We start from the raw sequence: 288,358 nt of genomic DNA, 5'->3' as shown, positions 1-288,358 counted from the left end.
CCAAAAATAGCTACTGAACATCTATTATCTTCCAGGCACTGTTTTAGACTCTGGAGACACACAGAGTAGGAAATAAGAAAGTTATAGCCCTGCCCTCACCATCTTTATATATAATATCAGTCGGGATTCAACCAGAAAAGTAGAACTGCTCAGAATAACAAGAGACAGGAATTTGACTGTATACAGTTTAGAGAACTGATGACAAAGTTTATATACAGCTCCTTCATTTGGTGCTGGCTTGAAGTCAGCAGGGCAGGAAGTTGGGAATGAAAACTGGATAGTAAGTGGGAGAGCAAGGACAAACGGGAACCCACAGGGGTAAGTTGGAACTTAAGAGGGAAACTGGGGTGTTTGTCAGTCTCCCATCTCCTGAAAGCCTTCACTTTTTATTTGGAACCTAAACCACAGTTGGCCCAGAAGTTGGAGGAGCTGAAAGAGACGTCAGTAGTTGAAATAGTTGCCATCCCAGCTGCTACCTCATGCAAAGAAGGTGAACCAGCAGATTTGAGACTGCGTGTTTGAACTATAGCAGCACCCGACCCCAAATCAACTTTCTATGTAAACATGGCTCCTGCTTCACTTTCCCCTTTCAAATCTTTCTCTTGAAGCCAATCCTAACTGAGAACCAGACAGAGGAGGAAATTCTGGAAAGCCAAATTCCAGTTTAATTAAGCTGATTCAGTATAAAACCACTACATAATTATGTGGCTCCACCCATGATAAATCTGTCCGACTCAATTCATCCTTCCTGGGTCTTTAGGAGATGGTTCTCACATGCAATTCCAACTATGTTGCTACCTCACCTTCAGAAATTCTCCACTGCCTCTCCATCAGCAATAGCACAAAATCTAAACTCACTTCCCTAGTGTGTTAATCAGGATTTGGTATGTTTGCAGGAGGAAAAACTCAAAATAATTTTTTTTTTAATATTATTTTATTAGTTGGAGGCCAATCACTTCACAACATTTCAGTGGGTTTTGTCATACATTGACATGAATCAGCCATATAGTTACACGTATTCCCCATCCCAATCCCCCCTCCCACCTCCCTCTCCACCCGACTCCTCAGGGTCCTCCCAGTGCACCAGGCCCGAGCACTTGACTCATGCATCCCACCTGGGCTGGTGGTCTGTTTCACCATAGATAATATACATGCTGTTCTTTCAAAACATCCCACCCTCACGTTCTCCCCCAGAGTTCAAAAGTCTGTTCTGTACTTCTGTGTCTCTTTTTCTGTTTTGCATATAGGGTTATCGCCACCATCTATCTAAATTCCGTATATATGTGTTAGTATACTGTAATATTCTTTATCTTTCTGGCTTACTTCACTCTGTATAATGGGCTCCAGTTTCATCCATCTCATTAGAACTGATTCAAATGAATTCTTTTTAACGGCTGAGTAATATTCCATGGTGTACTATAAAACTCCTAGAGGAGAACATAGGCAAAACACTCTCCGACATAAATCACAGCAAGATCTTCTATGACCCACCTCCCAAAATATTGGAAATAAAAGCAAAAATAAACAAATGGGACCTAATGAAAATTAAAAGCTTTTGCACAACAAAGGAAACTATAAGTAAGGTGAAAAGACAGCCCTCAGATTGGGAGAAAATAATAACAAATGAGGAAACAGACAAAGGATTAATCTCAAAAATATACAAGCAACTCAAAATAATTTTTGTTTAAACAAATGAGATATTTATTTCTGTCCCAGGTAGACATCTTGGTAGGTGGTCTTGGGCTGTAAGGTTTTCCATGGTATCAGAAAACCAGGGACCAACTTATCTTGTTCTATATAGGTGACATAATTTGCTTTTCAGAATTTAGATGGAGAAAGGAACAGAGACTAAACAAACAAAAAGCAATGTGCTCATGCTCCAGTCTTTAAGGGCCCAAGAGTAGACTTCCTGGAGCAGGTGACACAGTTTACAGAATTAGTTACCTGGTCACACCTAGCTTCAAGGGAGCTTAAGAAATGTAGCCTTTAATCCTATCAGCTATCTGTCCAGCAAAATATGCCTATAGCTAATTGAAGAGAAGAGAAAACAAGTATTGGGGGACAATTTCTCTCACATGAGACATATAACACACCCATCACCTACCCCTGCCTGTTTCTCTAACTGCATTTCCTGCACATTCATTCCTCATATTTTCATAGCAAAACTAGAATACTTGATGTTCCAACCCAACCTTCCAACCAGTATAGTTTCATGACTTTGCACACAATGTTGCCTTGCCTGGAATTCCCTCCTCCACACGCCAGTTTATCCTCCATCTATTTGCACTCTAAGACCTCATGGGCTATTTGTCCAGATGTTCCACCTCCTTAACTACCTCTTGCCCTTTGAACAAATATTCATTAAAATAATTATATCTTCATATGAAAATTGTTTGTTGCCACATCTGTCTCCCTCTCCTGAGCTCCTTACATGTGGGACTGTCATTTTAGCCGTGAATCTCAGCATTTGGCCCAGTGACCAGTGCATATTGCATAGGAAATGTTTGCAGGATGAAGACTTGCAGAGCACTCAGGGATGGGTGTTTTATTCATTCCATATGCTGTATGTTTAGTAATGCAGTCTGAAGTAGCTGGGGGCAGCAGCCAGCCACAGGCTTTTCCTGGCTGTGGAATTGCTACATTGCTTTTTACTGTTTACTAAAGAGAGATCAAGGCAGAGGCTGGACAGAAAAAGAGCTTGCCTGAGGAGAGAAGTAATTGCTTCTTTATCTCTTAAACACAGTATTGAGGACAAGCACAGATGGTTTCCTCATTCTTCCTGGGCCTTCAGGGAAAAAGACAAAATGTCACAATTCTAGAGCCAAAATACTACAGAAATTATAAGAAGGCTAGAAGAGGGTCCCAGGAGACACTTTGAAACCCAAAATGACAAACATCACTCTTCATTAAGACAGAGGATTCTTAAGGCTAGTACAATCTGATGGGCAGGAGGGGGAGAAAACCAGCCCTACCCCCACCAATAAATACTTCCCGGCCTCTCACAGACATCTCCCCAACAGGAAGGCCTTTCAGATGCTGGTTTGTTCCCACCCTCACCCCATCATATTTGTTGTGCTTTTGAAAGGATATAAAGGCTCTTCCTTTGACACAACAAATACTCAGAGAGTTAGGGGAAGCCCTTCCTGGCAAGTTATTAGTGTTACAGCTGTCATTACGTTTTGCTGAAAAGCAAATATTAAAAATATATTCAATAAGAGATATTTTGAGAGAAAGCATTTAACTAAACTGTACAATCTTAGCTTGTTGTTCAGAGATTCAGTAGTAGCCACATGTTTGTGTGTGTGTGAACAATTCTAAGCCTTGATTGCTTTATCTTACAGACCATTTAAAAGAAAAACCACCAGAGAATGTCTCTTGAATTGTTTTAGGTGAGTACTGACAGCCCTTTGCAAAGCCCCTGAAGCTACTGACGTTGGTGTAACTGGAGTGTCCTTTTCCCCAGCAAATTCTACTTCTCGGAGATCATCCTAAGGAAACAATCAGTGATGTGCACAGAGATGTTTATAACAGGGCATACATCTTATCATTGTCCATGATAGTGAGAAAGTTGAAATAATGTCTCATATTAAAGAATTAGCAAAATATGTTATGCGGCCATGAAAATGATGTTATAGAAAAACATTTATTTTCATGGAAGAATGTTCATGAAGTAAAAACATGAAAGCTATAAAAAAAAAAAAAAGAATATTCAGTGTGATCATATTTTACAAGATACTTTGGCTGGGCAAGTCCTGGCCCAGACTCAGGAAAATGACAGATTTGCATTATGTCTTGCTCAGTATGTTCATTTGTGTTAAAGCTTGAGAATTAATAAGTGACCACAATCTTTATGTAGCTATAAATTAAGAAAGAGAGTTAAAGACTTCTGAAAGACCCCCAAATCATTCTTTTTGAAAGATTTGTAAATCGATTGTAAAAGAAAAATCAAAGTATTTGTAAACTGTCTGATGGATTGAGAGTGAGACAGTCTGAGTTTGAACTTAAGAAAGGGTAGTGAAAATCATAAAAGGAACTAACTGTGTAGGTGGAAGGAATCCAGAGCAGTGGATTAGTCTTGGCATTAAAGCTAAGGCACGGGATAGCAGCCTCTGACTCAGAACTCCTCCCCAGCTGAGCTACCCTGGAGAAGACTTGTGTTAGAAGGGCCTTAACCCTTGGGACCCAGGGTGGATTTCTGTGGGAACCAAAAGACAAGGCAGAGAGAAGATGAGTCCTCCCAGGAGGTTCCACTGCTGTCATTTTCCCTCATGCCGGTGGATAATGGAGAGGGGCAGTGGGGTCTGCGGAAGTGGAAGCTCAGCTGACCAGATTCTTGCAGGGCTGCCAGGGCCTCCACAAAGCTGGTAGTGGCCACCCAGTTTGTCTCAATGGTAGTGGCCAGAGCCACTTCACTACAGAAACAAAATTCAGTGGACACAAACAAACTTGCTTAAAGGCGTCTCTCTACCACCACCCAGATCTCGCTAAATTGAGTCTATCATAGAAGGAGCTGTCCCCATGAGAGTGAAATTTGGATCTCTGGGTTGGTAGGCAGCACCAACATCCAGGCTCTGCCAACTTCAGAGCAAGCTATTCTCAGTTGGAGGCTAATTCCTACAGCCAGTGGAAGGCTCAAGGAGGGGTCTGAGTTCCTAAACCACCTGCAGGTACAGGTGACCCTTGAATAACACTGGTTTGAATTACAGGGGGTCTTCCCAGGTGTCTCTGTGGTAAAGAATCTGCCTGCCAATGCAGGAGACAAGGGTTCAATTCCTGGGTCAGGAAGATCCCCTGGAGAAGGAAGTGGCAACCTGCTCCAGTAGTCTTGCCTGGAGAATCCCATGGACAGAGAGGCCTGGCGGGCTATAGTCCATAAGGCCACAAAGAGTCAGACATGACTGAGCATGTACACAAACTACAGGGAGCCACTTACATACAAATAAATAGTAACTGCTACAGTGCTGGCTTCTCTGGTGGCTCAGATGGTAAAGAATCCGGCCGCAATGCATGAGACCTGGATTCAGTCCCTGGGTTGGGAAGATCCCCTGGAGAAGGAAATGCAACCCATTCCAGTATTCTTGCCTGGAAAATCTCATGGACAGAAGAGTTTGGTGGGCTACAGTCCACAGCTACAATCTATGGGGTCACAAAGAGTCAGAACAACTGAGTGACCAACACACACACTATAGCACTCCCAAGATCCCTAGTTGGTTGAATCCACAGATGCAGAACTCTGGGTAGGGAGGAAGCATATATAAACTCTATGCGGATATCGAACAGTTTAGCGGGTCAGTGCCACTAACCACCACAGTAATTCCAGAAATACGAGGGAAGAATGAGGCTGGGGGAAGCTGGACTTTTGCTAGTTTGGCTAATGGGATCTGGGGGTCACCTTTTGAATTATCAATGTGAGAATGACCAGGATGGGGCTAGGGGACCAGGAGGGCGCTGTCCAGAATGATGATGCATCTCTGTCCCATTTACTTTTGCCCTACATATTAATTACTCTATCTGAAAGAAGAACTGTTTGATGTTTGGAACAATTGGATGCACTTTTTGTGTACAGAAGAAAGTATGGACTCTCAGAGGTGATGGGTGGACTCCACTGAAAATGAAGTTAAAGGAATATTACAGACAGCTCTCAAATGTTTCCTTATAAGAGGATCAAGAGAAATAAGGAAGCGTTCAGCACTATTGAAAAAAAAGAAGGGATCTGGCACTCTGAAGGTCTTAACTGGGGCAAATGACCATAATTTAAAAATCATCCTGATGATCACCTAAGCCCCTCCCATTTCAAGCATCCTATGAATGGGGATTCCATGCCCAAGGCCAAATGCTTTCCTCTTCTTCCTGGTATGTGAGGGTGGATCTCCTGCAGAGGGGTGGGCATAACCAGGAGATGGTTACAGCAGCAACTGCATGCCTGGGTTGGTGATGGGTGTGTAAGGTGTGATTCACCAATAGAGGACAACCCAGCCCATCTGAAGGACTTGCCAGTACTAAAGGTGAGAGACTGGGGAGCTTCTGGATATTTTTCTCATCCTTATCTTGAGTGGAGATTATACCAAAAAATAGAAACAGTTTCCTCTCCTGAAGGAGAGTGTCACAACTGGGACACTTAGTTTAATTCTTGAAACCTTTTGATTTAAAGAGTCTTCAATCCCCAGAGAATGGAGGAAGACACTGAGAAGGAGGATACAACCAAGGAATAAGGTGATTTCCTTCCTGAGTGTAACAGCATCAGTGTTGAGGGAAAGAGCATAAGACAGATATAAGAAACTTGACTCTGAAAATAACATGATAGAGTGCTCTGCCTTCAGTTAACATCTGGCTACAGCCAGTGGTTAACGACATCATCTCAGGGGCGAACATGTACTTCATTGTCCAGATCAGGATAATTTGAGCATGAAAGGAGACCCTATTAATATTTACACCAAAATAATAGGCATTAAATTGGGTTTGCCTTAGATCAACCAGAACATGTGTGTGTGTGTTTGTGTGTGTGCACGTGCGTGTGCGCTCAGTCACTCAGCCATGTTTGACTCTTTGCAATTCTATGGCATGGATTCTAGCCCACAAGGCTCCTCTGTCCGTGGGAATTTCCAGGCAAGAATACTGGAGTGGGTTGCCATTTCCTTCTCCAGGGGATCTTCCTGACCCAGGGATTGAACCCGTTTCTCTTGTGTCTCCTGCTTGGCAGGCAGATTCTTTACCACTGAGCCACCAGGGAAGCCTCTAGTATATCTATAGTACTAATTTTATCCTAACCAGAATATATGGTCACCTATTTGTTTCTAAGTCCTGTAGTCCATATGGCCCTGTTGGGTGATTGCAAAAAAACAAGAAAAAATTTAAAGGTATTTGAACTACTGCATTTTGAATAGATGTACTGAAATAGACCTGTGTACCAAAGCCACAAATTGAGGTTGCTCCAGACCAAATGCTAGGAAGCCAGTTGTTTTCCAGAACTGTTTTAAGAAGTGAGTGTTATCAAATGCATAGGACTTACCAGGATAAATAAAAAACAGTATTCTTTATTTCATAAGGGCCCAATTTAAAAGCATGGCCCAAGGGATCTTGGGGCTACTGCTATTTTCTAGAAACTGATAATAAAATGATTAATGACATAAAATGTATGAAAGTTTATTTATATGACCTAATTTTATTGGCAAGACCTTGGCGGTTCACAAACGGAATTGCCCTCCATCTGGGAGATATGAGCTTATGGTTACACCATGACAAATACTAGTCCTGCTGGGTCCTCAGTTTAAAAAAAAATGTAGGAAATCATAGAATTGCAGTGGTGATGAAAATAGCTCTGCCACTGCTGTCAGCCCAGGGTCATCAGTGATAGAGAATGAAAAACCTTCAAGTTCAGGGGTCTGAGTGGGAGCAATCAAGTCATAACTGTGACACTGCTGCGGAAAGGTGGACAAAAGGGGCAGACCAGGGACAGGAGCTCCCAGAGGAAACCTGCTGCCCCAGCCCTTCTGGGAGCATTGTGGGGGAAGATTTATGCACCTGAATTCAAAGCTTCAGCAAAATTATGAGTTCATGAGCCAGCATTTGCTGACACACCCGCCCTCAAGTCTTTTATTTTACACCCTAACTCTATCTCTGAGGGCTCAGAGCTGTGCTTTGTCCAGATAATTTAAAGGAGAAGAAGCTCAAGGTTCTTACCAACTAGTCTAAGATTGAAACTCAATAGGATGATCATAAACTAACTTTCCTGCTGCCAAGGTACAAGCACAGCTGAGAGTCAGGAATGTGTTTATGGAGTGCTTCTCTGATGTGGAATGACAACCATCTCCTAATGTCTGTGACCAGTATCAAGCTGGATATTACTGGAAGGTAGCTGTGTTAGCCAATCTGTCATGTCCAACTCTTTGTGACTCCATGGACTGTAGCCCACTAGGCTCCTCTGTCCATGGAGTCCTCCAGGCAAGAATACTGGAGGGGTATTCCCTTCTCCAGAGGATCTTCCCAACTCAGGGATTGAACCCAGGTTCCCTGCATTGCAGGCAGATTCTCTACCATCTGAGCTTCCAGGGAAGCCCTTATTGGAAGGTGGTAGAACACAAAGAGGGAAAGCACCCGATTTAGGACTCTGCTAAGAATGGATAATGCCAAGTCAAGGAAGCAATTCTTTCCACTTTATGTAAATGAGATGAACTGTTGCCTCATCGAGAACAAATGAATAACCTCAGCACAACAAAATACGGACAAAGTGAGGCAGATGGCCGTGGGAGACTGCATCACAGAAGCAGGGAAATGTCTCCCCAGGGCTTGCTGGTCAACTTCAGCTGAGCAGGTATATCCAGAGCAACAGAAGAAAATGGCATTGGGGACACTATAGACTGAATGTTGGTGACCTCCCAAAATTCCTGTGTTGAAACCTAATCCCAAAAGTGATGGTATTTGTGGGTGAGGCCTTTGGGAAGTAATTAGGTTATGAGGGTGGTGCCCGCATGAATGGGATTAGCCCTCTCACAAAAGAGACCCCAGAAATCTCCCTTGTCCCTTCTGTTACATCAGGACCCAGTGAAAAGACAACCGTCTATTAACAAACACTGAATCTGCCAGCACCTTGATCTTGGAATTCACAGACTGCTGATCTGTGAAAAATAAATTTCTGTTGTTGAAAAACCACCCAGTATGTGGTACGTTGTTACAGCAGTCTCAAAGGACAGAGACAGACAATGGGGCCCCTGAGCTTGCTGGGTTCTCAAGCAGCCACCAGTTGTCCCAGTGGCTCCATAAACAGATGTGCAAGCTTCTTTCAAGCAGTGGAAATTCAGAAAGAGCAAAAAGGATAAATTTTAAAACATTGTTCTGATGTGGCTTTGTTAATACTGGTTCTACAAATAAGACACTCTTTTCTTTCTTTTTCCCCCTGCTTGTGTGATTTTGTAAATGATATTTTTAGTTATGATTATATTCAAAATCTGTTTTGATTGCCCATTATTTTATCTATCACTGAAACAAAAGCAGAATACAAAGCGGTATGTGTACTGTTAATACAACAATCTAAAAATATGCAAGAATAAGGACAAAAACTAAAAAATAAGATACAGAGAAAGAAAGAATTGTTTTTAACACTTAGAGACATATGATATTTAAAACCAAAATTTGTTGTCTTTATATGTTTCTAATCATGAGAGTTCTGAGTCACTGATATTTCAGAACAAGCTTTATTCAGAAATCTTTTATCAAAGAATTTAGAAATACTAAATCTTTAGAAAGATTACTTTCTCCATAAAATGTTAGATTTGGCAAATGATTATATGCTAATATCTTAGTGAGTCTCACCACCCCATCCTCTAAATGTTGAATACTAGCTTCAAATGTGTCAGGAAATAGGATGTACATCTGAGTGAGAAAAAATGATTCTTAAAGGAAATGGGTTTTTAAATGTGACTCAGTACAATTGATTATTAAATGAAGGGGCAAACCTGTAATTGTGGTCTCATGTCTCCTAGCCTAGCACCTCCATTCCAAACCCCTCCACTGCTTTTCAGCACAACTAAACCCTCTATTCTTGTGCTGCGGTGTTGTTATTCAGTAGCTAACTCAAGTCCAACTCTTTGTGACCCCACAAACTGCAGCACACCAGGCTTCCTTGTCCTTCACTCTTACTCCCTTATTGGGAGTAAGATGTACACATTCCTCATTGGACCATGCCAAACCTGATGGTCAAAGAGTACATAGGAAGTACTTGTGCCTTTCATGATAAGAGTTTTCTAAAAATGAGAAATAGTCATTCAACCCTAGTAGACTAAATCAACTGAGAATGAATGAACCATTTTGGATATCAGTGTACTTAGATATACAAGAATCCTCCAGAGATGATAAACTGGCCAGAAGACTTGCCCTAGAAAAAGTTTGTAATATTTTTCATATTTACATCTGTTTATAATATTAAGAACCCAGAGCACTGACCTTATGAGAAGCAACTTACACCATTTCTCACTTTAGCAAATAGCAAGGCCCAGAGATTGGGTCAACAAATAGGACTGCAAGGAACTGTTTTACATCAGTGCAAGGTCAGGGTCTTCAGAGAGCAAGTTATCAGCTAGATGCTGCTCTTGGAAGTCTAGTGTGAAAGCCAGCATGAGTCCTATATCCCTTGCCAAATAGAACCACATACTCTCCCCCCAAGACTCTGGGTCCCTTTGCATCTGTTTGTATATCATATTCAAGAAGTACCTCAAAATCAGGAATCTAAGACAAAATAAATCAATAGATAAATGAACTGTATTGTGTTCAGTGCCTACTACAAATATTTACCCTTAGAGAAATAAATGAGTGTTCCTGTAGGAAGAGAATGCAAGATCCAGTGAAATTGAATCTGTTTTCCAAGATAGTGAGGGAAAAGCCCCACTTCCTTTCATCACACAGATGAGCTGCGTCCCAGAGAGGCAGTCAGAAGGAAGGGGAAACCAAAATGTTTTTATGTTTATGTATAAGTCTACCCAACCCACCTCTCTATCTGAATATGCTCTTCATCTTTCCTCATACCCCTTGAATAATATACCCACAATGTAAAAACGGACAATGGAAAGAAGTTTGAAATTAATCTTTATTATACACCTATTAAGTGCCAGAAATTTTAATAAGTGCTTCATTCATTTATTAAAAAATATTTTATTTATTTTTTTTTAAATATTATTTTATTAGTTGGAGGCCAATCACTTTACAACATTTCAGTGGGTTTTGTCATACATTGACATGAATCAGCCATAGAGTTACACGTATTCCCCATCCCGATCCCCCCTCCCACCTCCCTCTCCACCCGACTCCTCAGGGTCCTCCCAGTGCACCAGGCCCGAGCACCTGACTCATGTATCCCACCTGGGCTGGTGGTCCGTTTCACCATAGATAGTATACATGCTGTTCTTTGAAAACATCCCACCCTCACGTTCTCCCCCAGAGTTCAAAAGTCTGTTCTGTACTTCTGTGTCTCTTTTTCTGTTTTGCATATAGGGTTATCGCCACCATCTATCTAAATTCCGTATATATGTGTTAGTATACTGTAATGTTCTTTATCTTTCTGGCTTACTTCACTCTGTATAATGGGCTCCAGTTTCATCCATCTCATTAGAACTGATTCAAATGAATATTTTAAAGTGTATTCTAAATGTGGGATATAGCTCTAGATATCAGAGATTCCCAAGAAAAAGACACTCACTGGCCTCAAGAAGCCACAGTAGAAGACACAAATGTGCAATTACAATACAATTAATGGCTGCTTTCTGGAGGCATATGTGAACTATGAAGGAAGCATAGTAGGAAGAAAGTACCTATACGTACCCTTGGGAAGTCAGGGAAGACTTCTTAAATGAAGCAGCATTTGAAATGTTATTTAAAGGGTGAGTGGGAGTTTTGTTGAGGACACTGTTTATCAAAATTCTTGAACATCATCCTTACAACCTTGTGGAGTATGTATTTATCATCCCCATTCTTTGAGTGAGGGACCTGAGAAGCAGAGATTTTGTCTAAAGTCCCCCAACTACTATTAGCAGAGCTGGGTGAAAAAAAAGTGCAAGTCACATCCGACTCTTTGCAACCCCATGGACTGTAGCCTGCCAGGCTCCTTTGTCCATGGAATTTAGCAGTCAAGAATACTGGAGAGGGTTGTCATTTCCTTCTCCAGAGGATCTTCCTGACCCAGGGATCAAACCCTGGTCACAGGCAGATTGCAGATATTTTACCATTGCAGGCAGATTCTTTACCATCTCAGCCACCAGGGAAGCCCCAGCAGAGTTGGGACTTGAAGCCAAATCCATCTGATGTCCAAGTCTATACTATATGCTACTTCTAGGGAGAGCACTTCTCTCTTCAAAGCTATAGTTTCAATGAAATGCCCCTGTTGTGTTGGTTTCATTTTTTGGTCATTATTTTCATTTTGTATTTTTTCTCTTTAGATCTGATAGACAGAGTGCCTGATGAACAATGGACGGAGGGTCATGACATTGTACAAGAGACAGGAATCAAAACTATCCCCAAGAAAAAGAAATGCAAAAATGCAAAATGGCTGTCTGAGGAAGCCTCACAAATAACTGTGAAAAGAAGAGAAGCAAAAAGCAAAGGAGAAAAGGAAAGATATACCATTTGAATGCAGAGTTTCAAAGAATAGCAAGGAGAGATAAGAAAGCCTTCCTCAGCAATCAATGCAAAGAAATAGAGGAAAACAACAGAATGGGAAAGACTAGAGATCTCTTCAAGAAAATTAGAGAAACCAAGGGAACATTTCATGCAAAGATGGGCTCAATAAAGGACAGAAATTATATGGACCTAAAAGAAGCAGAAGATATTAAGAAGAGGTAGTAAGAATACACAGAAGAACTGTACAAAAAAGATTTTCACGACCCAGATAATCACGATGGTGTGATCACTCACCTAGAGCCAGACATCCTAGAATGTGAAGTCAAGTGGGCCTTAGGAAGCATTGCTATGAACAAAGCTAGTGGAGGTGATGAAATTCCAGTTGAGCTATTTCAAATCCTGAAAGATGATGCTGTAAAAGTGCTGCACTCAATATGCCAGCAAATTTGGAAAACTCAGCAATGGCCACAGGACTAGAAAAGGTCAGTTTTCATTCCAGTCCCAAAGAAAGGCAATGCCAAAGAATAATCAAACTACTGCACAATTGCACTCATCTCACACGCTAGTAAAATGATGCTCAAAATTCTCCAAGTCAGGCTTAAGCAATATGTGAACCGTGAACTTCCAGATGTTCAAGCTAGTTTTAGAAAAGGTAGAGGAACCAGAGATCAAATGGCCAACATCCGCTGGATCATCAAAAAAGCCAGAGAGTTCCAGAAAAACATCAACTTCTGCTTTATTGACTAGGCCAATGCCTTTGACTGTGTGGATCACAATAAACTGTGGAAAATTCTGAAAGAGATGGGAATACCAGACCATCTGACCTGCCTCTTGAGAAACCTGTATGCAGGTCAGGAAGCAACAGTTAGAACTGGACATGGAACAACAGACTGGTTCCAAATAGGAAAAGGAGTACATCAAGGCTGTACATTGTCACCCTGCTTATTTAACTTATATGCAGAGTACATCATGAGAAACCCTGGGCTGGAGGAAGCACAAGCTGGAATCAAGATTGCTGGAAGAAACGTCAATAGCCTCAAATATACAGATTATACCACTCTTATGGCAGAAAGTGAAGAAGAACTGAAGAGCCTCTTGATGAAAGTGAAAGAGGAGAGTGAAAAAGTTGGCTTAAAGCTCAACATTCAGAAAACTAAGACCATGGCATCTGGTCCCATCACTTCATGGGAAATAGATGGGGAAACAGTGGAAACAGTGTCAGACTTTATTTGGGGGGGGGGGGGCTCCAAAATCACTGCAGATGGTGATTGCATCCATGAAATTAAAAGACGCTTACTCCTTGGAAGGAAAGTTATGACCAACCTAGATAGCATATTAAAAAGCAGAGATTTACTTTGCCAGCAAAGGTCCATCTAGTCAAAGCTATGGTTTTTCCAGTGGTCATGTATGGATGTGAGAGTTGGACTATAAAGAAAGCTGAGCGCAAAAGAATTGAGGCTCTTGAACTGTGGTGTTGGAGAAGACTCTTGAGAGTCCCTTGGACTGCAAGGAGATCCAATCAGTCCATCATAAAGGAGATCAGTCCTGGGTGTTCATTGTAAGGACTGATGCTGAAGCTGAAACTCCAATATGTTGTCCACCTGATGCGAAGAGCTGACTCATTTGAAAAGACCCTGATACTGGGAAAGATTGAGGACAGGAGGAGAAGGGGACAACAGAGGATGAGATGGTTGGATGGCATCACCAACATAATGGGCATGAGTTTGAATAAACTCCCGGAGTTGGTAATGGACAGGGAGGCCTGGTGTGCTGCAGTCCATGGGGTTGCAAAGAGTCCGACATGACTGAGTGACTGAAGTGAACTGAACTGAAAAATATAAATGAAGACCCAAATAGATGGAGATTCAGGCCATGATTCTGGTTAGCGAATTGTGATATCATAATAATTGAATTTACCCCCAGCATCATCTATAAGTTTAATATAATTCCATCAAAATCCCAATAGGAGAGAAGGACTTATATTGGAGATTGCTAGTTTCCCTCCAACATATGTTCTTTGAACTCTCTTCCTTAGTAATAAAGACTCAAAATATAGGCTGGCACCTGGCCACATAGTACTTCCCAGATAGCTCAGTGGTAAAGAATCTGCCTGCAGTGCAGAAGACCTGGGTTCAACCCCTGGGGTGGGAAGGTCCCCTGCGGAAGGAAATGGTAACTCACTCAAATATTCTTGCATGGAAAATCCCATGGACAGAGAAGCCTGGTGGGCTACTGCCCATGGGGTCACAAAGAGTCGGCATGACTGAGCACAGCTCTGCTAGCACCTTGATTTCAGACAGCTAGCCTCCAGAACTACAAGTCAATAAATTTCTTTTGTTTTCAAACCACCCAGTTTGTAGTACTTTCTTGCTGCAGTGCTAGGAAAACTAATACAATCCCTCTCTTCAGAAACCCATATCTAATAAGAGAAAAACATACAAACAAATATTTACAACATGGAGTAATAAGACCAAGAAATAAAAATTATGCACAACATTCAAGGGTAGTACCAAATAATGGTTAACTCTACTGGGGATCTAGGCTGGGGAGAATTCAGGTAAAACTTGAAAACTCTACAGATATGGTGATGTTGGTTTGGGGCATGGATATTTTATCCATTCCAATTTCTCAGCCATAAATAGAAATGAATTTGAGCCAGTTCTAGTTGAGGTGGATGAACCTACAGCCTATTATACAGAGTGAAGTAAGTCAGAAAGAGAAAAACAAATAGTATATATTAACTTGTATACTTGGAATCTAGAAAAATGGTAATGATGAACCTATTTGCAGGACAGGAACAGAAACTCAGACAAAGAGAACAGACTTATGGACACAGCAGGGGAAGGAGAAGGTGAGACAAATTGAGAGAGTAGCATGGAAACATACACATTACTATGTGTAAAATAGATAATGGGAAATTGTTGTAATAGCTCAGGAAGCACAGTGTGGTGCTCTGTGACCCTAGAGGGGTGAGATGGGGTCAGAGGGAGGTTCCAATGGAGGGGACATGTGTATACCTATGGCTGATTCATGCTGATATAAGGCAGAAACCAATGCAATATTGTAAAGCAATTATCCTCCAATTAAAAGTTAATAACTTTTTTTTCTTTTTTGGTCTTGTTTATCTCAATAACTTTTTTTAAAAAGAAATTTATCCATACCAAGATGAAGAAGTGAACGTCAAAGTTAAGTGTTAGTTGCTCAGTCATGTCTGAATCTTTGCAGTTCCATGGACTATAACCTGCCAGGCTCCTCTGTCCATGGATTCTCCAAGCAAGAATACTGGAGTGGGTTGTCATTCCCTTCTCCAGGGGATCTTCCCAACCCAGGGATCGAACCCGCATCTCCTGCATTGCAAGCAGATTCTTTACTGATGAGCCAGCAGGGAAGCCTATACCAAGATGGGGAGCACTTAAGTTTAAAAAGGTAGAACATGGTCAGATTAGAAAGGTCACCCTATCGGGTAAAGTGAAGAAGAAATTTGGATAGAATATGTGTCACAAGCCAGACAGAAAAATTGACAAACTGGCTTCTTTTTCCATTCCTCATGATGCTTTCTCTTTCCATGCATACCTGCCACCCCTCACCCACTCGAAGTCCTGAGAGAACCACTGTACATCAAGTTTTTATGTGGGAATAAGATTATTCATTTGTTTCTGTGCTTCTAGGTTGTGATTAAGACAAATTGGTATAAGTGTGAGAGAAGATACAAGGACAAAAAAATTTGTCTCATTAGAAAGAGCTTTATGATTATTGCAGCATTTTCACAAACATGACCTTAGTGAAGGGCAGGGGGCAGAGTAGTTTCATAGCTGAGTATTTGGAAAATTCTGAGTTAAACAAAATAGAAAACATTCCCCATTAATGTTTTTGCAGAGCTCTTATTGCGCTACTTTACATGATCTCTCCAAGAAGGGACAATTTTATAAAATGTTTCCCTAATGTATTTGACCTCAGAACTTTTCCCTGCAAATTATCAGTTCCCAAAATAAAACACACTTTGAGAAATGTTGAGGTGAGTTGGAATTTTCTGATGAGGTAGTGATTACCCTTTTGCTGGCATGTTTTAGAAGAGATTAGCCCTCTTACGGATGGTGTAAAAAGACATTTCTCCATTGAGCAGGGTATTAGATTAAACTACTTCTGAAGTCACTTTCAACTCAACTTGCCATTATACTGTGGCTATTGATGATTTCCTCATGCCTGAAATCTGATATGTTCTACCTCCAATGTTTCATTTTATTATTGATTTTTAAAGGGTAAGAAATTTCGCCCATTAATTAAATGGTAAATATAACTGGGCAATGATGATTGGATTTTTTTCCCTCAACCTACATAAGGTCATTAAGTCCCAGGATCAGACTGCTAGAGTTTTCCTAGGCAAGAAACCCAATCCTCCTTCCACTCTACCCTGAAGAGCAGCCCACTTCCAACACCATGCTCAATTGTGTGGCTTCAGAAATGCATCTACATGACTCATGTAACCTAAGCTACACCTGATTTTTTTTCCAGGGAAAATAAAAATCAAATACTTTACTGTTTCAAAGGAATGCTGTCATCAATAATGTAAGGAGGGTTGGGAAGGAACAAAGCCAGTCACTGTCTAAGGAGGTGCTAGGAGGAGACACCTACCTCTTGCCACTGGAATAAGGAGAGAGGCCATGTGGAATGGAGTCATTCAGAACCAAAGATGAAGGACAGGAAGAAAGGCAGGAAGAAATTGAGGAAGAAAAATCATTTCTGTGCTGACTGAAGAAACTGCTAGTCTTTCACAATCCTGCTCAGTCCAATGACGTTTCAGTCCTTGATCCTCTTCCCACTTAACTCAGTTCTGAGTTGCACAAGTACATCTGTTTGGCAAAATCTAAATTGCAGCCATAACCTTAAGGGAGTCTTAAAAATGTGATTTTGAGCTTTCTAGCCTCCATTGCACAGGAATGCATACTAGGAGAACATTACAGTGGCCATGGAGAAGGCCAAACAAACACAGCATCCTCCATACACATAGATACAATACTTCCCTGGTGGCTCAGATGGTAAAGAATCTGTCTGCAATGCAGGAGACCCAGGTTTGATCCATGGGTTGGAAAGATACCCTGTAGAAGGGAATGGCAACCCAGCCCAGTATTTTTGCCTGGAGAACCCCATGGAAAGAGGAGCCTGGAGGGCTACGATCCATGGGGTTGCAGAGAGTCGAACACGACTGAATGACTAACAACACACAAAATACAAATAGAATGAGGTGAGTGGGGTTCAATGACAAGTTATAATCTACTTCAGAAAGCTGCTGGTGATCCATTTATCCCACCAGCCATTAATAGCCAGTCACACTTGAGGTGAGTCTGAGTAAGGAGGGAAGATGTATAGCATATATTCTTCCACTTTCCCCTCCCAACTCCTGTGGCAGACATTAATAATCAATCCCATCACTTTTGTGCTAAATCTAGACTCAATTTCAAATGTCTTTTCAGAACAATGCATCAGGCAACTAGTAACATCAATCAGAATTAACAGGAAAGTTGAAAACTGTCATACTTCATTCAATCTTTGTAACATTTTACTTTTAAAAATTTAGGAAACTCCTGATCTATCATCTATTGCCATAAAAATGGTAAGGAAACAAAACACAATTCTCCCTCAAATTCAGAGATTTAAAACAACACGCATTTACTATTGTTAATGAATCTTCATGTTGACTAATCTAGATTAGGCATGATTGGGAAAGCTCTGCTCCCCAGATCCCTTATCCTCCTTGGGACAGTGGGCTAGTCCAGGCATGTTCTTCTCATGGCAATAACAAGGGTATAAGAGGTGCTATGGAAATTCCCTGCCTCGGTTTGGAATGAGTATACTACCACCTCTGTGCACAAGCCGTTAAAAGAACCAAGTTGAGCCCAAAGTTAGGAGTGGGGAAACATCTTTCAGCCACAATAAGGTTACGGCAACACTGTAGAAGCAAGAAGTGATGAAGAATTGAGTATAAAAATGCAACGAGTCACAGGTCCTCATCCAGGATCATTGTCAAAATTACATGTAATCTCTAATTTTTGTTGCCAAGGACTTTGAAAACTTCTTCCCTACATTGTAAGATACTGGCCTTTGTCAATTATGAATGTAGATCCATATAGAAGTGCAGATTGATCCTAGAAGCATTAAGGTGAGCATGATATCTGCTGGTTGAAGAAGTGATACTCTTAGAACTCGAAGCTACAGTGAATGATGGTCATACTAAAGTGACCGAGATAAGGGCCATATGTACTTGGAGCAGCTCTATTTGCTCTCTGCAAGGCACTCACCATAACATCAGAAGCATGCAACAACAATCACTTTCATGTAAAGGCACCAATTTGCTACTATTACTCAGCATTATTTATGAAGGAAATTAATAAGCTTAAATTTGTCATTTTGATCATCTTAAAAACCAAATAAAACTTACTGGTAATAATAAGTACTAGAGTATATAGGGTGCTGTAAAAAAAAATTTTTTTTGATGCCATAACTAAAAAAAATTGCTAACAAAAAATGTTTTAACCATACAGTATTATGAAAACCAGATATTTTAACTATAAGTCTTCATAAATTTGCAACTATAAATTTGATGTTATATATTGTATTTATAATCACTATTTTGATATCAATTAAAAGAAAAATATAAATACATTATGGGAAACCCCGTGGATCAGTGGTAAAGAATCCTCCTGCCAGTGCAACAGTCACAGGAAACACGGGTTCCATCCCTGTGTTGGAAATATCCCCCAGAGAAGGAAATGACTACCCATTCCAGCATTCTTGGGCTTCCTAGGTGGCAATAGTGTTAAAGAACCTGACTGCCAATGCAGGAGATATAAGTAAATGTAGGCTTGATCCCTGGGTCAGGAAGATTCCTTGGAGGAGGGCATGGTGACACACTCCAGTATTCTTGCCTGGAGAATCCTCTGGACAGTGGAGTCTCGTGGACTACAGTCCATGGGGTCACAAAGAGTTGGACACAACTGAAGTGACTTAACAAGCAGGCATAAAAACATTTGCTGGATCCACCAATGCTATAAATGCATTTGAATAATTTTGCTATCAGTGAAGCTAAATTTCACAACACTTGGTGTTCCTAATTCCTTTCAAGACAGCTTAGTCTCAGTACTTTAATTACAGATTATTCTTTCTTGCCTTTTCTTTTATGCTCACATCTATAAGCACTAAAGCCCATGCAGGGTGGGGAGAAGGAGGAGAAAAGATGTTGGTTTTAAAAACTAGTGGCAGAATCCTTATAAGAGAAAAATATGTTATATTTATAGCATCTTGATTGGCCTCTGGCTGTAGAAAGATATTCCTAATGAGTGCAGGATGGGCAAAAAGGGAAGAAAAGAGAATCAAATTGCCCTATGTAATAAGAGGTTTGTGTGGAAGGGGGAGTAGGGAGTGGAGTCTGAGAATAACGTAGAAACTGAGGGAGGAGCTAAATGAAGATGGTATCAACCAAACAAATAATACAAGAAGCTGCAAATAGGAAGAGAGTTTATTTGGACTCTTACAAACTGTAATTCCAGAGACAGAGATTTGGGTTGCCCCCAAAAGAGTATTCTGAGGAAGAGAAAGACCCAGGGTTATAAAGACAAAAAGCCACGAGGATGTTAAGGTGCCGAGTGAGACTTGTGATTAACTCTGACTTGAATGAGAAAATATTCATTCCATGGTTGTAAGGATGGTTCAATGTACACAAATCAAAGTGAAATACCACATTCACAAAAGGAAAGACAAAACCACACAATCAACTCAATAGACTCAGATAAAGCATTTGACAAAATTCAACATCCATTCGTGATAAAATCTCCCACCAAACTGGGCATAGAGGGAACATATGTCAAGATAATAAAAGGTATTTATGATCAATGCACAGATAAGGTATAATACTCAAAGGTGAAAAGCTGAAAGCCTTCCCATGAAAATCTGGAACATGACATGGATGCACTTTTTCACCACTTCCATTCAACATAGTATTGGAAATCCTAGCAAGAGCAATCAAACAAGAAAAAGAAAAATATGGTATCAAAATTGGAAGGGAAGAGATAAAACTGCCAAGATTCATAGATGACATAATATTCTATCTAGAGAACCCTAAACTCCCCACACAAAAACTATTAGAATAAATTAATTCAGCAAGGTAGCAGGACACAAAATTAATATAAAGAAACCTGCTCCATTTCTATATACTAACGATGAAATATCAGAAAGAGAAAATTTTAAAAAATCATGTTCAAAATTGTGCCAAAAGAAAATACATCTAGGAATAAATTCAACCAAGGAGAAGAAAGAACTATAAGCTGAAAACTGTAAAACACTGATAAAGGAAACTGAAGATGAGTCAAAGAAGCAGAAAGATATCCCATGCTCTTGGATTGGAAGAATTAATATTGCTAAAATGGCTATACCACCCAATGCAATCTACAGATTTAATGATATTCTTATCAAAATATCCATGACCTTTTTCACATAACTAGAATAATACTAAAATTTATATGGAATAACAACCAAAAAAAAAAAAAAAAAAAAAACCAGAATTTCCAAAGCAATACTAAGGGAAAAGGACAAAGCTGAAGAAGTAACGTCTCCATACTTCAGACAATACCATAAAGCTACAGTAATCCAAAGTGTGGTATTGGTACAAAAAAAAAAAAAAAAACAGATGTATAAATCAATATAACAGAGCCCAGAAATAAACTCACACACATATGCTCAATTAATCTACAGCAAAGAAGGCGAGAATATGCAATGGAGAGAAGACAGTTTTTCAACAAGTGGTACTGGAAAAGCTGGACATGTAAAACAATGAAATTATGTAAAACAATGAAATTAGAACACTCCCTCACATCATACTCAAAATGGCTTAAAGATATAAATATGACATTATACCATAAAACTCCTAGAAGGGAACATCAGCAAAACATTCTCAGATATAAATCATAGCAACATTTTCTTAGATCTCAGTCTCCCAAGGCAAAAGAAGTAAAAGCAAATATAAACAAATGGAATCTAGTCAAACTTAAAAGCTTTTGAATGACAAAGAAAACCATCAACAAAACAAAAAGACAACCAAATGGTAGGAAATATCTGTGAGTGATGCAACCACTTAGGGATTAGTTTCCAAAAATATACAAACAGCTCATATAACTCAGTATCAGAAAAATAAACAACTCAATCAAAAAGTGGGCCAAAGAACTAAATAGACATTCTTTTTCCAAAGAAGATATACAACTGGCTAATAAGCACATGAAAAAATGCTCTACATCACTAATAATAGAGAAATGTAAATCAAAGCCACAATGAGGTATCATTTCACATGGGTCAGAATGACTATCATCAAAAAGTCTACAAATAACAAATGCTGCAGAGAATTCCTGGGTAGTCCAGGGGTTAGGATTCCATGCTTCTACTTCAGGGATCATGAATTTGATCCCCGGTCCAGGAACTAAGATCCCTCACACCACATGGTGTACCCAAAATAATAATAATAAATGCTGGAGAGGGTGTGGAGAAAAAGGAACTCTCCTACACTATTGGTGGGAATGTAAATTGGTGCAGCCACTATGGAAAACAGTATGTAAGTTCTTAAAAACACTAAAAATAGAGCAATCATCTGATCCAGCAATTTCACTTCTGGGCATATATCCATAAAAGACAGAAACTCAGATTTGAAAACATACATACACCCCAAAGTTTGTAACAGCATTATTTATAATATCCAAGACATGAAAACAACCCATGTGCCCATCAACAGATAACTGGCTTAAGAAGATGTGGTACACACAGACACAAGTGGAATATTACTCAGCCATGAAAAATAACCAAATATTGCCATTTGTAGCAACATGGATGGACCTAGAGAATATTGTACTAAGTGAAATAAGTCAGAGAAAGAAAAATATGATATCACTTATATGTGCAATCTAAAAAATAGTACAAGTGAATTGACCTACAAAACAGATATAGACTCACAGACATAGAAAACAAACTTATGGTTACCAAAGGGAAAAGAGGGAAGATAAATTAGGAATATGAGATCAATAGACCCAAACCACTCCACATAATAAACAGCAAGGATTTACTGTGTAGCACAAGGAATTATATTCAATATCTTGTAATAATTTATAATGGAAAATGTTCTGAAATATATTAATATTAATATATTGTTATATTATTTTAGAGTATATGTATATATATATACATAAAACTTAATCACTTTGTTATATACCTGAAACTAATACAATGTTGTAAATAACTCTACTTCAATTTAAAATAAAAATAAACATTAATATTTGTCCTTAAGGAATCACAAGTTGTTTTAGGGTAGGGGTCCAGTAAGTAGATAGACTGTCACAAGTAATTTTAGGGTAAGGATCTGATAAGTGTCCTGAGTTTCTGGCAAATGTTCCAGATGACTTCATCAGGTCAAAGGTTCGATTCTATCCAGGCTGAGATGAGCAAAAGTGATGTTTCCTTAACGGCCTCCCAGCTCCATTTTAGAGAACTCTCTTAGCAATACCAACTCCATTTTGATTTTCCTTTCATCATAGAGAGAGAAGGCTGGTAAAGTAACAAAAGCCCAGAGAACAGATGGCTGTGTATAAATTCAAGGTTTTGGGCATAGCTGTGGATCTTGAAAAACAAGTATACCTAATATCTATTTCAAAGTGCTTGCTGAGCTCTGCTGCAATATCACACAAACCTGACATCAACCTCTACAAATCATGAGTAAAACAGCTACAATATGTTTCAAAGAAATCAGAGAACTGTTCCCTTCAGGTTAACCAGGAGCAAAGAAAAGGAAATATTCATGAAAGGTGAAACAGGAAGAGAAAGAATTTGTGAGCACAATGTATAAGCAAGAGGTGACTAGATAAATGTATAAGCAAGCAGGGTTACTAGATAAAATAAAGGACACCCAGTCAAATTTTAATTTCAGATCACAATTTTTTTGGTCTAAAGATATCTCAAGTATTGCCTGAAACATACTTATATTTTAAAAAGTAGTATATTATTTGCTGAATGTAGCAAGTCTCCTCCACCCAAGAATCTTTTGATCTGTTGTAGCAAGCATGTGTTTCTCTTTTTAATTTGAGATGATTAAACATTTCTCCCAACCTTCTAGCAGATAGGAGGACCTGAGAAACTCCAGACAAATGACTAATAAGTAATGCATCCATTTGCCTTGTTACTTAACTAGTAATCGATACTAACCCACTCATCTATTTTTCACACCTTTTTAGAGTACTTAAAAATGGGGACCATTGTCCAGCAACCTCTTTCTGGTGCTACAGAAGGAGTAAAAAGTAAAGACTAGAAGTAGGCTTCCTTTTCTGGCATTATGGACAGATTAGATACTCTGAACAATCTCACAATTGAATTAACTAAAATGCAGGATAAAATGTTTCTTAAAATACTTTGAATGCTTCTGAGTCGCATTCACAAGAGTCTATAGAATCCAGAAATGAAATGAGAGCAGGAACTCTGAGTGGTAAGCAAGTATGAAACTCTGCCTGGAGGTTTGTGCTAATTCTGGAGACACATTCAATAAATCTGCAGGATGCATGGTGGAAAGGAAAACCCCAGATACTACCCAAGGTAGGGTATCAAATAAAGACCTCTGTACCAAGCTGAGATGGCAAAGATCCACACCCCCAGGAGAAAAGTAATGAAACCAAACCTCTCTCTGCTGGAAGGAGCAATCTACCTCCACCTGTATGCTGGCTGGAAGAGGAAAAAAAATCCGCTTAAGATCTCATAACCAGAGGGTTCTCTCTCATGGGTTCACAGTGTAAGTTCACATCAACTCTGTGATCCCAAAACTCAAATTTAAAGTGGCCCCAGGGGTAATTCCTGAAAAAGAATGATGGCAGCATCATGAAATTATTGATTCTCTCTAAAACTCACCCTGAAACTAAATTGGACAAGCTAAAGATGCTGGCAAATGCTCACCACCAAAGATTTCTCACCCAAGCGGAAAGCTGGGAAGTAGACCCGAGTATGAGTGAAACTATGAGGAACTCTCATGGGCTACAAATCTTGGTGCAGAAATGACACGTTGGGGGGTGGATGAGGACAGCAGTCTCTGCCTTTCAGAATCTCAGATACCCAGGAATTGCCCTCTAGGGTCTCTCACCGACAAAGCCATGAGGAAGCCAGCTGACACGGGAACCCATGAAACAGGGCCTTAGGTGTCAGCTCCCTACGTGCAGAGCAAAACAGAGGAGGGGCAAAGAAAAGGGCCACAAGCAAAGATGCAAGTGACCAGGGCAGCCACCCCTCCCCTGACCGCTGTCATCCTGGCAGCGCCTGCCAAGGAGTGACTGTGAGGGGGAAAGCCTCTGCCCACCTAACACTGACCTTTCAAAGCTGTGTGAAGCTGCCTGACATTTTGAAGTCATTTGGTACTACAGCACAACCCAGGCTTACCTTGGAAGACACAGAAATTGGTATTCTACCACTTAGGAGGACTCTGCTAACAACAAAAATCCCTCAACAGGGGACGTTGGCTTAGTAATGTCCTTTCCTGAGTAGTGTCCTTTTCCAGTGGTCATGGATGGATGTGGGAGCTGGACTGTAAAGAAAGCTGAGCACCGAAGAATTGATGCTTTTGAACTGTGGTGTTGGAGAAGACTCTTGAGAGTCCCTTGGACTGCAGGGAGATCCAACCAGTCCATCGTAAAGGAAATCAGTCCTGAATGTTCATTCGAAGGACTGATGTTGAAGCTGAAGCTCCAATACTTTGGCCACCTGATGCGAAGAGCTGACTCATTCGAAAAGACCCAGATGCTGGGAAAGATTGAAGGCAGGAGGAGAAGGGGATGACAGAGGATGAGATGGTTGGATGGCATCACCGACTTGATGGACATGAGTTTGAGTGGACTCTGGGAGATGGTGATGGACAGGGAGGCCTGGCGTGCTGCAGTCCATGGGGTCACAAAGAGTCGGACACGACTGAGCGACTGAACTGAACTGAGTAACAGGGAAATTAGTTAGAAACTAGAATGGCAGTCAGTTGCATACAATGGGAAGCTTTTGGTAGAACTGTCACTGAAGTAATATGGAAGATGTATCTAGTGAATTTATAACCCTAGGGGAAGAGTTCAGAAAGCAAAATGTTAGTCATATGTTTTAGTTACAATTGGCTGCATTCAACAAGTTGCCAGGGGGAAGATAGGTGCTCACAGAAATTTGGCAGGTTTGCAGAAAAGGGCAAGAAAGAACAGAGTCCACAAACTGAGGGATTTGTACAGTGTCTCTCAACCTTGGGATAAGACAACATTCAGGAAGTTTTGGTACAATAAAGGCCAATTAAAACTCAGCTTTGGGGCAAATACCTAGTCAAGGTAGGGACATCTGAATTAGTCATCACTACTTTCAAAATGATAGTAGAGGTTGTCAGTAGAGGTTGAATCAGCAGTGTAATAACCAATAAATCCTCTCATTGGAACAATGGCTCAGGGTAAAGATAATGTGCTTACCTGGGATTTGGGGCTATTTTTTTAGACACAGATTCCAAAAAGAGAATGTGATAAACAGCTTTTTGTAAATTTGAAAACCATATGGAACAAATCAATCCCTAGGGGGAAAAGTCCTTACCAACAATAATGAAGAAATAGAAAATCTGAATACTTTTACAATCATCAAATAAATTTAATCAATATTTTAAAATCTTTCTACAAAGAAAATTTAGTTTGTAGTTCACTGGGTTGCAGAGTAGAACATGAGTGATTAACACAGACACAAAGAAAACTAGATTCAGAGAAATTCACAGTCAAATTCCATCAAACATTCTTATAAAAAATAATTGTAATCTTACATTAATTCTTCCAAAGCACATAAAAAAAATTATTCCCCCCTCCACTATTCATATTTTCAGGCTACCATAATTCCATACCTAACCCAGACAAAGACAGTACAAGAAAGGAAGCTGATCACTAAGTTAGGCTCTACTTAAGAACAAATGAATATCCTAGGGAAAATATTGTAACCCTGAATCCCAAAATTTATAAAATGATAATGTAACATAATCAAGTTAATTTTTTCTCAGGAATGAAAGTTTGACCTAAAATTAAATATGATTAACCTAAACATTATTTCAGTAGATTTAAGAAGGGGCTTCCCAACTAGCTCAAGTGGTCAAGAATTTGCCTGCAATGCCAGAGATCTGGGTTCGACCCCTGGTTCAGGAAGATCCCCTGGAGGAGGCCATGGCTACCCACTCCAGTATTCTTTCCTGGAGAATCCCATCGACAGAAGAACCTGGCAGGCTACAGTCCATGGGGTCACAAAGAGTCAGACATGACTAAGCAGCTAATACTTCTCACTTTCAGATACAAGAATTTAATAAAATTCAATATCCATTTATTAGTTTTGAAAACCTTAATAAACTAGAAACAGTCTCTGGCTTATTGAAAGGTATCTAAAAATAACCAATAGCCAACCATACTTAAAGCAGTGGTTTCAGGACAAATACTGGGACTTCCCTGGTGGGCCAGTGGTTCAGATGCCACACTTGCAGTGCTTGGGGCATGGGTTCAATCCCTGCTCAGGAAACTAAGATTCCATGTGCCATGTGGTATGGTCAAAAACAATTCTTTTTTTATTTTAAAGAAAGAACAAATACTGTAAGATTTCACTTACGTGTGAACTCTAAAAGCTAATAGACATAACAAAACAGGAACAGACTCATAGATACAAAGAAGAGATGTGGTCGCCAGAGCAGGGATAGGATGGGGATGGACAAAACAGGTGGATTAAGCTGTACAAACTTCCAGTTATAGAATAAACAAGTCATGGGGATACAATGCACAACACAGGGAATATGATTAATAGTATTATAATAACTCTGTATAGTGATAGATGGTAACTAAACTTATTATGGTGATCATCTTGTAATGTAAAAGGACATCAAATCACTATGCTGTACACCTGAAACTAATACAATATTGTAAGTCAATTATATGTTAATAAAAACAAATATATAAATAAAGATAAAATTTTAAAATGTACTGCTTTCAGCATTTCACTCTCAGTCACTGGCTGGCCCAAGACACGGATGCCTAGGTACCATAACTTCTATTTAACATTGCACTATAAATTTGGAAAACTCAGCAGTGGCCACAGGACTGGAAAAGGTCAGTTTTCATTCCAATCCCAAAGAAAGGCAATCCCAAAGAATGCTCAAACTACCGCACAATTACACTCATCTCACATGCTAGTAAAATGATGCTCAAAATTCTCCAAGCCAGGCTTCAGCAGTATATGAAGCGTGAACTTCCAGATGTTCAAGCTAGTTTTAGAAAAGGCAGGGGAACCAGAGATCAAATTGCCAACATCAGCTGGATCATTAAAAAAGCAAGAGAGTTCCAGAAAAACATCTGTTTCTGCTTTATTAACTAGGCCAAGGCCTTCGACTGTGTGGATCACAATAAATTGTGGAAAATCCTGAAAGAGATGGAAATACCAGACCACCTGACTCACCTCTTGAGAAACCTATATGCAGGTCAGGAAGTAACAGTTAGAACTGGACATGGAACAACAGACTGGTTCCAACTAGGAAAAGGAGTACATCAGGGCTGTATATTGTCACCCTGCTTATTTAACTTATATGCAGAGTACATCATGAGAAACGTTGGACTGGAAGAAGCACAGGCTGGAATCAAGATTGCCGGGAGAAATATCAGTAACCTCAGATATACAGATGACACCACCCTTGTGGCAGAAAGTGAAGAGGAACTAAAAAGCCTCTTGATGAAATTAAAAGAGGAGAGTGAAAAAGTTGGCTTAAAGCTCAACATTCAGAAAACTAAGATCGTGGCATCTGGTCCCATCACTTCATGGGAAATAGATGGGGAAACCACAGAAACAGCATCAGACTTTATTTGGGGGGGGCTCCAAAATCACTGCAGATGGTGACTGCAGCCATGAAATTAAAAGACACTTACTCCTTGGAAGGAAAGTTATGACCAACCTAGATAGCATATTAAAAAGCAGAGACATTACTTTGCCAACAAAGGTCCATCTAGTCAAGGCTATGGTTTTTCTAGTGGTCATGTATGGATGTGAGAGTTGGGCTGTGAAGAAAGCTGAGCGCCAAAGAATTGATGCTTTTGAACTGTGGTGTTGGAGAAGACTCTTGAGAGTCCCTTGGACAGCAAGGAGATCCAACCAGTCCATCATAAAGGAATCAGTCCTGAATGTTCACTGGAAGGACTGATGTTGAAGCTGAAGCTCCAATACTTTGGCCACCTGATGCGAAGAGCTGACTCATTCGAAAAGACCCTGATGCTGGGAAAGATTGAAGGCAGGAGGAGAAGGGGATGACAGAGGATGAGATGGTTGAATGGCATCACCGACTCGATGGACATGAGTTTGAGTAAACTCCGGGAGTTGGTGATGGACAGGGAGGCCTGGCGTGCTGCGATTCATGGGGTCGCAAAGAGTCAGACACGACTGAGAGGCTAAACTGAATTGAACTGAGATAACTTAGACTACAGGTAAGATAAGGAAAATATTTTTTAAAGGATTTGAAAGCAATAAATAGGCCAATATTTGCATATCATATGATTGTCCACATATAAATTCAAAAACAGCTACAAACCAGACAAAATCCCCATAAAGATGTCAATCACATTGCTCTGCACCCTCAACAACCAGTCAGAAATCATAATTTTTAATAGATACATTTTAATATACTTTTTTAAAAAGTACATTTAGCTAGGAGAAAAACTTAACAAAAGATATACATCTTTTTATAGAAAAAAATGTAAAACTTTATTGTAAGAGTGTGAAAGATCTAAAGAAATGGAGAGACATGCCCTGTTCCTAGTGAGAAAGATTTAATATCATACTGAAGATAATTCTTATAAAAATGACCTTTAGAATCACTTATACATTTCACAAATTTCCAAAATATTGTTCAGAGAAACATACAAAAGGAAAAGAACTAGGAAGAGAATACTTAACACAAATTTTTGAGTATGTATGTTTGGGTGGGGCTGAGAAAAGAACTGAATTGGGAAGGTATTTCTCCCAAGGTATTGGAGGCTTCTGAGGTTTTAGTAATGTTCTGTTCCTTAGTGTGGGCCATAGCTCTGCAGATATTTCTTATTTTTCATTAAAAGGTGCATTTGTGTTTATGCACTTTGACTAAATGTTTCAGAATTCAAAAAAACAAGAATATTTGCTCAAATTGTCCACCAGCCTTATAGAGTTCTCATAAAAACTCCTGATAATGTTAACCCATTAAACTATGTAAGTATTGAGATTTAGTTGGCTCTAAATCTTTTTCTTCATACCCTTTTCCTTATTTAGTACAGGACCTGGGATGAAAAAATAGCTCCACAAATTATTTTAAATGAGTGAATAATAAAAAATAAATAAATGAATAAATGAATAAACAAAGCCTCATTAACTCTATGTAATGGCATGCATCCATCCCAAAGTCAATTATTCCAATCCTGTGAACTATGCTTTGTGTTCACATATCTCTAAGCCTTGCTGGTATTCCTATAGATTCCTGCCCACTGTCTACTGGATTTCCTGTGCTGAAATGCTTGACTCACTTCCTCATATAAGTTTAATGAAGTTGTCAGCAAAGCTCTTTTTCATCAGACAGCCTAACTTCTGTTTCACTTAAGGTCTTATTAGCATGCCTAATTCTACTTTCTGAAACAGTTAATTAACCTTCTAAATCTGTGCATATGGCCTGGAATCACATTTAGTTTGCATCTACACACCAAGGGAAGTTGGTGAACCCAAACCATTTCCTGGGACTTGAGTAGTACGACAAAGCACCTGGGGCTTTCTGGGGAGTTCACGAAGAACGGATTGAGGTGGTAGTTGGAGCAATATAAATTGGGCTTAGCTTTCAGCAGCAAGGCAACCCACTCCAGTATTCTTGCCTGGAGAATCCCATGGACAGAGGAGCCTGGAGGGCTACAGTCCATGGGGTCACAGAGTTGGATAGGACTGCGTGACTAACACACACTCAACAGCAACAATGATAGGCGCTCATCTGCTCCAGCCTGTGGCAGCAAACTCCTGAGTCCACCCTGACTCTGTGTTTCTGGGTTTAGACCCCATGAAAACCTTCCACAACACAGATTATTTCTCCCCAGAAGATTACTACATTTTTAAAAAGAGACTGACGGTCCCCTCCATATCTCTTAGGGGCTTGGGGAAGATGAAGTAAAGCTAACATGTATCCAGACTAGCCCATTCTTAAGGCAGCCAGAGAGACCACCTGACTCTATCAGAATCTCCTCCTGCTGCTACTTCTCGCCCTCTCTTCCCTCCAGGGTTAAGAACTACCAGTATAAACTGAATTCCTGCAATACACCCAAAGTTCCCCATGGAAGAGGTATGGATTAAACTCTAAATGTGATTTTGAGCTAATTCCATATATAAATATAACACATTCAGAGTAGGAAAATAAACTTAACAGAATTCTAGTTCTTGGGTCTCAATTGCTTCCCAAGGTATTTTATGCCCAGAATCATGAACCTGAGGCTACTTCCTGCCTCTAACAGCATGCCCTCTCAAAAGCACCAGCAGTTTTCAGCCCTAGGGATGGAATGCAGTGGTACCATTTTATCTGGCAACCCAAGCCGCCTTCTGGATCTAGAAGATGCATAACTTTGAGCATGTCATGCAAACTTCTTCCCTCTCCCTTTTCTCATCAGTAGAGTGAGGATCACACACTACCCTGCCCCCTTTTTGGGTTGTTGAGAGGGTAAAGGTTACCACATATATTAGGTGGTTTGAGAAGATTATGTACCCAGTAAACTGCAGCTACCTGACTTAATGGGCTTCCTCGGTGGCTCACAGAATAAAGAATCTGCCTGCAATGCAGGAGACCCGGGTTTGACCCTGGGTCAGGAAAATCCCTTGGAGAAGGGAATGGCTACTAACTCAAGTATTCTTGCCTGGAAAATCCTATGGACAGAGGAGCCTGGCGGGCTACAATCCATGGGGTCGCAAAGAGTCGGACATGACTGAGTGACTAACAAACACACAGACACACACATGCCTGACTTAATACTATCGTTATTGTTTCATCTCCCTCTCATATTGCAGAGATACTCTCTCCCTTCCTTCCCAGAAATGCTCCATGAGACTAAAGCATTGACTCTGAGTCAGATTGTCCTTCTGACTTCTGATAGGACTTCTCTAGTGGTTCAGCGGCTGACTCTGCGCTCCCAGTGCACAGGGTCTGAGTTTGTTCCCTGGTCAGGGAACTAGACCCCACATGCCACAACTAAGACTTGGCATATCCAAGTAAAAAAAAAAAATTTTATGTTCTGGGTTCCAATCACAACTATGCTGATTGACAGAGGTACAACCTTCAGCAAGACACTTACCTTTTCAAAACCCATTGGAATAATCACACCTCAAATACTTCTTACCAGATGATTTCTGGAAATCAGTCAGTTCAGTTCTCAGTAAACAATACTATTACTGCCTCAATTTCTCAAATAAAATTGCTAGTATCCCAATGCAGATTATCTTAATTTATACAAAAATTTATTAACATATTTAACCTTCAGAATCAGTTATTTGTAAATCAGGAAAAATTTCTCATTTGTGGGAACACTGGAAAGATATTTTTCAACAGGAGGTCTCCCTGCATCTTTAGGGCCTCACTCCACACCCACACGCTTTAAAGAACAGCTTAAGAACTGCTCCTGACTTCTAAGAGGAGACTGACGCCTGCTCTGAACCAAAAAACATTCATGTTCCTATTCTTAAAAGTGTAGGACAGCATGGGGTGATTAAGCAATTATTTCCTTGATGCAATGCTCTTTTCTTTTTGGTGGGTGTTCCCTCTTCTCTTAATTTGGCAATTTAACATCTCTAATTAAAGATACTTCTGTAACCTTGAACTACTATAACTTGTGTATCTACCCCGGGGACACATAAGGGTATTTCCAGGGCTCGCTGTGTCTGTTGCCCTCTGCCTGGTGGGAAATGGGGTGTGGGAGGGTGTCTTTGAGGCTATGTGTGGGCAGACTGATCTGGCTGAGAGCTAGTGATTCTTATAGCACTTTTCCTTCATAGTAAAATTCCTTAACATTTGTCATAAACTAATTTAGGGATTTCTCTCTTTACTGACCTTAGTCCCCCTTACCACCCCCAACACACACACACTGGTTAGTACCCCTGTGATGCTGGATTTGGTCACCACAACATACCCAGCACCAAGCACCACACTGTGCATCTAGTATGCACTTATTAAGTATCTGTTGAATGAATGAGCAAATTTAAAGTTTCCTGTGGAAGAAGATGCTTTATGTACCTCTCTCTTTTGGAATAAATTTCATTTTAGGGTTAGGATTTTAGGGGTCAATAGTTCAGAGCCATTGAGGTGAGGGGGAAGTCATCAGACGGCCTTATTTCTGATGTAACTGGACAGGAGCATAGGGTGTGGATGTGTAACTACATGGACTGTCTAAGGCCTCCAGAATGAAGAGACTTGCCAGTGACTTGCCGGAGACTTACCCTCTCCTCACCCCCAGGTGAACAATCAGAGGTCTTCCTGAATGGCTCAGGCCACATGGTGTATGGCAGAATTCAGACCAAAATAAGCCTTTTCTATGGATGAGCAACTCCAAAAGAGTAAAAGTGGAGGGAGGCTGGCTGGGTCCAACATGTTCAGTTCCTTCTGAGGTCAATCAAATAACTTGCTTCCTCCCATTCCCCACATGTGGTAATGAATGAGCTGAGCCATGGATTAAGTACAAGGCCAGATACATCATTTCATCCTGGAAAGACCCACCTCCATCAGATCAGCAATCAGTTAGCCAACAATGTGGTGAACCCCAGGCTGGGGTCATGATGCTTAGCCTAAAAAGGGCCAGCCCAGCTCAGAGTGACAGGTGACCAAGAGAGGGCCCTCCACACCTGGCCTGAGCTGCCGAAGCTCTCAGAAAACAAGGAAAGTGAGGTTTCCATGTTGTGAACCAGGCTGATAACATTCACAGTGCCATCAGAGACAGAAAGGCACACATACACAGACAGAGAAAGAGCTTCCAGGCCCCTGTCTAGCCAGCTTGGGAAGCATCCCCAGGTTCCCAAGTAAATGTCGATGGAGCCACTCACTGGATCAAGTGAAACAGTGGCCACAGTCTGAAGGTCAACTTTGTCTAGACCCGAGACCCTTATCCGAGGTCCTGAAGGGCAAAGAGGGAGTAGGCAGGTCCTGCATACTCTATAGCAGTCAGTCCTCAACCTCCTTCTCATTTCCCTCCTTCCTTCTGGCACCTCGTCTCCTGCCCAAAGTTCCCAGTATTCTTGCACTTTCAGCTTCCCAGAGGCCACCCAGACCTGTTCTCTCTGGAGTGTCCGCCCCAAATCACAAAATTCAGTCTCTACTTTTCCCATCATTATTCCTGACCCCAAACTCAAGCTCCCTCAAGGAAGCTAAACCAGATATCAGGAAGAAAACATATCATTGAATCAATTTACACAAAGGCTCTCCCTTTTTTGTCCAAAAAACCACTTAGTAGAATTATACGGGCAGGTGTGTCCTGTCTGAATGTAATTTATGGGATGTTGCTGCAAATTACAATCCCTTGGAACACTAGCCTTGGGCTGAAGCTGACAGTGATGGTAGCACAATAGAAGGAGAAAGGAATCTGGGGCCTCAATGACATAACTTAGTGGATGACCATAACATGCCTGGAGCCTACCCTTTTCTTCCTATGGATTTCTTGTCATGTAATACAGTAATTTCTTATTATTATATTACTCATGGGTCTGCTGGTAAAAGTAAAGTCTGATGCTATAAAGAACAATATTGCATAGGAACCTGGAATGTTAGGTCCATGAATCAAGGTAAGTTAGATGTGATCTCACAGGAGATATAGTAAGAGTAAACATGAAAATTTCAGGAATCAGTGAACTTAAATGGATGGGAATGGGTGAATTTAACTCAGATGACCATTATATCTACCACTGTGGGCAAAAATCCCTTAGAAGAAATGGAGTAGCCCTCATACTCAACCAAAGAATCCAAAATGCAGTACTTGGATGCAATCCAAAAAATGATAGAATGATCTTGGTTTCTTTCCAAAGCAAACCATTCAACATGACAGTAATCCAAGTCTATGCCCCCAAAAATTATGCCAAAGAAGCTGAAGTTGAACGGTTCTATGAAGAGCTACATGACCTTCTAGAATTAACACCAAAAAAAAAAAAATATCCTTTTCATCATAGGGGACTGGAATGCAAAAGTAGGAAATCAAGAGATACCTGGAGTAACAGGTAAGTTTGGCCTTGGAGTAAAAAATGAAGCAGGACAAAGGCTGATAGAGTTTTACCAAGAAAACTCACTGGTCATAGCAAACACCCTCTTCCAACAACACAAGAGACAACTCTACACATGGACATCACCAGATGGTCAATACTGAAATCAGATTGATTATATTCTTTGCAGCCAAAGATGGAAAAGCTCTATACAATCAGCAAAAACAAGACTGGGAGCTGACTGTAGCTCAGATCATGATTTTTTAAGTCTGCAAAATTCAGGCACATAATGAAGAAAGTAGGGAAAACCACTAAGTCATTCAGGTATGACCTAAATCAAATCTCTTATGGTGATACAGTGGAGGTGACAAATAGATTCAAGAATAATTTAACAAATAGTTCTTCAGAGTGCTTGAGGAATTATAAATGGAGGTTCATAACACTGTATAGCAGGCAGTGACCAAACACCAGCCCAAAGAAAAAGAAATGCAAGAAGGAAAAATGGTTGTCTGAGGAGGCCTTACAAATAGCTGAGAGAAGAAGAGAAGCTAAAGGCAAAGGAGAAAAGGACAGATACACGCATTTGAATGAAGAGTTCCAAAGAATAGCAAGGAGAGATAAGATAGGCCCCCTAAGTGATCAGTGCAAAGATAGAGGAAAACAATAGAATGGGAAAGACTAGAGATCTCTTCAAGAAAATTAGAGACACCAAGGGAACATTTCATACAAAGATGGGCACAGTAAAGGATAGAAATGGTATGGACCTAACATAAGCAGAAGATATTAAGAAGAGGTGGCAAGAATACACAGAAGAACTGTTCAAAAAAGGTCTTTATGACCCAGTTAACCACAATGGTGTGATCACTCACCTAGAGCCAGACATGTAGGAGTGTGAAGTCAAGTGGGCCTTAGGAAGCATCTGCTATGGACAAAGTTAGTGGAAGTGATGGAATTCCAGTTTTGCTATTTCAAATTCTAAATGCTGTGAAAGTGCTGCACTCAATATGAAAGCAGATTTGGAGAATTCAGCAGTGGCCACAGAGTTGGAAAAGGTCAGTTTTTATTCCAACCCTAAAGAAGGGCAATGCCAAAGAATGTTCAAACTATAACACAACTGTACTCATTTCACATTCTAGCAAAATTATGCTTAAACCCTTCAAGCTAGACTTCAGCAGTATGTGAACAGAGAACATCCAGATGTACATGCTGGATTTAGAAAAGGCAGAGGAACCAGAGATCAAATTGCCAACATCCATTGGATCGTACAAAAAGTAAGAGACTTTCAGAAAAACATCTATTTCTGCTTCATTGACTACACTAAAGCCTTTGACTGTGTGGATCACAACAAACCATGGAAAATTCTTAGAGATGAGAATACCAGACCACCTTACCCACCTCCTGAGAAACCTGTATGCAGGTCAAGAAGCAACAGTTAGAACTGCATGTGGAACAATGATCTGGTTCCAAACTGGGAAAGGAGTACATCAAGGCTGTATATTGTCACCATGCTTATTTAACGTATATGTAGAGTACATCATGTGAAATGCCAGGCTGGATAAAGCACAAGCTAGAATCAAGACGGCCAGGAGAAATATCAATAACCTCAGATATGCAGATGACACCACCCTAATGGCAGGAAACGAAGAAGAACTAAAGAGCCTCTTCATGAAATTGAAAGAGGATAGTGAAAAAGCTGGCTTAAAACTCAACATTCAGAAAACTAAGATCATGGCATCTGGTCCCATCACTTCATAGCAAATAGATGGGGAAACAACGGAAACAGTGACAGACTTTATTTTCTTGGGCTCCAAAATCACTGAAGATGGTGACTGCAGCCATGAAATTAAAAGACGCTTGCTCCTTGGAAGAAAGGCTATGACCAACCTAGACAGCATATTAAAAACTAGAAACATTACTTTGCCAACATAGGTCCACATAATTAAAGCTACTTTTCCAGTAGTCACATACAGATGCAAGAGTTGGACCATAAAGAAAGCTGAGCACCGAAGAATTGATGCTTTCGAACTGTGTTGCTGAAGAAGACTCTTGAGAGTCCTTTGGGCTTCAAGGAGATCAAACCCACCAATCCTAAAGGATATCAACCCTGAAAATTCATTGGAAGGACTGATGTGAAGTTGAAGCTCCAATACTTTGGCCGCATGGTAAAAGAACTGACTAATTGAAAAAGACATTGATGCTGAGAAACATTGAAGGCAGGAGGAGAAGGGAGTGACAGAAGATGAGATGGTTGGATGGCATCACCAACTCAATGGACATGAGTTTGAGCAAACACTGTTAGATAGTGAAGGACAGGGAAGCCTGGCATCTTGCAGTCCATGCGGTCACAAAGAAAAACATATTACTCATTACAAAATTCTCCCAGGATTAGGGGAAGTATGTAAATTGAGCAAATGTAAGATCAGATTCTGACTTCGTTTAAAATTTCAATATTTCATTCATTGTGGTTTTATAGGGAGAGGGTGAGATAAATGGGGAGGGTAGCAAGGATGCATATACAATAACATATGTAAACAGATAGCCAATGGGAATTTGCAGTGTGACTCCAGGAACTCAAACTGGGGCTCTGTAAAAACCTAGAGGGATGGGATTAGGTGGTAGGTGGGAAGGAGATTCAGGAGGGAGGGGGACATGCATACACCTATGATTAATTCATGTTGACGTAAGACAGAAATAAAACCAATACTGTAAACCAATCACCAATGAATTAAAAATAAATTAACTAAAAATAGTTGAAGTGAAAAAGACAAAATAAAAACATTTCATTTAAATGATATTACTCTTTATTACTGATTTTATTATTTCTTTTGGTGCCCTCTCCAAATCTACACCCCAGGCAAGCCCCTCGGTTAATTCACCCCAGTCGTAGTCCTGCTATTTCTTTAAGATTTTTTTTTTACATGGATTATTTATTTTTAAGTCTTTACTGAATTTGTTACAGTTTTACTTCTGGTTTATGTGTTGGTTTTTTGGCCACAATGCATATGGGATCCTAGCTCCCCAAACAGGGATCAAACCTTCATCACTTGCATAGGAAGGCAGTCTTAACCAGTGGACCTCCAGGGAAGTCCCAGCCCTGCTACTTTTAGTAGGGAAATTGGCTACAGATATGAGGTAAATGCTAGTGGAATTCTAACTTCAGATAGGCCTGGGAAATGCCTACACATTAACTCTGTATTTCAGGAAGAAGAGAGAACAAATACAGGGAGGTGAAGAGCCACAGCTTTGCAACCAATACAGCTCACTGCTTGGTCTTGCAGGATGTCTCCAAAAAGGCGGTATGAAACCACTGTGTCTTAGAACTCCTTGGAGGAGGATGGGCAAGCAATCTAAAGGCTGACTTTCCCCTTCCTCTCTTTTCTGTCTTGGTAGAAATCCACCTGCTGGAGTTTTGACTCCCTCACACTTCCTGGTTGTATGTCCTGCCAGGCAGCCCCTGGAGAAGTCCAAGCCCCCTCCAAGGTCCCATATAATCAGGGTGCAGGTATGATGGACTTTCCTCAGTCAGTGCCAAGTAAGAACACCTTTGTCTATGGCCTCAGTGGCTATGGCGTTATGGCCATAAGAGCAAAGAGAGCCATCACCAGGGTCACTCTGGCCAGGAAAATAGGGCAGGTGGCCAGTTCCAGGCCGAGCCAGGGAGACCTAGAACGGCACAGAAGCTGGCTCTGCTACAGACCTCCATATCCTATTTTACACAATTTCCAGGGCATTAAAGGCTTAACTATTCTTCAAAGAATAATAAACTATAAAAACACTAGAGGAAAATAAGAGAGCATAGCTATGCTATTTGGGAGTAGCAAAGGCTTACTTAAGATGCAAAAAAGCAAAATCATTTTTATTAAAAGCACTTTCAATTTAAGTGTACTAATAATTAATTGTGTAGGGGGATATTCGGCAATACATTTTCACCTGCCCAAACTTGGGAAGTGAGGTGGGATAATACTGGCATCTAAATGCATTGAGGCCAGGGCTGCTGCTAAACAATCTACAATGTACAAGACAGACTTCACAACAGAGGCTTATCCAGCTCAATCTGTCAATACTGCCAAGGTTGAAAAACCCAACCATAAACAATGTCAATAGGCAAGTTGGAGAAAGAGAAAAGCTGTTTGGTATATATATCCCCAATAAAAGATTAGAGTCTAATATGGAGAGAGACTTAAAATCAATAAGAAAAAGATTCCTCATTCTTTTGATTGGTAAAATTTTTTAAAAATCTAACAGTATCAAGTGGTAATAGAATTTAGGAAACAAGACTCTCATATGCAGCTGGCAACCATGTAATTAGGTACAGCTCCCCAGAACAGAAAGTTATTTGACAGAATTTTTTTTTAGATTTGAAATGGTCATAATCCACCAATGGAGCATCAGTGGAAGTGAAGGTGTGCATTTGTAGGTCTGTTCCTGAGAACACAGGTGTAAGCTCTAGGCATCTTCCTGACAATGGGATTTGGAGCTATCTCTGACCTAACTTCAACCATGAAGACAGAAAAAACAGAAGGAAGGTCTGCTATTGGCTGTGTGGACAAAGCCACCTTGCTACCTGAACTGTTCACTTTGCAACTATTATGTGAGAGAATATACACGTCTGGTTTTCTTTAATCAGCTATATTTGGGATCCTCTTTGCTGAAGTAGCTTGCTTTTACCCTATTAATATAGTTGACCCTTGACCAAGCAGGGGTTAAAGGTGCCCACTCCCCCTGCAGGACCTCACATCCATGGTTAAACATCCTGAGATTTATGTACATATTTACAGATTCTTTGCTACATATTTAGTGAAAAAAAAATTCACATATGAGTAGACCTGCACAGTTCAAACTCAGATTGTTCAAGAGTCAACTGTACAATGTGGGTATGTGCAGTGTGTGTAAAAACACAGAGAAAGATCTGGAAGACTACACACAAAGCTCACAGTAGTTTCCTCCTGGCTGGAGGATGGCTTTGGGATCAGTGATCAAAAAACTCTTTCTGCAATGTTTTTCTTTTAAGTAAGGGAAGGTATTAACATATCATGCATTTTTTAAAATATTTTTTTAAAAACAATTGACAAAAAAAAATTACAATTGACCAAGATCATGTTTCCCAAGCCCATTCAACAAATGGTAATTACTATTGGTAAGAGGCAGATGCAAGGTAACCGAGAGGATATGCCTTGCTCTCAGGAGACTCACATCTGCAGGCACGTTCCAAAGTCGGCTGCCAGACCTTAGTCAAGTTGCTTCATCTCTGAGGCTAAGTTTCTTCAGGCACAAAACACACACAGTAATGCATCCTTCACATGACTGTTGTGAAGAATAAAGGAGAGAAAGTATATAAAATTCTTAGAATGATGTCTGTCATTTGAAAAGCATTCAATAACTGGAAGCAATTATTATTATTAGGATATGTGTGTAAGCCAAAGAAAAGCTCTCTATTTTACTAGAACCATGTTTGTGAAAATAAAAATGAAAGAGTTATATAGCTGGCAATGAAGGAAAGTAAAAAAATTTACTTTCATTTCACCTGCATGTATTAAGCACCTATTATGTGCTAGATAAGTATGACCTAGTCTCCTGCCACTAAGAAGCTCAGAATCTGGTTGTGGAGACAAGTGACACCGAATCTGTAGATACCATGTAGAACCTCTAATCTGTGCAACAAGAGAAACTGGCCATGCCTTCTATAGTTCATTGGAGAGACTGGATCAGAGAGAGCTTTCAAAGGGAAGATGATAGAAAACATGAATAGAAATATGAATAAAAGGCAGAAAAAGTCAGGATAAGGGCAGTATGGCCAAGTGGAAGTCATATGCAAAGAGATGAAAAAGGCACCACCAATGTTTGCCAGCATCCAGACATGGAAGTAGTCACAGGGGTGAGAAAGAAGACTAGAGGCTTCAGAGGCCCAAACAAACAGGGAGGCCTTGAATGCCATCTTTAAGACCTGGCAGCCAGGTAGAGGGCAGATATGAAGGGAGTAAAGCTGGGAAGTAGGAGAAAAAGGAGGGAGATATAGCTGAAGTTAGAGCAACGAACACAGTAAGAACAAAGGGACCCAGAAGAGAGGCTACGCAGGTGGCAAAATTCATTAGACACAGGGGAAGAGAAAAAGGAAGAAGCTGAGAATGGCCATTGGGTTTCTAGCCAGTGACTGGTCATACCTCTAAAACACAGGGTTCAAGTGATGGTGGAGAGAGCCATGCAGCAGGTCTGTTTACAAGCTTGGTATAAGAACAGGCCAGTCGATTGCTGTGCTGCCAGGTCTGAGGCGTGAATGCTTGGGTGCATTACCAGACCCTGTAGCCTGACACTGGACAAGACAGCTGCTGGCCTCTGCTCTCCACAGAACCCTGGAAGTTGGCTCCTCCTCATGGCTCATGACCAAGTGCTTAAATATACCCTCGAATGGCCCAACTCACAACTAAACACAGAAATGTCTTTCATGAGTATTTCTGCTTTCATTTAAACCTTATTGGCTGCAAGGGTTGCAGAGCCAGAGGGAAATGTGTTATCCTGTATTAGAGTCCCTGGTATGCATGTGCCTAATCTTTAATATTTTCAATTAAATCATGAGGAAATAATTATGCAAACCATATTTTCACCATCCGCAGGGAAATTATTAGTTTATTATTCTTGAGAGGTTTGTATCAGGGCATCTAAATTTTTAGATAAGGAGCTAATTTAATTTTAGTTCCCCTTCTGCTAAGATTTTATCATACTCTGGGGTAATATATACAAAAAAGGGAAAACATGTGAGGTCCCTGGGTTGGGAAAACTATGATTATTAATGAACAGAAATTTAGCTGTTTTACTTCATTGTTGTTCAGTCTTTAAGTCGTGTCTGACTCTTTGCAACCTCACGGACTGCAGCTCGCCAGGCCTCCCTATGTCTCCAAAATTCCTTCTTACACACAATCTCATTTATTTCTAAAGATAATACAAAGTGAAAATTTCAAAATACCTAAATTAGACTTGAGTCAAATTTTATGTGGGGAAAAGCCTTATTTTACGTATATATATATACACCAAGCATAAAACACTTTTGAATTGTAGAGTTCATGGCTTTAAGAGACCATTCCACAGAGTGTCACTCATTTTAAAAGTGAAACGAAGGCTCAGAGCAGGTGGACAGGTTAGTGAAGCTCACACATTTGGGTCGTCACAAAGAAAGGACTAGAGCCTGGGACTTCTATCATACATCCAGCATTCTCTCCTCCACCCCAGCCTATTGCCCTTACTGACATTTTTCATTCTTTTAAAATGCATGTTTCAATTTTAAAACTGAAAATGTTTCACTATCCCTAGTTAGCCAAACCCATCTGCCTCATTCTGTCTCTACCCACTGGCTTGAACCTCTGCTCTCTGTTGGGTTTTCTCAAGTTCATAAACTTACCACCCTTTCAAAACAAAACAGCATCCCTCTAATCCTGCCTCCCCCTCAAGCTCCTCCCTCCCCCCTCCTCCCTTCACAGACCAGCTTTCTGAGCAAATGTCCACCCTCAGGTTCTCCTCTTCCTTCCCCCCAGTCACTCTTCCAGGGCCGCCTGGAGCCTGCTGCTGCCGCTCCTGGGAACTCCTCTCTCTCCAGGCACTCAGGACCTCAGTCCTGGCAATGCCCAAGGACGTGTCTGTGCTGGGCTTCCTGCCGCATGTGATGGTGTTGGCCGTCTTCCCTGGTGACACTCTCTCATCCCAGGTTCTGTGATGCCAGCTCTTTGGTGCTTCCTTCTTCCTCAGTCTCCTCACGGGCCCTCTGCTTTTACGAGTAGGCAGGGCAGTGGGGCATGGGTGAGAGGATCTGACAAGGGACGGAAGGGAGACACACCACCCTCATATACAGCTTTTCTTGACATCCTGCATCCACCACCCCAACTCCGTAGTCCTGCCTTGTCTCCCTTCATGTATTCTTCATTCAACAGCTGTCGAGCACCAGCCATATGGCAAATGAAGTTCTTGACCCTGGGGACGCAGACATGAAAGACGAGAGTGTAGTCTCTCTGCCTTTAGTTTGTGAATGAGACAGTTGCTCAGCCGTGTCCAACTCTTTGCGACCCTACGGACTGTAGCCCACCAGGCTCTTCTGTCTATGGAATTCTCCAAGCAAGAATACTAGAATGGGTTGCCATTTCCTTCTCCCGGGGATCTTCCCAACCCAGGGAACAAACCCACATCTTCTGCATTGGCAGGCAGACTCGTTACCACTGAGTCACTAAAGAAGCCTTGTCTGCACCTGCCACCAATTCACTCCCCTCCCACCCATCCACCGTCTGTAAAGATTTGGTAGGTCCTGTTACTCCCTTCTGATGGAATTCCTCCAATGGCTCTCTTTTTAAACACAGCTCCTCAGAATGACACATAGCTGGTTGGTTTTAATCTATCTGTCTAGCTATTATCTCCAGCAAACACGCCAGTCACAAAGAACAACTCACAATTTCCCAAACACGCCATTTCACGTTTATATGTCTTTACACTACCTCTCCCCCCTCTCTCTCTGAAACACCCCTACTTATCTTCTCTGTGTGGCAAAATTCTCTTCATCTTTCAAAGACTGAGCAAAAATGTCATCTCCCCTAAGATGCCTTGTCAACACCCCATCTGTCGTTCCCACTGTACATTGTACAAACTCGTTACAGCACTTATCACTTTAAATTGAAATTGTTTTTTCATGTCAGCCTTTTCAATAGACTGTGAGCTCTAAGAACAAAAGCTACCCATTATTTATTTTCACACATGTCTAATGCCTACCATAATCCCTGGTAGACTGTTACTGGTGCAGACATCAATAAAAACGTGCTGAATTAATTACTCTATTTTCAGTGGTACCACAAATCCTTGGGCTTCCTGTCAACATTTAATATGTCCTGGGTTGATTTCATGTTCTTTACCATTGTCTTCATCTCACTGCTTCCTTTTGTTCTATTTATGTACTTCAAGAGGAAACGGCAAAACCTGACCTCTTTTCTTATCCCTCAGGCTCTTCTTCTTTATTAAACTGAAACCAAAAATATGAAACCATGAAAGACTTTTGGCTCAAGCCCCTCCTCCTATAGATAGCAATGAGGACAGATTTCCTTTCGCTGGATTTATTTATTCATAATGGAATAAAAATTAACTTCATGGAAACAGTACCTACAGCCAGAGGTAATTCAACAACAAATGAATGAGATATTACATAACAAAACAGCTTAATTGGCTATTCTTGATTTAAAAGGCAAAGCCTCTATAGTTTACAATATTTAATTTCCTCTCATTCTTTCTAATTTTGTCATTCTGCAGTAATTACTGCATATCCCTCTTTGAAAACCCTGTTTTCCGCTCATCTTATTCCTTGTCAATGAACCATGCCCACACACACTAGACCTCATTGGGATTGAATTAAAAAGTCACCGCAAGAAAAAGCAGGTCATTGCTCTGCCTCCAGGATGCTCACTGCTCCCCCACCCATCTGTGCCTCCCGTTATTTCTCATGCCATCGTAACTCCTGCATTTGGGGGTTTGTACCATGGTCCCATACTTTGTTAGCATCGTGAATCGATGATTTTGCTTGGACGAGCTGCCTCTCTCCGTGATCGCCACCACACGGTCCCGTGCCTCAGGCCACAGAGGAGGACCCCTGGAAGCAGAAGCTTCAAGGACCACTTCCCCCACAACTGGGCACGGAGACTGGCAGCTGTCATTTCTGAGCACAGTCCTCTCTGCACACTTTTAAAATCGTCACTTTCATCAGCTTCCCGTAATCTTTAGCCTCATCAAGGTCTAACGTCACCCTCAGTTTCTCCCTTCCTCCCCTCTCCTACACTCCCATGAGGACACACCCCTTGCCCTCCACAAAGTGAAATGTGGGATGTGTGTGCGCCTCACTGTCCACTTCAACTTCTAGACCATTCCCCACATAGGCATCTCTTGTTAAACCCCATCCCACCAAAGGCTCTGCCATCTGACCACTCACTCCCTTGGCAGTCAACACTTTTCTCTATCTCCTGGTCACGTGCTCTCATTCATTAAAGACTTTAGTTAGCTGGGGCATGAGAAATCGTCAGCTCCCCAAGCTGGTTCTCTGTCAGATGTACAACTCAAAATCTCTGTGTGACCCACCCTCTCTCCTCTCAGTTTATATACCAACCATTCCCACCAACTTTGTTCTCAGAGCTCCCCAGGCCCTCCGGACTGTCAGCCCACACACTCCTCTGTGCCTCCATCTCCGCCCTTCCCCTATCCCTGCTCTGACTCTGCGACCCTGACGGCAACAGCTCCCTCTCCAGTATCTGCACTTCCTTTCTGATCTGGGCTTTCACAGCACCTACTCAATTAACCAGGCTATCTGCTGTCTTGGTGCTTACATCAGAGATGTCAGTACCGGAGAAAATCAAGTGTGGGAGGACAGGGTTTGCTTATCTCCTTCCTCTCCCTGCCCAAGCAACCTTCATGGAGGGAAAGCTCTCCATCCCTCTTCAGTCCTCACCTTACCTGGCATCCAATGCTGCCCATGTTTCAGATTTTCCTCCGGTTGCACTGCTGCTCCTTCTCCTCACCTGGACTGCTTCCTCCTCATCTCTCTGAACTCTTACTAGAGGGAGGCTTCAGTCTTCAGCCCTTGTCTTCTCCTCCTTATCTGTACTCATTTCTGTAACTATCTGAGCTCCAGGCTTTAAATACCACCTGGATGCTGATGACTCCCAAAAGTCTGTGTCTATGTCCCTTGTATTCCAGATACGCCTTCTTGAATTTTACCTTGGGTATCCCATAGGAATCTCAAATTTCAAATGCTCCAAATCCAATTCTCCACCTTCCCACTCAGTCCACCTTTTTTGGTGTTAACATACTCTTCTCATCTCAATAAAAGGCAAATTCACTGTCCTATGTTTCTTGGTTCAAAAACTTAGTCATCTTGTACTCAACAATTTCTCTTAAACCCCTAACTAATCTGTCAACAAATCCTGTCAGCTCTCTGTCCGGTTCTCCTCTGGGTAGGAGGCTGGAGAACATTACTCTTTATCTATAGGTCTCTCCTCTCAACCATTAATAACGTCCTTTATATGCAGTGATCAGAAGGAAACCAGTTTGCACTGGTTCTGAAACTTAACTGCACTCTGGAATCATCGAGAATGGGGAAGGGGTGAGGCTTTTAAAAATCCTTGGGCCTGTGTTTCACCTCCAGGAATTCTCATTTAATTGGTCTGGGGGGTATGAGCCTAGATTTTTAAATACCACTCCCTGGCCCTCCTACCCAAATGATTCTAATGTGCAGCCAAGTTTTAAGGCTTAAAGAGAGAGCGAGCGAGAAAGATCTGGTGAAAATCATTAGTACTAATCAAGCACTATTTAATTTAACTTAATTGTACTATTTTATTACTTAAATGTCAAGTAGACTTTAGAATCAGTGTCACATACTAAAAACAATATTCCCCAAATTAAAATAAATAATAATAATACTTAAAACTGGGAATCTTTATCAGTATGTTCTATTCTTCTTGAACAAGCCTTGTGGCAATCATTTACAATCTTTTCTTTCTCAGTTTTTGTAAGAATCTGTTTTATTAGTTCTAAACCCTGATCATTTGAAGAGAAAATTTAACCCTTGGCTAAAAATTGACCAGAATATCACCAGGTCTCAGCTCCAGATTCTTTCTGTGTTTTCTTTTCAAGCACCAACATTTTTCCAAATTTTGAGGGAAATGAGCTGAAAAACTCAACTCAAATTTTAGGCAGGGTGAAAGACTAACAATTTAACAAGGCCAATTTTATTACCTTGATTTTCTTTTTCAGTTCTCGAGCATTTTCCTCCAAAGCCATCAGGTTGTGGAGTGACCAGCTTGCAGTTTTTTAGTAAATTAACAAACAAGGGGAAAGAGATAACTGAGAATTTTAAAAATCATAGGGAAAAACGACTCAAAAAGTGGTGGGTGAGAGGAAGGAGGCTGGAAGAGGCAAAGGAGGTGGGGCCAGTACATCTCAGTTCCTGTTATCAGTGGGATATGGGAAACAGGTGAGCAGCTGGTGGACGCTGTGAGAGGGGCCCATCATCGCATCAGAGCTGAGTATTTCTGCTCACCATCCTAATCTCTGTTTTCCTCTGGTCAAAATTTATGTTCGTTAGGGTCTGTGCGATAAAGTGTCTGCAGTCATATTTCCCCTAAGAAATTTCCTATGGATGTCAGAACTGTATATTGAACAAATGTTTATATTTATGTAGTTGCATAACATTGAAATACAAATTTTTAGCATTAAAAGAACCCTGTTTACTATAATTGAAGGATACTTTAGATTAATCCAATAATACAGATTGAATTGTCTAATGGTAATATTAAATGCTTCCCATGATGCTAATTATTCCAGAGATTTATCAGAGCAAGCTTGTCTTAATCTGAAACCTAAACTGTATTTCTTTTAAAATACATCAACCAAAGGGCAATTAAGGAAAGCAGCTTCTTGTTTAAAAACAAACAAAACCACCCAAAGGAGAATGGGGCAAAACTCAAAACTGTGGTGCATTTTACTTGTTTGTTTTACTTTATTTTTATACTTATGTTAACCCCCTTATACTTCAAACTTGAATTATGAATACACTTCTTGAAATATTTTAAGCAAATGAAAAAATATTCATCACACTATGAAAACAAATGTTCCAAAATATCTTCTAAGGTCACAATTTTCATATTGGAACATTTAAATATAACTGTGTATGAGCAGTAATGTTGTTTTTTTTTTCCAATCACTTCTAATTTGACTTGCAAAATATGGCATTTTTCAATTTTTGAAAAATTGCCTAAGAAAAAGTAAACAAGCCTTTCTCTTCAGAGCTACACATAAATGAACTTCTTTGTCACCTTCTCTCCTGGAATGGTAACAAACCGAACCTACCTCCCTCCTTTAAACAAGGCAATGATGGTTTGTGCAGGAAATTCAAATCTGGCCTGAAGCAGCTCAGTGATTTTCCAGTTGCAGGCAAAGGGAGAGAAAGCTGAGGCTCCAGGTACCTGCGAGTCTGCAGGGCTGGGAGAAGTCTGCCACCCGGTGGATGATTGAGGCCATTACACTTACTATTATACCATGGGATGGTATAATCCTGTAATAGTTTGGTGCCGCGACTTTTGGGGCATCATGAACGTCTTCCCTGGGGTCTCAGGTGGCAAAGAATCTGCCTGCAATGCAGGAGACCCGGGTTCTATCCTTGGGTAGGGAAGATACCCTGAAGAAGGGAATGGCTACCCATTCCAGTATTTTTGCCTGGAAAATTCCACGAACAGAGGAGCCTGGCGGGCTACAGTCCATGGGGTCGCAAAGAGTCACACACGACTGAGCAACTAACACACACACGAACTGCTTCTACAGAGTCCTGGGTCATAGGTCCCATTGGACACATGGTGTCCTATCAGGAGAATCCCAACAAGATGCTATATTCAAGCCCAAGACACAAAATGTTCCTTCCTGTAAATGACAGCTACACAGCAGTTCCCCATACAAGCCCATAAAGTAGTGCCTTTAGGTAAAGTACTGAGTGTTTTAAACATTTAACAAACCCCACCTAATTTCTACAGCAATGACTAATTGTGTGTCTTTCCTTGGGATCTGTTATCTTTCATGAAACCAGTCCCTCGGGCCAAAATGGTTGGGGACGATTGCTCTCTAAGATGCAGATTTTCAGACACCACTCCATCCTGCAGTCTCCTACCTCTCAGCTTCTGATTGTATTTGCTTTCTCAGTCACATTGTCCTACAGCTGTACTAAGCCCTGGGAATTCAGTTTCGTTTTAAAAGTGCAATTATGTAACTGCACAGTAGTTTTCACTGCATGCCTAGTATTCACTCTAAGTTCCTTTTTATTCAGTCTTCTTCATTTGTCCTGAAGTTTCTGCCTTTCAGTGTTCTTGCATTTTTGCCTCTATTTCCTAATGATGTTTTTCCTTAGCCTCTTTGACTCATCAGGGACCAGGGGTTCTGTTGAGCCCCCCACTCTCCTGCACAGAGTTTCTTTGCAGTGCCCTTCGTGGTGATGCTCCAATCTGGAGTCCTTCCCTCTGTGTCTGTTGCCCAGCCTCAGACTCCCTGACACTGCTTCCCTTGGTTGGATCCACTGTTGCCTATATCCTGTTCTCCTTTTTCTCCTGGTATATTTACTCCCTTACTTGATTATATCCTAAGAAACAATGCGTGAGAAGTTAAACTTCCTTTCACTTTGGAAATTTATTGTTCTCATCTTCAGCTTAGTAAACAGCTGTATTGCTTTAGATTCTCAATTATCACTTTCCTACTTTCTAGGGATACAGCTTCTAAGTCTGATGCATTTTGGTTCTGTTCCTTTGCAGATGGAGGTGTCTCCTTCTCCATTTTGGAACCTATTCGGATCTTTTCTCATTTTCCTTGGTGTCCTGAACTTTGCAATGGCAGGTCAGGATGCGTGCGTGTGTTTGTAGGTATGTATCGTGCTGGCCAGCAGCTGCCAAAGGGGCTGCCAAAGGAGGGAGGAGAAGAAACACCCTGGCTTCCCCCTTCCTCTGCCCTCCCGTCTCCTGCCAGCGCCCCCACTGGCCAGCTAGGCCTGGGAGCAGCAGACCTGGGAGCAAGGAGTCATACCCGGGAACATAGAGCAAGGGAGGGGAAGGGCGAGGAATAAATCTGAAGGCAGACAGGCCCAGGATCAGGACAATTAAGATGACTAAGTCCCATACAGAACACAACCTCATTTTGTTATTTTATGGTTTTAAAGGTTATAAAAGTCAAACATACTAGCTGTACAAATTCAAACAATAAGCGGGTCTACATTAAATAGTGAAAGTCTCATGCAAAGCCCACGCATGATACTCCCTGCCCTAGAGAATAACACTGTTTCAATAGAGATCCTTATCTGTGCCTTTCCAAGCTTTATACAGGCATGCACATGTGATTGATATGTACGTAACACATTCTGTTTCTTTTACAACCCCTTTGCTCAATTGTTAGGCTGGTTCGGTTCTCAAGTTTCTTTGGTTTTCTTTAAGTAGATTAGAAATAATACAGCAATTTTACAGTTTTGATTCAATATCCCAATGAAATATTCTATATAAAATATATCTGTATATATAAAATATGATGTGTCTCCATTACGTGGCCTAAGATGAAATAGTATTGCTGAAGTATCCACAATGTCCCCTAAATCATAACCCCTTCCACCCACCAACAACTACTGAGCTAAATGTTGCTTTTCTTAAAACCATAATTTTAAACTATATATTACCTTAAATACTATATTGGTAACTCACTGTGCTGAGTTTTTTAAACATATATGAAAGGCAATATACTATAAATTCTTATGCAACTTGCGTTTTTTACTCAAAATTATGGCTTTTGTTAGATTCACGCATATTGCTATGAAACTACAAAATTATCAAGAAAATTTTTAAAAGTTTAGAAATGGAAAGAGATATCTTCTTCATGGGTCAGAAAGATGTCACTTCTCCCCAAATTAATCTACAGATTTAATGTAATGCCAGTCAAATTTCCAACAGGTTTTATTGTACACATTGACAAGCTGATTCCAAAATTCATATGGAAATGCCAAGGACCTAGAGTATCCAAAACAACTTTGAAAAAGAATAACGAAGTTGGATAATTTACAGTACTTGATTTCAAGACTTATGAAGCCACAGTAATGAAGACAGTGTGGAATTAAAACACGCAAGCAGATGAACAAAACCAATAGGGTCCGGCAACTGATCCACATATATATGGATAACCAACTCTCAACAAAGGTACAAAGATGACTCAGTAGATAAACATCAGTCGTTTCAACAAATGGTACCGGACAATTGAATATTCATATGCAAAAGCTTGAACTTCGATCCACACCTTGCATCATACACAAAAATTAACTCCAAGCTGATCACAGACCTAAATTCAAAGCCTTTAAATTACAAAATTTCTAGGAGACAGTGTTCTTAAAATTTTAAGAAAATCTTAAAATCTAAGAAATTTTTCTCAGATATAATACTATAATTCAAAAAGAACAACTGACAAATTGGACTACATCAAAACTAAAAACTGCTCTTCAAAGACATAACTGACAGGAGAGACAGGCACCAGATTGAGAGAAAATATTTTCAAAGTATATACGTAATAAAGGACTTTCTATGCCAGGCTTGATGAATTCTAAACTGGAATCAAAATTGCTGGGAGAAATATCAATAAGCTCAGATATGCAGATGACACCACTCTAACGGCAAAGTGAAAAGGAACTAAAGAGCCTCTTGATGAAGGTGAAAGAAGAGAGTGAAAAAGCTGGCTTGAAACTCAACATTCAAAAAACTAAGATCATGGCATCTGGTGCCATCATTTTTTGGCAAATACAAGGGGAAAAGTGGAAGTAGTGATAGATTTTATTTTCTTGGGCTCCAAAGTCACTGTGGACGGTGACTGCAGCCATGAAATTAAAAGATGCTTGCTCCTTGGAAGGAAAGCTATGACAAACCTATACAGCATATTAAAAAGCAGAGATATCACCTTGCTGACAAAGATGCATATATCCAGTAGTCATATATGGATGTGAGAGTTGGTCCACATAAAAGGCTGAACATCAAAGAATTGATGCTTTGGAATTATAGTGCTGGAGAAGACTCTTTAGAGTCCCTTGGACTGCAAGGAGATCAAACCAGTCAATTCTAAAGGAAATCAACCCAGAATATTTATTGAAAGGACTGCTGCTGAAACTGAAGCTCCAATACTTTGGGCACCTGATGCGAAGAACTGACTCATTGGAAATGACCTTGATGCTGGGAAAGACTGAAGGCAAAAAGAGAAGGCAGTGGCAAAGGATAAGATGGTTGGATGGCATCACTGATTCAATGGACATAAGTTTGAGCAAACTCTAGGAGATGGTGAAGGACAGGGAAGCCTGGCGTGCTGCAGTCCATGGAGTCACAGTCAGACACTACTTAGCAACTGAACAACAATGAGCAATTATCATAGTGAAAATAAGGCCTTCGGTTCACTTCTCACCTTAAGGGCATGTCCACAGATCTGTACTGAACTAACCTCTCCAGGTCTTTCTTCCTGCCCCTCTTGACCAAGAGGAACTCCACTGCTGGATGTTCTGAGAGGGGGAGGGAAATATCTCACCAGCAGTCACCATCTGATTATTAGTTAATTGTACCATTAAAAAAATAGAATTTTGCTGAATCGATGTATGTCTCATGATGTTGTCAATCTTTGTCCTGATTGCTTTGTAAGAACAATCAGGGAATTATTAATGCCTGGCAGAGATAGGAACATTTCCCATAATCTGGTCAAAATTCCCTAGAACAATAGCTGTACATTTTTACTAGTCAAAGAAGACAAATACACAAAAGAGCAGAACTTTCAAACTACAGCAAAACTCTTCAGTTGTTTACTTTCTCCTTTCCTTGATATAGTTTTACTATCTTATGGATGATTTTCTCTTATTTGTCCAGGAGGGACATCTTTATAAAGAGTAAAGAGGGAGAGAACAAAATCAGAGGAGGAACAAATCACAGGTGGATGGACTTTAAAACTTCTCCTCACCTTGTTTTCTTGCAGATCCTTCTACTGTAAGAGCCTTGAGCCCAAGTCATTATTATTACGGGTAAGTCTACACTAGCACTTTATCACCCACATCTTCTGAAGGCTTACACTCATATTCCCTAAATCATCCAAAAACAAAGCAGATTTAGAAACAGTTCTAACTCTGAAGGATCTTATCATCCTTTTCCACATTACAATTAATTTTACCCTCTACTTTCCATCACCTCCTAAGCGCTTGAAAAGTATCAACTCTGAATTATACTATTGACTTTTCATTTGGGACACTGTTTACTGAACCACCTGGCCATGAAGTTGCACTGCCACTTACCGGTAGCATTCTGGGGGCTTAGAGAGTCAGTAGGCAAAGGATGTGTTGTTTCAAGTGAGCAGAACCCGCCACTCGGTGGCACAATGACACTCATTCCTGAGACAGAGTACCGGGGGTAGGAGGCGGCTAGAGAGCCTCGGGTAAAATAACTGAGAGATTAATATATATTCATTTCCCCCTCTATGTTCCCTTTCATCCCATTTCAGACAAGGAAGTCAGGCTTTAGTATCGCCTCCCCTCAGTGATTTTTAAAAATGGAAAACAGAAGTCACTTTCAATCAGAGGCTCTTCTGTCTTTTGCAAGTTACCTGCTGATAAGATGCCAGGAGTCCCAGGGGAAGAGCAGATAGGTGCCTTGAAGAGCAAAGAGACAGAGGGGCAAACCCAGGGACTGGGAAGGAGACAAAGGTTGGTGGATCCCAAGGCAATAAGAGAATCACATTCAACTCCTCAGCCTTGCAGAATGCAAAGCCCAGACCCCAGGCTCAGATGTCCCATGTCTTACCAACTACTATCATGCCAAGCCCAGCACAGCCTCTGAATCCAAGGGACCATGCAGGCTGCAACAAAGGGCCCCTTAGCAGCAACTGGTGGGGCCAACTGGAGGGGCCAAGATCCCAGGTCACTGGTACAACACTGGGTAGTACAGAGCTTCCAGCTGTATTTAAGCTAGTTTATATAAACTTCAGAAATGTCACGGGTTTTTTTCACAAGCGAGTTTTTGCCACACCAAGGTTCACGTAGGGACTCCCTATGGAGGCTGAGTGATGCATATTTGCGGCTGACACAGATCACAAGTGCTGGAATTGAAGCCAATTCATCCTGAACCCATGGTCGTGACTGCATTGTGTGGAACGGTGTGTAAAGAGATGAGTGTAAACTCTTTAAAAACACACCTGATTAGCAAACACCAAGGATTTGCGATAAGTTTCAGTTTGAAAGAGTACTTTAGAATGCCTTAGAATCCCTGGCCCTCTTTTAAGAGTAACAAAATACCAATCATGTCTTTGGTTACTATTATCTTGACTTCTAGAAAGTAATTCAAAGCAGGACAATATCAACTCACAAAAAATAAAAGGGTTATTTGCAATATTGTACAGCTTGTACAAATTATAAGCAAATTCTGGGCAGATACAAGGTGGTCAGAGAAGGAAGTGAGGACAACAATATAGTCTTGTGTGTTTGCTAAGTGCTAAGATTCAAGTTCTCTAACTCTTAGAAAACCATCTAGAAACATTTTAAGGTCTCTAATTTCTCTTTTTAAAAAATCAAAATCCTCCCTGGAGAGGGTAAGGCAGAGAGTAGCCAACAGACCCGTCACCTGGGGAAGGGGTCTCTAGGCTGGGACAGCAAATGCAGGGAAAACCATTCTGTGTGTGATGAACACGATGATTACAAGAGTGCAGGTGTCTTCCAATGATGTTTCCAATAATGAGACTCCTGTCCCTAGAGGAGAACATCTGAAACTTGGTTACGAAGCATGACCACGGAACTGCGGCCCTTGCAGTAGTGGCAATGCTTGGCCGACTGGCCTCCCCCCAGCCCTCTGTGGCTCCATCACTTACTACCCTCCCTTCTGTTCCCCTCACTCCAGCTGCTCCGGCCTCCTGGGTGTTCTCCTCCACCCTGGGCCTTTTCCTGTGTCTGCTCTGCCTGGGATCCCCTTCCTGGACAGACATCAGCGTGGCCCATTCCGGTGCCCCCTTCAGCCCTTTACTCAAAGAGCACCTTCTCAGCAAGCTCTTCTCTACCTAAAATCACCACCTCAGCCTCAGCCCTGCCTTCTGCACTTACCACCATCTGACATGTTATGTATTTTACTTACTTTGTTGTCTGTCTCCACTAGATAATCTCCATTAGGAAAGGTATAAAGTCCTGTTGGTGCTGTGACCTCAGTCCCAAAAAGTGTCTGACATACAGTAGGCAGTTAACAAACACTCCCCAAAGGCATCAAAGAGCAAGTGAATGTTGATGGAATAAATGCCAAGTGGCCCAGGCCTGGAGCGTTTCTGCTTTCACAGCAAACAGTGCCGCAGTGGCTGTGGCTGTGCATCTGAATATAGGGCTGTGGAGCCCAGTGACAACCAGAGAACGGACAAATTAGCAGACGAACAAACAAAGCAAGCAAAAAAAAAAACAAAAAAAACAAAAACAAAAATTCATACACAGAAGGTTGTGAAGAGGTGTCTTCAACTGTGGTCAGAGGGCAGCAGCAGGTCCAGGCCTCGGCAGCGTGGACCTTGGCACAGCTCTGTCCTGCAGGGAAGCAGGAGGGCAGAGGGCGCTGGGCAGGGTGTGCCATCCCAGAGAATGGTCTAAACAAGTTCAGCCTGCTCTGTGCGTGCCCCAAGTGGGGCATGTGGCAAAGGAGGTGAAGGGGGTTGTCAGTCGCTCCCCTCTACACCTAATTATTCCTTGGTGCTCTTCGCAAAACAGAGAAATTCCATGAGAACAAAAGAACCAGGGAAATTCTTATCTGGGGATAGGGAAACCACACCATGATTTTACACAAGGGACCTGATGTAAAGCTCAAAGGACAAAATAGTCAAAATACAATGTATGTTCATGTGAAACTTACTCTCTGGATGGGGATACAAGACAAACTGGTAGGAAACAAACTGGTGGCATTTTTCTGATAAAGGGTCCCTGAGAGTCAAAGAGGGCTAATGTGTTTTTCCTGGAGGCTGGGGAGCATTCAAGTTGGAACACAGAATTTCTTTGCAGTCTTATGTTTTATCTTTTTAAGCAAAATTTATCATCTGAATTATATAATTGCTTTAAATACTTTCAGTAAACTTACTTGGGGGCTTCCCTAGTGGTTCAGACAGTAAAGAATCTGCCTGCAGTGCAGGAGACCTGGGTTTGATCCCTGGGTCGGGAAGATCCCCTGGAGAAGGGAATGGCTACCCACTCCAGTATTTTTGCCTGGAGAACTCCATGGACAGAGGAGCCTGGTTGGCTACACTCCATGGGGTTACAAAGAGTTGGACACAACCAAGCGACTAACACACACACAAACATACTTCGCTTTTGTTTCCCACAACTTCAAGACAAACTGATACTCCATCAAATGTACCAAGAAGACTGTGACTTCAGATTCTCCTTGGCACTGTGACCCCCAGGTAGGTAAGTATTAGTTGTTTAGTCATACCAGACTCTTTGTGACCCCATGGACTGCAGCCCGCCAGGCTCCTCTGTCCATGGAATTCTCCAGGCAAGAATACTGGAGTGGGTAGCCATTCCCTTCTCTAGGGAACATTCCAACCTAGCGATCAAGCCCAGGTCTCCTGCATTGCAGGCAGATTCTTTTACCATCTGAGCCACCAGGGAAGCCTGTGACCCTCAGGGATATCACCCTTATTGGTAAATGTGGAATTTGGACATCACAAAAAACATCATTTTATACCAAAATGTATGACAGATTTAACAATTGTTGCGGTTGTTCAGAAAAGGCCAAAATATTTGGAAAGACTATAATGAGTCTTACCCAATAATACTATAAACATTATTCAAACTGCTGCCAGTGATATCAACTGTATAACAGTCTTTTTTTTTTTTTGCCTCAGTTACACTATTTTTTTAAAATGAGGAAACAAGACATTTCAAAAACAAACATATATGTATTTTTAATTATAAATGTAAAGCAAATATGCAGTAATGCCAGAAATAAACTATTCTTGACTCTGGGCTCTTTTCAAAAAATTCAAGATTTTTTCAAAAGATACAAGATACACAGATAAATCACATTCATACCTTACAAATGTTAAATAGAAAACAATTTAAATTCATAATGAACAATGAATGTTTTCAGTAGCCTGAAATTTTACTCATCCATAATTTTATGAGTGAAAAAAAGAGCTAATCTAGTACCTTAATATTGTCATTTATGCATTACTCAAAAGTACAAACACCCTGAAGACAGAGTTTCACACTTATCATATGTATTATAAAAACATTGAGATATTTATCAGGCATAACAAATATAATGAAAACTATATGTTAGGATACGTTTCACAAACACAAGTTCAACATTTCTCTTTGGTTCAGAAAACATGAGAGGTAGGTTCAAATAAAGTAAATACCTAATTATGTCACCAGATTTTCACTAAAATGTTGGCAACTTATGGCAGAAATTACTAGAAATCAAACGAGTTTAAGAATTACACTGAAAAGTGATAAGAATAATTTCAACTACTAAATAGTTGTCTAAGTCCTAATCATACAAATCAGAAAAGACAGTTGTTTATAAAAATGGCTTCAGTAAAATAAAATCATGCTCTCGCTTCATTTTAAGTTTTCTAAATCAAAACATGTTCCTAAAACTGGGGGCAAGAGAAAATATGAATGTACTTGTTTGTAAACTGGGCCTTCCATTTCATTATAGGCACCAAATACGCAGAATTAATATACACTATTTTTAATACATACTATTCTCCTAGGTTCACACTGCCCAAGTTGGGAATTGCAGCATCAAATAAACGGTGAGGGGGTAATGAGAATGCCATTCATCCATGATCAACCTACTTCATGTAATTAAGAAATTTCAGATAACCGGGAATGGCCTCCAGAAGCCTTCCTGGTGAAAACAGGAGTTTGATTCAAGTAGGAGACAAAGGACAAAGAGAAGAGAGATGCTCTTTAGAGACTGATATAAGTAAAGGGGTTTTGTTTCCTGATGCTTTTCAAAACAATGATAATAAACAGAATCTCTCAAATAAGTTGCCTTGCGTCAACAATTTGCCAGTGATATGCTAATAAGCAGTGTGTCGTCCTGAAAACCAAACAATAGTACAAGCAAAATGGAGAAGTGGTCACTGAAATAAATATTATTTTATCACTCCTCCTTACACAAAAATTATATGAGTGGACTAGACATGCCTTGAAATTCTGCCATTTAACATTCATTCTTATTCTGCTTAAAGAAAGAATATAAACTCTATACCTATTTGGCTGCTGTAAGGTATGTTTTCATGCAATAATTCTCCATTAATGATCCTACAAGGAAATTTTAAGAAATTCAAAATATATGAACAATTTAAGTTTCCAAGTTTTCTGATCATTTTGTTTTTAAGAAAATGATATTTAAGTATAAAGGAACTGGCATAAACTTGAATCAACCAAAATAAAGACTAAAGATTTATAATTCTAGCACACAAAGCAAATTTAGTTCAAGCAAGTACATTTCTTCAGATTTAGGATTCTGGGCAGATATTGTAGAAAGAACTAATAAGAAAAGATAAACTATAATTTTGTAGCCTTCTCAAAATTGTATGAGCTTATCAAAACTATGATTTTTTTAGACATTTCTGAATATATAAAATTGAGTCCAAATGTCTGAAATTATCATTGATATGCTCTTCCGTTTCATGAAAAAAAAAAAATAAAGCTTCTTTCTGTCATAGATTTGTTTCAATTCTAGGAGAAAATGTCACTCTGGAGACAGTTGAAAGTTTCAGTAATCATGCTAAAGCAAAAAATTCAACATGTCATTTCTGAGTTACTCCTAAAGTTTGTTTCATATTTTCATAAACCACATAACTGATGCCTACAGCAGGGAGCACCTTCATAAAGTTTGGGGTGATGCCTCTGTAAAGTCCTGGCAGTCCTTCTTTAGAAACTATTCGTCGAAAGAGCCCAACCATGTTCAGCTGTGGGCTTCCTTCTATCATGGCTAGAAAATTCAAAAAAGAAAAGAAATCAGGCTAATTTAATATTCACACATTTTATTATGACTATATACCATTATGATTCAGAACAATACTCTAGAACACAATAAACAGATAAAATTTATTCCAAGGGTCCTCAAAAAGTGCCCCTGTATATAATTCTCCCTGGATAGCACCTAAAGAGTGAGTGCCCTGGTAAGAATAACAATGGTACTATCGCTTTGTGTTAGATGATGGGCTAATTACTTTATATACCAATCCTCCGAGGTAAGAGTTATTATACCCATCTAGTAAGTAAGGAATCTTACAAAGATAGAGAAACTTGTCCCAACACACTTAGCCCGCAAGTGGGAGAGCTGACAGCTGATGGTCTTTCTCCTCTGTAAATGGAATGAAAACTGTGCAGTGTTTTAAGAATCAGCAACAACTATGTAAATCAGCTGGCATTTATCAAATTCTCAGTAAATGGTGGCTAGAGTTTTTATTATTATGGGACCTAAAATTTTGAACTGTGATTCCTCCCCACTGTGGCACTGTCTCCTTGACTTTGATTACACCATGCCTCCTGGATCTCTTGTCATCTCACTAATTGTTCTCTTTGTTCACAATTTGCTGACTAGAATCCACCTGCTAATGCAGGAGATGCAGGAGATGCAGGTTTGATCCTGTGTTGGGAAGATTCCCCCAGAGAAGGAAATGGCAACCCACTCCAGTATTCTTGCCTAGAGAATCCCATGGACAGAGGAGTCTGGAGGGCTACAGTCCATGGGGTCACAAAGAATCAGACACAACTGAGCACACATGCATGAATGCACTGCATTGCTATATTAAATAGCATGCATTCTGTGCCTCTCTTTTCTGTTTTATCCCTGGCCTATCTCATCCACTGTCATTTCTTTAAACAGTACACCCTGAACATCTGCACCTCTATCCCCAACCTCTCTTCCAAGTACCAACCACATCTCCCCCAACCAAGCAGTCAATCATTAAATAACCAACACTTCCAATGCAGATGATTTGTAAATACAATGTAAAGAGTGAACTGCATGGCACATTCCCATTTTACTTTTTGGATGTTTGGGAGTTTTTTCCCTGAGTATTTTCAATCCACAGTAGGTTGAGTCCTCAGATGCAGAGCCCACAAATGGGGACAGCCAACTGTACTCTTAAAACATGCGTTCTCAACATAAGCAAGAAAATCTTACTCTATTTGTGCAGAAACCACAGATACATATACAGTATATGCATAGTGTATCTGTGCTATTAAGATTTCATGAAGAAGAACTGATTTAGAAAAGAATTTCTAAAAAGCTTCCTTAGGGAGACAATAATGTAAAAAAATGGTTAAGAAATATTATCTTAAAACCACACTCTGCTGTCTCAGTGGAACTTGAGAGTTCCAGAAGCACGTTATTGACGCCATACTTTTTATCAGTGTCCCGCTTTCATTCAAAACTCACCTTGAGCCTGCATGCGTGTTCTCACCAAAGCCAAGGGGTAGCTGGCCAGCTGGCCACAGGTGCTGGATAAGGCACCACAGCCCAGTAACACCATGACTCCAGGGTTCACAGAGTCTTTGGCAAAATTATCTAGCCAATGAGACTTTAGGAGCTGCCAGAGAAACAGAAAGGAAAAACAATAAACAGCTACTCACAAGTGCTTGCACTCAACGGGGACATTTGCACGGCAACTCTCATCCTGATAGGATCAACAGGCTACACTTCTGCAACGCTGGGCAACCCGTTCCCAGGAGCAGCAGCCTTTGCAGAGGCAGCAGCTCTGTAGAGAAGCAGGGAAGTCACACCAGGGATTCAAAACACCGACAACTTGCACTGGGTGCTCCCTTCCTTCCAAGTAAAGGTGAGGATCAATCGCACACCAAGGCAGGATCTAAACACCATTTCTATAGTGTCAATGAAAATAACGTAATACTGTGAAGTGCATCTGACTTTTTACTTTACACGTGTGTTATTTCATTCAGTTCTTCTACAGAAGCTCTACAAAAGGTGGAGCTATTCTTCTGATTTTAGAAATGACTCAGTGGAGTTTTTTTAAACAAGGGTGTAGAATCAAGTGTACTGATCCTCGGGCCATGCTTCTTCCTTATTATCCTGGGTCCCTGTATTTCCATAAGCAGGCCATAACTGAGAGAAACTATATAAAATATACATGCTAATTTACTTTTTAAACAAAAATATCTTAAGTATCAAAATATATGCTAATATATGGGGGAAATCATACATTACTTTAAATATTTTAATGAAAAATTTAATTGCATACTTGGACCTTACAATTATATAACACAAATAGCTTTATATATTTGGAAGCAAAAATTACATTTAAGTGTTTATTTAATATTCACTTAGTACTGTAACATATGATAATAAATAGAGTCATGAAGGCTAAAGACAGCCATGTCTGAACTGCAGAAATAAGAGAAGTGATTGACTACAAACTAATCAACTGTTTACACTGTGAAGACTAGAACAGGAGGAAAAAAGAGAGGAAAGCATACTCTTGAAACAATTAAAGTTCTATAAAATATATATGATCTTCCAAGTCCTTTCTGTTTATTCCATAATCCATTTTCTTCTCATGCTAAAGGTCATTATCATTCCCTATCTCTCAGGTCTCACTATATGTTTTAAATTTTTTACTTATTTATTTTTATTTCTGTCTGTCTCTCCTTCTTTAGCTCTGTACCCCTCAAAATTCTGTCACCTTATGAAGATTCTCTGGCAACATCAGGGTCATAACAGGGTCCTGATTCAATAGGACTAGTGTCTCTATAAGAAGAAAACACGATAGAATTCACTCATTCACTCTCTCTCCCTCTGGGAACATAGCAAGAAGACAGCAGTCTGCAAGCCAGTAAGACAGCCTCCATACAAACCAAATCAGCCAGAACCTTGATTTTGGATTTCTAGCCTCCAGAACTGTGAAAAAGTAATTTCTGTTGTTTAACCCACCCAGTCTCTGGGGGTTTTTTGTGTTCTGGTTTTTGGTTTTTCTGGGGTTTTTTTGGCCATCCCGTACAGCTTGTGAGATCTTAGTTCCCCAATCAGGGATTGAATCTGGGGCCCTGGGCAGTGAGAGCGCAGAGTCCCAATCACGGGACCACCTCAGAATTCTTGGTATCTAGTATTTTGTTATGGCAGTCCAAACAAACTAGCACACTACCCAAAGCAATCTACATATTCAATGCAATCACTATTCAAATTTCAATCATACTGTTTGAAGAAATAAAAAGGAAAAATTCTAAAACTCAAATGGAATCTCAAGGGACCCCAGCTAGACAAAATAACCTTGAAAAAGAACAAAGTTGGAGGCCTCACACTTCCTGATTTCAATATATACTACAAAGCAACAGTAATCAAAATAGTGCCATGCTGGCATAAAGACAGCTACATAGATCAATAGAACAAAATAGAGAGCCCAGAAATAACTTCTCCACATTGGGCAAAGGATAGTCTCTTCTCAAATGGGAAAACAGGATATCCACAAGCAGAAAAATAAAGTTGGACCCTTATCTTACAACATACACAAAAAACTAACTCAAAAATAAGTTAAAGGTCTAAACATAAGACCTAATAGTATACAATTCCTAGGAGAAAACTCAGGGTAATAAAAGCTTTAGGACATTGAATTTGGCAACAATTTATTGGATATGATGATACCAAAAGCACAGGTAACAAAAGCAAAAATAGACAAATGGATTTCATCAACTTAAAAACTTCTGCACAGCAAAGGAAACAAGAGATAAAAAAAGGCAACCTATGGAATGGGAGAATATATTTGCAAACCATATATCTGATAAGTAGTTAATATCCAAAATATATAAAGAACTTCTACAACTAAACAACAACAATTTTAAAAACCTAATTAAAAACTGGGCTAAAGACTTGAATAGACATTTCTCCAAAAAAATAAATAGATGGACAACAAGCATAATAAAAGATCCTCAACAACACTTATCATCAGAGAAATGCAGGTCAAAAGCACAATGAGATATTGTTTCACAACTGTTGGGACGGATACAATCAAAAAACCAGAGACTAACAAATATTAGTGAGGATGCAGAAAAGTATACAGTTACTGGGAATGAAAAACGGTGCAGTTTCTTTGCAAAATAGTTTTTTCCCCAAAAAGCTTAAATTAGATCAGATAGACTGAAGATTAGATCTGAGTGCCTGAAGAATTACAGATGGAGGTTCAGATGGAGGTTTGTAACACTGTGCAGGAGGCCGTGATCAAAGTCATCCCCAAGAAAAAGAAATGCAAAAAGGTAAAATGGTTGTCTGAGGAGGTCTTACAAATAGCTGAGAAAAGAAGAGAAGATGAAAGGCAAAGGAGAAAAGGAAAGGTACATACATCTGAAGGCAGAGTTCCAATGAATAGCAAGAGGAGATAATATAGCCTCCCTAAGTGATCAATGCAAAGATAGAGGAAAAAAATAAAATGGGAAAGACTAGAGATCTCTTCAAGAAAATTAGAGATACCAAGGGAACATTTCATGCAAAGATGGGCTCAATAAAGGACAGAAACGGTATGGACCTAACAGAAGCAGAAGATATTAAGAAGAGGTGGCAAGAATACAGAGAAGAACTATACAAAAAAAGATCTTCATGACACAGATAACCACGATGGTGTGATCACTGACCTAGAGCCAGACATCATGGAATATGAAGTCAAGTGGGCCTTAGGAAGCATTGCTACGAACAAAGCTAGTGGAGGTGATGAAATTCCAGTTGAGCTACTTCAAAACCTAAAATATGATGCTGTGAAAGTGCTGCACTCAATATGTCAGCAAATTTGGAAAACTCAGCAGTGGCCACAGGACTGGGAAAGGTCAGTTTTCATTCCAATCCCAAAGATAGGCAATGCCAAAGAATGCTCAAACTACTGCACAATTGCACTCATCTCACATGCTAACAAAGTAATGCTCAAAATTCTCCAAGCCAGGCTTCAACAATACATGAACCAAGAATATCCCAATGTACAAGCTGAATTTAGATAAGGCAGAGGAACAAGGGATCAAACTGCCAACATCCATTGGATCATAGAAAAATGAAGATAATTCCAGAAAAACATCTATTTCTGTTTCATTGACTACAGTAACGCCTTTGACTATGTGAATCACAACAAACTGTGGAAAATTCTTCAAGAGATGGGAATATCAGACTACCTTAACTGCCTCTTGAGAAATCAATATGCAGGTCAAGAAGCAACAGTTAGAATTGGACATGGAAAAACAGACTGGTTCCAAATTGGGAAAGGAGTACATCAAGGCTGTATATTGTCAACCTGTTTATTTAATTTATATGCAGAGTCCATCATGTGAACTGCTGGGTTGGATGAAGCACAAGCTGGAATCAAGATTGCTGGGAGAAATAGCAATACTCAGATATGCAGATGACACCACCCTTATGGCTGAAGCAAAGAGGAACTAAAGAGTCTCTTGACGAAGGTGAAAGAGGAGAGTGAAAAAGCTGACTTAAAACTCAACATTCAAAAAACTAAGATCATAGTATCTGGTCCCATCACTACATGGGAAATAGATGGGGAAACAATGGAAACAGTGACAGACTTTATTTTCTTAGGCTCCAAAATCACTGAAGATGGTGACTGCAGCCATGAAATTAAAAGATGCTTGCTCCTTGGAAGAAAAGCTCTGACCAACCTAGACAGCATGTTGAAAAGGAGAGACATTACTTTGCTGGCAAGGTCCGTCTAGTCAAAGCTATGTTTTTTCCAGTAGTCATGTGTGGATGTGAGGGTTGGACCACTAAGAAAGCTGAGCATGAAAGAATTGATGCTTTTGAACTGTGGTATTTTGAACTCTTGAGAGTCCCTTGGACTGCAAGGCGGTCCAACCAGTCCATCCTATAGGAAATCAGTCCTGAATATTCATTGGAAGGACTGATGTTGAAGCTGAAACTCCAATACTTTGGCCACCTGATGCGAAGAACTGACTCACTGGAAAAGACCCTTATTCTGGGAAAGATTGAAGGAGAAGGGGACAGCAAAGAATGAGATTGTTGGATGGCATCACCGACTCCATGAAAATGAGTTTGAGCAAGTTCCAGGAGTTGCTGATGGACAGGGAAGCCCGGTGTGTTGCAGTCCATGGCATCCCAAAGAGTCAGACACGACTGAATGACTGAACTGACAAAAAGTTTAACATGGAATTACTATATGACCCAGCAATTCTACTGATAGGTATACACCCAAACGAACTGAAATCAGGGACTTGAAGAGATATTTGTATCCCTTTTTCTCAAAATGGGAAATTATCCTTGAAATTAATTCAACCTCTCAACAATGGATGGCATTCCAAGTTCCTCGACTTTGTCAGTAGTTTTTGTCCTTAAGACAAGCTCGGAAGGTAACAGAAACTTGAAACTCAAAGAAGTCCTTGAGAGACTTGGCAAAATCCACAACCCACATTGGGGAGATTCATCTGAGTCCCCCAATTCAAATTCAAATAGACCTGGTAAGCCTGTTCCTAACAACAAACAATGTCCTTTAAATCCTGAAGCTTTAGCAAGAATTCAACAAAACATACAAGAATATAAGACACAAGACCTCATAGTCCCCTGCACTGGTCTCTGTAATATTCCCATTCTCCCTATTGAGAAACCCCAAGGAGGAGAATGGAGATTTGCCCAAGATTTGAAAGCTATTCATAACACTGTCATTAATTGCTATCCAGTTGCCCTTGACCTTCATGCTCTTTTAATGGCAATTCCTACAGAGTAGTTTTTCACCATAATTGATCTCTGTAGCACCTTTTTCAGCATCTCTGTGGATTGTGAAAGTCAAATGTTATGTGCTTTCATGTGGGAAGGACAATTCACCTGGACATGTCAGAAGTCTAGACTGAAAGCCCTACTTTTTACAGATCCTAAAAGCAGATTTAGCATCTGTCATTTTTCCATAAGTGCCCACCCTTTGCAATATGTTCTTCTCTTCTTCTCTTCCAAGGAAGCAAGTGAGCAAGTCAGCATCATCTTCTCAAGCTGTTGGCAACTGAAGGTCATGAAGGTCTCCAAAGAGAAATTACAACTTGTTCAAACACAGGTAAAATACCTAGGACACCTGATCTCAGATTAAGGACATCTTTTAGACCCTACTAGGACTCAAAGTGTCTTAAATTTCCCACAGCCACAGACCAAAAGACAACTTTAGAACATCTGGAGGGGGCAGTCTTAAGATGACGGAGGAACAGGATGGGGAGACCACGTTCTCCTCCAAAAATTCAGAAAGATCATTTGAACACTGAGCAAATTCCACAAAAAACTTCTGAATGCTGGCAGAGGACACCAGGCATCCAGAAAGGCAGCCCATTCTCTTCGAAAGGAGGTAGGACGAAATATAAAGGTAAAGTGAAAGTGAAGTCGCTCAGTCGTGTCTGACTCTTTGCAACCCCATGGACACCAGGCTCCTCCATCCATGGGATTTTCTAGGCAAGAGTACTGGAGTGGGTTGCCATTTCCTTTTGTAGGGAATCTTCCTGACCCAGGGATTGAGCCCAGGTCTCCCGCATTGTAGACAGACGCTTTACTGTCTGAGCCACCAGGGCAGTCATAAAAGATAAAAAGAGAGACAAAAGAGCTAGGGACAGAGACCTGACCCGGGGAGGGAGTTGTGAAGGAGGAGAAGTTTCCAAACATCAGGAAACCCTCTCACCGGCAGGTCTGTGGGGAGTTTTGGAATCTCAGAGGGCAACATAGCTGGGAGGGAAAAAAAACAACAACCCACAGATTACATGACTAACCACAACTCCCAGCAGAGAAGTAGCTCAGAGGCTCGCATCTGCCAGCAGCAAGCGGGGGCTGAACAGGGAGACGCAGGCTGCATTGCTTAGGGTAAGGACCGGGCCTGAGTGCCCTGAGGACAATCTGAGGGAGCTAACCTGAGATAACAACCCAAACTGTGGGATAGCCAGACAGAGAGAAAAAAAAGAGAGAGAACTTTCCCGCGAAAAGCTCTAAACTAAGGCAATGCCAGGCCGGCTCACAGAACAAAGGATTGAGCGAATACCAGAGGAGAGCTAGCCAGGTGTGGACCAGCCCATCCCCTGCTGGAGGCAGAGAGGCAGGCGGGTGACACCCAGAGCAAGAAGGTGAGGGGCAATCTCAGCCCCAGGGACGGCATCCTCTACTAAACTGCAAGCAGGCTCCCGGTTGCTAACCAAATCTTCCTGGGATCCTGAATGGCTGACATCCGCCAGGAGGGCCGCAGCCAGAGATCAGCTCCCCAGAGGAGACACACAGCACACCTGAGATGACGCTCCCACTGCACATCCAAGAAACCAAGCGGCTGGGACCAGACAGGTGAAAAGACGCACCCCCCACCTGGGGAGAGTGTGCTCACCAAGCACCTGGTTGCCTGAGCTGGTTGGACCTGGGAGGGGCACAAAACTCAGGCCCAACCAACTCTGTGCCTTTGTGGAGTACCCGAGAACCGGAACCTGAGCAGCTTAGACGTGGGAAGTGCATGCAACCCAAGGCCCACTTTAGACAGTTGCCCTGCAGAGCAACCTGGAACCTCAGCAGTGTAGACTGGGAAAGCACACGCACCATGAGCAGGGGCAAACCCAGTGTGGCCCAGACACTGCGAGCACTCCCCACACTCGCCAGTGATGTTTGCCGTGTTCCTCCCTCCCCACAGCACGACTGAGCAAGTGAGCCTAAATAAGTGACCACCTTCACCCCCTTGTGTCAGGGCAGAATTTAGACACTGTAGAGACTTGCAAACAGAGGAAGCCAAAATAAACAAAGAAGAGGGCACCGCTTTGGAAGTGACTGGTACAACAGATTAAATCTCTGTAGTCAGCACCAGCTACATTGGAAAGGGCCTATAGACCTTGAGAAGAAGTATAACCTGGAACAAAGAACTGTCTGAAACTGAACTGACTCCACACTGCCCTCAACAGCTCCAGAGAAATTCCTAGATATATTTATTATCATTTAAAAATTAAAAAAAATTTTTTTAATTTCAAATTCTTTATTATTCCTTTCATTTTCACTTTTAACCTACTTTTGTAACCTTGCCAAAAAAAGACCCTATTTTTAAAGCAAATTTCATATATTTTTAAATAATTTTTGTGATTTTGCTTTGTTTTTTAATATTGTATTTTTGAGAGTCTAACCTCTACTCTAGATTATTAATCTTTGCTTTTTGGTATTGGTTATCAATTTTATACCTTTAAGAATACAATCTCCAGTACCTGTTTTTACTTAGGAGTGTGATTACTGGCTTGATTCCCCTCTCCCCCTTTTGACTCGCTTTTTTCTCCCCCAGGTCACCTCTATCTCCTCCCTCCCCCTTCTCTTCTCTACCCAACTCTGTGAATCTCTTTGGGTATTCTGGGCTGTGGAGAACACTTACAGAACTGATTATGGGCTAGATCTGTCTCTCTCATTTTGATTCCCCCTCTTCTCCTCCTGGTCACCTCTATCTCCTTCCTCCCTCTTCTCTTCTCTGTGTAACTCTGTGAATCTCTCTGGGTATTCCAGACTGTGGAGAGCACATAGGGAATTAATTACTGGATAGATTGCCCTCTCCCCATTTGGTTCCCCCTCTTCTCTTCTGGGTCACCTCTATCTCCCTCCTCCCTCTTCTACATAACAAAGATCAATTAATTCTTCCATATAATTCTGCAAACCTCTCTGGGTGTCACTCACTGTGGAGAATCTTTTCTCCATTAACCTAGATGTTTTATCACCAGTGTGGTATGGATAGAGAAGTCTTGAGGCTACTGTAAGAATAAGACTGAAAACCAGAGGCAGGAGGCTTAAATCCAAAACTTGAGATCACCAGAAAACTCCTAACTCCAGGGAACATTAATCGACAGGAGCTCATCCAAAAGCCTCCATACCTACACTGAAACCAAGCTCCACCCAAGAGCTAACAAGTTTCAGAGCAAGACATACCAAGCTAATGCTCCAATAACGCAAGAACATAACCCTAAGCATTAAAATAGAGGCAGCCAAAAGTCACACCAAACCCAAGATACCCCAAAACTCACTACTGGACACTTCATTGCATTCCAGAGAAAAGAGATCCAGCTCCACACACCAGAACACCAACTCAAGCTTCCCTAACCAGGAAACCTTGACAAGCCACTCATCCAACCCCACCCACAAGGAGGAACCTCCACAATAAAGAGGAACCACAAACTGCCAGAATACAGAAAGGCCACCCCAAACACAGCAATATAAACAAGATGAAAAGGCAGAGAAATACTCAGCAGGTAAAGGAACAGGATAAATGCCCACCAAACCAAACCAAAGAGGAGGAGATAGGGAATCTACCTGAGAAAGAATTCAGAATAATGATAGTGAAAATGATCCAAAATCTTGAAAACAAAATGGAGCTACAGATAAATAGTCTGGAGACAAGGATTGAGAGGATGCAAGAAATGTTTAACAAGGACCTAGAAGAAAATAGTCAATCAATAACGAGTAATATAATAACTGAGATCAAAAACACTCTGGAGGGAACCAACAGTAGAATAACTGAGGTATAAGATAGGATAAGTGAAGTGGAAGATAGAATAGTGGAAATAAATGAAGCAGAGAGGGAAAAAGAGTTAAAAGAAATGAGGACAACCTCAGAGACCTCTGGGACAAAGTCAAATGCCCCAACATTCAAATCATAGGAGTCCCAGAAGAAGACAAAAAGAAAGGCCATGAGAAAATACTTGAGGAGATAATAATTGAAAACATTCCTAAAATGGGGAAGGAAATAGTCACCCAAGTCCAAGAAACCCAGACAGTCCCCAACAGGATAAACCCAAGGCGAAACACCCCAAGACACATATTAATCAAATTAACAAAGATCAAACACAAAGGACAAATATTAAAAGCAGCAAGGGAAAAACAACAAATAACACAAAGGGATTCCCATAAGGATAACAGCTGATCTTTCAACAGAAACTCTTCAGGCCAGAAGGAAATGGCAGGACATACTTAAAGTGATGAAAGAGAAAAACCTACAACCCAGATTACTGTACCCAGCAAGGATCTCATTCAAATATGAAGGAGAAATCAAAAGCTTTACAGACAAGCAAAAGCTGAGAGAATTCAGCACAGCCAAACCAGCTCTTCAACAAATGCTAAAGGATCTTCTCTAGAGAGGAAACAGAGAAAAGGTTTATAAAACTGAACCCAAAAACAACAAAGTAAATGGCAACGGGATAATACTTATCGATTATTACCTTAAATGTAAATGGGTTGAATGCCCCAACCAAAAGACAAAGACTGGCTGCATGGATACAAAAACAAGACCCCTATATATGTTGTCTACAAGAGACCCACCTCAAAACAAGGGACACATACAGACTGAAAGTGAAGGGCTAGAAAAAGATATTTCATGCAAATGGAGACCAAAAGAAAGCAGGAGTAGCAATACTCATATCAGAGAAAATAGACTTTGAAATAAAGGCTGTGACAAGAGACAAAGAAGGATCAATCCAAGAAGGATCAAAGGACCAATCAAAGGATCAATCCAAGAAGAAGATATAACAGGTATAAATATATTTGCACCCAACATAGGAGTACCACAATATGTAAGGCAAATGCTAACAAGTATCAAAGGGGAAGTTAACAATAACACAATAATAGTGGAAGACTTTAATACCCCACTCACACCTATGGACAGATAAACTCAACAGAAAATTAACAGGGAAACACGAATTTTAAATGATACAATGGACCAGTTAGACCTAATTGATATCTATAGGACATTTCACCCCAAAACAATGAACTTCAGCTTTTTCTCAAATGCACACAGAACCTTCTCCAGGGTAGATCACATCCTGGGCCATAAATCTAGCATTGGTAAATTCAAAAAAACTGAAATCATTCCAAGCATCTTTTCTGATCACAATGCGGTAAGATTAGATGTCAACTACAAGAAAAAAACTATTAAAAATACAAACATATGGAGGCTAGGCAACACGCTTCTAAATAACCAACAAACCACAGAAGAAATCAAAATATGCAAAGAAAGGAATGAAAATGAAAACAAAACAACCCAAAACCTATGGGATTTAGGAAAAGCGGTGCTAAGGGGAAGGTTCATAGCAATACAGGCTTACCTCAAGAAACAAGAGAAAAATCAAAAAAATAACCTAACTCTACACCTAAAGCAACTAGAAAAAGAAGAAATGAAGAACCCCAGGGTTATCAAAAGGAAAGAAATCACAAAAATTAGGGTAGAAATAAATGAAAAAGAAACAAAGGAGACCATAGTGAAAATCAACAAAGCTAAAATCTGGTTCTTTGAGAAGAAAAATAAAATAGATAAACCATTAGCCAGATTCATCAAGAAACAAAGGGAGAAGAATCAAATCAACAAAATTAGAAATGAAAATGGAGAAATCACAACAGACAACACAGAAATACAAAGGATCATAAGAGATCCTATCAGCAACTATATGCCAATAAAATGGACAATTTGGAAGAAATGGACAAATTCTTAGAGACGTATAACTTTCCAAAACTGAACCAGGAAGAAATAGAAATTCTTAAAAGACCCATCACAAGCATGGAAATTGAAGCTGTAATCAGAAATCTTCCAACAAACAAAAGCCCAGGACCAGATGGCTGCATAGCTGAATTTTGCCGAAAAGTTAGAGAAGAACTAACACCTATCTTACTCAAACTCTTCCAGAAAATTGCAGAAGAAGGTAAACTTCCAAACTCATTCTATGAGGCCACCATCACCCTAATACCAAAACCAGACAAAGATGCTGCAAAAAGAGAAAACTACAGGTCAATATCACTGATGAAAACAGATGCAAAAATCCTTAACAAAATTCTAGCAAACAGAATCCAACAACATATTAAAAAGATCATACATCATGACCAAGTGTGGTTTATCCCAGGGATGCAAGGATTCTTCAATATCCGCAAAGCAATCAATGTGATATACCACATTAACAAATTGAAAGAGAAAAACCATATGATTATCTCAATAGATGCAGAGAAAGCCTTTGACAAAATTCAACATTCACTTATGATAAAAACCCTCCAGAAAGCAGGCACAGAAGGAACATATGTCAACATAATAAAAGCCATATATGATAAATCCACAGGAAATATTATCCTCAATGGTGAAAAATTGAAAGCATTTCCCCTAAAATCAGGAACAAGACAAGGGTGCCCACTCTCACCACTACTATTCAGCATAGTTTTGGAAGTTTTAGCCACAGCAATCAGAGCAGAAAAAGAAATAAAAGGAATCCAGATTCGAAAAGAAGAAGTAAAACTCTCACTGTTTGCAGATGACATAATCCTCTACATAGAAAACCCTAAAGACTCCACCAGAAAATTACTAGAGCTAATCAATGAATATAGTAAAGTTGCAGGATATAAAATTAACACACAGAAATCCTTTGCATTCCTATACACTAACAATGAGAAAACAGAAAGAGAAATTAAGGAAATAATCCCATTCACCATTGCAACAAAAAGAATAAAACACTCAAGAATAAATCTACTGAAAGAAACAAAAGACTTATATATAGAAAACTATAAAACATTGATGAAAGAAATCAAAGAGGACACAAATAGATGGAAGAATATACCATGTTCATGAATTGGAAGAATCAATATAGTGAAAATGAGTATACCAGCCAAAGCAATCTATAGATTCAATGCAATCCCTATCAAGCTACCAACAGTATTTTTCAGAGAACTGGAACAAATAATTTCACAGAAATACAAAAAAACCTTGAACAGCAAAGCAATCTTGAGAAAGAAGAATGGAACTGGAGGAATCAACCTGCTTGACTTCAGGCTATACTACAAAGCTACAGTCATCAAAACAGTATGGTACTGACACAAAGACAGAAATATAGCTCAATGGAACAAAATAGAAAACCCAGAGATAAATCCACATACCTATGGACACCTTATCTTTGACAAAAGGGGCAAGAATATACAATGAAGAAAAGACAATCTCTTTAACAAGTAGTGCTGGGAAAACTGGTCAACCACTTGTAAAAGAATGAAACTAGAACACTTTCTAACACCATACACAAAAATAAACTCAAAATGGATTAAAGATCTAAATGTAAGACCAGAAACTATAAAACGCCTACAGGAAAACATAGACAAAACACTCTGTGACATAAATCACAGCAGGATCCTCTATGACCCACCTCCCAGAGCAATGGAAATAAAAGCAAAAATAAACAAATGCGACCTAATTAAACTTAAAACCTTTTACACAACGAAAGAAAGTATAAGCAAGGTGAAAAGACAGCCTTCAGAATGGGAGAAAATAATAGCAAATGAAGCAACTGACAAAGAATTAATCTCAAAAATATATAAGCAGCTCCTGCAGCTCAATTCCAGAAAAATAAATGACCCAATCAAAAAACGGGCCAAAGAACTAAACAGGCATTTCTCCAAAGAAGACATACAGATGGCTAACAAACACATGAAAAGATGCTCAACATCACTCATTATCAGAGAAATGCAAATCTAAACCACAATGAGGTACCATTACACACCAGTCAGGACGGCTGCTATCCAAAAGTCTACAAGCAATAAATGCTGGAGAGGGTGTGGAGAAAAGGGAACCCTCTTACACTGTTGGTGGGAATGCAAACTAGTACTGCCACTATGAAAAACAGTGTGGAGATTTCTTAAAAAACTGGAAATAGAACTGCCATATGACCCAGCAATCCCACTGCTGAGCAAACACACTGAGGAAACCAGAATTGAAAGAGACACATGTACCCCAATGTTCATCACAGTACTGTTTACAATAGCCAGGACATGGAAGCAACCTAGATGTCCATCAGCAGATAAATGGACAAGAAAGCTGTGGTGCATATCACAATGGAATATTACTCAGCTATTAAAAAGAATCCATTTGAATCAGTTCTGATGAGGTGGATGAAACTGGAGCCTGTTATACAGAGTGAAGTAAGTCAGAAAGAAAAACACCAATACATATACTAATGCATATATATGGAATTTAGAAAGATGGTAACGATGACCCTATATGTGAGACAGCAAAAGAGACACAGATGTAAAGAACAGTCTTTTGGACTCTGTGGGAGAAGGCAAGGGTGGTATGATTTGAGAGAATAGCATTGAAACATGTATATTATCATATGTGAAACAGACTGCCAGTCCAGGTTTGATGCATGAGACAGGGTGCTCAGGGCTGGTGCACTGGGATGATCCTGATGGATGGGATGGGGAGGAAGGTGGGAGGGGTGTTCAGGATGGGGAACACATGTACACCCTGACTGATTCATGTCAATGTATGGCAAAAAGCACCACAATATTGTAAAGTAACTAGCCTACAATTAAAATAAATAAATTTTAAAAAATAAATAAAGTCCAGCAGCCTAAAATAAATAAATAAAACATCTTGAGCTGACCAAATACTATAGACACCTGAGCTGACCAAACACTTTTAGTTGCCCAGCCTCTTTATTCATTGCTCAAAGCTCAAAGACAAGATCCTTTAGGGTAGGAAGAAAACATCATTATAGCTCCAGAACCTGAGAAGTAGACTTTGTTGTCTCCTGCTTTGCTGCTGCTGCTGCTGCTAAGTCGCTTCAGTCGAGTCTGACTCTATGTGACCCCATAGATGGCAGCCCACCAGGCTCCCCCGTCCCTGGGATTCTCCAGGCAAGAACACTGGAGTCGGTTGCCATTTCCTTCTCCAATGCATGAAAGTGAAAAGTGAAAGGGAAGTCGTTCACTCGTATCCGACTCTTAGTGACCCCATGGACTGCAGCCTACCAGGCTCCTCCGTCCATGGGATTTTCCAGGCAAGAGTGTCTCCTGCTTTAGGACATTCTAATTATCAGCTTCCTTTTTTCTACCTCATGTACAAGAGCCGAGAAATGCATTAGGATTGCTTACTCAAAGGCACAGAGGTCAACACCAATCCCTTGGCTATGACACTCAACAATCGGATCTGTGGCCAGAGGTCTGCCTCCAAGCATAACAGCTATTTCAGAAGCAGCAGCCCTTACAACATAACTGAGGAAATGGTTACAGTCTCTCCACTTATCATCCATGTTCCCCCATGCAACAGGAGGTTTGCTCAAATCTCATTGCACTCAATACCTTTCTGCAAGCTGTCTTACCCCATATGAAATGTCATTACTAACTTGTGACATAACCCTTTCCTGCTACAACAACCTCAACCTTGCAACTCTTCTCCCTTTACATGGTGGCAAAACTACTCATGACTGTCTGATCCTAACTGGTCAGTTATTAACCCTTAGCAGTGACTTACAAGAAATCCTTGTTACTAATGGTTCTAGATTCAAAAATGGCAAAGAAAATGGTGCGGGGTATGCAGTCATTTGCTCCTTTGAAGCAACTGAGGCAGTGCCACTGCTGAACACTACTTCAGCCCAGCAGACAGAAATCCCTGCTTTAACTGGAGATTGCACCCTAGCAGAAACTGAAACTATGAATACCTATACAGGTAGTCACTTTGCCATGAGGGTAGTTCTTGGCTTTGGTATGCTTTAGAAACAAAAGGATTCTTAACCTAGGGAGAAGCCAGATTAAGAATAAAATTGGGTCAAAAGACTGCTGGAATCAACCCAGCTTCCATTTGTCCCAACCATCATTAGGGCACCTGGGCATCCAAAATTAAATTCAGATGACAACACAGTAAAGCAATTATCCTCTAATTAAAAAAAAAAAAAAAAAAACTTTTTAAATTCAGATGAAACCAAAGGAAATAACTTGGTTGATCAGGCCACAAGGACAACTTCCTTATGAGTCACCAAATCTGCCCAAGAGTCATTTCCTGAATATTTCCCTGTTGCTCAAATGTTGTCTAACCCTATGACACTGACTCTTTGAAGTAAGCGTTGGAGAATAAAAGTTCTCCTCAACAAAGAACAGGACTTTATGGCACAGGTCAATCCCAGTGCTATGAGACAAAGCAAACCTCTAAGTTGTTCGGCAATGCTTTTAGAGAATGATCTTGATCAAAAGATGATCTGTGGAATAAAATGGAGTCATTTATGTCAAGGGGTTTTAAAATGAAGCCAAAAGGCCATGCAAAAGTTAGGCCTTATGTACGTCTCACCAAGTGGAACCATGAACTTAAGAACTGGGCCACACCACAGATAGTCCAAGGACTCTGCAAGAACACTGACAACTTGTCACAGTAATGAATTCTTACCTCCCTCCAGTGATAGCTTTAGCCATCAACCATGTTTAGCCAACTAAATTCTGCTTTCAGCTCCCTCTAAAATTCTTTGTAATGCAAACCTCCCTTCTTTGCCATTAAAAACCCCTTTTACTCCCTAGCAGACACTATTGAGATTGCTACCCAAATCTGGGTGCACTGAATTGCAATTCTTTGATCCCAAATAAATGATTTGTGCTTATTTCATTCCTCCTAGGTTTCTTCAGGCTGGCAAGTACAAAGAATAAATCTGTGCTACCCACATCAGTCTCTTGGCTTTATCAATATGAAATTTTTACAAACCAAAGAAAATATGCCATTATTGCTTATTATCTCTCTCTTCAAAATCCCTAGTATCATCTTCCAAGCTGAACAACTACATCTGTAATAATTTTTTTTAAAGTATAACTAATTTACAATGTTGTGTTAGCTTCAGGTATACAGCAAAGTGATTCAGTTATACAGTCTTTTTCTTCAGATTCTTTTCCATTATAGGTTATTACAAGACATTGACTACAGTTTCCTGTGCTATACAGTAGCTCAGTGGTAAAGAATCCACCTGCCAATGCAGGAGACACGGGTTTGATTCCTGGATTGGGAAGATCCCCTGGAGAAGGTAGTGGCAACCCATTCCAGTATTCTTGCCTGGGAAATCCCATGAGTAGAGGAGCCTGGCAGGCTACAGTCCACTGGGTTGCAAAGAGTCAGACACTACTGAGCAACTAAACAAAACAAGGTCCATCCATGTCGCTGGAAATGACACTATTCCATTTTTTATGGCTGAGTTTCCATTGCGTATAAATACATATTCTTTATCCATTCATCTGTTGATGGACCTTAGGTAGCTTCCATGTCTTGGCTAAACAGTGCTGATATGAACGCTGAGGTGCATGTATCTTTTCAAATTAAAGTTTTCTCTGGATACACACCCAGGAATGGAACTGCAGAAGCATATGGTAGCTCTATTTTTAGTTTTTTTTTTTTAAGGAACTTTCATACTGCTTTCCATAGTGGTTGTGCCAACTAACATTCCTACCAACAGTGTACAAGGATTCCCTTTTTTCCACACTGTGTCCGGCATTTATTATTTTTAGACTTTTTTAATGATGGCCAACTGGCTGCTGTGAGGTGATACTTCACTGTAGCTTTGATCTACACTTCCCCAATAATTAGTGCTATTGAGCATATCTTCATGTGCCTGTTGGCCATCTATATGTCTTCTTGGGAGAAATGTTTGTTTAGGCCTTTTGCTCATTTTTTGATTGGGCTGTTTCTTGATATTAAGCTGTTTGTGAATTTTGAAAATTAACCCCTCACTGGTAGCACTGTTTGCAAATATTCTATCCTAGTCTACAGGCAGTCTTTTCATGTTGTTTATGGCTTCCTTTTGTTGTGCAAAAGCTTTTTAAGTTTAATTAGGTTCCATTTCTTTATTTTTGTTTTTATTTCCCTTACTCTAGGAGATGGGTCCAAAAAAATATTTCTGTGATTTATGTTGAAGAGTTGTTCTGCTGATGTTTTCCTCTAGGAGTTTTATGGTATCCACCCTTAGCACTTTAATCTATTTTTATTTTATTTTTGTATATGGTATTAGAGAATTAAACAACTATATCTGAATGTGAGTCTATTATCCTCATTAATAAAAATAATTAACAGGGAAATCTAATACAAAAGATCACAGGCATATAGAGTCTCAGAAAGATCAAAGAATACACCCTTGAATCTACTTTCGTTTACAAACTGTTTCCTGGCAGACATGTACTTCTCTATATAAAGTCAAATTCTAACAATGAGAACTACTTAACTATATTGTTGGATTCAAAAGATTGCTACAAACTCACCTCATATACAGCAAGATCTATACCTGCATAAGGTATGATGCCTAATAAATTGGGAACATAACCTTTGTAAAAAGCTCCCATGCCTTCATATTTCAAAATCTTCTTGGCACAATCAAACATTCCAGAGTATTGTCCAGTTCTGCCTACAGCCAGCCTGGTTTTCAGAACCTGGTTATGAAAGAATATAACAAATATTATTATTCACACTAATGCTATCATCATAGAATTTGAAATAAGCAATTTTACAAAGAACAAATACCTAGCATGTATTGTCACTCAAATGACTGTCCAATTTGTTGATGTGTAAGAAACTCTTATACAGTATCTCTCTTGAGGGTCTAAGACCAGAGTCAAGAAAATGCTTTAGTTGTAAAGAGAATCTGAATTAGGGCAGTGGCAGAGGAAACAGAAGATAATCTACTGATATCTTAACAAAACTGTGACAAATTAGATATGGAGGGCGGGCGAAATGGCAGTGTAAAGGATGACTCAAGAGTTTCTAGCATGGAACTCAGGATGTGGCCAGCAGGATAGAGGGAAGGTGATGCTATTAACTGAGATGGAGGATGTAAGAGGAAGCTTAGATTTTAATTAGGATATTTTTTGAGGGGTGTGCAGAGTAATATGAACAATAATATTAAGATGCTTGAAAGGAAAGCTATATTAACATACATACCATAAAGATGAAAATTAAAGGTATTTCTTAGGTCTTTTCCGTTATGAAAAAAAACCTTTGTAGTATCAATAAAGATAGCCACATCTATGATATTATTTTTACCCTAAAGGAGGAGTTGGTGAACTTCTTCTATAAAGAATATTTTAGTTTCTGCAGGACTAAACTACCAGGTCTCTGTTGCAAATTCTTTGGTTTTGCATTTTGTTGTTTTGTTTTTTAAACCATCTTAGAAAGGCAAAAATGCAAAAATAGAAAAAAAAAAAAAAAGGCTGTACCAAATAGTTCACAGATCCATGGTTTGCTAATCTATGCTCTAATGGAAGGATGCCCAGCTAGGATTACCATCACCTAACCTAATTCTAAGGTTCCATTATGGAATTTATGGTACAGAAACTCTTTAGAGTGAATTGGGTGTTCTAATTCTTATTAACACTATTGCAGCCAGCCTCCAAGATAAACCCCAACTCTCCCAGCCTCCTGGTATTTATGCCATGTGTATCCCCTTCCACAGTCTACCAGGGGCAGTCTGTGCAACCTACAGAGTAGAGCAGATGTGACCAAAGAGTGCAATTTCCATCTTGGGTGTTCTCTGTGATAACTGATTTGGAAAAAAATACAGCTACCACGTTATGAGGATACACAAGCATCCTATGGAGAGGCCCATGCAATAAGGAACTGATCTCTTCAACCAGTAGCTATGGAGCCCTGGAAATACACACATGAATAAACTTAAAAGGAGGTCTATCCCCCCATTGATTCCTGCAGGGACTGCAGCCCTGGCTGACACCCTGACTGCAGGTTGTGAGAAATCCTGAACCAGAGGCCAGACTCCTGACCCACAGAAACTGTGAGATGATAAATATGTTTTAAACTGTTAATTTTGGGATAACCTATTACGCAGCAATAGATAAAAATACAAACACTATTAATACAATAGACTTCACAATAGTACTTACCTCCATAGGATAAATAAAAGTCTGTGCAGTTGCTCCAGCCATGGAACCAGATACAAATCTCTCAAAGGTTCCTATTTTTTGTCCTTCCTCAGTAAGCAACTTCTTGTACTGTGTAAATGAAGTTTTAAATGCGCATTAATATTTGCTATAGAATGAACTGTGTTCTTCCCCCCATTTCTCCCTCCCACCCCCATCAGATTCATATTTTGAAACTGCATTAACCTCCAATGCATGGTATCTGGAGATGGGGCCTGTGGGAGAAATTATGGTCTGATCATGAGATAGGGCCCTCACAACAGGGTTAGTGTTCTTACAAGAGACATCAGAGTTCTCTTTCCCTTACTCTCACATACATGTTCAATCTTGTCCTCCTTCCCTCCCCTTCACTTCTCTCTGCCTCTTCCTTTCACTCTATCTCCCCCCTCGCCCAACATGAATCCACCAAGGAAAGGCCATGTGAACAGACAGTGAAAGGGTGGCCATCTGCAAGCCAAAATGACAGCCCTCACCAGAAACCAAACTGATCAGCACCTTGATGACAGACTCCCCAGATCTAGAACCATGAGAAATAAACTTCCATTTTTTAAACCACCCAGCATATGGTGCTCTGTTATGGCAGCCCAAGCTAAGACAATACCAAAACACAAATCAGCTCCTAGAAATCAATTAATTGACAATGCAATGTTTCTCAAAATGCGCACACTGCATTACCAGTATCTAACAGAAAAGCAAGGCTTGAATGCTAATAGACTCATTTACTGGAGAGTGATTTTCAAGTTAGAATTCCACAAAACACAGATGGTCCACAGAGGTGACCCTGTAGCTCTTTTGCTGAAACAGAATCACAGCATTCTTTTCCAGGTGCACAGGTTAATAAAGTGCTCACAGCTTTCAGATACTGTCCCCACGGTTTTCACCAGTACAAATAAAACAAATCAGTAATGAACACATAATAAAACAACTTAGAAAAACAGTTTTTGTAGATAATACAAAAGATTACACTAACAAATCAATCCCAGACCCCTCGACCTGCCAGAACTAAAACAAGTGACAAGGCTGATCTGGCCACAGGTGGAATTCTGGCGCAAGTGCAGCCAAAATACCGATGGGGCAGGATGTTAATATCATGGGCTCCAAAGGCAGGCAGGCCTGAACTGGTACCCTAAACTATATGGCTCTGAGTAAGTTCACAAACATACCCAAACTGCAGGTGCCTCATCTGTGATAACAAGACCTACACCAAACGGGGTTGTTGAAAGAATTATTAGGTAATACATATAACACAGCACAGTGCTGGGCAAATGTTCAATAAACATTGCTGTTGTTATTATTATCATTATCATCTTTATACAGCTCGGAGAGAAAACCTCTGCCCAAATTAGACTGTGATTAGAAGCCAAGCAAATCAGATTCTTTCTCCTAGAATTGTGACATGGGTCTACATGTGTGATTAGGCACTGATACCAGCAGGGGAAATTGTCAGAGTGACAAAGCAGCAGACACATGGAGAAGGGACAGGTCAGCGAGGCTCCACTTCTGCACGCCCTGAGGCTCCTCCCCTCAATGCCCCACGCATCCCCACAGGGACCCCTACTGCCACCCCCACCTGGCTTTCCTGAGCCAGTCAGAGTTCAATTCCTTAAGATCAGAGGAACTTAGTGCAAAATTACAGGAATACTGTGTCCTAGTAAAGTTGTGCTTCTCTGCTCATGATAAAAATTAAATACAATTTCAAAAAGTTCCCCAAATGGCAGGTATCTGCCTCCCCCAAAAGTCAATGTTTCCATGGGCTCTATTTCTTGAACTACATCATAATGTTAATAACCAAAACTCCTCTTCTGCATAGGCCCTATTAATTTTCCTATATGTTAGATCATCACAATCATTAAATACAATTTATCGAAAACCATCCTGCATATGAATAGGAACCTTGAAGACATTATCTTTTATATACTGTACCCCAACCCAAAGCACCCATCAAAAGAACTCAGTAAATACTTAGTGACTGGTAGAGAATAAATATTTTAAGAGTACGGGTTTGGGGCTTTTGCACCCCAAAACATACCATGCACAAAGGGAAGGGTTGAGGACAGAGATATAGGCTTAGGCAAAGTGACAAGGGCTTAACCCTATGTCACCAAGCTGAGTTTCTACCCCAGGGATGTGGTGTCAGGTCACAGAGGCTTTAAGAGGCTTGCTCAAGGCCACAGAATTTGACTTTTTTCAAAGGAGGTTTATGGGCTCTCAACGCGATTGAAAACCTTTTCAGGATTTCAATTTCTTTCCTTTCTTTCTGCCATTTTGTTTTTCTTTCCATCCACCCCATCCATGTCAACTCTTTCTCCATTTGTCAGAATATCTATTTCAACCTTCTCCATTCCATTCTCCTCCAGCTTCCAGTACCACTTCCTCCCTCATTCTTAAAAAAAAAAAGTCCTTTCTTGGGAACTCAAGGAAGAACAAAGAGGCCATCAGGCAAAGATATCTTGGCATTTCTGTCCACTTCCCACAGAATCACCCGCATTCACTTCTTCCTAAGCAGACATGAGAAGAGTTCTCCATGCAGTCAAAGGTGAACCCTGCCACAGTTTGGATAACATCTCTTCCCCCGCCCTTCCACTCCCTACCCCACACACATACTTTCCCTGCAACACTTGTCTAACTCTCTCACTTATATTTTTTAACTTCCTTCTTTGTACTGAAACGCTTCCTTCAGCCACAGGCATGCCATGAAAACAAAATACCAAAACCCAACATCCTTCCATTCTTTTAGCTCATCTCAATTGGTTTCTCACCTCATTACTTCCCTGAAACATTTATACCAAGCTTTCCTATCCCTGAGGTGATAAATCCTAAAAGATAAGCTTTTTATCATATTGACTACCCTTCAGGAAAGTCTCTTCTTCCTCTGACTTCTAGGCCATCACTTTCTATGAATTCCTTTCTGTCCCCTTGGCTGCTCCTCCTCAGTCTCCTTTGCAGGTTTCTCCTTCTACTTCTCCCTGGACACATCCCCAGAACTCTTCACATTCTATAACTCTTCTTGAGTGACCCGTGCCAAAGCCTTCACCTCAATAACAACCTATCAGAGATCAAAGGTCCTATGGACTACTCCCTCTACATGTTACAGAAAGAGATCAAACCCAGCCTGTGCAAAATGCAACCTGTCATTTGATCTCAAAATTGATTCTTCTTTTTGTCTGTTCTGTGTATTTGGTTGTTCAAGTTAGAAATCAGAAATCATTCTTAATACTTCTTTTTCACCTCCACATCCACTCAGTGAGTTCTGTTGTTTCTATTTCCCCAAATATTTTTCAGTTCACATCAGTTTTTCTCCAATCACTGCAGCCACTGCCTTTGATACTCATCATTTCCTACCTGAATCCCTGAATTATTTCCTTAAATAGTCTTCCTGCCTCTAGTTGAGCCTCACTCTCTTCCAACACCTCTCTACTTTCCAGGTTGATCTTAAATGCAAATACACTCATTCCACTTGCCTACATAGGACATTTCAATAGTGTCCTCCCCACATTCAGGATAAAATCCAGACTCCCATCACATCTGGCTCCTGCCTATCTGTCCAGCCTGTTTTCATTATCATCATCTTCCTGGACATACACTCCATGACACTTGAGCCCAGTGAAACTTCAGCTTCCTTAATGAATGATGCTCTCCTGTGCCTACATTTCTGCCCACAAGCAGCCACTTCTGTTCAAAACACCCATCTTTCCCTTGATCTTAGTGAACTTAAGACTGAGGGCAACCTTGGACTCCAAACCCAGCTCTGGCAGTTCTTTGATTTCACTCATTCAACAGGGATTTTCTGGCATTGGGAACACACAACGAAAACAAATACTGCCTAAGGAAGCTCACAGTCCTGAATTCAATACTGAATTCTGATGAAAGTGCTAACAGAGGAAAACAAAGGGAAGGTTTCCTGGAGGAAATAACTCTCCAGTAAAGTGTTGAAGCATGTTTACCACCATAAGACCTAGAGAAAGAGGAATGGGATGTGTGCGCATGTGTCTGCATGTGTCTGTCTGTCTGACTAGAGTGGGGGTGGTGGAGGGATGACTGTGAAGTACCCCTGGGATATCTAAGTGGAGATGCACAGATATGCAGTGCACAGGTGGATGTGTAGGTACCAGGATGAATAGAGAAATGCTAGAAGGGAAGGCAGTTAGAATATAGATGGCAGCTGAAACCAAGAGAACACAACACCACACTGCCTCCCTGATCCTGATAAAACCACACTGTTATGCCAGTGAGAACCCAAATGGACCACCGCTTTATCCTGTGTTGATGTGTTTAAGAGATCTACATACCCAGGCTGGCACTATCCTTTTATTCATTTTCTAAACTGTTAGTTTTTCAATGAAACAAAACCTATTTGAATCCAGAAGGGAGTCAGCTAGGTACTCTGGGAAATCTGACAATACGTATGGCATAATAGTTATCCCAAAGTAGTTTACAATTTGCTAGGGAAAAGAAGGGGTTTTCTATTATCTAGTGGAAAACTGAATATTCCATAATATAGTATTCTAAGGAAATCAGGCAGATGAGGCATCAGTTTTGGTTCGGATGCTTAGGAAATGGCTTCTAATAGGAAGCTGGGCTTTACAGAGCCTTGGGGGATAAACAGACCTACACCAAGGAGAGAAAATAAACAGGTAAAACAGGCCCCAGAGACCACAAGGACACTGCACCACTTTGTGCAGAGAGCTGTCTCCTAATCTCTAAGAAAATTTATCATGCGGAAATTAGAATACTGTGAAGAGCACCCAGAAAGGAGTCTGGCTGGATGGAAGCAGAGGATGCCTGTTGGTGGCATCCAAGGTAAGAATTAGCCAAGTAGCATAAAGTGTAATACACATATCTGCTTACAGTAATACAAACTTCCAAAAATACTGACTTCCTGCCTATGGAATAATGGTTTTATTAATATACTTCAATATTTGTTTTAGGCTATGACTTTCCTATCATAAAATCCAGTATGTGGTCAGAATAACCTACAGGTATCTAAAATGCAACCCCTAACTCATGATTTCATAGAAGGAAAATATCCTTCCCAATGACAGGCTATAATTTAAGTCACAGAGGCTAGATTCTTTTTTCATTTTGTTTCTTTGCTTCTCTATTTTTTAAGCCAAGAAAAGACACCTTCTCAAGAGTATTCTGTTGCTCAAGAACTAAACACTAAAAAAAAAAAAACTAAACACTTTCAAAAATAATCAAAAATTTATTTGAAATAATACAACATATAAGGTGGAGTTAAATTTCAAGGTTCTTATTATCTATGGTTAACCATGACAAAAGAAATCATGGAAAGAATAATTTTGTGCATGCTTAACTAGACAACTCTGCTACTGACCATAAAGAGAAGCCAATTCTAAAATCCACTAGTGTATTTCCTCTTAACATCAAATTATGCTGATGTAGAATCCTAACATCCAAACATCCTAAACAGCCTAAGTCAACAGAAAGGTTAATTCAGAAGTAAATCGCATTCACTCATTTACTCATTCACTCACTCATTCAATACTTATTGAAAACTTATCACATGCCAGGCTCTGTCCATGTGCTCAAGTGCATGGAGAAGCAGCCAAGCCCCTGCCTGATGGAGCTTTCATTCTAAATCCAACTCAGTTTTATAGCAATGTCAGATTACACAAAGGACCTGAACTTAAAAGTTTTCCTTTCAGATTCTGGACGGGGACACTTTCAGAAAAACTTATGTGCAACAACATGTGCAACTTCTATTTTGAATTCAAAAATGAGTAGGTTAAAATCTTGCATTTTCTTTAAGAGCTACTTAGAAAACACAAAAACCTTTCTGATATAAGTAATAGGAAATTCAGAATCCCAGAATTTAGTCATGCGGAATCTCTAAATTAATCTAATCTCTGTAACAGAAATTCTTCATGGAGTATATGTGGAAAATTATCAGGTATTAAAATAATAATCTAAAATGCATGGTATTTTAATTGTTATTGAATCAGTTTGACTCCTCCTTGTTAACAAATTCCATAGGTGATAACTATTACCTGTTCATACGCCCAGAACTTAACAGCTGTCTCAGGAGCAATTTTAATGACATTTGTACCATTTCCTCTCCAAAGTGAGCGGATACCTCCTTCTTTCACCATTTGTCGAAAGCCGCCATATATGTTCATTTTCGCCGATTTTGATCCATGGACCTAAAAATAAAGCAAAATGATATAAAATACTGGTGAGATGTTATCATTGCTATTTCTAAAGCAGCAATACAACCACTCTCTTTCCTTCAATACTATTTATTACTACAAAAAGAATTTTTTTTAATATAGAAGGTTGAGAAAATACATAATAGGAAGAACTATTACCACCATTGTAGAAGCCTGACTCAAAGAAAAATTGATATCCTCATTGTGGGAAAGCAGAGAAGACATAATCGAAATTAAAATCGTGAACAGCACCCGTAAGATAAAATGAACCAACTTAATACCTATTAGGCTATGAAACACCCTTTGGCATATAAGTAAGTTCAATGTAAGAAAAATTAGAAAAGTATAGTGAAGGCAATATAGTATTCCTCCTCCCTGAGAAATAATACAGACATGAAATATAAATGGGGCTGAAAACAATTTGGATATTATGTTTCTCAGAACCGTAGAGACTAGGGTATACATAGCCTGACACCAAAAACAAAACCTGTACATTCTATGGCTTATCTTGAGGTATCATGTGTGAACTCCTGACCCAGTGAGTATCGATAAATTACCTGACTCATACTACCAATCTCATAGTTGTTTAAATAAACTAGACCTTATGCTCGCCTCTATCTAAAACTGATTCCATATAATAAACCCCAAATAAAGAAGTCAGCTATTCTTTTTTGTTTTTATTTTGCAATGGGATATAGTCAATTAACAATGTTGTGATAGTTTCAGGTGAATAGCAAAAGTACTCAGCCATACAGTCACATGTATCCATTCTCCTCCAAATTCCCCTCCCATCCAGGCTTCTACATAACATTGAGCAGAATTCCATGTGCTACCAGGAGTAGCAGGTCCTCATTGGCTATCCATTTTAAATATAGTGTGTTATACATGTTATATATATAACATATATATACATAATATATGTTATATATATAAAACATATATATATATATACAGTTCACCCCAAGCTCCCTAACTATCCCTTCCCCCTGGCAACCTTAAGTTTGTTCTCTAAGCCTGTGAATCTCTTCCTGTTTTGTAAGCAAGTTCATTGTATCATTTCTTTTTAGATTCCACATTTATGCGAAGTCATACAACATTTCTCCTTCTCTGTCAAAAGTCAGCTATTCTTCTGATTGTTTCAGCTTACACAAAATGAGTCACTACTACATTAAAAAAAAAAAAGATCAGAGGGGCTGACAATTAAAAGTTAGCCATGAGGGCAGTATGTGATGTAATCACAATAAAAACCCTCAACACCAAAGACTCAGGTGAGCTTCCTTGACTGGTGTGCAACTCTAGGCATGCTGTCACAAGCTGATGCCAAGAAATAACACATTGTGACTCTTCGGGGAGAAAACAACAGAAATTCTGCGTTTGATTCTTCCATGGACTCAGTCCTATGCTCTTTGTTCCTTGGCTGATTTTAATCTGTATCTTTAGTTGTAATAAACCATAAGTATAAAAGCTTCCAGTGAGTTCTGTGAATTGCTGAATCTGAAGGTACTTTGAGAAACTTCCTGCCCTTGTAGGAAATAAAGTTGAAATATACCCATTTTATTTTAAATAAACAGCACAGTAAAATATGACAAAGGAAAGATGAATGCTTATTCAAAATTTCTCAAAGTCAATTTACTACCGTTCCTAAGAACAAAAATACATGCCCATTCTCTCTTCTTTTTCTTTAAAGCAGTATCATTCCCCCTAAATATATTTTGAGATGTAGATACATTCTAGATGAATTCTAGTTGAAAATGTTGTCAGAAATCATTCCGTACAGAAATCTAAGGACAAATACAAAAGTACTGACCACAGGAATAATAACACAACTTTTAAAAACCTTCTTAAAGCAACTCCTATATTCCAGTGGGGTGTCCCAGCCTACCAGGCATTCTCCCCTAACTTCCATTGTTTAATGTTTTTACCACTCTTGTTAGATAGTCTTACTCCCAATCTAGAATGAAAGAAAATGAAGCCTCAGGCGTTTCACACAGTATGAGAAATACAGTCAAAAACACTCCATTCCTTGTCTAATTCGTTGTGAAGGAAAAGTTATTCCACTCTCTGAGCCAGATAATATGAGGACAAAATCCCCCTAGCTGCATTATTAGAAGATTAAATGGGTTACCATAATGAGCACCAAATAAATACTAATCCTTTCCTTTTCCTCTTTCTTTCCACTCTGACTAGCCAGGGTTACACTGATAGTAAACAGCAAAGTCAATCTATAAAACCAGGTCCTTTCTGCTAACCTCAGATTTAGAATAACTTTTTAAATTACATCCTTGTTCCAAGAGTCTAGATTTCAGAAAAAAACCCTCTTTTAAGAAAGTACATAAAATAGAAGGAAAATATAAGTAGTTTAAGGAGAGTACTACAACAATGGCTAGAGATTTTCCTTTCTAATTAAACATTTGAATAGGCACAGGATGCCAAGATTAAAAGTTCATCACACACATGTTCATCACACCTTCCTGGAGAAGGAAATGGCAATCCACTCCAGTATTCTTGCCTGGAAAATCCCATGGACAGAGGAGCCTTGCAGGCTATAGTCCATAGGGTCACAAAGACTCAGACACGACTGAGCGATTGAGCACATACATATGTACCAACAATTTAACGTAAATACTTACATGGACTGAATTTAGGATTAATAGCAAGAAAATTGAGAGACTCTTTTAAAGGTATGATCATTACTGAGATGTCTTCTATCTTTTTTCAAAGTACCACATTTCTCACTATTTCAGAATATTTTGGACACACTTAGACACAAGGTCCTAAAGCTCACCTGCATCATGACTTTCAGACGATCCAGAGGGGCCGTGCTTGTCCGAGAGACGGCCCCGGCAACACCTCCTGCCAAAAGCTGCCTCCACCACTGTCCCGACTTTTTTTCATCTTCTGTGAATTCATCTGGAATAGTTAAACTATCTCCTATGTCAATACCCTGTTAAAATGGAAGAAAAATCCCCAGGCTCCTTCAATTAAAGATAGATCATTCCAGAAGGTTTGTTTCTTTTAGAGAAGAATTACCTGTCATTTTATAAAGATCAGTTTCCATCCTTAGAAAGTATTATACTGAACCAATTTGAGCATTTAGGATTATAAGTAGCCTATTTACACTAAATACAGTATCAGATCACAAGAAATGAAAATAAACAGTAATTACAAATTTACAATACCAACAACTACAAATTTTCTTAACAGATTCAGGATAACTTTTCCAGGTCTCAGTTAGAATGAAAGAGCAGTGTTTTATCAGATGTAGAGAATCTTACTAGCTATAGAAAGAATTATTTTGTCAGTTCTTCAAAGATACTCCTTTTATCTCAAAATTATATCCACATTATATTTTATATCATGATATGTGCTCTAAATATATACATGAAAATTAAATTAAAACTGTAATGTGAATACCCCTAAACTCATTTCCTGTCTATAAATATTTTTATAAATCCATTAAAAAATTTAGCTAACAAGGAAGTAGTATTTAAAATTATCTACCTTTCAATCTATTCTAAACATTACAATGGATTACAAATATAACTTGACAGAAACAAAGTTCTATAATAATATTTTTACAGCTTTATTATCTAAATGGTTCTAGTGTAATAGATTTTATAGGTAAGAGTGTTAGGGTAAGAAGCTATGCTACAATAGAAATCCCCTACTTCCTTATTTTTACTATCAAAAAAATGAATACATGATTATAGCTTCAACTGTCCACAGGGTCGCACAGAGTCAGACACGACTGAAGCGACTTAGCATGCATGCGTGCATTAACTATCTCCAAAGATAAAATAATAATTTGATTATGTAAATATGATTTCACCTAAGCATAAATTTTATCAAGGCAACTGAACTACTAATATAGTATTATTTTATACTCATAGTTGAAAAGGCATCATTTTCTGTTGCTGTTCAGTTGCTAAGTCATGTCTGACTCTGCAACCACATGAACTGCTGTCCTTCACTATCTCCTGGAGTTTGTTCAAACTCATGTCCACTGAGTCAGTGATGCTATCTAACCATCTCATCCTCTGCCGGCATTAGTCACCACTAATTTTACAATTTTCTAGGTAAGGTTAGGCATTGTTACTAGTGGCAATCTGAATGCTAGGCTTCCTTTAGTACATATAAAATGTACTGAAATCCGGGAATAAGTTTAGAAGTCAAGCCTATTAGAAAAATTAAATTATCTCAAAGAGTTTCCAATGTTTCCAGGAACAGATTGCACACTGAAATCAATTTTATTTATGTCAAGATATTTCAGCAGGAAATTAATGGAACTTAATTAAAATTTGAAAGTTTTGACGAATACAGAGAGATTATCTGCAATGCTGAGCAGATGAGCCAAACATTTGTTTAACTTTCGATGATTATTATGATAGAAGCCTTATTCCAGAGATAAATCTAAACAAGCAAGTTTCAGAAGGGATCTTTGGCCATATGAACCATGAGGTACTGAGATTATCTAGGTGATACATTATCTATACAAAGTAACAGCCTGTAACCTTTACACTTCCCTAAGGCAGAATCCTTCAGTTCAGTTCAGTTCAGTTCAGTCGCTCAGTCGTATCCGACTCTTTGTGACCTCATGAATTGCTGCACACCAGGGCTCCCTGTCCATCATCAACTCCAAGAGTTTACTCAAACTCATGTCCATCGAGTCAGTGACGCCATCCAGCCATCTCATCCACTGTTGTCCCCTTCTCCTCCTGCCCTCAATCTTTCCCAGCATCAGGGTCTTTACCAATGAGTCAACTCTTCGCATGAGGTGGCCAAAATATTGGAGTTTCAGCTCCATCATCAGTCCTTCCAATGAACACCCTGGACTGATCTCTTATAGGATGGACTGGTTGGATCTCCTTGCAGCCCAAGGGACTCTCAAGAGTCTTCTCCAACAACACAGTTCAAAAGCATCAATTTTTTCGGCACTCAGCTTTCTTCACAGTCCAACTCTCACATCCATACATGACCACTGGAAAAAACCATAGCCTTGACTGGAGGGACCGTTGTTGGCAAAGTAATGTCTCTGCTTTTTAATGTGCTATCTAGGTTGGTCATAACTTTCCTTCTAAGGAGTAAGCGTCTTTTAATTTCATGGCTGCAATCACCATCTGCAGTGATTTTGGAACCCCAAAAAATAATGTCTGACACTGTTTCCACTGTTTCCCCAACTATTTCCCATGAAGTGATGGGACCAGATGCCATGATCTTAGTTTTCTGAATGTTGAGCTTTAAGTCAACTTTTTCACTCTCCTCTTTCACTTTCATCAAAGGCTTTTTAGTTCCTCTTCAATTTCTGTCATAAGAGTGGTATCATCTACATATCTGAGGTTATTGATAGTTCTCCCAGCAATCTTGATTCCAGCCTGTGCTTCCTCCAGCTCAGTGTTTCTCATAATGTACTCTGCATATAAGTTAAATAAGCAGGGTGACAATACACAGCCTTGATGTACCCCTTTACCTGTTTGGAACCAGTTTGTTGTTCCATGTCCGGTTCTAACTGTTGCTTCCTGACCTGCATATAGGTTTCTCAAGAGGCAGATCAGGTGGTCTGGTATTCCAATTTCTTTCAGAATTTTCCACAGCTTATTGTGATCCACACAGTCAAAGGCTTTCGCATAGTCAATAAAGCAGAAATAGATGTTTTTCTGGAATTATCTTCCTCTTTCTATGATCCAGCAGATGTTGGCAATTTGATCTCTGGTTCCTCTGCCTTTTCTAAAGCCAGCTTGAACATCTGGAAGTTCAAGGTTCACATATTGCTGAAGCCTGGCTTGGAGAATTTTGAGCATTATTTTACTAGCGTGTGAGATGAGGGCAATTATGCAGTAGTTTGAGCATTGTTTGGGATTGCCTTTCTTTGGGATTGGAATGAAAACTGACCTTTTCCAGTCCTGTGGCCACTGCTGAGTTTTCCAAATTTGCTGGCATATTGAGTGCATCACTTTCACAGCATCATTTTTTAGGATTTGAAATAGCTCAACTGGAATTCCATCACCTCCACTAGCTTTGTTCGTAGTGATGCTTTCTAAGGCCCACTTGACTTCATATTCCAAGATGACTGGCTCTTGGTGAGTGATCACACCACTGTGATTATCTGGGTAGTGAAAATCTTTTTTGTAGAGTTCTTCTGTGTATTCTTGCCACCTCTTCTTAATATCTTTTGCTTCTGTTAGGTCCGTACCATTTCTGTCCTTTATCGAACTCATCTTTGCATGAAATGTTCCCTTGGTATCTCTAATTTTCTTGAAGAGATCTCTAGTTTTTCCCATTCTGTTGTTTTCCTCTATTTCTTTGCATTGATCGCTGAGCAAGGCCTTCTTATCTCTCCTGGCTATTCTTTGGAACTCTGCATTCAAATGGGAATATCTTTCCTTTTCTCCCTTGCTTTTTGCTTCTCTTCTTTTCACAGCTATTTGTAAGGCCTCATCCGACAACCATTTTGCCTTTTTGCATTTCTTTTCCATGGGGATGGTCTTGATCCCTGTCTCCTGTACAATGTCACGAAACTCCATCTATAGTTCATCAGGCACTCTGTCTATCAGATATAGTCCCTTAAATCTATTTCTCACTTCCACTGTATAGTCATAAGGGATTTGATTTAGGTCATACCTGAATGGTCTAGTGGTTTTGCCTACTTTCTTCAATTTAGGTCTGAATTTGGCAATAAGGAGTTCATGATCTGAACCACAGTCAGCTCCCATTCTTGTTTTTGCTGACTGTATAGAGCTTCTCCATCTTTGGCTGCAAAGAATATAATCAATCTGACTTCGGTGTCAACCACATGGTGATGTCCATGTGTAGAGTCTTCTCTTGTGTTGTTGACAGAGGGTGTTTGCTATGACCAGTGCGTTCTCTTGGCAAAATTCTATTAGCCTTTGCCCTGCTTCATTCTTTACTCCAAGGCCAAATTTGCCTGTCACTCCAGGTGTTTCTTGACTTCCTACTTTTGCATTCCAGTCCCCTATAATGAAAAGGACACCTTTTTTGGGTGTTAGCTCTAAAAGGTCTTGTAGGTCTTCATAGAACCGTTCAACTTCAGCTTTTTCAGCGTTACTGGTTGGGGCATAAGCTTGGATTACCTTGATATTGAATTGTTTGCCTTGGAAACAAACAGAGATCATTCTGGCGTTTTTGAGATTGCATCCAAGTACTGCATTTCGGACTCTTTTGTTGACCATTATGGCTACTCCATTTCTTCTAAGGGATTCCTGCCCACAGTAGTAGATATAATGGTCATCTGAGTTAAATTCACCCATCTCAGTCCATTTTAGTTCGCTGATTCCTAGAATGTCAACATTCACTCTTGCCATCTACTGTTTGACCACTTCCAATTTGCCTTGACTCATGGACCTAACATTCCAGGTTCCTATGCAATATTGCTCTTTACAGCATTGGACCTTGCTTCTGTCACCAGTCAGAATCCTTAAATGCCTATAAAAGCTGAGCAGCTTATCTTCACAAGATTTCTGGAAGGCAGTAGCTCTTCCAAGTTTTGTGAATAGTAAACATAGGAACTACCTCTGCAATTTTTATGAAGTCTTGGGTTTGTTTGTTGTTTTTTTTTTAAGATATTCAGTTGTGTCTGACTCTGCGGACCCATGGACTATAGCCTACCAGGCTCCTCTGTCCATGGGATTTTCCAGGCAAGAATACTGGAGTGGGTTGCCATTTCCTTCTCCAGGGGATCTTCCCAACCCAGGGATCAAACCCAGGTCTCCCACATTGTAGGCAGATGATTTAGCGTCTGAGCTACCAGGGAAGTCCCCACAACTAACAGAGTATTTAGAATTCTTACACGTCAATGAGCTAGCTACAGAGACTTAGGCGCCCTGACCCACAAGTGCTGCAGAGTACTCCTGGATGACAACTGTACCAATGGCTTACAGCTCCAAATAAGTGTAAACTAATACATAAAGTGGACTTACAGTAGAATGTTTCCAGAAACGGATGATTTCCTCAATGTCTGTAACGGGGTTAAATAAGAAGTAGTCCCGCCATTCATTCCAGTCCACTGTCATCGTCCCATCAGCATCAATGCTGAAAATAAAAAGAAGCTGATTAAAGAATAAAATACAATTTTTAATAAAGATAACATTATTGGCCATGTTGCAGAATGACAATTTTTCTTCCAACTTAATATTCTTCTAAGGTTTTTGCAAATGGCAAATGGCAACAAGCATTTGATGATCTGTTAGTTTTAACCATTTTAAATAAAAATGGACTCCAAGTTTATAGATCTCACTAAAAGCTATTTTTGGTGCTGCATCAAACTCCAAATCAATTAACTAACAAAGATAAAATTGGGGGATAGTCCATGACTGACTCATGTGAATGTATGGCAAAAACCACCACAATATTGTAATTAGCTTCCAATTAAAATAAATTTTAAAAACTTTTTAAAAAATTGGGGGGCAGTAATGAATAAACTAATGATTTATTTTTCTTACACTGGCTCAGGAAGATAGTTCTTAATGTTCTATTTTAACATTTGGATGTAACTTTGGAATATACTCAAAAAACGCTATAATTTCCTTCTCCAGTTTTCTCTATGCTAAGAAAACCAGCAGTGATTATATATATTTAAAAAATCTATTATAAAGCAATCATCAATCAGTTAAAAATAAGCAGAAATCCTAATACCTTATCTTCAATATTTCCAGTTAATATATTGTAGCCTTGAATATTTTTCATTAACTTTTTGCTTGTTTTAGAAGTTTCTTGGCAATAATGTCATTTGTACCTATTTTTTCCCTAAAAGTGACTCTAAACTGCCCAAGATTTTGACTGTTTTGTTCACTACTGTGAGACCCAGTACATAAAGTGGTCAGCAAAAATAAAGTGTTCAATTATTTGTTTAATTAACGAATATCTCTGAAAAAAAAAGCTTAAGCATCCCTCCAGATTTTTTATTTATTCTATGACTTGTGTGAAAGTGATGCATAAAGATGACAAATAAAATGCTATTTTCAGGTATTTTTTTATATTTTCTGGTTCCACTTTTAACTTTGATATGCATACATGAAATTACACTTAAATTTTCATTTGTTCTAGCACACAGGTATTAACATTTCATATTTGCCTAAGAGTCCTAGTTACTACTGATGTTTATAACATTATTCTACAGGGTTGCCATATTTATTCCTCTATTTTTAGTACTATTTTCTATTTTAATGCAATTGCTTATTGTCTGATCCTACCCCTCAACCTTCCACATGCAAACATCCTCTACAAGGCAAGGGTTTTTGTTTATTTTATTGACTGATATGGCCGAGGTGTCTAAAATAGTGCCTGGCGCAGAGCAAATTATTAACTGAATGAATAAATGAATTTCAAACTCTAGCTTACAGTCACAGAACACTCGTGTCAACAAACTTCTTAAGACAGTTCCATGGTGGGTTTAAACTGCATTTCTCTTCAAATTACTAAAGCTGTTGACCAACTTATCCTATTCACCTGCTATTCATTTTTTTCTTCTTGTGAAATGCTTGTTTATATCTTTTGCCCATTTGTCTAATGGGCTGTGTCCTTTTCTTAAATGTGTATAGTTCTTTATAAAATTGATTTAATCCTTCAAGTTATAAATTAGCAAGTAGTTTGTCTTTTCACTTTATTTATAGTATCCATGAATTATTACTGTTGTTCAGTCGCTAAATTATTCCAATTCTTTGTGACCCCATGGACTGTGGCACACACCAGGCTCCTCTGTCCTCCACTATCTCCCAGAGTTTGCTCAAATTAATGTCCATTCAGTCAGTGATGCTATCTAACCATCTCATCCTCTGCCGCCCCCTTTTCCCTTGCCTTCACTCTTTCCCAGCATCATGGTCTTTTCAAATAAGTCAGTTCTTTGCAACAGGTGGTCAAAATATTGCATCTTCAGCTTCAGCATCAGTCCTTCCAATGATTATTCAGGGTTGATTTCCTTTAGCATTGACTGGTCTGATCTCCTAGATGCTCTTAATTTTAATATAGCTGAATTTATCAATCTTTAATTTATGGTTATTGACTTCTGTATTTTTTAAAATAAACTCTTCCCTATACTGAGATATAGACATCTGCTTCTTTTTCCCTTAGAGGTATTACAGTGTAACTTTCACATTTAGTTTCATTTTTTAAATTGAAATATAGTTGATTTATGATATTGTGTTAGTTTCAGGTATATAGCAAATTGACTCAGTTTTATCTATTTCAGATTATTTTCTGTTACAGGTTATTACAAGATACTAAACATAGTTCCCTGTGCTATACAGTAAATCCTTGTTGCTTATCTATTTTATGTTTAGTAGTTTGTGTCTGTTAATCCCATACTCCTAATTTATCCCTCCCTCTACCCTTTCCCCTTATTTCAGATTATTTTCTGTTACAGGTTATTACAAGATACTAAACATAGTTCCCTGTGCTATACAGTAAATCCTTGTTGCTTATCTATTTTATGTTTAGTAGTTTGTATCCGTTAATCCCATACTCCTAATTTATCCCTCCCCCCACCCTTTCCCCTTTGGTAACCATAATTTGCCTTCTATGTCTGTGATTCTATGCATGATGTAAGGCAGGTATCCAACTGCATTTCTGTCTGCTTGGATAACCAGAAGCACCAGTACCATTTATTGCATAGTCTCTTCTTTTCAAAGGGATTTGCAAAGTTACTTCTCTCATGTGACAAATCCCAAACACGGATGGGTCTGTTACTGGGAGGGTAAGCTCCATTTGTCAACTTGTCTATCTGTGTAGCAACACCCCTCACTAGATCTTAATTATAGCTCATAACAACTTTCGATAATCTGATGGAGCAGGTCCCCGGCTCCTTACGGTTCTCCAAGAATGTCTTGGTTATTGTTGGATCTGTATAGTTTCATTTTTCTCTGGAAATACTTTATAGTCCCAATGCTGGGACAGAGAACAATTGAGAGGATAGTTCTCAGGATTGAGAGAAAGCAAGTAGGAATGGTGAAAGAATCAAGAGAAGACTGATGAACTGGTGGAAATGAAGGGGCCAGAAGTCTGTAAGTCACAATGCAAGTACCAGAGGAGCAAGACAGTGTAGAATCTAAAGGAAGAAGGGGTCATAAGGTAGGATACAGGTATTTAAGACTTTGGAGGAGAAGCAGCTTCAAGTTATGATACAGTTGGAGAGAGAGTGGGCTACTGAAGCAAAATGAAATAGAAGGCTCAGGTGCTGAGGAAAGTGAGGAACATTAACGCTAGAAAGTAAGGGGAGCTGCCAGCATGAATACTGAGGTTTCCTAGGACTTTGGACAAAGAGAAAATGACCATTTGACAAGTGCCAATGTCTTCGATAGATGTAGAGAAGGAACTAGAGGTAAAGATGTGAGAGGAAAGATGGAGATGAAAGCCTAAAAGGAAAGTGGCTTTTTTACTTGAGAGCAGAAGATAAAGATACATGAAGCATACATATTTGGGAGAGACATCTATTTCAGTTACTCCCCACCATATCTTCTACTGAAAACAGAGAACCAGGAGGCTATATTTCAATAGGCTATGGTTCCTGTCTAATACTCTGATGATTCAGCCACAGCTGCTTCAAACAGCACCTTTCACATTTCTTTCCCATGAATTCAGTCTTGGAAACAGTAAGAGACAGTGAAATGGCAGAAAAGAAACTGGCATTTGGAGGTATATGAGTCACACTGATGGCTGAGCCTTCAAGGGGAAATCTGTGATTTCTACTACTGAAAACACAATTGTGAGATAATAGAAAATGTATAATTTGGTCTCTGTTCCCTGCTCCTGGCTCAGAGTCCCTACAGCCCTTCTACGCTGTAAGTGATAAAAGCTCTAGGGCATCTCTTGTTCTAATGAGGCAACTCTGGCTGGGCACCTGGATGAGGAATGGTCATCAGAAAAACTAAGCCATGATCAGAAGCTTGGAATTTTCAGCCCCTTCCCTCCCAATCCCAACCCCCAATTCTCCAGAGAGGAGAAAGGGACTGAAAATGGAGTTAATAACTGTTCATGCCTACATGAAGAAGTCTCCATAACAATCCAAACAGTATAGGATTCAGGGAGCTTCTGGTTAATAAACACATCCACACACCAGCAGGATGACACATCCCAACTCCTGTGCTCGGGACCCATCCAGACCTCCTCTTGTGTGTATGTTTTTATTGGCTGTTCACCTGTATCCTTTATAATATCCGTTCATAAACTGCTAAACACAAATACACATTTCCCCAAGTTCTGTGAACCTGTCTGGCAAGTAACTGAATCCAGTGGGGAGAAGGTCATGGGAACCTCTGATCTGTAGCCAAGTCAGACAGAATCTGTGGGTAACCTAGGCACTTCCTACTCCTTGTGATTGGCATCTGAAGTGGAGAGTGGTCTTGTGAAACTGAGCCCTGAACATGTGGGATCTGACACTACCTCCAGGTCGACAATGTTAGAACTGAATTATACTGAATGACATCCAGCTGGCATCACTGAGAATTGCCTCTTGTGGGAGGAAAACCCACATATTTGGTGGCCAGAAACTTCGGAAGTAAAGTGTTTTGTGCGAGTAACAAAGGAGTCTCATAAAATGGAAAACGAAGCTTCTTCTCTAATCCAAACATATTCTAAAATTTTTACTGAAAAAGTATAAACGCTAATAGTAATAGCCTAACAGTGCAAAATAATATACATTAGCCACTGGGGAAACAAAAAAAACCATGATGAGATACCACTTCATAACCACATACCCATGGTTAAAATCAAAAGACGGAAAGAAAATAACGTCAGGGAAGATGTGGAGAAATTCAGGCCCTCCATACACTGCTGCTGGGATTGTAAAATGGTGCAGTCACTATGGAAAACAGTCTGTCAGTTTTTCAACCAGTTGAACATAGAGTTACCATATGACTCAGCGATTCTTCACTAGGTATATATCCAAGAGAATTATAAACAAGTTCACATAAAACTGTGTACACAAATATTCATAGCAGTAATATTCATGATAGCTGAATATTGGAAGCAAAAAATATTGGAAGTGGAAGCAACCCAAATGTCCATCTGTTGATGAATGGATGAATAAAGTGCGATATATACATAAAATGGAATATAACTTGGTCTATAAAAGGAATGAAGTAGTGATGCATGCCACAACATGGATAAAGCTTGAAAACATGATAAGTGAAAAAAAGCCAGACACAAATGTCACATGCTGAATGATTCTATTTTTTTATGAATGTCCAGAACAGACAAAGTAGATCAGTGGCTGCTGGAAGCTTGCAGGGCAAGGAGGAAGGAATGACTGCTAGTGGATACAGAGTTACTCTGGGGACTGAAGAAAATGTTCCAAAATTAGATAATGGTGATGGTTGCACAACTCTCTGAAAATAGTAAAAACCAGTGACCTGTACACTTTAAAAGAGTGAATTTTTTGCATGTGAACTACTTATCAATAAAGTTGTTATAAAATATTTATATATACAATTATATAGCATCATTTAAAAATCCACCCTCTATATTACCTGTGATTTATTCTGGAGCTTAGGCTGGAATTTGCATTCATCCTAAAGCTATCAAAAGGAATACAGAAATAGGATTTCTGGCCAAAAAATCAGAGAAATACTTTCAGTTTCCTGGAAAAATGTGGCTTTGGGGGCAGAACATTACATACCCCATATTCCACTTTAAAAATGCTATTGAAGGGCCTTCCCTGGTGGTCCAATGGTTAGGACTCCATATTTCCACTGCAAGGGGCACGGGTTGGATCCCTGGTTGGGAAACCGCACACCACACAGTGAGGCCAAAAATAAAAATTTTAAAAACGCTATTTATCTCCTTTTCATGTTTTAGCTTTACATTTCCTCAGGGAAACTTTCTGATCGAATGTTAACAAAAGTGACGCCAATGCATAGCTCTGAGATTTGCACCTTCCTATTAAGCAGTTGCTTGCAGAAGAAATTCTAAATAGACAAAAGGGAGGAAAATGCTACCAGTGCAGATACAAAAGGAGATAAACCAGACAATAAAGCCATTTGGAAGAAACTTTTTAGGTAATGTTGAAGACTGAAAACACTGACAAGAATACTAATAAAATGTAACCATCCTTTTCTATTTTGTTACCTTTTTTTTAAAATTGGTCACTGTATTGTATTTGTACAAAAAAGCTTTCAAGGACACTTAGACTTCAGAAATTATCACTCTATCCTGTGAAATAACACACTAAATCTGACTGCCCTGGGCAATAATATTCAAACTGTATCTCTATTTTCTGAAATAAAAAGGTATTTCTTTTTATGTGGGGGGGATATTTTCTCTTTTTTTCTTTTTTTTAAATTGAGGTACAACTGATTTATAATATATCAGTTCCAGGTGTACAATAGTGATTCAAAATTTTTATAGACTATACTCCACTTATAGTGTTTATAAAAATATTGGCTTTATTCCCTGTGCTGCACAATATATCCTTGTAGCCTATTTATTTTACACATAGTACCTCTCGTCCCCCTGTCTTGCCCTCCCCACTATCATCTCCTGATTAGTAACCACTGGTTTGTTCACTGAGTCTGCTTCCCTTCTGTTCACTAGTTTCTTAGATTCCACATATAAGTGAATCAGTATTTATCTTTCTTTGTCTGACTTTCACTAAACATAATCCCTCTAAGTCCATCCATGTTGCTGCAGATGGAAAATTTTCATCCTTTTTTATGGCTGAGTAATATTCCATTATGTATATCTACCATGTCTTCTTTATCCATTCATCTGTTGATGGACACTTAGGTTGCTTCTTTTTGACTATTGTAAATAGTGCTGTTATGAATTTTGGGGTGCATGCATCTTTTTGAAATAGCTTTTTCTTTCTTTTTTTTTTGATATATACCCAGGAGTGAAATTACTGGATCATATGGTAGCTCTATATTTAGTTTTTTGAGGAACCTGCATACTATGTTCCACAGTGGCTGCATCAAGTTACATTCCCACCAACGAAGTACAAGTGTTCCCTTTTTTCCACATCCTCATCAACGTTCCTTATTTGTGGTCTTTTTGATGATGGTCATTCTCAAGGTGTGAGGTGCTGCCTCATTGTGGTTCTGATTTGCATTTCTTTGATGATTAGCAATGTTTGAGCATTTTTTCATGTTCCTGTTGGCTACCTGTATATCTTTCTTGGAAAAATGTCTGTTCGGTTTTTCTGCCATTTCTTTTTATTCGACTTGTTTGTTCTTTTTAAATCAGTGTTTCTTTGTCAGTCAATGAGGAGATGTTTGGGATTTCCCTCTTATCTAGTCATGTCATGCATAAGATAAAGAAGTGATGAATCTGCTTGACTCCTCATCTTGAAACAATGAGTTCTACTGTCACATTAAAAACCAAATAGGAAAAGAGACAGCACTAAAACTTTTAGGCTCCTTCTGTAGAGATTTAGCATCTTCCTGTCATTCCACCAGTCCTGAAGGCCTTGAGAGAGTTTTCCCATTCCTACATTTTAGGTGCATTAGCACACACAAAATGAAAAGGGAGAAAAGTGGGGGAAGATATTGTGAGGGATGATAAGGTGCAGAGAATTGCTTTAAGTCATGCTTATAAATGCAGATCTCTATTACAGGATATTAAAATTTAAAAAAAAAAAAAAACAGTTGTCAATAGATGAACAGCTTACCTTCGAAGAATCAATTCTGCTTGTTGTTCAGAAATAGTTAGACCTAGTATCTGGAGAGACTGGACAATTTCAGAAGCCTCAATTTTTCCTTTAAAAAATAAAAATTATAAACTCAGAACTGACAAGGACCTTAGAAATATGACTTTCAAATCCCGTACTTTGTAAGGAAAAGCCTTGAACTGATTAAGGTAAAATTATGAATTTAGATGAGTTACAGATTTGCTTAAATACATACTGCAACACCAACTCAAATTTTAACAAATATATTAAGTACACATATATTATTTCATCCAAAAATCATAACAGCCTTGTAGGTAAATAATGATATTCCATCGAAAGAAGAGGCTGAGCTTACATGGCCCTACAAAGAAACCACACTAAGAAGCAACAGAGCTGAGGTACAAATCAAGACACTCAAATTTTGAAGTAAAGTCAGTTAAGGTAGGATCTCTTAAATATAAAGTATGCATTTACTAAATGATGAAGCATTTATTATGCATAAAGATGTGCTGCACTGAGTTAAAAGAAAGTAGAAAAATGACTAAATGAAGCCAAAGAGTGTGGACTATTCTTTTGAGAGATCTGGCAATAAAAATGAAGAAAGCAGGGATAGCAGGATGATGGGAGAAGAAAAATTATTATGATGAGAGCAATTAGAGCATGCTGTGGAAAGAAGAAACAGAGAAGAAGTAAGAGAAAATACAAGCAATAAATTCTAAGACTGCATTTCCCTGAAGCAGTTCACAGACTCATGATGATCCTAAGACTTTTGAATAGAAAAGGATAAAACAAAACAAAATAAAAGAGGGTCTGATGCCAAACCAGGATTAATAGCAAAGTTCTCCAGAAAAAGAGGAAGACAAAAACTACTGTTAGTGGTGAGAGGAAAAGACTACATTTAAGAGAAGGACATTGAAGGGATGACAGGATTGGGAGAGAACTTTCTAGGGAGAAGAAAGGAGCAGCATGAGAATCTGGACAATGTAAGAACAGCCAGAGGCTTTCAAAAATAGCCAGACTTTTCAGCAATGAAAGTCTTCAAACACCACTCTGAATAATCACCTTTATAACTGCCCTCTCAAAGAAATACAGTTGATTTTCATTATTCATGCTGGTTACTTTCTATAAGGTCACTGTGAACACAGAGTTGAGGGAAAAGGAACCATTGTTCCTAAGGGAAATAATGGGGTTAGGTTCCTGTAAGCCTCTGGTGTTCTCACCAATTTTCTCATCAACTGATCAATACAAAAGCTTGTTTGCTGTGTGTTTCTGTTTAAATACACCTTGTTTTATATATATATATATATATATATATATATATATATATATATATATATATAAAAATTCTGCTGCTGCCAAGTCGCTTCAGTCGTATCCAACTCTGTGCAAACCCATAGACGACACCCCACCAGGCTCCCCCATCCCTGGGATTCTCCAGGCAAGAACACTGGAGTGGGTTGCCATTTCCTTCTCCAATGCATGAAAGTGAAAAATGAAAGTGAAGTCGCTCAGTCATGTCCGACTCTTAGCAACCCCCTGGACTGCAGCCTACCAGGCTCCTCCATCCATGGGCTTTTCCAGGCAAGAGTACTGAAGTGGGGTGCCAGTGCCTTCTCCGATACATATATGTTAAAGTTGACTCATTAACAGTGAGCTCATGGTCAACAGCACTATAACTCTTGTGTGAGTAAAGTGTTTTGACACATATATTTTTCTCCAAAGACACTTCACAGCCTTCCCATATTTAGGAATGCGCACCAACATTTCAGCACTGCTTTGGGGAGCCATTGTAAATAGTGAAATCATCAACAAAACACACAAAATTGCAAAAGACATAGCACCAAGTAGGCTGCAGAAGGACTTATTTACAGTACAAAAGCTATAACAGGGAAGCAGAGCGTTACCTTATTCTGTCTCAGTTAGAAATGTGCTCACCAAGCAAATGAAGCTTGTGGCTTCTATATGCAAATCCATGAATGACTGCAAAAGTGCTGTGAGTGAAATTTGGGGGTTACTTCTGGAGTTAAATTTTATCAAGTAGACAAATTCTCAAATACAAAATTCATGAATAATTAGGATAGATTATATATGCTTTCCTTTGTTGTTGGTTAATTGCTAAGCTATGTCTAACCCTTTTGCAAGCCAATGGACTATAGCCTGCCAGATTCCTCTGTCCATGGGATTTCCCAGGCAAGAATACTGGAGTGGGTTGCCATTTCCTTCTCCAGGGAATCTTCCCAACCCAGGGATCAAACTCGTGTCTCCTGTATTGGTAGGCAGATTCTTTATCACTGAGCCACCAGGGAAGTCCCAGTTTCCTTTATGAAAGTCTAACAAACAAAAATATGAACCTATAATGAGAAAGTTTTTAAATATACAAACAAGATAAGTTGAGGGGAAACTGTTTGATCCACTACAAATGTATCATAAGTTTCACCTTTACAACCACATTGTAAGTCAACTATACTTCAATTAAAAATAAAATAGAAAGACTTCACTTTTATTTCTTCTGGCTCATTTAGAACTTTCTGAAATTAACCATTGATATGTGCACACCATACATACTGGATGATCAGCCTCTGCTTACCTGGAGATGATCCTTAGTTAGCTCCATCTCCCAGCAACTGCCTGACCTAACACTATATAGACAGTCCCTTCTATGCAGGGAGTTCAGGGTGGGATGAAAGTTTGTGGGAAGAAACTAAGCTGACTGTAAGAATTGAATTTTGCTATAAGATTAGACTAAGGTAGACTTGGGGCATACAATGTAAAGTTCATGGGTGCTAATAAATGTTCTAACAGTACTACTTTCCACCACAAACTTAGCTCTTCATAGCTGAGAGTCACAGATTTGAACAATCATCAAAACCACTCAAAGGATTTAGTTGTTTGCTTAAATAACTTGCCTTGAATCTAACTAAAGTTAAGGTTCAGTATAAACCTGGGCTTCGCTGATACCTCAGTTGGTAAAGAATCCACCTGCAATGCAGGAGACCCTGGTTCGATTCCTGGGTGAGGAAGATCTGCTGGAGAACAAATAGGCTACCCACTCCAGTATTCTTGGGCTTCTCTTTTGGCTCAGCTGGCAAAGAGTCTGCCTGCAATGTGGGAGACCTGGGTTCGATCCCTGGTTTGGAAGATCCCTGGAAAAGGGAACAGCTATCCACTCCAGTATTCTGACCTGGAGAATTCCATGAACTCTATAGTCCAGGGGGTTGCAAAGAATCGGACATGATTGAGTGACTCACTCCGGGCTTCCCTGGTGGCTCAGCTGGTAAAGAATCTGCCTGCAGTGTGGGAGACCTGGGTTCGATCCCTGGGTTGGGAAGATCCCCTGGAGAAGGGAACAGCTATGCACTCCACTATTCTTGCCTGGAGAATCCCATGGACAAAGGAGCCTGGTGGGCTACAGTCCATGGGGTCGCAAAGCGTAGGACATGACTGAGCGACTTTCACTTTCACTTTTCAGCAAACTATAACCCTCTGGCCAAATAAGGCCAGTTGCCTGCTTTTACAAATAAAGTTTTATTGGTACACAGTCATGCCCACTCATTTACATATTATCTAAGGCTGTTTCTGCAAGATGACAGCAGAGATGAGTACCTGCAACTGAGATCACATGGCTCACTAAGCTAAATATTTCCTATCTGGCCTTTTATTTAAAAAAAAAGTTTGCCTACCCTGGTATGAACCATATTTTCAGTTTATTTGTTTAACTTGTTTCTTGAATAATAAGTCTGTGAATGGAATGGCCTCGACCACTTATGCATGGGGAGGGGTCTGAGGCTACATTATACATTTTTAAAATAAACTCCCTCTTCTTATCAAAGGTTGCCTCTGATGATAAGGGTTTGATAGCTGCTTCCTTTCTCCTACTGTGGTCCTTGCTTTTTGCTGTACATAACTGGGACTCTAACTCCAAGCTATTAATAAATAGAAAAACCATAATCCCAATCAGAAGGTATATATTAAACCTATCTATCTGCTATTTTCTTTTCTAACTTTCATATCAGAGAGTATCTTCTCTGATCGCAGGTAATTCTTTCAAAAAGACTTATCAAATATAAGATAATCTGAAAGTTGTTTAAAGTTTAAAATATAAAACACTTGTGCTTAGTATGAATAAAAATAAATCTCTCTTGCTCAAAGAGCAAGAAAACATAATTATTATTTTTAAACCATAACTTTAAGCCAAATCAGTATAAGGTTCCATAATTAATATTTTACAAAAGACCCTACTCACAATTTATGATTCATTGCACAAAGCTACATATAACTTTTCCTCACTAAAAACGTTCTATATAAAAATCATATACTAAGAAAAATATTAGCACAAGTAATAATTATCATCAAAAAAAGACAGACTAAAATATACATTCTTTTAGACTTTTGGAAGCATAAGAAGTGCTCCTTCATAGCTATTGCTAAACAGAAAAGAAAGACAAACCATCATTATTTTTGTCCAAACTTTTAAATGCCAATTTCATTTTTTTCTCATGGTCTTTAAGGTACTTCATAAATTCTTCAAAATCCAGCTTCCCATCTTTGTTGACATCACCAGTAGTGAAAATTTTCTGTGAAAAAGAAAAGAATTAGAGATATTTTATATGGGTTAAAAATACTGAATATTTTGTACAAAAACTTTAAGCAAATTGTCTATTTTCCTATTAAGAAATGTATTTTATAAATTCCAAGATAGAAGACAAAATCTTGACCTAAATTTAATTGTTTAAAATAGTCTTTTTCCCTTTGAATTTCCAAAATTACATGACCTCTTCCTAAAGATGATCCTTATAAAAAGCTGTCATATCAAATTGTCTATCTCTATCAAGAAAACTCATTTGTTTCGAGAAATATTATTTCACAAACAATAATATACATGCACACAATATATATATATAATGTACATGGATAAAATAATATAATATATATACTATGTATATAATTATATGATTACAACATAAAATGGATACTATATATTCACATATAATACTATATATATTATATCATACCTAATATGTATATACATAACACTATATATGGACACACATATATACAAAAGATAAATGTATACCTGTAATGTCAGGTCAGGTTAACATGGTTTTTTTAATCTTATAATTTACCACAGTAATGGAATAAAAAAGTCATATGATCACCCTAGTAAATGTGGAAAAATTTTTTATGGATTCTACATCTTTATGACTAAAAATTCTGAGCAAACCAAAAACTCTGAGTGGTGCTTCCTCAAACTAATAAAGGGTCTCTACAAAGAATTCTGGCCTTTTTGGTTTAAACTAGTATCAGTAGAATTCTTTTATCTGCAACCTAAATAGTCTTGATTCAAATGCCACCAATCATAACATTTTAAAAGCAAATGCATTTTATTGTCACTGAAAAATAATTACTGCTCTTTAATCACTTTCAAAATTAGATTGAGGATGATTTTCATCTAGAAATTATTTTCTGATTACTCAACGCAGACACTGAGATTTGCATAATCCATGAGAAAATGTCACAGCATTCTGGGGCCCCATTTCAGTTCTGAAGTTTCAACTATGAAGTTTATATTTTGATCATTGAAAGTAACAGTAAAGAGCTATCATTTTAGAAATTACAAATTAAAGGACATCTCTAACCCAGTCTTTAAACAGCTTGATTTTTCTTTTTACCCATATTTCATTTGTTGTTGTTGTTCAGTCACTAAGTCATATCCGACTCTGCAACCCCATAGACTGCAGCATGTCAGGCTTCCTTGTCCTTCATTATCTCCCAGAGTTTGCTCAAATTCGTGTCCATTGAGTCAGTGATGCTATCTAACCATCTCATCCTCTGCTGCTCTCTTCTTCTGTCTTCAATCTCTCCCAGCATCATAGTCTTTCCCAAGAGTTGGCTCTTCATATCAGGTGGCCAAAGTATTGGAGCTTCAGTATCAGTCCTTCCAATGAATATTCAGAGTTGATTTCCTTTAGTTAACTGTTTTAATCTTCTTGTAGTCCAAGGGACTCTCAACAGTCTTCTCCAGCATCACAATTTGAAAGCATCAGTTCTTCAATATTCAGTTCAGTTCAGTCACTCAGTCATGTCTGACTCTTTGCAACCCCATGGACTGCAGCACACCAAGCCTCCCTGTCCATCACCAACTCCCAGAGCTTACTCAAACTCATGTCCATCAAGTTGGTGATGCCATCCAATCATCTCATCCTCTGTTGTCCCCTTCTCCTCCTGCCTTCAATCTTTCTCATCATCAGGGTCTTTTCAAATGAGCCAGTTATTTGCATTAGGTGGACAAAGTATTGGAATTTCAGATTCAGCATCAGTCCTTCCAATGAATATTCAGGACTGATTTCCTTTAGGATTCACTGGTTGGATCTCCTTGCAGTCCAAGCGACTCTCAAGAGTCTTCTCCAACACCACAGTTCAAAAGCATCAATTCTTCAGAGCTCAGCTTTCTTTACAGTCCAACTCTCATATCCATGCATGACTACTGGCCCGTCTTTGACTAGACAGGCCTTTCTTGGCAATGTAATGTCTCTGCTTTTTAATACGCTGTCTAGGTGGGATCATTGCTTTTATTCCAAGGAGCATCTTTTAATTTCATGGCTGTAGTCACTATCTGCAGTGATTCTGGAACCCCCAAAATAAAGTCTCTCACTGTTTGCATTGTTTCCTTGTCTATTTGCCATGAAGTGATGGGACAAGATGCCATGATCTTAGTTTTCTGAATGCTGAGTTTTAAGCTAACTTTTGCACTCTCCTCTTTCACTTTCATCAAGAGGCTCTTCAGTTCTTCTTTGCCTTCTGCCAGAAGTGTGGTGTCATCTGCATGCTGGGGTTATTGATATTTCTCCCAGCAATCTTGATTCCAGCTTGAGCTTCATCCAGCCCAGCATTTCTCATGACATATTTTGAATATAAGTTAAATAAGCAGGGTGACAATATACAGCCTTGATGTACTCCTTTCCCAATTTAGAACCAGTCTGTTGTTCCATGTCCAGTTACTTGGCACTCAGCCTTCTTTACAGTCCAACTCTCACAACTATGGATGACTACTAGAAAAAACCGTAGCTTTGACTATTTCATTAAGCTTTCTGTAAAGAATCCACCTGCAATGCAGGAGACACAGGAGACAAAGGTTCAATCCCTGGGTCAGGAAGATTCCCTGGAAATGGCAGGGAGATGGCAACCCGCTACAGTATTCTTGCCTGGATAATTCCATGGACAGTACAGCCAGGCTACAATCCAAAGGGTAGCAAAGACTCAGACAAAACTGAGTGACTAAGGATGCATGTACAGTAAATACAGATTATTTATGAACAATAAATAAAGGTTCCCAGAGTTACAACTGTCTACTGACACTGAATTCTGAGTTTTCTTGTCTATTCTTCTGTGAAAACAAAGACCAATCAAAGGAGAAAAGGAAAGGGTATTTATTCTGGGCTTACTATAGCAAGGAAGTCAGCGAATGTCACTTGTGTCTTGACTTAAAGGCAGGAAGAAGAGTGAGAAACTTTATAGTAGCAAAAAAGGAGTTTTCCAGTGTGGCCTGACTGGAGACAGCTGGCCTGGGAAAACGTCCGGATTTAAGTGGGTCATCCTGTGTGATTAGTTGGGGGACATATTCAGTTATCTCTGGTTGGTCCTAAGTTGGAAGCAGGGACAAAAATTGGGGAAACTGTCAGTAATCAATCAATTCCTGGCCATTGTGGTTGATACAAAAGTTATTGTTTAGCTTCTTGGACTGTCACCAGAGATAGCATCCTGTCTTCCAGTAAAATCTGACATATAGTAGGTTGGCTTCATGGACTGTTTATCATAAACAAAGGGTCATCTTCTCAGCAGGTCATGGGTCAAAGTTCAGATATTTTCAAATTGAAATATAGTTGACATACAGGATTAAGTTAGTTTCAGTTTACAACATAGTGACTTCACACTTTCATATATTATGAAATACAAAGTTCAATTTAAAATATGGTCCAACCACTATTTGCATGTTGTCTCTCACTTTTCATAGCAAAAAAAAAAAAAAAAAAAAACAAATAAAATATCATTCAAAAAAACTGTTAGTTAACAGAATAAAAAGTTGTATCTTTTCTTTCTTAGCACCACATAAATATCATTTCTATATGTAAAAAATTAAATGAATTCTCAATCTGTATAAATAAACTTTCGACTAGGGAGGCTGGAGACTTATGAGAGAAAACTCACATCAAAACTTCCCAGAGATGTCACCTCAACTGAGGAAAAGACACATCATTCTCCCTGAAATATAAGTTTCTATGTGGTTACTATACTGCTGTAAAGAGCAATATTGCATAGGACCCTGGAATGCTAGGTTCATGAATCAAGGCAAATTGGAAGTGATCAAAAAGGAGATGGCAAGAGTGAATGTCGACAATTTAGGAATCAGCGAACTAAAATGGACTGGAATGGGTGAATTTAACTCAGATAACCATTATATCTACTACTATGGGCAAGAATCCCTTAGAAGAAATGGAGTAACCATCATAGTCAACAAAAGAGTCCGAAGACAGTACTTGGATGCAGTCTCAAAAATGCCAGAATGATCTCTATTCGTTTCCAAGGCAAACCATTCAATATCACAGTAATCCAAGTCTATGCCCTGACCAGTAATGCTGAAGAAGCTGACATTGAACAGTTCTATGAAGACCTAGAAGACCTTCTAGAATTAAGACCCAAAAAAGATGTCCTTTTCATTAAAGGGGACTGGAATGCAAAAGCAGGAGTCAAGAAACACCTGGAGTAACAGGCAAATTTGGCCTTGGAGTACAGAATGAAGGAGGGCAAAGGTTAATAGAGTTTTGCCACTAGTCAAAGCAAACACCCTCTTCCAACAACACAAGAGAAGACTCTACACATGCACATCACCAGATGGTCAACACAAAATCAGATAGATTTCAAATCTATCAGATAGATAGATTCATTGCAGCCAAAGACGGAGAAGCTCTATACAGTCAGCAAAAACATAAGGAGCTGACTGTCGCTGTGGCTCAAATCATGAACACCTTATTGCCAAATTCAGGCTTAAATTGAAGAAAGTAGGGTAACCCACTAGACCATTCAGGCATGACATAAATCAAATCTCTAACAGTTACACAGTGAAAGTGAGAAATAGATTTAAGGGACTAGATGTGATAGACAAGTATGCCTGATGAACTATGGATGGAGGTTCGTGGCATTGTACAGGAGACAGAGCAAGACCATCCCCAAGAAAAAGAAATGCAAAAAAGCAAAATGGCTGCCTGAGGAGGCCTTACATAGCTGTGAAAAGAAGAAAAGCAAAAGCAAAGGAGAAAAGGAAAGATATACCCGTCTGAATGCAGAGTTCCAAAGAATAACAAAGAGAGATAAGAAAGTCTTCCTCAGTGATCAGTGCAAAGAAATAGAGGAAAACAACAGAATGGGAAAGACTAGAGATCTCTTCAAGAAAATTAGAGATACCAAGAGAACATTCCATGCAAAGATATGCACAATAAGGACAGAAATGGTACAGACCTAACAGAAGCAAAAGACATTAAGAAGAGGTGGCAAGAATACACAGAAGAACTGTACAAAAAAGATGTTCATGACCCAGAATCATGATGGTGTGATCACTCACATAGAGCCAGATATCCTGGAATGTGAAGTTAAGTGGGCCTTAGGAAGCATCACTATGAACAAAGCTAGTGGATGTGATGGAATTCCAGTTGAGCTATTTCAAATCCTAAAAGATGATGCTGTGAAAGTGCTGCACTCAATATGCCAGCAAATTTGGAAAACTCAGCAGTGGCCACAGGACTGGAAAAGGTCAGTTTTCACTCCAATCCCAAAGAAAGGCAATGCCAAAGAATGCTCAAACTACCACACAATTGCACTCATCTCACACGCTAGTAAAATGATGCTCAAAATTCTCCAAGCCAGGCTTCAACAACATGTGAACCTGAACTTTCAGGTGTCCAAGCTGGATTGACAAAAGGCAGAGAAACCAGAGATCAAACTGCCAACATATGCTGGATAATAAAAAAAGCAAGAGAGTTACAGAAAAGCATCTATTTCTAGTTTATTGACTAGGCCAAAGCCTTTCACTGTGTGGATCACAATAAGCTGTGGAAAATTCTGAAAGAGATGGGAATACCAGACTACCTGACCTGCCTCTTGTGAAATCTGTATGCAGGTAAAGAAGCAACAGTTAGAACTGGACATGGAACAACAGACTGGTTCCAAATAGGAAAAGGAATATGTCAAGGCTGTATATTGTCACCGTGCTTACTTAACTTATACGCAGAGTACATCATGAGAAATGCTGGGCTGGAGGAAACACAAGCTGGAATCAAGATTGCTGGGAGAAATATCCATAACCTCAGGTATGCAGATGACACCACCCTTATGGCAGAAGGCAAAGAAGAACTAAAGAGCCTCTTGATGGAAGTGAAAAAGGAGAGTGAAAAAGTTGGCTTAAAGCTCAGCATTTAGAAAACAAAGATCATGGCATCTGGTCCCATCACTTCATGGGAAATAGATGGAGAAACAGTGGAAGCAGTGGCAGACTTTATTTTGGGGAAGCTCCAAAATCACTGCAGATGGTGACTGCAGCCATGAAATTAAAAGACACTTACTCCTTGGAAGAAAAGTTATGACCAACCTAGACAGCACATTAAAAAGCAGAGATATTACTTTGCCAACAAAGGTCCATCTAGTCAAGGCTATGGTTTTTCCAGTAGTCATGTAGGGATGTGAGAGTTGGACTATAAAGAAAGCTGAGAGCCGAAGAATTGATGCTTTTGAACTGTGGTGTTGGAGAAGACTCTTGAGAGTCCCTTGGACTACAAGGAGATCCAACCAGTGAATCCTAAAGGAAATCAGTCCTAAATGTTCATTGGAAGGACTGATGTTGATGCTGAAACTCCAATACTTTGGCCACCTGATGCGAAAAGTTGACTCATTTGAAAAGACCCTGATGCTGGGAAAGATTGAAGGTGAGAGGAGAAGGGGACAACAGAGGATGAGATGGCTGGATGGCATCACCGACTCAATGGACATGAGTTTGAGTAAACTCCCGGAGTTGGTGATGGACAGGGAGGCCTGGCGTGCTGCAGTCCATAGGGTCGCTAAAGAGTGAGACACGACTGAGTAACTGAGCTGAACTGATGTGGTACTGCAGAGTCCACTGGAGTTTTGATAAGTAAGCCCTCATCAGTCACAAAAAGCCTTTTAATACGGCTCACACCATCTATTACCAAGAACAACAGTATGGAAAAAATTTTGTTTTGATAAAGAATTATTGTGTTTCAAAGACTGAACTTGTTTATGTCATAATCTAGAATTTCTTATGAAAAGTTAGTTTATTCCTAATAAATAAATAAAAGTCACACTTGAAAATCTAAGTATAAGAGAAGCTTTAAAAAAGCATGAAGGGCAATAGGTTTAAAAAGAAAACACAACTTAAAAATCCAAGTGAAATTTACAGAGAGAATATTTTGCACTGGCTTCGTCTATAGACAACATCCAGTCCAGGCCTCTGATGTTATAAACGAAGAAATCAAGACACAGTGCTTGGCATATAAAACATGCTCAAAATACAACTGACCAATGACTGAATGGATGATTAAAATATAGACTTCCAAAGTTCACAAAGCTTATTAGAAGAAGGGTTTTACCAAATCTTAAAATGACAGAACTCAACTGACAGTTTTTTGAGCATGAAGTGCCAATTTTTCAAATGAATTTGCCAATCTTTACCTCTCATGGATCTCCCAGTCTTCTGAGTTAAACATCCAAAGAGAAAATATAATTGGAAAACAATAATCATACTCAATAATCACTTCCAAACAGAAAATTACTTGAAAAGACACTGGTAGAAATACATGAGCCATCACATACTGAGAGGGATCCTCTAACCTAGGTTGCTGGGGGAAAGATCTGCAAAGCAAACAATGCCCAAGATCATTTTTAAAAGTCTGATGATTAAAGCAAGTTATAAGGACATATTAGCTTGGGTGAAACCCCAAGACTATAAGTCATTCAGACTGATTGCCCTCCTTCAAAATCCAATATTAGGGAAGTTTCAACTACCACACAACTCTCAAAACACACACATAGTGATTATGCCAGTTCCCTAAAGAGTGGAGGGAGCATTCTTGGGATTGATAACAGGTGAATACCTTGAAAAAGGTGCATCCTTGTTGAACCAGTTTGCATCCAATATCTTGAGAACAATTTGAATTCAGAAGCCCGAGGTCATCTCTAGTTAGTAATTTCGTCTCAGGACTTGCCTTGATGTCTTTTTCCTTGCCTGGATACTTTGGAACACTTAGTAATGATTGGTTATTGTACTCCTCACTATAATCCTAGATTATCATATTAGAGCCAAGGGGAAAACTGAGAAAAATGCTTGAGAAGACTATTAGTAACATTGTTAGTCTTCCTACAGTAACGTTGGTAATTGACCTGAAAACTACAGTGGCAATCCATATCAAGTTTCAGTTCAATTCAGTTCAGTCGCTCAGTCGTGTCCAACTCTCTGCGACTCCATGAATCGCAGCACGCCAGGTCTCCCTGTCCATCACAAACTCCCGGAGTTTACTCAAACTCATGCCCATCGAGTCGGTGATGCCATCCAGCCAGCTCATCTTCTGTCGCCCCCTTCTCCTCCTGCCCCCAGTCCCTCCCAGCATCAGGGTCTTTTCCAATGAGTCAACTCTTCGCATGAGGTGGCCAGAGTATTGGAGTTTCAGCTTCAGCATCAGTCCTTCCAATGAACACCCAGGACTTATCTCCTTCAGAATGGACTGGTTCGATCTCCTTGCAGATCAAGTTTAGGAACCTGTAAACTTGACTGTAGGCTTCTCTGCCCAAGGCTCCTCCAGAACTCTCAGCGCCAACATCTCTCTGATCACAGCCCCTCTGAAGCCCACCTTCCGTCCATCCTGAATGACCCCTACACCGTGAAGGCCTTCCTGAAGCTCAAAGATGTCCCGGGTCCCGTCTTCATTAGGTGAGAGAACAGTTTTTCATAGGAGGCGTCCATCTGGGATGTCTCTGGCGGGAGAAGAGACTCCAGTGCTCCACGCTGTGACCCCGTGCGTCTCGAGGTGGATGTGAAAGGCAAGATGGCGATCTCTGCCCACCGCAGGCCGAGTTGGAAGAGACCTGAAGTAGCAGCTCTCTCTCTGCTACCAAAGTCAAAGCCCTTCTGCCAGGTACAGAACAGGAAGGCGACCGTGCAGGCAACGGCTCCAGAGCGCGCGGCGTTGGGGGCCAGGTCGCCGAGTTCCCGCCTCACTCCCTGATCATCCAATCAGAAAGCCTGTTTCCACCTCACTCCAGGAAGTCTTTTCTCCAGAAGCTTCCTGAAAGACTTCTGCACAGGTCTGTCTCTAAAGGTAGAACTTCTTTTTAGAGAAAAGTGGGTAGGGGAATTTTGAGACATGGACTGTGGAGTCCTAATGACTAGTGATATTGGTCCAACTTTTTTTTTAAGTTGTTTAGTCACACATTTCTAAGACTTCTTCTTCTAAGGTTAAGGAACTTGGGAATGATTGTAATGATGCTTGGAGCCTGAATGAAAATCTGCCAGTGTGGGCCTTTCCTTCTGTGATCTCCCCCGCACCCCGAGGCCAGGTCATTATGTTCACTGGGTTTCTGCAGTGGCTCCAGAACAAATATGAAATTCTTTGAGCTGCTTCCCTTCTAGCTCTAGGTAATCCTCTCAGCTGTAAGAGTCCTAGGCCTCTTATGATTCTAAGTCTCTCCCAAGAAAGTTACAGTAAGAGTTTGTGCCTGTGAATACATGGCAGACAACTTAAGTTTTAAAATTGTCCATGACTTCAGAGGCCAGTTGAACACAACTGTTAGATCAGTCAGCTGTGAACATGGGTACAGGAATACCTTCATGTGCTACACAGTCTGCCCCATTTTCTACCTATTAATAAAAGAATTACTACTAAATGGTGCCACGATTTGAGGAGAAATTTAGAAATCTGTAAAAATCTGTATTTAAAAAGTCAAGATCTTCCTTTTTTCATTTTATTGCCTTATTCATTCTATATCTAGATTGTTTGTTTGTTTTTGGCCCTATACTATTACAAAGTCTTCCAAGCCTAAATTGAATCAAAATAAGAACTTCTAGCTAAAATTGCTGACTCTTCATCAGCTTATTTTTCTGATTTCCATTTCAGTAAATTAAAATTCAGATTATTTCTTTTCCTGTTTGATGGTCTGAAATTTTTTCCTCAGAGTATCTCAGATGATATCCAAATATTAATATCCTTTTAGAATGTTCTAATGTGGCCTTCGATGAAAAATGAGGAGGAGAAGGAAGGGCAGGAGGAGGAAGAGGAGAGGGAGGAGGAGAGGGGAAGAGGGAAAGGGAGGAGAGATATTCTAAGAAAAAAGAAAAAGCAGACAGGATTACTAGATTCTTATGGGAATATTAATAATAACTACTGTATTTCTTTGTTTCTCATACTACCTTCTACAAACAATTCCTGAGTCCTAGAAGAACTTAATGTGAATTTTATCTCTTCTAAAACACTACTTTCATAATGAGGCAATTTGGAAACATGTAAAAGCAGGGTCATTCAGAAGAAGAAACTGTAGTGCATTCACCTCTGTCCTATGTGTCAGGCACTGTGCCTGCAGCATGCTCAGTTGCTCAGTCATGTCCGACTCTGGGACCCCATGGTGTGACCCCATGGACTGTAGCCCACCAAGCTCCTCTATCCACAGGATTTCCCAGGCAAGAGTACTGGAGTGGGTTGCCATTTCCTCCTCCAGGGGATCTTCCTAAAACCAGGGATCAAACCTGAGTCTCTCATGTGTTCTGTATTGCAGATGGGTTCTTTACCACTGTGCCACTTGGGAAGCCCAAGTTCACCTCTGGTTAATTCTTTGTCCCAGGACTTGTCTTGATGTCTTTTCCTTTCCCTGGATACTTTTGGAACACGTAGTAATGATTAATTATTGCATTTCTTAAAATATTCCTAAATTATCATATTCCTTATACCTATTTTCTACATTCTACACTCTTATATTTCACTATCTTTCCATCTAAGGCTTGAAGGAACTTAAATAGAAATCTGCTCTCTTCTACATGCTTCTACATCACAAAAGCTTGGCAATATGGAGAAGAGATCAAGTCAGATGGAATTTATAGAGATTTCACTTCAGTTGAGTATTTGCGATAGATGCAAATTATCTTGAAACCTTTACCTTGAAGAGTCACCCCATAGTTCTCATTTCTAGATCCTCAAATGAATTATCTCCCCAGGCTGTAACATTATACAGACCCTTGATGTATGCCTCTGAAATTCTCCTCCATAAAGACTGACCATGTAATCCTAAGTATTTGATTGGCTGTTGTGACCCAGGCTTGCCTTCACACCCTCTCTTCCTCCATCTGCTTTCCACATGGCCACCAGCGTGCTCTTCCTAAATCATAAATCTGCTTGTGTCTCCTCTTGCTTAAAACCTCCCAAGTGTTCCCATCACTCATATGATAAAAATCCAAACCATCCAGCAGGTCCTCAATGCCTCATTTCATGATCTGATGCTTGCCTGGCCCAGATATGACACTATTCCTCAAGAAGACCAATGGGTCACTCAGTGGAAAGTCAGTTATATTGGGTGCCACCTGTCATGGAAGGGACAATGTGTCTTCCTGGAAGAAGGAAGGTAGGGGTTTCCCCTTCCTGCCCACAGCAGTTCAGATGGCACCACTATCTGGGTGTTGGTGAAGTGCCTAATCCACAAGCATGAAATCACTACCTAACATAGCAACTGACCAGGGGATCCCTTCACAATGCAAGAGGTGTAGAAGTGAGCCCAAGACCATGGGATCCACCATCCGGAAGCAGCCAACTCACAGAATTGCTGGAATGGCCTACTGAAAGCAGAGTCAAATCAACCCCTAGGAGACAATTATTTGGCAAAACTGGGCTGCCACCTTACGGGATGCGGTATGTACACTGAATCAGAGACCTACCACGTGGCTCTGTGCCCCCTAAAGGAAGAATACCTGAGTCCAGGAGCTAAGAGGGGGAAGCAGCAGCAGTTCCACTTTCTGTCACTCCCAGTGACTCGCTGGGAACTTTCTGCTTCCTGTCTCCACAGCTCTGGGCTTTGCTGGGTTAGCTTCTGGTCCCCAAACAGGATAGCTATACTCTTTTCAGGGAACACAATAAGGATTCCATTGAATCACAAGCTATAACTTCCATCTGGACGTTTGGCTCTTGTGTTCAGGGACAACAGGCATGAAAAGAAGTCAGCCTCTGAATAGGTGTAACTTGGCCTTGATCAACAGGAGGCAGGGCTGCTTCTACACTACAGAGACAGACAGGAATGTTTATGGAATTCAGATGACCCACATGGACACCAGGAATGCCACTGAATACTCCCTGGCCCACTTAGGACTGTGAATGGGCACAGGCAACCACAGTGGCCTGAGAAGCTCAGGCCCCACAGGAAGGAAAGTTTGGGTCACACCACCAGGAAAGTTACAAAGACCTGCAGTTTCCAGCTGAGTGAGGGTGGTGTTTAAAATAGACCGTCAGTGTCACGCAGGAGACCGGGGTCCGATTCCCCGACGGGGAGCCAAAAAAAAATAAAATAAAATGGACAGTCAGGAAGAGAAATAAGGAGTGGCAGCTGTGACCAAGTGAAGCAATGGGGACTGTAGCTTGTCCCACTATCCTCCCCGAGGAAGAGAGGCCAAGAACAGTGAGGTGCGCTCCCCAAACCTAGGCTAAGAAGCAGCTCCGTGGGGGCCAAAGAGTGGCCTGTGGACACCATGTCAGAATGCCTACGAGGGAACCTGCTATAGGAGCAGAGGTGACTGCCAGCCCATCTGCCACCCCTGTGGACCGCTGGACCCACTGAGTCACGCCAAGGCCCCCTGGGCTGTTCCACCCGATGACTAGCACAGAAGGGGCAGCCAGCACAGGGCTCTCCTAACAGATTACCTTTCCTCAGCCATTCTCCTTAGCCCAGCTGAGACTTTCTAAGAACCATTCTTGGGTCTGAAGTTCCTCCTAAACCTCCTCCTTTCTTGCACTCTTCTAACAGGGATTAAACTTGCATCGTGGTCTGCAGACTCCTCTCAGCTCACCCCTGTCTCCTCTCCCTTACCCTTCTTCTGCACACCCAATTCCATCTTGGTTTCCGCTCCCAGGGAAGACCAGAAGTGATGCAATTGCAGTTGGCATCACGGTTAGCCCAAGACAAGAGATGGGAACATGGGGTTTGGGAACTGGCTCATTCACCACCCAGAAGGCAAAGAGCCCTGAGTGGAATGTGGGGCAAGGATGATGCCCTGTACAAGGTGGGAGCCCAAATACTGAAGATTTTCCTGTGGTGACCTGGGAAACAACCTGTTTGTGGGAAACAGCCTGGTCAGTGCAATGATTCAAGCATTTGCCAAATATAGGGGTAACCAGGCTACAAGGATAGGCAAGAAACCATAAAGATAAAAGAAGCAATTCACCAAGAAGATATAATAATGCTAAATCTGAATTCACCAGTAGTACAGTCCACTATATAGTCTAGTTTTAAAACATAAAAGGGGAAAACTGACAAAATTATAAAGTTGGCAAATCTACAATCATAGAGATTCTGACACTTCTTTTTAATAGTGACTATAATAACAGTACTAGATAATTTAAAGCCTATAATTAGTTGATTGTTTATTAAGTACCAGGTATTATTCTAAGTATTTAACATATTTTAATTCATTTATACTTCACAATAACTCTATGAAATAAGTACTGATATCACCTCTGTCAAAGATGTAGAAACTGAGGCTAGAGAGATTTTAAAATTTGCCTCAAAGTTATCAAGTAAGTAGCACAATTGTGATTTAAACCCAGATAGTTTGGCTAGACTTTTCTTACAAGTTCATCTATGTGTGTAAAAAGATGTTTATCTGGCAAAACTATGGAAACAAAAGATCAGTGGTTGGGGGTGGGAATGAATAGGCAGAGCACAGAGGACTTTTAGGGCAGTAATAACAATCTATATGACATTATAATAATGAATACATGTCATTATACATTTGTCCAAACCTATAGAATATACAATACCAAGAGTGAACCCTAAAGTAAGCTATGAACTTAAAGTGATAATGATGTGTCAATGTAGGTTCATCCTTGGTAAAAAAAAAAAAAAAAAGTACTATTCTGTTAAAAGATGTTGACAGTGGGGGAGGCTTATGTATGTGATGTCCAGGGGCAGAGGGTGGATGGGAAATCTCTGTACCTTCCTCTCAATTTTGTTGAAAGCGAAAAACTGCTCTAAAAAATACTTTTATATATTTATCTTATCCTATACAGCATTTCTGGGCATCTTACAACAGGAGAACTTTTGGTTTTCTGTCCTACATATGCTGGAAATAAAACCATTAACAACTGCTTTGCAATTGAATTTTTAATTGGTTAATTTTTTTTTAATTGGTTAATTTTTAATAACCAACTTTTAATTATTTCAAGTGAGCCACTGCCTTGTTTAGGGTATTTCAAATCACAAGCCTTAAATCTTTTTGTATCACTATGCTTAGATCATGAGACACGATCCTCATCTTCAGGATGTTTGGTATTAGTGGAGGACACAGTCAATAAATAAAAATACCTTTTGGAGAGACCAGTGATGAACTTGTGGTCTGGAAAAGCTCATCCCAGAGAGATGATATTTAATTTTTTTTAAAATCCTCAAAAAAAAAAAAAAAGAAAAGAAAATCCTCTATTTCTTCCTAATCATAAAAATAATAATGTGTGATCATTTTTAAAAGCTGAAATAATACAAAAATTATGAAGAAGAAAGTAAAAAGGTAATTTAACTCCTACCATCCAAAAGCAATCATTATTAAACTTTTATTGAAGAATCAAAAAAGAGTACTAAGAATAGTTAATATCTGGCATGAACACAGACAGTGATAGTATGTATATGTGTATATGTGTAAAATATATTTTGAAGTGAAGTCACTCAGTTGTGTCCGACTCTTTGCTACCCTGTGGAGTATAGCCCACAGAGGTTCCTCTGTCCATGGGATTTTCCAGGCAAGAACACCGGAGTGGGTTGCCATTTCTGTATAAGATACATATTTTAGGTATGTGACAAATAGATGCCATCCTGTTCTATATGTCTGCATACACATAGTTTTATACAACTTATTTTATAATATATTCTTATATAAATTTTAGAAAACTGAAGACATTTTTTATTCCTGAGTTCTCTCTTTTTCTTAAGCAGTCTTGCCAGAGGTTTATGTATTTTATTCATACTTTCAAAGAACAAACAAAGAAAGCATATATTTTGAAATTTAAAGCACACATTTAAATAATTCATGGGCCAGGAATGAAATCATACTGGACATTAGAAAACACTGGGAGCTAAGTTACAACAAAAATACAAACTTATGGGATGAGATGAAAGAAGTGATCAAAGGGATGTTGTAGCTCAAAATGGGCTTCGCTGGTGGCTCAGATGGTAAAGAATCTGCCTGAAATGCAGGAGACCCAGGTTCAATCCCTGGGTCAGGACGATTCCCTGGAGAAGGGAATAGCAACCCACACTTGTATTCTTGCTTGGAGAATTCCATGGACAGAGGAGCCTAGCGGCTATAGTCTGTGGAGTCGCAACGAGTCAGTTAATGAATCAAACATTCAACTCAAGAAATCAGAAAAGGGGCAAATGAGTAAACCTAAAGAAAGTATAAAGAAAAACAAAAGCTAATGGAAGAAAATTTAAAAACAGAGACAATCAGCAAAAAATACCAAAGTTGGTTCTTTCAGTGTATGAATAGTATAGACAGGGGGTGGGGGGGCGGCGGGGACAGGGAGAAGGACTGGCAAGAAAAAAAGATTTGGTGAGATTGAAGGTGGGGGAAGAAAAAAACAACGGCAGATACAGTCAGAACTTTTTTAAAACCGTGACTATAAGTACTATGAACCTTGGACAAAACGGGCAGTTTCCTAAAAGTTGTAGCTTACTAAATCTGACTCAAGAAGAAATAGCCACTTGAAGAGGCCTGTAACTACTACAGGCATGGAATGAGTAGCTTAAAATACAACTACTATCAAACAGTTGCTCGCTCTCAGAACGTGTTCACTTTCCCTCTCGCAATAGAGAATGCCGGTGTCCTCTAACGTTTCAGAGGCGCTGGAGAGGTTCCAAGTATCTCCGCCCCGCTGATAGGAGCTGCTCTGGGGACACAATTATGACTCAGAGAAGCCGAAATTGCTCAGACGACGGGCCAACCCTTTAGGTCAACTTGTGGACTTTGGGTATTAAGAATGTCTTAAACAATGGAATGTTGCCTCTCCTCAACGGGAAGTTGGGGGGGGGGGGGGATACGATGGGTTTTCAAACAGTTCTAAAACAGCAAATTATCTGACGTAAGAAAGCAGCTTCGAAGAAAGATACAAAATGTGAGCTTTTTTACATAACTTGGAGCCACTGAAGTGTGAGAGCTTAAAAAAAAAAATTCATTAAATGTTTACAGAGGCTGAGAGCTACAAAAAGGGGGTGGGAGGTACCAAAAGTACTGGGTACACGATTTTGAACTGTTAAGAGCGAGCTACAGCATCCGCCGCACTCATTTTTCTGGAAAAACACCAGTAGCCTTTCAGATTTCTACGAGCATCCGTCCCGGAGTACCTGGCCGCCTCTAGTCCGGCCTCTTCCTGCAGAGCCGCGGGCCGCCGCCCTAGTCCTGGGGCGCCCAGAGTCCCCGCAGCCCTCCCGGCCCTCGGGCCGCGCCCCGCAGCGACCCACCTCCTCGGCGTCCTGGCCCAGGGGGATGCCCAAGCTCTTGAGTCCCTCCTGCAGCTCGCTGATGTCCACCACGCCGTCCCCGTTGCGGTCCAGTTTCTGAAAGAGGGTCTCGTAGCGCGTCGGCGGCTCCGCGTCCTGGCAGGCCGCCGTGGGCAGCACGAAGCCCCGCAGCCAGCGCAGCATGATACCGGAGGCGCTGGCCCGTCCAGCCGAGGGAGCTCAGGGGGGTTGAGGCCTGGCGGCTGGGGGACTGCCACTTGCAGTCGGACGAGCCCAGCCCCTACGAGCCGCCGCGGCGCACAGGGAGTGGCCGCTCTCGCTGCTGCTCTGGGAGGAGCTCGCCGGCGCCGGCCTCCCCGAGAAGCGCGGGGGACGGGCCAGGCGCAGCCGGGACGGGCAGGAAGTGCAAAGGCTGCGGGGTGGGGCCCGGGAGGGGCACTGGGACCTGGGCGTGAGCGCTGCTCCATCTGAGTGGAGCAGTCGGAGGCGCGGGGCGAGAGGGGAGCCCCAGAGACTGTGGGATTCTGCGTCAGCGTGTTAACGAGGGGCGGGTGTGTGTGTGTGTCGGGGTGCCGGGGGGTGGGGGTGGGGGGGCAGGCTGTCGCTCAGGTTCCTTCACTTCAAGCCCGCCCTCCCTTTCGGCTTGTAGCCCTGGTGAACTGCCCAGAAATAGTTCTCTCCGCAGGGAAATTGGACCTTCTCCGGCTTTGTTTCGCACACATCTTTTTTTTTTTTTTTCCTGCAACTCCACAGATCCAGTCTCTGAATCTGTTTTCCATTCACAGAAATGAGAGAGTTGGCTGGCTGCACACCTGGGATGGGAATTAAGCTTTAAAACGCAGAGGAGTTAAATCTGAAAGCAACTGAAAAACTGAAAAGGAACACCTAAAATGAATACAGTGTTGTATAATTGTAGCTCAATAAAAGTGGGCGTGTGGGGGTGGAGGAGACTGTTTCGCAGAAAAAGTCAGCGTCCATCCGGGTGGATGGGGCTACTTCCATCCACAGCTTAGTGTGATCTGCCCGAGGAGTTTTAGAATATTAGCACATATCAGAAAAACTTCAGGCCGCTCCTCCTCAAGATGGATGTTGCTACAAGGCTTGGGATTACTGCCCAGGAAATTCAGAACTCTTACTGCATAACATGGGATAAGCGAAGGAACAGTGGACTTACAGAGAAAATACCAGGCAGGGTCCTAATCTTTCAGCTGTGTAAACTCGGAGATGTAGCATAACCTCCCTGGGTAGCCTCTCATCAATAAAACGAGAGTATGAGTATCTGCCTCTTAACAGAGTTGTATACTGTGTGTGAAAGATCCTAATACTCGCAAGTACCAATCAGGTGAAATATTAATTGCAGTAATGCTCTGTTCATCCACAGCTGCTTATAAAAACTATCACTGGAAAAAAAAAAAAAAAAACTATCACTGGGTTCCTATTATCTGAGGAGATACAGATCTGTACTTGTAAATAAGGATCTGCCCACATCTTTCGAATTATTAAACAAAGACTAGTTCCAGCTAGTTAATTAGTCCAGACTAATTACTAAACAAAACCCAGAAACTCAGGCCTTGAATTTACTTCCCCTCATACTATTTTGTATATTTAAGACATATGGAAATCTAGTTTGTAAACTGAGGGCTGCCTGTTTAGTTACAATCATCTTGAAACCCATTAATTTGCTTTTTTTTTTTCTCCTCCCAAGTTCCAGTTTTGTTAAGAATTATCCTCTCCCTTTGGAAAAGTCCTCAAACATCATCAAATTTTCTATCCATCTTGTAAAATCTCTTTTAACCCTACTATGAACACTGTATACTTAAAGAGAAGCTCCTTGAAATGGTCATCTCAGACTCTAATATTTTTTCTTTTCCTTCTTCTTTTTCTTTCTTTCTTTCTTTCTTTTTTTTTTTTTTTTTTTTGTAGTAAAGAGAGGAATTACTTGTCAACATTTTGACTGACAGAGAAAAACGAATACCATACATTAATGCATATATATGGAATCTCAAAAGATAGAACCAATCATCCTACATGCAGGACAGCACAGGAGACACAGACATAAAGAACAGACTTTTGGACACAGTGGGAGAAGGAGAGGGCGGGATGATTTGAGAGAACAGCATTGAAACAAATACATTGCTATGTGTAAAATAGATAGCCAGCGGGCGTTTGATGTGTGATGCAGGGAACACAAAGTCAGTGCTCTGTGGCAACCTGGAGGGATGGGATGGGGAGGGACATGGGAGTGGGGTTCAGGAGGGAGGGAACACGTGGAAGCCTATGGCTGACTCATGTTCAGGTATACCAGAGGTCATCACAATGTACTGGAGTAACTGTCCTCCAATTAAAATAAATAATTTAAAATATTTAATTGACAAACTTATGTTTGCACAAAACTTGTACAAGAATGTTCATAGCTGTTTTCTTCATAATTACCAAAACCCATAAATAAGCAAAATGTTCTTAAGTGGGTGAATGTTAGATAAGCAACTTATGTTGCATTCATACACTTGAATACTACTCAACAACAAAAAGGAACTGATGTATGCAGCCATACATTACATGACATCATAGAAAAGGGAAAACTATAGTGACAGAAAACAGATCAGTGATTGTCAGGTGCTGAGGAGCTGGGGGGAGTGATGGAACTGTTCTATGTTTTGATTACAGTGGTGTTTACACAACTGTATGAGCTTGTTAAAATGCACAGCACTATATACTAAAATGGTTTAATTTTACTCTGTGGAAACATACTACAATAAATCTGACTTTTTAAAATAAGTAAAATGGATTAATAATTTTTAACTCAAAAGATCAGTGTGAAAGATCAAAATAGTTCAATAAGTACATAAACTTAGAGACTTGTTACACGAAAGTGTGGCTGCAGACCAATGGCATCAGTATCACTTGAAAGCTGATTCGGTATGCAGAATCACAGCATGTCTATTTCCGCCACCACCCCAGTTCAGTTAAGTCGCTCAGTCCTGTCCAACTCTTTGTGACCCCATGGACTAGAGCACACCAGGCCTCCCTGTCCATCACCAACTCCCGGAGTTACTCAAACTCATGTCCATTGAGTTGGTGATGCCATCCAACCATCTCATCCTCTGTTGTCCCCTTCTCCCCCTGCCTTCAATCTTTCCCAGCATCAGGGTCTTTTCAAATGAGTCTGGTCTTCACATCAGATGGACAAAGTATTGGAGTTAAGGCTTCAACATCAGTCCTTCCAATGAACATTCAGGACTGATTTCCTTTAGGATTCACGGGTTGGATCTCCTTGGAGTCCAAGGGACTCTCAAGAGTCTTGTCCAATACCACAGTTCAAAAGCATCAATTCTTCGGCACGTAGCTTTCTTTATAGTCCAACTCTGTAAAAGCAGTGCTAAGGGGAAGGTTCATAGCATTACAGGCTTACCTCAAGAAACAAGAAAAAAGTCAAATAAATAACCTAACTCTACACCTAAAGCAACTAGAGAAGGAAGAAATGAAGAACCCTAGGGTTAGTAGAAGAAAAGAAATCTTAAAAATTAGGGCAGAAATAAATGCAAAAGAAACTAAAGAGACCATAGCAAAATTCAACACAGCTAAAAGCTGGTTTTTTGAAAAAATAAACAAAATTGACAAACCGTTAGCAAGACTCATTAAGAAACAAAGGGAGAAGAACCAAATTAACAAAATTAGAAATGAAAATGGAGAGATCACAACAGACAACACTGAAATACAAAGGGTCATAAGAGACTACTACCAGCAGCTCTATGCCAATAAAATGGACAACTTGGAAGAAATGGACAAATTCTTAGAGAAGTATAACTTTCCAAAACTGAACCAGGAAGAAATAGAAGATCTTAACAGACCCATCACAAGCAAGGAAATGGAAACTGTAATCACAAATCTTTCAGCAAACAAAAGCCCAGGACCAGATGGCTTCACAGCTGAATTCTACCAAAAATTTAGAGAAGAGCTAACACCTATCTTACTCAAACTCTTCCAGAAAATTGCAGAAGGTAAACTTCCAAACTCATTCTATGAGGCCACCATCACCCTAATTCCAAAACCAGACAAAGATGCCACCAAAAAAGAAAACTACAGGCCAATATCACTGACGAACATCAATGCAAAAATCCTTAACAATATTCTAGCAAACAAAATTCAACAACATATTAAAAAAATCATACACCATGACCAAGTGGGCTTTATCTCAGGAATGCAAGGATTCTTTAATATCTGCAAATCAACCAATGTAATACACCACATTAACAAATTGAAAGATAAAAACCATATGATTATCTCAATAGATGCAGAGAAACCCTTTGACAAAACTCAACACCCATTTATGATTAAAACTCTCCAGAAAGCAGGAACAGAAGGAACATACATCAATATAATAAAAGCTATATATGACAAACTCAACAGCAAGCATTGCCCTCAATGGTGAGAAATTGAAAGCAGTTCTCCTAAAATCAGGAACAAGATAAGGGTGCCCACTCTCACCACTACTATTCAACATACATTTGCAAGTTTTGGCCACAGCAGTCAGAGCAGGAAAAGAAGTAAAAGGAATCCAGATAGGAAAAGAAGAAGTGAAACTCTCGCTGTTTGCAGATGACATGATCCTCTACATTGAAAACCCTAAAGACTCTACCAGAAAATTACTAGAGCTAATCAATGAATATAGTAAAGTTGCAGGATATAAAATTAACACACAGAAATCCCTTGCATTCCTATACACTAACAATGAGAAAACAGAAAGAGAAATTAAGGAAACAATCCCATTCACCATTGCAACAAAAAGAATAAACTACTTAGGAGTATATCTACCTAAACAAACAAAGGACCTATATATAGAAAACTATAAAACATTGATGAAAGAAATCAAAGAGGACACAAACAGATGGAGAAACATACCGTGTTCATGGATTGGAAGAATCAATATTGTCAAACTGGCTATTCTACCCAAAGCAATCTATAGATTCAATGCAATCCCTATTAAGCAACCAACAGTATTTTTCACTGAACTAGAACAAACAATTTCACAATTTGTATGGAAATACAAAAAACCTTGAATAGCCAAAGTAATCTTGAGAAAGAAGAATGGAACTGGAGGAATCAACCTGCCTGACTTCAGACTCTACTACAAAGCCACAGTCATCAAGACAGTATGGTACTGGCACAAAGACAGAAATATAGATCAATGGAACTGAAAAGAAAGCCCAGAGATAAATCCACAAACCTATGGACACCTTATCTTCGACAAAGGAGGCAAGGATATACAATGGGAAAAAGATAACCTCTTTAACAAGTAGTGCTGGGAAAACTGGTCAACCACTTGTAAAAGAATGAAACTCGAACACCTTCTAACACCAAGCACAAAAATAAACTCAAAATGGATTAAAGATCTAAATGTAAGACCAGAAACTATAAAACTCCTAGAGGAGAACATAGGCAAAACCCTCTCCGACATGAAATCACAGCAGGATCCTCTATGACCCACCTCCCAGAATATTGGAAATAAAACCAAAAATAAACAAATGGGACCTAATGAAACTTAAAAGCTTTTGTACAACAAAGGAAACTATAAGCAAGGTGAAAAGACAGCCCTCAGATTGGGAGAAAATAATAGCAAACGAAGCAACAGCAAAGGATTAATCTCAAAAATATACAAGCAACTCCTGCAGCTCAATTCCAGAAAAATAAATGACCCAATCAAAAAATGGGCCAAAGAACTAAACAGACATTTCTCCAAAGAAGACATACAGATGGCTAACAAACACATGAAAAGATGCTCAACATCACTCATTATCAGAGAAATGCAAATCAAAACCACAATGAGGTACCATTACAAGCCAGTCAGGATGGCTGCTATCCAAAAGTCTACAAGAAACAAATGCTGGAGAGGGTGTGGAGAAAAGGGAACCCTCTTACACTGTTGGTGGGAATGCAAACTAATACAGCCACTATGGAGAACAGTGTGGAGATTCCTTAAAAAACTGGAAATAGAACTGCCATATGACCCAGCAATTCCACTTCTGGGCATACACACCGAGGAAACCAGATATGAAAGAGACATGTGCACCCCAATGTTCATCGCAGCACTGTTTATAATAGCCAGGACATGGAAGCAACCTAGATGCCCATCAGCAGACGAATGGATAAGGAAGCTGTGGTACATATATACCATGGAATATTACTCAGCCATTAAAAAGAATTCATTTGAATCAGTTCTAATGAGATGGATGAAACTGGATCCCATTATACAGACTGAAGTAAGCCAGAAAGATAAAGAACATTACAGCATACTAACACATATATATGGAATTTAGAAAGATGGTAATGATAACCCTATATGCAAAACAGAAAAAGAGACACAGAAGTACAGAACAGACTTTTGAACTCTGTGGGAGAAGGTGAGGGTGGGATGTTTCGAAAGAACAGCATGTATATTATCAATAGTGAAACAGATCACCATCCCAGGTGGGATGCATGAGACAAGTGCTCGGGCCTGGTGCACTGGGAGGACCCAGAGGAGTCAGGTGGAGAGGGAGGTGGGATGGGGAATCGAGATGGGGAATACGTGTAACTCTATGGCTGATTCATGTCAATGTACGGCAAAACCCACTACAATACTGTAAAGTAATTAGCCTCCAACTAATAAAAATTAAAAATAAATAAATAAATAAATTTTTAAAAAAGATTTAAAGGAAAAAGAAAAAAAAATAAACTTGTTCTTGTTGAGTCACTAAGTGGATCCAACTCTTTGTGACTACAAAGACTGTAGTCCACCAGTCTCCTCTGTCCATGGGATTCTCCAAGCAAGAATACTGGAGTGGGTAGCCATTCCCTTCTCCAGGAGATCTTCCCAACCAAGGGATCAAACCCAGGTCTACTTCATTGACAGACAGATTTTTTACCAATGGGCCACCAGTGAAGCCCCTAATATAAAGTAGCACCACTCAAAGGGTAGCTTGCACACTGCTGCCAGAACATAAGCTATCACCTGTCCACAAGGCATTCAGAGGAAGCACTTAGAAACTTTACCGCAGTTTGATAGAGGAATTTCCTACTTGCTGCATCTAGTTTAAAGGAGAAAAAATGCAAGGCTTGTCTTTTATTTCAGTTTTCTAATAATTCATTTTTACTCTTTTAAATATAAATATTTGTCTACAATGAATTAAAAAAACAGTTACCACACCTAATGAATGCATCTTTAACAAGAGCCAAGAAAACACACTGGTCATAGCAAACACCCTCTTCTAACGGCACAAGAGAAGACTCTACACATCGACATCACCAGATGGTCTCCACCAAAATCAGACTGATTATATTCTTTGCTCCAAAGATGGAGAAGCTCTACACAGTCAGTAAAAACAAGACTAGGAACTGACTGTGGCTCAGACGATGAACTCCTTATTGCCAAATTCAGACTTAAGTTGAAAAAAGTAGGGAAAACCACTAAACCACTCAGGTATGAACTAAATCAAATTCCTTTCAATTATACAGTGGAAGTGAGAAATAGATTCAGGGGATTAGATCTGATAGACAGAGTGCCTGATGAATTATGGACGGAGGTTCAAGACGTTGTACAGGAAGCAGTGATCAAGACCATCCCCAAGAAAAAGAAAGGCAAAATGACTGTCTGAGGAGGCCTTACATAGCTGTGAAAAGAAGAAAAGCAAAAGGCAAAGGAGAAAAGGAAAGATATTCCCATTTGAATGCAGAGTTCCACAGAATAGCAAGGAGAGATAAGACTTCCTCAGTGATCAATGCAAACACATAGAGGAAAACAACAGAATGGGAAAGACTAGAGATCTCTTCAAGAAAATTAGAGATGCCAAGGGAAATTTTCATGCAAAGATGGGCACAATAAAAGAAAGAAATGGTATGGATCTAACAGAAACAGAAACTATTAAGAAGAGGTGACAAGAGTATACAGAAGAATTGTACAAAAAAGATCTTCACGACCCAGATAACCATGATGGTGTGATCACTCACCTAGAGCCAGACATCCTGGATCGCAAAGTCAAGTGGGCCTTAGGAAGCATCACTATGAACAAAGCTTGTGGAGGTGATGGAGTTCCAGGTGAGCTATTTCAAATCCTAAAAGATGATGCTGTGAAAGTGCTGCACTCAATATGTCAGCAAATTTGGAAAACTCAACAGTGGCCACAGGACTGGAAAAGGTCAGTTTTCATTCCAATCCCAAAGAAAGGCAATGCCAAAGAATGCTCAAACTACCACACAATTGCACTCATCTCACAAGCTAGCAAATGCTTAAAAATCTCCAAGCCAGGCTTCAAAAGTATGTGAACCTGAACTTCCAGATGTTCAAGCTGGATTTAGAAAAGACAGAGGAACCAGAGATCAAATTGCCAACATCTGTTGGATCATCGCAAAAGCAAGAGTTCCAGAAAAACATCTACTTCTGCTTTATTGACTATGCCAAAGCCTTTGCATGAATTGCAACAAACTGTGGAAAATTCTGAAAGAGATGGGAATACCAGACCACCTGACCTGTCTCTTGAGAAATCTGTATGTGGTCAAGAAGCAACAGTTAGAACTGGACATGAAACAACAGACTGGTTCCAAATCGGGAAAGGAGTACGTCAAGGCTGTATATTGTCACCCTGCTCATTTAACTTATATGGAGAGTACATCATGAGAAATGCTGGACTGGATGAAGCACAGGCTGGAGTCAGGATTGCTGGGAGAAATATCAGTAGCCTCAGATATGCAGATACCACCACCCTTATGGCAGAAAGCGAAGAAGAACTAAAGAGCCTCTTGATGGAAGTGAAAGAGGAGAGTGAAAAAGTTGGCTGAAAGCTCAACATTCAGAAAACTAAGATCATGGAATCTGGTCCCATCACTTCATGGCAAACAGAAGGGAAAACAGTGAAAGACTTTATTTTGGGGGGCTCCAAAATCACTGTAGATGGTGACTGCAGCCATGAAATTAAAAGACACTTGCTACTCTGAAGAATAGTTATGACCAACCTAGACAGCATATTAAAAAGCAAAGACATTACTTTGCCAACAAAGGTCTGTCTAGTCAAGGCTATGGTTTTTCCAGTAGTCATGTATGGATGTGAGAGTTGGACTATAAAGAAAGCTGAGCACAGAAGAATTGATGCTTTTGAACTGTGGTGTTGGAGAAGACTCTTGAGAGTCCCTTGGACTGCAAGGAGATCCATCCAGTCCATCCTAAAGGAAATCAGTCCTGAATATTCATTGGAAGGATGATGCTGAAGCTGAAACTCCAATACTTTGGCCACCTGATGCGAAGAACTGACTCATTTGAAAAGACTCTGATTCTGGGAAAGATTGAAGGCAGGAGGAGAAGGGGACAATAGAGGAGATGGTTGGATGGCATCACCGACTTGATGGATATGAGTTTGACACCAACTCTGGGAGTTGATGATGGACAGGGAGGTCTAACATGCTGCAGTCCGTGGTGTCACAGAGAGTCAGACATGACTGAGCGACTGAACTGAACTGAACAATAGCAACTTCCTATGTGAGAAAAGAAAATGTTACATACATATTTACACATCTACACAAGGCAGGGCATCCCTACCCACTTGTATGTTGGTAATTGCCAAAGACTAGTGTTTCTACAGAGGCCAAGAGCAGAAATCCTGAACTAATTCACTTCCTTAGCACAGTTTATTTCCATAGTCAAGACAGGAGCCTGGGTTCAACCCAGTTCAGCTTGCTTTTGTTTTCCCTGACATCTAGGCTTCTCAGGTGCTACTGTCTTCCATCACAACCTTTTAACTTAAACAGTTTCATCTACTTTGGTCTTCGAAAACCTCTTTCAATACCTACTTTGAATACCATATAGTTAAGGGGTTCTGCTTGAATAATCATTTGAGATTTTCATACTTTTTACTGGTAAACAATCTTACCCTTTTTTTCTTTTTAACCTACTGGAGCACTTAGTTCCAATAAGAAAAAAGTTTCAGCTGGTCCACAAGGCTCTGATAATATTTCAAACCCTGGTCATTACTGTCTCAAATTTACGCGTTCACAAAGTGGGATAACGAAGAGTTTGTGTGTGTGTGTGTGTGTGTGTGTGTGTGTGTGTGTGTGTGCGTGTATGCGCTCAGTCCTGTCCGACTCTTTGGGACCCCATAGACTGTAGCCCGCCAGGCTGTCCATGGGGTTTTCCAGGAAAGAATACTGGTGTGGGTTGACATATTTCCTTCTCCAGGTGATCTTCCTGTTGGCTCAGCATAAAGCTATCACCATCAATGGAAAGACAGTTTTATCACACAGTGAGTTTTAAATTTCAATGTTCTAGTAGTCTTTAGGAGACAATAATCATTTTACATTTTGACTCATTTATCACATTAAAATAAGTGAATATTCTCCCCATGTTTTCCAAGGCATCTAAGAGACAGAATCCAGAAAGGAAGGTGAATTCTGATCTTACTCAGCCTACCCACTATCCCCAACTTTTCCAAAGGTAAATGCAGAGAAGTCTCAATTCCAAAAACATGGCACTTAATTACTGAAAAACTACCATTACTATTAAATCATATAAATAATTGTCACTTCAGACCACTTGTGTCAAATTCAAAATGGATTCAAAGCCATATATCTATCTCAAAACTTTGAAAATATTTCAGTCTGGGTTCAGACTTTCTTCATTTTCTGATCATTTGTGTAAATTTTGTTCTGAAGACTGACAGATTAAAAATGCAAGAAAAAAAAACTGGACATCTATTGAAGAATCAATAATCATTGAAATTCTATCAATATTCTATACTTATATTGTTGTATGCAAAGCCTCCATTTCCTGCCCTCCCTCTCTCCCTTCCTTCTGGAATCACCAGTTAAAAGTTATTAGGCAGGCTTGAGAAAAGCTGCCCAGCATGGGTCAAAACTCAAGGAAAAAAGGCAGCTAAGCAGGGCAGTAGCCTAATGTTTGGGAGACTGATTACATACAAAAGGGTAGGGCAAATAAATGAGTATACTGAGGATAAGAGCTAGGCTTCTTGTTGTCAGAGAAGTGAGTTACAAATATACCAAGAGGAAAGCTAGAATGAATCCTACAGAGTTGAATTTGAATTAGTGGTATTGGTGTGAATTCACAGTTTTGAATATTTTTAGATACAGAAATACAGAAGTGGTCTTTGTACTCATGGAACATACAGTTTAGTCAAGGCAGATGGAAAATAAATAATCATACCTCCAGGATAACTTTAACTAGAAGAAATTTGGGTCATATAATAACAATAAAGCTAAGAATCTACAAAACAATAAAAATTTGCTTGCTGTACAGCAGAAATTAATACAACATTGTAAAGCAATTATCCTCCAATTTTTAAAAAAAAGCCTATGATAAACCATAATGGAAAATAATATTTAATATATATATATATATGTACAATGGAATGACTTTGCTGTACAAAAGGAATTAACAGCATTGTAACTCAACTATACTTCAATAAAAATAAAGAAAAAATTTGCTCTTCTAACATTCATTTTAACAGTTTCACAGTGCATAGAGAAATTTCAAATGCACATTTTTTATTTTAAAGGGTTCATCACTCATATTTAAAATGAGACTTTTTGGTTTATTTCTTTCATATATTTTTGCTATGTATACTCAAAAATTAAATGTCTTTTACATTGTTTTGCTTGTATCTTCATAAGACCTTCAAACTCATGATCACTTGTTTCTTTGTAGTAATGTGACTGAGCCTGTATCTTTTTTTTTTTTTTTTTCAAAAAAAAAAACACCACAAAAGTTTATTGAAATGAACCTGTATCTTTGTAACAAGTTTGATATAGTTTGGGAGCAATTCAATTTGCAGAAAGTCCATCTTTTTAGTACATTTTTAAAGTGTTATTTTCCTTTTGAAGAAAAAGGATCCACACTGAAAAAATGGCCACAATGTAATGTTGCTACCAGCTCAGCAGAGGGTGCTCCAACTTAAAGATGAAGAACAGCTTTAGGATATATATTAACAGTAAAAACAGAGGGGAATGCAGGCAGGCTGCAGAACAAAGGAAAGGAAGATTAGTAGGTCTTTATTTTTTAATCATCAATATGGTTATGGATTCCTAAAATATACCAACAAAAATATACAGAACTAAAATATTATTTAAAACCTGGGTATAACATTTTTTTCTTTTTTAAAAAATATTCTCTGTCCATCTTCATTCACTATGTGCTCCAGTAAAACTAAAGGAATGCTTTATATTAAAACCCATTATGTTAGTTTTCTTTTATGTAACATATTTACTTTTAAAAGATATTTTATATATTACAAAAACAATCTATTACATCAATATCCTTCCATCAATAACAAAATAAGTTTCCTTTGGGATCAGGAACTTTATGACCCCTATGAATGACTTCTCAGTGACTCAGTCATCTATTTAAGCCCTGAAGGATATAATGTAACTTTGGGGAGGAACAAGGGTTAAAGTTCATTTAGTAACACTTGAAACCTTCTGTTGTCAAAACATACCTCTTTTTAAAGTTGTTATAGTGTTGATTCTTCTTCATTATTGTTGTTGATTTTAATTAACCTTCCTTTTTCATATCTTTGGGCTTCCCGAGTGGCTCAGCTGTAAAGAATCCCCCTGCAATGCGGGAGACACCAGTTCTATCCCTGAGTCGGAAAGATCCCCTGAAGAAGAGAACAGCTACCCGCTCCAGTATTCTGGCCTGGAGAATTTCATGGACTGTATAGGACACGGGGTTGCAAAGAGTAGGACACGACTGAGCAACTTTCACTTTGATGTCTTTAAAAGTCTTCTAGATGTTGACTCTGTATAAGGCATTACATTACATGTGTGTGAATACAGTCAATTTATGGTCATACTCTAATTCTGTATTTTCTATTTTCAAAGAAAAATACTTGAAGAAACTTAGTAGGCTATAAAGAGATAGTGTTTGGAGAGTCCAACTGCCAGAAACCCAGACTGACTAATTTATGCAAGAACCGAAGGACTGCAGCTGGAACTCAGGTAAAATAAGAACCATGGGGACTTCCCTGTAGTCCAGTGGTTAAGATTCTGCACTCCCACAGCTTTGATCCTTTGTTGGGGAACTAAGATCCCACATGCTCAGAGACATGGCCAAAAAATAAAAGCAAATTAAACCAAGAACCATGAACTGGAAGAGCCTCGAGATTCTGCATGGTGTGTCTCTGTTCCCATCTGTGCTCCTGCCTCTGCCTTCTCCCACAGCGCAAACCCCTTTTCTTCACATAGTAGGAAATATGGCTGTAACATCTCCCGGTTTCATGTCTCACTACCTCAGGCACCAGAGGCGGCCTTTTAAACACTTTTTCTGGCATTAAGTTTCCAAATCCTCTGGAGGGACTCCTCAGCTTAGGTTAGGTGCTCATCAGGAGCAAATAACAATGTGCATGGGCCAGGATTATAGCAGTGCATTGCAGTTCCCAGTGAATCCAAATAAGAAAGGGGAGAAGTGCATTTTGTGGAAGAGTATATAGATGTACAAACAGAGTTTTCTTTTTAAATATAATTGACTTGGGTTTCAGTATACCAGATTATATGTAATTTGTCAAATGTTCAAAAATTAGCTCCATTTGAAAACAAATCAGAAAAAATTAAGCATCTCTGAAACTGACTTAAATCAATGGCAAAATGGGATTCAATTAACAAAAACCAAATTAATAAGCAACCTTGTAGGGACATAAATTTTATATAAAGTAAAGTAGAATTAACAGGCTGTTAAATAGAAATTTAACTAAGATACCAAGACAACATATATCCTAAGACAAAATGAGACGCAAGGCCATAAAAGCAGAATTTTCAAAGGACATTGAGTAGAAAGTCAGTTTTGTGGCCCTTGAACCCCTCACCCATATTGAGAATAAAAGGGGTTGGGTTGGGATTAGAAGCTATTTAGAGAGAGCTGCTACTGTACTGAATGTCCCCTTCCACTCACCCCCACCTCCTACCCAGGGAAAAGGGTACCTGTTTCTCACCACAGCCTAGGGCAAGGAACTTCAGTGAGACTACCTGAAAAGTTTGGTATAAAAATCTTATGGTTTTTAAGACACAGTGGACTGGTATCTGATTCATGCTTAGGAAACACGTGTTAACCATCCTCACAATAAAGTGAAAGAGCAGCTGTGCCTTAGACAAGTTACACCCTCAGAGTCTGTTGAAACAAAGAATGTGTGAATATTTCTCTTGTACCAGAAGTAGGCTGTGAAAAGAGAACCGAGGTGGAGTTGTCTTAAATCCCGTCTGAAAGGACTAAAGGGCTGTTTGAAGAGATTAACTTCCTCAGGAAAAAAAAAATGGTGGAGGCACCATCAGATATCTAGAGATTGTTCAGAAGGAGACATAAGTGACCAGCATGATGTCCAATAAGAAACTACAGAAGAGAGTTTCCTAGTAACTAGGTGGGTCTACAAAGAACCCACAAAAGAGCTGATGAGAGAAAGAAAGAGCTTCACGAGACGTCAGGGCAGAAAACTCAAGTGCTGCTCACTATGGTCTTAGGTAAACACTGGCCTGCTGGTCCTTTCCTCACCTCTCTGTTGTACTGGGACTCTGAGGGGGTGGGCAAGCTAAAGAAACTGAATCCTAGATGGGAAAAAACAAGAAGCCAAAAATGCCTCTCTCTCATCATAGGCCTTTTGTCTGTGGCAGGTCTGAGCAGAGGTAGAGAAAGAAATTTTAGTTTAAATCAAGATTGAAGTTTTGATGACTGTGCTAGGCCAAACATTTTATTAACTGAAAGTGATAAGAAAGGTGGTGATATTTGCCCTGAAGTTCATCTAGAGCAAACAAAGAACCAGCCTCAAAAAATGAATTCAAAGAGACTCTGGGAAAAGTCACAAAGGCCTTTATATCACACAAGTTATACTTGTTCCCATACTTAAAATACTCAGTTACAATACAATCTCACACCTGTTAGAATGGCTGTTAACAAAAAGACAAGAATAACAAGTGTTGGTAAGGATGTGAAGAAAAGGGAACCCTCAGGTACTATTGGTGGGAATGTAAACCAGTGCAGCCAATAAGGAAAACAGAATGGAGATTAGTCAAAAAACTAACAGTAGAACTAACATATGACCTAGTTGGGGCTTCCTAGGTGGTGCGGTGGTAAAGAACCCACCTGCTAATGCAGAAGGTGCAAAAGACAGGTTCAATCTCTGGGTCAGGAATATCCCCTAGAGTAAGAAGGGGCAACCTGCTCCAGTATTCTTGCCTGGACAATTCCATGGACAGAGGAACCTGACCAGGCTATAGTCCATGGGGTCGCAAAGAGCCAGACATGACTGAGCAACTGAGCATGACCTAGTTATCCACTTTTGGATATTTATCCAAAGAAAATAAAAACACTAATCCAAAAAGATATATGCACAGTGAGCTCCAACAGTCATCTTGGTCATGTGGTGGTCTGATCAGCATCATCTTGATTGTTTTAAGCATCAGTTAATCTTCATTTCTAGGGCTGATTTGTTCCCACTTTCTTGAGGCCAGTTCTTGGAAATATGCAAGATGGAGCAGCCTATCTCATGGTTACAGTCTGGTTATCAGCTTTTTCACTCTGGTTATAAGTAACTGCAAGACAACTCAGGAATGTGCATCAGACACTGTTACCTATGTCCTTCAGGGAGGAAATAAAGATTCTGTGATGCTATTGTCCTAATCATTAACTGCCTGAGCACCTGTTTTGTGTGTGTGTGTGTGTGTGTGTGTGTGTGTGTGTGTGTGTGTGTGACTAAGAGGAGTCCTGGGTGACTACAGATTTTTTTATAAACAAAGAGGCAGGCAACATAGAGAGGCTTTCATACCTCGGAGGGTCCTGCAAGGTCTTGCTTGGTTTCAAAATGAATTGAGGCAGCTGTTAGAGAAACACCCTAAATTCTAGACACTTTACATATATAATTCTCATATAAGTCCTATAACAATCCTTCAAATCAGGAATTAATAACCCCTCTTTTTTTTCACATATGTGATGCCTATCAAGAAAACTGGGTGACTTTCTCAAAAAACAGAATCATGATTCATATTCAAGTTTATCTGGTCCCAACAAACATGTCCTTTCTAAAGGTCACATTAGTTCCTGTTTCTGACATCTTTAAGTTCCAGATAATTTATCAAAAATCTCTGAGCTCTAGTTTCTTTGTGGACAAGATTGGATTAAAAATGCCTGCTCTCCTTCCTTCTAAGGATACTGGAAGAATCATGAGATAATACATTATACATTATAAAGAGGAAAGGAACAATACCTTATTGCTCCTTCCTCTGCAGACAGATTTATATTGGAGGTAATCATATAAGGGGATCATAAATATAATCATAAATTGCTTGGGGTATACTATACTAAAAGCCATTATATCGTCTCTGAAAAACAATTAAAAACAGAATGCTTGCTTTAAATGTAAGTTTACTGGTCTACGAACATAAAAAACAAAAGTAGAGAATGGAAACCATTCCTTTTTCACTTGTTCACTGAAACAAAAAACTTATTTGGATTATGCAAGTCATTACCAATCTAATAATTATCTTGGCTACAGTAATCCAGACTGTACATGAGTGACGTGGAGGAAGACTGGCCACTATGTGCACCTGTTTGAATTTTCTTTGGGCAAATTTGTTAAGCCTCAGGATAACTTCCTGTTGCCTATGCAACATCCTGCATAGACTTCCTGGTAGCCTTCTGTGATATGTCAGGGTGAGTAACGAAATAACATTGTAAACAACCCTTCAACTTGCAGTGAGGCATTATTACCATCCCCTCCCTAGGAAAACAAAGGTTATTTATGAGAAAGAGAGGATGACTAAGAAAATTGACTATAAAATTACTAAGTTTTAAAAAATGAATTAAAATATGCCCATTTTAGTTACCTTTTTATTCTGTTTAAATGCTAAGGCATTTAATCTTAAATGCAAGGCTTCATTAGCCACCTGTTATACTAAAATTTTTTCAACCATTTTAAAATTCTCCCCTTTATACCAATTTCTTTTGCTATTTTTAACTGACCTATATAATTTCATTTCTGATTACAAAATGATGCATGTTTATTGTGTGGAAAATACAGAAAATCACAGAAGAAAAAAAGTAAGCATGATCTCACTGTCCAAAGGTTTAACTTAAATGTGAAGACTTTCACTTCCTCCCTCCCCTGTCTTTTGTATAACTGCTTTACTGCATATTCTTTTTGTTGATTAAAATAATCTCAGATTACATATTACTATTTTGAATATTGCTTTTCCTAGTTCATATAGTATAGCCATTTGTCCATGTCATTAACACTCCTATATCATTATATCAAATAACTGTTTAATACTGTACTGTGTTATGTTTAAATATTTTGTTAAACATATTCATTATTATAATTCTCTGCTATTATAAACAATGAAAAATATAAACTCTCTAAAAGATAAATCTTAACCTTTTTTCCCCTCTCTTCCTCTATTGCTTTATTTTGTATTACATGAATATTTCCTACATAAAATGGCCACATCTTAATAGGGTATTAGCTCTATAAAGGGTTTTTCTTTCATTAATTCACCAAATACTCAACAAGAAGCTTGTACTGATAGGCTATATTGCTTTAACAAATAGACCCAAAAATGTAACCAGCTAAAAGTAATTATTTCTCACTCACATAGTAGTACTACACAGGTGTTCCAGGTCACAGTTACCTTTCCTCCATGCAGCTTCAGGAAATCTAATTTCAGGCTTAGAAACTGTACTTGTCATTTCCACTCACATTCCATTGGAAAGAACTTCACCATATGTTTACCCTCACTACCGGGGATGCTGAGAAATCTTTAGGTGTATTTCAAGGAAGAAGGGGAGATTGCATATTTTTTGGACACCCAGACATCTCTAACTTAGTACTATGAAGAAACCTGAGGAAATATGTTTCTCTGGATAGTTCAATATTCTGAAATTAACTCCTTAATTTACAAGCAAAAATCTTAAGAAGCTTTATTTCAAAAAATTAAGCAATATATATACTTTCACAAAAGAAAAATTAAAGCAGGCTACAGTGTCACAATGCCTTAAAATTTTTTTATAGACCCACAAAATTTAGAGTAGGCTTTTCTTTCCAGGATCACCTGTAAGCTATTCCACTAAAGTCTATATATTACCTTGTGCTTCATACTATGTCTAATGTACCACTATTTCTTGGTATTCTTAATCTATCCTCCCCTGATGTGGTTATTGAGGTCATTATACTCATATGGTCCTTCCCTCGACATAATCTTCTATTTTCCTATGGCAGTGTTCTACTGGTCTGACTTTTCCAGTAATAAGATAAAATTTTATGTTTTCACATAGCCCTGTGTCTTCCTTAACCAGACTTGTTCTTAGTCATTCACAGAACCCATAGCTTTTACAGAAGGGACTTTTAAAAATTGTTTCCTTCCTGATATTTTCAGTGATTATAGTTATTTTAAAGGAGATATAGCAGATGTCAGGTCAGAAATTCATTCCTTCCTCTTAAGGCTTTTCTTCTCTAATTATAGATCCACTACCTTGGCTAAGAAAAATCTCTGCTGAGGCTGGTGTAAGTATGAACTCTTAACAGAACAATATTACATTTCTTAAAGTTCAGATACTACTCTACACAGCAAGGAAAGTCAACTACACTAATTGATTACAGGAAAATCACATCAATGACAGTTTTCACTTGTCCTTCCAGTAATAGGTCTGAGAATTCAAGTGTATTCAGGAGTTTCTAACTCCCTCTGTTCAGTTCAGTTCAGTCGCTCAGTCATGTCCAACTCTTTGCGACCCCATGAATCACAGCACGCCAGGCCTCCCTGTCCATCATCAACTCCCGGAGTTTACTCAAACTCATGTCCATCATGTCGGTGATGCCATCCAACCATCTCATCCTCTGTCGTCCCCTTCTCCTCCTGCCCCCAACCACTCCCAGCATCAGGGTCTTTTCCAATGAGTCAGTTCTTCACATCAGGTGGCCAAAGTATTGGAGTTTCTGCTTCAGCATCAGTCCTTCCAATGAATTCAGGACTGATTTCCTTTAGGATGGGCTGGTTGGATCTCCTTGCAGTCTAAGGGACTCTCAAGAGTCTTCAACACCACAGTTCAAAAACATCAATTCTTCGGTGCTCAGCTTTCTTTATAGTCCAACTCTCACATTCATACATGACTACGGGAAAAACCATAGTTTTGACTAGACGGACCTTTGTTGGCAAAGTAATGTCTCTGCTTTTTAATATGCTGTCTAGGTTGGTCATAACTTTTCTTCCAGGGAGTAAGCGTCTTTTAATTTCATAGCTGCAGTCACCATCTACAGTGATTTTGGAGACCCCCAAAATAAAGCCTATTACTGTTTCCATTGTTTCCCCACCTATTTGCCATGAAGTGATGAAACTGGATGCCATGATCTTAGTTTCCTGAATGTTGAGCTTTCAGCCAACTTTTTCACTCTCCTCTTTCACTTCCATCAAGAGGCTCTTTAGTTCCTCTTCACTTTCTGCCATAAGGGTGGTGTCATCTGCATATCCAAGGTTATTGATATTTCTCCCAGCAATCTTGTTTCCAGCTTGTGCTTCATCCAACCCAGCCTTTCTCATGATGTACTTTGTATATAAGTTAAATAAGCAGGGTGACAATATACAGCCCTGACATACTCCTTTCCATATTTGGAAAGGAGTCTATTGTTCCATGTCCAGTTCTAACCATTGCTTCCTGGCCTGCATACAGATTTCTCAAGAGGCAGGTCAGGTGGTCTGGTATTCCCATTTCTTTAAGAACTTTCCACAGTTTGTTGTAGTCCATACAGTCAAAGGCTTTGGCATAGTCAATAAAGCAGAAATAGATGTTTTTCTGCAACTCTCTTGCTTTTTCGATGATCCAACGGATGTTGGCAACTTGATCTCTGGTTCCTCTGCCTTTTCTAAATCCAGCTTGAACATCTGGATGTTCACAGTTCATGTACTGTTGAAACCTGGCTTGAAAACTCCCTCTGTAGTTTATCATTAATATCCCATCATCAATATTAATGTAATTAACAACATCATCATTGTAACAATTATGTACTGGGCTGAACATCAAATTATCTAGTAAAAATATTTCACACAAACCCTATGGCAAGTGAAACAGTGTCATTAGCTATTCCTTTAAATAGCTAATGCGTGTGTGCGTCCCCCTTTACCTTCAATTTTTCTAGGTGAGCAAGCAGAGGGAAGCCATCAGAGCTTAAAGTTTGGGATTAACTCAGTAGGTGTTCAGTGAGCGCAATACCACCTCCTAGGAAGCAACTTGAAAATTTATGAAAGAATTTTAAAATTATTCTTAATAAAAAATTTTGGAGTAGTTTGAGATTTACAGGAAATTTGTGATGATCATACAAAGAATACTGAGGTATCTCATGCCCAGTTTCCTCCTGTTATTAACATTTGTAATTAGTAAGGTACATTTGTCACAAAGAAGCAATATTGCTAAGTTATTAACTGAAACCCGTAGTTTATTCACGTTTCTTTGTTTTTAACCTACCACCCCTTTTATTGCCCAGGATCCCACCCAAGATACCACATCCCGTCCAGTCATGATGGCTCCTTAATTTCCTATTGGCTTGGCTATGAGAGTTCTCAGATCTTCTTCGTTTTTGATGATCTTGAAAAACTTTGATGACAGTTTTGTAGAGTACTAATCAAAGAATTTTGTAAACTCTCATTCAGTTTAGATTCCTCTGATGTCTTTCTTATAATTATGGGGTTTTGGGAGGAAGACACAGAGGTAAATTGCCATTCTCAACACACGGTACTGGTAGTACATATGATCAGTATTGAGCTTCCCTGGTGGCTCAGATGGTAAAGCGTCTGCCTACAATGCGGGAGACCTGGGTTCAATCCCTAGGTCAGGAAGATCCCCTGGAGAAGGAAATGGCAACCCACTCCAGTATTCTTGCCTGGAAAATCCCATGGATGGAGGAACCTGGTAGGCTACAGTCTGTGGGGTCGCAAAGAGTCGGACACAACTGAGCGACTTCACTTCACATTATCAGTATAACTTAGCTGATACTGACTTTGATTAGCTGGCTGAAGCAATGTTTGTCAGATTTCTCCAATTAATCTAAGTAACTTTTCCGCCTTCCATATTTCACTCTTTAAAAGTCACTATGCATAGCCCACACCTAATGAGTGGGGAGTTAATTCTACATAAATTATTTGGAATTCTTCTGCAAAGAGTTGTTTCTTCTCTCCCATTTATTCAATCATTAATTTACATTAATGTGTACTCATGAATATTTTATGTTGGATTATAATGCCATACTACTTCATTCTGTTGCTAAAATTTCTCCAGCTTTGGTAATTTGGAGCTCTTTCTGTGGGCTCCTGTGCCCCGTTGACATATCTCCTTCAGTGTGTGTACATGTGTGGGTTTGACTTTTGTTTTATTTGGTTTTATGAGCACTTCTTTACTTTCTGGCACTACAAGATGCTTCAGGGTCAACACAGGTACTTACTTCCCGATTCCCAGAACCAGTTATTTCCTGGAGTCCTGCTTCCTTATTGGAGAATGGTATTAGAAACCAAGAATTGGGCATGTGCTCACTGCTACAGGGGTGTTGTTTCTCTGGGGCGATTTCAGCTGATGATGCAAAGAAACAAAGGTGTGTGTGCTGTAAATACAGCTAACTACAAACGTTCCCTAGATGTAACTATCTGTATCTATATTAAGATAACTATGAGTTCTTACTGATGTCTCCAACAGTAGTCCTTAACACATAGAATAGGGCCTCCTGCTCTTGTTTATCTCTAACCTTCCACTCCAACAGTGAGAAAGGTGGCTCCCATCATCTGCCATCATGTACTTAACTATCAAATTTCAGTATACAGGTATGCATACGTTAGTTGCTCAGTCATGTCCTACTCTTTGCAACCCTATGGACTGTAGCCCGCCAGGCTCCTCTGTTCATGGAATTCTCCAGGCAAGAGTACTGGAGTGGGTTGCCATTCCATTCTCCAGGGAATCTTCCCGACACAGGGATCAAACCTGGGTCTCCCACATTGCAGGCAGATTCTTTACCGTCTGAGTCACCAGCGAAGCTCATACATGCATAGTGGTTTCAGAATTGTTAAACTGTACCTCTGTGGGAAGCAATTTTTATCAACTATAGCATAATGCTCATGTGCAGTTCTTTTTACCTTTAGTCTTAACAGACTGGTGGAAGCTCTTTTTGATGGTCATAATGTTTGTAGGGGTGGCTCTGACATTTATAAGGGAGGACCCAGGAATACTAAATGTCCTGAAATGTGATGCACAATTCTGCACAAAATATTGCATACATGATTTACACATCCCACTGGCCATGTGTGCAAGTAAAACCTGTTTATTATCTATTTTTACACGGTTTTAATTTTCATTAAACATTTCAAGAAAGTAAGTATCATGTAAATCAAGGGAAAATCACATTTCTTTTGTTCAGAACATTACCAAGTAAACATTTACCATTTGGGAAAATAATGTCACTGATGGTAACACTGCTTGTGGTATTTGAGCTGCCAAAGCAACTTCTCTGCATCTGTTGTTGTCACATTTGTGTAATTCTGTGTGTGTATACAATCATGCTTATTTATCCTTTATTTTAAATGTCAAATACAAGGAAAAATTGTCTAAAGATTCAACTGAATATATTTGTCTTACTTGGAGTTCCTGGTTCCAATGAAATGAAGTAGATGCTAAGTTTTCAATTGTTCTACTTCTCCTAGAAACTGGAGGAAAAGTAAAAGGAAATAAAATCCCTTAAATACATTTCAGTGAAGATGGGAGAGAGTGAAAATCTGAAAATTTCAAAATTGGGCATGAGTGCTGCCCTACGGCCCCTAAGAAGTTGGCAGAGGAGTTTGTAACACATGTCCTAGGGAGGAACAGAGGACTCAGCAGTAGATCTCAGAAATCTCCACAAAATGTTGTACTCTAAGAGATGGCCCTATGTGTAGAGGAAACTATGTTGAGCAAGACTGAAACTGGATATGACCGAAGGGGAGAGGCAAAAATAGAATGCTCAGAAAGTGCTGGTGGACTGAGGCCCTGAGGGTGCAGATTTCACCAAGTTCCCACACACTAAACCTTCTAAGATTGCAGCATCTTGGAAGGTGATTACTTTGCTTCCTGGTGATGGAATCCTTTAAACAATGTGTACAAGCCCACGGGTCCTTAACTAGGCTGGGTTTAAGAACCCAGCAAGAAGAGATATGACTACACAAAGGCAGCGATCTTAAGTCGTCCTGTGAGCAATGAAGCTTAGAAAGCTACCTTGGATTTAGAAAGATGGTAACGATAACCCAATATGCAAAACAGAAAAAGAGACACAGAAGTACAGAACAGACTTTTGAACTCTGTGGGAGAAGGTGAGGGTGAGATGTTTCGAAAGAACAGCATGTATATTATCTATAGTGAAACAGATCACCAGCCCAGGTGGAATGCATGAGACAAGTGCTCGGGCCTGGTGCACTGGGAAGACCCAGAGGAATCGGGTGGAGAGGGAGGTGGGAGGGGGGATCGGGATGGGGAATACGTGTAACTCTATGGCTGATTCATATCAATGTATGACAAAACCCACTGAAATGTTGTGAAGTAATTAGCCTCCAACTAATAAAAAAAAAAAAGAAAACTGAAAGAAAAAAAAGGGGGGGGGGGGAGGACATATGTATACCTATAACTGATTCATGCTGATGTATGGCAGAAACCAACGCAATATTTTAAAGCAATTATCTTTCAATTAAAAATAAATGCATTAAAAAAAAATGATCATACTTTCTCATAAAAAAAAAAAAGAAAGCTACCTTGGCCTCCTCTACCAGAAAAAGATGTGCCCTGGAGAAGGGATGAAAGTATTCTGGCTAATGGAAAGTATTAAGCGCCATTGTAGATGAATAACTTTGCATTATGGTATAAACCTTAGACTTGTGAGTAATTTTGGTTAATTTATCACCAAGAAACTGATCACCTTGAGGAAATGAATAAAGTCAAATTTTCATATCAGCAAGGCTAAGTCTTCAGGCCTGGACTGTATCTGTTTAGCCTGGAAGTTCTTCAGCTGAGTCTGTTGTGGCCAACCAGCCCATTACCACTGTCTCATCACACTTTTATTTAATTCCAGCATAGAATATGATTCTTTTTTTCATAAAACCAAGAAGAGAGATTTGGAATTTCAACTGACTCAATCAACTCCTAAGTTGAAATAAGAATTGCTTTCAGAAATAATGAATTTAATTTTAAAAACTCAAATGTTTTTCAAGCAGAAGATAAAAGAAAATTCCTCCAATGCTAATTTGGTTTCAGTGCTGACTTCCTTTAAACAGTTGAAAGTATCAAGAATAAAAACCAACAATGTTTACATTTGCAAATGAAAGTACCCAGAGAAATAAGCAATGTGTATCATGTCATCACTATTCCATCTACAATCTGATAGAAGGAATTATGAAACTCACATTTTATTTTGCTTAAAAGAAGGGAACTAGACTGATCTTCCACACAACATCAATTTTAAATACACTGATTTTTCTTCTAGTGTATAAAATATTTTCAAGCTCTGCTTTTTAAAAAATTGTTTAAATACAAAAAAGCTAACACAAACTGCTATAACTAACCAAATGTTTTATACAGTGGTACTATGGTATCTTCCAACCCAATAAAAACAAGTTTCAAGTTAGGATTCTGAGTAGTGGGAAATGTAAATTGAATCTGTGGATGTGAAGGATTTTAAATCAAAGAACTTTAACAGGATAATTATTTAATATATAAATTCAGTAATAGATAAAAAGAAAATATTTTAACAATTACTTGATATCTCTTTCCTTTCAGGAAAAAAGTCAGTTTCTCCTTACAAATGAAGTATTACCTTACAATTAGGTGATTATAGTAAAGGAAACAACTTGATATTCTACTTTCTAAGTGAATCCCACATGTCCTTTCACTTTTTCAAAAGTCACACAGCTAATGCATACTGAAGGAAGCACCTTTATGATGTTTGGCGTGACGCCCCTGAAAAATCCCCTTTTTCCTTCTTTGTTATATATATCTTGAATGAGCTGAATCATAGACGTTGTTCTATGTTTTTCTTCCAGTGCTATAAAGGAAAAAATCAATGTAATACAATACTTAATCTAAAGATAGTTCAGTGGTTAAAGTGAGAATTCATAGAGGTTGAAATTACTTCAGAGTATGCGTCTCTCCCTACATGTAGAATTGTCTGTGCAGTCCAAGCTGTAGTCTCTAGATACATGAAGCTGCACATTTAAATTAATTAAAATTAAGCAAAACCAGAAAATCAGTTTGTCAGTTGCATTAACAACATTTCAAGTGCTTAATAGCCCTGTGTCATTAATGGCTACCATACTGGATAGCACAAATAAAAAACAACTCCATCACTGCAGAAAGCCCTCTTGGACAGCACTTGAAATTCTTTCACAAAGGACCTCAAAGGAGCATCTGGAATTGTGTATGACATACATATTTTGATAGAGGGATAGACAGATCTTCACCTGAACTGCAATATAAATAAATTTTTTAAAATCTCACTAAAAAGAGGAGAAAAAGCATTTAAAAGAAGATAACTTACCACATGACCCCTTGAATAGTTAACTCAGGATGACAATCGGATTATATGGGGTTTCTTTTTCTTATCAAAAAATGACATGTGTGTTTTCTTATAGTCTAAATTCCTAATATTTCACTTGAGAGAAATAAAACAGATACCCTCTACTTAATATATCTTGCTAAATGTACTGGAAAACAAAATAACTGCATTCAGATTCACAAGTGTATTAAGTTCCTGATGCAGACTATGATAAGAGTAGAGTTAGGGGGAAATACGTGCATATTGAGCAAATGATGACTCAATTTGAAGAAAGAAAAATCTTTTCTATTGTTCTGCATGGAACTGCCTAATTTGAAACTCCGTGGAAATCATCAATAATTGAAGGAAATGTGGAGAGTTCCAAATAGAACTTTGGAGAAGAAATAAAATCTAAAATTCGCAAGACTCTGCAATAAAACAACAAATCCAAGATTCATGCTTTAAATATCAGAGAATTAGCTTTCGATTTTTTTATTAATTCTACCATTTTTGTTTTTGAAATCATTAATTTCTACTCATTTAAAACAATTTATTTTTAACAGTCTTATGTTAGTTCTTACTACTGTTTCATTAAAATTACTTTAAATAACTTTTAAAACGTATGTTTATTTCACTTATATAAAACTCACCTTGAGCCTGCATACGAGTTCTAATGAGGTTCAGGGGGAAGCCGGCCATCTGACCACAAGCATGAGACACTGTACTACATCCCAGCAAAATCACTATTCCAGGGTCTGGAGAGCCTCTTGCGTGTTGTTCTAGCCAACGATTCTTCAAATGCTGGCAGAAAAAAGAGGAGTAAATACCCTCTAACTCCTATGCAAGTCTAAGCACAGCACAGCAACTCTAAGCAGAGCAAAGCTCACTGCTCACTCAGTTTCAATAAACATTTACGAGTAGCTTCTTGATTCGAGAATTATAAAGAGCATTTTCATCGACATCATCTCATTTAATCCCTACAGAAATTGGTTAAGTTAATACTGTCACCTCATTTTATAAATTTTACAAATGAAGAAAGTAATTCAGAGACTAAATGAATTATCAGATCAGAAAACTGAAAAATAATAAGTCAAGCTTGGTCACTTGAATTTAGTAACTGTTCTTTCCAAAATCTTCACAAAAGATTGTTCCTATTCTTCCTTGTACAGAGGAGGCATCTCTGGTGTCCTATTGGGCATCGAGTGCACAGATGTTTTCAAATTAATGATTCACACAATTTCGGTGTGAGTTCTCTGCTTGCTCTCTGTTCATGCTTTATTTTGTTTTGCTTGATTGTTTTGGTCTGTGAGGATATTCAAAGACCTAAGCAAAATCTGAAGATTCTCAGAGGGATTAACAGGACACTGCAGAGAAGACTGGATAATGCACTCTAAATTAACAAATCCATATTTTCTCAAATTTTAAGAAAGATTCATCTTTCTAGATTTGCTTTTCTGTGAATAAAAATGGCCAGAAAAATTATATACAAGTAATTGGTTGAAAATATCACTAGGTGCTTTTAGAACTATTCATTAATTAAAGGATACAACTCCACCATTATATACTGGGACAATTACTATCAAAAATATAATTTGACACTTTTGAAAAAATGAATTTCAAAATGTCCTTACTCAGTGTGCATTTATTAGAGTTATGCAATAATAAAGAGAGAAATGTGTAATGGCACTCTGTCACAACAGCAAAAAATATTTAACTGTAAAAATAAAAGAATGGAGGGAGCCCAACATAAACAGGGGCAAATAATTTATTTTAATATGATCATAGAAAAGAAAATAAATATATGGTATAATATTGAATAAATTCTACGAAAACATAACTGTATTTCTTTCACAGCTAAATGAAATTGGCTATCTTTCATATAATGGTGGTACCACTTACCAGAAATACCACTAGGCTTGTACCTAGAGAGACAATTTTCTTGTGTTGAGAAAGAATTTTAAGTTAATCTAGTCACATACTCTCAATGTCCTTATAACCAAGGACATTGTTGGTTGGTATATATTGTTAAATATATGGTATATATTGTTATTTAAATGGTATATATTGTTAAAGTGGTCACCTGAAGCAGATGAATAGCCATAAAATGAAATGACTGGCTGAAGTAAGGGGAGCAACCTACACTTCACTAGAAGGCTATTTACACTATCGCTCTTGCCTCTCCCCCCACCCCCCCCAATTACTACTCTCCTCAATTCTCATTTTCACAACTGTACACTATTACCTCAGTTTTCTTAGTTTTAACTGATATTACATCAGATTTTTCTAGGGAGCTAAAAAACCTGAATTTCAGGCCTCTTCCAAGAACAATGAAATCAGAATATCCTAGGATATAGCCCCCAAATCTTATTTTTTAAATATCCACAGGCAGATGATTCTGATATGCATATAGAGTTGAAAACAACTATTTTATCAGCCCTGAGGTACTTAATTATTTTTTCAGACCCACCCCTCTTAATTATGACCTCATAACTATTCTGTAGCTTTTACGTTACTTATAATTCACAGTAAATGTCAGATGTCAACTTAATTCTTCTTCATATGGGTGTTTCAAGTTTAAGGTAACTGGTGCAATAGAAAACTGTGAGACAATCACAAAGAGTAAATTCCTAGGTAAAAAAATGAAGTGATAAGTTTAGAGTAGAATATTTAGAATTTGAGTAATCACCACAAATAGCTCTGGAGTATATTCAGCTTAGTTTGGGGGTTTTATTGTTCTTTCTTTTTTTAATTAAACTATAGTTGATTTACAATATTGTGTTAGTTTCAGGCATACATCAGAGTTTTGTATGTACGTAAGTTTTCAGATTCTTTTCCACTGGACAAGATATACTGAATATAGTTCCCTGTGCCATACAGTAAATTCTTGTTTATCTATTTTATATATAGTGATGTGTATTTGCTAATTCTATGCTTCTAATTTGTAGCCACTTCCCCTTTGGTAATCAAATAAACCATATGTTTATTTTATGTGTCTCTGAGTCTGTTTCTGTTTTGTAAATTAAATCATTTATACTATTTTTTAGATTCTACATATAAGTGATCAAATTGCCAACATAAGTTGACAGAAAAAGCAAGAGAATTCCAGAAAAACATCTACTTCTGCCTCATTGGCTACACTAAAGCCATTGACTGTATGGAACACAACAAACTGTGGAAAATTCTTAGAGATAGAAATACCAGACCACCTTACCTGCCTCCTGAGAAATCTATATGCAAGTCAAGAAGCAACAGTGAGAACTGAACATGGAACAAAGGACTGGTTTCAAACTGAGAAAAGGAGTACAACAAGGCTGTATATTGTCACCCCTCTTATTTAACTTATATGCAGAGTACCTCATGCGAAATTCTGGGCAGGATGAAGCACAAGCTGGAATCAAGACTGCCAGAAGAAATGTCAATAACCTCAGATATGCAGATAACACTACCCTAATGGCAGAAAGAAAATAAAGTTTTGCACTGTTTCCATTGTTTCCCCATCTATTTGGCATGAAGTGATAGGACCAGATGCCACGATCTTCGTTTTTCGACTGTTGAGTTTTAAGCCAGCTTTTTCACTCTCCCTTTCACCTTCATCAAGAAGCTCTTTAGTTCCTCTTTTTTGGAAAAATGTCTCTTTAGGACTTCTGTCCATTTTTTGGTTGAGTTGTTTGTTTTTCTTTTTCTTTTTTGATACTAAGGTATTTTTACATTTTAGAAATTATGCCTTTGTCAGTTGCATTGTTTGCAAAAATTTTCTCTCATTGTGTAGAATGTACTTTCATTTTGTTTACAGTTTCCTTTTCTGTGGAAAAGTATTTCCCATTTGCTTATTATAAGTAAGGTGAAAAGTCAGCCCTCAGATTGGGAGAAAATAATAGCAAACGAAGCAACAGCAAAGGATTAATCTCAAAAATATACAAGCAACTCCTGCAGCTCAATTCCAGAAAAATAAATGACCCAATCAAAAAATGGGCCAAAGAACTAAACAGACATTTCTCCAAAGAAGACATATAGATGGCTAACAAACACATGAAAAGATGTTCAACATCACTCATCATCAGAGAAATGGAAATCAAAACCACAATGAGGTACCATTACACGCCAGTCAGGATGGCTGCTATCCAAAAGTCTACAAGCAATAAATGCTGGAGAGGGTGTGGAGAAAAGGGAACCCTCTTAACACTGTTGGTGGGAATGCAAACTAGTACAGCTGCTATGGAGAACAGTGTGGAGATTTCTTAAAAAACTGAGAATAGAACTACCATATGACCTAGCAATACCACTTCTGGGCATACACACTGAGGAATCCAGATCTGAAAGAGACACGTGCACCCCAATGTTCATCACAGCACTGTTTATAATAGCCAGGACATGGAAGCAACCTAGATGCCCATCAGCAGATGAATGGATAAGGAAGCTGTGGTACATATACACCATGGAATATTACTCAGCCGTTAAAAAGAATTCATTTGAATCAGTTCTAATGAGATGGATGAAACTGGAGCCCATTATACAGAGTGAAGTAAGCCAGAAAGATAAAGACCAATACAGTATACTAACGCATATATATGGAATTTAGAAAGATGGTAACGATAACCCTATATGCAAAACAGAAAAAGAGACACAGATGTACAGAACAGACTTTTGAACTCTGTGGGAGAAGGTGAGGGTGGGATGTTTCGAAAGAACAGCATGTATATTATCTATGGTGAAACAGATCACCAGCCCAGGTGGGAGGCATGAGTCAAGTGCTCGGGCCTGGTGGGCTGGGAAGACCCAGAGGAATTGGGTGGAGAGGAAGGTGGGAGGGGGGATTGGGATGGGGAATACGTGTAACTCTATGGCTGATTCATATCAATGTATGACAAAACCCACTGAAAAATAAAAAATAAAAAAAAAGAAAACATTGGTACAGGAAGGGATACAAGATGGTGGAATAGAAGGACTTGAGCTCATCTTCTCTCAGGAAAACATCAAAATCAAAACTAACTACTAAAGAACCATAGATAAAATATGCACACTACTAGATAAAAGATCAAAAGGACATAATGCATAGCACAGGGAATTCTATTGGGAAAAGAATTGAAAAAGAAGGGATATATGTATATGTATAACTGAATCACTTTGATGTACACCAGAAACCAATACATTATACATCAACTATCCTACAATATAAAATTTTAAAAATTTAAAGCAAAATATTGGTATGATTTATGTCCAAGAATGTTTTGCTATGTTCTCTTCTAAGAGTTTTATGGTGTCATGTATTATATATAACTCTTTAGGTCACTTTGAATTTATTTTTGTGTATGCTGTGAGGAAGTGTCCTAACTTCACTGATTTACATGAGGCTGTCCAGCTTTGCCAACACCACTTTCTGAAGAGGCTGCCTTTTCTCCATTGTATATTCCTTTCTCCTTAATTAATAGATAACAGGTATGTGTGTTTATTTCTGGGCTCTCTACTGTTCAACTGATCTAGATATATATGTCTTTGTGCCAATGACACGCTTTTTTGGTTACTGTAAATTTTGTAGTATTGTCTGAAGTCTAGGAGGGTTATGCCTCCATTTTATTCTTTTTCTTCAGTATTGCTTATGCAATTCTGTTCCACATAAATTTTAGTATTATTTGTTCTAGTTCTGTGAAAAATGTCATGTGTAATTTGACAGGGATTGCATTAAATCTGTAGGTAGCATTGTGTAGTATGACCAATTTAACAATATTGATTTTTCCAATCTAAGAGCATGGGATATCTTTCCAGTTTTTAAATCATCTTCAGTTTCCTTTATCAATGATTTATATTTCTCAGAGTACAGGTCTTTCACCTCCTTGGTTAGGTTTATTTCTAGGGTTTTTTGGTCCCAATTTTAAACAGGAATTTTTTTAAACTTTCTTTTTGTAATATTTCATTGTTAGTGTAAAGAAACTCAACAGATTTCTGAGTGTTAATCTTGTACCTGATACCTTGCTGAATTCATTATTTCTGGTAGTTTTTATGTGGAGTCTTTAGGATTTTCTATATAGAGTATCCTGTTATTCGCATGTAATGACAATTTTACCTTTTCCCTTCCAATTTCCATATCTTGTAGGTTTTTTTGTTGTTTGATTGCTGTGACTAGGACTTCTAATACTGTGTTGAATAGAAATGGTGAGAGTGGGCAATCCTTGTTTTGCTTCAGAATTTAGAAAGAAGGCTTTTATAATAGCTTTCACTGTTGAGTATTATATTGCTGTGGGTTTGTCATAAATATTCCCTCTATATCCTTTTGGTGAGAGTTTCTATCATGAATGGATGTTGAATTTTAGCAAATGCTTTTTCTTTATTTATTGAGATGATCATGTGGTTTTCATCTTTTCTTTTGTTGATGTGCTGTATCACACTGATTGATTTGTGTATGCTGAACCATCCTTCTGACTCAGGGATGGATCCAACTTGGTTGTGGTGTGTGATCTTTTTTATGTGTTGCTGGATTTGCAACAAAATGTGTTTGGATTTGTAACAAAAATGTGTTGAGCATTTTTGTATCTATATTCATCAAAGACACTGGCTTGCAATTTTCTTTTTTTTGTAGTATGTCTGATTTTGCTATCAAGGTGACGGTGGCTTTGCAGAAAGGTCTTTCTTTATTATTATCAAAAACTAATTCAAACAAAAAAACACAAAACAAAAAGTTATTACTAGACTAGCAGACAACTAACATATAAAAAGAAAATCCAAATAAAACAATTCAGTTTACTTCTTGGTTGGAAGCTATTTCATGAAAAGTCCTTTACAGCCAGATTTTTAGAATAAAAACTAGTATTGAATCAAATTTTCAAAATACAAAACATCATGTTATAAGAATAAGCTCACCTCATAAACACAAAGATCTATGCCTGCATAAGGTATAATTCCTAGCAAGTTAGGAATATAACCTTTGAAAAAGGCTCTAGCACCTTCTTGCTTCAGAAGCTGCTTGCCACAATCAATAATCCCTGAGTACTGTCCAGTTTTACCTACAGCCAGTCTGGTCTTTATAACCTAAATGTGAAAGAATACAATAAAATATATATTGATCAGATTCACTCAACTCACCTAGCAATCTATTAAACTGTATTAGGTCAGGATGTTTGCTAATTATCATAGAAATAAAAAAAGAAAGCAATCTCAAATATAATTTTAACTTTTTGCTAACTCTTAATTATAAACAACTGATACAGTACAGAGGGTTTTTTTAATTATTTAAACAGGAAAATATTTGTGGCTTTAATTGATATACCCACTCAAACAGCTTTCATGTGCTATAAGGAAACATATTCTAAAACAAACCAGCTGAGATAACATCATTGACTTAAGATAAAGCAATAACATTCTCAAGGCAAGAATACTGGAGGTGGTAGCCATTCTCTTCTCCAGGGGATCTTCCTGACCCAGGGATTGAACCTGTCTCCCGCGTTGCACACAGATTCTTTATTGTCTGAGCCACCAGGGAAGCCCAAAATAAAGCAGCTATAGCCAAAATTCAAGTTTTAAAAAAGTATATGGTCATAGTAAAGTGAACAACAAGTATGGAAAAAACATTCTATAATATGCTAAAAATAAATACTCTGGGAACTATCGTTAACAACAAGGTCTATAAACTAATTTAATATAACTTGGGTTCATTTTGTGCTCATAAAGTAATAACATAACATGGGTTATTAAGACAATAGAGCCTCTTATAGGCTGTCTGTGATCCATATTCCTATGTTTAGTATAATTCTTCTAATAGAACTTCACTTATTTGGGTGCTCAGGGCTGGTGCACTGGGAAGACCCAGAGGGATGGGATGGAGAGGGAGGCGGGAGGGGGGATCGGAATGGGGAACACATGTAAATCCATGGCTGATTCATGTCAATGTATGCCAAAAACCACTACAATATTGTAAAGTAATTAGCCTCCAACAAATAAAAATAAATGGAAAAAAAAAAGAACTTCACTTATTGTCCTTTTAATTTTTATTAATCTAACAGAGTTCCAGATACGCTTCTCAAAGGAGGAAATGGCAACCCACTCTAGTACTCTTGCCTGGAGAATCCCATGGACAGAGGAGCCTGGCCAGCTCTGGCCCATAGGGTTGCAAAGAGTCAGACACAACTGAAGTGACTTAACATGCACACACGCAGATATACTTGGAGAAATGGCTCTCTAAAATATCCAAGACAAGAAAAACACAAACTTTGTCTTGATTGGACAACTGTATGTCTTGATGGAGCTTCCTCTGAGTAGTCAGTTGGAAGCCCAATGTACGAACTTCTCTGTAGGACCCAACACTTTGGATAATCCCATCTTAAAACTCTTTGCCTTCTCCAGGGCAGTGCACTCTCTTCTTACCCAGATAAATTTTTTCTGTCTGCTTCCCTGGCATGTTTTTTGTTCCTTTCATTCTCTAAACTAAGATTTTCTCAAAATTTAAAAATAAAATTATGACTTACTTCTAAGCAATGTCAAGGCTTTAACTAACACTTCTTCACAGATGACACGTCAAGACTTGAAATCTCTCAAGTCTTATTATTACATTTGCAACTTCCTGTAGAAAATCATAATTCAGTTGCCCACCAATAACTCAAATTAAATACAGGCAAACCTGAACTCATCATCTTTCAGAGTCTGGCTCACTTCCTCCATTCTGTACCTCTGTTAGAGACCTAACTCAGATATAACTCTCCTAAACACTTGGGCACAGAACCCAGACAGAACTTTGTCATCTTCCTTTCCCTTTCTTCTGTTTTCCATTTCTCAAGTGATCTTATGACTGTTCTAATGTGAGTCAGTTTCTCCTAGTCAATATCATATGCCAAGTCCTTATTATCACTTCTCTGAATGATAGCAATATCTTGTATCTAGTCATCTCATTTCTCTAGTCTCTGCTCCTCTAAAAAACTTTACCAGGATTACACTTCAAGCTCCAAAGTCTTTAATGGCTCTTATTTTTTAAGAAATTAAAGCTAAATTTCTTAAGTTGCATTGACGAGCCATTCTGATCTGGTTCCAACCCATTATTTATAGTATTGTCCTATCTACACCTGAATATCTGCTCTTATACCCCCATTCCTTTGCTTAAGTTGTTACTTACACTTAAAATCCACTTCCTCATCATCTCCAAACATCCAAATTCTAAGTCAAACTCACACACTCAACTCATGTCCTTCATGAAATCCATTAACTGGAATAATATCCCCCTTCTGAATTTCCATAATACTTGGTATTGATCTCCCTTCTAGAATTTATATTTATATTTGGACCCACTCCATTTTTCTGGCCTGGAGAATTCCATGGACTGTATGGTTCTTGGGGTTGCAAAGAGTTGGACACAACTGAGCAACTTCCACTTTCACTTTTCATCATTACTGATGTACATATTCTATCTCCCCTTCTGGACTATAATAAGCTCCATGACCAAAATGCCTGTCTGATTCAACTCTGGATCCAGAGAAGTACTTTAAAGTTTGTGAGTGTTCAATACAAATTTGATTTTATTAATGAATAAGTGATTCTATCAATTAATTAATCAATGAAATTATTTATCTTCTTAGTACAATACTAATTTTTTCCTAAACTAAAAATGACTGGGCAACTGACAGTTACTAAGGGCAACTGACACTTCATGTGAGACACATCTTATAACTATAAAGCTATTTATTGTATAAAATACTGATCTGTGGTTCACTTATTTTTTTAAATTACAATTTGCATTAAAAACATTCCTTTGGTTAAAATTTTGTAATAGTACATACCTCCATAGGGTAAATACAGGTCTGTGCAGTTGCACCAGCCAATGAACCAGAAATAAATCTTTCAATAATTCCTATTTTAGCACCATCAGAACTAAGCCATTTCTTATACTGTATAAATAAAAATATTAAAATGTATAAAAGTACTGAAATTGAATATACATTATTTGTTTATAACATTAATATTAATAACAATTATTTGAAAAAGTATTTCAGACACCCAACATTAGAATATCTATTAGAATATCTGATTTTAATTTTATGCAATTAATTGTCTAAGATAATGAGTAAGACCCCTCTATTTTCACCTCCTTTTCCTCTTTTTTTCTGCAGAAGAAGTTAGCTATTCATGAATTCATAAAAGTATTTCATAAAAGACATGCAAATGACACAAAGGAACTGTATTCTCTTATCTCTTTTTAGCCCCACCCCTTACACATGGAACATACTTCATATTGTTTGGATAGTAGATAATCAGGAATAGTAACTTTATGTGAGAGGCTTTTTGTTACAAAGAACAGTTTCCTGTTGTTAGCGTAGTAACAGAGAGATTATTGAATTACATGTGGAAATAAGGAAAACAGAAATATCAGTGTAAAGATCAGGCTTCACAGGGACTAAACTTCAAGGGACTAAATTTCAAGAAATGTGGAAAAGTTTCATGAAAATTGAAACTGGAAACTCATTTAGGATCCAAGATAACCTCAGCAAGCAGATTATCTTGTTACTTCCTAGGCAAAATGTTTTTCCATTTGCCTCTTCTGATGGTCTTTCATCAGCATGATTCAGCCACTCTCTATGAACTAACTCTCTGGTCCTCAAATCAGTAACTCCCCATCAGAAAGTGTGATGGTTCACTTAATGTGTCAGAGATTGCTATCTGTTCCCATGAGTGTGTGCTAAGTCACTTCAGTCAAGTCCGACTCTGTGACCCTATGGACTCTAGCCAGGCTTCTCTATCTATGGGATTCTCCAGGCAAGAATACTGGAGAGGGTTGCCATTTCCTCCTCCAGGAGATCTTCCTGACCCAGGGATTGAACCTGCATCTTTTACATCTCCTTCATTGGCAGGTGGGTTGTTTACCACTAGCACCACCTGGGAACCCTAGTACTATCTATCCCCAGTCTTATTTGTTCCCAGTACCCTTTATCTTTTTCTTCCTTTTAGTGTAACACAGCTGACTCAGCTACAAACTACATTTTCCTCTTCTTCCTTGCAATAGATTGTATGTTTAAATGATTAATTTTGGCCAATGAGATGTGAGGGGAAGTTAAATATGGACATTCTGAGACATCTCCTTAAACTAAACTATCCTAAACTCTTTTTTCCTCCACCTGGGAAATGGCAAAGATGGGTGCAGTCTTGGAACACATATATTGAAGATGGCAGAGCTGTACAGTTAGCCCCAGACCACTTGCTTCTATCTTACTTAAGCTACTGTATTTTGAACTCCCTTTGTTAAAACATCTTAGAAAGAACCCTAAAGAGTACAAAAATTGGTTACTAAATGGAGGGTGATACCATAACTAAAACCTAAAATATGTGGCAATGGCTTTATTATTAAGATACAAATATTACAGTCTAAGAAGGTGATGATCTTTCTAATGCTCTGTGGAAATTCTTGATAAAATTACCTCCTGTGATAACTTAGAAGGAAGACCATGTGCTTTTTGACCCTGAAGTTACAGGAAAACTAACTGTAAAACCTCAGAATGCCGGACAGTGTTGTCTGTTCCTTGCTGATTTTAGCAAGATCTGTGACACAGGAGCTAAAGCATCTCTCTGCCTGTCTGCCTTAAGGCCTTCTCAAAAGCTAGTTTGTAAGCACAGTTGGAAGGAAATAGAGCTCTGCAAAGGGATTTGTCACCGCCTGACTTAATTTTGTCAAGAAATGTGGAGCTTCCAAGTAGGGAAAGTTACCAGCACAGAAGCTGGTAATGAGATTGTCCTAAAGAATTTATCTACAAAAATCACATCAAGGGTGTTGTCATCTGTCAGGCTATTATTTCAGTTAACATCAACATAGCATACTATAAAAAAAATGACAAAGGGAAGGAATGACTGAGCATAGGAACTGGAAAATAAAATATCAGGAAAAATATTTTTGGGTGCGGCTACTTTGCATGCATGGTATTGACTGGAAACAAACAGACAGGAAGTAAAAGAAGTTTTGAAAGAACCATATTGCTAGAAAGCCCATGAGCATAGCCTATAAAATCCTGTATTTTTATTGATCTCTAACGCAACTCTGAGGCCCTCAAACATAAGCAGGCAGATAGCTGGCCATGGCAGACATTTCCAGAAGCCTCCATCACATCTGGACAGTTTTGTGCAGATTCACAGGCAAAATGATTGTCTGAGGAGGCTTTACAAATAGCTGAGAAAAGAAGAGAAGACAAAGGCAAGGGAGAAAAGGAAAGATATACCCAGACTGCAGAGTTCCAAAGAATAACAAGGGAAGATAAGAAAGCCTTCTTAAGTGAACAATGCAAAGAAATAGAGGAAAACAACAGAGTGGGAAAGGCTAGAGATCTCTTCAAGAAAATTAGAGATACCAAACATTTTATGCAAAGATGGGCGCAATAAATGACAGGAATTGTATGGAACTAACAGAAGCAGAAGATACTAAGAAGAGGTGCAAGAATACACAGAGAACTATACAAAAAAGATCTTAATGACCCAGATAACCACAATGGTGTGATCACTCACCTGGAGCCAGACATCCTGGGTGCGAAGTCAAGTTGGCCTTAGGAAGCATCACTACAAACAAAGCTAGTGGAGGTGATGGAATTCCAGTTGAGCTATTTCAAATCCTAAAAGATGATGCTGTGAAAGTGCTGCATTCAATATGCCAACAAATTGGGAAAACTCAGCAATGGCCACAGAACTGGAAAATGTCAGTTTTCATTCCAATCCCAAAGAAGGGCAATGCCAAACAATGTTTAAACTACCACACAATTGCATTCATTTCACATGCTAGCAAGGTAATGCTCAAAATCCTTCAAGCTAGGCTTCAACAGTACATGAACCAAGAACTTTTAGATGTATGAGCTGGATTTAGAAAAGGCAGAGCAGCCAGAGATCAAATTGCCAACATCTGTTGGATCACAGAAAAAGCTAGAGAATTTTTTTTAATCTATTTCTGCTTCACTGACTAAGCTAAAGCCTCTGTGTAGGACACAAGTTGTGGAAAATTCTTAAAGAGATGGCAATAGCAGACCACCTTACTGTTTCCTGAGAAATCTGTATGCAGGTCAAGAAGCAACATAATCAAACATGTAACAACAGACTGGTTCAAAATTGGGAAAGGAATATGTCAAGGCTGTATATTGTCATCCAGCTTATTTAACTTCTATTCAGAATACACCATTCAGAATGCTGGACTGGATGAACCACATGCTGGAATCAAGATTGATGGGAGAAATATCAATAACCTCAGATATGCAGATGACACTACCCTAATGGCAGAATGTGAAGATGAACTAAGAGTCTCTTGATGAAGGTGAAAGAGGAGAGTGAAAAAGCTGGCTTAAAACTCAACATTCAAAAAAACTAAGATCATGGCATCCAGTCCCATCACTTCATGGCAAATAGATGGGCAAACAATGGAAACGGAGACAGACTTTATTTTGGGGGGGCTCCAACATCGCGTGGACGGCGACTGCAGCCATGAAATTAAAAGACTCTTGCTCCTTGGAAGAAAAGTTATGACAAACTTAGACAGTGTATTAAAAAGCAGAGACATTACTTTGCAACAAAGGTCTGTCTAGTAAAAGCTATGGTTTTTCCAGGAGTCATGTATGGATGTGAGAGTTGGACCATAAAGAAGGCTGAGCATTGAAGAATTGATGCTTTAGAACTGTGGTGTTGGAGAAGACTCTTGAGAGTCTCTTGGACTGCAAGGAGATAAAACCAGTCAATACTAAAAGAAATCAGTCCTGAATATTCACTGGAAGGACTGATGCTAAAGCAGAAGCTCCTTACATTGGCTATCTGAGGCGAAGAGCCGACTCTTTAGAAAAGACCCTGATGCTGGGAAAGAGGAGAAGGAGACAACAGAGGACAAGCTGGTTGGATGGCATCACCAACTCAATGGACATGAATTTGAACAAACTCTGGGGGATGGTGAAGAACGGGGAAGCCTGGCATGCTGCAGTCCATGAGGCTGCAAGGAGTTGGACACGGCTGAGTGACTGAACAACAGTGGCAGAATCCCATCTAAAGAAAAAGCCTCTCACCTCTCTGTTTTTCTGCCTTAGGGCCTTCTGAAAAGCTACGGGAGCCTGTTGAACCTAGAAGTCTGGAAAGTTAAAGTCCCAAGATGATTCTTCAAATAACTGGGGATAGGAACTGGTAAGGGCTTCCCTGGTGGCTCAGCAGTAAAGAACTCACATGCCAATGAAGGACACACAGCTTCCATCCTTGGGGTCCAGAACAGCCCCTGGAGAAGGAAAAGGCAACCCACTCTAGAATTCGTGCCTGGGAAATTCAATGGACAGAGGGGTCTGGCAGGCATCATATAATCCATGGGGTTGCAAAGAGTTGGTCATGACTTAGCAATTAAACAACAAGAAATTGGTAGATAAATGCCTTAGCTCCTTTCCTCAGACAGATAATCCTGGGGACTATTCTGTCCACTTCTTACAAGTTCTGGAAGAATCAAGCCCCTACCACCTACAGCTGAACCCTCATTTATGTACACTTATATTGGCTTTTCTTCCTTCTGTGTCTTTCTGCATCAGTCCTTCCAATGAATTCCAATTCACCTCTGGGTGACTCCAAACCTAAACATTTGGTATCACTTCAAAAGTCCTATCTACCAATTAAAGACTGTCAGAGTGGATCAAAAACCAAAATCCAAATGTATGTTGGCTACAAGAAATCAGCTTTAAATTTAAAGACACATATGTTAAATGTAAATGAGTGGAGGAAAATATACCAAGCTAACAGTAATCAAACAAAGTGGGAGAAGCGATACTAATTTCAAATAGAGCTGACTTCAGAGCAAGGAAAGTTACCAGGGATAAAGATAAAGGGGTCGGTTCTACAAAATAACATATTAATCCTTAAATAATAGTCCTGATAAAACTGCAAAGAGAAATAGATGAATGTATTATAATAGTTGGAGATTTCAACATCTTCTATCAGAAATGGACATTTCCAATGGGCAGAATATCAGTAATAACATAGCTGAACTAAACATCATTACTCAACTGGAAATAACTGACTTCCATAGACTACTTCAACCAACAACAGAAGACTATACATTTTACTCAAGCACACATGGAACACTCACCAAGATAGACCATATTTTGGACCATAAAGCATACCTTAACAAATTTAAAAGAACAGAAATCAAACAATGTCTGCTTCTCAGACCACAAAGGGATTAAACTAGAAATTAATGATAGAAAGATAATTGGAAAATACCAAAATATGTGGAGATTAAACAAAACATTTGTTTTAAGTAACACACTGGTCAAAGAAGAAACCTCAAGAGAAATTTTAAAATATTTTAACTAAATGAAAATAAAAACACTATCAAAATTAGTGGGAAGCAGTACTTTAAGGGAAGTTTACAGTTTTGAATGTATACATTAGAAGAAAGATAAAAATGAATAAGTTTCCACCTTAGGAAAATAGAAAAAGAAGAGCAAATCAAGTCAAGGGTAAGCAGAAGAAAAGTAATAATAAAAATTAGAATAGAAATCAATCAAATTGAAAATAGTAAATCAATAGATAAAATCAACAAAAATCAAATGCTAGTTTTTTGAAATATGGCACTAGAAGGTAAGCCTGCTCATAATATTAGAACTGAATCACTCACCGGTCACAGGCAACAAAGACATGATTACTAGTGGTAAATGGGATGATAACTTATGGAATGCTGTGGCATTACCATTACTAAGATTTTTAGTCATAGTGGCTTGGGATGAGGTACTCGTAGAAAGAAAAGCAAGTATCATAATACTTGAACAATATGAGGTAAAGATTGTGGACCTGATTGGCTATGATTCACTGGTTTAGAAACTTTGAAGAAAGAGAATGTCAAGTTTAGGTCAGTCAACTAGCACTTTAAAGCCTATTATGAACACTAAAATGCCTTCCTGGCAGCAATTTAAAGAGACCCTAATCTCTTGCAAGTGGAGAATAAACTACTGAAAATCAGACCCAGCATATAAATGTAAAGGTACAAGAATTGCAAAGGAAATTGAAGCCACAGCTTCAAAAGATCTCCTATGCTAAAATGAGGAGGCTCACTGGGAGGGAGTGGGACCCAATACATGAGATGGGGATATCTGGGAATATGCGCCTGAAAACCCTGAACTCCAGGATTCACTCAGTTCAGTTCAGTTCAGTCGCTCAGTCGTGTCCTACTCTTTGCGACCCCACGAATCGCAGCACGCCAGGCCTCCCTGTCCATCACCAACTCCCGGAGTTTACTCAAACTCATGCCCATCGAGTTGGTGATGCCATCCAGCCATCTCGTCCTCTGTTGTCCCCTTCTCCTCCTGCCCCCAATCCCTCCCAGCATCAGAGTCTTTTCCAATGAGTCAACTCTTCGCATGAGGTGGCCAAAGTATTGGAGTTTCAACTTCAGCATCAGTCCTTCCAATGAACACCCAGGACTGATCTCCTTTAGGATGGACTGGTTGGATCTCCTTGCAGTCCAAGGGACTCTCAAGAGTCTTCTCCAACACCACAGTTCAAAAGCATCAGTTTTCCGGCACTCAGCTTTCTTCACAGTCCAACTCTCACATCCATACATGACAACGGGAAAAACCATAGCCTTGACCAGATGGACCTTTGTTAGCAAAGTAATGTCTCTGCTTTTTAATATGCTATCTAGGTTGATCATAACTTTCCTTCCAAGGAGTAAGCGTCTTTTAATTTCATGGCTGCTGTCACCATCTGCAGTGATTTTGGAGTTCCAGGATTCACTAGAAACTCTCAATTCTGCAAAAAGTCATCCTCTCCCCGCTGCTCGAGCAGAGCAGCCGCTCCTTGTCCAGAGGCCGTGCAAAGGCCTCAAAGAGGCAGATGTACAAGATGATGCCTGTCTCTCTCACGGGGTGCTCCCACCTCCTCTTATTGCCTCCTGACCAATATTTTTTATAAGATTAGATCTCAGATAGCCTGGTGAGGAAATAAAGACCGTGTTCTAGGAATAAATATCATTCTGATCAAATTGCTGCAGGACCTGGCTAATATAGATTAGAAGGAATCAGTTGAACATGTATAGGAGTGGATCATCAGTCTTGAATAGTGGGCTTATCAGGAGTGGAATATAATGCTGGACAAGGGAGACTTTATTCATGTTGAACACTCTCCCATGACACAGGACACCTAAAACCTGTCTTAATATGCTGCTGGGATGGACGTTTATAGCTTGGGCACAATTATGGCTGACAGTAAATGAGGTAGAGATGCCAAAGTTTTAGTAGCGTGTGGAGGAAGGGATCAGTAGACTCAGGAAGGTGGAAATATCAGAATGAATTTTATCACGAGATTGACAAACCTACTAGTTGAGCATGTTTCTAGGATGAGACGGAGCCCTTGCTGAGAAGTCCAGTGATAGCTGTTATGAGGGTTGACAGCAGAGGATGCTGCCACAGAACTAGATTCAGTGGTATAAAAGGAAATGGAAAATTTCAGAATAGCAGAGTCCAAATGATGGCACTTCCTCACGGATGCAAGATGAATATAATTATCTTAAAAGACAACAAGACTGGAGTTGCAGCTAGGATTCCCTAACCCACAGGGATAACTTGATGGGTACTTTCTAGGGGCCAGATAGTGAGCTATATTTAGGCAGTAATAAATACATACTTGAGAACTGTTTGATTTGTATAATCAGACAAAAGAATTTCACCTGGACCATCTGCCTCCAGCAATCTTATTTAATTTCCTCTATCCATTAGCTTTTCCACTTTCCTGGAATACCAACTCATGCCTTCTCCTCCTTTCTCACACCTCCACATGTCCTTGCTTCCTATTTCACTGAAGAAGTTGAAGCACTAGAAAGAAATTTTCCATAAACCCACCTGCATCTGTGCCCACATAGTAGAGTTTCTCCTCAAACTATGGAAGAAGTGCCTACCCAAGGCCAAACCCTTCCATGAACACTAGTTCCCATCTTCTTTCACCCTCTCAGAGACTCAAGAATAATAATAATTTATGTTACTTGCACTACTCTCCCCTCTATCCTGTCATTAATGGTCCCCTCTTTACTGGATCTTTCTACTAAGCATACAAACATGCTGTTGCTTCTTTCATTTTTAGAAAATTCTCTATCCCACATCTTCCTACAGTTACCACTCAATTTCTCTCACTTCTTCATAGAAAAACTCCTTGAAAGAGTTGTCAATTCTTACTGTCTCCAATTTCTATCATCTGTTTTTCCCATAGCATTTATCAACATCTGATTTGTTTGCTGCTATATCCCCAGCACCTCGAATAAGGTCTAGAACACATTAAGTGCTCAAGAAACATCTGTTGCTGAAAGAAACATTTCTTGAATGAGTAAGCAAATCCCAATTTAAATAAGTGTTTTTAAGATGTCCATTACAAGTAAGTCTAGTGTCCTATACAACCATCCATTTGCTTTTAAACGATTTGGGTTGAGAAAGGATATTATTTTTTATCTTTTCTTAAAATTTTGAGGTCATCTGACTGTAAACCAAGGTTCTACCAAAGAAGCAAATTAATGCTATGTATTATTAAATGTTTAAAGAAAAAAAATACTATAAGATTTACACTGAAAATGGAAAACTGGAGATGCACAGTGTACTCAAACTCTAATGTGATGCTAATAATTTATATTACTTGAAAATAAATATAGCTCATCTCAAAGTGAATTATTTGAGCAAAAGTAAAATCCTAAATTAGATTAACAAATTTTTTGTTTGTTTTGGTTTTTTTTTTTTCAGGTTAACAAATTTTAAAACAAATATATTAAAAGGAAAAGCAATACTGAAATGTTTTTTGAGGGTCTCTCACATGGGGAAACTGAAATTAAAAGAACTACTAATAGACAATAGAATAGATATTACAGCTATAATATGGCCCATGGACTACCTGTTACAAACAAAAGCAATATGAAAATATCAAAAATAAATAAGAATAAATAAAGTCACTTATATTTAAATTCACATCTATTGCTTGAGCACACTCCAGCAATGTTTTATGTTTTCTTTCATAAAAGTGTAAAATTTTTAAAATTTAAAATCTGTCTTCTAAAATTCCACAGACAGTAATATTTTACCTGTTCATAGGTCCCAACCTTGAGCGCTGTCTCAGGTGCAATTTTTAAAACATTTACACCATTTCCTCGCCAAAGAGAACAAACTCCTCCTTCTTTTACCATCTGCTTAAACCCATCCAGCAATCTCATTTTCCCTGACTGTAAACTATGAATCTAGAAATAAACAGCAAATTTATCTATTTTAAAATTTATTTTGCTGGTAATATAGCATTGATATTATGACTAATAAAATAATGCTACATATATGTATAAACTTATGATTTTCAAAATAATTTTCATTTTCCTTTAGAGACATATAAAGTTGATAACATTAATTAGCTGTTGTCTCCAAATACATACTTTAATTTCACACATGAAAAAAAAGAATTAAACAAACAGGTATAACTTACTTTTCAGAGAATTTTTTCATACACAGGATGTATTGTTGCTTCTAAAATATTACAGGTTCATTAAAGAATGCATTGAGATGGATGAAAAATACATCAAACTTTCAGTACTCCTGGGTAGAGAGGTGTTATTGGTTGAATTGTGTACCCTGAAATTCATATGCATGTCAAGTCCCTTCAGGTGTGTCTAACTCTTTGTGACCCTAAGGACTGTAGCCCATCAGGCTTCTCTGCCCATGGGATTCTCCAGGCAAGAATACTGGAGTGGACTGCCAAGCCCTCCTCCAGGGCATCTTCCTGACACAGAGATCAAACCTGCATTTCTTATGTCTCTTGAACTGGTGGGCAGGTTCTTTACCACTAGCGCTATCTGGGAAGCCTGAAACTTTTATCTTTAAGTCCTAATCCTTAGTGTCTCTGAACGTGACCTTATTTAGAGACAGACACGGTCTTTACTAGGATAACTAAGTTAAAGTAAGGTCATTAAGTGGGCCCTAAAATCTAATATGACTGATATCCTTACAAAAAGGGAAAATTTGGACACAAGTTATGTATGTGTTAGTCGCTCAGTCATGTCCAGCTCTTTGGGACCCCATGGACTGGAGCCCACCAGGCTTCTCTGTCCATGGGATTGACCAGGCAAGAATACTGAAATGGGTGGCCATTTCCTTCTCCAGGGGATCTTTCCAACCCAGGTCTCCTGCATTGCAGGCAGATTCTTTACCCTCTGAGCCACCAGTGAAGTCCATCTACAAGCCAAGGGGAGAGTCCTGGAACAGATCCCTCCCTCACAGCCCTCAGAAGGCACCAACCCTTCCAACACTTTGATCTTAGACTTCTAGCCTTCATAACTGTGAGACAAATCTCTGTTGTTTGAACCAGTCAGGGGGGATTCCTGGGTGGTGCAGTGGTGATGACTCTGCTGGGGGCCCAGGTTTGACTCCTGGTGGGAGAACTAAGATCCCACAAGCCATGCAGTGTGCCCAAGGATCACAGGTCATTTTAATGTTTTCCTTTATGTTTTCCATATTTTCCCATTTTTCTATGTATTATTTTATAATAAGAAAAATGTTATTTTTAACAAAGTGAAAATTAAAATATTAATACCCTCCTGTCTATAAGAGAACAATAATGAGAGAGCAAAGTGAAATGGGCATTCTCATTTCCTATGAACAGAAAAACTTCATGTCCATGGCATTTACCAGCCAAGAATACTGAAATGGATTGCCATTTCCTCTCTCGTCTTCATATATATATATATATATATACATACACACACACACACACACAGACAGCCTTTAAGATATTCACATCAGTACTTAAACTTCTCAGAATTCATCCTAAGTAGGCAACTTTAAATATGAAAAAATTCATAAGTTATTATGAATAACAGTTTTAAAATAGTTTTAAAGGAGTTTTAAAAATCCCTACATGTCCAAGAATAGAAAAAAATGGTAAGTAAATTACGGCATCCATGAGAATACTACATAGTCATTAAAAACTATATTTAAAGAATATGCAAATAATTTAAATATTTGAAGAATATTTAATGTGACATGAAAACATGCTCATGTTAACACTATGAATCATAAAAGCAATAAACAGGATGTAAATTAATTATAAAGTAAACACGACTGTGTAAAAAAATATATAGGACAAAGGACAAGAAGAAATTTACTCAGTGTTAATAATGATAATTTTGGATGATGAGAAAGAGAATTTTTCTACTTTCTACTTTTTTACTTTCCAAATATTCCTTAGTAAGCACATACTCACTTTATTTAAAAAATATAATTTTTAAAAGACCAAATAAGTGACTACAGAAAGTTGAATGTGGTTTTCCTAAAATGGTAAGTGCTATTTCTTCATCTTATTTCTCCACAAAAATGATGGCTCTCATATTTTAAGCACTGACTACAATGACAGGTATAATGCAAAGCACTTTATAAATTTTTTTTTAATTCTTAAAATAACCCTGGCATCATAATCCTCATTTTATAGACCCAATTAAGAGAGATCAAATGACTTTCCCAGCTATAAAGTAAGTAGCAAAGCCAGAATTAAAACCTCGGGCTCTCTGACTCTACAAGAGACCTGCTTTTAAATGATGGTAAACTACTTCTCATCACACAACACATGCCCTTCTTTTGTTCACAGTGTTCTTTTCCAGTTGTGTGAAGCTCACAGAGAAATACCTCTATCAATAAAGGAGACAAGTTCTAGTGAACCCATCTCCCAGTCAAATACACATATGAATGAAAGCCATGAAATTCAAGTCAGAGCGGCACTAAAAGGGCAGCGGCTTGCCTCCTCTTGCTTCTCATTAGATTACTCTTCTCTTCCATTTCTAAGCCATTTTTCATCTATCATAGCTTCTCTTCTTTCTCACTTGTTTTATTCTCTATTTTCCTTTTCTATCTTTCAATCTCCCATCCTCTTCATCCTCCTATCTATCCAGCCCCTTTGAATCTTTCTCTTTTTTTACTCTTTCTGAAAATACCCCCACTATTTACTCTATACTTTTTCATTCTCCCTAATCCACTCACCTATTTTCATTCCCTAAGAGAAAATTCATACTCTGTATGTCCACAATACCCATCTATCTGGACTCATAGCAAGTACTCATAAGTTATAATTATTATTTTTCAACAGCACCATCAGCATATAGATTTGTTGTCTACATATCTGTTAGGTTCTGAAGTATAAAAAAATATGCTTTTAATCCAGCACCAAGCACATTAACAATGGGCACTTAAAATACATATTTATTCTCTTTATTTTCCCTCCGAGTCCCTTTCCCATTTTTTCATCTCCTTATATGTCTCCGTTTCTAAGTAGCTCTGTATGGTAGCTAAGTAGCTCATATTTTTCCTTTCCACCTCATTTTTAAATTTTCTACTAGGTCTTGTCACTGAGGAAGCCAGCTCTTCTATTTCTACCTGCAAAAGAGAACTTTCAATTTCTGCTCTTTTCTAAAAGCTAGCTGAATTTAGTCACCTGACAGAATACATAGGTTACATACGGAATCAAATGTACAGAAGAATGATAGCTTATTTGCCTTACTGTCTTACACCAATTAAGCCATAGTGTACAATTATAACCATTCAGCTTATTTTCATAGTATCTTGGAAGCAATCAGCTGCTTCCAGATGAAGCTGAACATTTCCTTCCCGGCTACTGGTTGCTCATTCACAGACGTGAATGATGAACACAAATGTCCTACCTTTTGAGGGAAGTATACGGACGCAGAAGTTGCCGCTGATGCTCTGGGAGAAGAATGGGAGGGTTATGTGGGCCGAATCAGTGGTGGGAATGACAAGCAAGGTTTTCCCATTAAGCATGGTGGCGTGACCCATGGCCACGTCCACCTGCTACTGAGGAAGAAGCAATCCTGTTATAGACCAAAGAAAAATGGAGAAAGGAAGTGAAATCTGTTCAGAGTTGCACTCTGAATGCCAATGTGAGTGTTTTCAACTTGGTTATTGCAAAAATGAGATATTCCTAATACTACTGTGCCTCACTGCCCGGGACATATATACCCCCGCACCCCACCCCCACCCCCCGCAAAAAAACAGCTGAATCCTCAAACTTTTCAGTCACTAAAGAAGATGATGTTCACCAGTATGTTGTCAGAAATCCCCTGAACAAGGAAGGTATGAAACCCAGGACCATACACAAGATTCAGTATCTTGCTGCTCCATGTGCCCTGCAACACAGATACCGGCATAATGCTCTGAAGAAGTAGCATACTAAGGAAAATAAGGAACAGGCAACAAGAGCATTATGAACTTTTGACCAAGAGAATGAAGCAAGCCAAAGAAAAACAGGAGCAGGCTGCCCAGAGATGGAGGCTGTCCTCCCTAAGGGCCCCTATCTTTAATTCTGAGTCAGTCAAAAATAAGATTTTCTAATATTTTTACTCTTTATTTTTTTTTTTTGGCTATGTGGCATGTGGGGTCCTACTTCTCCAACCAGGGGTTAAGCCCACACGCCCTGCAGTGGAAGTGCAGAGTCTTAATCACTGGGCCACCAGGAAAATCCCCCCAAATAAAATTTTCTGAGTCACAAACAAGCAAAATCATATAGCACCAAGAAATACTATTCATAATCCATTACCAAATATCACCTATTTACCCAAAAAAGACAATAAAATGCCCAGGTATGTAAATTTAATTACAAATTTAAATTTATTAGATTGTGAATTGGGCTTCCCTGGTGGCTCAGACAGTAAAGAATCCACCAGCAATGCAGGAGATGCAGGTTTGATCCCAGGGTCAGGAAGATCCCCTGGAGAAGGACATGTCAACCCACTCCAGTATTCTTGTCTGGAGAATTCCATGGACAGAGGAGCCTGGTGGGTATAGTCCATGGAATTGCAAAGAGTTGGACACAACTGAGCGACTAACACTTACTTACTTACTTAGATTGTGTATTATTAATTTTGTCTCATTGTAAAGAAAGTATTCAGCAAATATTAATTTAAAAAGAATTTTTTTGGCCACAGGGCATGTGGAATCTTAGTTCCCCAACCAGGGATCAAACCCACACCCCCAAATTGGAAGTAGGGAATCTTAACCACTGGACTTCCAGGAAGCTTGGCAAATATTAACTTTTAATTGACACTTAACAGATTAAAATTAAACCATGCACTATTTTATAACTACTGTTTACAATCTATTAATCAGTAAAATAAAATTAGACAGTATTACCTCTAAACAGATACTAGTCAGTAACACACTCCTAGTAACTTATTTTCCAATTCTTAGAAATACTATTAGTACTTAAGTAGATTAGAATCATGTTATTATGTTAAGTTTCAGGGGCTCGAGACACCTAATAAGTTAGACTAACGGTATGTCTTAACACTTCATTCATAGATTCAGTTATAATCCTGCGAAAAAATTTCTAAGAGTGGTTCTATTATTATTTCAAATAAAAATTAATTTTAAAAGCATTGGAAAGAAAATTAAGGCATCTTTTAATATTGAAAATAAGAAAATTTATGTTTTCAGAAAAAATGTAAAACTTCAGGGAGAAGTAGTATGAAATGTGCCAAAACATTTCTTTTGAAAATTATCAAGATTTTTTTCAAGTTACTTTAATACTTAAGGGCTAAAGTGCAAACTACCTGCATCATGACCTTCAAGCGGTCAAAAGGTGCCGTGCACGTCCTTGCAACTCCGCCGGCTATCCCTCCTGCTACCAAGCGCTTCCACCAATTTCCAGAACGTTTTTCTTGATCAGTAATGTCATCTGGAATAGCTATACTCTCCCCTATGTCAATCATCTGATAAAACGTAAAACAGAATTAGACAGTCAAGTGTAAACACTTGATAAGTAAAAGGATAACTTTGTACAAAGACCAAAAATCCAAAGATTATTTTTCATATCTCACCTCCTGTTAATGAAGATTGACAATATCCTTAGCACTTGTACTAGACCAATCTTTCTTAACATCACGTATAATTTCTAATAGCACATTCATATATTGATTTAATGTAATATTCCAACTGGAGGTTTTAGTTTTAAATTCTCAAGCTATTTAGAGAATTCTCAAATATTAGACTAATCTCTTTCATGAAAAATCTAAACACTCCATGCAGGGATGATGTTCTAATTATGCAACATAGTGTCTGCCACACAGTAAATAAGGAATAAATGTTTAAAATTTTTTCTCTATTTTATTTCAAGTTCTCTCAGATTACACTGTGCACTTACTTAACCTGAGTCAAAATTCAAGAGTAGCATTTTATATGTTTTCATTTCTTTCTCTATTATGTACATTGACTCTTCAAGTGTCAGTTTTCTTTTTAAAAATCTGAACTCTAAAAAGTTTTGCATTTCACTTTATTTTCAGTTATTTTATATGATTTTGCTAAGACTATACATTTTTGCTAAATGTTGAGGCAGTATGGTTCAGTAGGAAAAGGGCCAAATTGGAGCTAGGTTCCATTACTTGTCAATCATAGTGTGTGTGTGTTAGTCACTCAGTCGTGTCCTACTCTTTGCAATCCCATGGACTAAAGCCTGCCAGACTCTTCTGTCTATGGGATTTTCCAGGCAATCATAGTGAACAAGTCCTTCTCTGCTTCTCAGTTTTCCCATCTTCATTTATTCATTCATTGAGCACCCTCTTTCCAAGCACCATCTCACCTCAATACCTTTGTTTTTTATTTTCCCCCTGCCTAGAACATTTCTCCTTGGCTCTTTCCATGGCTTCCTCCCTAATATGTAGCACAATCTTAATTTGTTCATTTCTATTGTGTGTTTTTTCCTCTAGAAGGTAAGCCTAATAAGAGCATCACACTGGTCTGTCTTGTGCATCGATAAACCTAGCACCTTGGTCAGGGGAGATAACAGTGTTCCCTAAGTGGTGGTTGAATTAGTGAATTAAACTCTAGGGCCCTGGGCTACATATCAGTAGTGTAATGGTGCAGAAATCAGTTTCTGCCCTTTAGTCCTGAATATTCATTGGAAGATCTGATGTTTTTGAACTGTGGTGTTGGAGAAGACTCCTGAGAGTCCCTTAGACAGCAAGGAGATCCAATCAGTCCATCCTAAAGGAAATCAGTCCTGAATACTCACCGGAAGGACTGATGCTGAAGTGGAAGCTCCAATACTTTGGTCACCTGATGCAAAGAGCCAGCTCATTGGTAAATGTCATGATGTTAAGAAAGATTGAAGGCAAGAGAAGGGGGTGGCAGAGGATGAGACAGTTAAATAGCATCACCAACTCAATGGACATGAATTTGAATAAATTCCAGGAAATAGTGGAGGACAAAGGAGCCTGCACTGCTGCAGTCCATGGGATCACAAAGAGTCTGACACAACTTAGTGATTGAACAACAAGAAAGAAGCCTACTGAAGCAGATATTTTAAGGTTGGAGTGATCAACCAAATCAAACACAACTGAGAGGTCAAGTAACCTGAGATGTAAGAATGGACGACTGGAGTTGGAACATGGAGATCATTGCTTCAGAAGTCACTGAAAAGAAAGCTCATAAAGTTTCAGGTCAGAATGGGGTCCAACAAAAGATTTTCAAAATCATTCAAATTAAAATTACAATGATATTCTATTTAATATTAACAAAATTGTCCAAAATTCTAGTCAGATAATAACAACTACTTGCAAGCATATAGAGCAAGAGTAATTTTAATCCATCACTGGTGAAAACAAATGGTACAAAAATTTTGGAAAATACTTCGATGCTACCTAGTGAAAGTAAATACTTTACAAAACAGCAATTCCATTCCTGTGTATATGCCCTATATCCCTAGAAAAAGTCTTATTCATGTACACCAGGAGACATATACAAGAAAGCTTATTGCATCATTATTTATAATGGCAAAAATCTAGAAACGACATGAATGTTCAACAATTGTGAAACTGATAAATAAAGAAACATATATATATATATATATATATATATATACACATGTATTCATACACTGGTATACTATATGAGAGAAATGGATAGAAGACAGTTACAAACATCAACATAGTTTAAATAAATAGAATGTTAAAATACCATATACAGTTAAAAATAGGCAAAATCAAATAATATGTTGCTTATACATACATACTTAGGTGCTAAAAGTATAAAGAAAAAGGAGAAAAATGGTTTGTAGAAAATTCAGTATATTGGTTAACTCTTGGTGGAAGTAGAGGCATATGAGGGAGGGAGGGCACAAAGGGTTTTAAAGTAAGGAGAATGCCTATTTCTTAACCTGGTAGTGAGCACATTAGGGTTAATAATACAATTTCTAATTGTATTTATGTTATTTATTCTTTTTTGTATTTGTGCTGTTTATGTCACAATAACAAAGAATTTTATAAAAACAAAAAACGTCTACACTGACTTCCACACCATTTGGCATGTGTTACTGCCAGACCAACTCTTACTTTCAGACAAAGGCACTGAATTGTGACAGAAGGAAAGGTTTGGTTTTGTGAAACAGCAAAAAAGAAAAATAGAAATGGATGATGTGATGACAGTTTAAACAGACACTTTAGAAAAGAGCTTCATTTTTTTTTTTTTTTGGTTCTTATTTTGATTTCTATTGATTAAGCCTTTCCCTTTTCAGCCACTTAGTGTCACCCTATCAGAACAAAAAAGAGCTTCAGTGAAAGAATGCAGAGATATGGGCAGTCACTAGAAGAGGAGGCATGATCAAGGGTGTATTTTTAAATGGGAGAAATTGTAGTGTTCTTGTATGCTTATGGGAATGATAAAGCAGAGATGCAAAAATTGATTGTGATTGAGACTACTGTTCAACAGACTCTATTCTTTTTGTTTTGTGACAACCCAGTCACATCCACATTCTGCATTTTGCCTGGGTAAATGGCTACCCAAATAGAAACCACATTTCCACACTTCCCTAGGAGCTTGTGTAGACACTAGTCTAGATTTTGGCCAGTTAGTTATGAGCAGAGTAAATATGTACAAACTCCACCTCACATCCTTAAAAATGAAGCAATGACCCAGCTTCAACTATGCATATGAGAACAACATCTTGGGGAACAGAAAGAACCAGTGGATTTCTCAAGGCTTTCGTGAAACAGAGGTACCCTATCAGCTTAAGAAAGCCTTAGTATTACACGAATAAGAAATAGATTTCTATCTTATTTAAGTCACTTATTTATTAACATTCTTTGGGATGCTATTGATATCTCTCATACTGATGATGCAGGAGAGAGGGAAAAATGACAGGAGTAAAGTAAATGAGAGGAATCCAACCCAATGCCCAGGTAAAGCACTTGACATAGCAAGTTTTCAAATATATCACACCATAAAAATGACATCAATGAGATAGGAAGATTTATGCTGTAGAGAGGGGGCCAGGGAGAAATCCTTTGCAGATGGGTCTAAAGGAGAGAGGAGCAAAGCATATTGATAACAGATAACACACTCTACTTCACTGACATCTTCCAGTGCTATAACTCAGAATTTTGAGGCATCCAGGAAATGTCAGAAAGCATCTCTTTCCCCACGGTATTATAAAACAAATAGATACTATTAACTAGTTAGGTGTGTGCTAAGTGGCTTCAGTCGTGTCTGACTCTTTGCAACCCTATGGACTGTAGCCCGGCAGGCTCCTCTGTCCATGGAATTCTCCAAGCAAGATACTTGAGTGGGTCACCAGGCCCTCCTCCAAAGGATCTTCCCAACTACTTAGCGAGGGCTTCCCAGGTGGCACTAGTGGTAAAGACCCAGGGTCTTTCTTTATCTTTCATCAAATTGTATAGTTTGTAATATATTAAGGTAATGGTATTATAGTAACAAATAATAACACATTCTGGTTGTCAAGTCCTTATTTGTGTCAGAGGCTATTCTAAATTAGTGGTATGTTAATTAATTTAATGTAATAACTAATGAGAAACCTCATAAATCATGTAATTTTGGAGAAGATGGAGAGGTGAGTGGGCCCTGAGACCAACACCTCTGCCGATAATCTGCTGAAGCATAGGTTTTGTAGAGGTGACATTCTAAGCAAATGAACATTTGTTTATTATTGTAGTTCAAAAAGAATTCAACAGTATATTAAAAAGATGACATACTCCAATTGCTGCTGCTGCTAAGTCACTTCAGTCGTGTCCGACTCTGTGCGACTCCACAGACGGCAGCCCACCAGGCTCCGCCATCCCTGGGATTCTCCAGGCAAGAACACTGGAGTGGGTTGCCATTTCCTTCTCCCATACTCCAATGAAATGGGATTTACCTCTGGAATGCAAGGATGTTTAAGCATACACAAATCAATAAATATGACACATCACATTAACAGAATAAAGGATAACAATTGGATGGTCTTAATAGATGCACAAAAGCACTTGACAAAATTCAGTATCCTTTATGATTTGTTGTTGTTCAGTCGCTCAGTCATATCTGACTCTTTGCAACCCCATGGACTGCAGCATGCTAGGCTTCCCTGTCCTTCACCATCTCCTGGGAGCTTACTCAAACTAATGTCCATTGAGTCAGTGATGCCATCCAACCACCTCATCCTCTGTCAATCCCCTTCTTCTCCAGCTTTCAGTCTTTCCCAGCATCAGGGTCTTTTCCAATGAGTTGGCTCTTCACATCAGGTGCAAAGTATTGGAGCTTCAGGTTCAGCATCAGTCATTCCAATGAATATTCAGGACTGATTTCCTTTAGGAATGACTGGTTAGATCTCCTTGCAGTCCAAGGGACTCTCAAGAGTCTTCTCCAACATCACAGTTCAAAAGCATCAATTCTTTGGTGCTCAGTTTTCTTTATGGTCCACCTCTCACATCCACATTTGACTACTGGAAAAACCATGGCTTCGACTAGATGGACTTTTGTTGCAGTAATGTCTCTGTTTTACAATAAGCTGTCGAGGTTTACCATAGCTTTTCTTCCAAGGAGCAAGTGTTTTTTTAATTTCATGGCTAAAGTCACTATCTGCAGTGATTTTGAAGCCCAAGAAAATAAAATCTGTCACTGTTTCCATTGTTTCCCATCTATTTGCCATGAAGTGATGGGATTGAATGTCATGGTCTTAGTTTTTTGAATGTTGAGTTTTAAGCCAGTTTTTTCACTCTCCTCTTTCACCTTCATCAAGAGGCTCTTTAGTTCCTCTTTGCTTTCTGCCATTAGGGTGGTGTCATCTGCATATCTGAGGTTATTGATATTTCTCCCAGCAATCTTTATTCCAGCTTGTGCTTCATCCATCCCAGCATTTTGCATGATGTACTTTGCATATAAGTTAAATAAGCAGGTTGACAATACACAGTCTTGACATACCCCTTTGCCAATTTGGAATCAGTCCATTGTTTCACATCTGGTTCTAACTGTTGCTTCTTGACTTGCATACAGGTTTCTCAAGAGGCAGGTAAGGTGATCTGGTATTCCCATCTCTTTAAGAATTTTCCAGTTTGTTGTGATCCACACAGTCAAAGGTTTTAGCATAGTCAATGAAGCAGAAATAGATGTTTTTCTGGAATTCTCTAGCTTTTTCTATGATCCAATAGATGTTGGCAATTTGACCTCTGGTTCCTCTGTCTTTTCTAATTTCAGCTTGTACATCTGGACGTTCTTGGTTCACCTACTATTGAAGCGTAGCTTGGAGGATTTTGAGCATTACCTTGGTAGCGTGTGAAATGAGTGCAATTGTGCAGTAGTTTGAATGTTCTTTGACTTTCCCTTCTTTGGAATTGGAAAGAAAACTGACCTTTTACAGGTCACTATGGTCACTGCTGAGTTTTCTCAATTTGCTGGCATACTGAATGCAGTGCTTTAAGAGCATCATCTTTTAGGATTTGAAATAGCTCAGCTGGAATTCCATCACCTCCACTAGTTTTGTTTGTCGTGATGCTTCATGATTAAAAAGTCTTTACAATTTAAAAAAAAAACCTCAAAAAAATTGGGTGTAGAATAAATGTATAGTCATATATAACATTAATCATACTCAGTGATGAAAATTTTTAAGCTTTTCTTTAAAATCAGGAACAAGATGATGGTGACCACTCTCACCACTCCTGCTCAACATAGTAGTGAAAGTTTTAGCCACAGCAATTAAGCAAGTGAAAGAAACAAAAGGTTTACAAATTGGAAAGAAAGTAAAATTGTCCCTGTTTGGAATAACATGATTTTATATTATCAAAAAAAAAAAAAAAACCACCCAAAGACTCCACCAAAAAATCTGTTAAAACTAGTCAATGAAATGAGTGAAGTTAAAAAAAAAAAAAAAAGAAATGAGTGAAGTTGTGGGATATACAATAAGCATTCAAGAATAAGTTGAATTTCTATTAACTAACAATGAAATATCTAAAATGGAAATTTAGAAAATTCTATTCATAATAGCATCAATAAAATACTTAAAAGCAAAGTTAACCAAAGAGGTAAAAGACAATCAAAAACTGTATGACATTGATGTAAAAACTGAAGAAGACATAAATAAATGAAAAGATATGACAAGCTCATGGATTGGAAGAATTAATATTGCTAAAATACCCATATGACCCAAAGACATCTATAGACTCAATGTAATTCTTAGAAAAATTCCAATGGCATTTTTCAAAGAATCAGAGAAAATAAAGTCCTAAACGTGTATGTGTATGATTAGGCCACCCAAGATGGCTTGGTCTCCTGCTCTCTGTACAAACCCTGCTTGACCAGTGCCTGCTTCATCTCCACCCTACTCACATGACAGACTTTCTTCTATATTTGCCCTTGCCCACTCAGAGATTGTTCTAATCTTTAGATCAGAATATCTCCACCCTAATAGACTATCAAAGAGGTGGTGAGGCGGTGTCCCTCTGCTAGTTTCCCTGGTAATCAATAACCCAAACTGATGTCAATTCCCACTGTAACTGATAACCCTCATCCCAGGAGCAAAGACTACCACCATGTCCTGCCCACCAGGTGCTGCACATAGTAGGATATTGCTCCAGGACCTTGCTTCAGCTGTGTAAATCCCCCTATCCATTAAACCCCTGATGTCTCTGTTGCTGACTCCAGGCTCTTTCTCTCCTCTCAAGGCTAGACAAGTACGAGGCTTTCAGGTCTGTGAGGTCCAATCCAATAGTATGGACCCTCAAAAGACCTTAAATAGCCAAATCAATCTTGATACAAAATAACAAAGCTGGAAGCATCACATTTCTGGATTTCAAACTATACAACAAAACTATAGCAATCAAAACATACAGTATTAACATAAATACAAATATATAAATCAATGGAACAGAGTCAAGAGCCCAGAAATAAACCATTTATAAATCATTTCTATAAAGATTTACAATCATTTCTTATCAGCTAATATTTGAAAGAACACTCAGTAAGGAAAGTATAGTCTCCTAAACGGTGTCAGGAAAACTGGCTAACCACACGCAGCAGAATGAAATTGGACCACTATTTTACATTACTCACAAAAATTAATTCAAAATGGATTAAAAACTTAAAATGTAAGATCTAAAACTGTAAAATTAACCAGAAGAAAACATAAGGGACCAATGGACAGATCATTCAGACAGAAAATCAGTAAGGACACACAAGCCTTAAATGATAGGTTAGACCAGATGAACTTAATTTATATTTATAGAACATCCCATCTGAAAGCAGCAGAATACACTTTCTTCTAACGTGCACATGGAACATTCTCCAGGATAGATCACAGGTTGAGCCACAAATCAAGCCTTGGTAAATTTAAGAAAACTGAAATCATTTCAAGCATTTTTTCTTACCTCAATGCTATGAGATTAGAAATTAATTACAAGAAAAAACTGTAGAAAACACAAACACATGGGGGCTAAACAATATGTTACTAAACAATCAATGGATCACTGAAGAAACTGAGGAAGAAATTGAAAAATTACCTAGAGACAAATGACAATGAAAACCTCAGAAGCCAAAACCCACGGGACATAGCAAAGGCAGTTCTAAGAAGGAAGTTTATAGCAGAACAATCTTACCTTAGGAAACAAGAAAACTCTCAAATGAACAACTTAACCTAAAACGAAAAGCTAGTTCTTTGAAAAGATAAACAACACCTTTAGCCAGATTCAGCAAGAAAAAAGGGGGGAGTGTCCAAGTTAACAAAATTAGAAATGAAAAAAGAGAAGTTTCAAATGACACCACAGAAATACAAAGGATTATAAGAGACTACTACAAGCAACTATATGCCAATAAAGTGGACAACCTAGAAAAAAATGGAGAAATTCTTAGACAAGTACAAACTGACAAGACTGAATCAGGAAGAAACAGAAAATATGAGTAGACCAATCACAAGTATTGAAATGGAAAATATGATTTAAAACTTCCAACCAACAAAAGTTCAGAACTAAATGGCTTCACAGTTGAATTCTATCAAACATTTGGAGACGAGTTAACAACTATCCTTCTGAAACTATTTCCAAAGACTTCAGAGGAAGAAACACTCCCAAATTCATTCTATGAGGCCACCATCACCCTGATAAAACCATATAAAGATACCACACACAAAAAAAGAAAATTAAAGGCCAATATCACTGATGAACATACTCACAAAAAATTCTTAAAAAGATATTAGAAAATTGAATTAAACACCACATTAAAAAAATCATATACCAAGATCAAGTGGAATTTACCCCAGAGATGCAAGGATTCTTCAATATATACAAATCAATGTGATACACCACATTACCAAATTGAAAATAAAAAAATATGATAATGTCATAGATACAGAAAAAGCTTTTGACAAAACTCAACACCTATTTATGATAAAAACTCCAGAAAGTGGGAATAGAGAAAACGAACTTCAACGTAATAAAGACCACAAAAAACCCACAGCTAACATCATTCTCAGCAGTGAAAAATGAAAGCATTTCCTCTAAGATTAGGAGCAGAACAAGAATATCCATTCTCACCACTTTTATTCAACAGAGTTTTGGATGTCCTATCCATGGCAGTCAAGAGGAAAATAAAATAAAAGGAATCCAAATTGGAAAAGAAGTTAAACTGATACTGTTTGCAAATGACATGATACTACACACAGAAAATCCTAAAGATGCTGCCAGAAAACTACCAGAGCTCATCAATAAATCTGGTAAAGTTGCTGGATAAAAAATGTTTATTTCCTATACACTAGCAACAAAAGATCAGAAAGAGAAATTAAGAAAACAATCCCATGTTACATTATATCAAAAAGAATAAAATACCTAGGAATACATCTATCTAAAGAGGCAAAAAGACATGTACTCTGAAAACTATCAAATGCTGATGAAATAAATCAAAGTTGACAAAAACAGAGAGAAAAACCATGTTCTTGGGCTGGAAGAATAAATATTGTCAAAATGATTATACTACCCAAAGCAATCTACAGATTCAATGCAATCTCTATCAAATCCCCAGATTTTTTTGTGTTCATTTTCTGTGTTCCCCAGATTATGTTCATTTTTCACACAATTGAACAAAAATCTTTTTAATTTGTCTGGTAACACAAAAGACCCCAAATAGCCAAAGCACTCTAGAGAGAGTAAAACGGAGCTGGAGGAATCAGGCTCCCTGACTTCAAACTATACTACAAGTCTAGAGTCATCAAAACAGTATGGCACTGGTACAAAAACAGAAATACAGATCAATGGGACAGAATAGAAAGTCCAGAGATAAAGCCACGCACCTCTGGTCAACCAATCTATGACAAACAAGGAAAGAATATAAAATGGAGAAAAGATAGTCTCTTCAACAAGGGGTGCTAGGAAAACTAGACAAATACATTAGAAAAGAATGAAGTCAGAACAACATACACCAAAAAAAAAAAGTCAAAATGGAAGGCTGAATACTATAAAATCTTTAGAGAAAAACATAGGCAGAACACTCTCTGATATAAACTGTAGCAATATCTCTCTTGATCCACCTCTTAGAATAACGAAAATAAGAACAAAAATAAAATGGGACCTAATTAAGCTTAAAAACTTGCACAGCAAAATGAAAAGATAACCCACAGAATGGGAGAAAATACTTGCAAATGATGCAACTGATAAGGGATTAATCTCTAAAATATACGAATAGCACATGCAGCTCAATACCCACCCCCCAAAAAAAGGACAGAAGACCTAAATAGACATTTCTCTAAAGAAGACACACAGATGGCCAAAAAGTACATGAAAAGATAATATCGCTAATTATTAGAGAAATGCAAATCAAAACTACAATGAGGTATCACCTCACACTTGGTCACAACTCATTAAAACATCTACAAACAATAAATGGTGGAAAGGGTGTGGAAAAAAGGGAACTCTTCTATACTGCTGGCTGGAATGTAAATTGGTACAGCCACTACGGAGGTTCCTTTAAAAACTAAAAAAATAGAGCTTGTGTATGATCCAGCAACCCCACTCCTGGCCATATACCTGGACAAAAATCATACTTTGAAAAGATATTCACTGCATCATTATTCACAATAGCCAAGACATGGAAGCAACTAAAATGTCTATTGACAGAGGAATGCATAAAGAAAATGTGGGATACACACACACACACACACACATATATATATATAATACAATAAAATACTACTCAGCCTTAAAGAAAGAATGAAATAATGTCATTTGCAGCAACATAGATGAACCTGGAGGGCATTATGCTTTGTGAAATAACTCAGAAAAAGAAAGGCAAATACTGTATATTATCACTTATATGTACAATCTCTTACTAGGGGAATGGATAAGGAAAATGTATTCAATGTGTACTATGTCATAGTTAGAAGTAATAAACTAGATGAACACATAACAATTATAATGTCTTAAAATCATAACAAGTAAACAAAACAAGAAATAAGATGTGAACTTTAGCACAATACTATCTATGTAAATTTAAAACACACATGAAACAACATTATATGATTTTTAAGAATACAAATGGAAAACATGCCTATCACAATAAGTAACACTTTGAACACATATATTACCTGCTGAACTCTTTTCTAAATATACTAATGTACTAATTTAATTCTCGAGACTCTAACCATTATTATCCCCAATCTATAAATAAGGAAATTGAGGCACAGAGGGATTATATAGCTAGTGGGTGACAGATGTGGGGTTTAAACCTTGGCAATCTGACATCAAAGGCTATGCTCTTAGTCTTCCCCAAAATGTACATGAAGAGGAGGCATAAAACTACAAAGGTGGATGCAAATATTATGCCCTGAAAAATGACTGACTTAACTTCCTGCGGGCTTCCCTGGTGGCTCAGACGGTAAAGAATCCTCCTGCAATGCAGGAGACCTGGGTTTGATCTCTGGGCTGGGAAGATCCCCTGGAGAAGGAAAAGGCATCCCACTCCACTATTCTTGCCTGGAGAATCCCCAAGGACAGAGAAGCCTGGCAGGCTACAGTCCATGGGCTTTCATAGAGTTGGACACGACTAAGCAACTAAGCACATAACTCACCTGAGATCTAAAAAAGAAAAAAAGCTTATTACTAAATCTCATTTGTTCCTCACAACTCTTAATCAAATACTTATATTAAAATGGTAGACATATTATGTAGCTGATTATTTCTGATTCTAAAATTTTGAATCTGCATCTTTAACTTTACATTTTCTATGACAGAAGGCCTAATTGAGTATTCTATATCTGTGAAAAAAAGAAGGGTGTACTATTTTTCCACTTTTCTAGGACAATTAACTGTATAAGAGTCATTTATTCTCAACATAAAGTAGGCCTTTTCAGCAGATGGATATCTATATTAAGTTCTAGGTTTCAGCAAACAAAGTTATTGTGATAGCTATGTTTGCACACTTCTTGCTAAGAGTACTGTTACTTTAGACAGTGAGATCGAAAGAGATTATGTGATCATAAGAGATATGACATTTATGGCAAAAAAAAAAATAGAGCAAAATACAAAGTAATCTTACAGTAGAACGCTTCCAGAAGTGAGCAATTTCATCGATATTTTTTGCAGGATGAAGCAAGAAGTAGTTCTTCCATTCATCCCAGTCTACTGTCATTGTTCCATCTCTATCAATGCTGAAATTCAAAAAACATTTATAACAAAGTTAGCAACATTATAAATATTAATTAAACACTTCCTACATATTTATTGTAGAAGTCACTTCTTTGGGTTTCATCAATTTTCCTATCTTCAATAAAAGTTTATTTTTTGGAATAGTTTAAGACTTTCAGAAAATCTTAGAGAATATTTATTGAGATTCATTGTACAATCTATTAAGATAGCACTGAGAGTCCCCACATATCCCCACATCCAGTTTCCCCTAATGGTAACATCTCATATTATTACGATATATTTGTTACAATTAATAAACCAATATTGATATATTATTATTATTAACTAAAGTTAAGGATTTAGGTCCTTTAATGTCCTTTTTTCGTTTTAGGGTCCCACCTGAGATACCACAAGCCATTTGGTCATTATATCTCCTTAAGACTTTCTTGGCTATGAAAGTTTCTCAGATTTTCATTGTTTTTTGATAACTTTAATAGTTTCAGGATATGCTGATCCAGATATTTTGTAGAATACTCATCTAATGGAATTTATTCTGTATTTCTTTTTAATTATTTACTTGTATGTGTTTCTCTCATACTTGCCTATGATCTTTCAAAAGGAAAGACAATTTATAAGCCACTTCTACATCTTTAGCACTAAGTACTTAATGTTGAATGAATAAATAAATGAATAAAATGGACTGAAATTTAACCTTATACCTTTTGACTCTCTCTGGTAGTATTTTTCCCCTGACCATCTTCTCCTTTAACTCAATTCTAAAATAACATAAAATCAGGCTCTCCTGTCAATCCTTTTAAAAATGCTTTATTGTAAGTAACCTTACTTGGTTACTTGTATGAAGGTTACTTGTTTAATTGTATGAAGGTTAGAGAACATATTCTACATGATTCAAATTCTATTTAGTTTTTCACATTTCCTTTATGACCCACCATGTGGTCAATTCTTGTGAATTTTCCATGGGTCCTTAAAATAATGCATACCCTGCAGCTTTTGAGTGCAATATTCTAATTATGCTTGTTAGGTAAAGATTGATGGTGTTGGTGGTGGTGGTTTAGTCGCCAAATTGTGTCCAACTCTTGTGACCCCATAGACTATAGCCCACCACGCTTCTCTGTCCATGGGATTTGCCAGTGATATTATTGAAATCTTCTATTTTTACTGATATTTTCCTGTGTGCTTGTACTATTATTGAGGAATGTGCAATAAACTTTCTTACTACAATCAATGATTCATCTTGCTTTATAAATTCGAGACTACATTTTTAGATCCATACATATTTAGAATTGTTATATATCCTAGGTGAATTAGATCACTAACAGTTATAAAATGCTTCTTTTAAGTTTTGTAATGAATTTTTCCTTTGCCATTCTTTTTTCTTAAACAAAAGGTGATGTTAGCAACATCAGTAAGATAGCAGAGTAGGAGGTACCAGCCTTCCTCCTCCAACAAGAAAACTATAGTTAGACAGCTATCCAGAAATGAGAACATTCCTGGGAGGGTTCAAGAATCCAATTAAGAAACGATAACAACATGGTGGAGTAAGACAAAAAAGTGGAGAATGGTCACACAGAAACGATCACTGATGAGGCTCGCTTAGCTGATACGTGTGGAGACAGCAAGAGACAAAGAAGGGTGCGGGTGGACATCAACCACGTGGCAGGTGTCATCATGGTCTCCAGGGGCCTGCTCTATGGAGGGCCCCAGCAGCCTTTGCCACTGAGGACTTCAACAGGCCCCACAACAGCCAGAGATTCCCCACAGTTTTCACAGTGAAGGAACCTGAAGTGGCTAGGACACTTTTTAACACCATACACAAAAATAAACTCAAAATGTATTAAAGATCTAAATGTAAGACCAAAAACTATAAAACTCCTAGAGGAGAACATAGGCAAAACACTCTCTGACATAAATCACAGCAGGATCCTCTATGACCCACCTCCCAGAATATTGGAAACAAAAGCAAAAATAAACAAATAGGACCTAATGAAACTTAACAGCTTTTGCACTACAAAGGATACTATAAGCAAGGTGAAAAGACAGCCCTCAGATTGGGAGAAAATAATAGCAAATGAAGCAACAGACAAAGGGTTAATCTCAAAAATATAAAAGCAACTCCTGCAGCTCAATTCCAGAAAAATAAATGACCCAATCAAAAAATGGGCCAAAGAACTAAACAGACATTTCTCCAAAGAAGACATACAGATGGCTAACGAACACATGAAAAGATGCTCAACATCACTCATCATCAGAGAAATGCAAATCAAAACCACAATGAGGTACCGTTACATGCCAGTCAGGATGGCTGCTATCCAAAAGCCTACAAGCAATAAATGCTGGAGAGGGTGTGGAGAAAAGGGAACCCTCTTAACACTGTTGGTGGGAATGCAAACTAGTACAGCCACTATGGAGAACAGTGTAGAGATTTCTTAAAAAACTGGAAATAGAACTGCCACATGACCCAGCAATTCCACTTCTGGGCATACACACCGAGGAAACCAGATCTGAAAGAGACACATGCACCCCAATGTCCATCGCAGCACTGTTTATAATAGCCAGGACATGGAAGCAACCTAGATGCCCATCAGCAGACGAATGGATAAGGAAGCTGTGGTACATATACACCATGGAATATTACTCAGTCATTAAAAAGAATTCATTTGAATCAGTTCTAATGAGAGGGATGAAACTGGAGCCCATTATACAGAGTATAGTAAGCCAGAAAGACAAAGACCAATACAGTATACTAATGCATATATATGGAATTTAGAAAGATGGTAATGCTAACCCTATATGCAAAACAGAAAAAGAGACACAGATGTACAGAACAGACTTTTGAACTCTGTGGGAGAAGGCAAGGGTGGGATGTTTAGAGAGAACAGCATCGAAACATGTATATTATCAAGGGTGAAACAGATCACCAGCCCAGGTTGGATGCATGAGACAAGTGCTCGGGTCTGGTGCACTGGGAAGACCTAGAGAGATCGGGTGGAGAGGGAGGTGGGAGGGGGGATCGGGATGGGGAATACATGTAAATCCATGGCTGATTCATGTCAATGTATGGCAAAAACCACTACAATATTGTAAAGTAATTAGCCTCCAACTAATAAAAATAAATGGAAAAAAAAAAAGCTCCCAAATAAACAACCCAATTGATCCCTCAAGGAATTAGAAAAGAAGAGAAAACTAAGCCCAAAGTTAGCAGAGGAGAAAAAAATAATAAAGATCAGAGCAGAAATAAATACCAAAACCCAAAGCCACAGAACAAAAGATCACCAAAATTAAAAGCTTGTTTGTTTAAAAAGCTAAACCAAATTGGCAAACTTTTAGCTGGACTAACTTAAAAAAGAGAGAAAAGACTCAAATAGATAAAACCAGAAAAGAATAAGGAGACATCAAGACTGATGCCACAGGAACACAATGGGTTATAAGACACTACTATAAACAATTATACGCCAACTAATTGTAAAATCTAAAAGAAGTGGATAAATTCCTAGAAATATACAACCTAGCAAGACTGCATCATGAAGAAACAGAAAATCTGAACAGAGTAATGACTGAACAGATTGAATCAGTAAACAAAAATGTACCAACAAAGAAATGGACCAGATGGTATCCCTGGTAAATTCTATCATAAAGAAGGAACACCATTTGCAACAACATGGATGGACTTTAAGGGCATAATGCTAAGTAAAATAAGTCAGACAGACAAAGACAAATACTATATGATCTCATTTGCATGTGGAATCAAAAGAACGAAAAAGAAAGGAAAGAAAAAGACCTTATAGATAGAGAAAACATATCGGTGGTTAACAGAGGTGGAGGGGGTTAGGAGGTGGGTGAAATGGGTAAAGGGGATAGTCAAAGGCACAAAACTTAAAACATCAAGGATATAATGTACAGCATGGTAACTATAGTTAATAATACTATTTTGCATACTTGAAAGTTTCTAAGACGGTAAATCTTAAAAGTTCTCATCATAAAAAAAATCTACAACTATATACGGTGACTGATATTAACCAGACCTATTGTGGTGATCATTTCACATTATATACATATATTAAATCATTATGCTATACACCTGAAATTAATATAATATTATGTATCAGTTATACCCAAATTTAAAAAACAAGTAAATTTAAGTTTTAACTATAAGAAAGTGTTCTTATCATAAAAATAATAATAATAATAAGAGGATGGGAAGAAACTTTAAGAAGTAATGGATATGTTTATGGCATAGATTATGGTTATGGTTTCCTGGGTGTATGTGTGTGTGCATGCTAAGTCGCTTCAGTCGTGTCAGACTCTTTGTGACCCCATGGACTGTGCCCACCAGGTTCCTCTGCCCATGGGATTCTCCAGGCAACAATCCTGGAGTGGGTTGCCATTTCCTCCTCCAGGGGATATTCCCGACCCAGGGATCAAATCCACGTCTCCTGCATTGGCAGGCAGATTCTCTACCACAGAGCCACCACGGAAGCCCTCCTGGGTATACATTTACTAACAAATTCATCAAGTTGGATACATGAATTATGTACTTTTTTATACTTCAACAAAATTGAAAAAAAATTTAAATCAATTACTTAAGAGAATTAAAACCATTCTTTGACCTAGAAGCAGGAAGAATCTTTTTCTGAGGACTTTATAAAGAATACTTCCTGTTTTAGTCAATAGCATTTCAACAAATTTCTTAGGGATCTTTCTTAAAACATTGTCAATAAAAGGTGATGCTATTAGAACTAAAAAGAAAGGAAAGAAACTAAGAAAGAGAAGAAAGAAGCTATACTTATAACCACCAGTCACTAATATTAAACAAAAATTAAAACTAATAAAAATAAGGGTAAGGGCTGACCTTTGTATAATCTTTTTTGCTTGAGTTTCAGAAATATTTATACCTAGTGATTTCAAAACAGCAATTATTTCTGAAGTTTCTATTATTCCTTTAAAAAAGTGAAAATATGTCAAGTTAACGAATCTGAAAAGATAACAAGGCAAAATATACTTAGAAGGCAATAGCCTTTAAAAGTACACATATTTTATAGGTCTATAATCCCACACTCACAACCCAAAGCTTAAAAAGTTCTAAAAATTTAAAGACTTTTTGTAAATTTTGGCACCAAAATTCACTATATGACAAAACCTGCCTTAAGCTGATGTGAAGTTAATCTTAGTCAATTTTTCTAATCCAATATGGTTATTCATTTGTTTCACTGAATAAATATTCATGTACATAATTGCACAGTGGTGCTCCAGACCTCACCTGGAGTATTATTTCAGTTCAGTTCAGTCACTCAGTCGTGTCCGATTCTCTGCGACCCCATGGACTGCAGCATGGCAGGCCTCCCTGTCCATCACCAACTCCCGGAGTTTACCCAAACTCATGTCCATTGAGTCCCTGATGCCATCCAACCATCTCATCCTCTGTCGTCCCCTTCTCCTCCTGCCTTCAATCTTTCCCAGCATCAGGGTCTTTTCAAATGAGTCAGCTCTAAGCATCAGGTAGCCAAAGTATTGGAGTTTCAGCCTCAACGCCAGTCCTTCCAATGAACACTCAGGACTGATTTCCTTTAGAATGGACTGGTTGGAACTCCTTGTAGTCCAAGGGACTCTCAAGAGTCTTCTCCAAAGAAGAGTATTATAATAACATATCACATATGTGCTATATTGCTTTTCTAAAATCCAAATTCTAAATTTCTAATCATATCTGGACCCAAGGGCTTCTAATCAGAGATTACAGACCTATAACAGATATTGATTATTGACTTACCTGGAAAGAAAAAGCTAATTCTGAACATCTGATTCAGAGGCATGAAAATAAGGCTACTCAACATTTTATAAGGTAAGTGTTAAAAGAAATAGCCTACTTAAAATAAGATGCAACACCAAACTCTTTTTAACACAAGCATATCCGATGTTAAATAACTCAAAACTACTAATATATTTAATACAAGCCTATCACACATTTCAATCTCACACTGCTAGATGTTCTGAAGGAAAAATTAGGTATTGCATACTGTCCTCAAGTCCTAAACCACATATATAGTCATGTCACTACTCAAAAGAAAATCTTTTAATTCTTCCCATGCAAACATATAGTTGAGGATACCAAATATGAAAAAAAATATTTTAAAAAATCAACTTTAGTGCCACCTAGATAAAAACTATATAATGTCAAAAAACTAACATAAATTCAGTCATAACTTTATATTATACTTTACTAACCATAGCTGCATATGCATGCATTTAAAATATGCATAAGTAAAAATAGCATACATATATATGAGCTATATTATTTATGTAGCCTATAAACAAAGCCCAAAATTCATATGTAGAAACTGAGATTCTTTACAATGACTCTGAGGCCCCTAGTGTGGAATTTACTGGTGGAATTTATATAGGGTGGAATTTACTGGCCTGCCTAAAAGTTTTTTTCAAATGAGGAAGTTGAATCCTCTGTCTTATGCCATTATATTCCATTATATCCCATTATAATGTTCAAACACTATACAACAATTTTTTTTAATTTTTTTACTATTTTTTACTATTTACTAAAAAAGTTTACTATTCAAATCACTATGCTAAATGTGAAAGAAGTCAAATATTAATGAATCAACCACTCCAAGAAGTTTACCAGTTTGTATGCATGCACTAATTATTTTAAAAATATATCACTCTGTGTTACTGTATGTCATAGAAGAGCTATGAATAATGTGCAGTGGAAAGATAAAGGAATAAAAAACAAGAGTCACAAATGAAGTACTATAAAAGGATAAGCAAGAGACCATCAAAGAAACAAAAGCATTTCAACAAAAGGTAGAGTATAAACATGGTAAACTTATTTGTTTAACAAAGATAGATTGAGAACTTACACATAGTAGTAGAAAGCAGGATAGCAGGTACTTTCGAGGGTGGTGGTGATTTGGAGAGGATATAAAATGGATTTTTCTGAGATGCTACTAATATTCTGCTTCTTTATCTGTATGTTGTTTTCATGTTGTATGTTTGCCTTGTAAGAATTCGTGAAGCTTTTACTTATAATGTATGCACTTTGCTATGTATGTTATATATCAATGAAATTTTCCCCAAAAAATAGCAAGTTAGGGCCAAATTTGAAATGGCACTTTAACAAGCTATGTCTGACAATTTTCCAATTCTGCCTTGTTCTCCCTGCACAAAAAAAAAAGAAACTTTCTTTAGGATAGAAAGCCCAGGTATAAAGTCATGTACTTATGGTCAATTAATCTACAAAAAAAAGGAGGCAAGTATATACAGTGGAGAATACAAGAATATACAATGGAGTCTCTTCGATAGTGGTGCTGAGAAAACTGGATAGATACATTTAAAAGAATGAAATTAGAACATTTTTAACACCATACACAAAAACAAACTCAAAATAGATTAAACACCTAAATGTAAGGCTATAAAACTCCAAGAGGAAACAGTAAGCAGAACACAAAAATCGCAGCAATAGTTTTTTGGATCTGTCTCCTAGAGTAATGGAAGCAAGAGCAAAAATAAATAGATGAGGCCTAATTAAAAGTTTTGCACAGCCAAAGAAATCACAAAACAAAATGAAAATACCACCTATGGACTAGGAGGAAATATTTGCAAATGAAGCAACCAACAAGGGATTAATATCTAAAAACTAGAAAAAGTTCATACATCTCAATATTAAAAATAATAATAATAATAAGCAGAAGACATAAACTGACACTTCTCCAAAGAAGACATACAGGTGGCCAGCAAGTATGTGAAAAGATGCTCAACAACACTAATTATTAAAGAAAAGCAAAATTACAGAGAGGTATCACCTCACACCAGTCAGAATGGCCATCATTAAAAAGTAATTCGCCTCCAACTAATAAAAATAATTGGGATAAACAATAAAATAAAATACAAAAAAAAATTTTTTTTAAAGAAAAAAATCTACAATAAAAATTGCTGAAGAGGGTGTGGAGAAAAGGAAACCCTCCTAAACTATTGATGGGAATGTAAATTTGTGCAACACACTATGGACAACAGTATGGCGGTTCCTTAAAAAACTAAAACTAGAGTTACCATATGATCCCCACCAATCCCACTCTGGGCACATATCCGGAAAAGATGAAAACTCTAATTCGAAAAGATATATGTACCCCAATGTTCACGACAGCATTATTTACCACCACTGCTTTACCAACAGCCAAGATATGGAAGCAACCTACAAGTCCATTGATGGATGGATAAAAAAGATATGGATAAAGAATATTCCATACATACAATAGAATATTAGTCATAAGAAAAAACAAAATATTGCCATTTGCAGCAACACAGATAGACCTAATCATACTAAGTGAAGTAAGTCAGACAAAGACAAATATCATATGATATCACTAAGTGGAAGCTAAAATAATGATTCAAATGAACTTATTTGCAAAACAGAAATAGACTCACAGACATAGAAAATAAATTTATGGTTATCCCAAAGGAATAGGGTGGAGTAGAAATAAATTAGAAGGCTGAGATTAACACATATACGCTAACTGTGTAGAGGACATAAACAACAAGGTCTACATGTATAGAACACAGACTGTATTCAATATCTTGTAATAACTTACAATGGAAAAGAATCTGAAAAAGAATAATATACAACTATATACATATATAAAGAACATATATAAGTAAATCAATTTGTTGTATACTTGAAACTAATACAACACTGTAAATCAACTATACTTAAATTAAACAAACAAACAAACAAAAAAACGAAAATACAGTAGAAGAGCAGAGATGAATGGTACCATGTGTTGACCTTCACATTAGGAAGATAATAAGGAGTGGCAAACACTATGGTCTATGGGGAGCAGATATTTGTACAAATGGAGTAATTGCTACTAAACCCCACTGATTTTTACCATGTTGTAAAGTGGGTCATCTGTTTCATTTTAAAGAAAACTGGGAAAACAAATTTTTACACGAAATCTCCCAATTTTTATATGTTAAATAAAAAATAATTTAAAAAAAAAACTCCTTTCTTTCCAATTCTGTTTATATATTGACCCAGAAGATAACTAAATTGTTCCTGAGCACAATTAAAGTCTCCCTCTATCACTCATATAGCAATTATCATAGTCTAGCTTGTGTACAGCTATTCATTCTTCTTATTTTGCCCAAAACTGTCTGCTTCTGAAAACCTTTGTTAACACAGTTCCTAGTGCACTAGCTCACATATACTTCTCAAAAACTCTTTGTTTCATTGACCTAAAATTATATTAAGTAATTAATCCTTATGCAAAAGAAGTTAAAATTTTAAGCTATGATGTAGAGAAAAATTAGGTAATGCAATTCAGAATATAATCAATACCTATGGACTGAATGGGAGATTCAATGTTGTCTTTAATTATATACAGCAAGTTTTCACTGAGAAAGATGGGCTTGCAATGGATTTGCTAAAGTAACAGTTGTTAGATGTATGGAGAGGAAGACTGTGACTATTCCAGTCCTGTAATTCCAAGGGGAAATGCAAAATATTCCACTTCTATACTAGAGATTATTTTGCTAAGTCAACAAGCCATCTCAAATTTTACTGGTTTAATAAGAATGCATTTGATAATAGTATGCAATCAGAGTTTGGTTCAACACATTGGTTCTTCTGCTGGTTTTGCCTGGGTCAGTCATGTGAATTCAGTCATCTAGAGATTTGACCATAGCTGAAAATCCAAGATGGCTTCACTCACATGTCTTTTACATCAGATGGAAATGTAGAACAGTTGGAAATGAAATGGGCATCTCTGTTCATTTGGTCTCATTAGCTTGTGGCTTTTTTCTGGTGGCTCAGGGTGTTCAAGAGCAAGAATTCCAAGAGGACAAGTCCCAGTGTGCAAGTACTTATTAAGCCTTGCTAATGTCCTAATGCAGGCCAAGAGCAAGAATTCCAAGAGGACAAGTCCCAGTGTGCAAGTACTTATTAAGCCTTGCTAATGTCCTAATGCAAGGCCATGTAGAACTGGACATGATCTGGAACAAAGGGTTGGTTCAAAATTCAGAAAGGAATACTTCAAGGATATATACTGTCACCCTGCTTATTTAACTTCTATGCAGAGTGCATCATGCTAAATGCCAGGCTGGATGAATACCAAGCTGGAATCAAGATTGCTGGGAGAAATATCAATAACTTCAGAAATGCAGATGACACCACCCTAATGGCAGAAAGAGAATAGCAGCTAAAGAGCCTCTTGATGAGGGTGAAAGAGGAGAGTGAAAAAGCTGGCTTAAAACTCAACATTCAATAAACTAAGATCATGACATCCGGTCCCATCACTTCGAGACAAAAAGAAGGGGAAAAATGGAAACTGGCAGACTTTATTTTCTTGGACTTCAAAATCACTGCAAATGGTAACTGCAGCCATGAAATTAAAAGACACTTGCTCCTTGGAAGAAAAACTATGACAAACCTAGATAGTGTATTAAAAAACTGAGACATCACTTTGCCAACAAAGGTCCATCTAATCAAAGCTATGGTTTTTCCAGTAGTCATGTATGGATGTGAGAGTTGGACTATAAAGAAGGCTGAGGATTGAAGAATTGATGCTTTTGAACCGTAGTGTTGGAAAAGACTCTTGATAGTGCCTTGGACAGCAAGGAGATCAAAGCAGTCAATCCTAAAAGAAATCAACCTTGAATATTCATTGGAAAGACTGATGTTGAAGCTGAAGCTCCAATACTTTGGCCACTTGACGCAAAGAGCCAACTCACTGGAAAAGATCCTGATGCTGGGAAAGATTGAGGGCAGGAGGAGAAGGGGATGACAGAGGATGGGATGGTTGAATGGCATCACCCACTCAATAGACATGAATTTGAGTAAACTCCAGGAGATAGTGAAAGTGAGGGAAGCCTGTCATGCTGCAGTCCATGGGTTTGCAAAGAGTGGGACACGACTCAGCAACTGAACAATAACAACAATGTCCTAATGGTTGAAGCAAGTCAACTGGCCAAGCCCAGGTCAATGTGGTTCAGGGTTACACAAAGGCATAAACCCTGCTAGATGAGGTTCACTGAAATATCAAATGTATTACTTAGCATTTCTGTTCTCATATGTAAAAGGTAGCTGCTATGAGGATTGCATGAGACAAAAATAAGATATAGAAGATAAAGCAGCTAAAACAGGCATGACAGATGGTAAAGTACAAAAAATTCTAGCTTCTTTCCCACCATTTTCCCAAACTAAAAAAAAAAAAAAAAGACTCCTTCCAAAAAAGAATCTTAATGATGAAATTATGTCTAATAATTACTTCATTTCACATATTTATGACCACATTCCAAGGACATTCTGGCTCAGCAGAAGTAGGGACTCAGATACTTCTTGACAGAAGTTAAGCAGATCAGTTCACATTGGGCCTTGAATGCTTCCAGCTAGTGAATTTGATAGTATAGTACACCAGCCCACAAGCATCCTCTTGCCTCCATTGATTGGCATAAGGCCTGGAAACCCTCCTGGGACACAGAAAATGCAGTGGTAAAAATTGAATCCTACTATTAATGTTTTAAACATAGTAATATGTGATGAACTGAGAGAGTCTCAACAGTGTTGTTAGGAAGGACAAGAAGGGAAAAGATATGATGTACAGAGCCAGATCCAATAATAGGATTTGGGGGGAAAGATCAGTTCCACGGTCAATGATGTACACCAGGTATCAGAAATTACCCTAACCCAGCCAACCTGGAAACACTCTTGGAGAAAGTGGCAGCAAGTTCATATGAATTTAAAAAGTTGTACTTTGAGGCCCAAAATATTCTGGCATTGGACAATTTCTGATTATGCAAATAAGAAGGAGGAGTGTATTTGCTTCCTAGGGAAGCTGTAACAAAGGACCACAATCTGGGTATCTTAAATAGGAATTTAAGCCAAAAGTGATTATTGGCCAAAATACAGCCAAAAAATGATGAAGGCCAAAAGTCTTAAACCAAGGTGTTGGCAGGGCCATGCTCCTTTGGAAGATGCTACGGAAGGATCTGTTCTGTATTTCTCTCCTAGTGTCTGGTAGTCTCAGGTATTCCTTGGCTTACAGACACATCACTCCAAGCCTGACTCCATTATCAAATGGCTACATCATATTATGTCCCTCTGTGTGTGTCTGTTCCTGTATCCAAATGTCCCCTTTATGTGACACCTGTCCTATTGGGCTTCCCTGGTGCTCAGACAGTAAATCTGCCTGTAATGCATGAGAGCTGGGTTTGATCTCTGGGTCGGAAAGATCCTCTGGAGAAGGGATAGGCTACCCACTCCAGTATTCTTGGGCTTCCCTGGTGGCTCAGACAGTAAAGAATCTGCCTGCAATGCAGGAGATCCGGGTTTGATCCCTGTGTTTGGAAGATCCCCTGGAGAAGCGCATGGCTACCCACTCCAGTATTCTTGCCTAGAGAATTCCATGGACAGAGGGTATTGGGCATACCCTAATGACCTCATTTTTCTTGGTTACTTCTATAAAGACCTATTTCCAAATAAGATCACAGTCTGAGATCTGGGGGCTAGGACTTCAACTTATCTTTTAGGGGTACACAATTCACTCCATTGGAGAAGGAAATGGCAACTTACTCCAGTATTCTTGCCTGGGAAAACCCTATGGACAGAGGAACCTGGGGGGCTACAGTCCATGGGGTCACTAAGAGTCAAACACAAACTAGTGACTAAACAACAACAAATGAAATCTGTAAGAGAGGAGGCACTCCATTTCATACCCACAAAAAGCATCATGGCCAAGGTAAACTGGCTGAGCGTTACGGAAGTGTGGTCACTGAGGAGGCAGCGATGATGACACAAAGCGAGCGCCTGAATCAGAACAGTGCCTCTGCAGGTCCGCTCGGGCCTGCGCTCTGCAGTTCAGGTGGGCGGCAGCTCTGGTAGCCACAGGAGAGCTTCACACCCACTGTCACAGCTCTGATGCTAAAAACAAAAGAAGCCAGTGGGAATTCAGACAAGAGCTTTTCCAGAATGGTGCCACTTCAGGACTTGGCTGTGATGTTCTAGTTTGACCAGTCAAGGCAGACGTTAAAAGATCTATATTGCTAATCATTACATTACTTTGGATGGCCATCTAGCCTCAGAAAGAGTATTTTCTATTATTACCAAGAGCTATAAGCACTGATTTTCAGAGACATTAGTAATATTATATTTTTTTACTAGGGGTTTTCTACTTTCACTGATTATGATACAGTGTATTTTCAGCTTACAAATGATGACCATGGTGGTAACCATCAATAATGGGGTGAAATTCTAGAAGAGCACAAGAACAGAACTATTAGTCTTAGATCAACAGCAAATGATGACCAGGTTTAATTCACAGATATGAATGAGTAGTACTTCAAGCTTCTGGATATTATTTAAGTAGGAGGGCCCACAAAGGCCTAAACTTTCTCCTGGAAGGTAAATGGAAGCTTGAAACCTATGGTTTGATATTAAGGGAAATACAACCACTTCTGTGCTTATAGGTCACTAACGCTTGTGACATTCAGGTTACACTTTGTCTTACAAAGAATCCATCAGTGAAATCCTTAAAACATCTTTTCTGGTATACTCAGAATTTTTCAATTAAAATATGACTTTACAGAATTTTTAAATTAATATGTATGTTTCATAAATAAAGTAAAATCAATTTCTAATTACCCATGATGAATTAGTCATATGCAAATGCAGAAATGGTATTCTACTTTTACATTTAGTCTCTTTAAGGATTTGTACCAAAGTGAGAGTATTCCTTTCCTCTGCAAATCAGCATAGATATTGATTGTATGTATAAAAGACTGGAAACATTCCAAATGTCTAACAATATGGGATTGATTAGATACATCTACTCACCAAATGAATATTTCAAAGTCATTAAAAACTATGTTTGCAAAGAACATTAAATGAAGTGAAATGCTTACACTGACATTAAAAGAAAAAAGTAGGACATCAAACTATACATACAGTGTGACCACAAATTCACTTAAAGAGAAAAAGACCAAGAAAGAGACAGAAACAAAAAGTCTAAAAGGAAATATAAAAATATATTAAAATGTTAAGCCTGATCTCTAGACAGCAAGGTCACAAGTAACTCTTTCTTTCTTTCTGTTATCTATCTGTGTTAACTAACTTTCCTACAACTGAAATATTTTCAAAATCAGCTAGAAAACAACAAATATAATGATTTTAATCACCATGATACTTTTAGCTCATATACTGCAAAAATAGCGAAGAGGTTTACTTACTAAGCCAAGAAGTTTTAAATTCAGAAGACAAAAAACAATTTTATTAAAAATATGACTACCCCACAGAAATTTTAATACTAATAAATATCATTCACATATTACTCTTAGAAATTACAAAATTACTACAAGACAAGTAATAGATATAATTGAGTATTTGATAGTGGGAGTAAGTTAAAAGCTAGTAAAAACATCCTTTAGTATTCACAGTTATCATTAATGTTAATCTAACTGTGGATAAAACACACACACACACCATCATCATTTTTGTCCAGACTATTAAATGCCAGCGTCATTTTTCTCTCGTGGTCTTTAAGGTAGCGCATAAAATCTTCAAAGTTCAATCCGGAATCAGCATTGGTATCTACAGTTTTATAAATATCCTATAAGAAAGAAGAAACTCATTACAGAGATATATAGCAAGTAAAGCTACTATACTATGTTAACATTGGCACTTTCACTCATACTAATTACGATTTCTACCCACATCCATTGTCATAGTTTTTCAGTCACAGCTACAAAGCTAAATACATTAGGTGATTTTTTAAATTTATTCAATACTGAAGTCAAAAGTCATTTCAAGTAATTATGAGTCTTACATGTAGTAAGTGTTTACCTAAGGTAAAAAATGAATGCCATATACCTTGAGGGAATAAAGATACTAAGGTATATAGTCTTTGCAATCAGAGACCTCACACTCCATTAAACTCAATGGGATAAAATATGTGAAATTCCAATATGACCCATAGATTATGATTTGAGATGTAGCTTTATGAAGAGTGTATATTCAAACCTCACTAAGGTGTTCTGTTTTTTTGAACAAAAAACTAATAATTTTAAAATGCATTATCATATATATTTCTATAAGTTTCCTATCTCAAGGGTATAGATCATGTCTTATTCATCTTTGTACCATAAATGCCTAGCATAGAGTAAGACATACCAAGGTCTTTAATCTATATTTGTTGAATTAATACTGTGAACTGGGCAATGCACTATGTGGCAGGGATTAAAAGACAAGAGGATGCAGTCTCTGCCCTGAAGGAAATTACAGACTAGCAGAGACCATTCACATAATAAAAGAGAATTTGTTAGGTGATGTGATAGAAATGTATTCAAGGTACAGTGGATTGTGGGAGGATTTAGGAGAGTCTTCAAAGAGGGAGAGGACTTGAACTGAGAACTACAAAGAATAATTGGCATTAGCTGGGCAGACCAATGGGACAGGGCATTCCAAGAATGTGTAACAGTATTTGTAAGCAGGCAGAACATATATTAGTTAGAAAAAATACAATAATAATGACAATGATAACAGCTAATATTTATTGAGCACTTCCTTTTAAGCACTTTATATATATATATACAATCTCATTTAATCATTATAACAACCCGAAATAGTTCTAATTTGCTAAGGACAAAATGCAAGGGAGAAAAGTAGGAGATAAGGTAGGCAGGGGAGAGATCATGAGAACTTACATGTCACAAAATGGATTCCAAATTAATTCTGTAGGTAGTATTTCCCAGTAAGTGGGATGATATATGGGGCTTACATGGAAACAATATTAACATTAAATCACGGTGAGAAAATTATTCATGTTTAATTGCCTTCCAACCCTTCTGATTACATCATGGAGAATATCTGTTTGGAGCCAATGTCTCAATACTTCTCAACTTTAAAAAAATCCAAGAATAGTAGCAACCCCTTGCCCCATCTTCTGCACTTTCAGTTGTTGTTGTTCAGTCACTAAATCATGCCCCACTCTTTGCAATCCCATGGACTGCAGCACACCAGACTCCTCTGTCCTCCACTATCTCCTGGAGTTTGCTCAAATTCATGTCCATTGAGTCAGTGATGCTATTGAACCACCTTATTCTCTGCTGCTGCCTTCTCCTTGTGCCTTCAATCTTCCCTGGCATCAAGGTCTTTTCCAATGAGTTGGCTCTTTGCATCAGCTGGCCAAAGTATTGAATATTTGCATCAGTGCTTCCAATGAATATTCAGGGTTGATTTCCTTTGGGATAGACTGGTTTAGTCTCCCTGCAGTCTCCTTGCAGTCTAAGGGACTCTCAACAGTCTTGTCCAGCACCACAGTTTGAAAGCATCAATTCTTCAGTGTTCAGTCTTCTTTATGGTTCAACTGTCATATCTGTACATGACTACTGGAAAAACCACAGCTTTGACTATATGCACCTTTGTCAGGAAAGTGATTTCTTTGCTTTTTAAAACACTGTCTAGGTTTGTCCTAGCTTTCCTTCCAAGGAGCAAGTGTCTTTTAATTTCATGGCCGCAGTCACCATCCACAGGGATTGTGGAGCCCAAGAAAATAAAATCTGTCACTGTTTCTACTTTTTTCCCTTCTATCTGCCATGAAGTGATGACACCGGGTGCCATGAGCTTAGTTTTTTTAATGTTAAGTTTCAAGCTGGCTTTTTCACTCTCCTCTTTCACCCTCATCAAGAAGCTCTTTAGTTCCTCTTCACTTTCTGCCATTAGAGTGGCATCATCTGCATATCTGAGGTTGTTGATATTTTTCAATTTTGTTACCCATGGTCAACTATAGTCTGAAAATATTAAATGAAAAATTCCAGAAATAATAAATTTTAGATTAAGCACCGTTCTGAGTAGTGTGATGAAATCTCACTCCATCAGGTTCCATCCTGCCCAGGATGTGAATTATCCCTTTGCCTAGATATCCCATTCCTTATTCACTTACTAGCCATCAATCTAGATTATCATGTTGCCTGTCATAGTGTCACAGTTCTTCCATTCGAATAACACTTATTTTACTTAGTAGTAGCCCCAAAACACAAGAGTGGTAATGCTGAAAATTTGGATATGCCCAAGAGATGCCATTGGAGAAGGAAATGGAAACCCACTCCAGTACTCTTGTCTGGAAAATCCTATGGACAGGGGAGTCTGGCAGGCTACAGTCCACGGAGTTGCAAAGAGTCAGACATGACTGAGCAAGTTTACTTTTACTAAGAGATGCCATAAAATGCTTCCTTTAAGTAAAAAGGGGAAAGTTCTTGACTAATAAAGAAAGAAAAAAAAAAACCTGTATACTGAGGTTGCTAAGATCTACAGTATGAATAAATTTTCTATCAGTAAAACTGTGAAGAAGGAAAAAGAAGTTCACGCTAGTTTTGCTGTCACACCTGAAACCGCAAAAGTTACGGCCATAGTGTGTGGTAAGTGCTTAGTTAAAACAGAAACAGAATTAAATTGTACAGTACAATATTCTGAGAGAAAGACCATATTCATAACTTTGTTTTAAATTATTTAACTATACTCAATTTACAATATTGTGTTAGTTTCATGCATACAACTTTAGATACTTTTCCATTACAGCTATTACAGGATATTAAATACAGATCCTGTGCTAAATAAATAAATAAATTAAATAAATCCTGTTTATCTGTTTTATATATAATGGTTGCTGCTGCTGCTAAGTCGCTTCAGTCATGTCCGACTCTGTGCGACCCCATAGACGGCAGCCCACCAGGCTCCTCCACCCATGGGATTTTCCAGGCAAGAGTACTGGAGTGGGTTGCCACTGCCTTCTCCAATATATAATGGTATGTAACTATTAATCCCATACTCCTAATTTACCCCCCGCCCCGAATTTTCCCCTTTGGTAACCATAAGTGTGTTTTCTGTCTGTGAGTTTGCTTCTGTTTTCCAAATAAGTTCACCTGTATTATTATTTTTAGATTCCATATATAAGTGATACCACATAATACTTGCTTTTTCTCTGCCTGATTCACTTCACTTAGTATGATAATCTCTATGTCCATCTGTGCGGTGCTCAGTTGCTCAGTTGTGTCTGACTCTTTAACGACCTCATGGACATAGCCCGCCAGGCTCCTCTGTCCCTGGGATTTCCCAGGCAAGAATACTGGAGTGGGTTGCCATTTCCTCCTCCAGGGAATCTTTCCAACCCAGGGATCAAATCTGCGTCTTCTGTTTCTCTTGCACTGCAAGTGGATTCTCTACCATTGAGCCACTGGGGAAGCCCATGATCCATCTATGTTGTTGCAAATGGCATATTTCATTCATTTTATGTTTGAGTAATATTCCATTATATATGTACCATATCCTCTTTATCCATTCATCTGTTGATTGACACTAAGGTTGCTTCCATGTTCTAGCTTTTGTAAATAGTACTTCCATGAACACTGAGGTGCATATATCTTTTCAAATTAGAGTTTTTGTCTTTCCCAGATATATGCCCTGGAGTGGGGCTGCTGGATCATATCATAACCCTATTTTTAGTTTTTTAAGGAAACTTCATACTGTTTTATATAGTGGTCCACCAATTTAATAGTGTAGGATGATTCCCTTTTCTCCACACTCTTTCCAGTATTTATTATTTATTCTTTTTGACGATGGTCATTCTGACTGGTATGAGGTGATACCTTATTGTAGCTTTGATTTGCATCTCTCTTAGCAGGGCTTCCCTGGTGGCTCAGGTGGCAAAGAATCCACCTGCAATGCAGGAGACCTGGGTTCGATCCCTGAGTTGGGAAGATCCCCTGGAGGAGGGCATGGCAACCTACTCCAGTATTCTTACCTGGAGAATCCCATGGACAAAGGAACCTGGCAGACTACAGTTCATGGGGTCACAAAAAGTTGGACATGACTGAGCAACTAAGCACAATAATTATCAATCACATTCTCATAACTTTTATTACAGTATATTGTTATAATTGTTCTATATTTTATCATTGAAAAGGTGAAAGTGCTGGTCGTTCAGTTGTATGATTCTGGTGCATATTTTATGCTTATTTTAGACCAGGGAACTGACATTAGACAAAAAGCAAATTTGAACAATTTTCTTATTAAGAGTTCAAAATGAGTCATAAGGCAGCAGAGACAACTTGCAACATCAACAATGCATTTGGCCCAGGAACTGCTAATGAACATACAGTGCAGTGGTGGTTCAAGAAGTTTTGCAAAGGAGATGAGAGGCTTAAAGATGAGGAACACAGTGGCTGGCCATCGGAAGTTGACAATGACCAACTGAGAGGATCATTGAAGCTGATCCTCTTACAACTACATGAGAAATTACCAAAGAACTCAATGTCGACCATTTGTTGGTCATTCAGCATATGAAGCAAAAACAACCTGTATAATCCAGCACACCTTTCCTCATCAGAGAAGGATATAATATAGGGACCAAAGCCCCAGCTTGGAGTACCTTTTGTGTTGTACCTCACTCTTGATGTCTAGCATGTCTATCATAGCATCCTGGTCCTCACACATTCCTCAGATACAACCAACAACAAGGTACACACCTATATTAAATTGCTCGAGGTTACAAACTTCCTCCATCTTGACAAATCCCTTAGTTAAAATCAGTCTTCACCTTATGAGATCTCTTAGCAGACCTCTCGGTCCTATGTAATAACTCCCTCCTTGAGATATTTGACTCACATTGGCTCCCAAGAGATCACACACTCCTGATTTCCTTTAACTTTATTAAGTGCTGCTTTTCAGAGTTGTACATCGGCTCTTCCTGATCTCAAAATGTTGCAGCGATCCAGTGTTCAGTCCTCAGACCACTTCTCTATGTACACCTTCTAGGCGATCTCATCCAATATCAAAGCTTTGCATGTATAATGCTGATCACATACATCTCTAACCCTGACACCTCCTCAGAGATTCAGGCTCAAATACAAAGCTACTATTTGATATATCCACTTGGATGTTTAAAAGAAACCTCCAATATCCACACTAAGAACTCTTTATTAACCACTTATCCTACCTCACTACTCTCCAATTCTGCCTGATTTTAGCAAACAGCACCATTATCCATTCATTTTTTCAAATTGAAAATCCTGGAGTCATTCTTTTTTTTTTTTTTTCCATTTCTTTTTATTAGTTGGAGGCTAATTACTTTACAATATTGAATCCACCTGCAATGTTGGAGTCATTCTTGACTTCCTCTTATACCTCACAGTCCAAATCCAATTAACCAATGAATCCTATCAGCATTACTTTCAAAATTTATCACTCTAGTAAATTCTATAGTGCACTGCCCACCAATCCCCCTCAGGACTGAGAGTAGCTGTCAGTATTAACAACTGACAGCTTTCAGTTGAGTCCCTCCCTTCATGTCACCCCGGGCTGGAAAGATTTACCTTGCCTAAAGTCATTCCCTAGGAACAACCCACATTCAATAAATGGGGGAGGGGGTGAAGAAGGCAGGGGACAGGTAACAAAGGCCTGGTCTTGCTGACTTAAGATGGGACAACTCTTTTTTTTAATATTTACTTGTTTCTTTATTTGCTGCAAGAGATCTTTGATCTTTCAGACTCTCTAGTTGCAGTGCGCAGGCTTAGTTGCTCCACAGCATATAGGATCTTAGTCCCCTGACCAGGGATCAAACCCACAGTCCCCATACTGCATGGTGGATTCTTAACCACTGGACCACCAGGGATGTCCCAAGATATCACAATTCTTAAGGGCCTATGTAATAAGTCCCTCCTTGAGATATTTGACTCACATTGGCTCCCAAGGAACTCTTAAGATCCAGAGATCCTCTTGAATTGTCTAAAGCCTCTGTTGTAATTCCATCACAGTTCAACTTCTCCCTCTGTCCACTCCTGCTTCTGCCAGCCCTCTCAGGTACTGCCCCTAGGAGCACTTCCCAATAAACTTCTCAAGAATGAATCTGTGTAGTAGAGGCAGTTCTTATGGAATACAACCTATGGCAGCTGGTGCCACAAATGCTCTTAGGATGCTGACTGTGCACAAAACACCATCACTGGTGGTAGATGATGAACTGGGATGGGAAGAGAATGCACTGGCTAATTATAAAAACTATATAATTGGATGGATGTTGATGGAAGCATCACTGCACTAGAAAAAAACAATGAAAGGCTGAGAATAATACAGCACCAAAAATGGGGTATATACATACCATGGAATATTAATCAGCCTTAAAAAGGAATGATTCTAACATATGCTACAACATAGAGGGAAGTGAAGTGAAGTGAAGTGAAAGTCACTCAGTCGTGTCCGACTCTTTGCAACCCCACACACTATACAGTCCATGGAATTCTGTAGGCCAGAATACTGGAGTGTGTAGCCATTCCCTTCCAGGGAATCTTCCCAACCCAGGAATCAAACCCAGGTCTCCTACTTTGCAAGCAGATTCTTTACCAGCTGAGCCACCAGAGAAGATACATGGATGGATAGTGAGGATATTATGCTAAGTGAAGTAAGTCAGTCACAAAAAGACAAATACTATATGATTCCACTTCCATGAGATACACAGAGTCGTCAGAATCATAGAGACAAAAAGTAGAATGGTGACTGTCAAGGCCAGGAAGAAGAAGGGAATGAGGAGTTACTGTTTAATGGGTGTAGAGTTTCCATTTTAAAGATGGAAGAGTTCCTGATGGATAGTGGTGATAATTGCACAAATGAATATTATTATCAAATGTATTTAATGTAATTAAATATTAAATGTATTCAATATAAAAATTAAATACAAACATTAACAAAGCTAGTGGAGGTAATGGAAATCCAGGTGAGCTATTTCAAATTCTAAAATATGATGCTGTGAAAGTGCTGCACTCAATATGTCAGCAAATTTGGAAAACTCAACAGTGGCCAGAGGACTGGAAAAGGTCAGTTTTCATTCCAGTCCCAAAGAAAGACAATATCAAAGAATGCTCAAACTACCACACAATTGCACTCATCTCACACACTAGCAAAGTAATATTCAAAATTTTCTAAGCCAGGCTTTAGCAATATGTGAATCGTGAACTTCCAGATGTTCAAGCTGGTTTTAGAAAAGGCAGAGGAGCCAGAGATCAAACTGCCAACATCTATTGATCATCAAAAAGGCAAGAGAGTTCCAAAAGCACATTTATTTCTGCTTTATTGACTGTGCCAGAGCCTTGACTGTGTGGATCACAATAAACTGTGGAAAATTCTGAAAGAGATGGGAATACCAGACCACCTGACCTGCCTCTTGAGAAACCTGTATCCAGGTCAGGAAGCAACAGTTAGAACTGGACATGGACCAACAGACTGGTTCCAAATAGGAAAAGAAGTACGTCAAGGCTGTATATTGTCTCCCTGCTTATTTAACTTATAGGTAGAGTACATCATGAGAAACACTGGGCTGGATGAAGCACAAGCTGGAATCAAGATTGCTGGGAAAAATATCAATAACCTCAGATACTCAGATGACACCATCCTATTGCAGAAAGTGAAGAAGAAGTAAAGAGCCTCTTGATGAAAGTGAAAGAGGAGAGTGAAAAAGTTGGCTCAACATTCAGAAAACTAAGATCATGGGATCTGGTACCATCACTTCATGGCAAATAGATGGGGAAACAGTGGAAACGGTGTCTGACTTAATTTTGGGGGGCTCCAAAATGACTGCATATGGTGGATGCAGCCATGAAATTAAAAGACGCTTACTCCTTGGAAGAAAAGTTATGACCAACCTAGACAGCATATTAAAAAGCAGAGACATTACTTTGTCAAAAAAAGGTCTGTCTAGTCAAGCCTATGCTTTTTCCAGTGGTCATGTATGGATGTAAGAGTTGGACTATAACAAAAGCTGAATGCTGAAGAATTGATGCTTTTGAACTGTGGTGTTGGAGAAGACTCTTGAGAGTCCCTTGGACTGCAAGGAGATCCAACCAGCCCATCCTAAAGGAGATCAGTCCTGGGTGTTCATTGGAAGGACTGATGCTGAAGCTTAAACTCCAATACTTTTGCCACCTGACGTGAAGAGCTGACTCATTGGAAAAGACCCTGATGCTGGGAAAGATTGAGGGCAGGAGGAAAGGGGGATGACAGAGGATGAGATGGTTGAATGGCATCACCGACTCAATGGACACAAGTTTGGATAAATTCCCGGAGTTAGTGATGGACAGGAAGGCCTGGCGTGCTGCGGTTCATGGGGTCGCAAAGAGTCGGACACGACTGAGCGACTGAACTGAACTGAATATAAAAATGTATTTTATACCCATTTGAATGCAAAGTTCCAAAGAACAGCAAGGAGAGATAAGAAAGCCTTCCTCAATGATCAATGCACAACGCAAAGTAATAGAGGAAAACAATGGAATTGGAAAGACTAGAGATCTCTTCAAGAAAATTAGAGATACCAAAGGAACATTTCATGCAAAGATGGGCACAATAAAGGACAGAAATGGTATAGACCTAACAGAAGCAGAAGATATTAAGAAGAGGTGGCAAGAATACACACAAGAACTATACAAAAAATATCTTCATGACCCAGATAACCATGATAGTATTGAAGAGGAAAAGTTAAAATTTTACATAACCTCCTGCTCATTCTGCCTTTGTAACTCAGCTTGCTCCTTACAAAGTCTGGATCACGTAGGTCATGTAGTCTATGAAAGTGGGGACTTACAATACTAGGAACTGGAGCTTATCTCACTCACCCTTGTCCTGCTCTTTGCAATTGCCCAGCCCCTGCAAACCTGCTTAAACATGCCTGTCCATGTAAAGGTCAGGCATCCCCCTTCCCATCTTGACTGCCGTTCCTATGTGCGTGACATCCCTTAGTTTAAACCAGCCTATTAGCAGCTAGTGTTGCCCAATATAGTCTGTCTATAAAAATTCTATAACCCTTTCATTCGGGGCTTAGAGCTTGAAGTGTTAACTCCCCTGGGCCTGCAGGCATAATAAACCTGAGTTCTCCAACTCTCTGAGTGTGCTGCTTGGTTTCTCGAGTACTGGTTTCTGCAATAGTGTGACCACTCACCTAGAGCCAGACATCGTGGAATGCAAAGTTAAGTGGGCCTTAGAAAGCATCACTACGAACAAAGTTAGTGGACGTGATAGAATTCCACTTGAGCTATTTCAAATACTAAAAGATGATGCTGTGAAAGTGCTGCACTCAATATGTCAGCAAATTTGGAAAACTCAGCAGTAGCCACAGAACTGAAAAGGTCGATTTTCATTTCAATCCCAAAGAAAGGAAATGCCAAAGAATATTCAAACTACCGCACAATTGCATTCATCTCACACGCTAGCAAAGTAATACTCAAAATCCTCCAAACCAGGCTTGAACAGTATGTGAATTGCGAACTTCCAAATGTTCAACCTGGTTTTAGAAAATGCAGAGGAACCAGAGATAAAATTGCCAACATCAATTGGATCATAGAAAAAGCAAGAGAGTTCCAGAAAAACATCTACTTCTGCTTCATTGACTACGCCAAAGCCTTTGACTGTGTGGATCACAACAAACTGTGAAAAATTCTTTAAGGAGATGGGAATATCAGACCACCTTACCTGCCTCCTGAGAAATCTGTATGCAGGTCAAGAAGCAACAGTTAGAACTGGACATAGAACAACAGACTGGTTCCAAATCAGGAAAGGAGTACATCAAGGCTGCATATTGTCACCCTGTTTATTTAACATATGCAAAGTACATGATGTGAAATGCTGGGCTGGATGAAACACAAGCTAGAATAAAGACTGTTGGGAGAAATATCAATAACTTCAGATATGCAGATGACACCACCCTACTGCAGAAAGTGAAGAAGAACTAAAGAGCCTCTTAATTAATTTGAAAGGCGAGAGTGAAAACGTTGGCTTAAAATTCAACATTCAGAAAACTAAGATCATGGCATCTGGTCCCATCACTTCATGGCAAATGGATGGGGAAACAATGAGAGACTTTATTTTGTGGGGCTCCAAAATCACTGCAGATGGTGACTGCAGCCATGAAATTAAAAGACGCTTGCTTCTTGGAAGAAAAGCTATGGCCAACCTAGACAACATATTTAAAAGCAGAGACATTACTTTGCCAACAAAGGTCCATCTAGTCAAAGCTATGGTTTTTCCAGAAGTCATGTATGGATGTGAGAATTCGGCTATACAGAAAGCTGAGTGCCAAAAAATTGATGCTTTTGAATGGTAGTGTTGGAGAAGACTCTTGAGAGTCCCTTAGACTGCAAGGAGATCCAACCAGTCTGTCCTAGAGGAAATCAGTCCTGGGTGTTCATTGGAAGGACTGATGCTGAAGCTGAAACTCCAATACTTTGGCCAACTGATGCAAAGAACTGACTCATCAGAAAAGACCCTGATTCTGGGAAAGACTGAAGGCAGGAGGAGAAGGAGACAACAGAGGATGAGACGGTTGGATGGTATCACCAACTCGATGGACATGAGTTTGAATAAGCTCCAGAAGTTGGTGATGGACAGGGAAGCCTGGCTGCTGCAGTCTGTGGGGTCACAAGAGTCAGACACAACTGAGTGACTGAACTGAACTGATTTAATACCACTGAACTGTACACTTAAAAGTGGTTTAAGATGCTAAATTTTATAATACATGAATTTTTATCACCATTTTAAAAATTGGGAAAAAAACCAGTATCACTTCCTAACAGCAGAGATTAGTACTATCCCTAAAGACTTACTAAGAAATTTAGGGGTGTGGTCCCCACCACTTAACTCACTGGTATAAAGGAGGATGACAGTGGATGACTTCAAACTCAACCAAGTAGCAGACAAGTTAACTGTAGCTCTATATCCAGATGTGGTATTTACTAGAGCAGACTAACACAGCCTCAAGGACATAGCATACAGCCATTGATCTGATGAATGCACAGTTTTCCATTTACCAAGAAGGATAACCAGAAGCAGTTGACATTCACGTGGGATGGGCAATAAATACGTTTAAATCTCCCACCTTCTGTCATAAAGGGAACTGATCCAACTACACATTCATAGAACAGCATGCTGGTCCTCTACATTGATGAAAACATGTTAAACAGACTTGGTAAACAAGAAGTAGCAATATGCTGGAAGCCTTGGTAAGATATATGCCTCCAGAGAATGAGAAATAATAAAGTCAATAAAGATTAAGGGGTCTACCACATCAATTAAGTATTTCCAAAACCAGTGGTCTGGGGTATGTCAGGATATATCCCACCACCATCATCAAAATAAAAGGGAAGTTACTGTATCTCATACCTCCCTAAGAAGAAAACACAACATCTGAGGCTTCTGAGTTCTGGAGGTAATGTATTTCAAGATTGAGAAAACTGCTCTGACTCACTTCTGAGAACCAGGAAAGGCTAACAGCATTCTTTGGGGACCATAATGGGCAAAAGCTCTTCAACATGTCCTAGTTATAGAGCAAGTGACCCTGCCTCTTGGGCCACCTGACCCAGCAGACTCTATGGTATTGAACATATCAGAAGTATGAAAAGATATTATGAGAAGTTTATAGTGAGCCCCCAAAGGAGAGTCTGCAGGAGAAAACTGTAACAGTTCCTGACATGCTATGGGGCCCTGGTAGAAACAAAGTACTTAAATATGGGACTTCAAATGATTACCCAGGGCTTCCCTAGTGGCTCCTGGTGAAGAATCTGCCTGCCAATGCAGGAGACATGGGTTTGATCCCTGGACCAGGAAGGAGGAGCCCACATGCCACAGAGCAACTGAGTCCAGACACCACACCTATTCAGCCTGTGCTCTAGAGCCCGGGAACTGCAACTACCAGAGCCCAGGTGCCCTAGAGCCCATGCTCTGCAACAAGAGAAGCCACTGCAACTAGAAGCCTGCACACCACAACTAGAGAGTAGCCCCCACTCGCTGCAACTAGAGAAAAGCCCATGCAGCAATGAAGACCTAGCACAGCCAAATTAAATATAAATGTAAAAAAAAAAAAAAAAAGATGTTAAAAAAAATAATAACAAAATTAAAATGAACACACAGCCATGGTTGACTATCATGAGCTGGGTTCTATCAGATTCACCAAGTCATAAGTTTTGGTGAGTCCAGGAGCAATCTACATAATAGAAGAGAACATCTGAGATCAAGCACAAGCAGAACCAGAGCGCAAACAAAACAAAGAATGGTTCGGATCTCCAAGCTTCACCACTGTTATACCATCACCTCTCTTTAAACTCATTCCTATAAATACATGGAAGTTCATTATTACCAGCCAACACAGGTGGAAAAAGGATGAGCTTGGTTCTTGGATGGGTTTCTGAGTATGTGAATGCAAACTGAAAATAGCTTGATGTGCACTATAATACCATTCAAGAACAGTCAGAGAAAAAAAAAAAGAAGAACAGTCCAGAAAGACAGCAATAAGGGGAAAGAGAGAAGAATGTCAAGTTGTGTACCTGATCACTTTATGTAGAAAGAGAAAAGGACAGAAATAACAATGTATAGAGACTTGTGGACAGTGGTGAGTAGCTTGTTTGGATGATCAGTAGCCTGGCAAGAAAAAGATTAAAAGATCAGAGACACAGAGATCTGGGGAGTATGCATGAGGATGGATCTATGGGAGTGAACACAAAGTAAAAATATCTTCATTTTGTACAGTTGCTACTGTGGAAGAGGTACAAAATAACCAAGTAGATACAGTGACCCAGTCAGCTGAAGTCAGCCACACTCTCTCATCAGCTGACATAACGAACAGCAGTACTGACACAGTAAACTCAGGGATGGAACAGCCATGGTGGTGGAGATAGACGCCATCCATGGATGCATATCCATCAGTATGGGTTCCACTTTCCAAGCCTAATATCACTACTGATGCTTCCAAATGCCCAACCTACTGCCATCAGAGACCGAAGCACATACATAAATAACAGCATCCTTTCAGAGAACCTACCAGCCACCGAGCAGCAAGTCCATTACCCTGAAGCTATTCTATCCTGAAAGGTACAGTGTTTCATCTTCATTGGAATTGACATACTCTAAGTATGTGTTTGCCTTACTTGCCTGCAGAGCCTCCGCTGGCAGGACAATCCAACAGTAAACGGTGTTTGATTTCACAACATGTGTATATAGAGTACACTGCACTGGACCAAATGTCCTATTATACTCCAAAGGGGCCATATAATGTTAACAGGACCCACCAGGCCTATCACATAAAGTACTAACCAGAAGCTACTGGCCTGCTGTACAGACAGAACAAGTAAGTGGTGCTCTTCCAAGTGAGGGCTTAAAGGTAATACCTTTCATGAGTGGCATACCATTTTCAAAGACACAGTGTACATACTAAAGCAGTATTCATGTTAATGTTCCTATATTCCTACCCCTCCTTTCTGATTCCTACCTCCCTCTCAGGTTTATTCTCTGATATCCCTTCTCAGGTAAGCAGAAGCCTAACACACTTGACAGACTGAGGTACAGGGTCCTGGAATTCTGGCCTAAGGATGTATAACCAGAGACTGTCCTAAGAGACAAGACCCAGGGACAAAAGAAAAATAAAGGCAAGGAGACAGTTTGCTTGGCATCAATCCGAAAAGACTAAGCAGAATAGGAGGATATAGGATTGAGATGAGAAAATCAAACCAGAGCAATACATTTTTGGAGTACAGAACTCAAGGAATTTCCTGAGCCATGCAAACCACTTGGACCTCTAATACACACATACACATACACACACATAACACACACATACACACACACACACACACACCTCACTGGTAGAGAGCTGAACAAGTAGGTTAATATCAGAAGACAGTCTTGCACTGGAAATAAAATGATTTTTTTCTCTTGGTATTCTGAAACTTCCATCTAAACCATTTTTAAATAATCAAGTCAAGATTCATCTAGAGAAGAAAGGCATCCCTAATTTAGGCAAAGTACTAAAACAATCAGCTGAAGAGTAAACCCATGGATCAAGGTCTGACTCCCCTTGGGTCCTTGGTGTGGGATTACAGCTCTGGGAACCCAGGTGTGCCTGTCATTTGAAGAAGACTGTGAAGCATGAATCGTGGGTGGTGAATGACTAGAGAAAAATCTTTGACTTCTGCATTGGCAAAGGCTAATGAGGCCTGTGAAATTCTGTGCCAGTTCAGTAAATGGTGAATGAGTCACCAGAAACCAAATCAGCATCTTCCAAAAACCCCAAGAGGAGGTTCTGGTGTTTGTTCAAAGTGATCACTCTAAGAAGATGGGCTACCTTTTCCCTCCTGAGAGGCTCACGTAAGTTATGCCTACCCAGGACCCTTGGGAGTGCCTCTGGAAAGGGCAAGTCTGGATTTGAGACAGGCTAGGACCTGGGACCCTTTGCGGAAGTGCTTGCATTTTCCTGGACAAACATCTCCTGGAGCAACAAAATACAAAGAAACTATGAAGGACTAAAAATAACTAAGTGGATGCACCCTGGAACAAATTATGGACAAGGTACAAAAAGACAAAAAACCCAACCACCACTTCTGAAGAACCTAGAGCAAAAACAGAGATACTGCCCAGGCCCCCATGCCAACGGGATGGGCAAACCACCTAAGCCACCCCTCCTGCCTGATGCCTGAACACATTCCTACCCTAACCCCATAGTAGGAATCATGTTGCTCCCGCCTCTGGGAGCGAGTAAGGAAATCTGTTACTTGTTTTCACTATATACCCTGTTGCAGCAGTGGCCCCAATAAAGCCTTGCCTGAATTTCCTGACTGACCTCTTATCAATTTTTATTGATTAGGGAAACCCAAGAATCCTGGTCCAGTAACACCTTTACCCTCTGCCCAGCACCCCTCCGGACCGGCGGGGCCACTCACCTCCCGGGCAAAAGAGGGGTTCCAGTTTTTCAGGCCCTCTTGGAGCTCCAAGATGTCCACCACGCCGTCCCCGTTGTGGTCCAGGTCTTGGAAAAGGATCTTGTAGTGTAAGTAGTCTTCCTCGTCGGTGTGGCAGCTCGCCGCGGGCAGCACGAAGCCCCGCAGCCAGCGCAGCATGGCCCGGCCGGCGCTGCCCCGCGGCGGCGGGGACCGCTGGCCGCCTCTCCTCCCGGCCCCAGGGAGGGCGTCCCGCCGGCGACCGCGACACCTGCCGCCTCCTCGACGCCGCGGCTGCTCAGAGCGGCGGGTCCGCGCGGTCAGCCGGGCTGCCGCAACCGCCCGACTCCAGCCACCGCGGTTCTCAGCCGCCTGAGGCAGAGAGTCCGCGCCAGTGGCTCTCGGGCGTCGCTTGAAGAGCCTCGTGGGGGAGGCCCTGGCCGGGTCGCCGCTGGAGCGTCCGCCCTCCCAGAAGTTGTAAGCTGAGGTGCCAAACGCGGCGGCCGGGACCTTCCAAGCCTAAGTCGACTTCGAGCGGAGGAGAGCTTGGGAGGGAGGAAGAACGCCTCCCTTGAGAGGGAGGGAGGCGTAGGCGTTCCTCCCCGCCCCCCGGCGGCATCTAAAGAGCGCGCGGGTGTCAAGGATCTTCCCGGCAAACAGTGCACCTGGGGCAGCAGGTCAGTGAGTGCTCTGAGCTGCACCTCTGCTGAGAGCGCCCAGTGCCACAGCGTAGGTCATCGCTTTGCAGTCGGGGCGCCGCTGACCCAGCGGAGGTAGAGCTAAAGAAAGTAGTCCTCCCCTAGCGGCCTTCGTCTCTGTCTCTCTCTTCCCCTCCCTGGGAACCTGAGGTTGTTTCCAAGAACCTATCTCCTCTTCAACTCCCACTTTTCTCCTGGATCCACTGCAGTCTCATCTCAGCCACCACCACCTACCTAACTGAATTTCCTCGTCACAGAATCCAGAGGACACTAAAATGCTTGCTTTACTTAATCCCAGTACTGTTTAAGACACTACTGACCACGCCCTCCATCCTGAAATATTTAACTTTTTACTTTGTCTTCTGGAACATCACATATTTCTGCCATTCCTGCAACCCACTCCAGTATTCTTGCCTGGAAAATCCCATGGACGGAGGAGCCTGGTAGGCTACAGTCCATGGGGCGGCAAAAAGTCAGACACGACTAAGCGACTTCACTTTCTTATACTCTCTTGCAGGCTCCCACAAAAAGAGCCTGAAATCATCTACAGTTGAGGCTGTACAGAATTGCAGTAGATAGGGTTGAGGGAGTAGGTAAAAAAACTAGTTCTGTAATTTGTTGCACTGAATCTTTGCACCCTCAATCCCTAGTCATATCCTTTGAAAGTCAATGGCATAATCTAATGACAAGCCCACCAGTGTTTTGAAAAGTTTTCTTGTAAAATTCCACAGACCACAGAATAAAATTCACTTATTTTTCAAAATAACAGTTTAAGATGTTATTTATTCCATCAGTTTTTATACCATTTGTTATTAATAAGTGTTAAAGATATAAAAATAAAGAACATTGAATCTGCTCTCATAGCAGCTCACCATCTAGTGTGCTCTAGGTGTGTAACCAAATAAAATTCAACCTAATAAACATATGCTTTATATTAGATATAGTGAAGTGAAGTCGCTCAGTTGTGTCCAACTCTTTGCGACCCCATGGACTGTAGCCTACCAGGCTCCTCTGTCCATGGGATTCTCCAGGCAAGAATACTGGAGTGGGTTGCCATTTCCTTCTCCAATATTAGATACAAAGCATATATAAATAAAGATAACCGAGATGTGACTATACATGATAAAATACATGTTATTTAAATGAATGAGATTTAGGAATTAATAAACAGAAGGCTATTAATAAAGCTTTTAGAAAACATTCTAAGTAATAGGAAAATGTAAATATTAAGGACTTTTTCTTTAAAAGATAATTAACTGTCAAAAACAAAATATATTGTGGAACTTATGTAGAAGTAAAATGTATGACAGCAGTAGGAAAAAGGATGGTAGAGAAGACATAGACGTATACTACTAAAAGGTTCTCACATTATATGTGAGGTAGTATACGTTTAAATGGAGGAGGACCTGGCAACCCACTCCAGTATTCTGCCTGGAGAATCCCCATGGACAGAGGAACCTGGCAGGCTACAGTCCATAGAGTTGCAAAGAGTTGGACATGACTGAAGCGACAGCATAAATTTAAAATTGCATGCTAGAAACCCTAGAGCAACCATTGAAAAAACATGGAAGTATAGCTAATAAACCAATAGAAGAGATAGAATACCAAAAAACACTGAATTAATACAAAAGAATATAAGAGAGGAAAATGAAAAAGAACAGTTGAGATAAGCAAAACAAGATGTGGGACTTAAAACCATGTCAATAATTATTCTATATGCTTCAATAAAGACAGAGCAAACAAGACCCAACTATATATTTTCTAAAAAACTGAGATATAAAGATACGAATAGGTTAAAAGTAAATGGATGGACAGAAAAACACTGATCTTGAGGAAGCTGGGGTAGCTATATTAATATTAACCAAAGAAGACTTCAAGACAACAAAGACATTTTATAATCTTAGGAGGGTTTATTCACCAAGATGGTATACCAATCATAAAGTATATGTAGCTAATAACAAAGCTTGAAATTACATAAAGTAAAAATGGACAGACTGCAAAGTAAAATAGATACATCCACAATTAGAGCCAAACAATTGACAGAATGAAGAAATTGTCAATAGGGTATAAAATACTTCAGTAATATGATCAACATTATTTTCAACTGCACATGTAAAGTTGAAAGACTAAGGAAGATCATATGCTGGGCCATAAAGCAAGTCAATAAGTTAAATGACTGAAATCATACAGAGTATTTCTTTGATGACAATAAAATTAAATTAGGAATCAATCACAAAAAGATAGTGAAGACTACACAAACACTTGGAAATTAAATGATTTACTTCTAAATAATACATGGGTCAAAGAAGAAATCACAGGAAAAATCAGAATACATTTTGAACTGAATGATAATGAAAGCATATCAAAACATGTAGAATACAGCTAAACTAGTAGTAAAGTAATGCTCAAAATTCTCCAAGCCAGGCTTCAGCAATACATGAACCATGAACTTTCAGATGATCAAGCTGGTTTTAGAAAAGGCAGAGGAACCAGAGATCAATTTGCCAACATCTGCTGGATCATCGAAAAAGCAAAAGAGCTCCAGAAAAACAACTATTTCTGCTTTATTGACTATGCCAAAGCCTTTGACTGTGTGGATCACAATAAACTGTGGAAAATTCTGAAAGAGATGGGAATACCAGACCACCTGACCTGCCTCTTGAGAAACCTGTATCCAGGTCAGGAAGCAACAGTTAGAACTGGACATGGAACAACAGACTGGTTCCAAATAGGAAAAGGAGTATGTCAAGGCTGTATATTGTCACCCAGCCTATTTAACTTATAAGCAGAGTGCATCATGAGAAATGCTGGGCTGGAAGAAGCACAAAGTGGAATATCAAGATAACATCAGCTTCTGGTTCAAGATGGCAGAATAAAAGGACATGCACTCATCTTCTCCTGCAAGAGCACCAAAATTGCAACTAGTTGTTGAACAACCATTGACAGGAGAATGCTGGAACCCACAAAAAAGATACCCCATGTCCAAAAACAAAGAAGCCACAGCAAGATGGTAGTAGGGGTGTAAACACAATCAAATCAAATCCCATACCCACCGGGTGGATGACCCACAGACTGAAGAACAATAATACCAAAGAAGTTCTCACACTACTGTGAAATTTCTGAACCCCACATCAAGCTTCCCAGCCTGGAGATCTGACAAAGGAACTGGGAATCCCCAGGGAATCTGTCCTTGAGGGCCAGCAGGATTTGATTACAGGACTTCCAGAGGATTAGGGGAAGCAAAAACTCCAGTCTTGGAGGGCACAAACAAAAATTTACACGCACCAAGACCCAGAGTAGAGGAGCAGTGACCCCACAGGAGACTGAACCAAAACTACCAGCTAGTGTTGCAGGGCTTCCTGTGGAGGTGTGGGGACGGGGGCACTGGGAGGTCCCCCTTGGCATAAACCCTCTTGTAGTTTGCCATTAATCCTACCACAGAGCCTGTAAACTCCAGATCTGGGTTGCCTCAGGCCAGACAACTACCAGGGAGGGAGTGCAACCGCACACATCAGCAGATAATTGGATTAAAGCTTTACTGAGCAAGGCCCTGCCCACCAGAGCAAGACTCAGTTTTTCCAATCACCAGTCCCTCCCATCAGGAAGCTTACACAAGCCTCTCAGCCTCATCCATCAGAGGGCAGACAGAAGAAGCAAGAAACACAGTCTCACAGCAGCTAAAACAAAAACCATATTACAGAAAGTTAATCACGGTGAAAAAGCAAAAAGTTATGTCCCAGATGAAGGGACAAGATAAAATCCCAGGAAAACAACTAAAGGAAGTGGAGATAGGCAGCCTTCCAGCAAAAGAATTCAGAATAATGATAGTGAAGATGATCCAGGATCTTCAGAAAAGAATGGAGGCAAAGATTGAGAAGATACAAGAAATGACCTAGAAGGACTAAAGAACAAACAGAGATGAACAATACACTAGAAGGAATCAATAGCAGAATAACTGAGGGAGAAGAATGGATAAATGACCTGGATGACAGAATAGTGGAAATCACTGCCACACAACAGAATATAGAAAAAAGAATGAAATGAAATGAAGCCAGCCTAAGAGACCTCTGAGACAACATTAAATGCACCAACAATCACATTATAGGGGCCCCAGAAGGAGAAGAGAGAGAGAAAGGACCTGAGAAAATATTTGAAGAGATAATAGCTGAAAATTTCCCTAACATGGGAAAGGAAATAGTCAACCAAGTCCAGGAAGCACAGAGACTCCTAGGAAGGATAAACCCAAAGAGGAACACACCAAGACACATAGTAAACACACTGACAAAAATTAAAGACAGAGATAAAACATTAAAAGCAACAAGGGAAAAATGACAAATAACATACAAGGGAACTCCCATCAGGTTATCAGCTGATTTCTCAACAGAAACTCTACAAGCCAGAAGGGAATGGCATGATATATTTAAAGTGGTGAAAGAGAAGAACCTACAGCCAAGACTATGCTAATTCAGCAAGATTCTCATTCAGATATGATGGAGAAATCAAAAGCTTTGCAGACAAGCAAAAGTTAGGAGAATTCAGCACCTCCAAACTAGCTTTACAACAAATGCTAAAGGAACTTCTCTAGGCAGGAAACACAAGAGGAAAAGACCTACAGAAAATAAACCCAAAACAATTAAGAAAACGGTAATAGAATCATACATATCAATAATTACCTTAAATGTAAATGTATTAAATGCACCAACCGAAGGACATAGACTGGCTGTGTGAATGAAAACATACGTATATATGCAGTTCCACTTACCACATCACTTTGCCTGGCACCCCCCCCCCAATTATTTTATATTGTTAAGTTAATTATGTTCCCATTATGGCTTAAAATTATAATTATCTTTTATTTTTGTCTGGTTATTGATTGTGAAAACTGATAAACATCTTTTACTATTGTGATTACGTAACTATTTTTCTCTTAATACCATTGTATCATGATTGGTCAACAGAAAAACTGGAGAACTCTATATCACCAAAACTAGGATCTAATAGAAAAACTTGTAATCACTTTTTAAAATCCAGCTGCATATCAGAATTATCTTGAAATTTCTTGAAAAATACAAATGCTCAGGTATGGCATTTTCTCCAGAGTGCCAGATATGTCTCTAATAAGCTGTCATGTTTAAAAACAACTGGACTTACGAGATGATCTTTTACCTAGTTTGTTTCACTTTCTCTATTTCATATTCAGTGCTCCCATTTCATTTAGTTTATGTTCTCCAATTTCCCCATCTCTCTTTTTTTGTATTTGATGTTCTTTCTCCAGCCTTTACCAAATGTAATAGAAAAGCTTTATACACACACACACACACACACACACACACACACACACACACACACATATATATTGTTGTTGTTCAGTCACTCAGTCATGTCTGAATCTTTGCAACCCCATGGACTGCAGCATGCCAGGCTTCCCTGTCCTTCACCATCTCCTGGAGCTTGCTCAAACTCATATCCATTGAGTTCGTAATGACATCCAACCATCTTGTTCTCTGTTGTCCCCCTTTCCTCCCATCTTCAATCTTTCCCAACATCAGTTCTTCACATCAGGTGGCCAAAGTATTGGAGCTTCAGCTTCTGCATCTGTCCTTCCAATGAATATTCAGGATTGATTTCCTTTAGGATTCACTGCTTTGATCATCTTGCAGTCCAAGGGACTCTCAAAAATCTTCTCCAACACCACAGTTCAAAAGCATCAGTTCTTCAGCACTCAGCCTCCTTTATGATCCAATTCTCACATCCATACATGACTCTTGGAAAAACCATAACTTTGACTGGACAGACCTTTGTTGGCAAAGTAATGTCTGTTTTATAATATGCTGTCTGGGCTTGTCATAGCTTTTCTTCCAAGGAGAAAAAAAATTAAATTATTTTAATTTCATGGCTGCAGTCACTATCTGCAGTGATTCTGGAGCCCAGGAAAACAAAGTCTGTCACTGTTTCCATTGCATTCAAGTCTATTTGCCACGAAGTGATGGGACCGGTTACCATGATCTATTTTCTGAATGTTGAGTTTTAAACCAACTTTTTCACTCTCCTCTTTCACTTTCATCAAGAGGCTCTTTAGTTCCTCTTTGCTTTCTGCCATAAGGGTGGTGTCATCTACATATCTGAGGTTATTGATATCGATATTTCTCCCAGCAATCTTGATTCCAGTTTGTGCTTCATCCAGCCCAGCATTTCTCATGATGTACTCTGTAAGTTAAATAAGCAGGGTGACAGTATACAGCCTTGACTCCTTTCCTGATTTGGAACCCTTCCATTGTTCCATGTCCAGTTCTAACTCTTGCTTTTGACCTGCATACAGCTTTCTCAGGAGGCAGGTAAGGTGGTCTGGTATTCTCATCTCTTGAAGAATTTTCCACAGTTTGTTGTGATCCACACAGTCAAAGGCTTTAGTGTAGTCAATGAAGCAGAAGATGCTTTTCTGGAATTCTCTTGTTTTTTCTATGATCCAATGGATGTTGGCAATTTGATCTCTAGTTCCTCTCCCTTTTCTAAATCCAGCTTGAACATCTGGAAGTTCTCAGTTCACATACTGTGAAATCTAGCTTGGAGAATTTTGAGAGTTACTTTGCTAGCATGTGAGATGAGTGCAACTGTACAGTAGTTTGAATATTCTTTGCATTGCCTATTTTTAAAATCTTAAGAATTTTTGCCTAACTAAACATAAATTAAACTAAATTAAATTAAACTAAAAAAACTAAATTATGACATTTTTATTCTACTTGTTTGACTTAGTACAAATAGAATGCTAGGTTTCTAATTTAAAAATAGATATGCAATAAGCAACCAAAGTTTACTGTATAGCATAGGGAGTTATAGTAATAACCTATGATGGAAAATAATTTCAAAAATAATATATGTGTATTTGTATAACTGAATCACCTTACTGTGTACCTGAAACATTGTAAGTCAACCACACTTCAATAAAATATATATTTTTTTAAAAAAAAGAAAACATCACTACAAATTCTACACATACTGAAATAATAGAGAACATTATGAACTCCTCTATGGCAATAAATTTGACAACTTAGATGAAATGGAAACATTCCTTGAAAGACATATTTTCAAAGCTGGCAAAAGAAGAAACAGTAAACTTGAATAACCAGTTATGTAAACCTAAGGCTAACATTCATACTTAATGGTGAAAGACTAAGTGTTTTCTCCCACTAAGACAAAATGACTGGGTAAGAATGCTCTCACCCCTTCTATTCAATGCTGTACTGGATGTTCTCTCCAGTGCAGTGAGGCAAGAAAAAGAGAAAAACACATATTGAAAAGAGGCAAGTCAAACTTTGCTTATTTGCAGATGGCATGATGATTTACACAGATAATCACAAGGAATGTACAAAACAACTCTTTGAATTGATAAGTGAATTTAGCAAGGTTTCCAGAAACAAGTCAACATAAAAAGTTATATTTCTACACATATAATAACAATTGGAAAATAAAATTTAATAACGTTTAAACAGCATCAAAAATGAAATACTTAGTGATAAATTTAGTTAAATATGTGTACCATCTAAAAGTGAAAGTATTTTTGAACTAAAGAATACCTAAATAAATGGAAAGATACATCATCTTGATAGATTGAAAGGCTCATGGATTGAGTTGATTCTCTACAATTCGATTTAGAGATTTAATGTGATCTTAAACTAATTCCTAACTGGCTTGTTTATACAAACTGATAAGCTGATTCTAAAATTTATGTGGAAATGCAAAGGATGTTGAATTACTAAAACTATCTTGAAAAAGAATAAGTTTCAGAGGTCAGAAATAAACCTACACATGTATAATCAATTTATTTTCAACAATTCCATGAGGAAAGGACAGTCTTTTCAACAAATAGTACTAGAAAATAAGATATCCATAAAGGAAAAAAAAACAAAACAAAACTTGAAACTGTGTCTTGAAAAGATATTGTTATGAAAATAGGCAAGACAGAGTTTGGGAGAAAATATTTCAATACTTTTATCTACAGTACTTAAGAACACTTATATTACCAAAAAAGCTAATTTTTTTTAATGACCAAAAGGTCTGAACAAAAAAGAAGATACATGAATACCTATTTTTAAAATGCTCAAAAATCCTTAGTCATTATAGAAATACAAATTAAAGTCACAATGAGATACCACTCTAGAATGGATAAAATTAAAAACACTAACAGTATCAAGTAGTGCTGAGTTTATATAACAACTGAAACTCTAGTATGTAGCTGCTTCAGTTCAGTTCAGTTCAGTCGCTCAGTCATGTCCAACTCTTTGCGACCTCATGAACCGCAGCACGCCAGGCCTCCCTGTCCATCACCAGCTCCGGGAGTCCACCCAAACCCATGTCCATTGAGTCGGTGATGCCATCCAACCATCTCATCCTCTGTCATCCCCTTCTCCTCCTGCCTTCAATCCTTCCCTGCATCAGGGTCTTTTCAAATGAGTCAGTTCTTCACATCAGGTGGCCAAAGTATTGGAGTTTCAGCTTCAACATCAGTCCTTCCAATGAACACTCAGGACTGATTTCCTTTAGGATGGACTAGTTGGATCTCCTTGCAGTCCAAGGGACTCTCAAGAATCTTCTCCAACACCACAGTTCAAAAGGATCAATTCTTCGGCACTCAGCTTTCTTTATAGTCCAACTCTCACATCCATATATGATTACTGGAAAAACTATAGCCTTGGCGAGATGGACCTTTGTTGATAAAGTAATGTCTCTGCTTTTTGATATGCTGTCTAGGTTGGTCATAATTTCCTTCCAAGGAGTAAGCGTCTTTTAATTTTATGGCTGCAATCACCATCTGCAGTGATTTGGGGTAGCTGGAAGGAATGTAAAATAGAACAAGCAAAAAGACAGTTTGCTAGTTTCTCATAAATTGAACAAGTAGTATATAATCTAGCAATTCCATCTCTACATTTTAACTCTAGAGAAATGAAAATATGTGTCAAAAAAAAAGGTGTTGGTATACCAATATTCAGAGCAGCTTTATTAATACTAGCCAAAAGCTTAGAAGCAACTTTCTTCATCAGTGGATAAACAAATTGTGGTATAGTCATGCTATGGAATACTACTCAGCATTTAAAGGGAATGAACTACTGATACATAACACAGATAACACTCAATACATAGTGGAAATAATAGAAATCAATATGATAGTCATTACACAAATGTATACTTTCATAAAAATTCATCACAACGAATACTTAAAATGAACACATTTTATTAAATGTAAACTATGCGTCAACAAAGTTGAATTTTAAAGTTAAGTAACTAGCTATTACTAACTGAATATTGTTCAATATTTTCCTATACATATAGTATTCTGTACATTTTGCGTTAGTCATCAACATAAAGGGGACCTATAGTAGGAATGTTCAAGCTGGTTTAAGAAAAGGCAGAGGAACCAGAGATCAAATTGCCAACATACGCTGGATCATCGAAAAAGCAAAAGAGTTCCAGCTGCTGCTGCTGCTGCTAAGCCGATTCAGTCATGTCTGACTCTTTGCATCCCCATAGACGGCAGCCCACCAGGCTCCCCCATCCCTGGGATTCTCCAGGCAAGAACACTGGAGTGGGTTGCCATTTCCTTCTCCAATGCATGAAAGTAAAAAGTGAAAGTGAAGTCGCTCAGTCGTGTCTGACTCTTAGCGACCCCATGGACTGCAGCCCACCAGGCTCCTCCATCCATGGGATTTTCCAGGCAAGAGTACTGGAGTGGGGTGCCATTGCCTTCTCTGCAAAAGAGTTCCAGAAAAACATCTATTTCTGCTTTATTGACTATGCCAAAGCCTTTGACTGCATGAATCACAATAAACTGTGGAAAATTCTGAAAGAGATGGGAATACCAGACCACCTGACCTGCCTCTTGAGAAATCTGCAACGCAGGTCAGGAAGCAATAGTTAGAACTGAACATGGAACAACAGACTGGTTCCAAATAGGAAAAGAAGTACATCAAGGCTATACATTGTCACCCTGCTTATTTAATTTATAAGTAGAGAACATCATGAGAAACGCTGGGCTGGAAGAAGCACAAGCTGGAATCAGGATTGCTGGGAGAAATATCAATAACCTCAGATATGCAGATGACACCCTTATGGCAGAAAATGAAGAGGAACTAAAAAGCCTCTTGATGAACGTGAAAGAGGAGAGTGAAAAAGTTGGCTTAAAGCCCAACATTCAGAAAACTAAGATCATGGCATCTGGTCCCATCGCTTCATGGCAAATAGATGGGGAAACAGTGGAAACAGTGACAGACTTTATTTTCTTGAGCTTCCAAATCACTGAAGATGGTGACTGCAGCCATGAAATTAAATGACGCTTACTCCTTGGAAGAAAAGTTATGACCAACCTAGACAGCATATTAAAAAGCAGAGACATTACTTTGCCAACAAAGCTCCATATAGTCAAGGCTATGGTTTTTCCATTAGTCATGTATGGATGTAAGAGTTGGACTATAAAGAAAGCTGAGAGCCGAAGAATTGATGCTTTTGAACTGTGGTGTTTAAGAAGACTTGAGAGTCCCTTGGACTGCAAGGAGATCCAACCAGTCCATCCTAAAGGAGATCAGTCCTGAGTGTTCATTGGAAAGACTAATGTTGAAGCTGAAACTCCAATACTTTGGCCACCTGATGTGAAGAACTGACTCATTTGAAAAGACCCTGATGCTGGGAAAGATTGAAGGCAGGAGGAGAAGGGGGCGACAGAGGATGAGATGGTTGGATGGCATCACCGACTCAATGGACATGAGTTTGGGTAAACTCTGGGAGTTGGTGATGGACAGTGAGGCCTGGCATGCTGCAGTCCATGGGGTCGCAAAGAATCAGACATGACTGAGTGACTGAACTGAACTGATAGTAGAAAAAAAATTTTTCCACTCACCAGGAAAAAATTACATTTATTGTATTATGGCTGACTATGTTTCTATCTGATGATAGGAACAGAGTCTTACTCAATTTCTGAGTGTAGCAGAGTTCTGGACAGAAAAAAGACTTAAGCATATGTTTAAAGTTTTATTAAATCTATAAACAAAGTTTTACTCTCCAGAGGGATTTTCATTCCATTGTCCTAGAAACTTAACTTTTTCTAGTATTCCATGTTTGGTGATGGACTTAGAATCTCTCCAACGTTTGTTTCAATCTCTCTACCCCTTTATTAACTTCTTCCAACCATTTGATTAAAAGCACTAGAAGTCACACCTGAACTTGAATCCCACCTCTAACACTTACCACTTATGCAACCTTAGGCAAACTACTTAACTACTCCAAGACTCCATTTTCTCATTTGCAAAAAGGGGATAACAATTATACCTACCTCATAAGATCATTATCAAAGTAAAAAAAAAAAAAAATGAGGTAAAGTGTTTGCAACTAGCCCATGGTAAGCATTTACAAGTTTGCTATTACTACTTTCCTTGTTAGAAACCATATCCTTACAACAAGCAGTTTGGAAATTTCATTAGTGGGATATTTTGGTGTAATAGTATCAGTTGTTTATAGAATTACTTGAGGGCTATGGCAGATACTTTGGACTGGCTCTTCCAACCTTCACTCTACATTTTTCTTTGGAGACTGTGGAATGCTCAAAACTGCATTTCTAAACTCCTTTGATGTTAGGGTTCTATATGAAAATTAGCTTCCCCAAAAACCTTACACAGAATTTGGAAACAATAAGTAAGGCTGCTTATTCCTGTTGTTTTCATGGATATTCGAGTTTAGATAAGTTTTGGTGCCTGGACTCAGCAATCCAATGTTTATTCACTGATTTCACGGGTATCTTGAAGCAGATTTGACAGTAGTGATGGCAGCTAAACAAATTTCTAAACTATGAATCACAACTATATTCAACTTATTAGTATAGTTCAGGGATTATCTTTTTTTTTTCTACAAAAAACTAATTAGTAAACACTTTAGGCATTGTAGGTCACATACAGTCTCTTATTATTTTTGTTTCTGCTACAAACCATGAAAGGAAAATTGAGAAATTATAGACTTCATCAACATGTGGAATTGCTGTTCATCCAACAACACAATTGAGAAAGTTGATATTCCAGAAAGTTGATAACAAGCTGAAAAAGTTATTCACAATACATATTGCTAACAAATGAGTCCTATGCAGAAGTTTGAAAAAGTCCTACAAATCAGTAAGAAAAAGGCAAACAATATTTAGATTAAAAAAAAGACTTGCCCAGACCCTTCAAAGAAAGAATATCCAACGACTTTTGTTTTTTTCTCTTTGACCACTCTGCAGATCATACAGAACTTCCCAAGCAGGGATAGAACGCATGGCCCTGTAGTGGAAGTGCTGAGTCTTAACCATTGGATCACTAGATGTTCCAATGACTTCTTTTTTGTGATTTTATTTTATTTTTAATTAATTTTTATTGGAGTATAGTTAATTTACAATGTTGTGTCAGTTTCTGCTATATAGTAAAATGAATCAGTTGTACATATATCTACTCTTTTTTAGATTCTATTCCCATATGGGTCATTTCGGAGATTTGAGTCGAGTTCCCTGTGCTATACAGTAGGTTCTCATTAGGCATCTATTTTATGTATAGTAGTATGTATATGTCAATCCCAATCTCCCAATTTACCCCTCCCTACTTTCTTCCTTAGTAGCCATAAGTTCCAATGCCTTTTTAACAGAGCTGGTTTTGGGGTTTTGTTTTGTTTTGTTTTGGCTCCTCTTGCCATGGAGCATGGGCTTTAGGGCTCGTGAGCTCAGTAGTTGCAGCTCCCTGGCAGGCTCAACAGTTGTGACACATGGGCTTAGTTGCTCTGTGTTGTGTGTGATCTTCCCAGGTCGGGAATGGAACTTGTGTCTTCTGCATTGGTAGGCAGGTGGATTCTTTACCTCTGAGCCACCAAGGAAGCCCCAATAAAGGTGTTTTTTAAGATAATCAAAGGGGAATTCAGAGGTTATACTGTGTTTTTAACCCCTGAAAGTCTAAAATTGCACATCTTAAATAGTAATTTATCACTCTGGTAATAATGTTTAAATTGAATTCTCTGTTTTCCGAAGTGTGAAAGTACCTGTTCAAGCGCCTTTGTTTCTTCATCAATTCTGAAGAGACTTTTGGAATTTCCCCCATCCTTTGCTCATAAAAGCATAAAAACCTCTAAAATGGGTTGAATTTTTACTCTTTGAAAGGAGTACTGTATAGATGGAGAAGTCTTGAGCCTACTGTGAGAATAAGGCTGAAAACCAGAGGCAGGAGGCTTAAGTCCAAAACCTGAGTACACCAGAGAACTCCTGACTTCAGGGAACATTAATCAATAAGAGCTCATCCAAAAGCCTCCATACCTACACTGAAACCAAGCACCACCCAAGAGCCAACAAGTTCCAAAGCAAGACATACCACTCAAATTCTCCAGCAACGCAGAAACATAGCCCTGAGCTTCAATATATCAGCTGGCCAAAGTCACACCAAACCCATAGACATCTCAAAACTCACTACTGGACATTTTATTGCACTCCAGAGAGAAGAAATCCAGCTCCACCCACCAGGACACCGACACAAGCTTCCCTAACCAGGAAACCTTGACAAACCACCCGTCCAACCCCACCCACAGGGAGGAACCTCCACAACAAAGAGGAACCTCAAACTGCCAGAATATGGAAAGGTCGCCCCAAGCACAGCAATATAAACAAGATGAAAAGGCAGAGAAATACTCAGCAGGTAAAGCAACAGGATAAAGGCCCACCAAACCAAACCAAAGAGGAGATAGGGAGTCTACCTGAGAAAGAATTCAGAATAATGATAGTGAAAATGATCCAAAATCTTGAAAACAAAATGGAGTTACAGATAAATAGCCTGCAGACAAGGATTGAGAGGATGCAAGAAATGTTTAATGAGGATCTAGAAGAAATAAAAGAGTCAATCAATAATGAATAATGCAATAAGTGAGATCAAAAACACTCTGGAGGGAACCAACAGTAGAATGATGGAGGCAGAAGATAGGATAAGTGAGGTAGAAAATAGAATGGTAGAAATAAATGAAGCAGAGAGGAAAAAAGAATTAAAAGAAATGAGGACAACCTCAGAGACCTCTGGGACAATGTTAAATGCCCCAACATTTGAATCATAGGAGTCCCAGAAGAAGAAGACAAAAAGAAAGGCCATGAGAAAATACTCGAGGAGATAATAGTTGAAAACTTCCCTAAAATGGGGAAGGAAATAGTCACCCAAGTCCAAGAAACCCAGAGAGTCCCAAGCAGGATAAACCCAAGGCAAAACACCCCAAGACACATATTAATCAAGTTAACAAAGATCAAACACAAAGAACAAATATTAAAAGCAGCAAGGGAAAAACAACAAATAACACACAAGGAGAGTCCCATAAGGATAACAGCTGATCTTTCAATAGAAACTCTTCAGGCCAGAAGGGACTGGCAGGACATACTTAAGGTGATGAAAGAGAAAAACCTACAACCCAGATTACTGTACCCAGCAAGGATCTCATTCAAATATGAAGGAGAAATCAAAAGCTTTACAGACAAACAAAAGCTGACAGAATTCAGCACCACCAAACCAGTTCTTCAACAAATGCTAAACGATCTTCTCTAGACAGGAAACACAGAAAGGCTGTATAAACGCGAACCCAAAACAACAAAGTAAATGGCAACGGGATTATACTTATCAATAATTACTTTAAATGTAAATGGTTTGAATGCTCCAACCAAAAGACAAAGACTGGTTGAATGGATACAAAAACAAGACCCCTATATATGTTGTCTACAAGAGACCCACCTCAAAACAAGGGACACATATAGACTGAAAGTGAAGAGCTGGAAACAGACATTCCACATAAATAGAGGCCAAAAGAAAGCAGGAGTAGCAATACTCATATCAGAAAAAATAGACCTTAAAATAAAGACTGAAAAGAGACAAAGAAGGACACTACATAATGATCAAAGGATCAATCCAAGAATAAGATATAACAATTATAAATATATATGCACCCAACATAGGAGCACTGCAATATGTAAGGCAAATGCTAACAAGTATGAAGGGGAAATAAACAATAACACAATAAGAGTGGGAGACTTTAATACCCCACTCACACCTATGCATAGACCAACCAAACAGAAAGTTAACAAGGAAACACAAACTTTAAATGATACAATGGGCCAGTTAGACCTAATTGATATCTATAGGACATTTCACCCCAAAACAATCAATTTCACCTTTTTCTCAAGTGAACACGGAACTTCTCCAGGATAGATCACATCCTGGGCCGTAAATCTAGCCTTGGTAAATTAAAAAAAAAAAAAAATGAAATCATTCCAAGCATCTTTTCTGACCACACTGCAATAATACTAGGTATCAATTACAAGAGAAAAACTATTAAAAATCCCAACACATGAAGGCTGAACAACACGCTGCTGAATAACCAAAAAATCACAGAATCAAAAAAGAAATCAAAATATGCATAGAAATGAATGAAAATGAAAACACAACAACCCAAAACCTATGGGACACTGTAAAAACAGTGCTAAGGGGAAGGTTCATAGCAATACAGGCTTATCTCAAGAAATAAGAATAAAGTCAAATAAATAAACTAACTCTACACCTAAAGCAACTAGAAAAGGAAGAAATGAAGAACCCCAGGGTTAGCAGAAGGAAAGAAATCTTAAAAATTAGGGCAGAAATAAATGCAAAAGAAACTAAAGAGACCATAGCAAAAATCAACAAAGCTAAAAGTTGGTTCTTTGAGAAGATATATAAAATTGACAAACCATTAGCCAGATTCATCAAGAAACAAAGGGAGAAGAATCAAATCAACAAAATTAGAAATGAAAATGGAGAAACCACAACAGACAACACAGAAATACAAAGGATCATAAGAGACTGCTACCAGCAACTATATGCCAATAAAATGGATAACTTGAAAGAAATGGACAAATTCTTAGAAAAGTATAAATTTCCAAAACTGAATCAGGAAGAAATAGAAAATCTTAACAGACCCATCACAAGCATGGAAATTGAAACTGTAATCAGAAATCTTCCAGTAAACAAAAGCCCAGGACCAGATGGCTTCACAGCTGAATTCCACCAAAAATTGAGAGAAGAGCTAACACCTATCTTACTCAAACTCTTCCAGAAAATTGCAGAGGAAGGTTAAACTTCCAAACTCATTCTATGAGGCCACCATCACCCTAATTCCAAAACCAGACAAAGATGCCACAAAAAAAAGAAAACTACAGGCCAATATCACTGATGAACATCAATGCAAAAATCCTTAACAAAATTCTAGCAAACAGAATCCAACAGCATATTAAAAAGATCACACATCATGACCAAGTGGGCTTTATCCCAGGGATGCAAGGATCCTCCAATATCTGCAAATCAATCAATGTAATACACCACATTAACAAATAGAAAGATAAAACCATATGATTATCTCAGTAGATGTAGAGAAAGCCTTTGACAAAATTCAACATCTGTTTATGATAAAAACCCTCCAGAAAGCAGGAATAGAAGGAACATACCTCAACATAGTAAAAGTGATATATGATAAACCCACATCAAACATTATCCTCAATGGTGAAAAATTGAAAGCATTTCCCCTAAAGTCAGGAACAAGACAAGGGTGCCCACTCTCAACACTACTATTCAACATACATTTGCAAGTTTTGGCCACAGCAGTCACAGCAGGAAAAGAAATAAAAGGTATCTAGATTGGAAAAGAAGAAGTAAAACTCTCACTGTTTGCAGATGACATGACCCTCTACATAGAAAACCCTAAAAACTCCACCAGAAAATTACTAGAGCTAATCAATGAATATAGTAAAGTTGCAGGATATAAAATTAACACACAGAAATCCTTTGCATTCCTATACACTAACAATAAGAAAATAGAAAGAGAAATTAAGGAAACAATACCATTCACCATTGCAACAAAAAGAATAAAGTACTTAGGAGTATATCTACCTAAAGAAACAAAAGACCTATACATAGAAAACTATAAAACACTGATGAAAGAAATCAAAGAGGACACAAACAGATGGAGAAACATAGCGTGTTCATGGATTGGAAGAATCAATATTGTCAAAATGGCTATACTACCCAAAGCAATCTATAGATTCAATGCAATCCCTATTAAGCTACCAACAGTATTTTTCACAGAACTAGAACAAACAATTTCACAATTTGTATGGAAATACAAAAATCCTTGAATAGCCAAAGTAATCTTGAGAAAGAAGAATGGAACTGGAGGAATCAACCTGCCTGACTTCAGACTATACTACAAAGCCACAGTCATCAAGACAGTATGGTACTGGCACAAAGACAGAAATATATATCAATGGAAATGAACAGAAAGCCCAGAGATAAATCCACGAACCTATGGACACCTTATCTTCGACAAAGGAGGCAAGGATATACAATGGGAAAAAGACAACCTCTTTAACAAGTGGTGCTGGGAAAACTGGTCAACCACTTGTAAAAGAATGAAACTAGAACAATTTCTAACACCATACACAAAAATAAACTCAAAATGGATTAAAGATCTAAATGTAAGACCAGAAACTATAAAACTCCTGCAGGAAACATAGGTAAAACACTCTCTGACATAAATCACAGGAGGATCCTCTATTACCCACCTCCTAGAGTAATGGAAATAAAAGCAGAAATAAACAAATGGGACCTAATGAAACTTAAAAGCTTTTGTACAACAAAGGAAACTATAAGCAAGGTGAAAAGACAGCCTTCAGAATGGGAGAAAATAATAGCAAATGAAGCAACTGACAAAGAATTAACCTCAAAAATATACAAGCAACTCCTGCAGCTCAATTCCAGAAAAAGAAACGACCCAACCAAAAAATGGGCCAAAGAACTAAACAGAAATTTCTCCAAAGAAGACATATTAGATGGCTAACAAACACATGAAAAGATGCTCAGTATCACTCGTTATTAGAGAAATGCAATTCAAAACCACAATGAGGTACCATTTCACACTGGTCAGAATGGCTGCTATCCAAAAGTCTACAAACAATATATGCTGGAGAGAGTGTAGAGAAAAGGGAACCCTCTTATACTGTTGATAGGAATGCAAACTAGTACAGCCACTATGGAGAACAGTGTGGAGATTCCTTAAAAAACTGGAAATAGAACTTCCATATGACCCAGCAATCCCACTGCTGGGCATACACACTGAGGAAACCAGAATCGAAAGAGACACGTGTACCCCAATGTTCATCACAGCACTGTTTATAATAGCCAGGACATGGAAACAACCTAGATGTCCATCGGCAGATGAATGGATAAGAAAGCTATGGTACATGTACACAATTGAATATTGCACAGCCATTAAAAAGGATACATTTGAATCAGTTCTGATGAGTTGGATGAAACTGGAGCCTATTATACAGAGTGAAGTAAGTCAGAGAGAAAAACACCAATACAGTATACTAATGCATATATATGGAATTTAGAAAGATGGTAACCCAACCCTATATGCAAGACAACAAAAGAGACACAGATATATAGAACAGTCTTTTGAACTCTGTGGGAGAAGGCAAGGGTGGGATGATTTGAGAGAATAATATTGAAACATGTATATTATCATCCATGAAACAAATTGCCAGTCCAGATTCAATGCATGAGACAGGGTGCTCAGGGATGGTGCACTGGGATGATCCAGAGGGATGGGATGGGGAGGGGAGTGGGGGGGCGTTCAGGATGGGGAACACATGTGCACCCATGGCTGATTCATGTCAATGTATGGCACAAATCCCACTACAATACTGTAAAGTAATTAGCCTCCTGTTAAAATAAATAAATTTTTAAAAAATAAATAAAAAATTTTAAAAGAGAAGGTTAAAATTAAATAAATAAATATATTTGAAGAGAATTGGCATGTTTACCATATTGAGTCTTCCATTCCAAGAACATGGTATACATATCTGATTTGGGAGTGTTACAAAATGTCTCTCACTAAAGTTTTATAATTTTCTCTGTAGTGATTCTGCACAAAATTTATTACATGTATTTATAAGCTCTTCATATTTTATATGATTATAAAAATTATTAAAATTTCATTTGCTGAATAAAAAAGAAAACTTCTCATGAATATAGATATAAAAATGTTAAAAATATTCATCAAAATATTATCAATCAAATTAAACCCTATACAAAATGGCAATGCAGCATGAACAAGTGAATTTTTCCCCATGATTTCAAGGTTAACATTTAAAAATCACTGTGTAATTTACAGAAGAAAGGAGATAAATCAGTGTTATTGTGATAAATGCAGAAAAAGCAATTGATAAAATTCAATGCCAATTCATAATTTAAATTTCAGCAAAGTAAGAACAGAAGGGAACTTTCTTAATCTCCCCAAGGGTATATTCAAAAAACCCACAGCAAACAACAAACTCAATGGTAAAATGTTGAACAATCTTCCTCTGAGTAGGAATGAGATAAAGACGCTTACTCCTACCACTACCATTGTAGCATTACACTGGAGGTCTCAACCAGTGCCACGAGGCAAGGGAAAAAGGTGAAAAGTATAAAAACTGGAAAGGAAGACACCAAACTATTGTATTCACAGAAGGCATATCTGTGTACATATAAAACCCAAAATGGAAAGAAAAATTGACAGATAAACTATTACAATTAATACATATATTTAGCAAGGTTGATGGATACAAGATTATTGTTCCAGAACCAACTGTATTTCTAAAATCTGGCAAAAGCTAATACTTAGAAATAAATATTGTAAAAAATTCCATTTGTTATCACACACAAAAAATTAAATGTCTAGTAATATACCTAAGAAAAGATACACATCACCTATATATTGAAACACATAAAATACTACTATGAGAAATTAAATAAGACCTAAATAAATAAGTGAAGGGGTATACCATGTTCATGGACTTCTAAGATGTAAATTATTCCTAAATTAACCTAAAAAATAATTTAGATTATCATTATTAATCAAAATAATCTCAATCAAAATCTTAGCAGGGTTTTTTGATGTGAGAATTAACAGGATGGTTTTACAGTTTATGTAAAAATGCAAAGTGCCAAAAATTTCTAAGATAATCTTGAAAAGCAGCAACATTAAAGGGCTTATAATACATATGAAGATTTCTTATAAAGCTACAATAATTAAAACAATATACTTATTAATATAAGTAGTTAAATAGAACAGAGTAGAGAAATCAGAAACAGGACCATACAACTAGAGTAACCTGATTTACCACAATGCAATAAAGAAAGAACAATCCTTTCAATAAATTGATCTAGATGAGAAAAAAATAAGTTTTTACTTTCATCACTATAAATACACACAAAATATCCTGAGTTGCAGACCTAAATAGGAAAAGGTAACATGATAAATTTTCTAGTAGAAAAGAGAAAAATTTTGTGATCTTGTGTTAGGCAGTTTTTTAAACAAAATACCAAAAGAAAAGATTAGTAATTTGTACTTCAAGAAAGTGAGGACATCTGTTCATCAAAAGATACCCTTAAAAGACTGAAAATGCAAGCCATAGACTTGAAGAAAATGTTTGCAGTATACAAATTTGACAAACGACTTGTATCCAGAATATATAAAGGACTTCTACAAATCCGGGGGTGAGGGGAAGCAATCCAGTTATTTTTTGACGGACAAAAATACTTTATAGAAGAGGATATACAAATGGTAAGGGCTTTCCTGGTGGCTCAGTTGGTAAAGAATCTGCCTGCAATGCAGGAGACCTGGGTTCAATCCCTGGGTCGGGAAGATCCCCTGGAGAAGGAAATGGAACCCACTCCAATATTCTTGCCTGGAGAATTCCATGGACAGAGAAGGGCTGGCAGGCTATAGTGCATGGGGTCACAAAGATTTGGACATGACTGAGTAACTAAACCACCACCATACAAATGGTAAATGAGCACATAAAAAATACTCAAAATCACTAGACACTGAGAAATGCAAGTTAAAGTCACAAAGAGATTTTATTGTACAACGGCAGAATATCTAAATTGTAAGACTGACAATAACAAGTGTTAACAAAGATGAGTGGCTGGGATTTATAGAATGCTTTTATAATGCAAACTGAAATAAGCATTTTGGAAAACAAATTTAACAATATCCACTAAAGTTGAATATGAATTTATTCTATAAATAAAAAAGATGCTTATGTTTTTTTAAAAGACAAGTACATGAATATTCATATCTGTTTTATTCATAATAACCCCAAAACAGAAACAACCCAGATGGTCATCAATAGTATAATGGATAAAGTGGAATATTATAAAGCAAATAAAAAGGCTACATGTAACAATGACGCTCCAAGACAGTACATAGTTTTTAAGAACAGATAAACTAATAAATGGTGATAAAATCAGAATAATAATTACTTTGGTGTGGAATGTTTATTAACTGGGGAAGGCATAAAGAAACCTTCTGTAATGCTAAAAATGTACTGTCTTAATCTAGTTGGTGGTTTCATGTATATATATATATTTGTAAAAATTCCTACAATCAATAGTTATCAATTGAAAGATAGACTTCCTGAATTCAAGATAAATTTTTTCTAATAATTGGCAGATATTTTATCAACTTCTTTTTAAATGAATTTGAATCACTATATACCATTTTGCAAAAATCCTTTAAAAGTCACTTAGATAAATACCTAAATTTTGAATCCTTCATTATCACAATCTTATAAACTCTAGTTCAAGAATAGACTGGATACCTCTGGGCATGGAGACATTAATTCTACCACCCAAGGCAGAATATCCCATCTTCACGTGGCTATAAAGTTTAGATTTGATCTTTAAAACTCAATTTCAAATAAATAGCACCATTAAAACTCATATGAGGAGGATTTCCTAATTTAGTCTTTTCAAAAGAACCAGTATGAATGATGGTAATGAGGAGAACTCTAAGATATTCTTCAGAGCAGAAAGTAAAAATCCTAAATCATGTGGGGCTTTGTAACTATCATCCCTCTCACAAAAACTCACCTTGAACCTGCTTGCAAGTTCTCACTAGATTCGGGAGGTAGCTGACAAACTGACCACAAAACTTACAGAAGGCACAACATCCCATCAAAATCACCAATCCAGGGTCTTCTGCATGAGTGTTTAGCCAGTGAGTTTTCAAAAGCTGACAGAGAACAAAGTAACAATACACTTTAACAGCTGTTAAAGAAGAATCAAGATAATAAAATGCTAATATGTTTTCTCACCATAGTCATACTCCTTGCTATCTTCTGTGTTACATTAGCAAAGTATATAAAATGCAGAATGCAGTAATCCAGTACAGAGTAGCAAGAGCCATAGGGTATATATTTTTGAACTGCTAACTTTTCACATAATTTAATGCAAATTAATTAAGCCCTCAATATTTCACTTTCCTGGTGGCTCAGATGGTAAAAAAATCTGCCTGCAATGTGGAAGACCTAGTTTTGATCCCTGGGTTGGGAAGATCCCCTGGAGAAGGGAACAGCTACCAACTCCAGTATTCTGGCCTGGAGAATTCCACAGACTGCTTAGTCCACAGGGTTACAAAAAGTCGGACTGGAAAGAGCAACTTTCACTTTCTTTTCAACATTTCAAGGACTCAAATTATCTAAATATTATCTATTTTCCTAAGCACCATCCTAGCAATCAAAATTATCCAGAGATATTCTTTATGCATAAAAACACCATGAGATCAGAGAACCTTATTGATGAAAACTGAATATGGACTTAAGATCCCTGGTTGCCTAATCTTTATGGAAGCTTATTATATCAAATTGCATTTCTTCTTACAGCAGTATTTTTGTTTCAGCACTCCTTTACACTCTTAAATATCCTTGAGGACACCAAAAAGTTTTTGTTTATGTAGGTTACATCTATCAATATTATCTATCATATGAGACATTAAAACAGAAAAATTTTAAACTGAAGAATATGTTCTTATTAACCAGCAGAGGAATGATGTTATCACTAATCTGGAGGAAAAAAAAAAAAAAACCTCTTTCATCACAACAGAATGAAAGTGACAAAGGAAAATAACATCTTCATATTATGAAAATAGTTCAGGCTTCAAGGACCCTTAGAAAGGGTCTCAGAAATTCATCCCTCAAGTGTCCAGATCATGCTTTAAATGACTGATTAAATGGTTTTGAAATATCAAAATAATTATTTTAATCTAAAGATACTAGACAATGCCATTGTTTACTTCTAATGGGCTGAATTGTGTCCCCTCACCACCAAAATTCTTATGTTGAAGCCCTAACCCTCAGGACTTCAGAATGTCACTGTTCATGGATAAAGTCTCTAAAGAGATAATTAAGTTAATTTCATTAGGTATTCAGAGTGGAGTGTTTGTGTTCACACATGCTTGGTTGTGTCTGCCAGGATCCCCTCTCCATGGAATTTTCCAGGCAAGAATACTGGAGTGGTTGTCATTTCCTCCTCCAGGGGATCTTCCCAACCCAGGGATCAAACCCAGGCCTATTTTGTCTTCTCCATTGGCAGGCAAATTCTTTACCACTGTGCCACCTAGGAAACCCCTATTCAGAGTGGACCCTATTCCAACATGTCTGGTGTTCTTTTAAGTAGAAGTTTGGATACGTATGCACTTGCACACAAAGGAAAATATGTGAGGGCAGAGGGAGCTGGCCATCTGCAAGCCAAGGAGAGAGTTCTCAGGGAAACCTTGATGTTGGGCTTCTGGTCTCCAGAACTGTGAGAAAATAACTTCTCTTACATAAACCACCTAGTCTGTGATATTTTGTTATGGCAACCCTAAAAAACTAGTGCACTACTTTTAAGGCCTTTCCTCATTTAATGATTCCCCAACTTGATCAAGTATCAGATTTACTTATGAATTTTTAATTTATTTTTTATCAAAGTATAGTTAATTTCACCTCCTAGTACTCATTTCATGTACTAGCAAGGTAATGCTCAAAATCCTCCAAGCTAAGCTTCAACAGTATATGAACTGTGAACTTCCAGATGTTCAAGCTGGATTTAGAAAAGGCAGAGGAACCATAGATCATATTGTCAACATCCACCGGATCATAGAAAAAGCAAGAGAATTCCAGAAAAACTTCCATTTCTGCTTCATTGACAACACTGAAGCCTTTGACTGTGTGGATCACAACAAACTGTGGAAAAATCTTAAAGAGATGGGAATACCAGACCACCTTACCTGCCTCCTGAGAAGTCAAGTTGCTCAGTCGTGTCCGATTCTTTGTGACCCCTTGGTCTGTAGCCTACCAGGCTCCTCTGTCCATGGGATTTTCCAGGCAAGAGTACTGAAGTGGGTTGCTATTTCCTTCTCCAGGGGATCTTCCCAAGCCAGGGATTGAACCCAGATCTCCCGCATTGCAGGCAGACACTTTACTGCCTGGGCCATCAGGAAAGCCCCTGCCTCCTGAGAAACCTGTATGCAAGTCAAGAAGTAACAGTTAGAACCGGACATGGAACAACATACTGGTTCCAAATTGGGAAAGGAATAGGTCAAGGCTGTATACTGTCACTCTGCTTATTGGACTTCTATGCAGAATACATCATGTGAAATGCTGGGCTGGACGAAGCACAAGCTGGAATCAAGATGGCTGAGAGAAATATCAGTAACTTCAGATATGCAGATAACACCACCCTTATGGCAGAAAGCGAAGAGGAACTAAAGAGCCTCTTGATAAAGGTGAAAGAGGAGAGTGAAAAAGCTGGCTTAAAACTCAACAATCAAAAAATGAAGATCATGGCATCCAGTCCCAACACTTCATGGCAAATAGAAGGGGAAACAATGGAAACAGTGACAGACTCCATTTTCTTGGGCTCCAAAATCACTGCAGATGGTGACTGCAGCCATGAAATTAAAAGACACTTGTTCCTTGGAAGAAAAGCTGTGACAAACTTAGACAGCATATTAAAAAGCAGAGACATTACTTCGCCAACAAAGGTCTGTATAGTCAAAGCTATTGTTTCCCAATGGTCATGTATGGATGTGAGAGTTGGACCATAAAGAAGGCTGAGCACCGAAAAACTGATGCTTTTGAACTGTGGTGATGAAGACTCTTGAGAGTCCCTTGGACAGCAAGGAGATCAAAGCAGCTAATCCTAAAGGAAATCAGTCCTGAATACTCATTGGAAGGACTGATGGTGAAGCTGAAGCTCCAATACTTTGGCCACCTGATTCAAAGGGCCAACTCATTGAAGGCAGGAGGAGAAGGGGACAGAGGATTGAGATGGTCAGATGGCATCACCAGCTCAATGGACATGAGTTTGAACAAGCTCCAGGAGATGGTGAAGGACAGGGAAATCTGGCATGCTGCAGTCCATGGGGTCTCAAAGGATCGGACACGACTGAGCGACTGAACGACAATAGTTAATTTACGATGTTGTGTTAATTTCTGCTGTACAGCAAAGTGACTTGGTTATACACATATATACATTCTTTTTTATATTCTTTTCCATTATAATTTATCCCAGGATATTTAATATAGTTTCCTGTACTGTACAGTAGTACCTTGTTGTTTATACGTTCTATATATAATAGTTTGCATCTACTAACCCCAAACTCCTAGTCCCACCCTCACCTACCATCCCTCCCCCTCAGCAATCACAGTCTGTTCTCTATATCTGTGACTGTTTCTGTTTCATAGATAGGTTCATTTGTGCCATATCTTAGATTCCACATTAAAGTGATGTCATATGGTATTTGTCTTTCTCTTTCTAGCTTACTTCACTTAGTCTGATTTTCTCTAGTTGCATCCACGTTGCTGCAAATGACTGCCAACCATCCTTTTCCTGGTTGAGTAGTATTCCACTGTATATATGTACTGCATCTTCTTTATCCATTCACCTGTTGATAGCTGTTCAGATTGGTTCCACGTTTTGGCTATTGTAAATAGTGCTGCTAGGGACATAGGTGTTGGTGGTTTAGTCGCTAAGTCGTGTCTGACTCTTGTGACCTCATGGACTGTAGTCTGCTAGGCACCTCTGTCCATGGGATTCTCCAGGCAAGAATACTGGAGTGGGCTGCCATTTCCTTCTCCAGAGGATCTTCCCTACCCAGGAATCAAACCTGGGTTTCCTGCATTGCAGGCAGATGCTTTACCAACTGAACTACAAGGGAAGCCATGAACACAGGTGTGCATGTATATTTTTGAATTATAATTTTCTCCAGATATATGCCCAGGAGTAGAAATGCAGGATCATTCTATTTGTAGTTTTCTAAGGAACCTCCACACTGTTCTCCAGAAAGTGGCTGCACCAACTTAATTCCCACCAACAGTGTAGGGGGATTCCCTTTTCTCTACATCCTTTCTAGGATTTATTATTTGTATATTTTTTAATGATGGCCATTCTGACTGGTGTGAGGTGATACCTCATTGTAGTTTGACTTACCTTTCTCTAATAGTTAGTGATATTGAGCATTGTTTCATGTGCCTATTGGCCATCTGTATGTCTTCTTTAGAGAAATGTCTATTTGGGTCTTCTGTGCATATTTCCCTTGATCATTTAGTCTCCCAACATATCAAAGACCAGTTTTCAAGCTTTGTCCATTATCCTAGATGGACTTCTTCTAACACAGTGTGTGCACTTAGTCGCTCAGTCAATCCTAAAATTCATATGGAAATGTGAGGGACTCAGGATAGCCCAAACAATTCTGAGAGAAAAAAGAAAAAGCTAGAGAAGTCACATTTTCTAATTTCAAACTTACTACAGAACCACACCAATTAAGACAGTTGTGGTTGTTGTATAAGGACAGACATATTGATCAATGAAATAGAATTTGAGGGTTCAGAAATAAACCTTTAACATGTATGGTTAACTTCAATAATATTGCCAAGACCATTCAGTGGAAAAAATAGTCTTTTCAATAAATGATATTGATACAACTGGATATCCACATGCAAAAGAATGGAGTTAAACCCCTGCCTAACACCATATTCAACAATTAATTCAAAATGCATAGTAGACCTAAAGTAAGAGCTAAAAACGTAAAACCCTTGGAAGATATAAATCTTCTGTGTTTTAGGATTAGGCAGTGGTTATTTATAATACAATAGTAACAAAAGAAATAATAAATAAATTTGACTTAATCAAAATTTAAAACTTTTGTGTAAAAGACAATACATGGAATGGAAGAAAATAATTGCAGATCAAATATCTAAGGTACTTATATCTATTATATGCAAAGAACCACAACTAAACAAGAAAAAAAATAAATTAATAATAGACAACAATACTACTTTCTGTTCACAAAGATAAAAAAATCAAGAAGACAGATAATAACAAGTGTCAGCAAGGATGTGGAGAACTCAGAACCCTCATTCACTGCTGGTGGAAATTTAATGGTGTAGCCACTTTGGAAAACAGTTTGGCAGTTCTTCAAGAGGTTAAACATAGAGTTATCTAATGACCCAGGAATTCTACTCCTAGATACATATCCAAGAGAATGAAAACATATGTCTACACAAAAACTTGTACTCAATTTCACAGCAGCATTACTTATAATAGTAAAAAAGTGGAAATAGCTCAATTCTCCATTAACTGATGAATAAGGCAAACAAGAGATAGTATATCCATATAATGGAATAATATTCAGAAGAAAAGAATGAAATGCTGATAAATGCTATAAGATGGATAAAACTTGAAACCATATTTCTGAGTGAAAAGAAGCCAGTCATAAAAGATTACATGCTGTATAATTGCATTTATATGAAGTATCCTAACTGGACAAATCTATAGACACAGAAAATAGACTAGTTGTTTCCAGGGAGTGGAGGAGTTAGAAGTGGGGAGTGATTGCTAATGAGTACAGGGTTTCTTTTAGGAGTGATAAAAATGTTATTGAATTAAATAGTAGGGATGGTTGTACAACCTGTGAGTATATCGAACTGTACACTTTAAAATGGTATATGAATTATATCTCAATAAAGTTTTTATGATAAAAGTCTTGTCAGCTGTGGCATTCCTACGCCCAGAGCCCTCCGACAGTCACCCATTTCGCCTAGAGAAGGAATTAAAATCCCTTCAACCTGCAAGGCCTTGAGAAATCTGCCCCGACCCAGCAGATCTCTGACCTCATCTCCTACTTTTCTCTTCAGGCTCACTCTGCTCCAGCTGCACAGGTATGCGTCCACCCTAAATGTCCTCCTTGTCCATGTATGTGTGGCTCAACCCCCTCACATCCTCTGGTCTTTACTCAGAAGGTATCTTTTCAGGAAGGCCTTCCAGTCACTAAACTATCCACTCTCCTTTCCTGCTTCATTTTTCCCCACAACCCTATTACTACCATATGCCATGCTTCAAAGGGTTATTGTCTGTCTCGCAGTGAAAGAGTGTTGCGCTCCCTACAGATAGGACTTTCGGTCTCTTCTAGAACAGAGCGTGGTACATGCAACTCAATAATTATTTGTTGAATGAATATATCCTCATTTTTAAGGTGAGAGGATTCAGGCACAGAGAGGTTAAGCAAATGGTGAAGACTCAATTTGTACTCAAGCAGTCTGAGTACATGATCCTAACTGCTATCCTAACTGATAAAAATTAAGAAGTTTGGTGGCATGGAAGGTACTCAGGATTACTGAAAAAGAAGGGAGTTGTACAGGGAATGTCATGCTTGATGGTCTGTTAGGATCAGCTACAGAGAATGACCAAAGTGAAACTGGACAGTACTAACAGAGAAAAAAAAGGTCATTGTTATTTTGCACTCCTACTTCCCTCCCCAAAAAAGAACTTACATTCTTCTCTTCCTTTTTCTGAATCAAGTGGCTATAATTGATTTGGAATAGATGGTTACTATAACCAGAAATTATTCACGAGGAACCCCAGAACAGAAGGAATATGAGCCAAATCAAACTTCTGACACTAGGAAAAAATGGGGAGCAAAACAGTACCATTCAATCTCCTTGGTGGTCTGAAGATCAGGAGAGAGGTGTTAAAAACAGCTGCAAGTTACTGATATACCAGCTATATAGAAACCCAGCAACAGATGGAGTCACTAAGGTGGAGTGGGTTGTGTGCAGGGAGAGGAAAGGAATGGTCAAAGTCAATACTTACAGAAAACAAGCTTATAGAAACAAGCTAACAGAAAACAATACTTATAGAAACAATCCTGAGAAAGAGAAGCCAGAAAAACAAACTGTAAAAAGAAAAATATGCTTTCTATTCACTCAGTTTTAAATGTATTTTTGATTTAAAATTTTTTCAATTGTATTATATTTTCAGATCTAATAAATCCGATGTAAGGCCATCATAGAAACAAACTCACCTCATAGAGAGTGATATCTATACTGGCATACGGTATAACAGTCAGAAGACTAGGAATGTAGCCTTTGTAAAAGCCTGTAATCCTTTCAAGCTTCCAGATCTTCCTGGCATAGTCCAGTAGCCCAGCGTACTGTCCAGTTTTACTTACAGCCAAATTAGTTTTTAAAACCTGAATGTAAAAGAATGTTATAGGGTCATTGATCAGTTACCCAACCCAGGGCAATCCTATAAAGTGTGAGTTACAGAATTAAAAAGAGAAAAGAATCTTAGGTCAAACTATATTTTCAATGACAGTATACCTGCTATCATTTTCCTACTTATTCTTGGAATATTTTACTTCTGCATACTACTATGTAACAGTTCATGGGGTCACAAAGAGTTGGACACAACTGAGCAACTGAGCACACACACATACACACACATGTTACAAATACAGTGCTTAAATACAAATACAGTGCTTTTACCAAATTCCTGAACTTAACTTTGCAGGAAGATAAAGTATCTGAATCCAGCTGTTCTTCTTTCTGTCTAAATTACATACTAGTGTAGCCACAGCTATTACACTGTAAGTCAGATAAGAAACCCAAAATAGAATATAATTGGTCCAACTGCTATGGAAAACAAGTTGGAGGTTCCTCAAAAAATTAAAAGTAGATCTACCCTATGACCCAACAATTCCTCTTCTGCTTATAATATGCAAAAGAAATGAAAACAGGATTTCAAAGAGATATATGCACTACTATGTTTATACATTTAGCACTATTCTGTAACACTATTCACAATAGCCAAGATACGGAAATAAGCTTAATGCTTGTCAACAGATGTACATACAACAGATGTATATATAACAGATATATATACACATATATGTATATATTATAATAGAATGTTATTCAGCCATGAAAAAGGAGAACATCCTGCCATTTGTAGGCCACCTCATGCGAAGAGTTGACTCGTTGGAAAAGACCCTGATGCTGGGAGGGATTGGGGGCAGGAGGAGAAGGGGCGACAGAGGATAAGATGGCTGGATGGCATCACCAACTTAATGGGAATGAGTTTGAGTAAACTCCGGGAGTTGGTGATGGACAGGGAGGCCTGGCATGCTGTGATTCATGGGGTCACAAAGAGTCAGACACGAATGAGTGACTGAACTGACTGAACTGAAGTGAAATAAATCAGACAGAGGAAGACAAGTACAGCACAGTATCATTTATGTTTAATCTAAAAAGCCAAACTTCCAAACACAGAGTAATATGGTGGTCACCAGGGCATAAGAGGTGGGGCAGGTCAGATAGATGCAATTTAAGGGTAGAAACTTGCAACAAGTAATAATTAAGCTCTAGAGCTCTAACACACAGTATAGTGAATACAGACAACAATCTTGTACTATAATCAACCATCTTGCTGAGAGACTAGAACTTATTTATTCCAACCACTAAAAAGAAAGAATAACTACAAGTGTGATTGTAGTGCTAAATATTGCTATAATATATAAATGTATCAAATTAACTGTTTAACACCTTAAATTTACATAATATTATATGTCCGATATGTTCAAAAAAGAAACCTAAAAAAAAAAATGAAGCTCCTACAATCACCATCTCCAACATAAGTGTCCTAGTAAACTGATATTAGGATTTCACAAACATCAACACATGTATACATATACACACAACTTGTGAATGGCAATAGGTTTTTTAAACCATATATATACAAATATGTAAGAGCATACACACAAATACCAACACAAACAAAGACCAAAAAAACGGAAAATAAAAGACTAAGGAACTTATCCAGATGAAAGGATGTTAAAGAGACCTGACACATGATCTGAATTGGATCTGGAAAAAGAAATTACTATAAAGGAAATTATTAGAACAATTAACAATTAATTACATTTCAATAAGGACTGTGGATTAGATAATATTATTGTACTGCTGATAAATTTCCTGCTTTTGATAATATATAAAAGAAAGTTCTTTGTTCTAAGGAAATTCACATTGAAATTTTTAAAGGTAAAGGGACACACATTTCCAACTTGCTCTGTCTCTACACAAACACACACACATGCACACACACACACCTGTATGAAGAGAGGCAAAATGTTTATTGGAAATTTGTGTAGAGTATCCAAGGTTTCCTTAGAGTAATGGAAAACACAGAAAACTCTGCTGACACTGAAGTTTAGCATGAAAGAATAAGCCATGTTTCTTTACCAAGTATGTGGACCTTAATTGTTATACTACTTATTCATTTTTCACTGAGAAATGCTATGATAGAAATGTATTTGCAGGAATCTCCTTATCTCCTACTATATCAGTTGCTTCTTTACTGTACACACATAAAGCTACACAATCTGAAGGACATACTGCTTATCCTAGATTATATATAAATACTGCCAGATAAACACACAGGTCAATTTATAATTTGAAGAGAAAATAATCTTAAAATTCAAAAACCACATGGAAAATCTGTATTGTTTTTAAAAATTGGATATTTCATTCTTATAAAGGAGTAAAGAAGTATCACCATGACAGAAAAATATATTCTGAATATATTTAAATTTTGTACATCTGCTCTGACTCATAGCTGTAAAATTAATCACCTTCATGATTAATCCAAGATCTCTGGGTGTTCCTTGTATTCATTAACTTGGGATTTAGAAAAAATAAATAATAGCAAAACAAATTGGAGACTTTAAAACAAAGATAATTTAAATCCTCAGAGGAATTCAAGAGTATATTTCATCTAGGAGGACAGTTCAATATTTGCAAATCAATCAATGTCACACATTACATGAACATTGAAGGATAAAAATCATTTGATCATCTCAAGATGCAGAAAAAACTTTTGATAAAATTCAACATTCATTTATGATAAAACTCCCAAGAAAGTGGGCATAGAGGGAAAAGTGAAAGTGAAAGTGAAGTCATTCAGTCGTGTCTGACTCTGAGACCCTGTGGACTGTAGCCTACCAGGCTCCTCTGTCCATGGGATTCTCCAGGCAAGAATACTGGAGTGGGTTGCCATTTCCTTCTCCAGGGGATCTTCCCGACCCAAGGATCAAACCCGGGTCTCCTGCATTGCAGGCAGACGCTTTAACCTCTGAGCCGCCAGGGAAAATATAGAGGGAATATACCTCAATATAATAATGGCCATAAACACAAACTTACTGCCAACATCATACTCAATGGTGAAAAGCTAAGATAAGGAACAAGAAAAAGGTGTTCACTAAACCACTTTTATTAGACATAGTATTGGAAGTCCTAGCCACAGTAGTCAGACAAGAAAAAGAAAATGGATCTAAATAGGAAAGAAGTAAAACTGTCATTGTTTGCAGGTGAGATGATACTATATAGAAAACACTAAAAAGTTGACACCAAAGAAACTATTCAAACTCATAAATGAATTCAGTAAAGTTACAGAACACAAAATTAACATCCAGGGCTTTCCTGGTGGCCCAGTGGTTAAGAATCCACCTGCCAAAGCAGGGGACAAAGGTTCAATCCCTGGTTTGAGAAGATTCCACATGCTACGGGGCAACTAAGCCCATGTGCCACAACTGTTGATCCCATGCTCTAAAGCCCACAAACTACAACTACTGAAGCCTGCATGCTATAACTACTGAAGCCCATATACCCTAGATCCCATGCTCTGCAACAAGAAAAGCCACTGCAATGAGAAGTCTGCACTCCGCAACTACTGAGTAGCCCCAGTCACTGCAGCTAGTGAAAGCCTATGCACAGCAACAAAGACCCAGTGCAGTCAAAAATTAATAAAATTTTTAAAATTGACATGTGGAAACATCATTGTTGGTATTTCTTTACATAGACAATAAACTAATAGAGAAAACTAGAAAACAACCCCATTTAAAATTGCATCAAAAAGAATAAAATACCTAGGAATAAATCTAACCAAAAAGATAAAAGACTTGTACCAGAAAACTGTAAGACGCTGATGAAAGAAACTGAAGACAACACAGATGGGAAGATAACTATGCTAAGGGATTAGAAGAATTAATATTATTAATATGATTATATTACCCAAGGCAATCTACAGATTTGGTATAAGATCTATCAAAATACCAATGGCATTTTTCACAGAACTAGAACAAATAATTTTAAAATTTGCATGGGAACACAAAATACCACAAATAGCCAAAACAATCTTGAGAAAGAAGAAAAAAGCTAGAGGTAACATACCCCTTGGTTTCAAACTATACTACAAAGCTACAGCAATCAAAACAGTATGGTGCTGGACCCAAAACAGACACATAAATCAACGGAAGAGAATATAGAGCCAAGAAATGAACCCATATTTATATGGCTAGTTGTAAATAATGCCAAAGGAGGCAAAATGTTGGAGGTACAATGGAGAAAAGACAGCCTTCTCAATAAATGGTGCTGGGAAGACTGGATAGTTATATGCAAAAGAGTCAACCCAGACTACTTTCTCACATCATTTACAAAAATAAGCTCCAAATGGATTAAAGATTTAAATTTAAGACTTCAAACTATAAAACTTCTAGAAGAAAATATAGGCAGTGTACCCTTGACATCAGTCTTAGCAATACTTTTTGTATGTCTCCTCAGGCGAAGGGAAACAAAAGCAAAAATAAACAGATGAAATTACATTAAATCAAAGGGCTTTTTCACAACTAAGGAAGCTATCAACAAAACAAAAAGGCAGCCTACTGAATGGGAGAAGATATTTGCAAATGATATATCTGATAAGGGGTTGATATCCAAAATATACAAAGAACTCATATAATTCAACATCAAACTCCCCACCAAAAAAAATGGACAGAAGACCTGAGTAGACATTTTTCCAAAGAAGACATACAGATGACCAAGAAACATGAAAGGATGCTCAATATCACAAATCATCAGAGAAATGAAAATCAAAACTATAATGAGATATCACCTCACACCTATCAGAATGGCTATCATCAAGAGACATCAAATAACAAGTGTTGGCAAGGATGTGAAGAAAGTGGACCCTTGAGCACTGTTGGTGGGAATATAAATCGGTGCAGCCACTATGGAAAACAGTACGGAAGTTCTTCAAAGAAACCTAAAGATAGAACTGCCATACAATCCAGCAACACCACTTTTGGGTGTTTTTCTGAAGAGAGAAAAAAACCCTAATTTGAAAAGATATATTCACCCTTATATTCATTGCAGCATTATTTACAATAGCCAATATATGGAAGCAACCAAAGTGTCCATCAATAAATCAATGGATAAAGAAGACATCATACATATACACAGAGGGATAAAAAGAAAGGCAAAATTCAAAATTATTTAATAGTAGAAGATTTCCAAGAGCTGGAAAAAGCTAATTAAAAAGATCTGAAATTAACCAATGAAAGAAAAGGGCCAGAATCTACACATTTCATGATAAAATTTCAGGAAAACAAGAATTAAAAGAAACTCTTAAGAGTTTCCAGATTATTTAATAAGAGTAATGTAAAGTGGTTGGATGCAAGTTTAACTTAAAAATTCAGGAGTTTTCATATATACCAGCAATAAGCATTAGCAAAATCTAATGAAATACATTAATAGCAACAAATACCACAATGTATCTAGTAATATAAAAGCCTCAAATGCATAAGACCTGTATAAGAAAATTATAAATTTTATCAAATAATACAAGAAAAGATCTAAATGGAAAGGAAGACATATCTCATTCTTGGGCAAAAAAGAAATTCAATATTATAATTGTCATTTCTTCCCCAAATTCACTAAGTACAACTAAGAGTCAAAATCCCAAATTGGTTTGCTTTGGTTTTTTTAAGAAACTTGGAGAGCCAATTCTAATGTTCATATGGAAGGGAAAATGCAGGAAAATAACAACAACAAAATGTCCCATTGGCAGATGAATGGATAAAGAACATGTGGTATGTGTGTGTATGTGTGTGATATTTATATTTTAGTAAAATAAAACATGATAGAAATCAAATCAACAGAAATGCCAGCTTAGATATCACAGCTCTGGTAACACTGCCCTAGCAACAGATTTTCTCTACTCAATAGCTGCTAATAACAAGAGGATTCTGGCTCACTTGAAAAAAGTTAGCCATAATTTTCATTAAAGATAACAAATCTTTTTCAATAGCACTTACCTCTAAGCGATAAATAAAAGACTGAGAAGTGGCACCAGCCAAAGAAGCAGAAGCAAATTTCTCAAGTGTTCCTAATTTGGCTCCTTCAGAAGAAAGATACTCCTTATACTGAATTAACAAGAGTTCAAAGGTATGTTAGCATTGAGAAAGTTCAAAGAGGCATGCAAGTCATTCAATATCAGTGGATACCTAGGCATTTAATTTATAGTTAAAAACTATAATCCACATTTTTGTGCTGCTTAGCCACTCAGTCAAGTCCAACTGCGATTCCATGGACTGTAGCCCACCAGGCTCTTCTATCCATGAGATTCCCCAGGCAAGAATACTGGAGTGGGTTGCCATATCTTTTTCCAGGGGATCTTCCTGACCCAGGGATGGAACCTGTGTCTCTAGAATTACCTAGTACCTAAATAGAGTCATGTATATTAGATAGGAGGCCTCAATCTTAACAGTAGAGACTTCATCTTGTACCTCAATTTGCTTAGAATAAGACATACAGCAAATAAGGTATATAGCAAACATTCAACAAGTGTTGATTATAATAAGCAATAAATATAAAGAAAATGGAAAACTTTGAGATGGAAACAACTGAAAACCTTATGCAATATGTTTTGATGGCAACCATGTTATATTATAATGATGCAACATGACATGACAAACAAACCCAGTATTCTTGCCTGGAGAATCCCATGGAGGGAGGAGCCTGGCAGGCTACAGTCCATGGGGTCACAAAGAGTTGGACATGACTGAAACAACTTAACATACACACACACACACACACACAATTATATAATAATAATATAATTATATAACTTTATAGTAATGTTCCAACACAGATATTAACAACTACTTCCCTTTGTTTTGTAATAACCCCAACCAATTTTTTAAAAAGTAAAACTGAATAATATTCCCTTGTTAATAAATGTCATAGGCAGTATGGTTTTACCTGTTCATAAGACCAAGTCTTAACAGCTATTACAGGAGCAAGCTTGAGAATATTCGTACCATTTCCTCTCCACCCTCTTTCATCATCTCTATTAAATGGCTCATTATCTTCACATTCTTTGTTTCTAAACTCTGAGCCTTGAAAAGGAAAGGAAGAATTTTGAAAATTGTAGTACAATTTGAAGAACTTTGAAAATCACATACTGTAATTTTCATGTGATTGGCAGGACAGAGTTGAAGTTCCTAAAATATGGAAGGTCTCTTCTGTTGGGGAAACAGCAGCTGTTCGGGTGATTAGACAGCTGTGGAGGCATGTTTATTTCAATCCCTGCACTGTAGCTTAAGAAGAGGACACCTTACACATGGGACACAAGATCATGCTGCAGACATGGTTGCTTTGTTGCTCCCTCCTCAGAGGAATGAACAAATGACTCTCTCATCAGGAAGAGTGAAATCAGGTGTACATTTCAAGAGACGTGTCAGGGAAGCCATATTTCTGAAAAGTTAAGGCCATGGAAACTCAGAGAACTTATTGCTAACAAGTAGCTATGAGGCCTTTAACAAGGGTGATCAGTGTGATCAGTGAAAGCAGAGAAAAAAGAGCAGAATCCAACTAACTCTGTGGCCAAGATCTGAAACCTTTCTCCAGGGCATGTATTAGAAAAGAGATATACACTTTAGTCTTAAGACAGTATCAGAGAATGTGCTCTGGACATTGACTATACTGCATTAACATAAGAAAAATTAAACCCAGAGCAATATGACTCAACATGTGAGTGAAGATAACAGGAAAAATAAAAAATAAATTCAACAAATACATAGTCCGGTAAAAGAAGCTACAAAAGTGATTTAAAAATAAGAGGTATTAAAGAGCTATGTATCTGTTTTTAAGGAGACTGGCAGCAGTCTGATGGCTGTAGTATGATAGTTGGATTCCTGGTAAATGTGGAGGGGATCAGCAGGCTCATTGTAAAACATTTATGAAGAGAAAAGGAGGAAAAACTGACCAAAAATGGGGAAAAAACAAGAATGAGTATGAAGATAATTACCAAATCTCTATTGAGGAGAAAAAGACACAAACTCAGAATGATACTTGTATTTTACAGCCATAGTAATAAATAGATTTACTTTAACTTGTGCAATAAATCTATAAAAAAGAGTTGAAATTCAGTCAACATAAAATATAAGGAAATTTTTCTGAACTGACTGTATACAGTCACTGAGCTAAGCCCTTGCATACTCATTCTCTCCTACACCAGCCACTCTAGCTCCAGGGAGTCCCAGGTAGACTCCACTTCAAATGGGTGCCTGCCTAGGTGACCATTAATCAGTCTACCTACCTGCCTTCCTACCAGCCAACTGCCCTCTTGCATCATCCCTTGGCCTCTCTGTTCAGAGCGTTAGTAAGATAAAAATACAGTTGACAATATTCATTAGAGTATTTAGATCCTTTTGGAAATTTTGGTGCATCAATTATTGTCTCTCTTGTCAGCAAGAACTTCTATAAAATAATATGACCTGATGTTTGGGAGGATACAGGAAAACAGGTAGTTTCATACAGTAGTAGGAAAAGTAATGTATGATAAATGTGATTACATATCAAAAGCCTTATGGAGTAACCATCATAGTCAACAAAAGAATCCAAAATGCAGTACTTGGATGCAATCTCAAAAACAACAGAATGATCTCTGTTGGTTTCCAAGGCAAACCATTCAATGTCAGGGTAATCCAAGTCTATGCCCCAAGCAGTAACACTGAAGAAGCTGAAGTTGAATGGTTCTATGAAGACCTACAAGGCCTTTTAGAACTAAGACCCAAAAAAAGATGTCCTTTTCATTATAGGGGATTGGAATACAAAAGTAGGAATTCAAGAAACACCTGGAGGAACAGGCAAATTTGGCCTTGGAATACAGAATGAAGCAGGGCAAAGGCTAATAGAGTTTTGCCAAGAGAACGCACTGGTCATAGCAAACACCCCCTTCCAACAACACAAGAGAAGACACTACAAATGGACTTCAATAGAGGGCCAACACCAAAATCAGATTGATTATATTCTTTGCAGCCAAAGATGGAGAAGCTCTATACAGTCAGCAAAAACAAGACCAGGAGTGGACTGTGGCTCAGATCATGAACTCCTTACTGACAAATTCAGACTTAAATTGAAGAAAGTAGGGAAAATCACTAGACCATTCAGGTATGACCTAAATCAAATCCCTTATGATTGTACAGTGGAAGTAAGAAATAGACATAAGGGACTAGATTTGATAGACAGAGTGCCTGATGAACTATGGACAGAGGTTCGTGACATTGTACAGGAAATAGGGATCAAGACCATCCCCAAGAAAAAGAAATGCAAAAAAGCAAAATGGCTGTCTGAGGAGGCCTTACAAATAGCTGTGAAAAGAAGAGAAGAGAAAAGCAAAGGAGAAAGGGAAAGATATATCCATTTGAATGCAGAGTTCCAAAGAATAGCCAAAGGAGAAATAAGAAAGCCTTCCTCAGCGATCAGTGCAAAGAAATAGAAGAAAACAATAGAATGGGATAGACTAGAGATCTCGTCAAGAAAATTAGAGATACCAAGGGAACATTTCATGCAAAGATGGGCTCAATAAAGGGCAGAAATGGTATGAACCTAACAGAAGCAGAAGATATTAAGAGGAGGTGGCAAGAATACACAGAAGAGCTATACAAAAAAGATCTTCATGACCCAGATAAGCATGATAGTGTAATCACTCACCTAGAGCCAGACATCCTGAAATGTGAAGTTAAGTGGGCCTTAGGAAGCATCACTCTGAACAAAGCTAGTGGAGGTAATGGAATTCCAGGTGAGCTATTTTGAATCCTAAAAATTTATGCTGTGAAAGTGCTGCACTCAATATGTCAACAAATCTGGAAAACTCAGCAGTGGCCACAGGACTGGAAAAGGTCAGTTTTCATTCCAATGCCAAAGAATGCTCAAACTACCACACAATTGCACTCATCTCACATGCTAGTAATGCTCAAAATTCTCCAAACCAGGCTTCAGCAATACGTGAACCATGAACTTCCAGATGTTTAAGCTGGTTTTAGAAAAGGCAGAGGAACCAGAGATCAAATTGCCAACATCTGCTGGATCATTGAAAAAGCAAGAGAGTTCCAGAAACACATCTATCTCTGCTTTACTGACTATGCCAAAGCCTTTGACTGTGTGGATCACAATAAACTGTGGAAAATTCTGAAAGAAATGGGAGTGCCAGACCACCTGACCTGCCTCTTGAGAAATCTGTATGCAGGTTAGGAAGCAACAGTTAGAACTGGACATGGAACAACAGACTGGTTCCAAATAGGAAAAGGAGTACGTCAAGGCTGTATATTGTCACCCTGTTCATTTAACTTATATGCAGAGTACATCATGAGAAATGCTGGACTGGAAGAAGCACAAGCTGGAATCAAGATTGCCAGGAGAAATATCAATAACCTCAGATATGCAGATGACACCACCCTTATGGCAGAAAGTAAAGCAGAACTAAAGAGCCTCTTGATGAAAGTGAGAGTGAAAAAGTTGGCTTAAAGCTCAACATTCAGAAAACTAAAATCATGGCATCCAGTCCCATCACTTCATGGCAAATAGACGGAGAAACAGTCGCAGACTTTATTTTTTGGGGCTCCAAAATCACTGTAGATGGTGACTGCAGCCATGAAATCAAAAGACGCTTACTCCTTGGAAGGAAAGTTATGACCAACCTAGACAGCATATTAAAAAGCAGAGACATTACTTTGCCAACAAAGGTCCGTCTAGTCAAGGCTATGGTTTTTCCAGTGGTCATGTATGGATGTGAGAGTTGGACTATAAAGAAAGCTGAGCACAGAAGAATTGATGCTTTTGAACTGTGGTGTTGGAGAAGACTCTTGAGAGTCCCTTGGACTGCAAGGAGATCCAACCAGTCCATCCTAAAGGAGATCAGTCCTGGTGTTCATTGGAAGGACTGATGTTGAAGCTGAAACTCCAATACTTTGGCCACCTGATGTGAAGAACTGACTCATTTGAAAAGACCCTGGTGCTGGGAAAGATTTAGGGCAGGAGGAGAAGGGGAGGACAGAGGATGAGATGGTTGAATGGCATCACCGACTCAATGGACACGAGTTTGGGTAAACTCCAGGAGTTGATGATGGACAGCGAGGCCTGGCGTGCTACGGTTCATGGGGTCAACAAAGAGTTGGAGATGACTGAGGAACTGAACTGAACTGAACTGATGTATAGAATTCCACTTGCAGTAATGGCAAGCTGGGTAATAAGGAAGGAATGAACTTCCAAGTAAGGATAACTGAAAAAGCCAATGGCATATTTATTTCTTAAAGTTTCTTAAAGGTATCCATGAGCTAACAAGACAGAGACCTATTCCAAGGCCAGTATCTAGGAGAGAAGAAGAAAATCCAGAAAGGTAGGATTAGCACTCAAGTGTATTTCTCGACCCAGAAAAAAACAGTTATAAAGTTAACTCATTGTTTTGTTGCCTCGCTAGGTTAACAGAAAACAAAAGACAAAGCTCAGGGTTCACTTAAGGTACAGGTCTCTGAAGAACCATCTCCACTTTAAACTGGGACTTTGCAGGTCTGTCCCCTCATGGGAAGGGTAAACCGGAAGAAACCAGCCTCTGCAAGGACTTACAGCATGGCTTTGTATCAGCTAGGTGGTTCTGGGAACTTCAAGACTCAAATCTGAATTAAATAATGTGATCCCAGATTGATAGTCCTCCCAAGAACCTAACAGAAACAAATAAAAATGTAGTCTGAAGTTGGATATCATCATCATAGTTCCTCAAGTTATTACTCCAAGTGATATTTTAAAAACAACATCAAAAACTAACGGAAGGGGGAAAAAGTAGAATAACTTTTAAAAATATAACTGAAGGCAAGAAAGGAAATAATAAAATCTTAGAACATGCAGGACAAATAGAAAGCATAAAATAAGATGGCAGTTTTGAACAAAATATCAGTAAGTACACCAACTATTCAGTGAAATAAGTCTTCAAGTTTAAAATATAACAAAATCCAGGAAATTCCCTGTCAGTCCTGTGGTAAGGACTCTGTGATTTCACTGCTGAGGGCCTGGTTCAAGCCACAGTAGAAGAACTAAGATCCTGCAAGCCATGCTGGCAAGCCAAGCAAATGAAAAATATATAAAATAAAATAAAAACCACCTATATGTCATTTACCTGTGACTTATTTAAAGCATACAAATGCTGAAAGCCTGAAAGTAAAAGAATTACAATGGCTATATAATACAAATTCCAAGCAAGAGAAGGGAGTGCATCTATATTAATGTCAGACAAAATAGAACTAAAGGCATTTACATAGACAAAGAAGATCACTTCACAGTGACAAAAGGTTCAATTCACCAAGAGTATTGTAATTTTTAGCGTCAATGTATATAATGGAAAAGTGAGTGCGACAAGCAGAGCAGGGCTAGACCTGAGAAGGGTTGCTGCCCCCTGGTCCTCTATCTCAGCCTCCCACAGAGGAGAGGTGGAGAGTGTGGAGCGCAGAAGCTTAAACCTGCCCTGCATAGAAGAGTGAAGCTGATAACAGAAGCAATGAGACTACAAAAAAAAGTGTGGAGTTTTCAAGAGGCTGATACACAGGCATTTATTTCTTGTGGTCATTCCTTGATTTTCTTGGTGACATAAAGACAATGCAAATAAACAGAGGTATAAATTCCTTTTTTAATAGAAATTCTGATTTGCTAAGAGAGTAGATTTTAAAACTCATCAGAAGAAAAAAATGTAACTATATATGGTGATGGATATTAACTAGACTTATTGTGGTGATCATTTGCAATGCATACCTATATTGAATCATTATATTGTACACATAAAACCAATATAATAAGTCATTATATCTCAATTTGTAAAAAAAGAAAAAATCTGTGGGAGAAACATAGCTAGAAAACACAACTGCAGAAGAAATCTATACAAGCTACCTAAATTATCCATTCTTCATTTTTAACATAAAAGAACAATAAAAGGTCATAATATATCTGAAGTAGAAAAGGCAGCATAGAACCCAAAACTAAGGTAAACAGAATAATTAAGTCCACAGAAAACAGTGACAATTTAGGAAACTACAGTTAACTAAAACTAAACAACATAAAGAACCCTGTAATGTCCTCAGAAAGAATCAAGATGATATTGAATTCATTTTAAGAAATACCAAACAAGAAAAAGATACTATGAAAAAAGATCAATCAAAAAGATAAAAAGAACTCTCAGAAATTTAAACTGTGATTACTAAAATAAGAAGTTCAATAGAAGGGTTAAAAAACAGTACTGAAGAAATGTCCCAGAATATCGAGTAAAATGCCATAGTAATAAAAATATTTATGAAAAGATAAGATTGCAACGCAGGAGACCCAGGCTCAATCCCTGGGTCAGGAGGATCCTCTGGAGAAGAGAATGACAACCCACACCAGTATTCTTGCCTGGAAAATCCCATGGAGTCTGGCAGGCTACAGTCCATGGGGTCACAAAAAGTTCGACACAACTGAGCAACTAACACACACACACACACACACACACACACACACACACACACACACACACACAAAGCTGCATCGAGGTCAGTCTGGGAGGTACCACATTCAACCATTCAACCAGAAGAACTACAGAGAGAATTAAGTGAAGAAAACTAAGGAGGAAATACTAGAATACACTAATGCTGAGGAAAGACCCAAGTTTACAGTTAAGAAGAGCCCACCAAGTGTCAAGCACAATGGGTTGAAAAGAACCTACCTAAACTCACATTGCACAATTTCAGAATACCCAGTACAGTACTTAGTTGCTCAGTCATATCCAACTCTTTCAGATCCTTTGGATTGTAGCCCACCAGGCTCCTCTATCCATGGGATTTTTCAGGCAAAAATACTGGAGTCAGTTGCCATTTCCTCCTCCAGGAGATCTTCCCCACCCAGGAATCTAACCCATGTCTCCTATGTCTTCTGCATTGCAGGCAGATTCTTCACATGCTGAGCCATTGGGAAAGGCCAAGGTAGAGGCATGACTAAATGCTTCCAGAGAGGAAAACCAGGTAATCAACAAAATATCAAAATGGCATCAGACTTTTCAGAAGTAATACTGAATGCTAGAAAATAATAGCAAAGTGCATTAAGAAGTGCTAAGGGAAAGCATTTTTGACCTTGATGTCCATATTCTGCCAAACTGCCAATCAAGGAGAAAAGAAAAATAAAACAATTTTAGACACGTAAGATACTGACTTTCAGTAAAAGTGGTAGAATGACCCCACATGTTTATTTCCTCGTCCTCCAAAAACCACACAAAAACGATTGTAAAGTAACAAAGAAGGCAATCTAGGGCACCCATCAATCCCAATTTGCCCAAAAGCTGTCCCTCCATGATTATTAAGCACCCCTTTCTTTTTTAAAAGTGTCTTGGCTCAAATGAAAATTATATGGTCACCTCATTACTAATCTGCAGGGGAAAAGGGTACGAGTGGTTTCATCCGATTTGGGGGAGGTAGAAAGCAAATGGAAAAGTGATAACTAATTTAGCAAAGTAAAAGTTATAACTTAAGGGTCTGATGAGGGGAAAGCACATAGGAGTAAATTTTCCATTAAAAATCCATGAGGCTTTATTCTCTGGAGGAAGCAGAGAGGATCTTAACTCAAGAATACAGAACTCAAGAATTCAGTGAGGCATAGGACTAAAAACAGATGAATTAAGTGAGTAAATATACACAGTAGGCCTCCTGTCCCTTCCCCCTGCTTTGAACTCAGAATACCAGCTGCCAGACATGCTCCCTTGCTTTGTATATTTCTATAAAAGTTAGAAACAGATTTATTCTGTGGTGACCCAAAAAAGCTAAAAGGAGACAGTGACTGAATGTTGTTATAGGTCCATCATTTCTGCCTTGAATAGAGCAATGAAGAAGGCGGACACCCTTCTCACCTGGTTTCAGTTGAACAGTCATAACCAGAGACTTGGCCACGAGGCTCAGGCAATTTCTTCATTGCCTGCATCAATTTGAAAGGGACCCGAAACTTCAGAAAACTGAAGAATTCCACCTGCAGGGCCCTGCATTCGATAAGGAACAAAGAGGGAGTGCAACCCTGACCACATTCTCTCTTGTCACAATTTCCAGTCCAGGGAGAGAATCAAGAGTATTGTGTAGCCTTCCCTTCCCAGGCTCCACCAAAAAAACAAAAGATTTTCCTAATTTTTGCCCTCTCTAGAATACTAGTACTAGGTTGTATTTAATTATTTATTTGCAGACCTGTCTCCATCACAAAACTCCAAAATGCAAGTGAATGAGAATGCTATATCACTTGGTTGTTGCACCCTCAAGGTGAGTTGAGTGTCTGGGAACTTATTGAATAACTGAGTCTAGATTACTGGCAATGAAGCAATTTGCACATGACAAAATCAAGAAGTATTATTAAGACTTCTGAAATCCTCCTTTTTAAAAGCATCAAACATTATTCACATTACTCAAAAACATGTACATAAACTATGCAACACACCTGCATGAGGGTTTTCAGACGCTCTAATGGCACTGTACATGTTCGAGCACAAGTACCCGCTATGCCTCCAGCCAACAGATATTTCCATGGATGGCCAGATTTTCTCTTTTCATCAATTAAATTATGAAAAGTCCATCTATCTCCCATGTCAATTCCCTATCAAAACAAATTTTACATAACATTATAGTTAGCTGATCTCAAATGGAAATGTTATCTCCTAATAAGGTCTAAATTTTTTATATATTTCATCTCCACAGGAAATTAATATCAGCCTTTCCTAGAATTTTGTGTCTTACCAACTAATATAACTTTAAATAACTCATAAATTAGCTTGAAATACTGTCAATTATAAGTTAATATAATTATATTAAAAATATAAACATAATTTTTTGTATCATGCTTAGGATAACCTTTACAATTCAACCATTTAAAAATCTGTATACCATTTTCAATATAAAATTATTTGTCTAAGATTAAATACAAAAAGAACAATCTGTCATATTCTAATAAATACTTTTAGCTCTCCTGTGTCTCCTGCATTGCAGGAGGATTCTTTGCCCGCTGAGCCATCCAGGGTGCCCCGTAGTCAGATACAGGCTATTGAAACAGTGGTGAGAATAGTAATTTAAAAGGCAATAATGTATAAGTATCTTCAGTGTTCAAGACTAGTGGATTCTCCTATTATCTTCAGTCAAACTCTTCACTTATAACAAGTTCAGTTCAGTCACTCACTCATGTCATGTTGCCCTAATGGTCCGGGAGCAAGCAACTGAGAATGAAGACGGAACACGAAATCTGGTGCAATCTGTCAGGGGACCTGCAGCCACTACTGGACTGAGGTACAGAGTCCACTCTGAGTCCAGCTTTTATTCCTAATTGCAGACTACAAGATTTTTTTATCTTATCTTTCCTAAGAAACTAAACTGACACAGTCCAGATCTCCTTGTTTTTACCCCAGGCCATTCCATTTGGGCTAGTCTCAGGAACAATCAGCAAGTGCGTAGGCAGTGTTCATGCCTGATGCCAACCCGGGTGTTCCAAGGTCCATGCTTTCATGATCCCAGTCATACTCCATTCTGGGTTTGGCCTTGGGGTTTGTAACAAGGAGATTATTCTTAAGAAAAACATGAAAGATATTCATTAACACAATTTCTTAATATATGCTGTTTTTCCAGGTGCTATTTCTGTGGAATTTCTCAAGGCTGTGAAAGTACATTACGAGGAATTCCCACTAAAGTGTCAGACTCTTTGTGACCCCATGGACTGCACCACACCAGGCTTCCCTGTCCATCACCAACTCCCCGAGCTTACTCAAACTCATGTCCATCAAATCAGTGATGCCATCCAACCACCTCATCCTCTATTGTCGCCTTCTCCTCCCGCCTTCAAACTTTCCCAGCAACAGGGTCTTTCCCAATGAATCAGTTCTTCGCATCAGGTGGCCAAAGTATTGGAGTTTCATCTTCAGCATCAGTCCTTCCAATGAATATTCAGGGCTGATTTTCTTTAGGATAGACTGGTTGGATCTCCTTGCAGTCCAAAGGACTCTCAAGAATCTTCTCCAACACCACAGTTCAAAATCATCAATTCTTCGACATTCAGCATTCTTTATAGCCCATCTCTCACATCCATACATGACCACTGGAAAAACCATAGCCTTGACTAGATGGACCTTTGTTGACAAAGTAATGTCTCTGCTTTTTAATATGCTGTCTAGGTTGGCCATAGCTTTCCTTCCGAGGAGCAAGCATCTTTTAATTTCATGGCTGCAGTCACCATCTGCAGTGATTTTGAAGCTCAAGAAAATAAAGTCTGTCACTGTTTCCACTGTTTCCCCATCTATTTGCCATGAAGTGATGGGACCAGATGCCAAGCTTTTAGTTTTCTGAATGCTGAGTTTTAAGCCAACTTCTCCCCTTTCCTCTTTCACTTTCATCAAGAGGCTCTTTAGTTCTTTGCTTTCTGCCATAAGGGTGGTGTCAACTGCATATCTAAGGTTATTGATATTTCTCCTGGCAATCTTGATTCCAGCTTGTGCTTCACCCAGCCCAGCATTTCGCATGATGTACTCTCTATAAGTTAAATAAGCAGGGTGACAACATGCAGCCTTGACGTACTCGTTCTGATTTGCAACCAGTCTGTTGTTCCATTCACTTCTAACAAAGCAAAATAAAATATATAACAATACATTTAGAAGCACTTTCCTGTGTAATTGATAAAAACCTGGGCCTTCCCGTGTAGTGTGCAGAGCAGATAATAAATTCTGTGGTTTATATATCACAAGTAGGATTTTTTTTTGAGGGTCTAGAAGTTTGACCACATATGTCATGATTAAGGATCTAGGCTCAGGAGTCAGGTGGGATTCAAATCCCGAATCCCTGAGCTCCTAACTGAATGAACCATCGGTGACTTAGTTTCCTCAAATGCAAAGAGGAACAATACTAATACCTAACTGGGTAGACTTATTAAAATTAAGTAACTTAGAGCATATAAAGCACTCAGCATAATGCTTGGCACTAAAAAACACTCAGTGAATGTCAGTTACCAATACTATTAATTGTAAAACAGAGTGCTTGAAAGCAATTAGGCCTCCAAGTGCTTGGCTGCGCTTAGTCACTAGCAATAATATGACTAGGAAATAGCTCAATATCTATTTAAGAAATAAAAGCTGACATTTACGGAGCAAACCCAGTGCTGTATAAAACAGTTATATGTGTCATCTTCAGTTCTCAAAATAACCCTAAGAGAAGTATTACTATCCCAATTTTACAGTTAAGAAAACTGAGGCCCAGAGAGATTATAAACAATTTACTCCAGCTCACCCAGATGGTAAATGGCAGAGCTGGGATTTGAACCGGAGCCGGCACTCTGTCTCCACCCTGCAGAACCGGCTGCTTCCCACCTCTCGGCTGTACAGCTTGAGTTCCAAGCACATCTGTATCCTGTGAAATTACTATAAACCAAACAGTGGACCTGCCCAAGGAACAAACGAAGCGCCCTTTGTTAGCACTATACACAAAAGGCAGTTCATTGAGTTCATTTTAAATTTCTTTAGTAGATTATCACCAACATTATATCAGTTAATTTTCAAAATAGGCACTTTCCATGCCTGTTTGCTGTTTATCTCATTATTAAACAGAAAACGTATCATATATTAGGCATACAATGGGCTTTCCAGGTGGCACTACCAATACAGAAGACATAAGAGATGAGGGTTAAATCCCTGAGTGGGAAAGATATCCTGGAGGAGGGCATAGCAACCCATTCCAGTATTCTTGCCTGGAGAATCCCACGGACAGAGGAGCCTGGAGGGCTATGGTCCGTAGGATCACAAAGAGTCGGACACAACTGAAGCGACTTGGCACGCACATAGGCATACAATAAATGTATTTCTCATTTACTTGAATTTGCTTTAATCATCTCTAAAAGGAAGGCATAGAATGAACACTTCCTAAAGGACAAAATCTCTTAATGATTACATATTTACTGAAAGAATGTTGGTAACTAGACAGTTTTGTAAGGGTCATATTATGAGTAGAGAAGGCACACTATTACAGCTAAGACAGTAAGATTATTATATCTATCAATAGTAATGTGACCCTACTGATCTTCACCCTTTCTCAGAGACAGGACATATGGATGCATGTATATATTTGACCCTTGAATAACTCAGGGGTTAGAGGTACTGATGCCAGGTACAGTCAAAAATCCATGTAGAACTTTACAGTTAGCCCTCCATATCCATTGTCAACCATAGATCATGTAGTATTTTAGTACATATTTACTAGGAAAAAATCTGCATATTAAGTAAATCTGTGAAGTTCAAATCTGCATTGTGCAAGGTTCAACTGTATACATATAATCATGAGACATAGAAGAATAGGATAGATTTTAGTTTGTAGTTACTAAGCAAGACTTTTAAGATATTTTAAGAAATTCTGAGAACTTTAAGAAATTATGAAGCATAGATTTTTAACTGCACCAACAGACAAGACCTATGCCGACTCTAGGTATATATGAACATGAAAAAAACTAAAGCTTTGACACTCTTTCAAAAGCTTCTGCTCAAAGTTTATTCATTCATTCAACAAGTATTTATCAGTGAAGTGTTATATAATACAGCAATCTGCAATTCACACTCCCTACATTTCAGGCAAGAAAATAAGCAACTACAACACAAAATGATGGTGCTGAGTAGGAGTAATCAATTCTTAAGAGTGTACTTCATCTCAACAGATGTGTGCCTTTTGCAGGTTGAAACTTTAGTTGAAGTAGATATTACATGCCGACTCAGATTTTTTTAGCATCATACAAATTTCTGAGGAAATATCACTTACGGTATAGCATCAGTTTTTTCATCAGCAAAACCTCACTAAATAATTTTTTGGCCCTACAATTTTCTAAAAGTATGCAATGCATTACATTTATACCCATGATTCATAGAATAAGACAAACAAATTCTTAAAAAGAGATGACTTACAGTAAAATGACTCTAGTAATGGGCGATTTCCTCCATAAATCTTGCAGGTTTAAATAAAAAATACTTCCTCCATTCATCCCAATCCACTGTCAGTGACCCATCAGCATCGATGCTATAAATTAATACAAATTACAATTCATATATTCTAAAAAGCATTATCAAAATGACATCTCATATTCTTAAAGTTGGAAAATTTGAGCTGTGTTGAGTTCTGCACATTATTACTTTTGTGATGTAGAAAGTGCATCTCACACCTCTAAATTTCAGTTTATATGGGAATAATTCCTATAAAACAGAGCTATTAGAGTACTAAACAGGATTATATGTACAAAGGCCTTGTAAATATAAAGAACTAACAAGCTGTCAGTATTACTACATCCCAACCTTCTGGTATTTCTCCTTTAAATATTTCCCCTTCTTCCTATTTGTAACTTCACCTTGTAACTCCTTTAACAATCAGAATGATGGCTGACAATTACCCTTTTTGGTTATGGATCTCAAAAGGCAATTTTCTTTTTTAAGGATATAAAATACCTAATGTCAAAGATGTCATAAGAAATGCAAATATCAATGGAAATAGAATTTTCATTAATATGAGATAATAGTAAACTAATTTTAAGAATTCTCATCAAGGAATTTCTCAAATCTTTGAATGAAATTAAGAATGTGAAGAAAGATAATGAAATATATCATTTTGAAATGTGAGGTTCCTAAAACTTCAAAGTTACTTGTTTGAGGTAGCACCCTTTCTCATTTTCCTCAGTGATTATTGCTAATTTTCACACATCTCAAGCCACCAAATCAATTTCTGACTCTCACTCTCAAGCCATGTTGTCCCCCATTTCTCCATAAAACATGAGTGTTGAAGTGTTCTCATCTTAAAACCTCTTAACCCCACCTTTCCCACAGTCACCCCTTAGATCTCTGCCTTTGCAGTAACACTCTATAAAGAGTTGTCTAGGGACATTCCTAGAGGTCCAGTGGTTAAGATTCTAAGCTTTCAATGCAAGGGGCCCAGGTTCAATCCCTGGCCAGGGAAATTAAGATCCCAAAAACTGCATGGTACAGCCAAAAAATGAGGACATGGCAACCCATTTCAGTATTCTTGCCTGGAGAATCCCATGGACAAAGGAGCCTGGCAGTCTACAGTCCATGGGGTCGCAAAGAGTCAGACACTACTGAAGTGACTTAGGATGCACGCACATACAGCCAAAAAATTATACATAAATAAATTACTTTAAAGAGCTATCTACCTTCTGTCTCCAATTTCTCATTCTCTCTTGAACCCACTCCCATCATGCTCTCACCACTATTACTACACCAGTATTCTCCATGGCACCAAATTAGTGATCCATTCTCTATCCTCATCTTTACCCTATCAGCAGCATATGACAAAGACAGTTGTCTCCTCCTTGAAACATTTTCTTCATCTGGTTTCCAGAATAGATTGTTCTCTTAGCCCTCCTCCTTTTTCTCTGGCTGCTCCTCCTCTGTCTCCTTCACTGGTTTGCCCTCATCTCCCCTGACTCTAAACATTAGAAAACACCAGGACTCAGAGCATTATACTCTCTCCTTGGTTATCTCTTCCAGTCTCATGGCTTCAAATACCATCTATGGGCCTATGACTTCCAAATGTCTCTCTTGAGCTGAACTCCAGATTCCTATTTCAAGTTGCCCATCTAACATTTCTACTTAGATGTCTGGTTAGTATCTGAAACATAACAAAAACAAACCTGAACTCTGATATCTACTCCATCCCAAACGTGCTTTTCTCACAGTTTTACCCCTCTCAATACATGGCAATTCCATTCTTTCAGATGCTCAGGCCAAAAATCTAGGCACTATCCTTGACTATTCTTTTTCTTTTACACCCCCCTCACAATTCAGCAGTAAATATTGTGAACATTTCAAAATACATCCAGAATCCAATCACTACTTACCTCCTCCATCTTGGTACAAGCCACCCTCAAATGCTGTCTGTATTATTGCATACCTGTCCCCTCTACTCTCACCCTTGCCCCCCTATTATCAACACATCAGCCATAATGATGCTAAAATCTAAAATCATGTCATACCTCTGTCTAAAACCACCCAATGCCTTACCAGGGCAAAAGCCAAAGTCCTTGTAGTTTCCTGCAAGATCATATGCGATCTGACTCCTGTTACCTCTTAAAGCTCATCTCCTACCACCCTCTTCCCTATTCACTCTATTCCAGACACACTGCTCCCCTCTCAGTATCCTAACCTTGTCAGATATACTGCCTTTCTGGTGACTTTGCTCATGTTACTTCCTTTGCCTAGACTGCTCTTCCCTCAAAGACCACAATGACTTCTTCCTAATTTCTTCAAATCTCTACACAAATGTCACCGTCATGGCCTTTCCAACTCACCATATCTAAAACTGCAACTCCCCTATCACTCACACATCCATACTGCTTTCCTCCCTTCTATTATTTTTCCACTTATCACCATCTAACATAATTTGTTTTTCTACTGTTGTCTCCTCTTGGTTATTGTGTGTTCCATAGAGCAGGAATCTCTGCCTGTTTCCTTCACTACTACATCCCTAGCATCTAGATAAATGTCATGCACTCAGTAAATGAATGAATAAATTTCTCTCTACCCACTTTTATCCTTACCTTCTATGTTCCTAGACTCAGAGAATTACATGTTGACTCTTACTCAAGGACCCTCTCTCTCTCTCTCTCTCTCTCTCTTGAACTATTGGTCCTACTTCTTCTCAATCATTAATTTCCTTTCTCTACAACATATCCAACAAATGTCTCTCTTTCTCATGGCTACTTCTCCACAAATCTCTCCTATCCTTCAAAAAATTATAAAAATACAATGTAAAAAGACTTGCTTAGTCATCTTCTCCTTCTTATCTAAACTTCCCAAATCAGTAAACTACATTCATCATACTCACCTCCTCACTTCCCATTCGTTCAGTAGCCCTATGCAATCTGACATAACCCTTTACCACCCACTGAAACTGTTTTCACTGAGAGGCCCAGAAATCTCAAATGAGCAGATCCAAGGAATTTTTTTTTTTTTTCAATATTTATGTTGCCAGTCCCTCCTGTTAAATCTGATACTCTCCACCCTTGGTTTTTGTGACAAAATTAGATCAGTCAGAAAACATGTATTGATCTGTTAGTACGTTCCAGACACTGTACTAGGCATTGACTATAAAATGATGGATAATATACTTTGGTCCCAGCTTTACAGTCTATTGGGAATATGGAAGATGACAGATGAGCCTCTATAAAGTTGTAAAAGCGAATACAAGCAAAACCAAGAAAGTTTCAGAGGTCAGAGTCACATCTGAACAGAGACCTAACGAATAAGCAGGGGATATCCAAGTGAAGGAGCTGGAATGGGTCTCCCAGACAGAAAGAACAGTTTGTACAAGGGCTGAAGGAATGAGACTCCAGGGTATTTGTTGCTGTTGTTGCTGTTGTTGTTGGTTAAGACTGAAAGCTCAGTCGGCCTGGAGCACAGAGTGGAAGAAGACTTCTGGATGACAAGGCTAGAGAGGTGGGCCAGACCACGTGGAGCCGTGTAGACCACAGAAAGGGCACAAGGTTCCATCTTAACCCTTGGAATAGTATCGATTTTTAACATGGATATGAAAATTCTAAATGAAGTGATAGCAAATCAAATTCCTCTGTATACTTAGAAGAGCAACAAAAACCTAGTCTCTGTGAGTAAATCCAACAAAAGTTATATAAAAGCTTTATAGAGAACATATAACATTTTATTAAAAGACATTAAAGAAGATCTAAAAAGTAAGACATACATAATATTCATGAAACAGAAAGTGTAACATCATAAATACATCACTCCTCCCCCAAATGGATCTATAAATTACATGTAATTGCAATCAAAATTCCAAAAGGGGGGAATTAAATTCCCAGTGGTCCAGTGGTTAGGACTCCACACTTCCAGGGCAGGGGTCACAGGTTCAATCCCTGGTTGGGGAACTAAGAATCCCACATGCTGCATGGTGCAGCAAAAAAAAGTTCCAAAAGGGGTATGTGAGTGTATATATGCATATGTGCATGTTTGTATATGTATCCGAACAAGATGATTCTGAAATGTATATAGAAGATTAAAAGGCCAAGAATAGCATTGACATTATTGAAAATGAAGAAAGTAAAACCAAATATCAAGATGTATTCTAAAGTGATAGCAATTAGGAGATGGTAATGATGCATAACAGACAACAGCCAATGTAATAAAATAGAGAGATGAGAAACACATCCATATACAGATGGAAATTTAATAATATGACAGAGGTAAGCATTTCAAATTGTGGGGAAAAGATGAGACCAGCCAATTAATGGTGATAGAACAACAGACCATATAGAAAAAAATGAAACTGGACATGTAATTTTATAACATACATGAACATCAATTACAGATGAATTAAAGAACTAAATGTAAAATGCAAAATTGTAAAAATAAGATATACATTAACATTTTTATATCCCAGGGTAAGGAAGAATTTTTCAAGGTGTTAAAAGCACATGCATAAAAGAAAAAGATGGACAAATATGACTACATTAAAGCTGAAATTTTCTGCACAATGACAAAAACACACAAAAAAATGAATTTAGAATAAGAAACAAGCTGGGAAAAGACATTTGCAGTACATATAACCATCATAGGATTAACATCCAGAATTTATGAAAGAACAGCTATAAGCCATTAAGAAAACGATGACTAATTCAGCTTAAAAGTAGGCAAAAGACTTAACTTGCGTAATTCATAGGGAGGTAATATCCAAATGGCCAGCTAATACATTAAAAGATGTTCAGACTCACCAGCAATGAGGAATATAAGTAAATTAAATCAAATTATATTAAAACAACAGGACAATATTTCTGACCCATGGGTTTGGAAAATATTTAAATATTAGAAGACTATAGTATCAAGTAATAGGAAGGAAATACATTTCTAGTAGAATACTAAATTGGTACAACCACTTTGGATAAAACTTGTAATATCTAATTAAAGGTCTGAACACCCTACAGTCAAGCAACTTGACTGAAAGTAATAAACAAGATGATGTATATGAGACTATTCATTCCAGCATTGTTTTGTACAAGTAACAAAACAAAATTTTTTAAAAACCTAAATTCTATCATCATCAGGAGAATTCATAAGTAAATTGGATCATATACATTAAATAGAAGCTGTACACTGACTAAAATGATTGATGGCTATAGGCATCAACATCAACAAATCTCTAAAATATAATATTTAGAAAAAGTGATTTAAAAAATATGCAGCATACCACCATTTAAATAATGTCTTAAAATATGAGAAACAGTATCATACTTTAAGGATATGTATATAGTAAAATATACACAGAGATAAAAATGTGTATGGGGATAAGTTCAGGATAGTAGTTACTTCTGGCAGAAGAGAAGGAAATGGGTTTAAAGACACTGAAAACTTCAGCTGTCTGTAATGCTTTATTTATTTGAAAAATCTGAACCAATATGGCAAAATGTTAAGTATGACAAATCCAGTGATGGTATGGTTGTTTGTGATAAAACTCTCTATTGGTCTGTCTCTTTTGGTCTGTATGTTTCTTGAATGAAACAGCTCATAACAAGTTAGCTTTATCTCAGGAATGTTTAATGTCAGATCTACTACCATAGCATATTAAATAAATAAGTCAAGTGAAGGGTTTCCCTGGTGGCTCAGTGGTAAAGAATCCACCTGCCAATGCAGGAGACACAGGTTTGATCCCTGATCCAGGAAGATCCTACATGCCTCGGAGCAACTAAGCCCGGGCACCACAACTGAGCCTGTGCTGGAGAGCCCAGGAGCCGCAACTGCTGAGCCTGAGCACTTCAGAGCTCATGCTCCCCACAAGAGAAGCCACAGCAATGAGAAGCCTGCGCACCGCAACTAGAGAGTAGCCCAGACTCGCCACAAATAGAAAAGCCCACGCAGCAATGAAGACCCAGCACAGCCAAAAGTAACTTTTTAAAAAATAGGTTAAGTGAAAAAAGCTGTATAGTTGACAAAATTCAGTTCTCTTTCCTAATAGAGATACTTTTCTTCAGTGTTTTCTTACAAGTCCCTATCATAACTTTCACCACTCTGCAACTCAGCTCCCCTCAGCCCCATAAACTATTAGCTCTGCAAGGATGAGCACCAGGACCATACCGTTTATACCACTGAATCCTCACTGCCTACTGCATGTGTGGCAAAAACCATCAATCAATATCTCATTGATAGGTGACTTGATTGGTTGGATGCTTGATGGATTGACTAATAGTATAAAGTATATGAACTTATTAAAAAAAACAATAGATATATATATAAATATAAAATAGATATAAAATTATATCAGTGGATTAATATTGCAGAGGTGGATTATGGTGACGAGCAAGTTACTTAACCTCAGTAGAACAAGGAAAATAATAGACTTTGCCTCTAAAGTCTTAAGAGACTTAAAGTAGATAATATATCATGTAGAAGAGTGATAGCAAACAGATGATTAGGAGCCATTATTCATGTTTTCATAAAATTTCCATAGCTTTCACTTTCATAATGAAAATGCTGTTTGTGTTCTTTGTTTATTTGTTTGCTTGTGGGTTGGTTTTTTTTTTTTTCCTTTTTTTGGCTGTACTGTACAGCGTGAGGGATCTTAGTTCCCCAACCAGAGATTGAACCCACAACCCCTGCAGTGAAAGCACAGAGTCCTAACCACTGGACTGCAAGGGAAGTCCCAAAAAGGTTTTAAAGAAAGAAAGAAAGTGAAGTCGCTCAGTCATGTCCGACTCTTTGTGACCCCATGGACTGTAGCCCACCAAACTCCTCCATCCATGGGAATTTCCAGGCAAGAATACTGGAATGGGTTGTCATTTCCTTCTCCAGGGGATCTTCCTGACCCAGGAATTGAACCCAGGTCTCATGCATTGCAGGCAGACTCTTTACTGTCTAAGCCACAAGGGAAGCCCAAAAGGTTTTAAAGTAAATAAAAATTAATTCTAAAATGTATATAATATGTAAGGGCTGACCTTTCAAGAATCTTCAATATCTTTTTTTCAGAAATATGTATACCTATTGAGACTATTGATAATTTCTAAAGGATCAACCACTCCTTTAAAGGAATAAAGAAAATGAGCATCAACTGGAAGGTTTGAAAATATGCAGAGGCAAACAGTAAAGCAGTATTAAGTACATTATCACAACATGCCATAAAACATCAACATCCCAATTATGTTTTCTACTTGCCGAGACAAAGAGACTGGAAAGTCCATATGATATTTCCTATATTAATAGATAAAAAGATTATCTCCAATATTGCTTAAATAAGTCATTCTTGTCTCTTTTCTTTCCCTCAGCCTACTACACATTCAACCACCAAATGTGGTCTGTTCTGTGCCTAAGTGTTTCCCAAGTCATTTATTCCCATCAACCCAGTCCCACAGTGGTTCAAGATGCCAGTCCATGCTCTACACAAATATGATGGTGTTACTACCCCCACTGTTGAAAACTCTTCAGAGGCTTCCTACCTCATTCCCCTTTATGATCAAGTCCAGAAATCTTCCCAGACCCCAAAGCCCTCCAAGATCCCACCTGTGCCAGCCTCCCAGCCTCATCTCTGACACTTCCCCTTGCTCTCAGCTCCACCCTCACTGGTTTTCCTTTAGTCCCTCAGACATGACCTACTCCCCCAAGCTGACCACAGCCTCCTAACAAGCTATTTCCTCTGCCTGGACCACTCTTCCCTACTCTTCACTAGGGTAACTTCTACTGATCTTTCCAGACTCAGTTTAACCAACATTGCCACATGGAACTTCATGCAAAAACCTTACCAAAATGAAACAAATATTTCTCAGATCTTTAACTAAATAGCACATTACTCAAAGGGTATAATCTTTTTGCTGGTGGTTTTCTTTTTGAAAGGTAGTATGTAAATAAAAATGACATCATTTAAAAACATTTCTTAAAAGTAATAATAAAACAAATGACAGAATTAAATAAATGAGTTTTCAATAACCTTTCAGAGAAGCCAAACACCTAAAAATAAACCTTTACTAAAACACAATTAATTTTTGGATAAAATTACTAGTTGTATTAAGAACAAACCATCATTATTTGTGTCTAAACTCTTAAAAGTCAATTTCATGTTTATCTCATTATCTTTTATGTACTGCATAAATGTGCCAAGGTTCAGCAGATTATGCTCATTAACATCAACAGATTTTAAAATTATCTCCAAGAAAGAAAAAATGATTTTAGAGATACATTCACACAAGGTAGATAACAAATTACATCATTTAAATATTTATATATTTATCACATGTAATGGAACAACAGACTGGTTCCAAATAGGAAAAAGAGTGCATCAAGGCTGTATACTGTCACCTTGCTATTTAACTTATATGCAGAATACATCATGAGACATGCTGGGCTGGAAGAAGCACAAGCTGGAATCAAGATTGTCAGGAGAAATATCAATAACCTCAGATATGCAGATGACACCACCCTTATGGCAGAAAGTGAAGAGAAACTAAAAAGCCTCTTGAAGAAAGTGAAAGAGGAGAGTGAAAAAGTTGGCTTAAAGCTCAACATTCAGAAAACTAAGATCATGGCATCTGGTCCTATCACTTCATGGAAAATAGATGGGAAAACAGTGGAAACAGTGTCAGACCTTATTTTGGGGGGCTCCAAAATCACTGCAGATGGCGACTGCAGCCATGAAATTAAAAGACCTTTACTCCTTGGAAGGAAAGTTATGACCAACCTGGATAACATATTAAAAAGCAGAGACATTACTTTGCCAACAAAGGTCTGTCTAGTCAAGGCTATGGTTTTTCCAGTGGTCATGTATGGATGTGAGAGTTGGACTATAAAGAAAGCTGAGCACCGAAGAATTGATGCTTTTGAACTGTGGTGTTGGAGAAGACTCTTGAGAGTCCCTTGGACTGGAAGGAGATCCAACCAGTCCATCCTAAAGGAGATCAGTCCTGGGTGTTCACTGGAAGGACTGATGCTGAAGCTGAAACTCCAGTACTTTGGCCATCTGATGTGAAGAACTGACTCGTTTGAAAAGACCCTGATGCTGGGAAAGATTGACGGTAGGAGGAGAAGGGGACGACAGAGGATGAGATGGCTGGATGGCATCACCGACTCAATGAACATGAGTTTGAGTAAACTCCGGGAGTTGGTGATGGACAGGGAGGCCTGGCATGCTGAGATTCATGGGGTCGCAAAGAGTCGGACACGACTAAGCAACTGAACTGAACTGAACTGATCACATGTAAATTAATCTGCCACAAATTACCAGTGCCTTAGTTTTAGAGTAAAATTTCTAACACTGAAAACATAGAATCTTTGAGTACTGGAATTTTAAAGAACTTCAGCAACTGACTACTCTTCTACTCAACAGTCATGCATGTATTAATTCACTCAATAAATATGTAAGGAACTAAATGCTTGAGAAACAGAAATGAGCCAGCAATAATCCCAGTGCTCCAGAAGCTTACAGGCTAATAGGCAAGACACCAAAATCACAATGGTAGAAAATGATCAAGCATCAGAGGGTAACAAAGATGTGAGTGCTCTGAAGAAGGGATGGAGATAGAAGGGACTCAAATATTTTTAAAATGAATAGCAAAAGGTGAGCAAACAAAGAAACAAAGGTGTGAGAAACGTAGCAAAGATCACCAACCATCCACCAAAATCCCTCATTGCCTTCTTTGGACACAAGGCTAGATAACACTTCCCAGTCTCCCTTGCAGTTAAGCATGGTCCTGTGACCAAGATCTCTCCAACAAAATACAAGTGAAAGTAATGTGTGCCACTTCTAGACCTAGCTAATAAAATCCTCTCACATGTCTTCCTCCTTGCTCATTCCTTTCACCAGCTGAATGCAGATGATGATGAGACCCTTGAAGAGAACAGAGTCACAAGAGAGAAAGAACCTGGATCCCTGCATATTTGCAAGTTGGAGAACAGTCTCACCAAACTCAACACTCTTCAGGAAATCAGGAAACCTTCAATACCATACTAAGAGGTTTACACTTTTCCCACCAACATTGTCCACCCCTGAAGAGGAGGGTTATGAACTAATGAGATGTACTTTCAGAAATGTCATATGATGGCAGAGTGGAAGAAGTGATGGTGAGAGGTAAGAGCAGGAAGACTGGTTATAAGTCTGTTACAGTAACAGGTGAGAGATAAGGGCAGGAAGACTGGTTATAGAACTGTTATGGTAACAGGTGAGAGAAGTAGAGTCATCATAATGGTCCTATAATAAGATCCCTATTTTACAGCTCAGGACACATTATAAGAAGGCCAAAAATCTGAGGACATTCATGCCAGTTCACCTCTGCTTCCTCAGGGAAGTAAAGGGCATGGTCAGTTACTGGAAGGCAGGAGCAAGGAGCTTGTGGTTGGGATAAGCAGGGTTTCTCAACCCTGCCACCACTGACATTTGAGACCAGATAACTCTTTGTTGTCTTGTGCACTGTAGAATGTTTAGCATCATCCCTCACTACATCCATAAGGATCATGAACTCCTTATTGCAAAATTCAGACTTAAATTGAAGCAAGTGGGGAAAACTACTAGACCATTCAGGTATGACCTAAATCAAATACCTTATGACTATATAATGGAAGTAAGAAATAGATATAAGGGACTAGATCTGATAGACAGAGTGCCTATGGATGGAGGTTCGTGACATTGTACAGGAGACAGGAATCAAGACCATCCCAAAGAAAAAGAAATGCAAAAAAGCAAAATGGCTGCCAAGGAGGACTTACAAATAGCTGTGAAAAGAAGATAAGTGAAAAGCAAAGGAGAAAGGGAAAGATACACCCATTTGAATGCAGAGTTCCAAAGAATAGCAAGGAGAGATAAGAAAGCATTCCTCAGCGATCAGTGCAAAGAAATAGAGGAAAACAATAGAATCGGAAAGACTAGAGATCTCTTCAAGAATATTAGAGATACCAAGGGAACATTTCATGCAAAGGACAGAAATGGTACAGACCTAACAGAAGCAGAAGATACTAAGAAGAGGTGGCAAGAATACACAGAAGAACTGTACAAAAAAGATCTTCATGACCCAGATAATCATGATGGGACAATCACTCACACTCACCTAGAGTCAGACATTCTGGAATGTGAAGTTAAGTGGGCCTTAGGAAGCATTACTCTGAACAAAGCTTGGGGAGGTGATGGAATTCCAGTTGAATTATTTCAAATCCTGAAAGATGATGCTGTGAAAGTGCTGCACTCAATATGCCAGCAAATTTGGAAAACTCAGCAGTGGCCACAGGACTGGAAAAGGTCAGTTTTCATTCCAATCCCAAAGAAAGGCAATGCCAAAGAATGCTCAAACTACCGCACAATTGCACTCATCTCACATGCTAGTAAAGTGATGCTCAAAATTCTCCAAGCCAGGCTTCAGCAATACGTGAACCATAAACTTCCAGATGTTCAAGCTGGTTTTCGAAAAGGCAGAGGAACCAGAGATCAAATTGCCAACATATGCTGGATCATCGAAAAAGCAAGAGAGTTCCAAAAAGACATCTATCTCTGCTTTATTGACTATGCCACCTTTGACTGTGGATCACAATAAACTCTGGAAAATTCTGAAAGAGATGGGAATACCAGATGACCTAACCTGCCTCTTAAGAAACATGTATGCAGGTCAAGAAGCAACAGTTAGAATTGGACATGGAACAACAGACTGGTTCCAAATAGGTAAAGGAGTACATCAAGGCTGGATATTGTCACCCTGTTTGTTTAACTTAGATGCAGAGTACATCATGAGAAATGCTAGGCTGAAGGAAGCACAAGTTGGAATCAACATTGCCAGGAGAAATAACAATAACCTCAGATATGCAGATGATACCACCCTTATGGCAGAAAGTGAAGAAGAAAGAGCCTCTTGATGAAAGTGAAAGAGGAGAGTGAAAAAGTTGGCTTAAAGCTTAACATTCAGAAAACTAAGGTCATGGCATCTGGTCCTATCACTTCATGGAAAATAGATGGGGAAACAGTGGAAACAATGTCAGACTTTATTTTTGGGGGCTCCAAAATCACTGCAGATGGTGACTGCAGCCATGAAATTAAAAGACCGTTACTCCTTGGAAGGAAAGTTATGAACAACCTAGACAGCATATTAAGAAGCAGAGACATTACTTTGTCAACAAAGGTCTGTCTAGTCAAGGCTATGGTTTTTCCAGTGGTCATGTATGGATGTGAGAGTTGGACTATAAAGAAAGCTGAGCACCGAAGAATTGATGCTTTTGAACTGTGGTGTTGGAGAAGACTCTTGAGAGCCCCTTGGACTGCAAGGAGATCCAACCAGTCCATCCTAAAGGAGATCAGTCCTGGGTATTCATTGGAAGGACTGATTTTGAAGCTGAAGCTCCAATACTTTGGCCACCTGATGTGAAGAACTGACTAATTTGAAAAGACCCTGATGCTGGGAAAGATTTAGGACAGGGGGAGAAGGGGACGACAGAGGATGAGTTGGTTGGATGGCATCACCAACTCAATGGACGTGGGTTTGGGTGGACTCCCGGAGCTGGTGATGGACAGGGAGGCCTGGCGTGCTGTGTTTCATGGGGTTGCAAAGAGTCGGACACAACTGAGCAACTGAACTGACTAACTCACTACATCCTTCACATCACACACATACATTCCCCACTATCACAACCATCCAAAATGTCATATGTCTCTGAGGGACAAAATCACCCTTAGTTGAGAACCATTCGGATAAATGAATAGAAGATAAACTGACAGGCTGCTAAAGCAGAAGACCCAGCTCTTGCCTGAAAAGAGAGAAGGAATAACAAGATTCTGGGGCTGCATTCTGAATGAAAGCATAACTTCATCTGTTTGCTGATTCTGTATAACAGAAAGTGAGTGCAACAAAAAGCCTTGGACACACAGAATCCAGTGAAAGCAATACATGTTATATAAAATTAGGACTGGAATCTGTGGTTGGTTGGACCTTAGGGATCAAACCATCAGTTTCCATAACAAAATGTTAGATAGCATTAATCTATCCCTCATTTCTCTGGCATACACTGTATAAATCCTAAGAACTATGGTGCATAAACTACATGTTACTGTGCTGACTGTATGGTTTTTCTAGATTCAGTGTTCTCTGCTCTCACATCCATCATTCAGTTCACGCCTACCAGATGGAAACATTAAATACTATTTCCTGTAATTGAATGTAATTCAGTTGCCTCACAAGGAAAAGATTTCTATAAAGCCTGGTGTACTGTCACCTTTTCAAACTCATGTGCACACATGTTCCCATGCTGCTGCTGAAGCTACTAGCCTCTTAGAGAAGTTTTAAGTAAAACAAAGACTTTATTTTAACTGTAACTTAGCTGGCTAAACGTACAGTTGTGGAAATGAGGACCCTCTGAAAATACAATAGTGAGTATTGATATTGTCATGTGTTGAGCTTAAGGATAACTTTACCCTGTAAGGTATAGGGCAGTACAGCGACTTCTAAGTGTAGGGTTAAACGGGCAAGTATTGGTTTTAACTGAGGTTTCCCAGGTGGCTCAGTGTAAAGCATTCGCCTGCCAATGAAGGAGTGGCAAAACACGTGGGTTCAATCCCTGGATCTGGAAGGTCCAACGGAAAAGGAAATGGCAACCCACTCCAGTATTCTGAGGAGCAAGTGCCCACGCAGGGAATTCCCAAAGGTCTAGGTGGGGAGCTGTCGCCCTTCAGTGCAGGCCCCACTTCCCAAGCTTTGGGACGCCCTCGCGTACAGCTCAGGAGGAGCCATCAAGACTGACTCTTGGAGTTTCCATGAGCGAAACGAATTTGCGCCCAGGCCCAGGCAGTCGGCTTCCTGCAGGGGTTCCGTTAACCTGTAGCGGACCTTTTGTGTTTCGATGGCTTGGACGCTATTTTTAGATAAGACTGCTACATGTTTCACCGGAGCAGCTCACTCAGAGGACAGAAACGTATGGAAAAGTGTTCCGCCAGCGGGCTGTCTCTGGTGAAGCAGCTCACACCAAAATCGTCTGGGGACTGGGCCCCTTAGAGATGAGGGGGTCTTCTCCACCCCCACCGCCATATCACCCCTGCAGAGCCTCCCGCCCCGCACTCCCTGAGGCCTGAACGCACCGAGATCCACCTCCTCCCCGCCCGGAAGGAAGCCCAGGGCCTCCAGTCCTTCCTGCAGTTCCGCGATGTCCACCATCCCGTCCCCGCGGCGGCCCAGCTTCTGGAAGAGCTCTTCGAAAAGGCTGTCGAACTCGTGTTCCTGGCCAGCCGCGGTGGGCGGCAGGCAGCCCCCTCTGCCGCGCAGCATGGTCATGCAGCGCCAAGGGAACCCCGAGAAGTGGGAAAGCCCCACCCGCAGGCCGAGCCGGGAGCCTCCGAGGGGGCAGCCCTGCGGGCAGCGAAGCAACTGCCCCTGGAACGCGTGGTCCGGCGCCTCTGGGTTCCGCGCCAGCGGGCGAGGAACATCCCCTTGGTTCCGGGTTTGCTTCTGCCAGTCTTCTTTTTTTTTTTTTTAATTGAGGTTAATGTTTGGCTGGGGATTCCCAGACAGCACAGTCTTAATTGAAACTTTAAAGTGACTGAGGGTAGTCCCAGGGTTGTAAATTTTTAGGGGAGTTTTTTTCGGGTTTTTTTTTTTTTTTTTTTTTTCCGGTTTTGTGCTCAGAGCCGAGGTTGATGGAGATCAGCTTCCATGAAGCTGCTGCTGCTGCTAAATCACTTCAGTCGTGTCAGACTCTGTGCGACCCCATAGACCGCAGCCCACCAGGCTCCCCCGTCCCTGGGATTCTCCAGGCAGGAACACTGGAGTGGGTTCCATGAAGCTACCCTGGGTCTCTTCCCTCTCTTCCTTTTTCTAGGCCAAAGCTTCATCTCCCATTCCTATGGAGTTGTTGAAACCCACACCTCTTAGTAACCAAGGGAGAAAATATGAGGACTTCTTTTTGTATTTATAAAAGGGGAAAAATAATTTTTCTAATATTCAACATGAACTGACAATTGCACATATATACAATATTTAAGTAAGTATGCCAAAAATGACGGTGATTGAATAAAGAAATTTATCTAGTGTAATGGAAGCCATCATCCGGTCAATGGGCCAGTGAGCTACTTGAAGCACTGGCAAGAAAATCAGCAGCGGTCAAGGAAAGCCATCAGGAGCGCTACTCAAACGGAAAGAACAGAGAAGACACAGCAGTGGAACAATGGAGGCAGCACTGGACACAGACGGGAGACTGACTGATGCCAACCAGTGTGCTCTCGGAATCTGCCCAGGCCGCGTGTCCCTCAGTCTCAATGCTGCAGAATTCACAAGTAAGCCACATCCCTCCCTCAGACCCCCAGATGCACTCTTAGGGGGAGAATTAGTGAATCTTTTCATCCAAAAGGAGGTAGATACTATCTAAAGCAGAGTCCCCAGCCTCCAGGATCTAATGCCTGAAGATCTGAGGTGGAGCTGATGTAATAATAGTAGAAATAAAGTCCACAATAAATGTAATGCACTTGAATCACCCAGAAACCATTCCCCAGCCCCAGTCCAGGAGAAAAAGTCTTCCACAAAACTGGTCCCTGGTGCCTAAAAGGTTGGGGACCACCGATCTGAAGGGGCTACTTCTGAGTCTAAGCTTTAAAAGAAATTAGATATTTGGTTAACTTTTCACCCCATTATCTAACAGACGGGGTCAGGAGAAAGAGCAGTTTAGGCAAATAAAGTACATTTTCTGTACATATCTGAATTTAATATGAGCTGAGATTTAGAAGTCTTCATCCCATTAGTAGGGCTTCCCTGGTGGCTCTGCTAGTTAAGAATCCACCTGCAATGTGGGAGACCTGGGTTTGATCCCCTGGGATTAGTGCTCTTATTAAAAAGATTATGGAGAGATCCCTTGCTACTTCCTCCCTGTGAGGACACAGCTAGAAGACAGCATCTACAAGCCAGGAAATAGGCCCTCACCTGACACTGAATCTGCCAGTGCCTTGATCTTAGACTTTCCAGCTTGGTTTATAAGACACCCAGTCTATGACATTCTGTTACAGCAGCACTCCCAGGCTCAGACAGTACCAAAAACAGTACCAAAGACCGTACCAAAAACCTTTAGGTTTCTGGCATGAGACACCATGTAGATGGAATTGTCAATCTCTGAGGTGAAGGAGTTTGGGGATAAGATCAAGAGTTCAATCTCAGACATGCTAAGTTTAAGATAACTGTGAATCAAACAAGTGTCAAAATTGCACGCACAGCTTAGAAAAGAGGTCCAGGCTAGAAATATCAATATAAATTTGTAAGTCATTGGTATACAGACAGTTTTTAAAGATATAGGAAAGAAGAACATCACCTAGAAAGTATGGAGTAAGAAGAAGGCCCTAGATTGAGCTCTGGGAAACTAAATTGTAGATGTCAAGTGCAGGCCACAGAGCCGGTACAAAGTTTAGGCTCAAATTCAAGCTGCCTGCATTTGAGTCACCTGGAGCAAGTTACATCATTTCTCTGAGCCTCAGTTTCCTCATCAGTACCAGGTCTGTCTCAACAGTCTGTTGTAGGATTAAGTAGAAAAGCAAAAAAAAAAAAAAAACTTAACATGGGGCCTAGCACATAAAAAAGCACTTTATAAATGATAGTTGTTATTTTTATTTATATTAAAGGAGACTGAGAAAGAGCCTTCAGAGACATAGGGGAAAACAGGCAAGCATTAAGGAAACCACAAGAAGAGACTGTTTTTAGAAAAAGAGAGCTGCCAAAAGTGTCAAATGCTACTGAAACTGAATAAAATTAAAAGCTGGGGCTGAAAAATATCTTTCAGATTTGGCAAGAAATGTACCAGCATTTTTAGTGAATTGGAGCAGCACAAACCAGATTGGGGAGAGTTAAAGACTAGATGGATCTTTACCTCATGCGTGTGTGCGTGCTAAGTCGCCTCAGTGCGTCTGACTCTTTTGTGACTGTGGACTGTAGCCCACCAGGCTCCTCTGTCCATGGGATTCTCCAGGCAAGAATATTGGAGTGGGTTGCCATGCCTTCCTCCAGGGGAACTTCCCAATCCAGGGATCGAACCCATGTCTCTTATGTCTCCGGCACTGGCAGGTGGGTTCTCTACCACTAGCACCTCATCGAAATATGCACAAAAATAAATTCCAGGTGAAGTAGATACAAAAGTAAAATATGAAACTTGAAAATATTATGAAGAAAATCTGGAAGAATATCTTTGTGATTTCAGTGTAGAAAAGGAATTCCAAAACAAGACAAAAAGTATAACCCGTAAAGCACAAATTTGACAAAATTGAAAACATCTGTGCATCAGAATTCATAACTTAAACAGTGAAAAAAGCAAGTTACAGATAGAAAATATAAGCTTACAGACAACAAAAAATAGTATTCAAAGTATGTAAGGAATCCTGTAAATTGATATGAAGAAGACTGTCTAATAAATGGACAAATAAAATGAACAGGGAATCACACTGAGACCTACAATCTATTAATATTTTCACCTTGCCAGTGTCCTTACCCCATCATGTCATTCCTTTCTTTACTCCCACTTAGATTCTATAATCTATCGTCTTGGTCAATACCTTTTATACCCCTTTAAATCTTTGGTCCCTTTTCTGCTGCCTTACTCATCTGACAAAACCATAACCTTGAGTGAATTCAGCTTTCCATGTTGCCTGCAGCTTCACCCCTTATCTGTGACTGACTACAGCTGTAGATGCCCTTCCCCCAATGCAGCAAAAACAATAACAAAAAGTGCAAGGTCTGTTGAGAGTTTGTAGAAACGATGATGGAAGGATGACGGAGGCCCAGGCTCTTTGAAGAATGATTTCCATTTCTTCAATGAATGAATGAAGGAATGATGAAAATGAAGATGTAAGGGAAACATACAACATGATGGCTATAGTTAACACTGCTGTATTGGTACATTTGAAAGATTCCAAGAAGTCCCATCACAAGGAAAGAAAAGTGTAATTTTTTTCTTCTTTTTCTTTCTGTTTTTTTAATCCATGAGATGGTGGATGTTAACTAAACTTAGTGTGGTAATCACTTCATAATAAATGAAAGTCAAGTCATTATGTTTGTACACCTTAATTTTATGCAGTTATAAGCCAATTATATAATAAAATTGGGGAAAATCTATCTTTACCACTTAACAAAAAAGATGTGAGGGAGAGAGAGTCAGAAAAAGAGGGTGTGAGGGCCAGAAGTTTGAAGAGATGGAAGATGATAATTATTGTAGAGCATGGGAAGGCTGTGTTACAAGAGAAACTAGGTTAGATTTGGGGGCATTTTGAGTACCAATTTGTGGTCATGAATTTATGGAATATCTCTTGTGAAACTTAATGTGCATATCATGTAGCCCAGAACTGGCACCAGTCTCATCATAGTTGTAATGGACCCAGTCCATTAGATCAGCATCTTTGATCAGAACTACTAATATACCAACCTCCACTTTGCTATGCCTTGGAGTTTAGTCTACTCTCCCAAAGGCTCTGCACCTATTTATTCTGCTTAATATACACAGCTAATGCATGCTTATACATGATTGAGCAGTATGACAAAAAATCATGTCAGCCCTGGACTATCTATGTGAAATGGAAATAAACTCAGCCCTTTAGCCATCTGTCATTTCAGCCCTCTCTCCCCCACAGCCAATTCTAACAACAGCAAAATCTTCAATAATACACAACTAATAAAAATAACAGTTAACCAGAAAAATGCCCAGGCTAAATCACAATCAAAATAATGATGAACATAGGGTTAAAACTGTTAAAATATATTGAAGTTAAAACAACTTAAGCATTTTAAATAAAATCAATGGGTTGGAAAAAGGTTTTACTAATTTTATATAAATCCATGTATTGATGATATTTGGGTTTCCCAGGTGGCTCAGTGGTAAAGAATCTGCCTGCAATGCAGGAAATGCCAGAGATGCAGGTTTGATCCCTGGGTCAGGAAGATCCCCTGAAGAAGGAAACAGCAACCCACTCCAGTATTCTTGCGTGGAGAATCCCATGGGCAGGGGAGCCTGGCAGGCTAGAGTCCCTAGAGTTACAAAGAGTCAGACGCGACTGAACACACATGCACTCAGTTCAGTTCAGTTCAGTCACTCAGTCGTGTCCGACTCTTTGTGACCCCATGAACCACAGCATGCCAGGCCTCCCTGTCCATCACCAACTCCCAGAGTTCACCCAAACTCATGTCCATTGAGTCAGTGATGCCATCCAACCATCTCATCCTCTGTCATCCCCTTCTCCTCCTGCCCTAAATCTTTCCCAGCATCAGGGTCTTTTCCAATGAGTCAGCTCTTCGCATCAGGTGGCTAAAGTATTGGAGTTTCAGCTTCAACATCAGTCCTTCCACTGAACACCTAGGACTGATCTCCTTTAGGATGGACTGGTTGGATCTCCTTGCAGTCCAGGGGACTCTCAAGAGTCTTCTCCAACACCACAGTTCAAAAGCATCAATTATTCTGAGCTCAGCTTTCTTTATAGTCCAAATCTCACATCCATACATGACCACTAGAAAAACCGGCTAGACAGACCTTTGTTGACAAAGTAATGTCTCTCCTTTTTAATATACTGACTAGTTAGACACTATTTAGACAATAATGTTAATTATAAAACAACTTTATAAGATGATAAATGAAGATTGCTATAACTGTGCAAATTGCCTCAACATACCATTTATCCAACATTTACTGAGTGTATATACGGTGCCAAGTAGTATACTAACCACTAGCAATATAAAGAAAGATAATGAGTCTTTGACTTTCTTGGAGAAGCTCACACACTAATGATAAAAACATAAACAAATGATATTTGATAAAGACATAAAAAATGATATTGATATACTTAGTTTCAATATTTTTTTCTTAAGTTAGTGAACGGATTTTGTAGATTTAGCAGTGAACGAATTCTTTTTTTTGTCTTTGAAGAAGAAATCCACTTTGGAGTGGGAAAATGGCTAAATGTAATTTGGCTCACTGATCAGTAGAGGGTGATAGAACACCAGAATAACAGCTTAAAATGCTTTTATGGACCATGTTGTAGGCATTTTTCTAGATTTATTCAATTGAACACTTTTCCCCAGGCTCATTGACATACTTTGCTATGAATATACAAAGCATATAAAGTCATTCTGAATCAAGTGTATTATTATTTGGAAAAAAATTTAGTGAAATAAATAACAATTTTCACTTATTCATGTTTTATTTCTCATTCTTTTTTACATTTTTTTCTTCTATGTCCTATAGTATCATGAAAGTTCATAAGCTGAAAAAATGTACTGCATCAGCTTTTTTTTCTCATAAGTGTTGAAAATAAAATCTGCCTTAGTATCTTTCCAAGAATGGTCAAGTTAATGAAACCCAATGCAATGGTCATATCAAGCCAGCTGTGGTTATTGACAGAAGGTAAAGTCTTTGTATTATCTGTGAGTAGCATCATTTTAAAGCATGAAATTTGATTCTTTTCATGTAAGTCAGTTTCTTTGGCTATAATTCATATATGTAATATTAATAAGTTCAAAACTTTTCAAAACACAACTATAGTAAAGCATTTTATAACAGTGTGTTTTCTACCCCAAAAGAAAAGCTTTCTTCATCAGAAAGTGTTTTGTTTAAAATTACTGTGGAAGTCCCTCTCTTGTTTAGATCATTACAGAATTTCATTCTCCCTTTTGAAGGATATCAGTTGACATTTATGGAGCACTCATGAGCTGCTCAATTTATGTGCTATAACAAACTAACAAATTACCAAAACCTGGGCTGCTTAAACAATAGAAAATCACTCTCTCACAATTCAGGAGGCCAGAAGTCTGAAATCAAGGTGTAAACAAGTTTGGCTTCCTCTTAGGCTTCTGAGGGAAAGTCCTTTCCTTGCCTCTCTCCTAGTTTCTGGAGCTTGCCAGCAATCCTCGACTTGTAGCCATATTGCTCCAATGGGCGCCTCTGTCTTCACATGACCTCCTCTATGCATCTCTGTGTCTTCACACATAGCCTTCTTATCATGATACCAGACATTAGATTTACGGCCCACCCTAACAGAGTATGACCTCATCTTAAATAATTACATCTACAAAGACCCTGTTTCCAATAAGATCACATTCTGAATAGACATGAAAAATAATATGGCTTTCTGTTATGGAAAATGAATATATTGTATTCAAAGTAGACACATCCCTTGGGAATTCCCTGGCAGTTCAATGGCTAGGATTCCTGACTTTCACTGCAGGGGGCATGGGTTCTATCCCTGGTCAAGGAATTAAGATCCTGGAAGCCACCCAGCCAAAAAGAAAAAAAATAGACATACTCCAAAGTACACTCAACTGAGCCTTTTTAATTTACTTTACTTTTATTATGTTTTACTTTTACATTTTTTCATATTCATGTACTTATACCTTGCCTTGCTCTGTAATGGTTTGAGCTGTCTTATAACTAAAAAAATTTAATTAGTAATGTGTACAACATAAAATACATGTGTCTCACTATTAAAAAACAATGTATGCTTATTACTGAGACCCAATAGAGTCAGAGATTTAGTAATAAAGGAACATATAGAAAAACCCTCTTTATAAATGGAATCCCAAAAGTTCCATCATAGAAAATTCATAGTCAGATTATTGCAGTGTTAAAGAAGACTCTTGAGAGTCCCTTGGACTGCAAGGAGATCCAACCAGTCTATCCTAAAGGAAATCAGTCCTGGGTGTTCATTGGAAGGACTGATGTTGAAGCTGAAACTCCAATACTTTGGCCACCTGATGCGAAGAGCTAACTCATTTGAAAAGACCCTGGTGCTGGGAAAGATTGAAGGCAGCAGGAGAAGGGGATGACAGAGGATGAGATGGTTGGATGGCATCATCAACACAATGGGGGTTTGGGTGGACTCTGGGAGGCAGTGATGGACAGGGAGGCCTGGCGTGCTGCGGTTCATAGTGTCGAGAAGAGTCGGACATGACTAAGCGACAGAACTGAGCTGAAAGAAGACATCCCATTTCAATTCATTTTCCAGTTACTATGTGTTTTATTCATCTTCATCTATGGGATGTGTGGGTCTGGGTATAACCTAGTTTTGGCTTCCCTCGTGGCTCAGCGGTAAAGAATCTGCCTGCCAATGAAGGAAACTCAGGTTTGATCCCTGAGTCAGGAAGACCCTCTGGAGAAGAAAATGGCAACCCACTCCAGTACTCTTCCCTGGAAAATTCCATGGACAGATGAGTCTGATAGGCCTCAGTCCATGGGATCGCAAAGAGTCAGACATGACTGAGCAACTTCACTTCACTTCACCAATATTCTTGCCTGGGAAATCCCACGGACAGGGGAATCTGGTGTGCTACAGTCCAGTTCAGTCCAGTTACTCAGTCGTGTCCAACTCTTTGCAACTCCATGAACCACAGCACGCCAGGCCTCCCTGTCCATCACCAACTCCCAGAGATTGCCCAAACTCATGTCCATTGAGCCAGTGATGCCATCCAACCATCTCATCCTCTGTTGTCCCCTTCTCCTCCTGCCCTAAATCTTTCCCAGCATCAGGGTCTTTTCCAATGAGTCAGCTCTTCGCATCAGGTGGCCAAAGTATTGAAGTTTCAGCTTCAACATCAGTTCTTCCAATGAACACCCAGGACTGATCTCCTTTAGGATAGACTGGTTGGATCTCCTTGCAGTCCAAGGGACTCTCAAGAGTCTTCTCCAACACCACAGTTCAAAAGCATCAATTCTTCAGTGCTCAGCTTTCTTTATAGTCCAACTCTCACATCCATACATGACTACTGGAAAAACCACAACCTTGACTAGACGGACCTCTGTTGACAAAGTAATGTCTTTGCTTTTTTGTCCATTGGGTCACAAAAGAGTTGGGCATGACTGAGCGATTAAACAACATGAGATGTATAAGAAATAATCCAATTATTAGGAAATGCGCACCATACACTGAACTGAGAAAGCCCCAAATAATCATAAAGCAGTCATTTTCTGACCCACTCCTCAGAAGATACTACTGATCCCTAGTTGAGATCTGCAGCTGGGTGGCGGATGGGAACCAATTGTCAACTGAGTTCTGTCTGAACTTGCATTATCTCAGAGACTGTCACATTTTTAAGACAGAATAGAAAATCAAGATCAGATAATGCTGAAACACAGATGATAAAAGGGAAGTATGGTCCCTTGCACCATTCTCATTATCAGAAGGGAGAAAATACACCAGCTTCTCTGGAGAACCCAAGTGTTTTGTAGCAGTGAGTTGTTTAAAAACATGTCTCACTGAGTAAATGGAGAAGATAATGTCCTTTGAAAGTTCCTAAAGTAATGGCAATAACAGGAAAACCTGCTTCTCGTCACTCGTTTTGTTACAGGGAAGGCCAGAACACTGACACACCTCAGCCAAGGCAGTTGTGGAAGGGCCACGATCACACAAGCACAGTGGTTGGTTGGTCCGGCTTATTCCAAGGATAGACGTTAAACAGAAGAGAAACTGAAACACAGATCTTTCAAACCTGCCTCCCCAAACACCACCCTCCCCCCTGGCCATTAAGTAGATAGGGGATGGCAGTCTCCCAGCTTATGTTTCACTGATGAGAATACAGAAAACTAATGTCTTGAGTTGCTAGATCTATACATGTTTTAAAAACAAGTGAGCAGATAGTAAGGTTAGATTTCTTAAGAAAATTAAAGACTTGAAATAGAAACCAGGACAAATACTCCAATGGTTCCTGCAGGGAAATAGGATTTTCCTCAAGAAACAGTTCTCGGGGCTTCAGGTTCAGTACAGTAAATCCAGCGAAAACCTTTATCTTCTCTACCTCCCTACCTTCTGAGACTTAATGATAACACAGGAACAAACCTGGAGTGATAAAGAGAACAGAAAAGTTGCTAGTGGATGAGGGGTTAAAACAAACATGTGGAAGATGGAAAAAGCCTAGAAACCTGTGGTTAGATAAGAAAAAGTGGGTAGCACAGAATATGCAGGAAGGGATTGTCAGTGGAAGAGGGGTCAGTCTCCACGGCAAACCCACAGACGCTTCAGGTGGAGTGGCGGGCACCTCGGGGACAGGAGGCAGAGGGAGGGCTACACCAGAAGGACTGCTTGAAAATGTGTCTAGTACATAGTACAAGACTGTGCCAGACACCTGCCTACACTCCCTCCCCTCTTCTACCATTCCTAAATGCATGGAATACCAACTAGCATTTGACTTCTGCCCCCAACCACCCAAAAAAAATATTTCTTATCTTGAAAAATTGAATAAACTGTGGCAAATTAGGAATGCTAAAGTTGGAAGCCAGTGCCACAAGTAAAGATCTCCCCATTCTTGCATTTGGGAGTGCCAAATCTCCCCCACAAAAGCTAAAAGACTCCAGCATTCTTAGCCTAAAATGAAGGCAACCAGTGGATAAGTCTATTTATAGAGGCAGCAGCTGGCTGCCTACCAAGAGTTTGCGCTCCTCATTCCTTAGTGTGATACTTCCTCTGGGAAGACACTGCCCAGCCAGACTTCATTTTACAGGCTCTCTCGGACTCAGGTGTAGTCCCCTAACTAGTGAATGTGGGTAGGAGGGATGTGCGTCACTTCCAGGCCAGAGCTTTTGAGAAAGCAGGTGTACCTTTTCAGTTACCTGTTTAACCTTCTGCAACAAGAAGCAGAAGCCCCCAGGCCCCAGCGTTATGCTGGCAGCACCAATGGAAGAAGCCTGGGACTCTGAGTCACCACAAGGAGGAAAACCACCTTTCAATAAGAAAAAGCTTGCATTGGACTGTGTGACAGATGAGAAACAAACATATATTGCACAAAGCAATAATGACTATTGGGTAATGCAATAATCAGTTATCCCTTCTATATGCACAGAGCTATCCCATAGGAGGACACACCTATATATACAACAGTGAGAAACTCCCCAAAGCTATCTAGAACAGTCCCATTTGTAAACATGATGGGCAACTAAAGATCACAAGATCACAAGAAAGAAAACAAAGATTAAAGGAGGAAGACCAGGGGACTCCCCTGGCGTGGTAGTGGTTGAGACTTTGCCTTCCAATGCAGGGGTTGTGGGTTTGATCCCTGGTTAGAAAGTTAAGATCCCACATGACTTGCAGCCAAAAAATCAAAACATAAAAGCAATATTA

At 38.8% G+C, this 288,358-nt stretch overlaps 2 protein-coding genes and 1 pseudogene across 2 annotated transcripts; 1 reads left to right on the top strand and 2 right to left on the bottom strand.

Moving 5' to 3' along the window:
- Window positions 1-55,813: 55,813 nt before the first annotated feature.
- LOC136148229 (mitochondrial adenyl nucleotide antiporter SLC25A24) lies at window positions 55,814-121,436 on the bottom strand. Its single transcript, XM_065907650.1, has 10 exons — window positions 121,116-121,436; window positions 104,803-104,929; window positions 100,356-100,443; window positions 92,680-92,791; window positions 87,531-87,689; window positions 84,587-84,739; window positions 78,543-78,650; window positions 76,911-77,078; window positions 59,340-59,490; window positions 55,814-57,884 (listed from the first exon to the last, which is right to left on the bottom strand). Exons 1-10 carry the CDS (start codon window positions 121,296-121,298, stop codon window positions 57,700-57,702), a joined length of 1,434 nt encoding a protein of 477 aa, XP_065763722.1. The 5' UTR covers window positions 121,299-121,436; the 3' UTR covers window positions 55,814-57,699.
- Window positions 121,335-213,440, bottom strand: LOC136145503 (mitochondrial adenyl nucleotide antiporter SLC25A24-like). The gene is made up of 13 exons (XM_065903856.1): window positions 213,264-213,440; window positions 203,074-203,082; window positions 198,007-198,133; window positions 188,380-188,467; window positions 183,421-183,532; window positions 171,195-171,353; window positions 165,681-165,833; window positions 156,418-156,525; window positions 153,515-153,682; window positions 147,310-147,460; window positions 146,007-146,170; window positions 143,244-143,364; window positions 121,335-121,639 (listed from the first exon to the last, which is right to left on the bottom strand). The coding sequence occupies exons 1-13, from the start codon at window positions 213,438-213,440 to the stop codon at window positions 121,335-121,337; spliced, it is 1,842 nt and encodes a 613-aa protein (XP_065759928.1).
- Window positions 169,216-169,977, top strand: LOC136149331 (small ribosomal subunit protein eS6-like; annotated as a pseudogene).
- Window positions 213,441-288,358: the final 74,918 nt, after the last annotated feature.

The sequence above is a fragment of the Muntiacus reevesi genome, chromosome 1, assembly GCF_963930625.1.
Source record: "Muntiacus reevesi chromosome 1, mMunRee1.1, whole genome shotgun sequence".
In the NCBI taxonomy this organism is placed as follows: Eukaryota; Metazoa; Chordata; class Mammalia; order Artiodactyla; family Cervidae; genus Muntiacus; species Muntiacus reevesi.
Note: the sequence above shows the minus strand (reverse complement) of the source record. Positions and strands in the feature narration are given on the sequence as shown.

Coding starts and splice junctions, on each gene's coding strand:
- LOC136148229 (XM_065907650.1), bottom strand. CDS start 121,298: ATGCTGCGCTGGCTGCGGGGCTTCGTGCTGCCCACGGCGGCCTGCCAG. Junction 78,651..84,586: donor AGTTCTGGGCGTATGAACAG/GTAATAGTTATC, acceptor TCATTTACACAG/TACAAGAAGTTGCTTACTGA. Junction 59,491..76,910: donor TAGATCTTGCTGTATATGAG/GTGAGTTTGTAG, acceptor TTTCTCTGGCAG/CTCCTAAAGTCTCATTGGCT.
- LOC136145503 (XM_065903856.1), bottom strand. CDS start 213,440: ATGCTGCGCTGGCTGCGGGGCTTCGTGCTGCCCGCGGCGAGCTGCCAC. Junction 183,533..188,379: donor GCAAAAAAGATTATACAAAG/GTCAGCCCTTAC, acceptor TTTGAATTTCAG/CATTGATAGAGATGGAACAA. Junction 147,461..153,514: donor TAGATCTTTGTGTTTATGAG/GTGAGCTTATTC, acceptor TTTTTCTGCCAG/CATTTGAAGAATCGTTGGCT.